Consider the following 288,358-nt stretch of genomic DNA (forward strand, 5'->3'; position numbering starts at 1 on the left):
CCCAAGAAAGGTGAATGTGTTCAGGTATGTGTTTGCAGCCTGTGATGTTGCAATGTGCCACCTGGCTCTCCTGAACGGCAGGACAACGTAAAGGGTTGTAGATCTGTTTGTGCCTTGCAGCCAGCAGTGCTGCTGTACCAGGTACCAGATGAAGTGAACCAGTAGTGTCCACTATATATCATTAGAGTGAAGAAGCAAATAAGTGAGAATATCTTAAGGAACTCTTTAGGAGAGTGCCTCACTGAAGAAATGACTGAGGACATTTGACCAATCAAAATGATTTGTAGAGTTTTATCCAAACATTTTAGATCTTCACGCTGGGGACAGTATGCTCACCTAAGGTGGGAGTAACTCAGCAGGAGTTATTTACAGACATTCTGTAAATAAACACAAAAAATTTCTTTAGATTTATATCTTTCTTTTCATTCTCCATAACTCTGTAGCAATCACATTAGGAGGAAACCCGACTGTCCAGGACACTTCTGCAGTGCCCTTAAACATCTTTGGGAATCCTGAAGCAGAGCTGGTAAACCACACAGAGCTGAATGGCAAAAATATTCTAGTTTTGCACATTTAATTAAGAAATTAGGAGAAGATGCTGTTGGCGGGTCCTTCAGGCCCTGCTGATGCCACTCCCTGCACAGGAGGGACACAGATATCCAGATGCTGCTGTTTTCACCAGTCAGTTGACCCAAGCAAGACAAATATGACCATTTTGGGGAGCAGCTTTCTGCAGGGACTTTTTTCCCAGTGGTTTTGCACAGTCACCAGAGTGCAGACATCTACAGTTCCCCTTTATTCTCCTGCATGCTCAACCTTGTGCAGACTGTAGGCTCACCAGGGCAGGTTGGTGGCTTGTCAGCTGTGTTATTCAAAACAAGAAGGTGAATCTTAAGGAGGCCAGCAATAACCCCTTCCCCATCATTTCTGACCATATCTGGTGAGCCTGTGGCATTGAATGAGATACCATTGATCCTTGTGAGGGAAGGAAAAACATTGTCCTCTCCAGCACAGTATTGTAGTGGCAATAGGGAGGCAGGACTAATCTGTGTAAATCAGTGTGGTTATTAAGTAGATCCCTCTCACTGTGTTAGTCTGTTAAATGTCCTTTAGGCAAGCACAGAAACAATAGTACTTGGTGTTAGAGAAGATGAGAAGGTACCAAAAGTAATAGGAAAGGGGTTTTTGTTTTCCAACATAAATTGTTTTCATTGCACAATTGGCGCTGAATATTCTGTACGTCTCAGAGACATTTCATTGACTCCTTTATCTGCAGAATTCCTTTAAAGTTTAAGAATGCAGAACTAATTTTGATGACTTAGTAGCACAAATATTGTTATTTTAAGTGCCGAAAAGGTATTTTCCCTGTGGATTTTCTAGCACCGAGGCAACATTCTGAACGTTTCGACTGCTACTTTGTCTGACAATGTAAACAGACAGGAATAATTTAATGATTAACTCGTTATCCTTGATGCATGCCTTGATGTCTCATCTTGTTATTAACAGTTTGTCCATGTTTTGAAATATATATAATATGAAGCAGAGCTAATTTTGCTCTGCAATGCTCTTTAGTGCCATTCCACAACTTTTTCCACCCACTGGCTGAGCTTGGTCAGCGAAGACACTCTCTATTAACATCCCAGCAACTTGCTCCAGCACTTTCAGCTGTATAAAATTAAACTCACTAATAAGAAACTGTTCATCAAAGAACTTGAATATGTGCATAAGTCTGTCCTTATTCAGCCTACTACTTAAGCATATGCTTAACTTTAGTATGCACTTGCAAATTTTGCTTAAAGCAGCCAGACTCTATTTTGCTGGTTCGGTCTTTGAAATACTTCCTGGCACCATATCCTGTTTCTGCCATCTTTAATAGTTACCTGTCTATCATTGCCACTTCCACGCACATTCCTCGTCGAAAAGCCTTTTGCAGAAGACTGTGGCCTGATATAAGATCTTGGAAAAATCCATTTGTCTTTGAGCACGAGTGCCTTCTTGTTTTCCGTACAAACTGGAATGTCAAAAAATAACAGAACACTTCTGCCATCAGGGAGAATTTTTACTGTAATTTCACCCAAACTTTCAGTGTGATAATAGTATTATGTGCTGTTATTTTTTTTCACGTCACATTTATGAGATGATGTGTGTGCTGGCTGTGAAGCACTGAGCCCATTTTAAATAATATTAATTCATCCCATTAGCATCCAAACAGCTAACTGGATAGGCAGCATTAACAGAGCCAACACTGTGAGTGACCCCAAAGAGCAGGAAAATCCTAAGAATCTCTTTTCCCAGTCCTTGGAAAAACATTTAAAAAATGCATCCTCTGCTAGTATTGTATGAATTGATGCACCTGAAAGCAATCAGTATGTGAAAAACGGAAACTCTGGCATTTAAACAAGCAGTAAAATAATCATAAAAGCCGTAATAGGCAAAGCCCTAACATACATATTCATTTCCAGCAGATGGTGGCGTCAGCAATATCTGCGTGCGCTGCATTATCCTCCAGCGCAGAATTGCCCTGGTCCTGACGTCAGCTCTCTCACTTTACGTGAATTCAAACTGGTGAAACAAATAGTAGTAGCATAGTTATTAGCACATTTCCTCCAGAAGCCACTAATAAAAAAATGCTTCCCCTGACATTTCCATTCTACACCAACCAACTTCACAACTTTTACAGTAAGTCAGGCAAGTAAAATGAAAAAGAAATGACCCAGCTTGATTTAATTCCTATCTGGCAACTGCCAGGCAATGGCCAAAAAAAAATGTAAAAGGTAGAAAGGTAAACATCACTGAATGGTTGAGAATGTGCAGCATCTTCTCTCCAAACACTTCGTGATATCGGTATCAGTTGTCAAAGCAGCACCTGCTCTTATTTTGTGATATTTCAGCTAAGTCCTTCTCTTATACTATTATGATTTCCCATTTACTTTGGATTCCTAATAACTCAGGCTGATAAAAATGTGTCTTTTGTGCTTCTGCTGAATACCTTAACAGAGAAGACTGAGGCACTGTAGTTCCTTCCCATGTGCACACAGTAGCACTGCACCTTGGGGGCAGGATGTGGGTCTGACAGAGGGAAACTAGTCTGCTTAGGGAGGATGCAGAATTCATTATTTTTATTTTCTTTTGTCTACATTATGGAAAACTCAAAGTAAAACAGAAAACTACGCAGGCAGTAAGCGCCAGTCCCTCTATCCACAGGTATCATTATCTGTAATTGAAACAAATGCATGGATATGAATATGCATATATTCATGTCTGTAAAGTTTGCCCAAACACCCTTGATTGGAAAGTAGGAGTCTCATATTCCAAAAGCACTTTTCTGCGGCAGATAGCAACATCTGCTGCAGAAACGTGGAATCACTAAAACTATCTTGATTTAAGATGAAACGTGAAGTCTCAGCTACATTTTGGCAAGAAACCATCAGAGACCTGGTATCTTTTAACGGACTTTAGAAGCACTTCAGCTTTGTGGGAACTGTAACAGAATGTAAACTGTGCAGGAACTGTGGAAAACCATGTTCGGTGCATCTTCTTCAGACAAGTGCTGTCTTCTCCAGCTTCAGGCTTGCGCCCATTGGTACACATAGTATCTCTGATGGCTTTCCTCATCCTTCTTGCCTGGCTCAGGATGTCCCCTGCTCTGCCTGGGAGAGGGAGCTGGGATGACAGCTGGGCTCAAAGCCCCTCTCTGGGCCCAAAGGGCTGGGCAGAGGAGCAGAGATGCTAAATGTGACCCGGTGCCTGATTAACTCTAACTGAACCGCTCCTCTCTCCGCAGGTGGGAAGATGGTCTGTCACAGACAAAGCCTGATGAAAATGCATCTGGGGTAGCTGAATGTTTGTACTGCATTAGCTTCTGGCACGGCCTCTACTGTATTTATTCTTCCGCCCACCTACCTTCCACAGAATAGGGATGTATGCAGTCACCGATCTTATCACCGCCCCACTTTGATCCAGCTGGGATGTTAGGGCCTTTGGGAATTCCCCATGTTTGATAATTCCTGATAGTTACTTTTAAGAAAATACCAGCTGAAGGATGGGGAGGGATTCTTCAAATTCCAGAAACTGAGTGAATGGTGGAATTTATCAGGAGTCAGAGCCAGATTTCCTTGGAAAGAACACATTTATTTTGAAATGTCACTTTTTCATTGTATTCAGCAAGCAATAACACTTAAGGCCAAAGAAACCCAGTCGATCAGGACATTACTAGCATTTTTAATAAGCACAGGAGCCAGCCCTGTTAAAAACATTATGAAACATATCTAAACTATGAATAGCTAAGGACCTGGTTTATCCCAAACGGTAATTCATTACCCCTTTATGTTTAGCTTTTGAAATACCACCTCAAGAGAAACTTGACCCCAAGGAAATCTATTTCAGGAATGTGTGTGGCCCCCATCCCAGCAGGCTGTGACTGTCTTACCACCTTTATTGTTTTTTTCTCACAACCCCCCTGCGAGGTAGGGCCTAGCCATTACCCCTACTTTATGAAGAGCAAATTGAAAAATACTCATGCATCTCGCTCCCATTAATATCTGAATTGTGGCAGTAAAGTGACTTTCCCAAGCTTGAGGAGGAAGTTTCTGGCAGAGCAGCTCATAAGACTGGGTACCCGGTGCGCTCAGCGCCTGCCCAAACCCAGGGGTAATTTTCTACTCACAGGGTGCAGCTTCCCACCCCCCAGTGGTAGCCAGGTTACGGGGCTGTCAGAAGGGGGGGTGTGTTTGTTTGTTTTTCCATGGGTAGCATCAGGAGAAAATATCCATCATCTCTCAAGACCAGAGGCATTCCTGAGTGAAAGTGTGGGCGGCTGCAATGTCATGCTGTGGCTCTAGGGAGGTGTTTGCTGTGGGTTGCGCAGAGGCTGTGTCCATCTGGGCCCACAGCAGGTTTGGGCTTGCAGATGTGGCGTACCTTGCTGTGGCTTTGTCTGGCTCTTTGGGGGGAAAAAAAAAAGGAAAAAAATCAGCTCTATGGCTACTTGTAGCTGGTGTGTTGATTTTGTTGGATAGACACTTAAGCCCCAGATGAACTAATTCAGAAGATTTAAGACCCGAGAGGATCATCAGGAAATCTGTTGTGACCTCCCAAGAAACTCAGGGCTCTCTGCCCTGTAATTCCCAGGTGAAGTCTCTGGTTGCAGGGGTAGCTTTGGGTTTGTGTCCCCCCGGCTGCTTTTGTGCTCCTGGCTGCTTTGTGGACTTTCCTGTATCCTCGAATGTGGGAACTAGGCATGAGGGTAGGAAAATTTGTTTTATTCTGATAAAGGCAATGTGCTATGGGGAAATAAGATAATTGGAAGAGTTGATTAAATACCACACACAAGAAAAAAAAAATAAGAAAAGAAAAAAAATACTGTGAATTTTAAAGGGCTCATTTTCATGTCTTTCTTACCTTTGTTACCATAGGGCAACATGTTCAGGAGCATTTATTGCTGGTCTAAAGGCTTCCCTGAGAGTCAGTGCTTTTTTTTTGGGACACAACTACATTCAAGCTATTAAAAATATTTATTCCTTCATACATGGCAAACAAAATGGGTTAGAGACCCACTAGAGGGAAAGAAGAGCAAGTGGTGGTAAAGTGGGATGGGAGGATAGGTTTGCACAAGTCATTTGGTGGTCACAGCCATACCAGACGGCAATAACTGGAATATTTGCCTTTGGTACATTGGTTATATTCACCATCAGCTCCTGCCTCACCTAGGAAATGTGTCTGAGAAACTCCTTCTTCCCACCAGGGAGCAAACACCCATAGTCCTGTTCATTAGTGAAAACAGAACCGTTTCACTTTGTGTACATATATTCCCACGCAATTTAAGTATTACCTGTTTATAATTGCTTGAGAAATGTTTTACAAGCATCTGCATCAGGTGAAACATCTTTATTGTGGGAGACTTTTGTGAGGAGACTTCATACGCTGTTGATCACAGGCCCTGCTTTAAAGCCCACTGGAGTCCATGGGAGGGATGCATCTTTCCCGTGACTCCAACAGCCTTTTGATCATGGCCACTATGTGAAAATGTTGTACGACACCCTGAAGTCTGCTCCTCCGAGGTGTGTTTTCTGTGTACACTGGGCCAGACACTCCCAGCCCCTTGTTGTGTGTGGTGAATGCTCCATGAGACACCCAAGAGCAGCCACATCCAGTGAACAATGTGTGAGGTGGGCACAAGAGGTTGAACCTACGTACTCTACAAATGCTGCAGTCATGGAGTAGCCCCTTCCAAACATGTGCAAGGCAGTTGAAAGTCCTGGAGCTCTTCGGATGGGCTGCAAGACATGGGGCATGTTGGATTTGCACCTCTGCCCTTCCGCGTAGGGCTGCGCTGGTGCTGTGGGTGGGTTGCCTCCTCTCCCTTTCTCCTCGGAGGCACTGCATCTGAGGCAGGGTGTAGCCCAGGAGCCCACAGGTCCATGCACATGTGAGCGAGTTGGCAGTACCAGCTGCCCTGCCAGGAGCTGGTGGCTCAGGTGCCCAGGTTTTCTGGGCTTCATGTCCTTGCTCAAGCCACTCCCCTCCTCTCAACCACCGACAGATACCAGATCAGCCTCTGGTATAGCAGGCGGGGGATTTTTTCGCTGGCATATTTCACTGTGGAGCCTTGGTCATGCTGCAGCTGGAATCAAGGGGGGATGGAGGAGTAGCTCGTCTCCAGGGTCATGGCCTGGGTCCAGGAGAGTGTGTGAGCCATTGCATGATTTTCCACCATCTTGGAGACAAGTGAAGCTTTGAGGATATTCCCTAAAACTCTAAGGCACTGTCCGAAGCTGGGTGTGCCACTTACCTGGTGTAAATCACCAAGGATTTGCTGGTAAGGCTAGCATCCGTATCAAACACACCAGCATTTTTTTTCAAATACCACAAAACTCCTTTCCCCAACTAGAATTACTCATGCTAAGAAAATGTGTGATGTCCCAAGGACTGACTAATTTGGCGTCCAGAGCTTCTAGCCCAGTATGTCTACTGCCAGGACTTTTATATTATCAGTTCCATTCATTCCTACCGAAGGCTGATGGGGTGCGATAAAGCAGATGGCCAAAGTCCCAGACAAAGGCCAGGCAGAACAATTAATGACAAGCCGACAGCCCCACAAAGGGCATGGGCCCGGGATAATGCTGGCTCTGGAGGGCTGCTGACAATAACATAAAGCTGCTCCCCTCACAATGGGGAGATAAGATACAGTACTGTAATAGGAAAGGAATCATCGCAAAATGCCATCAATTATATAAAAGCTGCAACAGCGGGGGACTGATTAAATATGGCTCTGTTGATGCCTCAACGTACCTTCGCTGTGCTTTTTGCGTGGCTTCTTATGACAAGTCTGGTTGGGCACTGGAGCAGCTGAGGCTCCCTTACCCCAGTTCTTTCATCGGTTTTTGGCTCGTGAAATTACACCAAATAATATGCTTATTCAGGTTTTTATATCTGTGCACCTATTTTATTACCTTTTATAATGCATACAGGATCGGATCAGCTTGCAGCAGAACAAAGCTAATTACACCTTTCATTACCTAAATATAGCATAATGACAGAGTGTCATTCAAGTGTGGCATTGAGCTGAGAAACCTCATGGCAGGCCAGGACAATGACAGAGGTTATTCAGCTCAACCTGAATTGCTGCTGGTGCAGCGAGAGTGGGGCAGGGTTAATAGACAGGTCACTACGTAAATTGCAGTATCAAATTGAAATGGTGAACTGCTAACATTGCTCTCATCAGCCACTGTATCTTCCAGAGTTAGTAACCTCCAGAGCTAGCATTAACCTCTTGCGTTCCTCTTGTTATATATATAGATATGTGTGTATATATGTGAAGTGTACGTCGATAATTGTAAGACCTGAGACGAAATTACCCATTTATGTGCTCTGTAAGAAGTGCAGTAATGCTACGTTGCACGCCAAACTGTTCATGTTCTGGATGGTGTAAACATCATGTCTTGTTGGTGAGGCAGGAAGGTTAGTAGCCTTTTCTAGTGTGATCGGTAGCCATTCCTAGCATCAGCTCCCAGTCCACTATGGCATTCTTGAAACTTAATTAAAGGCTCATACTCCTGGCGTTTACCATTGCAAGAAATTCTCAGTCATGAGTTGGTCAGTGGACAAAGGCTTGAGGGGCCAAGCACACAAGTGAAAGTGGTGGTGTGGTCCCTATCCCCAGCCAAGTTTCCTTGCCCCCAACAGCCAACTAGTAGCCACTGCTGGTTCATCAGTAAGACTCCAGATGAGCTGCTGCTGAAATCCTTGCTGCCGAAATCCCTGCTGTCAGCTGAATTTTGTCCCCGGTGACATGACAGTGTCTTCCTCTGACTTTGATTGGAAGCCACCTCCTTCACACCTCCACTATCCCTTAATGTCTCTTTCAAACAGAGAAGGTGATTTGCTTTTAGCTTCTTTCTTTACATGTCTTTTAATAAGAGGCTTCCCTAGTTTTAATAAAGTGATGGTGAGAGCAAAGGCTGGTAAAAACAGTGTTCATTAAAATTATTATCAGAAACTATTTTGTTTCTGCCAAAGCAAGCAAATCACAAAAAGTTTCTACTTTCCTCAGAGTGTTTCTGGTTTTCATCAAAACCAGAAAATGAGACATTTTAATTTGCAAATTTGTTCAGGAGTTGAACAACATTCATTCCAAATTTCTTAGGTTCTTGCTGAGTATTTGTGTTGCAGTTAATGGGGGGGGGGGGGCGTTCCTTATCTTTTTGGCTGAAGAAAAAATATTTCTATCACAAGTCATCCTTTCACTCCCTCATTTCTCCCTGAAAGGTGAAAGGCATTGCCAGGCTGTAATTCCACTGTAGCAGTACTGCCTACATGAAAAATTGTTAGGGCCACAAACCTACGACAGGAGACAAATGAGGTTGTCTTACACCTTGGATGAATTTCCAGCTACCATGAAGACAGACATGATCTCCAGTACTTCGAGAGCTCAGGCTGATACTGGTTTCATTTCTGAATGCAGTAAAAATGTAGTGTATTCTCTTTTGATGGCCTGATAGTTTTCTGAGATTCGTTAGTTTGTGGTTTTCTTTACACCGGTTGTAACATTAGTGTTGAAGTCATCACTTCCCTGTTCCTGTATTTCTAATGTACTAACACTTCACTTTACTAGGAGTTTTACAGTGAGGGGGGATACTTGAGTGAAAGGAGAGTTTGACGTGCTCCTCCCTTCGCAAAGATGCTGGTGAGGTGCTTGAAGAGCACCCAAATACAGATTGAACTCTTCTGAAATGTCATCATTTCTTTGGTGCCCGAGGGTCCAGAATTTCCTTCAAAAAGCTGGAAGATAAGGATTTCAATGGCCACAGGACTAAGCAATATGTGACAATTATTAATATTGATGTTATGCCCACCTGTAGCATCCATCAGAATAGTCCCATGACCACTGCTTACATTGAGATTTTGCTTCTCGTGCAAGCTACATCTTCTTAGTTCTCCTTAACAGTTGTTTGTTCTTCCTCCTGTCTGGATTCCTCCGTATTACTCAAATTGCCATTTTGCTTAGGGCTGGACACAAAGCAGCACTGAGGACAGTGCAAAGATCCATGACTCTCTGGTGGTAGCACCAGGGTCATAGCTGAAAGCAAATGAAATACATTGTGCAGAAAACTGAAACCCAAGGTTTGGAGGAGCTGAGTGCTTTGAACAAGGTGGCAGGGAAAGTGTCTGATGGGATAAAACTGAACTCAGTTTTCCAGAGGTGTGGATTAGCACCCGAACAGCTGCTCGCATCTACAGGAGATACCAGGGCCATATCTCTGACCTGATCCAGCTCGAAGTGTTGCACAAATCTGTCTGCTGCCATCAAAGTCCACATCTGGATACAGATCCTCCCTGTCCATAGCACTGCAGCCTCCACCCTCCCTGAGCTGTTTGTTAGGCCCTGGGGAGGATCCAGCTTTAGAAAAGTAGGGGTTTATCTCCTTTGTTGAACCCAGTGTTTCTCATTCATTCACCTCTGTGCTTCCTGAGTGCAGCAAAGAAAAGCCTTACACACATATTTACCTGTGAACTTTGAAATATCTTCAGAGACCTCTTTGAATTATTAATTATCAGGCTAGACTCTTGGGCATCTTTTTTCTGGTATAACAGACTAAGAGGGTCCTGCTCACCCCTGCTGCATGTCCATGAAGCTCAGCAGGGTCAAGCTCTGCGTCCCCATGAGAGGAGCAGGCACCCTCCAGCCAGGCTCCTGGGCTGGGGTGCTGCTCTGTTTGGCTCCCCTCCGGTGCCCAGTGAAGGCAGCACAGGGAGTCCCACCAGCTCTCGCCCTCTCATGGTCCAGGGGCCACTTATTCACCTGTCTCCATTTCAAACTGTGACCGACTTTGTAGTCGCTCTTGTGAAAGCCTGGCTGGATCAGGGGACACTGGTGGGTTTGGCAGGTTTTCACACTTGCCCTCTGAGTTTTAAATCAGCAAGGGAAATCCCAGCGGTTCTGAAAACACACATATGCGCTTTTTTTCCCTTACTTTCCTTTTTTTTTCCTTTCCTCAGTCTGCAAAATCCTCCCAGCCTCCTTTTTTCATTTCCCTTTCTGCTTTCGCCCTTATCTCTTCCCACTGTTGTAGTTACATCCTCTGATGATAGCAGGAATGACCCCATGGGGTGACCCTGGAAGATTATTACATTAGCTGTAAATTTTGAACCCGGGCCAGCCAATACAGTAGGGATTGCAACTCCCATCCTTTAAGTGCAGGAGGATTAACGCTCAGGAACATAAGTACTTTAAACCACTCCACAGACACCAGCAACCATTCCTTTCTCTGCATATCTTTGAATTTCTGCCTTTAAGACCAGTTGGGGAATAGAGCTTTGCTATTTATGTTGAGGTGGTGAAGGGGAAGAAAAAGACAGCATTCATGACAGTCGGGGCAGAACTGCATTAAATAAAGCCTCCATCTTTCATTCTTAAGCTCAGCTCCAGGTCCTTGATGAAGACAGATTTTTCAATTAGACAGGCAATGTTTGTTCTAATATTTTATATATGAACTGCTCAGCTGACATCTTACCCAGATTTATGAAGGAAATCGAATACAAATGGGAGTTTTAATATAAATTTATTATTCAAATTTATCACATATTTCCGCAAATAAAAATTATGGTTGCCTCAAAGAACACATTTAAAAAAAAAAAAAAGAAAGAAAGAAGTTGATAAAGTTTCTTTCTACCCGGTGAATAACAATATTGTAAGTTAAGAAAGATCTGTCATAATATAAATTATAACACACATGGAATACATTTCCCATTGAAGACAATATTTCTTTCTTATACAAATGTTGCACTCCTTCATTGAACTGAAAGGAAGTTCAGGAAGGTTGGCAAAACAAAGTAGCCCATTTTTAACACTATACAGAACAAAGTGTATTCTGCTGCCAATTACCCTTAACCGAAAATGACTGCAGCTTCTGGGAGACACAGCCAAGGGTCATGGGTGGTATAACCGCTCCCCAAAGAAAAAGAAATGTCAAGCGACATTCACACTTCAGCTATTTAAAGCAAAGGATAAAGAGAATTTAAGGGAAAAAAAGGCCCTGCAACACCCATTTTTTTGCCATGGGGAAATTACTGCAATTAACGTTAGGCCATTTATAGCACACGTTTCCATACCTTTGCAGATGGCATACCTAATCTAGGAAGAGATTAATACCACAGGAGTTTTCATCTCCAGTCAGACTGAGAAGGAAACACAGGAAAACTTTTTTTTTTTTTTTTTAAACAAAATGAAATGTTAAAATGAAAGATTTATGTATTTTGGTTTCTATAAACCAAAACTTTTTAGCTTCCTTATACAGCTGTGGCATTGCTGGGGTTTAGCTGCATTTCCACCTTCCTATATTTCATTTAAGATTTTCCTGTTTTCCAGCTTTTTTTGAATGGAAAACAGTATGACATGTGAAAGGTGATCAAAACACATCAAAATACTTCCAATGCCTCTGCATTTTCCAGTGGGGGAAAAAAACAAAAGAGGGAGAAGAGCATGAAAGGTCCTAGTAATAATGTCAAAACCATTTGTGTTCAGTGTTTCAAAAACTGAAAGAAAATGCAAAATCTCAAAGAATGTTTTTTGACAGTTGACATGTTTCATTGGATTTCTATTTTTCATTGAATTCTGTTCTAATACACACACACATATATATGTGTATTTACAAGTCGTTGCATCTGATGTACAGGTATTTCCATGAGAAATTTCAGGCAGCCTTACCCATACTGTGATGTTAGTTGGTGCCCCAATAAACCAAACACCAAGCAGACACATACAAAGACAAAAGGTCATATATTAATGGATGTTTACTTGTGTAAAAATCAATGGTAGAGACTGGTGGCATATCCAAAGCCCTGGGGTGGCTAATCCTGCTTGATTTCAATAGGATATGGCATCCCTGCAGGAGGGAGAGAATTTGTCTCACCTAAATTTGTCCACCTACAGAGGCTGATCCTCTGAGCCACATGGGAACGAGTCACCCTGGTGCTCCTAGTGCAGAGAAATGGTCACCAATTCAGCTCACCCTAAAATCAGTCAAATGAATCAGCCCCTAAAAAAGCCTTCTCTTCTTGGCCCTGAAGGCAGGTTGGAAGGTCAACCCAGGTGCAGAGGTCTGCATGGGGTGAGGTGGCTCCCATCTGATTTTCCTATCTATAATTAGCTGTATCAGCAGCTAAATGAATTAACAGACCTAAAGTTTCTGTCCCAAAGAGTGCAGATTTTAGGTCAAGGTGAGTGTTTTCTCTTTGCTCTTTTAGATGCATGCTGTTCTGTACCACTACAGGGCGAAAAACCCGTCCGAAGTTCCTGAGCCATATGTTTGGGTATTGCCCACACAGTGCTCCTAAGCCTGAAGGCCACCTTTCCTGGCTGTGCAGAGGGAGATTTTCAGAAGGCACCTAGGATCCTTCATGGGACTGAGTCTTTGAGCTTTTTATGCCAGTTCATTTCAGGATTTAAATCTCCTGATTCAGCTGGAGGAAACACTCAAAGCTCTGTGATGACTGGGGTACTAACTCCTACTGAGAGCAACTAAAGTGTTGTTTGAGAAGCTTTTGAAAATCATATTTACCTTCAATTAACAACTGTAGTTGGTCAAACATCTTTAAAAACACCACCTGAAAATCTCAGCAGCACAGCGCTGAGCTGCACTTAAATACCTGTAAACCCCAGAGCGTGTGCTTAACTTGGAAGCACAAGACTATTCCTGGTGGGCTTTAGTGGCTTTAAATTAATTTCTACTGACTGTGCTACTTTTTATCTTGTATTTTTTTGTACAGGAACCACTTCAAATTTCAGTTGCACCCGTAAATCAGAGGAGGCTATTGCTAAATCAATACACTGAGGTGTGACATGCAATGTATGGCTGCAAAGCCAGACCTTCAGCCCTGAGATAACAACATAGGAACAGCAGTGAGAGGATTAGAGATCTTCAAGCTGTTTGCTTTTACTCTGAGATGTGCTGTAAGGTAAAGTAGGGAACTAGAAAAAGAAAAAAAAAAAAAAAAAACAACAGAGAAGTTGACATATATATTGCAGAGTCTTTCAGATGAGTCTTTTAGATGTCCAGTTGTTTCTGCTTATGCTGTTGCATGGCCTTGAGGTTAAAGGCTTGGCTGAGAAAGTCGAGGACCTCTGTTTAGCTCAGATGGGGGGATTCAGAGAGCTCCCTTTGAACCGAGGAGGAGAATACCCTGGGAAGGAGGAGGGGAAGGGAAGGTGAGTGTTTCTTTCTCCTCTTGCACCCTCTACCCCCCTGATGGAGACAGAGCAGCAGTGTGGCACCAAGCACAGCTTTACAGTGCCAGGGGATGAAGGAAAAGGGTTTTGTAACGCAGCGCCCCCAGGCACCCAGCTGGCAGGTAGGATTCCTGGCTTCTCACCCCAACTCCCAAGATTATTTTGCTTGGGTTTGGTTTTGTCTTGTTTTGTTTTGTTTTGTTTTATCCCAAGATTGTTTATTGTAAAATACATAAACAGTCCTGGGAGAGCTCCCCACACACAGCTGAGAGCTCTGACCACGGGACGGTTGTGCAAAAGGCAGGGCATTCCCACCCGTGTCTGTCTGCACTTGGAAAAAAAACAAGCCATAAATACTGACCCTCCCAAGAGGGCTCTGGGTCTGAAGTGGATGGAGGCACCTCCCCACATGCTCTGACTCAGGTGCCTTTGGCACACCAGTGGGGTGGCAGTTCACACACATCTCTCTGCTCAGCACTTTCTGTTGACTGACGCCACAAACTTGCTGAGGCTGGAAGGACCTCTGGAGATCATCGTGTATACCCCCCTGCTCTGAGCAGGGACAGTTAGAGCCAGTTTCCCAGGGCCGTGTCCAGCCAGGGTTTGAATACCTGCATGGATGGAGACTGCACAACCTCTCTGGGCAACCTGCTCCAGTGTCCCATCACCCTCTGTATTCCTCCCAGCTCATCTGTCCCTACTTGCACCTCTCGTACGCTTTATGTCTCAGTTTTGTCACGAGTTCCGTGTTCATCCATGCAGGCTCCTGCTGCCTTTGCTTGCTTTTCTGATTGTTGGGATGGACCATTTTTGAGTTTGAGGAAGGCTGTCCCTGAAAAGCAACCAGCTTTCCTGGATCCCTTTTCTTTCCAGGGCCAGACCTGCTGTCCCGCTCCTCCAGCTTCCAACAGCAGCCACTTGTGTACCCTCCAGCAGCAGATCTTGCCTTCAAGGTTACGTTACCCTCAAGGGTTACCACAAAACCATCACTGCTGAGAGAACAAGGCAATTATCCTTTTGACTAACTTCAATCCCCCAAAATCAGGGTTGATGTAGTGTTTTTTAATCTCACAAAGGATCTAATTTACCCCTGAAATATGTGAAAATTAGGAACCCATCTCTCTTTGGGCCAAGCAGCCTTAAGCTTGCTTCACTGGGCTGGTGCCGTTGCACTTCAGTGGCACCTATTTGTCATCCACACAAACTTAATGTTTTCATGTCTTATATTTGCCAGGCAAGAGCGGTGGCTGAGGTCGGGCTGCAGGAGATTCCCTGCACCCACCTCACTGCAGGGCAGGAGTTGTTTACTGTGCTGTTTGACTGCCAGCAAAGCCCCAGCTCTCAGAGAGCTATATTTTACTAGTGCTGGATGAGTAGAAGCTGTGTGACATTATGTGTTTTGCCAGGCTGCTCATCTGCATGATTTCTTCAATGTCCATAAAATTCATTATCATTGTAGCTCTGGCTAATAAGCCCATAAATGTTCCAGCGTAGTCAATAAATTACCCTGGCCTTAAAGGGCTTACCTGATTGGTGTAATAAGTAGGTCTATGCACTTTTTTTCCCTATTACAATAGTCAGAGTATTATTTATATGACTGGGACTGAACTATGCCTGAACTGTGAAAGAAGCACTACACTATAAATAAAGAGTATTTTACTATCCAAAGACTTTAAACCTAGTTCAGAGCATGTTAGCATCTGCCTAAACCATCTAATTTTGCTTACTCTCTGCTCCATCCAAACAAGTAGAGGGTGGACAGGCAAAGTATATCCAGAAATACTAATATATAGTCATCTACTGTACAGGTAGACAGTGTTAGAGATTCTGAGGATATTTTATGTTTTGACAGGTCAGTCAGTGGACAATAGCCTTTTACAAGATTTCTGGAGCTAAGTAGGAGCTGCTGAATTTTATTGTGCAGCTAGACCGTATAAGTTTTAACATATGCATATGTCCTAGTTTCAGCTGGGAGAGTTAACTGTCTTCCTAGTAGCTGGTACGGTGCTATGTTTTGAGTTCAGTATGAGAAGAATGTTGATAACACTGATGTTTTCAGTTGTTGCTACGTAGTGTTTAGACTAATGTCAAGGGTTTTTCAGCTTCTCATGCCCAGCCAGCGAGAAAGCTGGAGGGGCACAAGAAGTTGGCACAGGACACAGCCAGGGCAGCTGACCCAAACTGGCCAACGGGGTATTCCACACCATGTGACGTCCCATCTAGTATAGGAACTGGGGAGTGGGGGCGGGGAATCGCCGCTCGGGGACTAGCTGGGTGCCGGTCAGCGGGTGGTGAGCAATTGCACTGCGCATCATTTGTACATTCCAATCCTTTCATTATTGCTGTTGTCATTTTATTAGTGTTATCATTATCATTATTAGTTTCTTCTTTTCTGTTCTATTGAACCGTTCTTATCTCAACCCACGGGTTTTGCTTCTTTTTCCCGATTTTCTCCCCCATCCCACTGCGGGGGGGGGGGGGCGGCGGGGAGTGAGTGAGCGGCTGTGTGGTGCTTAGTTGCTGGCTGGGGTTAAACCACGACAACATGTTTTGCCATGTCATCTCTAACTAATTTGGGAGGAAAAGGAGTTTTGTTTCTAAGAATATGAAGGAAAGAATCATCAATGTTTTTAAAGCAGATTGTTCTTAAGTTGCCACTTGTTAAGTGGTTAAAATATAAAGTCTGGTCAAATATGGAACACAATGGCATTTTTGTCTTTGAAAATAAGCCAATTCTGTTATTTTAATGTTTTAGTACTTTAATGGGAGGTCATTTTAAAAGGTTTTCTTTTTTTTATTTGTGTGAAAACAGCATTTCAAAGGGAGTTTCTCAGAGATATCCAAGGTACACTCCAAAGCCCAAATCCAGATGCATGCCTAGGAAAGCACACAGCGAGGGAGGCTGGTCTCCTGTGGTGCCCTGGCTCGTTTGCTGCTCTCATTAGAAACATCTGCACTCGCTATGCAAAGACCCACCCATGCACCCACCCACACACCACAGGTGCAGGGCACTCACCTCCACACTAAACAGTGCTTAAGTAAAAGCCATAGCAACCAGCTATATTGCTGTGCCTTTAGGACAAATGTCTGAGGTTTAACCCAGCAGAACAAATGCAGCTAACTAGGAGATTTGGTGTTTATTCAGCAGCTGATCTCAGAGTAGTTGAGAAATCACCAGCAAAGGCATGTGCATCGTTAACTTCTACAGGTGGCACAGTTTAAGGCAATTTATTAGCCCATGACCAGGGGGGAACCCTGGGAGTTTGTGCCACTGATAAGACCACCTGCAGCAGTAGCTAGTTCCTTTTTTTTGTTTCTGCAAGGGGACTGAAGACCTGTTCTGCCACCAGAACTAAAGCGTGGAGTAGACATTGATGCTCAAGGTATTGTGCTGCAGTGGGGATACCATGAGCTCTTGTGTGAGGTTCAATATTGATGCCCTGTCTAAGGTTCTATGGAAGATAAAGTGGGGGAGATGCAATGTCAGCATGTGCAATCCTGTAACATCTCTGTCTTGGAATAGGTGGTCCTTTGGTGACAAACTAACAGCGTGAAGGGATTTTTGTCTGACTGTGTTGATGTCTCCACCAAGAGCTTTAGCTCAGCAGCTGCAAGGAGCTCAGGGGAGGTCTGATGCATGTGCAGTCTGAATTGGAGCACGGCCCAAGGTGACTGGCTATAGGCTTTTAAGTAGCATTGTGTAGCTGAGAGGCTCATGTAGATAAATGAAGGATTCCTGATAGAGATCCTGGGATGTGACAGAATTGTACACTGCAGCTGTGCAATTAGAAGACTTACCCAGTTCTATGCCTTAAATATAAGAATATTGACCCACTTTGCCGGAGTAATACGCTCCACTGTGCATGCGCAAATAATGCAGAGAGATGGATTTTATGTGAACACAGCTCTGAGCTCCGAGTTGTTTCCCTGCCCAGCAAAAGCCTCTTTTCTGTGGTGAAGACAATGTAATGGGACTTGAGAGGGCTGGGGTTTGCTGTTATTTCCACCAGCAATTTCTTCTTTGACCTCAGACAAGTTGTTCTCTGCTCTGTGTTTTATTTCTCCATTGATAAGATGGCAACAGTGATGCTTCCTTCCTTGCTTGTCTGCTTTAGGTGGTAAGGTCTTAAGGTTACTGCTTACCTAGTGTTTGCTCTGCAGCTTTGTACTGAGCACTCACTCAGACGAGGCTGGGGGATTTAGGTGTCTTTGCACTAGACACAAATAACAGCAAGCCTATCCGCTACCTGCTGGGAATTACTGCTGTCCTTTTAACTTCAGTTTAAAAGGCTGAAAAAAATGTAATTTGTAGGAATATTCATGTGGGGTTTTGTTTTGCTCTTAAAAAAAAAAAACAAAACCCCAAACAAACAAACAAACCCCCCAAAACTCCAAACAGTCTTGAAAACAGCTCAACTGTGGCTTTCTCAAGCACTTCTTCACTCTCTCTCTCTTCCCTCGTCCCTCCTCCTGACAAATTCACCCCAGGCTAAAAGAGAGTGGAAAACATAAGACTGAAGAGGCATATATTTCACAGGAGAAAAGCAGCAGTATGGTGGAAAGGTTTTGGTTTGGGTTTTTTTTAACTGTACTGCAAAGCATGCAGTATATTTTGGTTTGTGTGCATTTGTTGTTTTATGGCTATGAGCACTATCTCTGCACCCAGGATGATTTGCAGTTGCACAAAGCTTGTGTCATGATACGCCTAGGCCAAAAGCTACAGGGGAAACTGTATCAGCTGGGTGCCTTTATCATTGCATTAGGACAGGATTGATGCATGTAGTTTGAGACTTGTGTTGGTTTTTTTGTGGGACTTCTATGTTGTTTTGATGAAAGAAGCTAAGGAAAAAGATTGACAAACACACACAAGCTCTACTAACACACAGCACTGAGAAGAATCCACCTCTGGCTTGCTCAGACTAGGGTGGAAGAAACTGTGATGTGCTTCTTGCCATCGCTTTTCCTGGGTCTAAAACTGCTAGACTGTTACCAGTACAATTCAACAACTTACCTTTTCTCAAATACTAACTAATTTTAGTTCTGAGGAGCACAAGATTGTTCCTGAAAAGTGAAATTATTTTAGCACACTGGAACGTGTTTTCTGGTCGTATATATTAGCATTCCAGCATCTCCTGCCTTGCAAGATAAACTCTGATTCTGCATGTTCTTGCCTGTGCATGTGTGTGTGGACTAAGGTGATTATATATTAAGCTGGTCTTAGGAGTTGTTGATTATAAACATGCAGGACTTTTTTTACTTCAGGCCTCAACACTACAAACGAAGTCAGGTTTGGAGAAAATAATTTGAGCAATGTAAATTCACCAAGGCAGATTTTACAGGTGGGGCTTTTAATTATTTGTAAACAAAAACAGGCAGTGTATCTCAGTTCAAGTATGCATCAAGTAGCAAAGATTCATCTGTGGCTGCACAGTTGGTGATATTTAAATAGCTATGATTTTTGATAACTAGAAAGAATTTATTTTCTTGAAGCAAACAAAGTCTATATTCTTCATTGAGAGACCAGGTCATGGCTCATTCAGGGATTGCTGTTGTCTTGTCTAAGGAGTTGGTAGGTGTTAATTTATTGTATTTGGGAACGAGGAAGGTGTACTGGGGATATGTTTAACATTCTCCATTCCTGTGATGTGAACAATGAGATTTGTGGTTTGCAATTTAGATGCTGGATTAAGTCTACTCTCTGGCAACACTATTCATGTTAGAGCTGCACTAAATGTTAACCTTTTCACTTCAAATAGTCAGACATGATCATAGTGACATAAGTATTTATTCTGTATATGACATGGTCAGCTTCTGAACTGACTTGGCTGGGAGAAAATTATTTTGCAGACCCTAGAGAAATTACATGCTAGGTTTACTTTTCTCCTGCATCTTGTGAACAAAACCAAACTGTGTGTATTTTCTATCTGCACTGCTCTCCAGTGGAGCTGTTAGCAACTTTTCCCAGAGAACTGTGACGTAAAACTGGTCCTGAGTGATGTTTCCCAACATGTTATCAGCAGTGAATATGGTTATGACTTATAAAATCTTACTTCATAGAAAGTATTTTAGTTTTAAATGAATGGCAAAACAATACATTAAAACTATATGCTCAGATTGCCGCACCAAAATAGCTCTCGTTTGCTTCGGCAGGAGATGGATAGAGCCTGTGTTTTTTGTCAGAGGATTATGAACTGACTTTAGCACTTTCCCGATTGATCTGTAACAGTGTGGATAGATTAATTGCCTTGGTTTCATTTCCTTTTGTTATTCCCTTCAATATCTCTTTGTTCGGAGAATCTCTTCTATCTATTCTTTTCAGATGCCATTGTGTTGTCAAAAGAGACTTTTTACAGGACAATGAGTCACAAGCCCTTGCAGTGATTAAGTGGTTTTGTTTTCAAAAGCTTTCAGAAGTGCCCCCACCAAGCAGAGTAATCCAGTCCCTAGTAAGACAGGACTTCCCCTAAATTATCAGATTTCTCTCGTTCTGCTCCATTTTGGGTGACATGTTTACGGAGAGTCCTCCAACCTGCTCACCTCCGCTGGGCTCACCAGTGTGTTGCAAGCCTACTGGGGAATGTATTGCTGCTCTGGGAGGGGTCACTGATCCCTGACAAGTGGCTCCAAACAGACCTGGGAGGCTGGAACAGGATCTTGTACTGGGTTGCTGCCCTGACATCCAAAAATGGAACGGGTGAAATCCCAGACTTGCCTGAAGTCAATGGGAATTTTGCCACCGACTTCAGCAGAGCCAGGATTTCACCCAATATATTTCCCAGCCTCCTGCCGCATGAGTGCGGAAGGTCAGACTCTCATCGCGGTCACACCGCACCACAGTCTGGAAGCCATTTACTGAGTCTAGTGGAATTGCTCCTTGTTCTCAGTAATGAAATTCAGTGCGAAACCTTGCCTGCGTTTTCATGGGTAGGAACCAGCTCTTGGCCGATCAGTGTGGCTCCCACTGCACGCATGGAGGGTGGATTTGGAGGCCATGGAGGTGTTTACTTCTTGCAGAACACTCACCCCAGTGGGGATTTTTTGGGGGTCTTATTTCGAACAACTTCTTTTGGAGCTTGCTACATGCAGCAAGTAAGAACTTGGCCTTTACAACAAACCTTAACTCTTGCAGGGTATATGCATATGTTACTGTCCTTTCTTTTTTTTTTTTTTCTATAGATAGGCTTGATCCAAAAAACTTATATTCTGGAATTTGGATGCAGCTGTAAGTGAAGGATCTGGCTTGGGAGGGGGTGTTGATCCTGCCTGCTACATGACCAGCTATTAGCTGACTTTTTCCTCACCTCTTGGAGACGTTCACGATGGCCCATTTGTAGGGTCATTGTCCAGGTCTCCCTGTTGATTTCTTTCATAATATTGAAAATTCAGTTTGAAAAATTGTTACTTTGACCAAGAAACTAGAATCAAACTAAACCAACAAAAACAGGAAAGTTCACTCTGAATTTCTGGGATGAGAGCCAGTTCTCAGCCACATGTTGTAACTGTATTATTTATGTCCTTATTTATTGACTACATTGGCACCTAGAGCTCCCCATCTCTGCCTGAGGCCCTGTTGCAGTACATGCGAGAAGCATAAGAGCAAGTCCCTTGCTGTGTAGACCATACAAGACACAACAAACACAAAAAAATCTTACCATAAATCCCATTTTACAGTGTGGGAACTGAGGCTAGCCTTTTGCAAGGTTGCACGCAGAGATGAGAGAGTGGAGGAAAGCCAGGGTGTCCTCCTGCATCCCAGGTAGGGGCTGTAGAGACAGTTACAGCTGCAGTAATACTCTCCCTCCTCTCTTTTCTTCTCATGAATAAATCTCTTTTCAGTTTTTCCCCTGTATCCTGCTCTCCATTGTCAGAAGCAGTGTCACCTCTGGCACTACGGCTGAAAGGATTAAGGGAAGGGCAATGTCCCATTCTATATTTCCCTTGCTTCAGCGGCTGAGGGAAAATGTTAGTATTATATAAAAATAGTTTCTGGAGTCGAAGGTAATTTATTTCAGTCAGACTTGAAATACTTTGAAGAAAAAAAGAAAAAAGATGGACACCAGCTATTGTGGACTGCAGTTTGGAATTGTATTTCCTGTCCCTCGGGTACCTGTCATTTCTTTCCCCCCCTGAAGCTTTCAATATCTTTCAGCTCAAACTAGTAAGGTACGAACTTGGGTTTCCCCTAATAGTGAAACACCATACTAAATCGGGAAGCTTCTTGAAAGGCTTGTAAGGGAAGTGCACAAACATCTGGTTGACATTTAATCTAGAAATGTCAGGCCTCAGCATTTCCAACCCAGGCTGACAGTTCCTTGGGTTGAACACCAAACATACTTATTGAGAAAATATAGGGAAGAGGTAGATCAGAGACCAAATATTAAATTGGAAAAAGGTTTTTTTAAAAAAAAAAAAAAAAAGAGTGAGCGTAAGCTCTATCTGTAGAAACCCTTGTGCCTTCTTGATTGTAATCAGCATACCACTAAAGGAAGGCAGTTTGCTGTGAAGAAAGCTGGGCTCATGCTTTTTGCTAAGGTAGGGATGACCTCCAGTAATCCTTTTATCATTTGAATAAGTCAACCTTACCGCAGCTGGCCAAACCAGACTCTAGGGCTGAGCAGATAGCAGAAGGTCCCCAAATCCTATCTGCTATACTCAGATGGTAGGCATTGTGTCATGCTCCTACCCCATGATGTACTGCATTTGTGCCCTGGAGTACACTTGAGTTTTCAGTTTAGCAAAGGATTTATTGAGAGATATGCAGAGCCTGTGTTCCACTGGCTCCTAGGATTGTCTAAACCCAGCCTGATGGTACTTTCCATCTCCCCAAGTCCCAGGGCCTGGTGCTTCCTATCAGCTGGCTGTGTGCTTCTTGAGACACAGGGGCAACACAGGATGCTTTGGTCAGCTTTTTTGGTGGGACTGAAGAAATTTAGTTGCCCAAGTTCTGGAAAACCCCATCTTAAATGTGTATTTAAATTCCAGTTAAACCGATGAAAATTAAATATATGCCTAGAAAATGCACTGCTCACTTGCTTTTGAGACCTGCCATGGATTGAGAATTTCAGGCTTTGGGTCTGATGGAAAAATTCAGCAAGAGTTTCTCAGTCTTAGAAAAAGACAGAAGTTTTCTGTTGTCAAAAAGTGAAATAAAAATAAGAAAACTCTTTCCTAGGAAAATACCAGTTTTAGCAGAGTTGAATTTTTTAAAAAAGGACAATTTTTTTTACATTATCTACTCTTTTCAGCACATTCTTCTAGTTTTCACTTTCTTTATACCCCTCAGTGTCTTTAATTCCTCCCAATCTACTTCATCTTAAGGAAAAAATGAGCAGATGTTCACATGTTATTCCAGATGAGGTTCCACCATCTGCCCGTGACATAACCAGATTTGTATTACTTTACTATCTGACCTCACATTCTCTTGGCTCTTTTTCCCCCTGCTGCCACAGAGCAGAGATGCTTCTTGTGCTGCAGGCAGGGATGCCTCACTCCATGTGCCAGTTTGATTTTGATTCTTCACTACATAAGTCAAGTCAGTTCCCCAATGTGCTGTATCTAGCAACAACCAGCAACAGATCTCTTCCACTGCCCGTTCAGCTTCCTTTAGAAAGTCTTTCTACTTAATGGTGTGTCCTGGTCCCGAGTGAACTAAATAATTGCATGTGTAGTTTTCTTCTGCCCACGTCAACGATGCATGTTTCAAACAACCTCCCAGGGGATAATGTTGTGTTACTTAAATCCAGCCATGGTAAAAACAGCAGACAGGTTGATTTTTGGAAGTAAAGATACAGGACCTGATCTGGTTTTTATTGGAATCGGTGATCAAGTTCCCACTTCAGCAAAACTCATGACTCGCACATGGCTTGCAGCATTTCATTTGCACCGGTGAATACACTGGTTAAAACAAAGGTCACTAGAAAATGTACCCAAGAGGCCAAGACCTGTTTAAATACACATTAAGGGATGTAATGTTTGACGGAAGCGTAGTTAAACAGAGCAAATCTGATAGGACACCATGGCACCATAGCTTTTAAAGGATGCTTGGGACTTTCTGAGCCTTTGTTTATTGTTGGCTGATCAATAAATGGGCTTGGTTTTGCTCTAGCAGAAATGGTGGCCACAGAGAGGCATGGAGGGGAATTGAAACAGTTTGTTTCAGGAAACAGTTTCATGTAAGCTCAGCTTGTAAGAATCACAAATTGAAAAGTTCACATGACTAGAAGGCAAAATCTTCTGGCTGCATGCCAACTAGGGAAATGAGAAGTGTTTGCTGGAGGAGCTTAACCCCATTTGGGGACAGGATTAGTGGCTGTTGGGGAGTTAAGCACGTACTCTCTGCACCCCTCTGAGTGCGTTTCTACCTTTCTGAACCCACGTTGCTGCCTCTCCTCCTCCTGAGGAGGATGGATCTGTTGTTGATGATCCCAAAGGGCACTGTTTTCACTGTTATTTGGGGCCATGTAGAGGTTCCTCGTAGAAACGGTTGCTTGAGCACAAGCCATCAACATCTTGTTTGGTTGCTTGAGCATGACCTTTTCCAGGTGGTACAGAAAACCATGGGCTATGCAGTCCTGGGAGCTGTGGGATGGGCCCTGCTCTCAGCTGGTGCCATTGTGGCCCCATAGTGCTCCTGCACACCTAAGCCAGGGCCAAGCAAGACATTTGGGTGATGTTTTGAGGTCTGCACAAAGATGGACCTATCCCCAATCATGATCATCCCCTGTTGCATGACGCATCCTGTTCCTGCTTCAGCGAGGAGAAGAAAAGGCTGAAAGGGATGGAGAGCACAGGGGCCATTCCTTCTCCTTGTCCCCTGGAGGGTGTATTATTTAATTAGGTACAAAGGCTGTTAAAATCAAAAGATTAAATTGGAAAGCTGCTTGATGTATAATGGCCTCCAGCAAAAGCGGGAAAAGAAATTCTGAAAAATGTTCAGTTTTGGTTCATATCTTTCAATCTTGGTTGGACAGGAAAGAAAAAAAAACCCTGGAACTGACTTTCCATGTAAAATTCAGTTTCTGTTTAAAATTTTTACTTTTGGGTTTTGTTTTCATTAAATTCCCAAACTATTTGTTTTAGTCAAACCTCCAAAACTAAAAGGAATTAGAAGCTGATTACAGAACATGGAAGAAAATGTTTTGTTGTTGGGGTTTTTTCTTTGTATTGTCACTAACTCATTAAAAAAGGATTCCCAAAAGAGATACTTTTTAAATTTATATAAATAAAAGGAGACAGATATCTCCTTTTAACTTCCACACAAAATACTTGTAACTTTCTAACCAGTGATATTCCAGCTTTTGGACTGGAAGCATTTTTTGCTTTTTTGCCCTGAATTTCATGTAGATGTTAATACAGGACTCAGTCTGACAAGTTCAACCTGTAAGAGTCATATAGCCCCAAGTTTAAGTTTGTTTTCAGAATTTGGATGTATTTTGATGGGGAACTGGGTTGAGCCCCAGCTCCAAGGAATATCTGCCATATGGAAGTATTTGCAGATGTGTGTTGGGGAATGTAGAACTGAACCGTGGCTCTAAATCGAGGAGTACTGCTGCCTGCTGAGCACGTTTGGAATCCGGGGTTTTACTCAAGTAAGGTATCTATTTTCTAGATCAAAAGGATGCATAGTTTGGCACCCAGCTCTGGTGGAAATTCATGGACAACTGGTTTTCCACCTGCCCTTTGTGACACTGAAAATATCTTCCTGAATGACTGAATTAAAGTTTAATGTTAGACGTGGAGTTTTTTTATGGTCTTGGCCCAGATCACTTGTATAATGAAATCAAAGGGTGGCTGTCCTGGGTCAGTGCCAAAAGGTAGAGCTAGACAAGAAGATGGCAAGATGTCACAAGAAGTTGGTGTGTCAGCACTTGGCATAGCCACAGCAGACAGAGCTTCTGGACATGTGCTTGTCCGATGCAAACCGTCTCCTCTCACCCTGTATGTCTCCATGAACTGTCACCACTGAATATGGGAAATGAAACTTCTCTAACACCAGGAAACCCTATCCTTGCACTCCCACGTATATCCAGCTTTGCCATATGCTAAGTGAAATACGTTGTCGGGTACTTTCTTTATCTTTTTCACAGTATATACTGGTGGTGTACAGGTACATCCAGAGAAAGTGCTTTTGGGGGGTTGGGAGGTGGTGGTAAGGGTTTTCCTGATTTATGAGTTGAGAATCGTGGGCTAGAGGTAGAGACCCTTTCAGAAATACCTCCTCCATATATTGCTGGACAGCCTAGATAGACTTGCTTTCTCAGTCCCTTTTATGGACTCTGTAGCTGAAGTTTGGGAATGTGTGCCTTGGCTGAAAAGCTGCTGCTGTAGAGCAATGATATGAGATGGTAACCTGTGGGGCATGAGGGACGTGTCCTTCAGGAGTCTGCTGCCTTGAGCATGCAGTGCTTCATAAATTTGTTTGCTTAAATGACTTCAGAGTTATGAAGTGAATATTGTTAATACTATGAATGTGCCCAAGCTTTTCTGATCCTGAAATCAGTGTGGAGCTGGAGAAGCACCAACGCTTGTCATGCTTGCTTGTGGCTTAAATAATCAGTTCTTTTGCAGCAGAGTTAGCAAAAAGGTAGAAGAATGAAGAATTAGACCTCTATGGCTAAGCTGTCTGAGCAAGGCTAGGACTAGATACAGCACTTTGGTCTGTTCTTTTAAATGCACAGATAGTGTTATTTTGTGGAAGAGCCCCCACATGTTTTCACACTTGCATGTAAAATTTCCACCCCTTTTGCAAGGATTAGGCTCATGCTGTTTGACAACACGCACACATGCAAAATCACCATGTACTGTGCAAAACCAATCGGGGAACACTGTCTGTGTCTGGTGGAACGTATTTAATCATTTTCCCAAAGATAGCCCCCTGATATGAATGGTAACAGGATGTTTATAACAGAGATAAGGCTGAGATGAAATTCTATCCCTCTCTGGGAGCTAATAAAAGCAAAGATTTGGAATTAAGTATCACTTTCTCTGAGCTGCACACCAATGAGGAAATGGGGTCAGAAGGGCAAGCTGCAACATTGTAGGCACTTTATCTAAAACATAAACATTACTAGAGTGCATTCTGACCAAATTAACTCTCTCAGATCTGCCATGTTAGCATTCCTGTAGTACTTAAGCCCGCCAGCTTTACTGCTCCTCTGACTGAGGGTTGAACTCCAAGTTGGGGTTGACATTTGCAAACAGGGCTCTGAGTGGGGAGGGTCTGTTGAACACTTCTGCAAGTAAATATCTTCCAAAGAAAAAAAAAGGGGGGGGGGGGGGGAGTCAGAAATATGATCCGCTCTGCTTGATGCACAAACCCCTGAAAAGCAGAGTTTTCTTTGCACAAGCAGTTAAAACAGGAGTATTTGCTTTGCTACTGTTCACTGCAAAGCACTTGGATCAGGGAGGCTGGGCTGGAAATCCCAGCCCTCCATGTCCAAAGTGAGCCTTTTCGTATCAGACTTGGTGGTTTAGCCCTGTGTGTTGTCAAAAGCTTCCTAAAATCAGGACACAACTTTGGGGTGGGAACACTCTGTCAAGGCTGTCGGGCAGCTCCACTAAGTCAAAATCATCTTAAGAGATGTCATGCAATTCCTGTAATAGCTACTTACAGATGCTCAAACCAAAAGCAAGATCCCAGTGTGCCAGGCAGCATCCTGATGTCTCATCACAAAACACAAAAAGGACAGGAAGCACATGCTATCTCTGTATGTGCCACAAGGGATCGGTGGAGCTCATGCTATCTCCACCGTGAAAATAGAGGAGCAAAGGCCTGGAAAGAGGGGGAATGTAATATTAAAATTAGCACCTCCCAAAGATCAGACAAGTGCTTGGGAGCTAAATTACTTCCTTGCTGTAGGGAGGGAGCACAGGAGAGCAGAAGGTGCTCTATACCTTTCTGTGGAGCAGATGGCTCCCTGCAATAATTGTGGACCTTGGCCAGGAGGGATGGGGAGAGGTCAGCTCCAGGGGTCCTTCCAGGCCTGGCTGTAGCTGCTTGGATTTGGAGTATCTGCTCCACTTGAAATGCTGCCCTGTTTTGGTGTGGTTGTTTTTAAGTTTTCATTCTGATTCAAGATAAAGGAGTATTTTTAAAATGTACTGGACAAGAACTTTTCTGCACCTTTTACAAAAATCAAGCCATGCCAACCCTTTGGAGAGAAGGGACTGCTTACATTCCTTTTTTGAAGGAACAAAGCTTCAAGCTGTCTGAAATACCTCTGTGGTAGTGACCACTTCGCTACCTTTAATTTTTCAAAGCACCGAGGTTGTCCCAAATCTCAGGTCTTCCTGGGGTCCCTGGCAGCATTACAGCAGGGAGGTCGATAGGGCTGGGAACCTCCAGGGCTGTATGTGTGTGGTGAGGATGCCCTGGAGGTGTGAGACTGAGGAAACCTGGTGTCCTCACAGTTCCCCTTGCAGGCACCCAAAAAGCATGGCAGTTTCCCTCAGTTCAGCAAGGTCATCTGCAGTGGATTTTCCCAGAACATGTCCTGGGTATCACGAGAAGGATATCAGTTTAAAATTCCTTCTGTAAAATGTCCTTGTTTTGATGGAATGAGATTTTGTAATCATAAAAGTATTTCTTTATATTACTATTCTTTAATTTCCAATCACCTCTGTTCTTGCAGAACTGAGAGGTGCAATGATCCAGAGTTAAGTGAGCTGCCCAGAGTCCCACAAGCAAGAGGCAGAGAAGAGAGGTCTCTCTGGAAGAGAGGCAACCCAGACTCAAAGTCCCAGTCCCTGCTTTTAAGATGCCCAAGCTACCTTTTTCCAGCTCCTTGCTGAGAAAGCTCTTGAGTTTGTAAACTGCCTTGGTTTTGGGGGTTTTTTTTGTTGTTTGTTTGGTTTGGTTTGTGTTTTTTTTTTTCTAACACAGTCACTTGAATTCTTATCATAATTCCATATCTATGGCAAAGAGCACTGTAAATACCTGGAGTAAAATCTCAGCTTTTCTGGGAGCAGTTAGTCCTTTTTAGTTGATGGTGGTTTATGTTGCAGATAGCATAGCTATCTGAGGAGGCTTTACACAGCAGTGGGGCAAAACAAGCCATTCCTTTGTCAACTGAGATCCATCAAAGTCCTCTGGAGGACTTTGCTGCTGGAGCATCCCCTGGTAGGGCACTGATGTGCCATTGCAAGGTGCATTGGCAGGAACTGGCACAGCAATTGCCTTGAAATCTGAACTCTGTAATGCTGTGAATTAGAGGGGAGTGTTGTCTCCAACATGAGCTGCCAAGGGATCATGCTGCCAGCTTACTCCTTTCCTCATTTTTGTTTCTGAGTGGACCAACTTCCAGCTGGATCCCAGCCCTTTGGAAAGAAGAGGAGACCAAAGGCTGTGACTTGCTAGAAATCATAAATATGGGGGGGAAATGGGAGTGGGGTAAAAAGAGCTGGAAGGAGTTCTCCAGGTAGTATAAAGGCACATTGCTGTCTGGAGATGGTGCTGAGCACCCTGCAGGGTAGGACCAATGTAAAACTATCCATTTCCTCATGGTGTTCCCTCTGGTCTAGCATCTGACACTCTGAAGCCAAGTCAGATAGGTCAGTTCACACTGGCCTTTTATTTTTTTTTCAAGAGTGCAAGGGGTTCCTAAGGTTTAAAATCATGCAGTGAAACTACAAAGCTTCTCGGGCTTGTCATGAGCCACGTAACAAAGCTGTTAGTATTCAGGAGGAATCGCAAACAGTGTGTTAATCCCCAGCACTTGCAGGGATCTCATTAGGTGAGATCTGCTCCCCTTCCAACACGTTCCTTTCAGTTTTCTTTTCAAACCACAATCAAAACTCTCCTGTATTTTGTTTGAGATTTAGAACAGCCAGTGGTTCATTGATTTCACATAAAGGGCTTCTGTGCAGGGGATTGTACATCCGTTAAACTACTTAGGGCTGGTCTCCCCTTCCTGAGCCAAAGCTCCCGGGAGGAGGCTATGGGGTTTCCACTCCAGCTGTCCTACAAGGTGAGCAAAGCGTTGCTGGTGCTCCTGACTGGGCCAGGGCTTTGGGGTCTCATTGGGGAACTGAGTGAGGCTGCTCAAATAGGGAGAGCCAGCTAGGCTGGTGCAAAAGTCTCTATCCCTTTAGCCCCGGGGCTGGGGCAGGAACCTGGACTCCCAGCCATGTGCCCCCAGAAGTGGCCACCTCCTGCCAGTGGTTCCTCAGGCCATGGCATGTCTGGCATGTTCTGGGCTGAATAGCTGGTGTTCAGGGTGAACCTGGGGAATGCAGTCTTGTGCTACATCAGTCATCTTCATTAAAGTATCTAATATTTTGCAACCCCTCTTGAAGGAGGGATTAAAACAAAGCCCAGTATAGTTTCCCAGCTTGCCTGGAAGCTGCATGCAGTGTGAAGTCCCCATGCCCTTGCCTCTCTGCTCCCTGTCTTCGCTCTCCCCTGGTCAGCTCACTTCCCAGTTTGGATCCATGTGGCTTTGAGGTAGCATGGCATAGTCATGTTGGGCTGGGGCCAGAAACACCATCCCCTGTCCACCACCACAGAGGAGCTGTCAAAGTTCTTTTGGAGCTTGACAGTGCTTTGGGTAGGAAGCCAAGCTCTGCATCTGAAATAATCAGTAAAGTAACCTGATAAATAGATCTGGCTGATGGTACTTCTATATTTGCATTTCTCTTCCTCATGGTTGCACAGAAAGGTTTGAAAACATGTACTGTAGAGACCAACAAAACATAAATCTATCCTATTTAAAAATTGCAACCGGTAAGCCAATCTCATCTTTCAATGGCTAAGCAAGGATTTTTGAATGCGTTGTTCTGGCAAAAATTAATACCTTATTATACCTTCAGTAGATAAGCTTACACCAGCTTACCCCAAGTGACTGAGTTACTACACAGGTCTGCAAAAACTACTTTGATTTAGAAAGTAATTAAATAATAATAAAAACCATTGTGCAAGCAACATAGTTTAACTGGGCTGCATTGCATGACAAGTTTTCCACCCCAACCACCTTTTTGCAATAACAGTGGGGTATTTCAGTTTGAGTATGACTTGCAGATACTTTTCTCTCTTCTTGAACTGCATTCATGAAAAAGTTAGTTTACGTGGGTGGAAATTGTGTGTGGAACCCTCTCATTCTAAACAGCATTGGAAATGACTACGTATTTATTAATCTAAAACTGTATAGGTACCATGGATTTCATGGAAATTGTCAAAACTCAGCCAGTTTTACAGTGTGAAATCAGGTGAGAGATCAGGCCCTGTGGTCACACTACCAAAAGAGTTAAAGACTCAGGCAGAAGAAGCATAAAGATAACCAGGGTTAGTGGCAACTGGGACCCACTTCGTTGTCCCTTCTACAAGAATTACCAAGTAACTTGTGCTGAGTGTAATTATACTTGGCCTAGAGTCTGTTTTATCTAAATTCCTTTGGGGCATTTTCTCTGCAATAATTAACTAAGTCCTCAATAGGCAAGAGAATCAGGTTTGGCTACGCACTAATTTCTGCACAGCAGTTGTTTAGTCAGACAACTCTCTCCTTGGAAATGGTGTGCACCCATAGTATCATACTGCTACTTGACAGCACTGGCTGGCAGTAGCAAGAGTGTCCACCCAGCAGTCAGATGACTTTCACCCATATTTATTTAGCTTCTGAATAGCCTGAGAGCACCTCAATGGTTGTGGCAAACCCTCAGGGTATTTTCCAGTTTGGTTATTTGGGCTGAAGGTGCACACCTGTCCCAGACTCTAATGGGACTGGATTGATGCAGCTCTAAGAAGAATTAGACCATATGCTCATTGGAGATCACGATACTATTTTTCATGACCATCCATGCACAGTATCATGTGCATCCTCCTCCTTTGGAGATGAGGTGGTTGATGTAGAGTGGTGAGGAGAAGGAGGTCTGAGCTCAATTCCCACTTCTGCCATGGGCTTCCTGTGCAACTTTTCTTCAATTGTCAGAGGTCATGTTCCCTAGAAGGGTGTAAGGACAGACATCCAAATGCTCGGCCCTCCACTGTTGGCCTCCCTGGCTTTTCGTTCTCCCGGTGCAAGAAGGGACCTCCCATTCATAGATGCCTTTTAGTTGTACGCACAGGAGAGTGTTTGAGATGAGGACTCTCTGGTTTTTTGTTTTCATACAGTGCCTAGCGCAGAAGAGATCTGACTGTAGCAGAGAAAACTGGGTCCTGCTATGAATGGCAGCAGTAATGATAACATGGGAATTGAGACCTGCCTTCTCAGTGACGGGTTACCACTCCCCTAGCTCTTTTGCTGAACTATTTCCAATTATTTTGACTAGGAAAAAGTCATTAATGTATATATATGCTGTACAGTTTTGGACCCATCGCTTTTCTTCTCTTTGCCTAAATGGATGTTTATTTAAAAGTTCAATGTGGGTATGTTGAGCCAAAACCCTGACGTGTACTCCTACTGAATGTGCTATAAACATTTCCCTAATACTCTCCAAGGTGCCCTTTCTATCTGGACTTCATAGCAGGTAAACTTCCCGGAAAATATTGTAGTCGATGAGGTTTTACATCACAGAGTCCCTCTCGCGCTCCTTTCCTGTGCTCTTTTTTTTTTTTCTTCCTTTTGAAGTGGAAACTCTTCATTTTCAAAGTAGATATGTGCAGTCGGCAATGATGAAAATGAAGGTAACTGTCAAAAATCCTGCCAGAAGGGATTTCTCCACTTTAATTTCTGCTTACATTATTAAGACAAGTAAATTATCTTTTCATGGAATGTTTCCTTTTTTTTCTGGAAATGCTACTGATAAATGATGTAATATTTGAGGCCCTTCTCCACAGCTGTTGGAAGCCCAAACTTTCTATTCCCTACACCACAAAAGATACAGATGCCAAGTAAAACTGTAACCTGACTTTCATGATTAAATGTGATGGTATCGCAGAGGGAAATAAGGAATCTACAAATATTATTCTGAAAGTAATGGACTGATTGAGCTTTTATATTTTTTCCCTGGGTATTTTTAGGAGCCTGCCTTTGTTGTTACAGGGATTAGGAAAAAGCCAAGCAGAGTTCTGAAATAGTAGCTGAGAGGGGCTTTCTGTAGCTGAGACCTGAAATACTATTTTAAAACCACCTTGACAGGAACAAGCTATAGCTGCTGTGTCAAAGCAGAAAGCTCCTCTTTTTATCACTGAAATTTTAACCTGTTCTCGGGAAGGGATTTCTTTCTATGCTGCTTTCAGATTGTCACATTTAAAACTTAGGGGATTTTGAGGGGGGTCTAATTCAGGAAGATGGAGTAGCCCAGGCAGAAAAATCTCATAGACTGATGGGATAGTATAGTGCTTTTTTGTGAGAAGGGATGCCTTTTCTTCTTCCCCCCCCCCCTCCCCTAAGCTTTCCACTGAAACTTGAATAGTAGAGGCCACTTTTGCTCTGTATCTTAAACAATTTAGGTCACTTGTTGACATTTAGCACAAGTAGCTTATCTTAGGGGTAAGAGCTGCTTAACCCATTGCAAGGGGGAATGAATACCTTTCCCCCCACCCCAACATAAACAGTCCCTGGACTTTCTAAACAGAGTTTGGGAAGTTCTCTTGACATCTGACACTGTGCAATTTACTACTTTTGTCAGGTGAGTAGGTTTGTCCCCGGTGACCACCACCGGTCCCTGTTGCACTGGTTGTGGTTGTCTTATTGCCTTGGAACAGCACCTACTCCTGCTGCTTTCCTCCCTCCGTGGACAGAAGCACTGATTGCCTGGGCTGTGGGGGAGTCAGCTCTGCCCTGCTCAAGGGCCTTGCCCTTCTGCTTCAAAGACCGGGAGAAAAATGATGCCATTTAATCATTGTAATTGGTTGGAGCCTCCTTGTTTGTCTCTCTTGTATCTAGATAAGCAGTCTTTAAGGGGAAAGCTGATTTGTAAACTTGTACCATTTTAAGCCTAGGAGGCTGTCATGGCCACAGAGCATTTAATAGGTGTGGGATCGCCTAATAATTCTCATGTTGACATGAGGAGAGAGCCAACCTGTCTCTGTTTGTTGTTTTTCACATTGAAAACATGCAGCTCTGCTGGCTTCAGCATCCCATCACTGGAGCTCTGCCTGCTAAATATTACCTATGTATTGTCAAAGGGGATCTGGCAGGGCAGGGAATTTTAGACCAGGTTTAAAGTGCATAAATAGTGTGAATTTTAGATAAGGACGCAAATGACCTGTACTTGGTTAATCTTTATTGTTGCTCTTGTTGGAATCCGTTCCTCTGAGCAATGCTGATTTTAAATGTGGACATTAAACTTGAGGGACTGAGAAGGGATATACAGCAGGAATCTCTGAATTTTAGGGGTTCAGAGCTAGATAAGCTTTCTCAGGTTAACTAACAAACTACCCCAACTAGGAAGAAAAATAAGTATTATTTTTCTGTTATCTACACAAAAGACCTTCAGGTTCCAATCCAAATACACTGGTAGGACATATGAGTGAGACGCTTTCACAACACAACAATACTTTTTTTGAACTTCTTACACTTTTGGCTAATATCCACAAACTTCACCCCACTTTTGGCCAGATGCATTTACTAAATTGCTCAATGCAACTGCAACAACATACCGCAAACAGCAAAGACCATCTTGAAGCCATTGCAAGTGGAAAAAGGAGAAGTCTGTGTTCAGACAATGATGCCATTTGGTGCAGGCAGAAGTAAGAGTGTTTGAAAATTGGGAAGCTTTGCAAGGGGTCTTCTCAGGCATGTGTCAGAGGTGGGCAGCTGCTCCATCCAATTTGTTTTTTAGTGTTGTTGATGAGAAGCCTCCAAGGAAAACCAGTTAACTAGTCTGTGTGCATGTATACTGTGCACAGAAAAGAGAAGCAAATATGGAGGTGACTGATTTCTACTAGGAGCTGCAGAAAACTTGCAGTAGGCAGAAGTACTTTGTTAAAACATTACAATGACATGGTACAATGCATGTGGGTTTCACTCTGCAGGTTAGTACAAATGGAAGAGGAACTGCTCAGTTATTCAGAACTTACCCAAGCATTTCCAAAGTACTTGTTCATCCAAGCACTAGTTTTCAATAAGAGAATACCATTCATGTGGGTACAAGGAGAAGGAGAAGACAGGTTATTGTGATCAGCCTCTATGAAAATATCCAAATCCCACTTGTAGCATTCAAGGTCCCACTCAAAAAAAATGCTGCATGAGTTCAAAAGCAAATACCTGTCTTCCCCAAGGTACTGGAGAACCAAATTCTGACCATTAACACCCTTCAGTTGCTGTGCCTTGGGAAGTAGTGGCCTCCAAAATATATGGTCCTGCATGAAATGTACTCAGGATGAATTAAATGTCAGCTTCTCCAAAGGCAAAACAAGAGAAGATAAACACACGTGTGATTCATTGCACTGAGGGAGCCTGACTTAAATTTGGGTTTGGACGTGGCCGGGGTAACTTCCTGGTGTGACAGTGCTCCCGAAGAAAACTTTATGCATTCTAGGTGGAGGTGCTGATTTCAGTGCATGAAGTCAAGTGATGTTTAGCAATGCGCTTTGGTGAGAGCAGGATCACTTCTGTTGGATCCTGAAGACATTGCCTAACCATCTGCTTTCTAAATTCCTGGGAACTGCCCAGCTAAGGACTAATGGAGCCAACCAGACACATGCACACACCAAAAATGAGTTTTGCTAAACACCTGGGGCCAACACCTCAGCTGATGTAAATGGGCAGCAATGACACTAAGCTAATTTATAGCAGCTGAAGATTTGGCTCAGGAATGCTATTATTTTTCTATTTAGAGAGGTGCTAGCAATTTGCAGGAGTTTGTTATTAGGAATGGGCCAAATATTTCAGAGGAAATTATGGAGTAATAACAACCACAGAACCTAAATTAGTTGTTTTTAAGTTATAAGAGCATAAAATAATAGCATCTGACACCACTAACCACTATTCTTTTTTGCACTCCTTAAACCTTCAGATGCACTTTGCCAAACCAATTGTTTCCAAATTCTGTCAAAAATATTGTCCTTGGGCAGAAAGCTTGGATGCTAAATTTCAACCCAGAATGATTTTTATGGCTGAGTGACAGAAACCTTGAGAAGGGGATTTATAATGAATACAACCTTAACTACTGTGGCATGAACAGTGCTGCAATTCTCATTAGCTGAGCTTTTTTTTCCCTTTTTTCTCAGAATTTCAGAGGGTGGGGCTGGTCATAGGAAGTAGTCAGCTTGTGTGTATGCTTCTGTCATGGCAGGAAAGGAACTCAGCAGCTTCATTCCCCCTTTCATCTCTGGACATCTGTCTGGGTTCAAAGATTGTTGTGGGTCTGAAGCAATAGGATTTCAGTACGGTTTTTCGTGGCATGGCCATGAGCGTGGGCAGGCGGGGTGACTGTGGCATATGAGCCGAGAGGTTTCGGCACCAGGAGTTGACTCCTGTTGTCCTCTTTAATGAGGTTTATTCACTGGGGGATGGTGGAAAGGCTTTGAACCTGAAAATGAGCCTTAGCAAATGAGGAGGCAGAAGGGCCAGCAAGCAGAGGACGTGCCAGGTTCATGTCTTGCTCAGCTTTACTGCTAAACTCCAGATTTCAGGTTGTGGGAAAAGGAAAGAGGCTCCCTTTGTGTATGTTAAACACCAGGTGTGCAGGGTTGGGAAGTGGGAGTGGAGAGCTGGCTGGAGGATTTTTTTCTGTGTATTTGGACTTTTGTTTCCCATGAGCAGTGAATGCAGTCATGAAGCTCTTGCAAGAGGTAGTGTGGGTGCATCCTCTATTCTAAAGGTATTTCCTCAGCATGGCATGACTTTCAAGGCAAAAAAAAAAAAAGCCTTTAAAACCAGTTTGTTATAGAAACAGAAAGTCTTTACAGCTGCACGTAGCCCTGAAGCAGGACTATGACCTTTCATTGAAGTTCCCAATGTAAATATCGCCTGAAGTATCCAACTTAAAAGCTCTCAGGTTGGGACCTCAGCTGAGGTGGTGGAAACCGCATGGAAACCAAAAGCCCTAAAATAAGAAATGAGTTGTATAGTCTACTGGGTCTCCCCAGCACAGTATCCTGGGGTTGGAAGATGGCACATGTGGTGAGTAATGTCATAATCATCCCAGAGCAGAAAACAAACCCAAGTAAAAGGTCTTAGAAGTCTTTCATCTCTACTTTCCCAAGCCACAAATGGTGAAATCTTCACATGGCTTGCTCAGATTGCTTTTGAAAGATGAGAACTTCCATCCTTGATGGGAGAGGCAGAATGGGACTGAAATTGCTCTGTTAATGAAGAAACTATTATTAATAACTGACTGCTAGAAGCTGTTCTCATGGTACCTTCTCTTGGTGCCTTTGGTAGGTAGGGAGAAGATTTTGATGAACCTACAAGATCTCTCCTGTCTGACTTTAAAACTGTTCAAATTCATTCAAGATGAGGAGAGAGGGTTCTCCCAAAATGAATACCCCAGTTCACAGCTTTGTTGTGCACGTACTTTGCAGCAGATGGTTTGAAATGTTTTATCTGGCTGCTGGCATGCTGCCTTTCAGGAACCATCTTTTTTTTTTCTGAATTGCTTTTTTTTTTTGTAAAAAGAAAATACCTTTCTGGTGATTAATTTAAAAAATAAAAAAATATCTGAGGGTATTAACTAGTTGTTACCTGGATGGGGAGGAGGTGGATTGTGTTCGAAGTGAAGACTGAGTTGAGTGCAGTGAGGTGTCATCCCCCAACCCTCAATATCTAAGCCCATTAGAAATATCCAAGTAACAGGAGACTCAGGCTGGGACGCATTTCAGCAGCCCGTTGTAGGTTGTGCATACTCTGCTGCCATCTGGCTAGCATCGAGCCCTTCCACCCTACCTTGGCAGTACAATGAGGAAGTTTTCCTTGCCTCTGTTTTGCGGGTGGCTGGGATATCGCTTCATGCAGTTATATGCAAATGCTTGCAAATACTACCTCTCTGCCACAGTGAAGCAACTCCCATAACCCAGTACAACACTGATGTATTCAGTTCAGGAGCTGTGATTTTTTTTTTTTTTTTTGTTTGGGGTTTTTGTGTTTTGTTTTGGTGGTTTGTTTTTTTTTTTTCCCCAGCTGGGAATAGCCATTTAACACATGGGTGCACCCCTTAGTTTTCAGCAACTTTCTGTCTTCAGGGCCTGACCTGCTGTTTGGGGGTTTATGCATGTGATCTCTGCTTGACTGTTAATAAGGGCAGCTTAAGAGAAAACACCTGCCAGCATAAAGGTGTCAAGTACATGTGCTTTGTCTGGCCTCTTCTTTTGGACCTCCTTTTCAATCCACCCTGTGTTTGTGTAATCCAAAGCAAAGGCTGCACCAAGCCAATGCAGGGCAAGGGGAAGAGAATAAACACAGTCATGTTTGTTTTCCATCCTCTTACTGTCAGATACAAAGAACAACTTCAAAGCAATACATAACTAAGTTAGGTGATACACCAACAATAATTAAAACGCCCCTGCAGGAAGTCATGTCACTGAAAAAACAACTGCTTCAGAAAGCAATAACATTTTTCTGCCAAAGGCATGTGAAACTACTGTATCTGGGCTGTGACTCAAAAAAAAAAAAAAAAAAAAAAAAAAAAAAAAAAGGCACTTGCTTTAATCCATCCCTCTTCAGGACAATTGAACTTAATTCTGAGACTGCGCTAGTTACAGTGGGGCAAAATTAAAGCACAGACTGGCTATGCCAGAGTGGCTTTGAGCCACCTCCGAGCAGAGGGGGCTTATGCAAGGGAGGACAAGAGGCTGTTGGAGGTGATCTCCATGGGAGACCTGTGCGTGGGCAGAGCACAGCCTTTGCAACTCCATTGTACTCTGTGGTTTTATCGAATCTTGTGTCACTCACCTCCTGCATCCGGGTTCTGCCCCGTATGAAGGAAATGCTGCACTGCTGAAATGCAGAAAAAACTTGGGGTCAGTGGAAGGGTGAGATGACCCCACCTGTGCTCTCTGAGCACGGAGAGGGTAACAGTGAGATGCCTTTATGGCACTGCTGGGTGTCTGCATCATAAATCAGTGACGTTCAGGTGGAAAAATGTAGATAGTTGCCCACCATGAAGCACCGTATGGGTGATGATTTGCACAGAGGCAAAGGCATCCCTGTCCATGCCAACAGTGGTCATTTCAGCATGATACCAACTTGCTTGTGTCTTTATTATGAGCAAGACCCAGAGACCACTAAAGCTAACAAAAAGACCCTGCTTCGCAGTGGATCACACTTTTGTGCATTTCTCATAGCTAGAAGAAATAGTCCTTTCATAACTGTTGTGGGGTTTGTTACTATTAAAAAACATCAGCACCGCCTGCTTTATGGCCTGCATAGCTGCCGTCCTCTGTAGATGCTGCAAATGTCAGTGCTCTCCTCAGTGCTTGCTTTTTGCTTTTTTTTTTTTTTTTTTTATAGTCAGGATTGGAAAGGATGAATTGCCAAATGATTATTAAGTTGACTTTGGAAGACTTTACTTTAAAGTCAAGTTACACTCCTTTATTTAGAGAGTAGCAATTCCGAAGTAGAAGCAAATTGTTGAAGAGATCTATCTGTAGGAAAAAGAAAAAGCAGTTGCTGCTGTCTTCTAATTTATAAAAGTAGATTAAAGCATCTATGCTTAAAAAAAAAAAACACCAAACAAACAAAAAAACCAAACCACACCACCAAAAACCTGAATGCAGGTCACTTTGAAGAAAGGAGTTATTCAGAGCTTGAGCAATAAGCCCCAACAATGAAGTTAAGTTACAGACAAAAACCATGTTTTATCAATCAACTGCTACTTTTAAGTTTGACAGCTTTTGTAAGCAGGAAAATGTCAATTAAGTAAGATATTTGAACCTGTGGAAATAGCCCATGGAAACACAAAATGTCTGTTCACACATCAAAATGATCCAGGCTTGAAGGAAGTTAAAAACCAGAATGCACTAAGGAATTATCTGATGGAAAAATGGAAACTTTGTTATGAATTTTCAAGAAATATTGGCTAATTAATTTCTTTGGTGAGTTTATAAGGTTATTTAGGATTGGAGAAAATGAGGTAACTTCCCTATTTTTCCTGATGTGTAACAGCTATGGAAACACTTTGAAATGAGTGTCCCATCATTATGAATTCATTTGGTTATCCTTTTAACAACAATGATTGTACTCAGGCATTTTATATGAATGTTACATCCCATCTCTTTCAGGTGCTGCTTGGTCACTTCACTGAGCACTTGTCAGCTGGGTCTTATTAAATTCCCATTAAGGAAGGAAGAGCGAAATACCTAGTAACAAAATTGAAAGGGGGGGGGGGGGGCAATCTAAAAAACACATAGGCTTGGACCTGGAAAACTAGTTCTTACAGAGTAGAAAATGTTCTATTTAAGTGAACCAAAGCACTGACATTTACTGTTGCTATCCATTGCTGTGTGCAAAAAACCCTGTCAGGAACCTGGTTTTACAAAGCGCAATCAAATTGATTGATTCAATGCTCATTTTCTGCAGCAAGACGTGGTCTTTGGTAATGTGTCTTCTTAGATGCAACTGATGTAGCTGGGAAAAGGAGACACAAACTTCCAGGCTTATGAGCTCTTCTTCAGGTCTGAAGAAGTGTGTGATTTAATATAATGAGTTTTGGAAAATGTGTTAAACCAAACTACCAGCATTTCCTTGGGCCAAGTAAGACTGTCCACATGGAGTTCTAATAACAAGTAGCAAGTTTGCTTTGAATTTGAATTCAAATGTCACTTCATATTGCCTTTGATTTATGAGTTAAACTGAACAAATTGGGATGATTTTATATCTGCATGAATGCCCATATAGAGTTTTGATGCTGTTTTACTGGTCTGATGAAACAAGCAATCTCCTGTTAAAACTCCAGGCATATGAATGCTAAATTAGTGCCCAAAATTATATAGTCAAATGAAGACATTTCCAGCAGTGAGCAATACAGCTTGTTGCTTATTGACATATCTGGGAAACATTTCTTTTTTCCATGGAAAATTTAACATTGTCATTAAAGACTAAACATTTTTAGTCTAACCTGGAATGTTTTCAGTGCGGGGCTGAAACAGGAAAGTTTTCAGCCAAAAACGTCTTTGTGTTGTAGAAATTTTTTTTTTTGCTTTTTTCTGTGAAAAGTTTCATTTAGCTAAACCAGACATTTTTCTGTTTAAAACCAGAAATATTCAATAGCCTACTTAAGATTATTTAATTTAGGAGGGTAATAAGCTAGATGAGATGAGGACCCTCATGTTGCACGTGGGCCAAGTGTCACTGTTCACCAGAAGCCAGCATTTCTGCCTTTTTTTGCCTCAAATTTCCCTCCTGCCAAGGGAACAGTATTATATAGCCAAAAATCTTTTGCAAACCCCCAGCAGCCCGATGCTGCATGAGTAACTGACCATAAAACAATTAAAATACCATGTTGTTAACACCAAATGGTGTCAAGTCAGTGAAATTAAGACATTCCTGGAGTAAAATCCTGACTGCCCAAAACATTATTTCTTTCTTGTTGAGCTGGTTGTTGCTTGGGACACTCACAGTGCCTCCTCCAGCAGCAGGAGCTCAGGCCCAGCATGGTTTTGCATAGGTGCTGTAAGTGGTGTAATGCAAAGAGCATCAGAGCCGTGCCCACCTATTTCTTGGGCTGTTGGAGAAGGTGAGGTCCCAAAGGACATGTAAGAGCAGCTCTGTATCTGATAAAACTGCAGCAGATGCTACCCAGAGAGGCTGTTGCAGCCCCCAGGGCTCAGGGGAGAGGAGCATCACCCCAGCCTTGCACTCTGCATTGGCCTGCCTGGGAGGGGTGCTCACAGGGCCACCTTCAGCCTCTGGCTTACTTGGGAAGTGACTCAGAAATTCTCCAGGGACCCTTGGGCTCGTTTATGCCAGTGAAGCACTGCTGTACTGGGAGCTCTTTCATTGTCTCTTAAAGTGAAATTACCACTTTGGCTCCTTACCCTCAGTGACTGGGATGAACAAGGCGTTGTGCCCATTGCTCTATTTAACTGGTGCAGCTCTGCTGAGCACAATCTCCCTTGGTGCAGCCCCATGTGTGCTTCGGTGGGGAGGGAAGCACCCAGGGCTCTCGGCTGCCTGAGCAAAGGGCCCTCCAATGGAGCAAACCCCAAGAGCTTAGCGGATGAGCTGCATTAATGGGGTTTGCAGAATTAACCCTGTCATATTATGAAATATCCTCGGTACTCACTCTTGTTCATGGCAGCATTAACTAGCCCTTGCTATCACTGACAAATGCGCTGTGAGGCTGTTGCTACCTAGGGGATAGCCTTTTTATGATCACAGAGCGCTGGCTTGGATAGTCATCTTAAAGCGAGTTCCCATTGAGCAGCCTGACATCATTGGGCATGATTACTGACACCTGTTTAGTAAATAATAAAATTACATCAGATCTTTTCAGCACCAGGTTGTTAAAAGAGAGCTCAAGTGCAGATGTAACCTCCAGTATGAATAGGAGAATTCATTAGGCATCAAGGTCTTTAAACTCATCAGGGCTAAACAGTAATTTACCTCACACCATAACTGTTAGCAAGTGATTTAGTGACAAGGGATTGACAAGGTACATTTCCCTGGAGGGCACAATAAATAATTTTTTTCATCCCAAAGTGTTTTTGCAGAAATGTTTATGTAGTTGAGTATTCAAAGTTAATTAATTTCCAGTAGTTTGACAGAGGGCTTTTTTTTTTTAATGACCGATAAAAATCTTGTGTGAGTTCATCTTTTTTTACAGTATTATTTGGTGAACTTTTCCTGCATGATCTAATCTCACAGTTGAAAACCAAATAAAAATTTATTGGTAAGCAGGAATGAGTTCACTAGCCTGCTCAGCTGGCATTATAGATGAAGACAATGCTTTGACGTTTTGGAAATGGTACTTTTCCTTGGTTTTGGAAGACATGATGGTCATATTGAGCAAATCACAAGCAGTGTTTCTCAAACTGTGCAATAGCTGTCCTTGGGTAGACCATCAGTATGATCTTAGCTGACTTTCAGACCTGCTGTTTCTATTGCAAATTAAAAAAAGAAGCCTTCAGCTATTCTGGTTGTCACGCATTAACCTTCCATTACTGTTTAAAGATTTTCTTTACAATCTCTTAGAGAGGGTTGGGGGTTTTTTTCTGCTTGTTTCAGCAGGGGCTTGCTCAGGTATGAGTGATAATGAGAGGCCATCATGAGGCAAGAGGCGTGTTCCTCCAGACATCTTCCAAATGGCCTGAGATAGGAGGATTTTGGTGCTGCCTCTTGGGTTGCCCAAGCAAAGAGCCTAGCTCACCAAAAAAAAGCCAAGGTTTTAGTGATCAAAACTTAGATTTACATCAGGCAATATGTCATCATAGATAAACTTAGCTGTGTGGGATTTTTCCATTAATATTGAAGAGATTCAAAATAAATAAAATATTTTGCCTTAAGGTGTTTTTCTGTGATTTTTAGAGTTAAAGTAGAAATTTTCACAGTGGAAATTTTTGAGCTTTCATCACTCCAAAATTTCTCACAGTGGAGCATTTCCAGCAAGCTTTAGCTATTAATATATGCTTTAACAGCAAATGGCAGATTAAAGGATATTTTAAATGCTCATGTTAAGTTTTCAGTGCTTAATTAACCAGCACTTTACTGTGTCCCCATTAAATTCAAATAATGCCACTCCAACCACTGATCTAAGGCTTTTAAATGACAAAGTGTTCAGCCTGCAGCTTGATTTGTGGTTATTAGCAACTTTACTTGCCACTTTCACTTTCAGAGCTGCTTTGGACTTCAGAATCCAAGCCCTTTGGGTTTGCCTTTTCAGTTCAATTTTTCTTCTTACCCATGTTCCAGACTAATATGCTAAGTCCTCTGCTGAAAAGGACATGAATTTCTCCCGCATTTCTGTTACTTTTGCTGTGATTGGGTTTATTATAATTTCTGCCAGGGTGTAAGCTATGTTGATCTTTGCTAGGATGTTGGCATGGCAGCTCTTCCCATTCACAGCAAAGGATTTCAGCAGTTAATTTCTCTGAATTATAATAGCAAGAAATTAGAAGATGGTAGGGGCTCAGAAATGGGTCTCTTGCACACAGCTGGAGTTTTAACTGTGGCAATGGCCTTTCTGAAAATAGTTGCCTTAAAACAATGTGTGGATTCCATGTTAGAGCAGCAGTCTCCCAGGGTAGGTCTAGTGCAGTACATCCCTGTTGAATGGCTTGAACAAAACACAAGAAAACTGTAATCTTATTTAACTAGTGTGGACTGAAGCCTCTTGTTCTCTCTGGGACTGTTTGCTGAATTGAATCAATAATTTTCCTGTATTATGTGAACATCCTATTTGTTTATATAGAGTTTTGTGTGCAAGCTCAGTCTTAGGGCTGATGACTTTTGTGGTTTCTTTATGGCCAAAGAACTTTGTGTGTTAGTTGTTTCATATACATGCAGTAAGTTACCTATGTCCTAAAGGTATAGATCTGTCCCATTAGTATGGGGATCTCCACATGCCCCACCTTAGCAGTTGTTATCAGACTTACGATATTGCTGTTTCAGCTCACTCTGGGTGGCCTGAGTGGAGGTGTGGGGGTTATGCTGGAGGAAATGTATTTTGCAGGATCTTGTGGTCTTCTGCAATAGCTGTTGTAGCAGGAATTTCCCTCTTTGAAATTCATAATCAACGACTCATTTCCATTGAAAGTTGCACTTTCAACGGTCAGCCCCTCAAATGTACTGAGATACCTAAATCACTTTGTGGTGACTAAGCCCCTTTGGAAGCAGAGTTTAGACTTTTTAAGCCGTGTAAGTGTTTCTGCAAATCACATGTTGGTTCATGAAGTAATGGGTGCTGATGCTTTCTTTGGCAGTCACGCTGATGGTCGTGTTCAGAAAGCTTCAGCCGGTTGTTTTCCAATCCTCGCTAATATTTCGGGTCAACAGTCATGTCTGTCAAGCCTATCCTATAGCACTTGCAAGCTTGAAATACTTTGTACAATGTTAATGAGGATGGGAGAGGACTTTTCCTGTCCTGGGAACAGACTTAGCATAATAGTTTTCTTGTGCTCATGTAAGATCTGTTCTGCCGACAGGGTGCAAAGAAAAAGGGTTCTGCAAAAGTAGTAGTTTGATTTTGTTGTTTTCTTTACACACATCCCAGTGGCAAATGACTTTTCTCCAAATGAAAGCTCACGGTAAAAGAAGAAAGCAAGAAAAGCACCAAGGTAATTTAGAGACCGCAAGGGAGGCATTCCTTCTTCCGTGAGGCCTGTCTAAATCCCTGCTGAAATATGGCGTATCATGTTTTAATCCCCAAAGGTTTCCTGCACTGTGTTATTTGTGTAGGCTGTTCTTTTCCCACCCACAAGAAGGAAGAAAGAAAACACAGGTTCCTGCTCTTACATGGTTTGACTTTTCCCAAAAGTTTGGAGACTTTGATGAGGACAAACTTCCCACTCAGTCGACACCCCTTATCTGAAGGCCAAGAGCTTGGATGGAGGGAGAGGAAGCTGGCATGTGAATGCAAAGCACAGTGCTGCCCAGAGTGGATGCACCTGTTCAGCTGCCTTCTGTGGATTATGTAATGGCTTGCTTCCCAAGTGGATTAAGCTGAATGTGATAAAGGTGCTATGAGTATCCACCCATGCAGATATTGATAAGTACCTGTCCCATGATAGCTGGCCTAATTTGTTTTCCAAGTTAGACAATCCCCAGAGTGAAGATTTTGAAAGCCTCCGAGAGGTTTAGCAACACGTAAGATGTTTGATTTTCAGCAGGATTCATGGTCCTCTAAAGAGCATCTCTAAAGATAGCCAAAGATGACAAAGTGAGTGTTTGCAAATATTCATTCCAGTTCTGGACAGCTGTTCCAGTCAAACACTTTGTGCCTTATTTCTTGCCCAAGATGATATTTCTGGTTTATGAATGTCTGTGGAATGCATACTAAAACCCATGCCTTCATGCCAGCACTCATGGTAGTGTGAGACTGTCTCCTAGTACTATGGTGGCCAGCCAAGAATCAGTAACTAATAATGAATAGCCAAAGTGAGCCGTTCATTAACATCACATTAGATAAAATATCTGACAAACCCTTACGAATAAAATGGGATTTGTTTTCTTACTTCTCTAAGGCTGATTAAAACATATTAGGAACTGAACCGAAATGCCCAAAATTCTTGTCGTTACCCTATTTGCATTTTTCTCAAATATTAGAACTGTATAGGTATATTTTAGCTGACATTTTGAAAATTAATTCTCTCTCCTAACTGAGATGGGGAAATTCACGCCTTTTTAAAGCAAATTGTTTCCTTTTCTTTAATTGCTTGTTCTTGAAAGTGCACTTACACAAATTTATATTTGGAGAAATAGTTGATGCAAAAGGGCAGAATTCACCTGTTTTTTTAAAAAAAGTAAAATTAACCAGCTCTGTCAAATATAGAAATCATACTATGTGTCTAGGAAATTGCATTTAAATTTATTTTCACTCTAAAGATATAAATCTTATTTCTTCTTACAGGTCCATTCATAATAATGTAGTTACAATATGTTTGCAGTTATGTAGAGTTGCAACCAGTCCATATAATTGGAAATTAAACCTCTATGACTGAATTACTTAATATTATATTTGCTCTTCATAGGCATAATTTTGGAAACCTAGGACATAACAACAATGCAACCAGCTGTCATTTCACTGTGCAGGAGTTAGCGGCCCTGACACAGGCCACATCCACAATTTTTCTATACATTGCCTGATGCAATATGGCTACTGCGTTCTGTGATTGCACCATGATGTGGTGCCTGTATGATCTTAACTGGGGTCATTGTCTTTACGGTATTTAATGGTAATTTTCACCTCGCATATAATTTTCAGCTCAGTTGCAGGTGGGTGTAACTAGCAGGACTGGACAAAGGCCAAATAGGATTGCAGGTCACGCATGCCAAAGGCAGCTGATTTTGAGATGTATGGCCATAAACAAGAAGGAAGAAAGAAAAAAGTCTGTAAAGGAACACTAAGCATAGATTGTTTGACATCTCTGGAGCACTATGGCAATGTAGCACAATAAATACATGGAGCTGGCTGTATTGATTGCATATGGCAAGCTTGGGCCCATGGAAAGAGAAAAAGAGCTATGTGTTTTATTCCCAGGGCTCTACATCTGCCGTGCTTTGTCTTCAGTGATCAGTCTATGACAAAACCTGGTTTAATATAGCAGGGCTTGATTGCACTTACTTTATGAAGCAAAAATTCTGTCATAAACAGGTTTTGATCATTGCTGGTTACAGCCACAGTTGAGCGTTTGCTCAGCAATTGGCTTTGCTGCCTCTCGGCTCTTTTTATATAGCACTGCTGAGGTTCGGTGCTTGCATGGGTTATACCAGGTCAGCTTTTAATTTCTTTCTTTTTCTTTCTTTCTCTCTCTCCCTCTCTCAATTTTTTTAATCAAAAAGATTTTATTGGTGCTCTGGAAAAACAAACACAACACACTGCTGTGAGCTTTGTAACTGAACCAATAAAAAATGAAATTCACTGATGGATTCTTTAATAGCAGTAAGTGAGCCCAGTTTCTAAATGGATTTTATATTGTGCCATTGTGTATAAACAACGTGCAATGCAATAGCCCTGTGCTGAGGGGGGCTGCGCCGAGGGGAGTGCGCTGAGGATGGGGAGCCCTTCCAGGCCTCTTGTTCCTTGTCCCAAGGGGTTCAGGTGTGCTTTTGGGTTAAATATACTGAGGAATGGAACTTGCTGAACCCAGGTGCCCTAAACCTGCTTCAAAGCTTAGCATACACAGTCTGTCCCATTCGGTGTTGCCTTTAGCGGTTGCTTGCCATGTGCCCCGCTTGTGTCTGCTCAAGGTATTGCTTTCAGAGCCTCAGCAATTTTTATAAAAGCAGTTTTGAACACTTCCATTTAACGAAACAGTCCCAGGGAAAACATTCAGAGCAAGGTTTTCAACACCATTCAGGAACCTCTAGGCAGGCGAAGGTGCCAGCTTGGACTCTTGAAAGCATTGTAGCATTTTATGCTCCCCATCATTTCTTTGAGGCCAGTCCCAGAGCCCAGTGAGGACAAGGGAAGGGCTCAGGCTGACTTCAGGGGGAAAACCTGTTGGGACCGATGCAGAGCGACACGATCATTTTGTACTGGGCCCTGTCCTTGGCCAGAAGGTGCCTGTGGGGAACTGGTGTGCCAGGGCCCTCCTGCTTTCCCTGTGGTGGGAAAGACAGTTCTGCCTCCTACCAGGCACCAGGACGTGGAACACGACAGTAAGTTCCTGGACATGTGTTGTCTGGCTCCAAAACAGAGAGATTTTTTTGTAGCCTTTAAAAACCAGTGTAAGATCTTGCTCCACAAAGTGCAGTGGAAGCTGCAGAAAGCACTGGCTGGCTGTTGGCAGGGCTGGTTTATAGGAAAATAACTGAGGACAAACACGACTGTAGGTCCATCTGTCATTTCTGCGGTCCGAGGCTTGGCAATGTCGCCTTGGAGAGCATGGCTTCGGGACTTATGTCCGTTCCCTCTTTTGGTTTTTCATCCCCTACATGTTTCATGCTGAAAGGTGCCAGCAGAGAGCCAGGGAAGGCCTGGAGCAGTGCTGTCTTTCCTCTTCAACACACCTGGGGCTCAGGTGTGAAGTGGAGAGTGATGGGCAAACAGCAGTGTGCTGAAGATGGTGTCTTGCCCCAGATGACCTGTGTCAGTTGGAGGAAAAAGGCCCTGAGGGGGGAAGAGATGCTCATCTGTCATGGAGCACACTGGCTGCCAGGAAGGGGAGATGTTGGGGCTATGCTGCTGACCTGATTATGCAGCGCTTATCTGCCCAAAGTTCGGGCTATTATCTGCACCGCATTTTGCTGAGGCTTGGTCCAAAAAAAACCATAGAACAGCTGTGGGGCTGTGAAAATTATTTTCATCTGTTTGGCTTTTAAAAATGAATTTACATCAATCTTTCCATGCTTCCCTCCCACTCACACCCTCCCCTCTCGTCTCAGCTATTCTTTCAGAGAGGCAAAGGAGGAGAGCTGGTTGGGGGCAACATCCCCATCCCGCTCTTTTTCTGTGTCCCATGTCACACCCAGAAAATGCTAAATGCTTTACCAAGGTTGCTGAGGTGGGAGCTGTGCACAGGCTCTAACAGAGTGCTAACTCTCCTCTCTGGCGGAATGTCATAGCTTTTTTTGGTCTCTTTTAGTTTCCGTTGTGTAGAGAGCAAAGCAGTGAATACGTTGAAGACCTCTTGCTGATGCTGCAGGCAGCAAGGGACCAGAGAAGGCAGTGCTGTGGCTTCCATTTCTGTCTCCCTCATCAGCAAGGGGTTCTAAAGCAGCGTGTGTAATGCTTCTGCAGAGGAGCTGCTGCAACCTCTCTAACTCCTTTGATCCGTTGTTTGTCAGGTCTGTTCCTCGGGGGAATTTTGGGGGTCTGTTCTTCCCTCATTGGGTAACATACAAGCTCTGTTGTGTATTACAGTCCTTTCTTTGAGTCACTGTGCAGCAGCCACTGCTCACCCTCAGGCTGCTGAGTATCTTTTTAAAAGAATAGTCCCTGTGGCTTTGGATTATTTCACAGCAATTATTTGTCCTTTTTTTTCTTTTAAACAGCATATTTTAATTTGTGCCCTTAAACCAGTGAGAGGAGAGCTCTTCTACCAGTCTCCTGTAAAAGATGGCTGTGTGTGCATGCGTGTTTACGTGTGTATTGCACATAAATAATCATAGCCTGGAGAAGTACTGCTGGCTTCAGGTGAAGCCACGTTTTTTGCTCATGGCATTATTGAAATTCATCTCCTGCAGACTGTAATTCCTAGAATCCTAGGGAGGGAAGAGAAAAATAGTATCAGGTGTTTTTTCTTTTTTCCTTGTTAGAAGACTATTTAATCTTTGTTGTAGGGTGAGAAGGTGAAGCACCAGACCTCAAAGTAGGCTGCAATAGGATCCTGGCAAAGTTCCCATGTTATAAACTCTGTCCATAGGCAACACTCATTTTGTGCCAAGTTTGCTTAGCTGAAAATGACTGGGCCCAAGTTTCAAAAGTGGATATTTGGCAACAACTAGCACTATATTATTTTTGTCTTAGCAAGGAAAAAAAAAAAAAATCACATTGTGAATGACGAGGAAAAAAATGTTGGGGTAGCTCCTTCTGGGTAAATCGATGCGACTTCATTTCTGTGATGCTAGCCTCCTTTGTAAAGTGGTTTTATATCCCAAGATGAAATGTGTAAGATAACAGCCTGTTATTGCTATCATGAGGCAGTAATAGTAGCATACTCTTATTCTTTATGCCGTGCTCATCGCCCCACTCTCTAGGATCAGTTGAAGTCCATGGAGTTGTGCCAATTTTCCTTGGCTTATCTGTCTTCCTATCTTGTTTCTCAATTAGAGGAAGTAAATGATCCTTTTGTTTTCATCTCCTCTTTCTTTGGGAAATGTTAAAGAAGGGTTCGGATTGCAGTGGAACTGCATCGCTGGGGAACCAGATGGCTGATGAGGGAGCTGGAGGTAATTCAGGGGCTCAGAGCCGACAGCTGGCTGGATGCACACCGGGGTTCCTGGGGGTTCATAAAATCTGGATTTCTTGCCTGCCCACTTCACTGCAGGGCTCCAGCTTTGCAAGCTTGCTGTAAGGCAGAGCACTGGAAGTGGAGGAATCAGGTTTGACTTCCTTGCTCTCCCCGCAATAACACCTGTCTATGATATTTGGCAAGCTCTGAGAATTGTGTTCTTATATTAATTATATGCTATCTCTAGTCTGCCTTCACAAGTATTTTCAATCATTTATTAAAATAATAAATAAGAGGAATAAATGAGCAGGTGCTGGCCCTTACCACACATCACCCTCAGGTTATGCCATCTTCTAAAGCATTCAGTGTAAGCCACTGTCGGAGAACCTTTCAGCAGGCTTCCTCGTAGTGATAGCTGAGTTATGTGAGGTAATTGAGAAGCAGAATAAATTAGCTCCAAGTTTCCAAGGCAAGATTGCTTCCAGTGCCACAACTAGGCTGTCTGAAAGGAACTGGTGTGCCCCATTGCTGTGTACACTCGCATTGCTGAACAAGGCGCTTGCAGTTGTGGTTTCTCCTTATTTCTAATAATGAATGACGATCCCAGTATGCCAATGTATTTTGGTGAATGCCAGGAGCTTTCCCACTGCCTTGAGTGGGAGTTTACTCTCGATGTACTGAAAAGGGTATGAAGGCCAAAACTTTCCATGGCTGGAGATGGGGGGTACTTTAATTTTAAGGCACCAAAAATCCAGATCTTTAAAGGAGGCACAACCTGGGGGAGGGAAGGCAGTGGTTCAAGTCTTGTTAAAACCTCATCCTGCTGTAGGGTCTCAAGTCTGGCATTCAAAATCATTAGCACTCTTTAAATTTGGCCTAAAAATCCCTATGAAAAGTTACAGCACGTGCTGAGTAACTACTTTTCACAATGTAATAACTTGGCTGTTTCAAAGAGTAGGTTTTAGAAGCACATATTACTGACTAAAGGTTTGCCAAATTTCTTTTTTCCTTTCCAAACTCCAAGTAATGATTCATGGAGACTCATCGATTTTGTTTCTAATAAGGTGCTGTTCTCCTGTTCATGAAACTAAGGGGAAACAGAGTGACACTTTGAAGAAATATGTTTTGTCTAGGAGTTGAGGCATCCAAAGCAATACAAGAAAAGCATTTTGAGATTAAAAAAAACCTACATGGTGTTATGTTAAAAATTGTATATTCATGTGATTTTAGCATTTGCAGAAGTTTCAGGTTGATTGCATTGCAGTCTAACATGCTTTGTCTGCAAGAAAGTAAATCAACTAGCTATTTGCTAACACACATGTACCTTGTGTGTGTATGCGCGTCTACACGTGCACACATCACACTCATCTGAACAACACTAATGGGGGGCTGGGCCCACTGATGCGAGTCAGTGAATTCTCGAGTGGTGAGTTCGTTCATGGTTTACTAATTAGTAAAGAGTTATTCATTAACAAAATCACTGCAGCTCCTGATAGACCAAGGACATACCTACCCTGAATGAAGATGGCAGCATTGGGCCCTTGGTGCCAATTCCTAGCAGCACCCACTTTACGGGATGCTTCTTGGAGCAATCAAGTGCTGGTATGTTACGTCTGTAGGGATCACATCTCTGTTCACCCAGACTGGGTTTTGTGCTCAAAAAAAGAGTCCGGAAACCTGAGGAGCACAAAACCCCAGGGAGGTTAAACATGAGGAAGGTTCAAAAATCTCTTTAGTTTCTCTTTGCGGCAGCCATGGCTGGTTCACATAGGGACTCTTTTCTCTTCCAGTGCCTTTTCTGATCGCTCTAAGAGCAATAACTTGAGACAAGAGTTCAGCTCATCATCTCCTCCTCATTCCTTTCAAGGCTCTGTTAAAACCTGACCCAGACCTGTGCAGCTTGCTCCTCTCTTCTCCAGAGTCTGAAAAAAGCCAAGTCTATATCGCTAGTGATCTTTTTTTCTAAGTCTGTGACCAGCCGGGCAATTTACTTCAGGGTATGATCAGATTCCAAGCCACAGTGTGAAAATGTCAAAGGTCCCTGGAAAATATGTAATTACATTTCAGATTTGGAGGAAACAATTAATGAAATGGAATTTCTTGGCCCTTCTCTCCATTGGATGATATGTAGTAGCTTGCCTGTGAGCCGAAGCCTGAGTACACTTATGGCACAGAGGAGTTTTTATCATTTTAAAACTTAATTATATAGGCTGTAATTAAGCTATATACAAAATGTCTGGTTCTTTGAAGTATATTAATTTTGGGGAAGTTCTCAAGCACCCAGTAGCTGCAGAACAATCATGAAAGAAGACAAGGCTTGAATAATGATGACAGTTGCAAGCCACAAATAATAGGAACAACCTTTCCAAAACAAAGGGTTTCACATTTTCCAAAAGTATGAGCATTATTATTTGTGTGTATTTGCAATTTGTACATGCCTTGGAGGGACTAACCTCAACTATAGTGCTTGAAATAATTGTGGGATGACATAAATGGGCACTTCTCTACTGAGGCAATCGCTTTTCTTGCAGCATGCCAGTTTTTGTTTACTATTCAGCAAACCAAAAAAAAAAAAATCTCTAAGTCTAAAATAACAACCAGGACAGGATATAGGGCATAAATTAATTTGTTTTCTGAAAAAAGGGGTGAGGGGGATGACACACACACACTTATGTGCATGTTTCATGCATGCATTTCTATGTTCCTTGCAATGATTGAGTGGTTCAGGAGGGGGTCTGCCTGTTGCTATTTTTCTGTACAGTACTTGGCAAGATCGATGTTCCTGCAAGTGACAAATGTATCTAGTGAATTTAGCATTGGAAACAAAAATACCTTCTCATTTGTTTCAGCCTTTACTATGTGGTCTTTATTTTAATAATAGGTTCCCCCGAAACACTTTCAGGCTTAGGTCTATATGTAGTTGGAGATGAAAGATTTTATTTCTTCATTTAAAGGGCTGCTGGGGGCTTTAAAATAAACACAATTGTCCCTGGGAATTTTAACTATTTCATGTTCTCTTGGCTTATTGCTGTGGTGCATCTGGCAAGCCACCATGTGTGGCCCAGAGTCAGGATTTTGGTATCTTCAATTTTCTCTATCGCCTGCTGCACTCGGGTGCCAGCACCCATCTGAGCGTGTCTTCTTTTTTCCAGGCTGGTTGACAACAGTGAAGTTTAAGCCCCTATCACTAAGTGGGGAGCAGAGAGGAAAGCCCTGCCTCTCTGAATGAGGGAGCCGTGCTGCAGGCAGATGTTCATTTTGCAAATAGCTGTGCTGTTTGGGACACAGCTTCCCACTCTAGCTGCTTTTATTCCCACTCACCACTGGAGGTTTGCAGTCCCACGAATCTGCTAGCAGAAGAAATGAGTTGTGCTTTCCCTATGCTGCTTCAGGCAAAATCCCTGCGCTTAACTTGTGTGGCAAACAAAGATGGTTTGTGGGCCCTTGAATGCCTCTCCCTGTGTGAAGAGGCTTCCCAAGCATGCCCAGGATCCTTCCAGGGATTCAGTTTCCCATCGCCAATACTCGTTGTGAAGCCTTCTCTTTACTTACCTCTCTCCAGAAAGGTTGACTCAAACTAACTTGTTTTCATTTGACTTCCTCAGAAACTACTGGGAAAGCTTTGTTAAGCTGTGGGCTTTATACATAGTTCCCACTGTAAAATCAAAAGCAAGGTTCTTAGTCAAATAGGAGTCTCCTTAAAACTGAACCCAGGTACAGAGTGAGGAATCTTTCCTCTTCCCTTCTGTCTGTGGGAACCATCATTTTTCTGCTTGCTCACAGCAACGGGGAAGTTAATGGACTATTCCTGGCTTTCTTAGCCACATTTCCTAAAGGCAAGTTATAGCCTGGGAAATTGGCTGTCAAGCCAATAAAATCATGTGGTTGCATTACGCCTTTTGCATTTACACAGGCTTAGAAACAGAGATAAGCCTGGTGAAGTGGAAAACTCTGTATTCTAGAAACAGCCATTTATGTTTCTTTATTTTTCTTTTTTCCTTTCCTTTCTAAGGGAATTCTGGGGCCTGCCTTGATGTAGAAAAGGCAAAATACTATCCAAAACTTTGACTTTAAACTAGAAGGGTGAGATCTTGGGGATGCTTCTGTGAACTCAGGTCATTGCCTTAATATGCACACCTTCAAAGAGGAAAAACGTTCTCAAAGCAGAAACTTAAAAAATCTCTTCATCCAAAAGTGCCCATTAGATATATTTCCACGGATTTCAAAGTCCTTGTATGTTAACTTTATTAAAACAAGCAAGTCTGCAGTACCACACTGGAGGTTTATTGTACATTAAGAGTCACATTGGGGTAGCTGTCTACATGCGATCCAAGTAGGAATGCACTTTATGTTTCCAATTACAGACAATGAGCAATTAATGCGCTGAAATGGAATGAAAGGGAGGGACTATTTACGAAACCCCTGCTTCTTTCTCTCCCTGCAACCCATAAATCACTTTAAAAAATTGAGGAACAATTCAAAAATTGCTCAGAAGCTGGAGGAAGTTAATAATAATGGGTCTGTGCGCGTTGCAACAAACCTCTTGTTTTCATGGCAGCAAGCAGGAATTCTCAGACCAGGGTACACGTCCACCAGCGGCGTCCCGTGATGTGTGTCTCTTGGGCTGTAGCAAATAATCCAGTCTTTTAGATGAGTGTATAAGAATCTAAACACTTTTAGCTCCCCTCCTAATTGGAATTATGTAATTTTACTTTCTGTGGAGAGAGGTTTTGAAAGGGACAAATAGAAGGCAAGCACCCTTTTTTTTTTTTTTAATTGCCTCCAATATGTTGTTACTTGCAGAGGTAAAAACCAAGCTTAAAGTCTTGCTGTGCCAGGAATGTCTAAATATCCAGTTAAAGCAGTGGTGCTGCGGTAGCCTGGACTGTCTATGGACATAAGGCAGACAAGGCTCGCAGGTACAGGTAATCTTGTTCGTTAGGTCAACTCCTACAGCTGGAACAGCTTTTGGGCACACAGACCCACATAGAAAAGTCTTGTGTGCCTGAAAATGTGATTATTTTTTCCAGTCGTTCTAACTCGTCTAATTAAGGTTTGTGGGGAGAGTTAGCTTCTTTCTCTGGCAAACAGAAAGTAGAAGTAAATAATACATTTGAAAATGTTAGGAAATATCTAGCTGGACAATCTGTATTTCTGACCTACAGAATTTCATTAAGCGTTGGAGCACAAGGCTTCTAACAGTGTGATTACGGTGCGCTGTCCAGAAAACATCTCCTTGGTCTTGCTTCAGGACATGTGAATTTACTAGCCTCTGACAGTGAATCCTGGGCCATTGGCTATTTGCTTTCATTGCTCAATACCCTTGTCTTCATCTGAATGGGTCTGGTCTCACCTCTGCCCACTGCCTCTCACTCATCCCATTGACAAGGATTACTATAATGACATATAACAACCCAGGAACTGAGCCTGTGAAAACTTATAGAATGTGTGTTGATTTTTCATGAAGGAAACAGATGATGGCTTTTAACCTGCTTTCTTAATTTCCCGTTGTGTTTCTCGTCATTTTTATTGAATGGTGTGAACTTATGTGACTTTGCAAATACCTGACCTGAACTTAGAGCTGATCTTCATCAAAAATTTTATCAGTGGTTAGGAAGAAGAAACTATTTCTAATGGCTTTACAGCAGATTAATTCAGGGATTTTTGTAAAGGCTCGAAGGACAGGGCTAGGTTGCTGACTCCACCAAGTAGAAGGTTTGGAAGTAGGTTTTCTGCGAGACGGCAGCTTGTGTGCAGGACAAAGGGATTCTTGGCATGCAGAAACCTAGTATTGGATCTATCCCTGGTGATCTCAGAGCTGGAAGGGAACAAGCAGAGAGCACAAGTTCATAGTGACTGTCCAAGTTGGTTGAGTTTTTTCAAAGTAAATGTGTTGTGGTTGGAAAATGCTGATGTGTCAAATCTGAAACATCTTACAAGAAAGGGTCGGTTTCAGTCAATTTTTCATCTGAAGAAAAAGCAAGGTAGCAAAGCTCAAAATTGTCAAACCAAGTATTTTTGGCATTTTTCAGATAAATATTATGGCTTTCCCATCTAAAACAATATGTTGTATAGAAATATATTCTCATTGTAGAAAAATATTGGAAAACGGTTATGTGTCCAAATCCTCATGAAACATTACAGAAATGAAATATTTCAGTTATTCTAAATTATTTTTTAAACTTTCACAGCACACGAAATTGTCAAGGTTTTCATCAGGACTCAAGATGGGAAATAATTTCAATGCGTTAAACATTATAAGTTCAGTCAAAATTGATTCTCAGCATGTTCAAAGTCATCTTGCAACACTACTTCTTTCAATCCAACAGTACAACGTTAGGTTGAGGTCAGCAACGTCAGAAGCTTCTGACTTCTGGATTTTCTGCTTTGAGCATGCTCTGGCAGTAGGGAAAAATCTTTGTCCCATCCTAGCGGGGTAGGTCTACTTTGTTTTGAGCCTGCTGTTCTTGCAGGCACAGCACTTCAAGGGCCTGTTTTGGATGCCCCATAAGAAGAGGTGTAGATCAGTTCTCTCAAGGCAAAGGAGCTGCTGTTTCAAGCAGAAGCCATCAGGGCCAGTCTGCTTTGCTCTTTTTTCCTTTCTTGCTCTGTAGACACTGAAGCTCTTGACTTGCAGCACATGGTTGTCATCCAAGCTGCCAGTGGACATCCTCGGTGTCCTAACCCAGAAGCAGATTTTTCTCCCCAGTGCCTAATGTCATTCACGCAAGGAAGAAACATTAGAGAAACACAGGCTTGAAGCAGTCCACTTGACTGACAGCAGAAAGCTGAAGTCAGCAAGAGGCAGGAAGAGGCACCAGATGGTCTCGGGGATTGCATCCTGCTGCAGCACGGAGCTGGGAGGAGAGGAGAACCACCCTGTCCAGTCATTGGGGTGGGGGGCGACCTGTCACTCATGACAGCAGTTTGCCCTCCAATAGATATTTTTAGCAACTGGGAGAGAGCTGCAAAGGCAGGTTCCTCTCTGTTGGACTTCTGTACTTGGCCAGGTGGGATAGGTGAGCCTTGTCCCCAGCTGGAACTGTCTGGGCTTGGCCTGCTAAGCCAAGCTTTGACCTTGGTAATGCACACAAAACTCCGCTTTGGGGTTCTTTGCAGTTTCTTTTATTCCAAGTCTAGGTCACCAGAAAAGGGGTGGGTTTGTTCCAGCGATAACCTGGTAAATCAACAGCTCTTCACTCTGAACTAAAAAAGTAAAGGTTAAGCAAAAGGGTTGGAGGGGGGGAATGTGTTTGGGTTCTGTTTGCTTGCTTTTATAATGCTAAATTTAGCTAGGACAGACACTTAGTGGTGGTCTTAAGGGAAAATGGTCTGTTAAAGTATCTCAGGAACATTGTTTCACTGTAATCAGTTACACAAGTTTAATAGCTAGAAATGGTTTCAATATTACATTTTTATTTAAATAATAAAACCATATGTTAGTGGGATAACATCATCAGGAGATAATTTGGTGCAGGGAACTGTTACTTTGTTTTGGAATTAGATTAAGTCATAAATAAATACTACTTTGTCTTTAAGGTAGAAAATTGTTCCCATCCAAACAGCCTCTTAAGACATTTTCCACCTGTTAAAGGACGTGTAGTATTGGGAGTCTTTCATAACAGTGGAAACTGGCTCAAACTTTCAACGGGTTTGTAAAAAATAAACCAGCGTTGATTTATGAGTTGAACTATGACAGGGAACATGTAAGCAAATAAAAACAATGAACTGAGAAAAAAGCAAATATACTGTTGATTTGGCACCACATGAATCATACAGGCAAATCTGAGAGGAATAGGAGGAACGAGCTTCAGAGTGATGGATTGGGAAAGGGGATCTGATCCCTGGGTAATGAAATGTGAGGGGGTCTTGCCTTATGCTATTGACCTAGAGGTAGCCTGGAGGAAAGTGATTCCTTCTGACTATACAGTGTTAGTTAAAACAATCCCCTGGGCTCAAATATCAGCTATTAAAATAAATTCAGGAGACAGAGGAAGCGATGTTTATAAGTTGGAAGTTTGAGCTGCTTTTTAAACAATTGTGGATCTACAGATTCTGAACTGGAAACATGATATGGCGGGAAGAGGGCAAGAGGAAATGACAAGAGGGTAAACTGGGGGTGAGGTGGTAAAGAGCATGGACTTGGGAGGAAAAGTGGTCTTTTTGGGGGTAGAGGAAAAAGGCATTCTTGCAGGGCGAAGCAGAGAACCTCCCTACGCATATTCTTACTTCACCTTCTCCATTCAAAGTGCCATGGCTGTATATGAGGATGCCACAAAAACTCAGACATCCCAAAGATAACAAGGGCTTACAGTACATCTGGGTGTGTTTGGATTTTCAACCATAATTATAAGAGTTGGTCACTATTTTCCAACAGAACATTTTTCCTCCAGAAATGATTTTCACTGAAACAGAGGTCTTCCATGGAAAAATGGATGCAGCCTAGTTTGGGGAGGGCGGGGGGGGGTGGAGGTGGGGGTTGAGCTATTTATTTAATCAGTAATAAAAACAAGGATGTTAACATCATAATAGTAACCATTCAATTTATTGCAGCAGCAGCAGCAACACCACCACCAAAAGAAATCCTTAACAACAAAAGAAATCTTTTAGTTGACCACCGACCAATTTTGGTTTTGGAACAAGAGCATTTTTTTATAATAGTGGCATTTCCCTTAAGTGATCACTTGAGTTTCTGCACTACTCCAAAGCATTTTTGGAAAACTGAAACTCTAATTTGGGTAGCAGCATGACCCAGGCATTATGGCAATGCACTTGAAATGGCTTCGCCTCTCCTCTCTGACATTACCCTGTGATGTGATATTCAAACAAGTTGCTTTTCCTGCTGTACCTATTTATTCCAGCCTCGAAGCTGATTAAAATGGAGGATCATTCACTCTTCTGCTGCGTGAATACTGTTATGCATACTGATCTTCTTTTGGTTTCTAACTGCTCTCTCTCTCTCTACATATATATGTATTTTATAAGTCTATATTTACATAAGCTATAAAAATGTAAGTAGGAAATGTTATTAGTGGGTTTGGTCTGCTTACAGTTATTGTCTTGCTTCTCTAGCAGGTGGATTTGATTGTTATTCAAAATAATACAGTGAGCCTCAGTGTGTCAGAGTTTTCTTTTTCTTCTCTTCTTGATGCTAGAGGTGTCCCGTGGCTTTTCCAAATGACCTTTCACCATTTAAGATCTTGCTCTTGCCTGATAATGACACACAAGCAAATCCCCATCTGTTCACATACACATCCCTATCGTACCTTTTCTTGTATTTAATATTTCCACATAGTTGCTCCAGTAGGAGAGTCTCATGCTGAGACTCACCTCATCTATTCCTCTGCAATTTATGAGCAGGATTGGTGCCTGGAATTTCCCAAATTGCCGGGTGAAAGACAGGCTCAGAGACCCTTGTATACAATTCTGAAAAAAAATGTGAAAGGCAATGAAATCTGAGCTCAGGCTTTCAGACACAACTTGACAAGTCAATTGCCCTGTTAGGAGTAGACAACAGTGACCCTGATAGTAGAAATGATCCGTTTCCTCTGGTTTAATTTATCACTGCAGGATTCTGAGTAGCTGCTCAGTAGCACAATCTTCAGATACTGATATAGCATCAATCCCAAATAGGACAGTTTGTGAAGGGAAAGTTTACAGTCCTCAAAAAAACTCCGCCCCCCCACACCCCCTCAAAAAGCCCCAGCAATGCACAACATGTTTATTGTTCAGACCTGAATCTGATATATGTAAAGCCTCACATTTTAAAATTCCCTACACAATATTGATGCTTGTCCATGTTGTTGCTCTCTTCTTAGGCAATTCAAACAATGTTCTCAAATAATTTCATTTTAGAAATGTAGAGAGCAACATTCCCAGTCATTCAGAATTAAAGAATTAAAGGCTGAACAAAAAAAATCCTTACAGAGTATGTCTGGGGAAGAATACTCAAATAAAAGAATTTGAATTTGCTTCAGTAGCATACAGACTACTTTTTCCATTTCAAAAACCACTGATAGGTCCTGGGGGCCTGTTCATGAAGCTTGGACATTTTATGACAGTATTTTCACAAATGTCACCAGAAGTACTTTTGCAGTCATGCTGCTTTCTCAAGATCCCAGGGAGAACCATCATGAGGGAGAAAAAAGCTGGGCGGGAAAGGCAAATGTACTTGAAATGTTTTCCTTTTATGATTTTTTTTGTTCTTTTTTTTTTTAATCAGAAAGTAGATAAATCACAGATATCAATGAAAAATTTTAAACTGGACATTTGGTCTTGTCTGGTGTGTCTCCTGCATCTCTCCTGAGCCAGGGGACTGCTGCTTAAGCTCAGTCTGGGTACCACTTTCTTCATGTCGCTAATCCAGAGCATATTTCACAGGTGAGAAGCTGACCCCCAAGGATGTCAGAAGGGCAGAGGTGATTTAGAAGTCTGCTTTATGCTCTCAAATTAGGAGCCTATGCTCCCTATATGGTCGGTAAGTGCACCACTCCTGGAAATGCTCTGAATCATTCCAGCCTAGCTCACTCCACTGGCTATAATGGAAGCCTGAGCTCTTAATATAGGCATTGAAATTAGATGTTTTGAGTTAGATGGGTGAATACCCCCCCAATGCAGTGCATTCAGATTTATACAGGAAGTCTGTGGCAGAGGCAAGAATTGAACCCAGCTTTCCTGTGACCATCTCTTTATTCCCAAGCTTCCAGTTAAACTGTAATCCATCTTGAACCACTTACTGGAAATAGTTCCCTAAAAATAAATTGAAAGTCTAAGTGATCAGGAAGTTTACCTAAACTTCAGAGGCAGGTTAATATGAGAGTGCTTTGTACTGACTCATTGGACTGGCTGCTCTTGCAGAGTGCAGAGCATTGCGGGTGCTCACTGCTCCTCCGCAGGATTACTTCATTAGTCTGCTCCTGGAGATCAGTCATTCCTGCAAGATATATCCTTCAACATCTCACCCATTTGGCCTCATGAAAAACAGACATCGGTGAGATTTGGGCAAATGATTAAAAAAGAGGAATAGAGGGTCTCAGATGAGAGAGGGCCACTTTGCATAAAGTACTGAAAAGTGTCTTATCTGAAACACATTGCAAACTTAGATTTAGTTCTTCAGCAGCTGGAGGAAGAGATGTTCACAGCTCATGCGTGGCAGCTGATCGGAGAAGTCTCCTTATAGCCAGCAGGAGGGTGATGTTTCTTGCCAAGCCCTTGTGACCAGGAAGGAGGTTTGTAGCCTGTCTTGGTGTTCCTCTGGCAGGGCTGAGTGGGGGGCCAGTTTTCAAGGTGGCTTTTTATGCCAGTGGTGTTACCAGTAAGTGGCTTTGGAGTGGGTCTGCTGGGAGAAATCAGCCTGTATCAAAGGTTTAACAAATTTGAGAGGTAATTTGGCCTCTTATACTTGAGCTGTTTTACTCCTGAGCACAATATGTGGGCTACTAACAGATGAGACTGTTAAATAAGGTGACGGGACAAAAGTTAGCTGACATAATTAAACTGCTATATAATTTTTACAGTTTGGTTTTGAGTTTGGTTTTTTGGTTGGTTGGTTGGTTTTATTAAACTCAGCTTGGCATAGACTCAGAGCAAATGCAGGGAGGTGTGCATTAACAGCAGAACAACCTGATCTGATGTGAAAGGTGTTGGGGTTGCAAATGTGCTGCCACTGGTCCCAAGCTCTGGTCAAGTGGTCTCAGGTCTCCCATGAAGCCATGGCACAAGCCTCCACTTGCCCCTGGGACTGGTGCTTGTGGTGGGGGTTTCAATTAAGAGTTTGGGTGCAAGGAGTCCCTGTGGTCCGTGAGAAACCCTGATGGCTGTCAGTGGTCTGTTGGTTGCAACGTAGTACGTGGAAATCACGGATCTGCACCGTGTCGTTTGCTGGGTGATGTCAGGATGTGACTCCTGCTGCGGCCACCGACAGGAGTGCGGAAAGCAAGAGCTGCAGAACCGGCTTCAGGCAAAGAGTGTTACAGGTCATCCGCTTTTGCAGAAAGGATCTGTGATTTTTGAGTTTTGCCCCTGTTTAGGTGACAATGTTATAACACATATTTTGTTTTGAAATTACATGTATATGTAGATATATGCTTGTGTGCACATGCATGGGTGCAACATATTAAGATTATTGAATGTAGAAATACATGAGAGTTTAAATTCTAGTGAGGACACTAATTTCATTGCATTTTGTGGTTTCTGTCTGGATGGGAATCGCAGATTTCGGCTATACAAGGGGGAAAATGGTCACTTGTGCTTCATCCAGAAGCAGAGCTGTCCTTTTTAAAGAGAAAATTCTTAAACCAACTCTATCCGGTCTGAGTATGTAAAGTCAGACATTGCCTAAAACTGGTTGGGAAACAACAAAAGGGTTTTTTTTTTTTCTCCCTAATGTACCTAAAATCTTCATGGGAACGTTTAGGTTAGACAAGTGCCTGCCAGCTTTACAAAGACAGTTAAATCCATCTTGGGGACCTTGTGTACCACTGAGCCTATAGACTGAGATAAGTTCTCATCCAAGTATGATGTGGAGCCTATTCCTTACATATAGGAAGCAACGTGGCCTTGTTTTCAAGGATGCTACGTATTGGTGTCCAAGGGAGATCTAGAAACTGGGGTGTGAAGGTGGCGTTTTCACGGTTTATTCAACACCACACAAAGAACCCCATCCTGCCAAAATACAAGCCCCCTGCTGACGGTAATGTGAAACCTACCTGAGCTGGAAACCTCTAAATCTGGATCAGAAAAATGCCATTCCCCAAGTTTCCTCCATGGAGAGATGTTGTAGATTTTTTGTTTGTTTGTTTCCTATTCTCCTCTAGGGAGCATGTGGAGAGCCATAGGTGAGCTCCCCAAGGGCAGCTGTAGCCGGCACCCTCCTTCCCACAGCCTGTGGGAATGAGACTTTCTGGTCAGCAGCATCTGGCCATATTTCCCTCTATAGCAAGTCTGTTCCTACCTGCTTCTAAAAAACAGAGAGATGTGTTAATATTGCCCGAAGTTTCCCTACCATTCTATTTTGGCCACACCTTCATGGCAGGATTGCAACATGTAGATGTCCAAAAGGCAATAAAAGGGCTTTGCCATCGCTGGGGCATATGTATGTAGGTATGTGTATAAAGGAGTAAGCAGCATTGTGCTGTGCTGCTTGCAGTGTGTCTGTGTTTCTAATCAAAGGCAGTGGTCCACTTGGAGAATGGCCCTTTTACCTGATGAGCAATGACACGGGTCAGGACTGCAGGAGAAGTCTGTGTGTGAGAAAGATGGACATGTGGGGGTCAGTGGAAGAACAAAACAGATAAAAAAGGAATGAGGGCAGTGATGTTTAATTTGGGCTATGGGAGTAACTCTCCAGAGACAACATCCTTTTTCTAATCTTAGACTTCCTTGGGAGACCTATACGTCTGTACGTATAGGTTTATGCATAAAAGCACACTCACACAAAAAAGAAAAAGCACCCACAGCACTTAGTAACCCCTCTGCTGAGGGCTGCACACAGCTCTCTTCTAAGCTTTAAACCTGCTCATGATAAATGTGCTGTTATTCTGGCTGCAGATTTTTATTTCTGGGGATATCAATTGAATTCTTATTATGAAAGCAGAAAATTGGAGTTACATCTGGTGACTGACGCATGTGACAGTATCACTGCGAGGAATTCCAGTTTCCTGAAGCTTTTCAATTAAACTTGGTGCACTTTTCCTCAGGTGCTACGCACTCAGTTTTTCAGCATGTGCCTGCTTCCAAGTTGTAAATCAACGAGTAGGTTATTGTACTTTCGTAGGAGCTCTTGTGCCAGTAAAATGAAACAGCAAATAATAAACCCCAAGGAGATTTATATAGCCTGAGTTGATGAAACGATTACTTTCTCATTCCTAGGCTAGCTCAGAAAGGCAGGTTAAAAATAACTGAAAATTTACAAGAGCCTAAAACTGAATCTGAAAAGTACAACCTCAGCAACTTATTGGCTTCGGCCTAGCGAGTGCCAGATTTACTGTTTGCAATTTCTTCAACTTGTTCGGTCATTTTTATTTTTTATTTTTTTTTTTTTTCAACTGCCCCCTCCCCAGGTTGATGACAAGCCTTGGCAAAAACATCTGTGCAAATAAAGCAGGGGAAAGAGTGAAGGAACCTGGCAAAGAGCCCCTTGTGTCTGCTATGGCAAAAATGTTTTGATAAAAGCATCCTTTCCCCCAATAGCCTGAAGTCTCCAGGGGTCACATCTCATGTGGCTGATGAAGAGCTTGCTTGGGTTATGGGTGCCAGGGGCCTCAGCCAGGCTCCCCAGTCTCCTCGCCACAGGTAGTTTCAGCAAGGGGCTGAGAAACCTCCCCTGTGCTTTCAGAGGTGAATGAGGAGCCCGAACCTAGGCAGGGTGGTAATGTCTCCCCCGGGGCTCCAGTCCCTGTGCCCCGTCCTGTTAATGGCTTGTGTGTGGTGACTTTTTTCATGCTAAATGCCTGTGCGGTAATGGGAGCAGAGGCTAGACCTGGTCTCTGCAGAGCTGTCACCATCTGAGCCTGACTAGGAGCAGCTGAGCCTGACCCATGGAGCACTACTGCAGACAATGACCTGGCACAAAGGGTACATGTACGGCTTTACGTAGCAGGGGCCTAATACTCTGACAACAGGAGCGTACAGCAGTGAGCCGAAAGGATGCCAGGGCATCAGCAAAATGCTTGCGATCAGCATGTCTTAGACCGGGGCAGGGCAGAGAGAGATGAGCAGTGATTTGGGAATGATGGGAGGACTAACCACATTGCTCCAAAGGACGTGTGTTGTTTTTATCCTGACCTGATACATCGGCTTGATAAATGCTCTGCTGACAGCATCAGGATTAAGCTGACAGCACTTTCCATTCAAGACATGTGGGGAGGTCCCACATTCAGCTGGAGCGCTTGAGGTCAGAAAGCAACAGGTCGGTGGCTGTATCCCTCTATCCCTGCTGATGATGGCACAGCCCTGAAATACTGCATTGCCCCTGCTTTTTGCTCTGCTGGTACTAGTGAATAAGCCCAGCAGCCTCTCCTCTTGCAAAACTGAGGTACCTTCATGTCCTGGTTGTCCTCTTCCTCTGTTTGAGCTTCCTGAGTGCCTGAGAACGAGTCTGTCCTCTTCATGAGTCGTTCCTGACTCACTGCTGTGCTGAGAGCATGCCAGCTCCCCACGCACCTGGGGACAAGCAAAGGCAGTTGCCTTTGTGTGACTCCCAGGCTTGACCACAGGGGTGCAGACTCCCTGGAAGCCACCTCATGCTCTGCTTCCTATTGAGACCTCCCAAGGAAATGGTGACGTGCTCCAAAGCTCCCCTTCAGGGAACAGCTCAGGGGTTTACAGCCTGTAAACAATGGGTTTTTTCCTCTTCTTCCTCTTCTCCTGGAACATGGGCAGGTGAATAACGTGTTCCAGATTGATGCAGCAAATCCTGCCCCTTTGGCTCTGCATCGCACCGTGTGCTATCTTGTACCTCTGATCCCAGCAGGACCATGATGGCCAGCCGGGGCACGGGCACCTCCCTGGCAAAGGCTGCTGGTGAAAAAAGCTTTAGTCTACATTTTCCTGTTCTACTTTTGTAGAGTTCATTCTAAAAGCAGGGGGGAAATGAAGAGATTTGTTTGTTTTGTAGCCACAGAGATATTTTCGTCATACATCAGGAATAACAAAAGAACATAAAAGTGGGCTGTGAGATGGGGGTAGGAGACTTTGGTCCTTCCAATGGAAAGTTCTTCCCCCTGTCTCCCAAAAAATCTCTACAAACATGTTTGGTTTTTTGAGAAGACTTTTTTTTTTTTTTTATTTAAACCGAGGACAATGTCAACATGTTGCTTTCAGCTGGTGCTGTGACTTCCCTGGTGCTGTGTTCCTCTCACCAAAGAGGTTTGGCCCTCCCCAACTGGAGGGTGTTCCCCAGCTATCGTCAGGCCCCATCTATCAGTGCCACAAATCTTCAAATTAAAAATAGTGGCTAAAATAAATAATGATATGCATTTTAATGGGCCAATTACCCTCTGAAGATTTGCATGTGATTCTTATTTTCTATGTTATATAAAAGCTAAGGGTGGGATTTTCAAAACCACTCAGTGCTGGCCTAATTCCGCTCCCATTGAAGTCAATGGGTCTTTCTTACCCTTGACTGTAATAGGAGCAGAGTTAAGCCAGCACTGAGTACTTATGAAAACCACATCCTAACTATGCTCCCAGACCTCGCCCATATTTCTGCTTTCATGGCATGAAATTTGTTTTCATCATATTACATGTGCTGGAATGCTGATGTCTAAGGGAAGCTACTAGGGATTGAGTTCAATATTAATTCTGACTGGGCTTGGCTTTGTGGGTTACAGCTAAAGCGTTCCTGTAAGTGCAGCATAGAGGCTCATCACACAAATAATGTCAGTGGTGTTAGGACAAGTCAGAGCCGGGCCAGGCCCTGACTTGTCCCAGGTGCTCAGGGTTTAGGGAAGGCACAGGAAGCACCTTGTTCTTCCAGCAGACACCTCCTGCTTGGACCAGACTCCTCCACTAGCCACCTCGGTACCTGTGTCCTAGCTCCTGGAGGAGGCAAGTCTGCTGGGAGTGTTTCTGGGAGGACTATGCCTTAAACATATATGTTGCTATTCTCATGGAAGTCAGTGTCCCAAATCTGCTTTCTTGAGAAAAGGTCCTCAGCTGTGGGTCCCTGGAGCTTTGTTGACTTGAGTCAGGACCGGTCTTCTGAGAACAATGCTGGGAAACAACTTGGGGGGGGGGGGGGGGGTGTTCAGATAATTGGTCTTTCCACACAATACCATTTGCATAGAAGGTATCTGTTTAACTCAGAAATGCCAATTCTTCATAGAGAAGTGCCAGATTGCTACTCTCTGTGAGCTTGGTAATTTTTTATTTCTTTTGGGTGTGTTTTGGTTGTTTTCCATTTTTCTCTTTTTTTTTTTTTTTTTTTTTTTTGCTTATTTGATGTGTGTGAGGAGAGGTCATTTGCAGTTGCTATAAAAGTTCTACTTTTTATCAAGAATCTGAGAATCAAAGTTGACATCTGTTCTATTTTTTTCTGGAAAAAAACCCAAAAACCAACAAAACAGTTCCCTAATCTTGCCCCTTAATGTCACTGTAGCACATTGCCCATCAGGCATGCTGACAAGATCCTGTATTTTTCTGCCTGAGTTAAATTGGAAGCGACTGCGGAGGGGGGAGGTGGCTGTACCAGGTGATTTGCTTGTGCTCAGCAGCAGATGGGATGGTGATGGATCCCATCCCAGTGACCTCCACCATCTCCGCATTTTGTCAGGAACCTGATGGAGTCTAAAATGACTCCACCAGTGAAAACAGCATAGAGAAGAGCTCCCACCCCAGTCTCCATATCCTGGAGATCAAACCAACTGGAAAGAGCTACACTGTCTTTCGCCGTGGCCAAGAAAGTCATTTTGTGTTCCCTGCACAAGCTGGACTGATCTTGGCCCACAGATGATTGTTGCTGTCGATCCAGATCTCCCAAAAGGCTGGTGTATTTTCTTGCTAATATATGTCCCACAAATGTTTTGAATTTCTGGACTCATTAGGGCTTAGGGAGGCTATTTGTCAGGACCAAAGACGTCTTCTACAATAAACCAGCAGCTGTCTGCAAAGGGTGAGGAGACATTTGTTGCTGTGAGCTGAGTCTGCTGTCAGCAGCCAGGCCCCTGACCAGCCCTAGTAAATGTTTTATTGATTTAATATTAAATTAACTGCCTGGGCATAAGGAGTGCATTATTTTTAATGGCATTCTGATATTAGGGACTGCAGTTTGCTAGAATGCACCTGTAAAATTAGTATCCCCTAGTATTCTGCAGGAACCATAAAATGTAATGCTCTTTGTGTGCAGCACTCTGAAGCTTGACATGGGTAAAGTTACATGGCGTTCGCTTGCTGCCTATCTGATGGCTGTACCAATTCCTGCTGTGAGAGGAGGAGTTAAGTCATCTTGGAAGGCTTACTCCAAGTTCATCTCTTCTTTGCTCTGAAAAGGGATAAATGGAGCCCGTGAAGCCTGTGTCCTAATCCCAGAGTATCCTGTCTGACCAAGCACAGTAACTCATGGAAGCTTGTACACAGGGCACTTGTAACAGCAGGGCACCTTCTGTAGGTGGTCAGTGCTGGAGCGAACAATTTTCCCAATATTTTTCAGTAAATGAAATAAAGGAAGGAAAATTACAATTAAAAAGTATTGTTTATTCAGCCCCAAATGTGCCACTCTGCAATTTGCCTTTTTTTAGTGAAAGAAAAGGCATTTGGAAACAAATGCAATTTGAAATTTAAACACTCACACACATTCCTTAGTGTAAGAATGAAAATATTTGCTAATTTTGGAATTCATGTCGCTTTTTTTTTTAATTGGACTATGAAATTAACAGAGGAAAAATTTCAGCCCCAATAAAAAAAATTGTTCAAATAACATCACCCATCTGTATGTAGTTCATATCATTCTTTACCTCCGGAGAATGGGCCACAAGAAAGCAAATGCATCACCAGGAGCACATGGCTTTCCTCCCTCTGGGTAGGGCACAGCAGCAGTCACCGCGTCCCTCCAGCAGTGATGCTCAAGGTAGCTGAGAAGGAGCCTTACAGCACTGTTTTTAGCTCAAGGAAACACACCAGGGATGTGTCCATGCATCAGCTTTACCAAAGACCATAGCAGTTTGCTTAAACTCAGTGGCATTCATGAGCGCTCAGATCATGGTCGATGGAGACACTTTTTACATAAGCTTTGCTATCTAGTGGAAAAGTTGCTTTTCGTTCCTGCCAAGTACTGCAGCCTGTTTCCATGTGATGATCTCTTGTTTTTATCAAGTTGTCCTATTCAAGTACAAAGAGAGAATTTTTCTTATGCCAATAGCATGCACCTTGCTGCTCTACAATTACCATTGATTTTGCTTAAAATTACAGTGATTGCTGTTTTGTTATAGCAACCTTTTTGTTAAAATGCGTACCTAGTAGATGTTGCATTTGATTTTATTAAGGTTGTAAAAATGCTATATTTGAGCTGTTTATATTTTTTAACTCCCTCAGAAATGGTTAATTACGAAGTCAAATCTTCTTAAATGGCATTCAGATGGGGATTCTCGGAAATCCCAAGATTTCTGAGAAGTTTGTTTCACATTGATTTCACAGCGAAGAATCACAATGCTGAAACAATAATGGATCCAAGACAGATGGACAAGCATAAAACCATGATCTTAGTACTTCTAAGTACTCGGTTATAAAAATAAAAACCTTAAATTAGAAGTTTAGAATGTTAGGGGATGAGGTAGGATGCCAAATTTTGCAAGTTTTGTCATTAAATTAAAGTCACTTTAAAAACTGAAGACCTAAGGGGCTCCACATATAATCGAGGGACCAAGTGAATTTCAAGCAGCAACTATGAGTATGACAGCAATCTGAGTGGGTGGATCACGATCGACAGGATCTGATAAAATGCGTTTTTCAACTGCTTCTTTAAATACTAGATCACTCTCTTTGTAAATCTTGTTTGTAAAGCCACTAATGAACTCTCTTTTCTGATAGCTTTCTTGGATATATCAGTGAGTGAAATCCATGTTTTATTACTCCTAAGGCAAACGTTGACAAGAAATGTTTATTTTTTGTTGTGATTTTCCAGAGGAAATGCAAGTTTCCTTCCAAAAACCTGGAAATTTCACTGAACTTACTTTTTCCTTAGAGTTTTTGGGGACCAAAAATCAAATGTATCTTCTCTAGGGAAAAAGATGGGAAGACAGGACAGAAAACTGAAACGTAATTTAAGAGATCAGTCATCGTCTGCAGATACTGTTGATTCAACAGACATAGTTTCTGTAGGAAGTTTCAAAAGAAAAAGGTTCGTGAGCTCTCCCTGTGAGAGACCTCTTTTGTTTTGATAGTTGTGACCAAGTCACAATGAATTTATCAGAAGACAAAGTCTACCCAGCACCTCTCCTGGCTCTGAACCATGTGGGTGCACCAAGGGCATAGAGAAATCCATGCAGAGTAGATCTGTGTAAAGGTTCCTGTTGACTTCAGTACAGACTAGATCAAGACAACCTCTAGTTTTTTGTATCACGATGTCGGTGTTATCCTTCCCCCTCTTCTGCCTGTTTTCCCTTGTGTTCTTTATGACACTCATTTGCCACCTTTCATGTAACACTCAGAGGTGAACAGTTTGTAAGAGGGCCCAAATTTTGCATGTTGGGCCATTTGCACAGGCTTTGCAAAGATGTGGCACCTTAGTGCTAGTTTTAGGAGCTCTTTAATGAGCGACCAGCCCGTTTTGTGCTGGCTCTTAGCTCAGCTTTGAGACTGAAGATTAGGAAATTATGCAAAAGGTGGGTGACTGTTGGATGATCACTTTTTAGTTAACAAATACAGATAATTCATTGCCCAGGCAACTTGAATTGACGGAGTCAAACCATACTTTTTTCAAAGGATGTAGTGGATTTACTTATTCCTGTTTCTGTGTTTGATTTACTACCACATGATTTCATTACATAAGAACTTAAAATGGGGATTTCTGCCAAGCAACTTTAGGCAAGGCCCATATTCCACAAATCCCTAAATTTGAGGATAGTGGGTGGGGGAATCATCATATTTTTCTAGCAGATGTCCGTTCTGCCTGTGGACTAGAATTTGGGGCGGTTTGTTATTAGCGTTGTTGCTTTAAAACCCTTGTAAAATGATGTTTATTTTCCTCTCATTAGATAATGAACTTGAATTTTTCCATTCAGTGAAGATGATGATAACTTTAATAACTACTAATTCTCTAATTAATAACAACATTGGAGGGAATAAAGGAGGAGCCTTCAAACAGGCACTGTTTCAGGTTTGAACTGGTTTCAAATTCAGACAATGTTACTTGGAGCTCTCTCTTGCCCTCATCCAACGTAAGGCCACACAGCTCATGTTTGTTGGTATTTTGAAGTAGATAAAAATGTGCAAGAAGGTTACTCCCTTTAACTACCGGATAGAAAATCCGTATCCTAATAGCTCAACTGTCCAGGTCATGTTAAATTTCTGTGGAAGAAAGTGAGTAAATGTGAAGAAGAAAATGCCAAAGAAAATGCAATGAGGGAAGAAAAAGTGATGTAAGTTGGCCAAGAAGTAAGTTGCACTTCTTGGCCCAGGCTCTGCGGTGGTATAAATCATTACCACACAGCTGCAGTGCAGCCATTCCACTTCACCGAAGTTTTCAATTTGACCTGTTGTCAACTTTAAGCAAAGGTGATAACAGTCAATTACACTAGCCCCAAAGCAATTTTGTCCACTTTTGTATTCTGATCTTCACTCTCAAATGCTATTTTTGTCCTAGTCCTCAGCATTAGGGTAAATATAATGCAAACTGAGGTCATAGGAGCAATGCTATCGCTAAAGGTCTGGCTTGGGAGAAAGGCACACCTGGGGGCAGATCTTGGTCTCCATTTGTGAGCTGGGTAACAACTCCTCTGCTCAAGAAGGATTTCTAGATGACATCTAGCCAAGGAGAGGTTTGAGGTGTTTTAGTGATCCTTGTCCACTGTAACTGTCCTCAGCAGACTCTTGTTGTTGCTTTGAAATGCTCCAGATGAGCCTTTGGGGATGGTTTGGGAGCTGCTCTTTGGATCCCATGCCAAGCACAGCTCACCTGAGCTCAGGAGTCTAGGCCAGCACATGCAGCTCCTGACCAGAGCGGGCTGGGAGGGCAGCCTGCTAACAGCTAGCCTCAATACTTCTTTTTTCTTCTTTATTCTGCTTTTCTTGCTTGGCCATTTCAGGTCTTGGCTTCAGATGACAAATGGCACCATCAACTGTCTACCATCCAGCACCTCATGCTGCCGCTCACCTTTGAAATATCTTAAGTGTTTTGGTCATTGCCCCAAGAAATCGTGTTTACATCATTTCTGAGAGACATTTAGTGTTAAGAGAAAAAATGGCCAAAACAGCTTAGTGCTTTTGGCTTATTGTTTGAATATTTAAAGATATTGCATCTGGAAAGTATTCCATTAATTTGTGGCTAGCACCCATATATCAAATCCATGAGCTTCCAAGTAAACAGCTGTCACTGGAGCTGCCACGGAGGGAAATTGGCACTGCTAGCTTGTGGTGAGCAGAGAGGGAACGCACTGGTACAGACTAATCCAAGGAGGAAACGTTAACCCAGATGTGTGGAGGACAATGAATGAATTGTTCCTTAGAGCTCCTCAACTTCTCAGCTGTATTAATGAGACATAATTAAGGCCTCAGACTATTATATTCACTCACACACATACATAGAAGCGTACATATCATTATAAGTCAGAAAGATGGGGTTGCATACTATAACTATATACCTTAAAGCAGCCTCTGAGTCATCCCTGCGCATGTCGGAAGGGGGACACGTGTTTGAAGGAGAAAGGAGACTGTCCGTATTGGTGGCAATGTGTCTTTAGGCTGGTTGGATCATGTAGCTCTCTTTTGATAGTCACACAGCTTGAAACAAACATTCATGGCTTCCTCAAGGAAGACACAGTAGAGCCAGGATCCATCCAGGCGTTGGTGTAGCAGGGTATGCGTGGGGTGTTTGCCATAAAACTTAAGATGAGTTGGGGCTGTTGGCAGTGCCAGGGGCCTCAGCTGGAGTTGTGATTTCATGTACAAGCAGCTCAGAGCGGTGCGAGAAGTTCTACCTGAAGCCAGGCGAAGTGCTGAGGCAAGGACTCGGCTTCAGTTTTCAAATGCTGCTGTTATTGGCAGAGCTGTTTGTTGTGCGGCCTAGGGCAGTGGGGTGGGGGCCTGTTATTTTCAATTACATGTTTGATCAGTCTGTTTTCCATGCAGTGCTCAAGTAAATGAACCAATTAATTAAGAGGAATTGTATACATGGAAGTGGGACAGAGATGATATCGCTAGTTATGTTTTCTTGGGAAAGGTGTTACAGAAGTGTTGAAAAACCTCATGGCAAGATCAGGGTCTCTGGTGGTAGGTGCTATGGGGCATCCGGGGAGGCTCCAGCTGAAATGGAGGAAGGAGAGCAAGAAGAAAGGTTTCCCATCCCCTTTCCAGAAGGGAGGATCTGAGGCCAAGAGAAATGAGGTGAGCCCCTGGAGGAGGTTGCTATGTCAATCCCAGGGGAAGCATGGATGACATGGGATGGATGGGAAAGCCTTCTCCTACTTCTGCCCAACAGCTGTTCTGGCATCTACTCTAGATACTCTGGCACTCCACTGGACTCAGGATTTACCTTCTGTTTACTAACCAACGCAAAGTGGGTTTGAACTGGTGACCTAAAGGTGAAAGGCTCTGCATCTTATTAGAATTACTGTGAGCTGCTGAATGAGTCCCCCATGGCAGTTAAGATTTGATTATGGTTCTAGAAAATGTTCAGCTTTTACAATTAGTGTCAAAGCAGTGGTAAGCCCCTCTTTGATTCCTGGGTGTAGGCTCGTGCTTTTCTTAACCTCACACATATGCTGGCATATTTACAGTAAGTGCTCAGGGGTTTGTTTTTTTTATATTTTTTTTTTTTTATTTTTGAATTAAAAATGAAAGTTCCCCAGGGAAATTATGCAATGGGAAATAGCCACTTCAATAAACTTGACTCACACATTTTATTGATTATGGTAAATTTAATTATTCCATTTAAACCTTGCTTACACACACAAAAAAACTTTATCCTTTTCTTCCTACATGTTTTTTCCTGTTTTAGTATTCCTCTCTACAGACCAAAAGTATACTATATGTTATTTTAAATTTTTCAGAGGAGAAATACTCAAGGCTAAGCTTCTTCTCCATAATTATAATTAAAAATTAGAAAACATACCATAAATCTTATTCAAAACATCTTCAAATAGAGCTACTAATTGTTAAACAGCAGTAATTATAGCTTTTAATATAGCTCTTTTGCCTCTGCCATATATTATGTGCACCATTTTTGCTAAGGGAGACAATTATTCAAGTGCAAAAGATGTTAAAACAAAACAAAACAAAAAAAAACCAAACCCAAAGCATGGAGCAAAATAGGTATTTCTCCTACTCAGTACTTCATTAGGCTACGCTGTTCATTCTTTCTGTACTCAGATAATACCCAGAGGTCTCAATCTTGCTTGGAGACCATTGCACGGAAGTCTTTAGAGGCTACAGTCCAAAAAGCAGTGAAAAAGCTGCTGCTCCCTGAGTCATCCCTGGGTCTTAACCTTATTTCTCTAGAAACCAGTGCTAGTGGGTGTGTTTTCTTTCTCCTTCAGTGAGCTGCTGCAGCTTCCTCTGACCTACCAAACTACATTCAATCCAGGTAATCACCTTTTTTTCTTAAACTTGTGAACAGTCTCTTCTTCTTGGGGAAATGCATTCATTCATTACCTTGTGGCTTTTCCCATGGATGGGGAATGTTCCCATGGATGGGGAATGTTCCCATGGATACAGGTCTGTGGAACTGAGGGTGAGGCAATTCACCATGGCTAGAAATTAGGATGTGGAAAGAGGAATTGTCACTAGAGATGAAGAATCAGAAGTAATTCACAAAGTCTGTACTCCCTCTTGTATGACAGGACTATTCATAGCCAGCCCATCCCAGCAGTGAGGCAAGTCATGGTTGGTCTTCCTCCTTGAAGCTGCAAAATTCAATCTGGACAGGGGCTGTTTGTGGTTCTGGAAGCTGAGGTTGGCCAGTTTTGAAAGCTGAGATAGGGTCCAGGGTTTGTTCAAGGCTTGTTGCTTCCAGATACATCTTGCATCCAAGTTCTTTCATGGGGCTGTCAGACCTGAGCTTGTCTGAATCCCATGGCCGAATCCTCACCTGGTATAATCTGAAAGGCTCCCGTTTATTGCAAGGGAGCTGCACCTCCTCAGTCAGTGGGGGTGAGCCTGGGAGAAACTGGTGAGAGCACAGGGATGCTGAAGGAGGAGCAACAGGGCTGGGTTGTGGGAGGTTCTGGAGGCTGCAGGTGAGCAATGTCTCCTTTGCTCTCCTCCAGTTTCTCTCCTGGTGGCACTTTTGACTGCCACCACTGTTAAGCACAGTGACCAGCCTAGCACCCTTCTGGATATCCCCTCTTGGCAAAAGATGGACTGGGGGACTCCATGAGACCGGATGTTGTTACTCCCATGGAGACCTGGATGTTGTTCCATGGCTTCAAAAAAAGGAAAGAAAAAAAAAAAAAAAATTCGATGCTCTGTATCCTGGTAGGTTTCAGATTTATTTGCTTTATTCAAAAAGTATGGCTGGAAATAAGTACTTACATATTTCTAAATGACCTACCCTTAAAAATACCCACAATCTGATGTAAACTGGCGAGGGTCCCTTGAATTAAATGGATTCATTTTAGCTTGCACCAGATGAGGATTAGGCCCCAAGGTTCATGCAAGCCCAGTTGTGATGACCTTGAAAAGAACTTAGATTAAAGATGAGTTTGGAAGCAATCAAACCAAATCATAAGCCTGGCTGATTTAATTCATTTTTCTGGCAAGTCCTAGTTTTCTGAGAATATGACCTTGTTGCAATATGTATTACACCAAATCCTTCACTTAACGAGCCCATTGCCACAGATGTCACTCTCCATGCCATAACTCCCCAAAACATTTCAATTTCTTTCCCCGTAACTGTCACCACGCTTGCTCTGGCTGCCGCGGGGAGGGAACTTAGCCATGTAGCAGATCCCAGACTCAGCTTTTGGCCTAGATGACACGCGGAAGAATTATTTTGCAGATGGGCCAACCTAGGACACGTGTTCCCGCTGGGATCGGCACTCTGCTCCCCCCTCGCTGCCTCCTTAATGAGAGCGCGAGAGCTCGAACCAACAGCCAAGTCGTCGAATGGCAACAACAAAAGACTCCTTGTCGTTACTCAGGCTGACTCAAACCAGAGTAGAAAAGGGGATTTTTTTGACAGAGCTGAGGATCATAGGCTGACTATAAAGAGCTCGTCATCTAGTGCTGTCAGTGATAGTCTCTGTTAAGTTATAAAAATCACCTACTTGCTCCTTGCCTCAGTTTCCACAACTGTGGGCCATGGGCTCTGTGAGTATTAGTACACTAGGAGATGTGATGTGTAGCTCCTGTGGTAATGGTGGTAATATAGAGACATATAAGCAATACTCGAAACGGAATGCCCTGACAAGACGGAATTTTGAAATTTGACTTAAGAGTTTAATAATCACCCCAAAAGTAAAATTTCTCCCAAAAAGTGAGCCCGAGTCTGTTGTCTCCATTCCTGCTTTTCACAGTCTTGCATAACAATCTATGTGAGAACTTGAAGGCGAAAAAGCCAAATGCTTTATGCTCTAAATTTTGAAATGGCACAATTGCAATGCTCTTGGCATTTTTGTTTTTCCTCTGGATGTTTTCCTTTCAAAGCAAAGTGCAGTCAAAAAGGGATCTGTTCTTGCTAAGTGATTCCCTTTTGGTAGAACAGCATGCTTCAAAGAAAGATATGTGTATTCCTTATATTTAGTCTGTATAACCACATACGTATATGGTTCTTCTGAAGTTTTACCAACCATTTCTATTTACTGCTGCTTCAGAGAAAGCAGAATCGAGTGCCCTGTGGAATCCTTGCTCTCCCAGCACACAGAGACCTCAAGGTTGCAGTGTTATTTCTTCCCCTGCCCTTTATTATTATTACTAGTGGCAATAGCAAGTACAGATCCAGCGAGGTGCTGCATACCTTCAGCTCCCATGGGAGTCCCTGACAAGAACAGGTATTTCCATAAAGGGTATTTGCCTGTGATGTACAGGCACTAGTCAATCCTAGCCACCTTCCAGCCCTTCTCCAAACACAGGAGGGAGAACAAGATTGCCACAGAGGGAGACCTGGGTGGGGGGGAAGTGCTCCTCATGGCCAGGGGATCCTGGGGTGCTTTGGGAACAGGTTTAAGTAGAATATTTTCTGCAATGCCTTAACCCTCGTTAGTGCTGTAGATGCACAGACACAGTGTGCTGACAACTTGCTTCACTTCACAGTGGCACCGTTGCATTTCTCTAAGAATATTTCCTCTGCCTCTCTTTACAAGAATCCCATGATTTCATGGGGTAAAAAAGTCCTGATTTTTCCACATCTTTTCCTCTGCCTTTAGCCTATTTGATTCACTGCTTCATTTTGTACACTGGAAGATGCTTTCAATTTTTAAGCTTTGTTTGTTTCCCTTTTTCTGTTTATTTTTTGTTGTTACTGGTTAGTTCCAGAAAGAGCAGTCTGAATGCCTTATCTGCCAGAATACACATGCGCATGGGTTTCTTACCTTGCCATCACTCCAAAAGATTTCATTACATTTGCCTAGAATTTAATCTGTAACACGCACTGCAGAGCTGGTCCCAAGGAAAAAAGGCAGTGGCTCATCACGTGACATCCTTTCTCTTAAGATCTTGTTTCCTTCTGCATAGGCCCCGCTTGCTGGGTTGGCAGGATGGGTTCCCCCACTGTGCTGTGCTAGTTTGACATAATCGCTGTAGTGCCACTGAGCAACATGTGGCAAACAGCTTTATCGTCAAGGACGGCCCAGCAAGCTGGGATGAGTGAACAGCAGCTTCCAGTAGGAATGCTCCTCCGTATTTTAAGCTAGTCTTTCTTGGAGAGTTGGAAAAGAGGAGATTGGGGTGGGTTTTTTCCCTCCTCCATGTGATTTCACTGATGTTTGTAGTTGCACAGAGGGACACCAGAAATCTGATTTAAAAAGTGGTCCTCCAGGAATAGCCTGTTGACTTCTTGAACATCAAAAAGGCCCAAGAAAGTTTCAGAGTCCAACATCACTCAGCAGCTGATCCGAAGCAAACCTGAAGAGGACAACCCCATTTCCTCAGAGCCCTCACTCAGCCCCCTTGCCCAATGAGACATCACAGCTGATTTTTCAGTTGGCCAGAAGCCCTGTCTGTGTCGCTACAGAGCTCAGGCATGCCTTGAGACAAGAGTAACTAGTCATGCCCCATCTATCTTACATGGGTTTTTTTTTTTTTTTGAGCACCTCCCAGACTTTACTATGTTTATCCTCTTAGCACCTCTGTAATTATCTCACTTGTAACAGATGAGAAACAGAAGAACATTGGAGGTTTTGCAATTTGAGCTGAGCCGTGCAGGAGCTCTTTGGCAGGAGAGGCAGCCTCCTGAGGGGTGAGTAATGTCCTTTTGACAATCCTATTAGACTTCTGTTTGTATCCTTACATACCTAGATACAAGCCCAAAATCAAGCCCAAAGCATCTTGCACAAAGCACAGTTACTCTTTGAACCTGACTTTTCTGGGACTGATGGCAGGCTTTCACCACCGTCCTTCCCAGTCCTCATACAATTCCCAGACACCAGATCTGCAAAGCAGTTCCACTCTGTTTCAGTTTGAAGGATCAAGTCTTATTTATGCAAGCAACATAAACATCATTTTAGCTTGACAAATACACAGAAAATTCAGAACGGCTGCAACTGTTGTGTGCAGTGTCCTGCAGAATAATTTTGTCCAAGCGCACGGAGTGCACTCACAACTGTATTTTAACCAGTGTGACTGGCAAAGCAAATCAGATGGCACTTGGCTTCAAATATATGCCTATTGTCAGCCCTCTTAACCAATTAAATCAATGAGAACTTTACCACGAAACCTGAATATAGCTTTAAACCCAGAATCAGCAGCAGTAGCTGAGCATAAGAATTGCTGAGTGAAGAGGCAAACTGACTGGGTAGTGTGCTTCAGGGGAGGCACACGCTTAGCTGAAAGGAGGGCTCTGTGCAAAACCAAGCGGAGCAATGGAAATCACATCAGCAAGATGAAGTCTGGCTGGTGAACATCCTTCCCTGCATGTGAGTCAGTGGCAGGTTAATTAGCATAGCTAGGCAGGGAACAGTGGTTATGACAGAAGAGGCTTTAATTGATAGCATCATTTTCAGCACGATAATATTAATTAGCAGTTGTGATAGGGAACATGAAGGCAGGTGAAGCGCTTTCTGTCAAGGTATTTTTATGAGGAATTAGCCTGTATAAACACCCATTGTAAATACATTGCCCTTGTCAGGTATAATAACTGCCTTGGCACATAGCATCTCTACTCACAATGGAAAGATAATTAAAGACACAATTGCACGCTACGGTGTTTCTCCCAGATGCTAATTGTGTCATTGGAGAGATCTAAACAATTATGTTAGGAAAACACTGGGTGACTGTTAATAGTCATTTCCAAAATGTAGACAATAAATAGATTGAGAAAACACTGTGAGTGTTGAGCCAGCCTTGGAAAAAGCTAGAGGAAAAATTGTATTTCTGAAGTGAACATGGAAATTTTAAATGGGAGTGAGGTGTCTAAACATCTTGGAGGAACTTAGACCCTGAGCTTACTGAAGCCAAATCCTACCTTAGCCTACAAATAATTTCATATTTCACAGTCTTCACATTTTCCTCATATGTATGTTGTTCTTAGAAGCTTATACAAGGAGGGCCGAATCCTGAAGACATTACTTAAAGGAAATTTCTATTCATGTTGCTGAAAATTCACTACTGATAATCCTAGTAATAATTCTTATGAAAACCTGTGTTATATTACATGTTGCATTTTATTATGTATAGCATATATAATATATTGTATAACTCTATATTACAGGTCTACAGTACATACCTGTAATATTATGTTCTGGTAATTAAACCAATTAAAGTGCAGTTATGAGCTCATTAAACCCAAGAAATATGAGATGTCAATCAATTCAGTTTTTATCTAGATAAAAATCTTATCAAAGCCAAGTGATTCAGTCCTTAAAACCAAGTGTTCTTTTGTCTGTGTATCTATTTATGACGTATAGATAAACACGATCCACAAAATGCCTGTATAGACATATGTGACCTGCATGCACAGTCCCTATTGCGGAGCGAACTGCTGCTGGATATTTTTACCTCTTTGGTTCCCATGATACATCTGAGTGGGATATTCTGTTACAATAGTAACATTGCAAATATTTAATAATATCACACAATTCTTCACAGATCTGACATAAGCAATACATAGCCCTCTGTCAGGTACGTAGGTTTTGCACATTGTCCCTCAGAGGATGCCAGAATGACTTAAACGCACCAAGTTATACTGCTGTGGTGAAATGCCTTTTTCCCAGGTGCTGCTGCACCTAAACTGGTCCCTGCAGAGTCGGCAGGTCTAGCTCTCCTGCTCGGCTTTTTACAGGCTGAGAGGTGATCTTGAATTAGCTCTTTTGAAGTCACCTGGGACTAGTGCATTCCTGCCTGGAGCAGAACATTATACTCTGGAATAAATATACTTGGGGCAGAAATCTTCATCCCACTCTTGTTCTCCCACGGCTCTTACGGTGGGGACAAGCTTTTGGGCAAAACCTCACTGCCATCCCAGTTGGTTGCTGGGAATGTGTTTCCTGGGGCTGAGTGACGGCAATTTTGGGCTTTGCGCCTCGCATGAAGAAGAGGCATTTGGTACAGCCATGTTGATGATCAGTAGAGGCTGCAGAAGGAAGAATTCAAATTATGCAGAGAAGCAGCAGAGGAATGGCAGTGACACAGGATTAATTGACCTGGGTTCTGGTTCTCACACTGACAAAGTGTCTCACCCAGTGTCCCGCACTTTGTTTCGTGTCTGGATTGGTCAGATATGTTTCAGGCTGTTGAGGGCAAGGACTGCCTTCATGCTATGTCTGTACAGTATCTGAACAGTCATCAAGCCTTGATCTTGGCTACTATCTCTAAGGGGGGCTCTAATAAAAGCAATAATAATAATAATACTGATGATGATGCTAATGAAAGGCTGATTATAGTTACCTTTTAATATGGTCCAGAAAAGCCCCAAGCTTCATGTTCAGCTCATCCAAAGCAGAGAAGCTGTTTGTATTTATATTGTTTTTCTGGTGGGAGGAGAGTTTTCATGCCCAGAGTTGGAGAGCATGGGGAGAAAAGAGAATTATGGAATTATTTTTCTATTGTGCCTAACAAGATTATGATCAGAAAAAGGAGGAGGGAGAGAGGAAAATGTGGATGATGTTGTTATTACTAAAATGAAAGAATTTGTATATAATCATAGTAGTTGGGGAAATGTGTTTTTAAAGACCTTGAGAGAGGTCATAATGAGAGTTTACTTTGTAGATCTAATCACAGTTTACAAGACCATATGCCAGTTCCCAGTGGTGTCCATAGTGAACAGCAGGACACCAGTAATTTTCCAGATGTGGCTTACCCCCTAGAAGGAGAAAACCAGTGAGAAGGACTAGAGTGACCCAGCACTGGGGGAGCCTCTGAACTCCTCTACATCTTTTGTCTGGGGTGCCCTCACGAATAGTTTGGTTGGTAACGTTGGCATAAATTCTTCTACAGTGCAACTGAGCCTGTAAGAGAGAAGGAGAAACTCAGAGAGGGATCACAGGATCCAATTTTATGGAAATGTATTCATAAAACAGCGCTGAAGCATATATACCATAACATCTATCCCAGATACCTGATGAGTATTTGGGGCCACATCAGTAGTGGGGGAGAGGGGAACAATGTTGGGTGCCAACAGGGCATTACTACCTTGTGAAACATGCTAGCGTGGAGGAGATCATGGTCTCAACTTCCGCCTAAGCTTCCTGTAACTTCTGCAAACACATGCATATTGGGTCCCCTTTGGTCAGATCATTCCATCAACCACCCTTGGGACTTGGTATTGCCCCAGTCGTGCTGCAGCGCAAGCACTTTCCAGGTCAGGGCACACCAGCAATGGGAGAGTTTGCAAGGGACTATGTGGAATCACTGGATCTTGTCCCATTTTTGTTTAGAGAGTCGTGGCTGTGGATGCTGTTCTTTTGGAGGAGTGGACTTAAGAGGAAAAGATATCCTGATGAAGGTGAAAAAATGAAGTTAAACAGGAAAGGAATCTGTGGAATCATTTGATCTCTTCTGAAGGTTGTTCTTGCAGCCTAACGCCCTTGCTCCAGGTTGCTCTTTGCCTCTGTTTTGTGTGCTTTGTCCCCTGCTTTGTGATTGACATTAGCCCAGGGAAAAGAATTGTCATGGTCTGTTGGCGACACAGTGGTTTCTGATGTCACCTGTAACTGATTCATAGCTTACTTTGGAAGATCAGGGAACAGACTGAGATCCACTAGAAGCAGCCAAATGCCTGCACAATAGCTTCAACTGGGTAGGCTCTAGCTGAGGTCTAGGCATTGCTTGCACCTTTGGTCACAGTGAACATATTGTCATTTCCACAAAAAAAAGCATGGATTGTGATAGCCAAATCTTAATGTGGGAGGAAGGAGCGGAGTTTCCTAGTGAGCTGGAGGTAGGAGGAAATTCTAGTCAGCAACACCGACTGTTCATCTCAGAGCAATGACGCATCAGAAGACACCGAGGCCTCACTTTGCTTAGCCAAATGTGCGCTGCCTGCCCTCGCTGCCGAGCATGACAGGAGCTGCTGAGTCAAACGAGAGCAGCTCCAGCCAGGGCTGTGCTGAGGAGGAGTGTGCTGCTGTACACATTACTAAGGATTGGTTGAGAGACTTGGAGAAGAAAAGTAAAAAGCCCTCATGGGAGATGGTCTATTTTTAATGAGCCCAAACCTCTTCCACAAATTAAGTGAAATATTTTAAAAGGAAACAATATTACTTTGGTTTTATTTGTTTCAGCTACTTAGTTACAGCTCCACGTGGACACAATTAATGGAGGAAATAGAGTATTTTATAAGCCCAGGACTCTGAGATAGATCTTTTGTGACCATGTGAAATTCTTTGCCCTAATCACCACACATTCCTTGGGAGAAGGTTGTATATTGCAGAAGATTATTAACCTCAGTTCCAAAAATGTTGTGTCTAGTCATTGAATGGCAAAGGTCAAAAATTGTCATGGTGTTACTCAGTGACGAATTTTGCCCTCCATTTTTCATTAAAGTCCCTGCTGTCCATCTCTGGCTCAGGTCTGTTCTAATTCTGTTCAAAGTATTCCCCTGCAAGAGAGAAAGAAATGACCTTTCCACTGGAGCTAGTTTTATTTCCCAGATCCCTTTCAGACTCCCCCTGTGACTTCATGTAAATCACTTAGACATTCAGTACCTCATTTCTCCATTTTTTTAATAGAAAGAATATGAATTCCCCTTTATTTGGCCATTTACACGATGAATTTTTCAGGACAATGGATCACCTTGTTTTGGTGGTATCTAACACCAACCCATCTAATCTTTGCTAGTCAAAGAAAAACAGATTGAGGTAAAACCTGGAGATGAACGTTTTTTAGATGAAGAGTTTAATTTGTGCCTTGCCCTGCTTTCCTGATGATAGGAAACAGCGAAGAAGTCACCTTTAGAAAAAAATAATGTTTTTTCATTCTTCCGGGACTGCCTCAAATATCAGAGACAGAATCCATAAAATACCAGGTCTGGGCTTTCTGGCAGGAGTGAGTGTGACAGCAGGGTGTGATTTCTGGATTTCTGAATGGACACAATTGATCGGTTCCTCAGATGATACAGGTCTATAATAGCTCATTATTCAGCCATCCACTTCTCACAGGTGGACCTAAATATTCTCCTTTTTAGCTCTCAGACCAGTGCTGCTGAGAAGACTTTATTGCAACAGGATATTACATGGAGGTAAACAACATCTCATTGATGCAGTAATCTGTGCAAATACCCTGATAGCTAAGCACAGCAGTGGAGTAAATAAACAACCCCAATGCCCCTTCTTCTCCACCATGCCAATAAATATAGTTTACTGTACACATCACTCTTCGGGGCTGTGCGGGGATGGTGTGAATCCATTAGTAGGGCAAGGGTGAGTGACTTCTGACTTCAGTGACCCTTAAAGTTAATCCAGCATTGTAGGGGCAGAATTAAATGTGATGAGCTCAGAAAGTGTGATAAAACCAGATTTAAGTGCACAGCTGGGCAGCAACCTATAAAGGCAGAATTTAAAACTGTAATAAAAACTTTGTAATCTAATTACGATGGTAAAGTTAAAGGTGAGGTATTTGCAGCATGATTCACATGCACCACAGCTAACCTCTGACATCTTGAATATATTATGTGGTTTCTTCACTACAGGAGTAATTTTTGAGTTGCTCTCTCACACTACATCGTTCCCTACATTTTATTCTCGTGCACTGACTTTGGAGGTTGCAGGACAGGACAAAACTGTGGATCAGCATTTTGTAAAGCATCTGCTTTCCTGTACTTCTTTCTCAAGGCCTCTCAGGACTGCTCCTCCCCATGCTCTGGGCACTCAGCACCCAGGCATGGAGGCAGGGGTTGCAGCAGGTGCACAACACCTCCAAAAAATCACAGCTCCTAAGAGAGTCTGAGGAGAAACCACAGCAAGAGCAGGCATGTCTCAAGCTGGTTTTAGCCTAGCTGGTCTTAATACCCTCGGGAGGGAGGATGCAAAGCAGGTTATAGCTTGGATGCAGGATATGATCCCAGGCAGCCAGCTCCTGTCAGAGCCCATGTCATCATGTCTTCATTGCAATTGGCACCTAATTAATGCCACCTCAGATATGCAGTCATCTCTGATTTCAGTGCTGGCTTGTCCAAAAACCAAAGTAATGGGAAAAACTAGCCCCATGAACCCTGCTTGGTTCTCCTTCACTACTGCCAGTGGACAGAGCTCATTTTGCACAGCTGGTGGGGTTCAAAGTGCTCTCACCAGCACTGTCAAGTATGACAACAACCTTAGATCCAAGTCTAACATCTTTCAGCAGAAAGACCACAGAGGGGTTAAACACTAAAATAGAGCTCTTTTTCCTGGGTTCCATTAAGTGTTGTCTAGCATTCCAAGACCACTGCATGTATGGAGGGGTGTAGTGGTGGGATTTAAACAAGTTTGCTCAAGCTGGTAACAGTTGGGCAGTTGCTCTAGGAAAGGCAGCTGAGGAGATCACTCTTTTTTCTGCTAGCCTATGTCAAGACAGAAATTTCAAATAATTTGGAAAGCTACCCCATGGGATAGTTCTGCCTTTTTTTTTTCTACACCCCAAACAGCAATAAAAAAATGGAGTAGAAATGTCAGAAGAAAATCTTTTTATATGAAGTCTGAAAGACTCTGTATTGTTATTTTTTTGAACTAAAAGAACATGGTGGTACTTCTGAAATCAAACTGCATCTCATTTCATTCTGTTTGAGTTTAGCCAAAAGGCCTCCTTTTAAAACTGATTGACACCAAGCTACGTTCCTAGGTCACAGAAGTTGTTCAGGACGGTGTTGTTTGTAGAATCAGCATCCCAAAATAAACTATGTTCTTCCCCAACAGAATGTAGAGCCAGCTGATCAACCGCCACAAATGTTATTCTTAAACTGATGAAATATTTACCATGTTTGTGAAATCAAACTGAAACACATCTGTTGCTTAGGTTTCCCTAATGGATAATCAAATACTATTTTTCCTGAAGGAAATTAATAATTTTTAAGATACTGTGTTTCAGAACCTGTCCCTCTTTTTCCCCTTTTATTGAGCTTGGAGGGGAACAGCAGAGCTATCAAGGGCACCCTGTGCAGGGTTCAGAGTGATGTTCTCCCTCTGGGAAGAGGAGGGTGTGAGAGCCATTGGCTAAAATAGATGATTGATATCACCAGTGGGTGGGAAAGAGGTGTGGGGTGCTCTTGGAAAGGGACTACTCAAAATTTCCAGGGGCAGCTTGTGTTTGTGATCGTGATCGCAGTCTATCTCAATATTGTTACATAGAGAGACAGAGAGCTGCTTTTTATTTTCGAGAGAAAGAGAAAAAGATGTTATGTGTATATATTGAGGTGCTATATATACTTCTGCTATTCCTGAGAAAACTTCATCCCAAACTATCCTTCTCTTCATGCAGCTGTGCAACAGCTACACCAGGATAGAGCCCTCCACAGGAGACAACAGCTTTTAAAATGCAATCAGGGACTACCAGAAAACACCACAACAAACGCCCCGAAACACAGGAAGGAGCCCGCCAGCTGCAGAAAGCCAGCGTGCGGATCAAAAGAGCAACATCTCAGGTACAAACAGGGTGAGATTCTATCGAGCCCAGGCCAGCAGCCACCCACTGCGTGCTCCAGTGGGTTTAGAAATCCCATCCTCTACAGCAGCTCCTACATGCTTGAGCTCACTGTACCGCTGAGAGAGTGAGGGAGCATTTAACACCCTTAGTCTGCAAGGCACAGACAGGAGGTGGTAAATACCTTGATAAGGAAACTGGAGTGAAAATACCAGCTTTAGGCAATCCAGATTTTATCAGGGAAGTATGCAGGGATGAGTAACTACCTGACATGCAGATGTGCCTATGCACAGTGCCAGCAGCCTGCCAGTCCACACATCTGGCCTCAGGCATCATGCTTGCATTTTCAAACCCATGTGATTTTGGGGTATGTCAAGGGGGTATTTTTGCATGGGATTCTCACACAATGGCAGTGCCCAAAATGAATCTGTAGTTCTATGCCTGGAATAACCTATAGCTTTAACACTGGAGACTTGTTTTTCTGCTGTAAGAAGCTGCTTGGCTTCTTATCGAAGTCTGTTGATCTGCTTAGCAATGACATGCATTTCACAGCGTGGGAATCCATGTGTGACAGGTGAAAAAAAGACACTGGAATCTAAGGGCTCAGCAAAGTCATAAAGAAATTAATATTGCTTATTGCTTAGTGAATAGGTGGTGTCTCATGGACCATTGCTATTGCTGTCACTGTGGGACCTAGAGAAGACCTGTGCCTAATCCCATCATAGTCTCTGCAACGTGAATCACAAATTTGGTGCGAGTGGTTGGAAACTGAAGTGCTATGAACTGGTACAACGCATATATTCGTACTTGAGGAGATATGGGGATGGCAGGGGAAGAACCCCAGAGAAGTGGTCACGGCACCAAGCCTGTCAGAGTTCAAGGAGTGTCTGGATAATGCTCTTAGTCATACAGTTTGGCTTTAGGTAGTCCCGTAAGGAGCAGGGAGTTGGACTTAATGATCCTTATGGGTCCCTTCCAACTTGAGATACTCTATGATCTTACATAGGCAGTTTGGAGAATTATTGCTAAGTCTCTTACTCTAGCTCTGGACCCCAATATAAGACTATGGAGCTGCCTGTTGGCTATTCTCCCTCGTACTCTGGATCGCTAGGGAAGTCATTGCCTGGGTTGTCATCAACGAAGGTGGGAAATGTCTGTTCAGAGAGCCTGTCCTTGCTCTGACAATGCTCTTCAGGTGTCTTGCAGGTTCTTGGACCTTTCTGTTTGGTTTTTGCATTGATTCTTGGCCAGGGTTACAATACAACAGAGGGCACAACCAGCCCTATCCTTGGTGGGAAGAAAAGAGTAGGAAGAGCTTGGCAGCTTGAAGGGATGGCCTGGAAACCTGAACAAGGAGAAAGGAGAGACTGTTAGCTTGCTGAAACGATAAGGGGTTGGGGCAGCACTCGTAGCTATGCCACGCCAGGGGATTGGCTGCCGAAGGGGTGGAGATGGTCGCTTTCTGGGGGTGGTGCTTAGTGTGGCTAATGACAACCATAAGTAGGAAAAATATGGATGCTATTGGAGAGAGAGGCCCAGGAATGGATAAAGAATAAATTGGCTGCGCTGTGTACAGAGAGGGCCAAACAGATGTTGGGCCTGATCCAGAGCCCATTGAGTTAATGGAAAGGCTCCCTTTGGTTTCATTGGACGCTGTCTCAGACCCATTACAGCTTCACAGGAAGCGCTGGAGACCAAGAGTAATAACTTGTGGTGGCTGGAGTGGTGTGTGTTGCATAGGTGTGGGCTGTAAGGTTTTCATGGTGAAAACAGATGGGTCTCACAGATCCGTCCATTTGGCCTGGGTAACCCTCCTGCCCCACTTCCCCCACCTGATGGTAAGCAGTCTCATGCAGTTTTGGTCCCCTAGCCAACATTTTGGCATGATTCTGCGCAGAAGTGCTCTTCTGCCTTCTGTATTCCCCCTCCTACTCAAAGAGGTCCGGGTGTGATCTCGTGGTGGCCCAGGATTCAGAAACCAGTGATTTGAGCCCTCCACAGAGAAGGAAGAAATGAGGCCTGCTGAGAACTGTTGACTAGGGAGGAATTTTGTTGTGGAACAGCAAGAAAAATAATGTAAAGCAGGTGTTTCTGCAATCGTGAGACATTTGTAAAACCAACATTGTCCAACAAGTCTCCCACTCACATTCTCATCCACATGATATGGCAAGGTCTAACAGAAGGACCGTAAATAGAAAACATCTCTCTGTACTAGTTGGCGTACGACCTGCACTAGGGCCTCCCTCCCCTTCTGCTGTCTGTGCTTTTCTGTTTATTTAGGTGTGCATCTTTGTTTCTGTTTTTACTTTTAGCACAAGTAGAAAGGAAATGGGATTTCATACAGCTTAGGAGACTGGGAGCTCACCATGCTTTAGAGCATGGGCCTTTGTTTGTCCTCACACCACAGGTGTAAGTGTTTGCAGGCCAGATCCTCCACTAGTATAAACTGCCCCAGCCTCCAAGAGGGCTTCCTCTTTTTAGCCAGCCTGTTTGAGGAGGTCTGTGATATCCAGAGATGCAGACACAGGCTATACTCCATCTAGGCTGGTCTCACATTTAGGAGTGAGAACTTGAAGCTGTGCAGCACCTATTTTCTCCTAGTGATGGTATCAGGAGGAATGGGTTGACCATTGCACATCAAAGATGCATCAACAAACAGCAGATGCTGTTTCATTCAGGGTTATGAATTTACTGGAAATGTAATTTGGGGAATAGTTTAATTTAGTCAAATTTAGGCCAACTTGGGGAGAGGCAAGGAAGTAAGTTATAAGGGTAATTTCAAGGCTTTTCCCAGGACCACCCCCACCCAAAGATGAATAGCTTTGTTTTCTCTGTTAATGAGAGAAATCCTTACAGTGGAGTGGGATTGACTCTAGTATTGCTGAAAGAAAAAACTTTGTCTTTCTCCTGCGAGAAACTCTGCTCTGAAAGGGGCTAATAGTTCACAGAGCTAGGGTGAACTAGCAGGTTTTGCTCACTACCAGGACCGTTATATTGATTTATTTCAGCTGAAGACCTACCCCAGTTTTCCTTGACATCACATCAAGCTCCCCACAATCCACCTCTGGATTTTCAATCATCTATTGGCAAAGGAGCCCCTCCCAAGTCTTTTGTAAAAAGCTATCAGTCTCATTCACCTCTTCTCCAGCTGTATTCATATCAACTTCCTTCCCCTCTGCAGGTATTCCCTTATCCACCCTGGCAGTAACATGTACACACTACAACAGTGCCAAACATGGCTCAGGCTGAGCTGGATTTTAGGTACTTAACAGGTTTAAGTCAGGACCCTACAACACCTAATCTCCAAAACATAATCTCTCACTTTTCCTGACAATAATGCACTTCTAGCCATGTTTAAAAAGAAGCTGATACTGAAAGAAGCCACTGAACTTTTTGTGTGAGGTAAGGGTCAGTTTACGGCTGGATAAATTGCCTGGCAGGAAGGTTGTGTGGCAACTTGGCAATGATATCGTAACACAGCTGAAGGAGGAGAACGCCTGAGCCCTGTCTTCTAGTCCTCTTTTTAACCATGCTGGCTTGTTTACGTTTGGGTGGTAGATGGGTGGAGCCGTTATTCCAATTTTTGGCTTATATCCGTCCACTTGGATGTCAACGTAAACTGCTGCAATTATATCATAATTGTGTCCCGCTATTGGAAATGATTAGTCTGTTCATTTTCCATAAATACTGGCTGGCTGGCCTCACCTGGCAGCGGCTGTGAATTGTCATGGCAGATACGAAAGCCTCGAGAATATGGGGATTCATAACTTCATGTGAGTTACGGTGTTTTCCAGGTGACGAAGTCTAACGACTATGCTATTGGATTTAGACATAAACAGGATGCCGGAGGAGAAATGTCAGCTTTTAGACTGGGATTCAGGTAGCAATAGAGAAAGCACAGGTATTTCAAAGCAAGGACAGTCTTACTGTGCGCTTTTAGTCAGAAAGTGAATTTATTAAAATAAGCCTCAAACTAATGGGGGAGCTTTTGAATTTCAGATGAAAGTTCAAAAATACCCAGGCTTTATAATTAAATAGCACTTCACATTCCTACCTCTCCACCATGGCTGCCTTTGGTCTTCCATACCAACCAGTTCCAGTGGGTGGAACTGAGTGTAAAAAGTAGCCATGTATTAACTTCAAGGCTATTTATTCTACAAGCGAGCTCTAATTCCAAATAACACTGATGCCAACCTTTTTTTTTTCCCCAGGACTCAGGCATACAACACACTTTCCTCTATTGGCGCTCATCATTCCATAACTCCAGAAATTGCAATATAAACCTTGGCTACTATGCACACTTCAACTTGAAAACACAGCAGTGATCTGGGATTTTAATTCAAGCAAATTTGAAAGTGGATTAGAAATAGGATCCAGCTGCATCTCTAATAGTCAAAAGAAAAATTAGCAGAATATTAGAGCTGAAATGAACTCTGTCTTTCTTTTAGCTTTGTTCCTCCCCTTTGCTTTAGAAGAGGAATTACATAGACCTAAAATACCATAATTAAATTGCCATTTGTTCCTTACCTTGGTAGAAGCTCTGCCCAGCTGAACACACCTCAGTTTCCATCCTAAGCATTTACCTACAGCATAAGGTTGGGGGGGGAGCGGTTTATTACTTGTTTTAAGAAATCAGAAATCAGAGTGCACACTCTGTCTGTTATAGTCTTCAGCGAGCATGTTGCCAGGCTCTACAGGTTATACATCATTAGCACACAGAGTGTCCAGGAGAGCCCAAAGCTTGTGCAGGTGTGTTGGCAAAGCTCACACCACTTCCCTCCCTCCTCCCTCTCCACTGCACTTCCAGCAAGCCGATACTTGAAATTCGATGTGGCAAAATCACAGAAAGCTCTTCTAAAGTTTGTTAGCTCAAAGCTCACCCAGCAGACGTGACTATGAGATGGCGCGTGGAACCTGGAAGGGACTTACTGGAAAAACAAAACCATTGAGTCAAAAGCTTAGTGTGTTTTTCCATGATTGTATGAAAAAAAGTGCATGTGTGGTTTTTTTTAAAAACTTTCAGATATTAGAAGTTTAGTGAACACAGAGACGGCTGCTTTTTTTTTTTTTTTTTTTTTTTTTTTTTTTTCTTTTCCCCTGCCCTTGAACTTTCAGAATGACTACAGGGAATATATTCCAGCCTGTTTTCAATGACCCATTCATATAGTGATTTTATTTCAGCTTTTCCCAAAAGGGAGCGAGCTTCATTCGATCTCTGCTCCTGGTGTTAGCTGCCATTATTTGTGCATCCTGCTCAGATAATCAATAAAGTGGGTGGCATCTGAAAACAATTATACACACAGCTCTTCCTTAGCTTCCAAGACGGAGACAGAAGCTGGGAAAGGAGCCTTTGCGTATTCAACACTTGTTAAAGGAATGAAATATAGTGCTGTGTGTTATTGTTGTATCCTGAAACCTGGGCATTCAGCAGCAGTTTCTTTTGACATTGCGTAGCACTCTGGCCGCACAGCGCCTGATCACAAAGCTAATCATCTTTCCTATCTTTCCTGGCTTTGCTAGAAAAGTTGTCCTGTCTGCTTGTAAGGTGCGCCAAAGGGCAAGAACTGCAAATATAACAGTGGCGTCTGCAGCCTCCTTTAGGGAGGAAGGGTGTAGTAGCTGGGTGTAGTATCCTCCTTTGTTTAGGGGACACCATCACAGTTGCATTTTTACAGCCAGATGTCCTGGCCCCAAGCTAGCATGTGGTGACGAGTGGGTGGCCTGTGCAGGGTGTGATGTCTTTCTGTAGCATGGGATGAGTTTTTCCAGCCAAAATTGTGTTCAAACCCCCAGCTAAAAGGGTGAGGCTCTGTCTTTAGACTGCTTATGGCAAAGCCACCTTTAGATTTCTGTAAGGCTGTCACTGCTGACTGAAGAACCTGATTCAGGTTCTCGATCACCTGATGGAGTCCTACCAGCCAGGAAAGTATGTGAGTCATCTCACGTTAGAAGGTATTTAATGACTATTTTAGGAGGTTTGCAGCTTCAGCCTCCCTCCTTGCAATGGCTAAGATGAACCATTGGCATGAAGCTGAGCATTTCCACTGCAGCCTACCTGAACAGCAGCTGCACCAGGTACCAACAACACAGGGCCTCTGAACTGAGCAGGTGGTAGAAAAAGAAGAGGCACAGTTTTTGCCAGAGCAAGTTGCAACTGCAGAGTAAGGCTTTGTCCTTTTACTCCTGCAGCTCTGGACAAGATTTGTGCAGCACTGTCACAGTGGGGACGAGATCCTGGCTATGGCCCTACACAGGTTTTAATGGTCTGCTCATGGCCTGCATTGAAGACAAGACGAGAGGTGAGGTGGAGCAGTGGTCTGACCCAGTGTGGCCATTCCCACGTACTTCATTTATACCTTTCTCTCTTGAACTGCAGAGCCAGGAGGGATGCCGTGGCTGTACAGCCGGGGAAAACCTATGATGTCTGCAAGAGCTAGCAGCTGGGGACATCCAGAGTTTGGCAGCTGCCTCCCCAGAAATAAGCTAAGGACATCAAGCAACTTGCTGCTCCCAGCTGTTGAGTGCTAGCAGAGCTATTTCACATATCCGGAGAGCAACAATTACAGGCGAGCAATTGTTTTTGGCCACTACTACAGGGTCTCTGCTATCTCCTAATCTAGGCAGCAAGCAGAACTGTTTGGTCATGGCCTGCTCCATTGTCTATCCCTAGCTTTTCTCTGTGGCGGTACGTTGTTTGCAATGCTGTTTAAATCCTCCTGCCAGCCCCAACAATGCCTCGTGCAACCCCAGCGTGTCGTGTCGGGAGCTTCCAGGCCGCAGAAAAAACGATCCTGCTCAGCCCAGCTCTGTTTGTTGCGAAGTGTTTGCTTAGTGATTAACTCATGCACGGACATACACAGCCACAAACCTCTATGTTGTCTCACAGCCTTTTCATTCAATTAAGTCTGTTGACTTAGTCTCATTTTGAGCAGTAACTGGATTTAGATAAGGCAGTGGAAACCAAAACATCAATTGTGTGATTTCTGGCCCAGCTGGTATGTGGATCTGAAGGGAATGTTTGTGCGGGCGATAACTGAGGTAGTGCAGTGATTAGGACAAAGTCATTTGGTGCAAAGACTTCTATAAAGTAAAAAAGCTCTGCATTAAGTACAAACACTGGCCAGAGGAAGCAAAGGGAGCTGCCTGCCTCTGCAAACTCCCTCTTTGCCTCACTTGATGTGCCGTGTTGCCAATGGCAGCCAGTGATGGATAGGTCATGGTCTGTCTGAAGGAGCAGTCGTGGTTGGGCTGGGGCTGTCTGTGAGCTCCCACCAGGTGAAGGGGCTGTGCTGGACCCCAGCTGATAGAACCATTAACTGCTTCTCTGAAGCCAGCAAAGCTCTACAGGGATGTAATCATTTGGGATTTAGGCAGTTACTTTTTGTCAGCAATAGACCAAAGTTATTCTGGGATAATTTCTCCCCACAAGCTGTAGGGCATGAATTTACACTCAGTTCCTTAGGGGCTTGATTTGCCCAGCATGAACCAGCCCTCATTGCACACATCCCTGGGAAGAGGAGGAGCAGGTGGCACACCCTCAGCATCTCTACTCCTTAGAATACAGGTGGCCCAGATGGAAAAATCCTCTATACTATAATAGCTGATGTCTCCCTGTATAAACAAGATAAAAGCAAGCTCTTTTACTTGCAAGCATACATTTTTGCGATGCACTCCTGAGTCTTCTACTGCTTACGCACTATAGTCAGAAAACATATTGGGAAACATGTATTGTTACACGTTTGTCAAAAGCACATTTCAATGCATGAATTTTTTGGTCACATTCTTTTCCAGATAACTGTTAAGCTAATGGGGAGCATAGGGCATTCCTGGCATCCTGCAAATGTTCAGCAAGGAGCATGGAAGAAGAGTGCAGAAAAAGACAGCGAGAAGGTATTACTTCCTATATGCATGAGATAAAGTACACCACTGGAAGACAGCAAATGTATTACTGACTTTCTTCTCTCTCATACTAGGGAGGGTTTCTTCCTCAAATTACCCTTTGTTTTCTTCTGACATAAATCTGTGATATAAGGAGATTATTCTAGCTTGTTGCACTTTGAGAACTGCTGATGGACATTGAAAGGGGACAAATACGTTGTAGGTGGTTTGCAAACAATGGGCTGCGTTCAGCCTCAGTGCATATATTCCTCTGAACAGCAGAGCTTCACCACTGGAGGAACAGGGGAGTGTGTTGCTTCAAAGGACTTTTCTTCCCAGTTTCTCCCACTCTGCTTGTTTCCCTTTTGGGCCATGCAGCACTTTTCATAGAGGTGACATTGGAAGTAATGTAAAACCAGCCTTTACTGAGAAAAGTGCTGTGCCCACATGCATCCCATGGGGTGGCGATGAGAGGAGGTGCTAAGCACCTCCAAACATTGAGCCAATACTTCACATCATCGCTCCTGGTTTGGAATGGGAATCACACCAACTAGCCTAAGCAGTAGTACACTATGTGCACTTATTTGACCTTCTTCCTATGTGGAGTGCACCAGTACATGGGAAGAGCATGTTTTAGTGCACTCAGACTCAGTATTTCCATCAGTGACTTGGATGGTGGAGTGCTTTCGGCTTTCTTGCATGAGGACATTGCAAGAGCAGTGGAAGTACACCATGCACTGTTCACTCGTCCCCTTACTCCCTATGCAGACATCCTCAGCCTGTGACTGTTTCTGTCACAGCCGCTGCCGTTGGAAGCAGGACAAGCATGTAAAAGTCTGCTTCCTTTGTGCTGAGAAGGTGGTAGCTACCGTGCTCCTGTCACCCAGCAGCACAGGGCCCCACAATGCAGCTGAGCACACAGCAGCAGAGCCATGCCCAGCACAGGGCTTTGCCCCGGCACGGCACGGCGGATTAGCGCAGCACAGTGAGCAGCTCCTGGGACTGGAGCAAGTGGCTGCGCGTGTGTGTACGCACACACAAACGCTTAATTGTTGGCAACTTAACATATATTAAACAACTTCTGGTAGTGATGAAAGATGGCATCCTCCCAGAGTTTTGCATACCTGTGAGCTAATCAGCCCTTTGTGTGAAAGCGTAGGTGGAGACTCTTCTAACAATACGAAGTTGATTAGCTCATCATCTTGGCTTTAGGGGCATACTGATGTGCCCATCCTGCTTTCAGAGCTATGAATAATCCGGCTTCGCTGCAGTCCTCTTATAAAAAAAAGGAGAGAGTGTAGTTTCAGGGCTTGGTACTCAAGCCTGTTTCTCGGTACAGGTGATGAGTAGGTATTTGCCTATTATTCACTGGTATCGCTCTTGGCTTCAGGTCTCCTTTGGACAGCTGTCAGTATCAGAAATGATACCTATCTGACAGAAATAATTGCTATTTTTCAACCACTGATTGGAATAACATCCTTGAAGATTAGGCATGTGTGATTCACTGTCAAAGTGAGAGGACCATCAACAGAAGTCTGTGCTGGTCATGGTTCATTTAAATCTCTACTAACAGTTTGGATGGTGGAGCAGACAGGGCTCTTACAGTAGGTTAAAACAACAAAAGAGGCTGGGAGACCCCAGCTTTGGGAGGGCAGGAGGATTGATTTTAAATGTTCTGAATAAACTTTAGAAATAGTTTTACATGAAAAAGAAAGTGCATAATTAAAATACATATAAGGAACCAGGTCATGGTACTGGTAATATGCTAGGGGAGCTGGTAGGGGACAAGCTCAAATCTAAGTCTACCATGAGATGCTGTGGCCAGAAAGATACTTGTTATTAGAAGAGGTATTAGGAACACCCTTTGTGTGGAGATCGTTCTGGTGCTGGAGAGGCCCAGACCACAGGTCTGCACTCCGTAATTCAAATAAAGATGTAAACACAGGAGGAAGTCTGGAGGAGAGCAACAGGACTGATAAGAGGTTTCAAAAAACATGACCTGTGAGGAATTTTTTTTTTAATTGGATTTATTTAGTCTAGAAAAGACTGAGGACAGCTATGAGAGACTTCACGTGTGAAGACAGTAGCTGAAAGGGGTATGGTAAAAGAGTCCAGTGATCACTGGATCTATTTGCATGGGAAGGAAAAGATATAGTTGGCTTTATTTGCAGCAAAACAGAGGAGGTGAGAGTTTAGGAAAGCTCTATCCATAAAGAGAGGGAGGTGGTGGAACCGCTGGCACAGGGAGGCTTTGGGATCTCCATCTCTGGGGGTTTCCAAGAGTTTAAAATAATGTACAACAGGAGTGGCGTAGGCCCGGCCACAGAAAGATGCAGGAGGGTCTCTCCATATCTACATGTGTTTACTTAAATGCATTCTTCAGGGGTTATTGCTTTGGTGGCAGTAGCAGAAGGCATGTTGGACTCAAGTTTGGTTGCTAAAATGGAAAACGTGCTGATAGGCGGGTATGTTTGCACAGAAAATGTTGATAAGACAGGAAAAATTACATTGTTGTCAGAAACGACAGCCAAAAATTTTAGATGTTCTGCTTCAAAAAAAGTATATTTAAGGAAAATGGGTCCTTTGGCAAAACAGTCTTTCATTAAACAGAAGATTTAGATGGAAAAATTTGCCATGAGCTCTGTAGATTAGCAGCCCAGCAAAATCCCAAGACCTCTGAAGTGTAATTACTGATCCTGGAAATGGTTGCTCTTTGCCATTCGGGATTCAGCAGAGATAACGCAACACCTCTGTATGTAATGGAAAGATGGGTAAAGAGATTGTCAGGGGAGCCTGAGAGTAGCTTCACCTGCAAAAAAAGGCTATACAAGAATAAGTATCCAGAAAGACTCTGTGCAACAACTTGCCAAATTAAGAGGGAAATGGTATCTCTCACAAAGTCAAGGAAGGACTGCGGTTAAGGGATGAGAGTCAGAAACCCAGCATTAAAAAACTGCTAGTTCTCACAAAGCCTGCACTTATATGTATTCAATCCAGGAAACTGGTTAGTGGGATGTGAAACTACCATATGTTTTTGCAGATGCTACAAGTATGTGTGCTTTCCTTATGTATATATGCTTTATACCCACTTTTGAATATGGGTCAAAGCCTGCTAGTGCTCCTGAAGGAAAACTCTTGAGAATTTACAGATCTGAGGTGCTGTGATTTATGTTTCTGGAGAGCAATTTCACTTTCCCCTATTGAGGCTTGGAAAAACAGAGGAGAGTGCAACAGGAGATCCACACCAAAGATCAAGGCAGACACATCTGCCTGGCTGTCAGATTTCACGCCAACAAATTGGAAGAAAATTAAAAAAACCCAGGCCAGATCTGGTCCTTGCTCTGGGAGTGCAAAGAGGTCTGAAAGGCTCCTACACAGATATTTATACTTGGCATAAAACCATCACGGAAACTCCTGTGTTTCTCTCTCTGTTTTTGCTGTCCCTTTAATAGAAATATGTCAAGTGAATATGAAGGAATGAGCTCTTCTTGTTAAAATAGTCTTGAGTTTGTGTCATTTCAGTTAAGAGGAGGTTGCAATGTCCACCTCTGCCCACCACAGCTCAATAGCTGCCCTTCCAAACACTTCAAGTTGCAGGCTTACATCTTAAATCAACAGTCCCACTAGTGTGGGAGATAGGGGACCATAAAAGCTCAAAAGTAGTTTTATTTCTCCAAAGCCCCAGGGAGATTTGCACCCTGAGACACCGTCCTTCTGTCAGATGCGGAGGATGAGCTACCTTCGTCATTGTGTTGCTCTTAACTTTAATTTCTAGCACGAATAGCCCCAAACCACTCTGGAGTGGGGGGAATAAGACCCTGCCAGATGATTACACATTGCCTCTTAATACAAAGCCAATTGTGTTTATACTCCATTACTCAGTTCCAAATTACAAGCCTTATCTCACAGGAAGCTTGGGATGGCTCTATAGTTTCAGAAACCTCATGGTAAAAGGGTCAGTTTTTAAATATAATGTTTTCCAGAAAGACTATCTTAAAAATATAGTGCTGTTCAAATCCTCTGCTTCCTTTAATGCTATTTTCAGGTTGGTTTTTTCAAATTAAACATTAGGCTTAGCAACATGCATGAGATGTTAGATTAAAGGGACAAGGCTTGGGTTTTCCATGTCTATCCAGAAATAGCTATTCTCTGGGTGGGCCAGGTGAAGTTGAGCAAGGTTATTGTCACACGACTCCCCCCAGTTTTCTGGGTGGAGGAGAGAGAGATGTGACTGGCTGCTTGCAGAAAAATCTGGCCAAAAGCATTGGGCCACATCCTTTGTGGAGGTAAATCAACATCGTCTGAGTGGCAGTTCTGGAACCATGACTATTTTCATCAGGATCAGGCCTTTTACATATGGTGAGGAAGTGGTAAAGATCACAAAGTGAGGGAAAGATATACATGCATGGCAATAATTGCAAAAAGCTATGGGGTTTTCCTATGTAGGTGGTGTCATTTTCTCTAAAGAATTAAAGCATGGCTTTCCCAGCACTCTTTCCCTTTAAGGAGACATGCTGAGCAGTGCATCCCGATAAGACAACAAGCCCAGATGCCCAGAGGAAGAACAGTGGTGTTGTGAAGACACAGGCCCAAAAGGCAAAATGTCTGGATTTTATTTGCAGCTCTGCCACAAACTTCCTGGATGATTGTAGCCAAGTTAACCAGGTCCGTTTTTTTCAAGCAGCATCTATGCCCTTTCTGCATATGCATGAAGCATACGTTCGCCTTTCAGGGCTTTGCGCAAAAGTCCAATAAATGCAAAGCTGCAAAGAAAGACTGCCGCCTACGCGCTGCCCTGTTTTCCCCAGGCAAAGGGTGATGATCTGGTGAAGCCGCTGGACCTCTGCCAGCAGGGATTGGGATCCAGAAACAGGCAAGAGCATCAGAGCAGCTCTGCTGCTCCGGCTCAAAGCCCACCTTGCCCGATGGCCCATTGCTGGCAGTAGACAGAAGTAGGTGCCTGGGGAGGAAAGCAAAATCAGGGTGAGCAGAGCTGGACACATCCACACTGTGCTTTCCCAGCCTCTAACCATTCAAGGCATGGGGACTTCCAGAGCTAGGAGTGGTTTGCATGAACTTAGCAACCCTCAAAGGATTTCTAAACCTGGGAGCATGAATAGTCCAGGACACGCTTTCAGGGCACCTTGGGATTTTTAGCTTCCTTGGAGCAGGACTCATTTCTTCAGCTCTACGTCAGACTTACTGGGTCACACGGGGCTTTTGTAGCTGCTACAAAGGACAGCCTTCCCATCGCTGTGTCAGCTCCCTGCCTCTCACGAGGAAGTGATGCCGCCTGCCAGGGAGTTGAGGCTAAATGCACTGATGTTTCCTCATGCCTTGGAAGGGAAGAGAAGTCTGGAGAGAATTATTGTTGTGATGCATAGGAGCTTTGCCAGTACAATGCCCTGTAATAACAGCTACTCTTCCTTCAGGTCATTAAGTTACCAATTTTTTAGTACTCTCGCTCATGACAAGTAGATCTTGAGTTTAAAGAGATGCCTTCCTTCTCTTTCCTTTTTCCTGACTTACTAACAATGTTTTGGAGATTTGCTTTCTTTATAGCAGTGTATCCAAATATCCCTGTTCAAATTGCCATTCTCCAGGTCTTTCCTCAAAGGAGCCATAAGGCTGTAACCAGATAACCAACATGTTTGTGCCCTGTCTCCATGGCTCAGTGTGAACTGAAGCATTAGGAAATACTCTGAGGGGCACTACAGATGATGAAACTGGATTTAGAATAAAGAAAGGTCCATCTGCTCCCAGAGACAGTCTCGCATCTGCTTTGTCGATGCCCTATGAGCAAGCTACACCTTTGCTGGAAGCCGAAGAGCTGAGTTAGAGTGACGGTGGGTTGAGCCTTCACCCCAACTTGTGGTGGGGTTCATACATTTGGGCTCAGGATGGTGTTAACGTGGCTACCCAGCTTCCGTCTGGAGATGGCTTTTATCCAGTCGGCTGAGAAGGGGGCTGGATTGACAGGCAGCTGTTTGCATCAGCTGGTGTAGACATGCCCAAATTCTCCTAATGTACTACTGGAGGGTACTCAGATATTACAGTGATGAGGGCAGTCTGAGAACCTGTTTAGACCAGAATATGGGTTTCAGTGGCAGTTTTCTGGCTGATTAATTGGGTGACTTTGTGCAAGTCTCAACTTGCCATTGCCCTATCCAATAAATAGGAATAGCAGCATTTGCCTCCCTTTGTAAAACACTGAGGTCTACGGATAATCCTCCTCCTTTTTCCCACCCATGATGATGGGACCAAGTGGAATCTTACGACACATTGAGTTTCTGTGGTCTAGTGTTTGCCAAGCATTTGAAAATGACTCTTTGGCTTGAGTTTACAATGTCTGTGATTGCCATGTGATTTTTCATGGAAGCTCCTAGTTGAAATCAGGTCACTATACAACTGAAAATGCATGGGATTAGGAAAGAAACTGAAGTAGTCATCAGGAGTATACAGACCCATGATGACGTAAGTGTCCTGCCTGGGGCATCCTGCAAGCAGTAACCACACACATCAATAATCTTGTCAATAACCTACAACATTTTGTGGTTCAAAGGTCTGCAAACATTTAAGAGTGGAAAACTCTAAACAAGAGAAGATTCCTCTTGACCACCACACTGCTCTCCATTACCCAATAAGCTGTGCATGCAGTAGACAGAGCTAGAGAAATACATCTCCATTGGGCATTCAGAGATATTCTCACAGCATAATTAATGTTCAACATTTTGAATTCAAGGACCTCGTGCTGCTGTGGATAACTGATATTTTAGGACACAGTTTCTTCTTTCCCTGGATTTTCCTTGGCCAGGGATGTTTTCTCCTATGCTGGATATAAGGCCATTCTTAGATCTCATCCCTAGCAGGTACCAAAGGGATGTGTTACTGAGGTTATGCTATTTTTTACAATGACCTGAAAGAAAACCTAAATCATTGCAAGTAAACCTTACAAGTGACTTAGGAACTGAAGAAGAGAGTAAATAGTTAAGAAAACAGGTCACTGATCTACAGAGATCTTTTTAAAGAACATTGCAAGGCTGTACCAGTCTTGAAGAGCCAGGAAACCAGCAGACATTTGTATCAGGCAGCGTGATCTAATGAGCTTACAGAAGAGAGGCTAAGGGATGACTTGATGACAATCTCTTAAGTACTCACAAGAGGAAGAGAAATGTGGAAATGAGGCAGATGTATACAGAAATCTTATGGCTGAAACTTAAAGCTGAACATTTTTTACTTTCTGTGGGGAGGGGAAACAGGAGCAGTAGCTAACTTCAGAATAATGCTCCAAGGCTTCTGTAATAGCTCCTGTAGTCTCTGAGTGGCTGGGGGCAGGTGTTTAAAAAAATAAGCTGTAGTTCTAAGGGGAATGAACTGGAGGCTGTCCGATGGCCTTTGCCGTGTGAGGTAGCAGATTATGTGGTCTTCCTGAGTCCTATAGTTTGTGAAGCAGTGGTTTGGATTTCTTCAGCCACAGTAACGTAAAAGGCAACCCCATCTTCACATCTTGCCAAGCACTGAGCAGAATTAGTGAGGGTAAAACCATCTGAGAGGGAATAGTGTTTTAAGACTCTCTCAACTCCAAATAGCATGAGCTGTTTGGGCCAGCTTGAGCTCCCTCTTTTCTTGTCCTTTGCCTGTACTGTATCATTACAGGACGACAACATCAGAATTACCTGCTAGCATTTATCCCTTTAAATCAGAAAAAAACCAAGTAACATAAAAAGAGCCCATCAGTGACCGCAAATAAAAGGCTGCTCTATATGCTGCTGCAATTTCCCGGAGCAGCACTCAGGGTCTGTTCCTTGGACCAGGGGTGTGAGGGACTCAGCACCTGGCTGGACTGGACCCAGTGGCTGTGTATTTCTTGAGTCCTATCAGATATGATCTGTCCATACACAAGCTATGTTCTACTTATAAAGTAAATTACATTACATGGGCTATAATGTACATTTTCAAAGGGGACCCACCTTAAAAACATTTTGTTTAATAGAATAACTTAATTAGAAGAGAGCTTCTGGGTGATGTGGTTGAGGCTGTGATAATTTTTCCTTCTCAAATCATTTTTTCTGTTTATTATACTTAATTATAGTGTAATTATGTATCCATCCTCTAGGCAAATTATGCAATCAGAAAATGTGAGTGGTTCATTTGCCACTGCTGTTGGGACCAGTGTTTACATCCCTAGTATAAAATATGAGCATCATTTCTATTATTTATGGTATATATGTATATACATATATATAAAAGATGTTTCACACAGAACGAAGAATCCGTGTAAATATTTTATTGGCAGTCATTTTTGTATCATCCACCTAATTAATTTGTGGCCTGTTAATAATGAAACCATCCAAAGCTCAGATAGGTAAAATCTTTACACCCTCCCATGAATTTTCTCAAACACAAAACATACATAGCTGAGAAATGTGGAATTTCCACAATTTAGCTTTAATTTTGGTGGGAGGTTTATTATTACTTTTAAGAGCTTTTTTTGCATTTCATTTTCTAATATTCTGGCCAGAATTTCTTAGCACAACAAGAGAGAAAGGAACCCCATGATATTTGGTTATGGGGTGTAGATTTGTGTTCAAGTCATGGGTTCAGACTGATCTTTTTCCTCCCATGTGCTTCACGAACTTTCTAGCCATGGCAGCACTGATTTTTAAAGGCTAGGCTATTCTCGCTCTTGTTTTTCTTGATGGCAGTTGACAGGTCGTGTTCGAACATAGTGAAAGATGAAGCCAAATGTCCAAATCTTGAAAACCCTTTTGAGATTGATGTTTTCTCCTTCTTTGGCCAGCTCTCAGCATGAATACAAACCGGATTCCCACTTGGCAATTTCAGCTTCTCTTCATGTGCTTATTTTGCAGAGATGAGGCCACTCACACCAAGGGAGCAGGCAGGGAAGAAAATGCATCTGTTGGCAAAGCTCAGCCCAGCTCTGTTGGCGCCAAGCGCCTGTGTTTATTACAGCTGGCAAAGAGGTGAGCCACCCGTGCAAAATGGCAAGCCTACCCAACTGCCACCTGGCCAGTCCCGCAGCTGATGGAAATCTGGGTAACTATTTGATCTACCCCATTTTCCCCCCACTGGGGGAGCTGGCCCTACCTTTCACAGTGTCGCTCATCTGCATAGTGCTCTCCACGAGTGTCTTGCAAACACGCCTTTGCAGGAAATAAAAGGCCTCATCGTGGTCTAGCTTCCACCTCGTTCCCTGCAGGCGGGCTGGTATTTTTATGAAGAGCCAACTTTTCTCAGCCACATAGGCAAAATTGAATTTTTCCACACTGCAGTTGAAGGGCCAGGACTTGCCTGGGGAGCGGTGGGGAGGTTGGGGAAGAGCTGGGGTGGCACAGCTGGGTGGGGAGAGTCAGGAATGTGGGACCTGGGGAAGGGGGGCAATGGAAGACCCAGGAGTGGTGGTTCCCCAGATGGAGTTAGCAACCCAGGTGTCGTGGTTTCAGCCCAGCCGGTAACAAAGGACCATGCAGCCGCTCACTCACTCCTCCCCGCCCCCCTCCAGTGGGATGGGGAGGAGAATCAGAAAGGAGAAAAGAAAAAAAAACCACAGAACCTCGAGGGTTGAGATAGGGACAATTTACTGGGACAACACAAAAAGAGTAGTTACAACAACAACAACGGTACTAATAAAAGAATATACAAAACAAGTGATGCACAGTGCAACTGCTCACCACCCGGAACGCGACGCTCCGCCACTTCCCCCACCAAAAGCTGAGTGAGAGAGGACCCCCCCAGCCTGCTCCCCATTTATATACTGAGCATGATGTCACATGGTACGGAATAGCTCCTTGGCTAGTTCAGGCCAGCTGTCCCAGCTGTGCCCCCTCCCAGGTTCCTGTGAAAATTAACTCTATCCCAGCTGAACCAAGGACACCAGGGAAGGAGAAATAAGATGGTTCCTGATCATTCTCACCAGCTCTGCAGCTCCCCCATGCAGACAGTGGCCTCAAACAGCCTTTCCCTCTCCCTACCCTCAAAATGCAACCACTGCCCCATTCTTCCCTATCCCTGAGAAGAGAGCTGTCAGTTGTGGTCTCTGAGGGAAAGGCACTAGAATCAAAGCCCAGATGCAGGCAGATACTTCGTGGTATCCTAAGATCCAATAAAAGTCCAGGGAGATTTTTCAAAGGAGCCACCAAGTACTCCCAAGTAGGTGCTATTGCTCCATCCTGACCTGCAGACCCACTGGGGAGGCTGCATGTTCGTTCACACACTCAAATAGGCCAAAACGGTGGAAACAGCCAAGCCGCTGGTTCGCAGTGTTGGCTGTAAAGTCCTTGTACACAGCAGATAGGACAAGACGTACCAACAGCCTCAAGTCTGCAAGCATGCAGTAGCTCCATGGAGTGCTGAAGGACCACAAGACCAGGCACTGACTCAGTCCACGGCAAGTAGGCATCTCCCCAGAGCGGGATGAGATGGGAGTAGTAGGTATGTAAGATGTTTTTGTTTTTTCCTGATGTTATCCCCATTTTCCCATGTCCCAGCTTCAGACAGCTGTCTGCCATCCGCTTTGGCCAGACACTGAGACGCTAGCAATTGGCTGGCATTGCTGTCATGAGCAAAGGTACAGTCCTATGAATTGTCTGAGCCTCGTCTGCCTTTTCCCGCAGTGATTTTGTGTGCTGTGAAATAGGTTGGGACTCAGCAAATGGTGCTCTGGCTGATCGGCCTGCTGCCAGAGGAGGATTTGTCCATTATAGTCTCACTTGCTTTATGGGTGTGGCCTGAAAGGGAGGGTTTGAGCCAATATTTGTTGGGGTTTTTCCACACTTTGTTATGAAACCATTGGTTTTCCCATGCCTTGAATTTTGGAGTATATGCCTTAAAAAGCAGTATTACAAGTGCCTAGCTCCAAGGTAACACTTGCTACCTGTTGGTTTGTAAATGCTATAGAATGAATGCTATATTTAACTGTATTTGAGCAATAAGGAAGCTGTGATGCAATTTACCTGAGGTCAGGCAGTAGTCTGAAGGAAGGGCTTGGAGCAGGAGTCAGACTGCTGAGTGCCCGAGCAGTGCGCCAGGTGCAAGCAGGGCTCCTCCAAACCTTCTGTCCTTTCCTGGTTTTGTTTCCCCTTGTGTTCCTAAGGAAAAATGAAAGAGGGGAAAATTATATGTGGATTATAAACTCCAGCATCTGTGCTAGGGGAATCTGCAGCCAAGTGAAAGGTGGCTGAATTTGGTCCAGTATTGGCGCTGATTCTTAAAGAACTTCTTATCACAGACTGAACTGCTTCAGAAATCGGCCCAAGAGCTGATATCCCAGAGCTTTGAGTGAGAACAAGGGCCACCGTTCCTAATCTGAGATTTAATCAGTTGAATTTCAGTTATCAAAAAGCCGTAAGGGAAGCCTGACATTTTTATATCCTGCACTACTCCAGTGAAAGCTGCATCTGAGAGAAGATAGAAAATATATGTGGGTATGAGATCTATGTGATACCCTTTTTAAAGCCTTTGGATGATCACATGATGCACAAACCAAAGCCATGAGTGTCTTGGTTATTTTATGTATGGATCGATGCCATTATCTGTGAAATTAAGTCTGTGTATCCTGCCTGTTGGTGGGTTTGCACAATGGCCATGAAGGGGGCCAATCTAGCAAGGCTTATAAGAGAAATTTTTGTTCCTGTACGTGCTCTCAATAGCTGTCAATGCAGTGCTGAGGAGCTCTGCTCATGTACTAGGACTGTTGTGCAAAATAACTGCGCAGTCATGAAGCAGAGAAAATATTCTCATCCCCGCCCTCAGGATGGGTATGTCTGTGCTGCAAACAAACAAACTCAAGATTGAGAGGGCTTCCAGCCAGCCAGCAGCAGAGGCCCCCCGGAAGCCTCAGCCCCAGAAATCTGGCCCAGTGCTGCTTCAGCACACGCTGAGCTTCGCACTCCCAGAGGAGCATTGCGTTGATATCTGAACTGTCCTAAGTTAAAGCCAGCAGAAGTAGCTTTCCATTCACACCTTCAGTTTTCATGTCGACATGCCATAACGACGTGAGGCAGCAGATGGAAGCAGACCAGGAAGAATATTTGGACATATTAGGCAATGGGGATCGGTCCTTTTAGGTCACACACCCCCACTGTTACTCCAGCTGAGAGATCAGGAGTCAGTGTGTGCAGCTACAAAGGACCAAACCGAAAGTTTCTCATAAGTGAGAAGCACAATGGGCTTTGCCCAGGCTTACTGAACATTTTATTTAAACCACCACCTCCTGTCCCAGGCTGCAAAACCTAAACCCTGCTATTATAAATTACAGCTCCAATTCTGGTGGGGTTCACAGTCTTTCTGCTCCCTTTCAGAGGCAGAGCTGACACCTTTCACCTCTGGGGAAGGGCTGAACAACAGGCATCCTGCTGAAATCCCATGTTACCAGCCAGAAGTAAAACATGCCTTTCAGTCAGCTATGGGATGTGTTTCCCAAATGCTCTGGTATCTCCAGTCCCCTCTACTTTGTCTGTAAAACTACTACTTTTCATAATAGAAGGGAGAGAGACTCCGACCATCTGGTAGGCAACGCCATGTATAATTTAGGTTGCTTCACTCGCTCTCCCATCAACAACAGGAACACAGCTTCCTTCTTGTTTCCCTTGATCTCTTAGCCCTTTGCTAGAAATGTAAGGTCAAAAGCAGCTGGCGGGGAGTAAACTGCATCCCGAACTGGGTTGCAGAGTTTTGAGGGATGCCTCTGCTTGTGGGTGAGACTCCTTCACAACCAGGTCATTTCCCGATTCTGCGTGAGCGAAGGGATAAAGAACTCACTAAATCCCAGTCAGGAGAGGACAGTTGGTATCATCACATATGCAAATGCCCCTTTCCCCTCCCAGGGGAACTTAGTTCCTCGCCAACAAAACCTGGGGACTGGGATCACATCATCTGGGCATCGTGCTCTGGGGAATCACCACCAAGGTCAATGTCACTGCAGTCAGCTAAGCAGCCCCCTGCATGCATCCAACAGGATGAGTGGATGAGTCCACTCATGTTCAGCATGGAGGGAGGTCCTGGGGCTGGCACAGGAGCTACACCTTCCCCAGGGGACCCCTCATGTCAGGGACCAAGCCACCTTTTCATCCCCATTGGTGGTTCTCTTAGAAACCTGCACCAGGGAAACTACCATCTGCTACTATTTCTCTATGTCAAGAGGAATATCGTGGCCCTATCCAGACCTACGGTCCTGTTTATCCACTCCTGGTAAGCATAGCCAGGTGGTTAAGGCCCTGATGCTGAAGTTTATGGCTTAAATCAATGGGATTATTCATGAGTTCAGAGATAACCATGTGCTTGTACACTTGGCTGGAATGGCGTCTAAAGCTGACAGCTGGGAGTCAAAAGCTCTGAGTCACCAGGTCCCACCTCGCCTTCCTGTGTGAGCAGTCTACCTGTGTCTGTTTCCTTGCCTGCCGCATAAGGAGGATGACAATTGCTTTTATCTGATGGCTACTTTCAAATGGCCCTAAAAGCCTCTTTTGGTCTGATGAAAATTCAGTAGAAGCTGGACTAGTGTGGAAAAGACAGGAGGACATTTAGTTAATGAAAGCACTGGAGCTCAGGAAGGCAATTACATCCTTTCTTCCTCCCCACATTCCCACATAGGTTACTTGGTGATCGCTGCAATATCTTCTATGGGCAGAGAGGAGTGGCAGACCATGACAAGGCTGAAACAAGGCCCTCTGAGCTGGTGGAAGGCTCATGTGGGGTGGTGGTTTGGGTGCCCAGCACAGCAGATAGTTATGCTAGCAGGTTCCCAGCAGTAGTTACACCTTAAAAGAGGCCCTGTTCAATTAAAAACCATGACCTTGATTCTGCAAACCTCTTCTTCACATATGAACTTTGTAAAACAAAAACATGTACAAAAACTAGAGAGAAAGAGACAAAACATGGGCCGGTCGTGTATATTTTATGCCCCAATATACAGTAAGTCCCTAGGGAAGTGACTGAGAGGGCTTTCCACATTTGGCATGGACACCTATGAATGAAAGATGATTTTAAATATAGACTCCAACTACTCTCCTACTGTTCCTTTCCAGTGTCAGTCAGTACTGCTCTGGGATTTCTCTCCCCATGGACCTGGGCAGAGCAGGCAGGGCAGCATTAGCTCGCAGCATGCAGTCAGTGCTGAGTGTTAGCAGAGACAACAGTGCAAGCTGCCCAGGACACAAAAGGCTGAATGGATCAATGGCTGATGACCGGTGCCTTTGCTTGGTCGAATTGTCCCTTTGGCACCGTTCCTGGGAGGAGAAATTGCTCTTGCAACCCTGCTTCAGTGCACCCACATATTGGGGGGGAAGCTGGCTTTGACATGCCTTTAAGATAGGCTAGTCTACACCTCCCTGTTGGTTAACAAGTCAAATAGGATCATCTGCTTGGATAGTGTGAGAAACCCTGTGCAGTGCAGTGTACAGCTGCTGTATCCATGTGAATATGCAGGCTGAAACCCTGCAGAGGAACTGTGGGTGTCCTCCCAGCTGTCCTGTGCTTTTGCAGGCATTTGTAAATACAATTGCTCTCACTTTCCATTGATAGAAATCAAAAAGCAATTAAGAATCAAGCTCTTCATATTGATAGGTATCCTGAATTTGAAACATTTTTCATTCTTTGGCTGGTATCACTGTCTAGATTAGATTATTTTTTTAAAGGGAAGGTTAAAATAAACAGTATTTATGGTTTAATTATTTGAATGACTAAGAAGCTCCAGCTTTATTTTAACTTCACAGAGGACTGGGAGATGTTTTTAATGATATGTTTTACTCACATAGCATCTTTCATCCAAGAATCTCAAACTGCTTTTCAAATAATTAATTAATCCTTGTACCTCTCCATGAGACAGTTATTATCTCTGATATTACTGATGGGTAAACAAAGGCACAAAGACGTCAAGGCACACACTGTTTTCCAAATATTAATTAACTAATTCTCGCACCACTCCGTGAGACTGTTACTATCTCTGCTATTACCAATGGGTAAACTAAGGCACAAATATGCAAGCAACTCACTCGAGGCCATGCAGGTGAGTCAGTAGCAGAGCTGAGAATAGCGTATGACCAGTCTAAGTCTTAGCTAATTGTTTCTAGCAAGTACTACACCATATTCCTGACAACAGGCAATGCAAGCCCCTGCGTGAAGCACAGCTGAAACCAGCTGGGTTTACGAAAATATTTCCTCCAGTCTATCTTCATCCATTGGACATCACATTTGCCCACATTAGTTTGCAGTTTCTTTTGAACTCGTCATGACTGGCAGAAGCCAATGTAACTACGATGAGAAATAGTTGGTTTAAAGTATCTGGGGAGTTTTGAGATACTCCAGTGAAGGTGGCTGTCCAGCAGCATGCAATTTTTCAAGAGTTTATCCCTGTACCCATCCTGTGTGGCATTCTCAGGCCAGGAGAGCCCCAGACTCAGCCAGGCGCAGGGTGCCACATGCAGCAAGTGATGCCATCGCTCCTCTCTCCTCCATCCAAGCCTGCAGCCCTGGAGCAAGCACGTGCCCCAGGGCAGCAGTGTGAGAGTGGGGCTGGCTCCAAGCATACTAACACAAGCTGCTATAAGTGTGTGTGTACTCCCCTCATTTATCCACCTTCCTCCTTTGGGGCATGACAGGGTGTTATTTTTAAGGGTCCGTGCAAGAGGTCTCTGGAGGAATGTGGAGGCCCTGCAGACCAGGGCCCCTCACCAGCCAAAACCACCTTGCCTCCTTGTACAGTCCATCAGCTCAGACTTGAGCGTGCATTTATCCTGTGGAGCAAGGGGGTTTTGTCCTCCCCATGAGGAAGAGAAAAAGCGAGGAAGCTGAGGGCACTCTCTGCCCTCAGGAACGGTCTCCCCTTTTCCGTCCAGCTGTAGCGATTCTTCATGCAGGCACCTGAGCCCTCACCATGCACACATCCCAGCTGAGCTATTTCAAACATGGGCTTGGCCTCATCAAATGCAGTCTCATTTCCACATGAAAGGGACGGAGGACTATGAAGCCAGCTCATCTGTATTGATAAGAATTTGGCATTACTTTCCCCCAGTTATCTAAGCTTTCTGTGTACATTAATCACAATGCAAAAAACGGGGGGGGGGGGGGGGGGGGGGATGCATCTTCTCAGCTGTCTTCCCTGAGCTCAGGCAATAATCTGGCCGTGGTTTTTTGTGGGTTGTTTTTTTTTAGTTGGTTGTTGGGGGTTTTTTTTTCTGAACTTCCTTTTTCCAGTTCCACTCTGCTGGAGTCTGATTGCTCCCTCTCCTCTGCAATTTGGATGCCTCACTCTTCTTGCTACAGCTCTGATGCAAGCGCTCTGCTGCCGTGTTTGCCAAACCTGGCATGAGTACCCACTGCTAGTCTAGACACCAGTCTAACTGTAGCGCTAATGCTAGGGTTTAACAGACTGATCTCGGCATTTGTCATAGCTCTGCCCACGGTCATTGCTTTGATCTTTATCCTTGAAAACCACAGTCATTGACAAAGGTAAAATGAATTTCTGTCTTTGAAAGACTTTGATGGCATTCCCTTGTTTTGTTTTGTGTTTCTTTTTTTTTCTCCTCTCCTTTGCTCTTCCAGCTGAACTTCATCATAAAGCTTCTGATTACAGCTACAGCTCCAGGACCAGATAAAGTTCATGCTTTCTTGCTTTCTGCCATACGTCCATTTAAAAATCTAGGGGGAAATCCTAGGACACTTCTTCTGAGACAAACTGCCAGTGAGTGTAATGTAAACTTTAATGGGAATTGGAGACAGAGGGCCCTCAGGATTTTGTCTTGTACCTTCTTAAAAAAACACAAAACAAAACAAAATCGTCTTGAATAGGGCTAAGTGCCAAAAGCAGGAGAGAATGAGAACTATTTGGTATTAGATTTCTAGTTTGAAATCTGCTCTCTGCCAAGTACTATTATTTGCCTTCATGTCGTACCTAGAGGTTGAGCTGAGACAAGAGCCTTCTATTAGATATTGTATAGACACGTTGTGAGAGATTGCCTCTGCCTGGAGGTGTTTATAATTTAAATAAACATGATGAGCAAATCAAGTGTTACTAGCTCCATCTTCTAGATGGGGAAGTGAAGGCAATGAGCGTACGCACCTTGTCCAAGGTCACACAGGGGACCTGAATTCATTGTAGGGCTCCAGGTTGCCTTCATGGTGGTGATAATATCACCTTTGCTGGTGAGCTCTTAGTTCCAAAAGTGATAGCTGGGCCATCAGCGCACAGCTAGATAGCGGTGCCTCTTGTTTGCAATGATTTATGACACTTTTCCCTACTTTGAGTTGCAGGGTTTGGCTCACTGAGGGGGAGTGCTACAGATCTCTTCGCAGCTCAGCCTCCACTAGAGAAAGTCAGCAGCTTTTGAGCCAGATGGTTTTTTTCATAAGGTTATAAAAGCCAATTGTGAGATGTTTTATCCCTTTGAATTTACTGTAGGAAGCAATCTACATGAGAGACTTTGACCAAGGTACTTCCACCAATCTTGAGGAATTTCAATGACAACAGAAGGTGGGGGTCCTTCCACTGGGCCCAGAATAAGAGCAGGAATTTAAAGAGCTTAAGTTTAATATTTCACACAGTGTAAAAGTAAATAAACTCAAGAGGGGAGACTTTGATTATGGGATATAGACAGTGTGTCATTTGCACATCTGTAAAAATCTTCCAAGGAGTGGGGGCGAAATCCAGGTTCATTGAAGTCAATGCAATTTTTGCCACGGATAGCCGCGGGACCAAGCTCTCTCCCTAAACACTTGCACGGGACTCAGCAGCTGCTGGAGTGGAGGGCAGTACACTAGTGAATTACACCAGCTCAGGGAGGAGAAGTCCAGAGGACCTATTGATGGTAGCAACTGTGAAAGTACCAACAGTGATGTCCTGTCCCACAGCCCATCCAGAACGGCTTTCAGGGTATCCAGCTCCTAGCTAGGAGAGACCATTTGTCAAAATGCAGTTTGTTAAACAAACAAACAAACAAATCTGCCTTCAAAGTGACTGGCTCAAAACTAGAGCTTGCTGAAAATTTTCCCGTTGTCATATATAAATACCACATAAACACATATACACACACACATAGATGGCAACTGGAAAACTTTGTATACAGGTAGTATGTACATTTTAGGTAGAAAGATGTATAAATTTGATTTGGATATACTCACATATGTATATATCCAACACCCATAAAATTGTATCTTCCTGGTTTTTCCAAACACTTCTCCAGTTGATTCACAGATGCCAAATGTTGACACAATATGTTAAATAGAAATGTTGACAGTTTCCCATGGCGCGTTTTCTGTAGTCTCAGAGAAGCTCTACTCAACATTTCTTTTGAGAGTTGAAGGAATTTGATTAACATTTTGCTGTTGCCCATTCCTGACTACTCTGAGTTGAGCCGGGACTGGAGGAGCACTTGATGAGTAAGGCTCTTTTGTTATTTACAGCCTCATCAAAACGATGAAGTAGCAGGAATCTCCTCAGAGAGCAATGTATCACAGCATTTGTCAAGATGATTTCCAAATCAAAGCTGACTTCCAAGGAGCAGCAAGGGTGTAATCTTGGAGCCAATCAAGCCAATGGCAAAAATCCCAATTTCTGCACAATATTCTTAATGGAGCCTCTGAAATTTTGGGGCTTCATAGATTATGGCTAAAAGGTCCTGTCCAAATTCAGCATCTGTGTGTCTTACAGAGGCATGACCCTAAAAAGAAGTGATGAAAAATATCTATTTTAAAAACAAATATCCCTGTTTATAATGAGGCCGAAGGGAAAATGAAGAATTCAGTACTTAATACTGACACCTGCCACTTGCAAAATCTCTCCACCATTAGAAAAAAGTATCTGTGAGAGTTTGGAAAATTTTGGTCACACATTTTTTCCTCCTTTGCTGCCATTTCACTCACTGGTACATCTGTCCAATAACAGCACTGACATTGCTAAATGTCATTAAGTGAAGTTGGTGAAGTTTCGTCATGTACTAGTTCCAGGTGAGATGGCAACAGGAACAGCTATAATTCTTACCAAAACAAAACAAGACAAAAGAAGTATTTGCCAATGTTTTTGGATATAGTTGTTAAGTCCCAAGCACAGAGATTAGTCAGAGTACCCATAAATATCACCGTCACTGAACTCTGATTTCCAAGTTCTTTGCTCCAAATGCCCACCAGCTGTGAAAACCCAGCTAACCTCTGGCCTCTGGGCTATAAACTCTTCTGGGCTTTGCTCAGTTCTTGGCGCAACAACCAGCGGTCCCCGCCAGTGCAATCGGGAGAGCATTTCAGGAGGGGAAGCAAGTGGCACATCCCATATAGTGGATGAGCCGGTAGAAAAATGCCCCCATTATTGTAAACCATACGGCGCAGGTGACCCCCTCGAGCTTCATTCCCGTTGTTACAGCCTCCAGTCACATCAATAGGAAGGGGTCAGTCCCCAGCATGACAGAGCAGATGTGCAGGCTGACAAACTACCCAGGGCAAGTATCATAAATGCTTGAGTTAGTTTTTACTCTTCTCTGCATGCCTGTGTTGGAAACCAAGCTAGACAGATTCTTGGTCCCAATAAATATGGCAGTTCTGACACATGTAAGAAAATCCAGTTTCCCAGAGAAAACCTCAGACAAAATAGCCAACCCAAGATATTTATCACTTTACAATATGTTAATGCAAGCAAAACCAATGCACACTACAATAAATCCATTACTGAGTCTTACTAGAACAAACTGATAGTCCCACATGACTAATTTCAAGCTGGAAGGGTTTGAGTTTGGATTTTTTCTATTAATGCTTTTTTGTGACGGAGAAGGCATTTTTCAATTGAATGAAAAAAAAAGCCGCCAAAAATGTCCAGTTTCATTGAAAGATTTAGAGGTTTCAATAAGAAAAAACTGAGACCAGCAATTCAATTATTGCCTGAGTGAGAGATCTCTTCCCCCTCTCCCCATCACCTCAAAAAAGTACAAAAGTAAAATATTAACTGAAAGAACAAAATCCATCCAAGTCATCAACAGTTTTCATGGGGGAGAGCAGTAGTCCCTGGCTACTGCCACCATTTATCATCTCCTTATGCTTAAATCTGGTTTTGATCCAGCTCTAACCACCATCAGTGGCTGCTCTGCCCAGGACAGCAGCACCCCAAAGCCAGGCAGAGCTGGGCTCTGACTTGAGCTCAGACTCCAAGCAGACCATTGTAGCTCAATGCCATGTATTAATAACAGTAATAGCAATCTGCTCAGAGCCTATTGGAACCTATTTAACCCCCAAATTAGCTTGGCTGAGCTGGAAATGCCAACAACGATTCTCCTAGAGATATATATGAATGCACAGAGTAGCACTCGGTGCAGTCAGATGCGGGCTGGGCCAACACGGGAGAAAGTCCGCTGGATTTGCAAAAGAGCACAGAGCTCAGCATACTGGGACAGAGCGAAAGCACAGCTGAATGGCACCATTTAAGCCTCAAAGGAGAGCCCAAGTGCCAGCCAGCACAAGGAGATAAGGAGCACCCCTGGAGAAGGGTACAAAGGTAGCACTGATGAGCAGCGCTTGGCTTTCTTCCCACAAAGGTCACAGCTGGGTCCTCTATTAACTTTTTCTCAACACAGCATTATTGAGAATTATACCAAGCTACTCGACGGTAATGCCTCCCTCCCACAGACCTTTCACAAGAAAATATAAGTATTTGACATCCCTGGCGTAAGCAAAGACGGTCAAAGGCTCTGTTATCTTCTTTTATAAGCTGGAGAATTTGGCTATGAGTAGACAAAGGTCCCCATCCAGCAAAGCATGTGGGTAGTATCACTCATGTGAGTAAACTGATGCATGACCCTGCAAGATTTGTCAAAGCAGATCTCTGAAGGTGCGTCCTGGGCTTAGCTACAATAGCCTCCATCTGGAAATACAAGTAATCAGTAAAAATGTGTCTACTCTGAATTTAAACAAAAACTACCTATATTACTACAGGAGGAAATTCTTCATCATTACTGTTTCATTAGCAGTATCCTTTTGGAGCTGAAGTTCCTGCGCACACGTGCAGCAGCCAGATTCAGCAGACAACCAAATCTTAACTGTGGTGAAGTTGTTCCCATTCATTTCTCTGTTTATTTTCCATTTCCCATCCTATCAGCTCGAATTAAGGTGGGAGGAGGTAAAGCAACTAGAATGGGCAGTTTTTAAGGCTACACTGAGTAGAAGGTAAGAAAATATCATAAATTTCATTTCATGCCTTCTTGCCAATTGTTAGAAATGTGCAGTCCATATGAATTCATATAACAAGGAGGGAATGTTGGGAAAACCAATAAAGATTTTGTGGTCTTAACTATAATGAATGTAGTTTGATATAGAGTCTGTTTTTCACTGCATGGCAAAATGAATCATAAAATACTGGACCTTGAAACTCCTGCATTTTTTAACAATAGCCTGGGGACAGTTTACAGTGTAATGAATTGTAATTAACCCACCTTCAAAATCTTTTATGAGTATTTTGCCAATTAGCTTCGCATGCTTGCTAATGACTCATGGCCAGCGCATGTCTTTACAGAGCAGGCTTTTACAGCACACACTAGCCTGTTAAGTCAGCAGAAGTATGCAGGACGGTGAGGTAGACACAGGTAAGACCCAGCCAGTACTAGCAACCTACATATTTCAACATTCAAAGAACCCTTGCTGTTCTCTCAGACCCAAAATAACTGTAATAATGTATAGCAATGTCAAAAGGCTTTGGTTTTCGAAAGATTGCAAGGAATGCAAAGGGCTCAAGTCCTGACATCTGTTGTTACTTAGTACTAACATATATAATGCTGCTAATTGCTGAGCCATCTTTGTTTTCCTTACTTAGCACTAGGGTTAGAATTATTTTATTTTTGTGGTTCATGGCTTCCTGCCACTTGCAACACAAAGTCCACTCTAAAGAAAATAAAACAACTACCAGGCTGCCTACTAACAGTGTGTGGAGGGCTGGGTTGTTTCTTCCCTGTCTTCTGGTTTTGGTTGTATTTTGGGTTTGGGGCGGGGGGGGGGGGGGGGGGGGGGGGGGGGGGGGGTGGGGAGGTTGTTGGTTTTTTTTTTTTTTTAGTTAAAGAGGATTAAGAAGAGACATGCCCCAAACAGATGCAGCAGAGCTGGGACCTGACCAGTGTCACACCAAAAGGCCACATGGGCCAGTATCCCATCTCCCAACATAGGCAGGAGGAGATTCAGGACAAGGAAATGCAAGGAAGAAGTTCAGCATGATCCCTCCCCTGCTGTACCCTCCTCGCTTCAGGCAATCTGTGGTTTATGGACTTCCCAAAGCAGAGGCTGCCTCCAGACCAGTGTGTTTTAACAGCCACCCATGGATCTATACTCCTCAAATGTTTTTGATCCCTTTCTCAAGCCATTTATAACTTTTGGCCTCAGCAACATCCTGTGGCAATGAGTTCCACAATTTAATTACGCTTTGTATGAAAAAGTACTTCCTTGCGTTGGTTTAAACCTTCTTGTGTGACAGAGTCATCGTGTCCCCTCTAATTCTTGCAAGAAGCAGTGAACGATCAGTTTCTATTTGCCGCCTTCTATGTCAATCATGATCTGACAGACCTTTACTGTACCTCCTGCTGCTGTCATCCCTTTCCACCCTGAAGACTCCTCATCTGCTTATTTTTCCATCTTTATGGAAACTGTTGCCCATCTCTCCTCATCCTGAATGCTTTCCTTTCTGTGCTTTTTAGTTCAGCTCAATCCTTCTGGAGTTAGATGGCCAGAAAACACACTGCCATGGAGATGTAGTTTCATCAAGGAGTGCTATAATGCTGTCTTCTGATTTGTTCCTGTCTCTTTGCCAATTCATTCTTACCATGATAGTTGCCTCTTCTGATGGACTTTAAGTGATATTTGCAGAGGCCTCCGAGCTCTCTTTGCTAAATGTTACATTTAGGGCTCACCTACATTGCAGTGTAGTTAGGGTGAGTTTTCTGCATGTGCTCTGCTTTTGTTGACACTGCACTACATCAGTCATTTTATTGCCCAGCCACTCAGGATCATGAACTCTTTCGGCAGCGCTTTGTGGCCAGATTTAGTTTTACAACGCTGAGTAATTTGAATCATCTGCAAAATTTCTCATCTCACTATTCATCCTTTTTACCGGACTATTTATGAATATGTCTGAACACTATCAAATTAGTATTTCAACGACCTCAGTTCTAAGTAATGCACAAAAACCCCTCTCTTGCACAAAGACATGTGGCAGACACCCTAGCCAAAGCCCTGATGGGATTCACCAGTAACCTCCCACAATAGTGAACAGAGCTTTATACCCATCTTCCAAAAAGGCAGCTTTTAACTTCTTATAGTTTCAGGAAAGAACTTTCTTTTCTCATCTCTTATCATGAAGCCTTGTTGCAGACAGTTTTTAGGCATTTGTGTTTATTGGCATGACTCTCCTAACTCCTCTGAGCATGTTATCAATATTGACTGAGTAAGCTGGAGAAATCAGTGATAAGAAGACCCATCTGGTGTGTCAAGTATTTCATTCCATGGCCAGGGATATGTAATTTGTCAGCCTATTATTTTTAATAACCATCAGATCATCTGTCCCTGATGATTATGGTTTCTTCATGAACCATGCAGACCATCAAACAGAGGGACCTCAAGTTGGTAAGACAACAATGCCTTTTTTTTGCCAAATAGAGAATCACTTATGTTTATAGGTGAGCTGCACACCTTTTGCACTGAATTCCTGTAGTTTACCAGCCAAAAAACCACAGAATCTGTCCTTAATGCCCTATTGCAAGAGACCACAGCACCCTGAATGGTGGGCTTGGTTTGCTGTGCTTGAACAATACCCATTGCTGCTCTTAGCTGTCCTCCTCTTGGGGAATTCTCAGCTACACCCAGAAGTAAGTTCATCTGAAATCACCCTGCTTGCACATGCCAGCTGAAGAGATTTTTCTCTTTACTGTACCCTGGTATAGATGCAGTTCTCCTGGAGGATTAACACTCACGGCAGTGTGAAACCCCACGGGGCAGTTAGCATTGGCGAGCCATTTCCTTGTTTCACAAAATATTGCCACTTCTCTGTTGTCCCGTATCGTTCCCACTCTCCTGTCAGTCAGCTGGCCGAGTGGTTTAGCAGGAAGGGCCAAACTTGTGATAAACTTAACCCGAGACTTAATTTGTGCCTCATCCTAGAAAGCTTGCATTTGTGAGGCATCCCTGAGGACTGTGACTCAGGTCTCCCTGGCTCTGTTGTGGTGCAGGACCTGCCACATGAAGTTATCATGAGTTTCTGAGCGTTACGCCTCTGGGCGTTATTCCGTGCACCACTTTGCACCTGGAAAACCTGTTTGCTGGACATACAGGTAATCCACTGCAGAAAATTGTATCACAAACATGAGAGCCTGGTGCTTACAGAGAGCATAACTGGAAGGGGAGCCAACCCTTACTGCATGAATTGTGAATCTTCAGAGTTGAGCAGCATGTTTGGACCACAACTTTTTCCAAAGAAAAACTGCAGCGTCTACATATTTCAGAACTGCACTGATCATGCTATACTGACCTTAATTGCAATTGCAAATTTTCAGTCTGTTTTTTTCTCTTCTTAATTCAGTGGGAGCTTTGCCTGTACTGTGCAGGACTGGACCATCTGTGTATGTCCAGGTTACGGAAAAATATTATTTCTGTACCGAATGAGCTCAATATGTCCCCAAGCTAGAGGGACTGTATTTACAGTTCTGGCTACTTCTACACATAGCGTGGACTTTTCTTCACTGGGGGCCTAATCCTGAATCAGTTTAGTCAGCGGGAATGGTGGCCTTAAATTCAATCAGAGCAGGATAAGACCATGTGTTATTTTAGCTAATCTAACATGCCACAAAAAATGTGTGGAATCATTTATTTTTTTTTAAAAAAGAGAAAAATAAAACATATGGTTAGATAATCAGTGGGAATCACTAGGCACCTACACTGGAGAGTTGCAAGCATGGAAATATTCATATACATATTTGAAGTTACACCACAGATTTCTTTTGGGTGGGTTTTTTTGCCCTGTTACGCTATGTCTGGGCAAATAATTTGGATGATCACTCAGGTAATGTAATCCAAAATCATGTCACCTGTGTTGCAAACAGAAGTGAAGGAGAGAACATTTCATTCCTAACATGAAGCAAAGTTCACAGCTGTGGCATTTCATTCCAAGCAACGCCATTGCCCGTAACACAGCAAAGCATGTGTGTTGGGGGGGGGGGGGGGGGGGTGCACTGAAATTATTGCTCTTCTGCCAAAGAGCTAAGGCAGGACTATTTTTTTTTTCCTTTTCATTGACTCTAAAGCATAAAAGCGAGCACTATTCCTATACTGCAATAGGAATTGCACAACCCATTCACTCTATGCAACACCAACATACTGCCATGCTTTGAGCCATTATTTTTGTGCATAGTTGCAAAGAAAGGGAGGTCTAAGTGCCAGCTGGATGGGAGGTGATGGAAGTGCAAAGGACTTTCAGATTGGCCAGCTAAATTTTCCCAGCAGATCCGTTCTGCTGCTATGTATGTCTTTCATCAGCTGCAGGACAGTGATCTGAGGACTGAAGCCAATCCAGGTGTACTGAAGATGGGCTAATGCTTACAACCTATCGAAACTCTCAGGACAGATGAAATCCCACTCACTGATTAACATCCCCTTTCTTTATCTTCCTTAGCACTTAGCCTCTAAAACTTGGTGGAAATTAGAAAGGCTAGAAGTGGCCACTGCATCCTTGAGTAAAATGCTCTCCATTTTACAGCGGGCCAATTCATGCATTTGTCTGTAAATTCCACAGTGGCTCTTTGTTTAAATGCTTGCTCCTTACTTAGGATTATTCACTAAAGTAAGTCTTTTATTCTTGACATCACCCACAGTTTAAAAAAAAAACCAACACTTTCTCCATGTTGACAAGCTGTATATGAAGCAGGTCCTCAACCAGGGGCAGCAGAGTGGCTCCCCTTGGGTCAGCAACACTCAAACAAGGACAGTTTTTTGGGGGCATTGTGCTGTCAGTTAGCTGCTGGTCGTCCTTGCATGATGCATCCATCTGCTCCTTGGTAAGAGAAAGCTGCGGGGTGGTTTTGAGGCTGAGCAGTTGCACGGGGACCTCCCTACACACAGGGGCACATTTCTACCCTTTTCCTCTCTCCTCAGTGCGACCTTCGGTTCCCACCCTCTCCCCACATCACACACGGGCAGGCTGAAATCAGGCCCAGCAGGAATGCATTTTGGGGAGTACACAGCTTGTGTTTACACACAAGGCAGAGCATTACAGCACCAGGCACTTTGATGTCATCCATGCCTTAGCCTCTCCAAAGAATAACCTTTCTGAGCAGCCCTCTGTGCTGACCTGGACATTTGAAGGGGATGTAGACAAATACACGTACCAATTTCTCTCCTCTGATTTCCCCAAAAGCATTTCACTTCTTTGTGGTTACCTGCATTATTTTGGTCTAAGCATTCATTTCTTAGGCTGCAACATAATTTTTATATAATCATTACTTTTTTTCCTGATAAACAGTTTTTCTGATGTCCTTTTCCAAACCAAGAGACATCTGCTAAGAGCCCACAGGCATGATTCCTGTTGGGCCTTGCAGCGTCAGCAAGAAACGATTCACAGCAGTGGAGTGTTTGTGCTTGCTACCACCAGCAGTTAGGAACCTTTCTCTAATTCCAGCCTAAGTCCATCCATGGCACTTTATATTACCATTCTTGTACCACTGCACCCCTCTGCCTAAAGAGTTTTTCTTCACCTTTCTTAATATTTAGCTATGACATATTTATAGGCAGAAATATCAGCCATTGCTTTTCTCAACTCTTCCCTCCCAGTCTCCTCTCCCAAGACAGGCCTTCCTCTCCTTGTCCATCTCATCAACATTTTGGATGGCTCTTGCTTCAGCTTATCTTTCCCGTTTCTTGGTGAGCAAAAAAGTGCACCGTGTTCAAGCCAAACTCTCACCTGTGCCTGCTGCGCTGTCACTGCCTCATCTCTCCCCTTAGACTGCATTTCCCTTTTCATGGCTACAACATAGCTGTGTCTCAAAGTCACTCTGTGATTGAAGTACACCAAGCTCTTCTTCCTCCCCGAGCAACTCTGAGTGCACGGCTTATTACAGAATGTTTTCTTAGTAACATTACCCAACTTCACAGTGATTTGCATTAGCTGCGGGTCTGGGCTCTCTTCTCAAGAAGAGCCAGGACTTTGCCAGTTGACACCAACTGAAGAACCAGCTCTCAGTATTCAATAGCGGGGGGGGGGAGAAAAAAGCAGCAAAATAAAGAGGGACTGAGCTACACCATAATCTGATAAGTTGTTACAGCACTACCAACCAATCCAGGGACTTCTCCTGCCAACTTGGAAACAAGATACGAACTGGAGTGTTTCTATTTTTGCATTAAAATGGAAACAGGTGGGAAGGACGCGTGGAATTTATCAAGCCAAAGAAATACTTTTTTCACGTTACAATTTGAATGGAATGGAAATTACAATCTTCCAGTGTTACTGTAGAGCTGCAGTATTGGGTTTCTCCTTACTCAGCCTTTAGCAGTAAGGAACCAGCTGCAGTGGAGCTGGAGTTTTGGAGTTTGCTTCCTAACCCAATCTAACTCTCTCCTAGGTCTGCCCTATTTTGAATTATTACACCACCTGGCACAGGGGATGTTATTGACTCTGGAAAGAAGAGTCGAGTTTTGCAATAATTTTTTTATAGATTGCTAACTGAAAAATAAGAACAAAAATGAACTGCTGGATAGCAGAAACCAGAGGTTTTCACTTTTCCTACCTTATTTATTGCAATGAACCTCCACTCCCACACTAAGATGCTTTGGCTCGCTCAGGTATTTACTGTGTGTCAGCACCAAGCCAGTGGGGTGGTGGAGAGACTGGAGCCGCACCAAAGCTTTGGATTTTGAACCAGATCGCTCCCACCCCCTTCCTTCCTCCATGTCAGAACAAGTGCAAGTAGAGCTGCCCAAAACCTGAGAGAAGTGACCCAACTGAGGTGCAGCATGTTCCTGAGATGACTTAGTAAAGGAAAACCGAAATCCAAAAACTTTTAAAAAATGATGACTTCATAGTATAAATGGGACAAACTTTACCACGAATGCTTGGTAATTCATTGCTCAGAGGGTAGGACAATCTGCATCACTGGTTGGGCAAATATGTAATAAAATGGATTGACACATAATGTAAGAAAGAGGATCTTGATTGCCTTCACTTACCCTTAATTATTCTTTAACTGTTTCCAGTAAATAGCCCTGACTCTGTAATTATTTTAGAGCAGGAAAATATTTATTGATCCAAGTACTGAACAGGTTGCCATCAACATTGCAATAGACTTTTTCATCCATGTGAAATCCCACTGAAATCAAATGCATTTGACTAACTCCAGTCATTCAGCTCAGCAAACAGCCTATAGCCATGACCAAGGGCTGTACTAGTAAAATGTCCTGCGGGGCCCATTCCACAGGGCTACATAACTTCTGCAGTGTTACATGCCACAGACATCAGGGCAGTGTGCTGCTGGCAGCAAACTCCTGGTCTAAATGAGCTTAAAAATTGATTCAAACATTTGTCCTTTTCTTAAACTGCTTATAAGCAGCTTCCTTGCATTTTTTATTTGAATGAAGAACACTTTTTTGTTATGTTAAGGTGGGTTTTTTTGGGGGGGGGGGGGGGGGGGTTCTACCATTTCATGCTTCCTTGTGCTTCTTGGGTTGAGACAGAATCGGAAATCCAAAGAGCAAGGTGTTTGCAAAAGCTCTATGGTTGAGAGGTCTTTGAACTCCTTAACACCAGTAGGAGATGAAAAGCTCACAAGACAAGTTGCTCTCTTGAGGGTCTCAGCCCAATTACCAGGAACTGAGGCAGGTTGAATGCATTCAGGGGATGGACTGAGGGAGGAAACATTCAGGTACCTTTCAAATATGCAACTAAACAATTTGAGGTTTGCCTGTCACTTGTCTAGACACATGTTTCAAAAGGGAATAACATAAAGAAAGAAAAATACCCTGTCTGGGAATTCTTACCCTGTGATTGTTGCACAGCAGAAAAGCTGGGTAATTCTCATCAACTGAATAAACACAGGAGGAAGTCTGAGAGCAATTTGGCTCCAGAGCAAATATTGTTACCAAATTCTTTGCACCTGCAACGGTCAGGAAAATGATAATACACCCTCTCCATGTCTTCCTATCCCACGCTTTGGAAAGCAGCCACATAGTATCTCACGTCTGCTATAGCGTAAACGTTTGCAAGGGCAGGGCTTCAGGCAAGACCCTGCTGGTACAGTTACAGTGCGCTCCACAGCCCCATCCCGCGAAACTCACTCTCGTCTCAACCTTGAGTAAATCTGACACCTCTTGATAGCAGCTCTGCTGCTGCCGGGGTCCCTGCAGCACTGCCAGCTGCTGGGGCAGATACTCAGCTGGTACTTCACTAGCTTTGCACAGCACAGCCCAGCATCCTGGCGCAACTTTGCTGAGTTTGTCACAGCATTTATTGATTAAGCAGGTTAAAAAAAAAAAAAAAAAGTTAATGGCTTTGGCTGCCATAGCTTCTGGTACCATTCTGCCAGCATAGGCACAGATATCCAGGAAAAAACACACTCTTCCTAGCATAATATGACTTGCCTTGGATGAGGTTTTATTACTGGTACAGCATCAGGACCAAGGAGGGTTTAATCCTCTAGTGAGGAAGCATCCCCATTCCAGCTGTGCCCTCAACTGGCACCTTCAGCAGCAGAGGCACGCTGGAGATGGGAGTGTGTGGCAGCTCTGGTCCCACTGAGACCATGGCAGTGGGACGAGCCAGGAAACAGGCAAAATGGCTCAATTTGGCCACCACACCCTTCAGCCGAACCAGCAAGCCAGGGGCACATCTGGGGACAGAAAAAGGTGAACTTATGCTCCTTGCACAACACAGGGAGACGGGTAGGCATTTGGATTGCTACAATGGGTGAAAGATTATTTTTCTTGACTGTTTCTTGGGAAACATTGGTCTGTGCCTAGAGGATCACAGTGCCTTGTCTATAAAATGGAGAGCATTCCTATCCCCCCCTCTTGTCACACTGGTGTGCAGCTTAGTACAGCCACCCACCAAGAAGCAGCTGAGCAATGGAGCCAGCAAAGCAAAGAAAGAACTGCACCACCATCATGGAGGGAGAAGGCCCCCATTTGTGTGATGAGCTTCACACAACTGCGCTGAAAGAGAAGTGGAAGGCTTGGTGTCAGACTCGCAGAAAGAAGCTACCTCCACTCCTGTCACTGATGGCCTCCTTGAACAGGGATTTGAGGACAAAGCAAATGGAAAGGATAAAGAAGAAATGAGATGTGGATAATGGTCTCTCCTGTTCCCACCTCAGACACACTAACACAGCGATGGCCGACACCCCAAGGTATCATCTCTGTGTGCCTGCATAAATTTGAGTCCACTGTGGCTGCTCAGCTAACAGAGCCTCAAGACAAATAACAAATAGGGGATAAATTGTAATATTTGTAATATTTTAAAATGTTTCTGCTGTAAAAGTATTTTTTCACTGGAAGAATCTTAGGCAGAAATGTAACTGCCTTGTAAAGAGTTCTTGCATCACACTTGGAGATTGAATTCAGTCCTGAGTCATAAGTTACTGGTTTTACGCTACTATTTGAAGATATTTGACTGTATTTCCCTTAATTTTTAGTAACTGCTGTGCTTCTTTCTTGTGTAGAGAACTTTTCAAGTTATTTGTATTTACCAAAAGCACAGAAAAAATGGGCAGGCTCTGTGTTCCAGTCGAATGGTTTGTGCTCAGTACATCAAACTGTTAGCGTCATAATTTGCCATCCTGCATCACACTAGCCATAGAATTCAGCCATTTAGTCCTGTACAAAGCCTAGTAATTTGCATTTAAAATAACTACCCCACACCTCTTGGCTGTTCCCCCCTATAAAGCCCTGCATCAAAAACAACTATCAGGAGGTCAATGAGCCCTGGGCAAGCACACATAGTTCAACAGGCTAGTATTGAGTTAGGCTCGCTCGCTCACAGCCCCCAAACTCCCACACAGTAAAAATGAGTGTTTCATCTCCATTGGAAGTTTTATAGTATGAGGAACTCACTGCATAACGCACTCACTGCATTAGAAGATTATTTTTAAAATATATTTTAAAAAAATAATTATACATATATACACATGCACAGGGAACCTGCAGTCCTGCCTGGCCCATATTTTTGATAAGCTATATCAATCATTCTCCTCCATCTCTGCATCAGCAGGCAGGTTTAAGAACAGGTGACAACAAAGCAGTTTGGGCTCTCACTGGGAAATAAATGCTAGGTAAAGAAGAGAAAGTTTCACTACAGTGTGAAGACAGCGATCAGATTATTAGGAAACAGAACAAAAAGAGGAGATGACACAGAGTTGCAGAGGCCAAATTCAAAGGAACTATGCCAATTTCTGTTAGGTAAGTAGCTGTAAAGGCTACCAAATATTTCCTTAGGATTACTAAGCATATTAACTGATAATTATTAATATCTGTCCCTGAAAATTAACCCCCTACAACAGCACAATTTAACCACTGCAAATTCAGATTGGCAGAAAATGCGTTCTGGTTTTTGTATCACTTGACTGAGCTTAGTAAAGGAAACCACAGGAGATTTGGTTGATCCTCCACAAAGCTTTTGGGACATGATGTGATCAGAAAGGAACAGGACAGTATTGTGATTAGGTTTCAATTGCAAAATAGTCGGGTGCACTAAACTGGACTTGTGAGCTGTGCTGCTACCAAGCCCAGTTGTGCCACGTCTTTGCCGTGGTGGGTAATGAAACCCCTTCACTCCGAGATAAGCGTAATCCGTCTTTGCCTGTTTTGTCCATTCGGACAAGGAGAGGGCCTGCCCTGGCAATGTGTGAATGCCATGCCTGCAGCAGCACACAAGTAATTCAGGAACGGACCTGAACAAAACCTGTCGTTTTTTGTTGAAATAAGGGTGCCAAGCCCCAGTGCATCAGAAAGTGTTTTGCTCCTCTTGCCACACTAACAGACCCAATCAGCCCCAGTAATCTTATCCACCCTGGTAAACCCAACCATTAATTTCTGCTGAAGACATATTCCCACAGAGGCACAGAGTAAATAGCTCAAGCGTCCCAAGCCAGCGTTGTACCATTGCCCTAAAAGAGCAGCCCCATTAGCAGAGCCTCTGTTATATTCAGCCCAGACTTCCTAACAGTATCACATCATAAAACCATCATGCATCTGGCCCAAATTTAAGGCACAGTTGGCAGTATTTGATACAAGAAAGAAACCAAGGACTGAATTAGTATCCCATGAGGTTGTTTTTTCTTCAAGTCGCAGATGAAGTGCAGAGCCATGTGGAGAAGTCCTCCATACACCTACTAACCCTTCTCAAACGAAAGAAGGGCTGTCTAGGTTTTATGTTCTTTGAAAATACCACTTCATTACCTCCCCTTTTTTTGTTGCCAGGAGAGGTTAACAAAATTACTGAGGGATGAAACATTCTTGAAACATTCTTTCTGGATCATCAAACCGGATTAGCCTGTGAATTGCACTGGGTGGTGCAGCACACCTAAAGGAGACAGGGCCGGTGGGACTGCACGCTCACCTTGTCCTTCGCTTACATTAACCAGGAGGAATCGCAGGACGTGGTGTGTGCGCATGTGCATGCACGCGCACATGGCTTGCTGGTCACTGACTTGAGTTTTTGGAAAGGAGGAAAAGGGAAAAAACAACCAAAAGAAAGGGCTTGCTGCTGAGGGCTGCCTGAATGGTGGTCTTGCACTTTGCTGCTCCTCAGCGCATACATTGAGTCTCGGTTTTGGCAGGTGCTTGGCCAGTGCCGCTCCAGCCATGCCATAAGCATGGCACTCGCAGCCAGAAATCCTCACCAACAGATGCCCAAAGAGACTTGCTTAGCTGCAGAAGGGCCAGGTAAGACAACAGGCCTCAGAGCTACTTGCTCTGGGAAAGCCCAACTCTCTCTGTGCCTTTACCTCCTTGCTGGGCAAGCCCATGCTCCTTTGCAGCATGCAGACATAACAACCAAGCAGTTATAACCTTCAGCAGGGAATAGCTTGGTCTGCCTTCCTCTGTGAAAAATGGTGTTTCCGGCTCCCCACCGGATAAGCACTCTTCCTACTGATTTTTTTTTTTAACCCATCAGTAAACTGCATGGGTTATCAAGAACCTCCACATTTTACTGCACACAGGATTCCATCAACCTTTGCTCTTCCAATGACCCAGGCTGGCAGGGCTGCCTCACTTACTGCTACCAGTGTTCTCAGGGTGACAGGTTTGTTCCTTCTTTTTGTCTTTACTTTTTGATCTGCTGCCACTAGTGGGTTACAAAAATAAAGCTCTGCACGTGTCTGTGCATAAGAGCAATAATCTTTCTTGTAAAATGCATTTTACAACAGCATCAGAAGCTGCTGCTACAGCACAAGATGGTAGGCTAAGTTTCTTCTTCTGGGTTAATCTTGCTGATAGGCCCATGAATTCCAAACCAGCACAAGCCAGAGCCTCCACTGCATTCAGTCAGCTCTGTTCCCTGCGTATTGAGTCATATTTGGGTTTGGTGGGGAGTTTGCAAATTCAACACAGAAGACAAAATTACCTTCATGAAGATGGCCTCCCCACAGCTTAACAACAGCTGGTTCCAACTTCACCAGCATCAGATCAACCATCAGTTTGAAATTTGAGGGCAAACATCACATCTCCCAAGAAGTACTGTGGGATGTATATGAGAAATGTCCCCCACCCTCAGCTTCTTTTTGCCTGAAAACATTAATCTGTGAACTGAGCAGGATTGTTCCAGATGCAGGGACCCTGGACAGCCTCTGTGCTTCATGCCAAATCTCCACGTCCTCCCACGAGTCTCCAACTATCAATCAGGATATGGGCAACTGAGCCATGCCAAATAGGAGGCAACAGTAAAACAAATGCAGCTAAAGATCACATTGCATTCTTTCAACTGATTTAACTAAATCAACTGATGATTTTAAAACTTTCAATTCTCATTCAGTCCAAGGTTCAGGCTCAATTGTTTGTCCTTGTGCAAACTGCAGGGTTTGGTTCTCCCTATCTTTGTATTTATAGCAACATACCTACTCCACAGCCCAAGTGGCTGAGCAGTGAACAACAGGAAAGCAGGGATCATCAGGCATAGGATAGCTAAAAGAGATCAATAAGAAGGAGGCCAGAGTCACAAGTGATGTCAACCAGAGTCTTCCTATTGCCTCCAGTCACCAGCCGGAAAACAGGGACCATAAACCCCATCATCCCCCCTATCTTCTGTCCACTTTGTGTATTTTTCCACTATAACCACTTCAGGATAGGGATTATCTTTTATATACATGTGCACATCACCCAGCACAAAAGATCCCAAACCACGCTCAAGGCTTGAGGCTGTACTGCAATAGTAATTACTTGATTTCAGGGGTTTAATTCAGGTGCACCAGCTCTCCAGTGCTGCCAGAGAAGGTATTGCGAACTGCTGCTGCCCACTGTGAGAAGACAAGCGCTGACTAATCTACAGCATTTTTCACTGTTTTGTTATTTTTTAATATCTCACTTCTCTTTAGTAAATGGTCTAGCAAGTTCCCTTGCTGATTACAATTATTTAGATTGCCCTAGCAGCCCAAAGCATTTATGGTCATTGCAATTTAAATCTCTTTGTTATAGTCTTCAGAATCTCCTAAAAATAGAAAGTAAAACTAATGGGAAACACAAATGTTTTATAGATTATATGCATGTGTTTAAGAAGTAGTAGCCAGCTAAGCAGAAGGTAAGGGAAAAAAGCAAAGATCAAAATCTAGGTCAGAACAAATGCTGGACAAGAGCCCATGCTGTCAAGTCCCAGGCCTCCCACAAGAGAAAGAATGAAGAAAAAAAAAAAAAAAAGGAAAAAAATTTTCTTTTTTTTAAAGGAGGAATAATGGCCTTTTCAAACATCCCCTGTTATGGAAAAAAGACATTTTGGAAATACTATTCCTCCATTCTGTCTGTTTCTAGGACAACCATTATTAGCCACTAATTTTACAGATCCTTCATTACTTGTGTCACCGGCTTGCACTTGCCTTGCCATGCCTCTCCTTCAGTCCCAGCCTCACCTCTGGCTTGCTGCTCCCCAGTGCACGGCTCACCTGCTCCAAATGCAGGAGAGAGACACAGAAGACCAAGCCCTATGGTCTGCTCGTTCCCCACAAAAACAAAACAAGAAAGCCTTCCCTTTCCTCCAGAGCGGCCAGACTATCATGTTCCCATCCACAGGTGGTCACCAGCAGCAGGACCTGTTCGCACTCCGTATGCTCTTCTCTCTCTCATTTTTTAATAAGCTATAAGCACAATAGCTCTTTTGTCAGATCCCAAATATTTGGGCACTGCAGATTTTATACCAGTTAACCACATTGAAAAGGGAAAGTGAGTTTTATGGCTACAGCACAGGATGGCCCACAGGAAGGCTGTCGGGACCCTGGCAATCGCTATGGGACAGGGTGCAAGTTATCAGTGTAAGTAAAGGCAAAGCCCAGACACCAGCCCGCACCTCTGCCATGCCTGCTGCTGCCTATGGTTGAAAGCATCATTAAATGTGAGCGCTGGCCTTTCAGGTGAGAAGACAACAGTCACAGCCATTTAAGGCTAATGCTTCACTGAAGTCATGTCCTTAGGCTACATTTTTTTCAAAAGCGGCAGCATTATTTTAAAAGCTTCACTTTCAGAAGTCACTTAAGCACTTAAATGGTAAGTCTTATTGGCTTACAGTGAGGTTTACACCCTTAACTGCCTTAAGTTACCCTTGAAATAGGCTCTAGGCTCCAGCCATTTCGCTGCTTGTCTGATTGACCTACCAGATCTTCAGGACAGGGACTGTCCCATGAAGCTGGGTTTTTACAGCCATGCCTAAATCACTGGCATCTTTGGGTGCCAACACATTCGAAGTAATAGCTGGTCTTTTTATTGTGGGGCTGACAATGCATTCCTCATGGAGTTAAAGCTTCCTTTACTTTTGAAAGATGCAAGGAAAAGCAGTCCACCATCTTGTTGCCAAACCATTCTCCATGGGAGATTTGATTTGAAACTCACAAAATACCAGTATTTATGAGAGGAACTGGCCACAACATGATCATAAGAACATACCAACGTTGTAGTTCCCCACCCTTTGATCTTGGCACTTTAATGATTAATCAGTGCTAAAGTACTGGAAAAATACCTCACTTGAGGCAGTTTAAAGCTTCTCTTTGTATAGATAAAAACTATGACTCACATAAAAGGATAACCCGGAAATGCAAGACCGAGAGGGTGAGATTAAAGCAGAAGCCCCTGTTCACACACAGATGTTTGCCCAACAGGACAAACTGGAGAAGCTGTTCGTCTTTAGGGACTGTTTCCATTAAACTGCCTAGATTTTCAGTCCACGACTTGGACTGCAAGAAAGGCTAACTGTCAAGAAAGGCTAACAGTCAATGTGGAGGGAAATTCGTCCCTTAGAAAGATACGCATGTGTTTAAGGAGGCGTGAGCTTTAGAGAAATATCACTTCCTATGGCAATTTGCAGAAAAGTAATCCTTGCCTCGAGCGCTTGAAGAGAAGTCATTTCCCCCTTCTGCTGTCACAGCTGCATGTTTAAATGCTTCCAAATATGCTTTGGGATGCAAGTCCCACTACCACCAGTGCTCAGGACAAAGCATAACATGGGAGGGAAAGCTTTTCCTTACTTAATCCTGCAGAGTTTACACGTACCGCACCAAAAATCTGGTGCTGACCTTATCAAAGGCAACGCACCCTTCTTGTTTGGCCAACTGTCTATCTCTGTGCATGCAAACATTCAGGGATGCAGAAGAGGACAAGAACACTCAAGCTAATCAGAAATGGTTTATGTGCCTCCTCAGCCAAAAACGACTGCAATGTGGAGAGTCCAGAACCAAAGCTGACTATAACCTGTCTTCTTTTAATGACCTATGGGCCAAATCCCACCAGCACAGGACTTGGGACAGGGCAGTGCCTCCAGGCTGGAATTCCACCACTGCCTGCTAGTGTGAGCAGTCACAGCTTCCCAGAGGGGGACCTGTGTGCAGCAGCTGTATGTGGCCTAATAAACAGTGACACTCTTCTGAAATAAAGTGAGTAATACACAGCTCTTTCCTTAACCTCATTCCAGCCGAGTATTGCAAACACTTGATTTATGTCAGATTTGTAACAGTACACATGGAGACTGCTGCTTGCAATGTGCAAGCGGAGTTGACTTTTTTCAGGGACAAATTTCAGGGAAGGTTTGTTTGGGGTGTCTTTTCTATATGGGAAATTCAAAAATAAGTATTTGACTTTGACTTACTATAGCACTAAAAAGTATTTACCAAAAATGCCATAACACCAATAATAGTTTGGATACTTTGCACCTCCATCATCCCTGACTGCAGCCAGGCTATCGGACCTCAGAAGCAGGCACCATCCATTATGGCACAGCCTGCAGTCCAGCAGTGCACACAGCACCCAGCACCAGAGGTGTAATGTCATTTGGCCTGATTTTGAATCTAACTGATACACAGCTAAACGCTGTGACATTTTCTGGGAATATTTTTTTCTTTTATATATTGTATTCCATAAACACATCCACAATAGCAAAATTTTGGTCTTCTGCATGGGGAAGAAAACAAACATTGATACAGCCGACTTTCTCACAGGGACAGAAAGGGACAGAAATTCCAGTTTTCACATCTAGTTTGCCAGTGATTTTAGGATTCCTTTCTCCATACATTCAATGTTTCCATCCATAGCATGGGTGTGGGACAGCCCTTAATTGATTTGCTTTGAGATCATCACACCAAAGGTGCCCTTGAAGTACAAATCATTAGTGTTGTATTGGCAATAAGTAGATTTTAATGTTAACTAGCAGAGCTACTGGAAGTGCTCTTGGTGGAACCTGAAAGGCAGAAGCATTGGCTGGACTTTACAAAAATTGAAACTGAGCACAGGTCCAGTAAAAGGGCAGCTAAACCTCTGAGGTGAATCACAGCCCATGGTTAGGTAACCTAGGGGCAAGGCCAAATATATTATTATACACCCGCGTCACATGAAACAGGAAAATTGTTTTATGGTTTTGACATCCAAAACCACTTGGCTTTAGATGAATTCCACACAACCCCCAAATTGAATCAAAATCTGAGGTAGGAATACAGAATTCATAGCCTGTGTAATGACAGATCTCTGCTCCCAGAGCTTTGATCCTATCCCGGTTAAAGCTGAAGGGAAAGGTTGATATAAATAGCATTAGCTAGAAAATAAGAACTCCAGCTAGGAGGATTTCTGAGCATGCAACATTACTTGTGCTGCGAATTTTGGAGAGAGCAAGGATCCCCTCTTCCCTCAAAACAGGGCATTTGCCTGGGAGAGGTGGAAAGCCAGGGCCAAGTCACTGATCTCAGTCAAGCGAGATCATTGCTTGGACCCTGAATTCCCACATAAACAGGCACGTCGGGCACTAGGCTGGTACCGACTCATATACAGAAATATGGGGATAAGAAAGGGTACGTCCATCTGCTTGTGTCTGTCTGCCTGTCTCTATCCTTCTTTTCCTCTCCTCCCTCAATCGCATCTTGGACTAAAGATGTTATCCCTCCAAATAACCTGTCAGAAACCAAACTACTTCTAGGTAAAATTTCAGCTTGAATGATGAAAATTTCAGCATTTTCTAAAGACAAGAGAAAGAAAGATGCTTAAAAAGTCTAGGAATAAATACTTGAAGATCCTTATTATTATGTACACAACAGCAGCTGCTAGAACTCCCAAACTTGGATGAAAATTGCAAGATGGAAAACACAATGCACAGATTAATAAGAAGCAGTTGTCCTGCACTGCAAACTAAACAAAGCAAACAAGCCAAGGGAGGGAGTATAGGGAGACATGAGGTTATGCACAACATTAGCCAGTAGCTTTGGTATCTCCCTCATCACAGACAAGGAGCTCTGTCACCCACCAAAGAAACTACAGAAGAAACAGTCACCTCCAAGCCTGACGAACACCTTACAAAAGCAGATGCCTTTACAGAGCTGATGCAGCTTTTAACATTGGAGGAGGAGAGCAATGATGAGGGACACCCGCAAAGGTGAATGGCACCACAGGGACTGTGCAGGGTGTGCTCACCTTGCCCTGGCAGGTTGTGGCCGCTTGCAGTTGTCAGGAGAGGCCACCAGCTTGATCCACTTTCAGCTCTTCTGGCTACAAGGAGCTGGTGGGGCGATGCCTCCTGGCCAAGAGTTGGCCTTTGGAGTAGGGCTGTGCATGGAGCCCAGCATCAGCCCCATTGCTTGTCACACGCGCTTCCAAGCCATCCATTCCCATCTCCCCTTGGTAGCTCCTTCCTTGAGTGTGATCTGAGCTTTGGGTCTGGAGTTAAACCTGAAGTCTTGGCAAATTCCTCATTCTTCTGGATTTCAAAGAGGACACCTCTGCAGGTCTGGGAGTCAATACTGAAAACTGGCTACTGCTAATAAAACACAAGTGCTTTGCCCTAAAAATAGACAGCGGCGCATACAGAACTAGAGTAAACAGAGACAACACTTCTTAATTCAGCTCTGAGCACTGTTTACCCCTTAGGATATCCAGTAATGTTTCCTTCCAGGGGTAACTACTAGGAGATATCCACACATCTGCCTGGTTTGCAAGGATGTCAGGAGAAAAGCTCTCAACAAAGAGCTGTATCTTACATCACACCCTAAATGCAGGAAGCCTCGGGGCTTTGGCATACCTTTGTGAGGAGCAAATTCCTAAATTGAGGGCGCTCTCTGCGCAGGAACACCCTATCCTCCAGCACTGACACACTTAATCCACAGCCCCATCAGCCAGAACTTCCCACCACCCACAATTCCTGGGTGATGGAGTGAATTCTGTTTACACCACTGGCAACCAACTAATTACTTCAGCGTAGCCCAGCAGCAAAAGCAATGGAGTGAGAGTCAAAGAGCCATTTGGGGCTGTGTCACACTGGCACATTTTTCAGTGCTGTAGTTCCCCGTCTCTCTCTCTCTCCCAATAGAAAAAAAAAAGTGATTGCATGCTTAGCACATTTGTGAAGTGCTCTGAGTCTTATAACTGAAAGCTTGGATCCACTTAATATTTTTCTTTTCAGAACTTATTAAACTGGGATCTGCTGATATTTCCAGACACAACACTGAGTCTTTAGCTCAGTTTTGCAGTTCTGGTGTTTCATATTCTAGGTGTTCTTGCACATTTCCTTGTTACAATTTCAATTGAATAGTCCCCTTTTTTGTCCTGGTTATCTTCAAGAGATTTATCAGAACAATCCAGACTGGTTTTGTAAATTTAAGTGCATGTTGATGATGCAAGACAGCTTTTCAGCTAGAAACAATTTTTAGAAGGGGGGGATTCCATTTCTTTTTTTTTTTTTTTTAGGCTCGTTCCAAAAAGAAAGCCACCCCTGCCCTATTTTGGACAGGTGGAAGAGAAAAGTAGATATTTCTCTAAACGGACATGTACCAAAACATGAGCTGCAGAACCTGGCTCATTTTTTCTGGCAGGAGGCTCTGGAGTGTCTGAAAAAAACAGAAGGAAAGACCCCCAAACCCACCAAGAACAAAACCAGGAAAACCATGGCTGTTCAGCTCCTGGGTTGACTCATGCTGGGAAGACACTGCAGGTGTTTCCTCACCAGTTCCACCCCTGTGTTACCAGAGGTCTCCACAGCCACCTGCCAGAAGGTACCCAGTCTGAAAGGCAAGAGGGGAATTTGAAACATTCCTGCCCTGTCACACCAGCAAGAGCCCGCTCGCTGTTTTGAACACCCCGTGTGCAGATGTCGGTGAGAAGAGTGTTCCCTTTGGGCTGCAGCAGGCAGACTGGTTTGGTGACTGTTTCATTTGCTTTTCCCTGGCCTCCACATGCCAGGTGCTGCCCCTCATAATCCTAATCTGTCCCCGCAGTGCAGTGCCCTGTCCTGGCTTCCTGCACAACAGCTTCTGCGTTTTCATTATTATCGAGGGAAGAAAGATGATCTTATGGCCGCAGGTAAGGTTTAGAGGTTGGTAACTGTGTCCTATTTCGGGCTATGCTGTTGGGCAAATTCTTTAAGCTTTCCATATTTCCTTGTAAAGAAACTTTACATTTGGAGATGAGGAAATTATCATACTTCCTTCCCTCTTTGAATTAAATACCTGTCAATTCTTTGCAAGATGCAAAGGGAACAAAATGCCACACAAACATGCCTGCAGATGCTTTTCACTGGATTCTATACCTAGAGGGTCTCATTGAAATGCAAACATCAGGCCCTTCCCAATTAAACAAGGTACTTGTTCCTAATACCTCAGATGATAACCTAAACTAAAGGAAGTGGAATAGTCTCTATGGAAATAACCATCCTATTCAAAACTCTATTAAAACTAATACCTTTCATTGCACCTGGAAAGGGATTGTCGATTGCAAAGCACCTGTGTAACATGAAGCCAGAGGAAAGTGCCTCTCAAAGAGTGTGGTTCTGTGCTGTCTCAAGATCTCATGAGTGCTTGAGAGGGACCAGCACGGCCATAACCTGCCCTGAGCTGGCAGAGGAGATGGAGGACCCCAAGCACCACAGGTGAAGGGAGCAGTCACAGCTATCATAGTTCTCTCAATGGTAAAACCTAATCCTGTTAAAACCGCTTCATCCCTCCATGAAGGCTGGTGGTGTGGCTGGATGCAGCAGAGGCACAGGCTGGAGCCTGCCTGCAGAAACCCCGAGATAGGAAGCTCTCAGAAGGAAAAAAACTGCTTTCTGTCTCCTGTCATCGAAGCTGTCTCAGAAAGCTGGATCTGTGTGTGTGTTTATCTAAAACACAAAGCCAGTACATGGATGCGGCCCTGCTGATCCCATTTTAGCCCATTTAAGGGTTCAGCCAACAAAATCACTTTTCGTTCAACTTATTCCTGGAAGGGTGTGTAGGGCACTGACCACACTATCTCAAAGGTAAGTGAGTCACCAGAGTTTTGCAAAATCTGGGCTCATTTTTTCCAACTGGTGTCCCATTTCAGCTATAGAAAATTGCTGTCTAAAGGTGCAAATACCAGTTTTTTTGTCAATGTAACAACAAACAATGCACAGTTGTAGCTCTTTTAATTAAGGGGGCTAATTTCCCTCAACTGTCTGTTAAGGCATCACACAGGTGTTCCATTTCAGAGAGTATTAGTACATGGTGCTCTAAGCCTAAAAGCTAATTTTTAACTTAACCTAATAATGTCAGTAATAATGACCTGTGATTACTGCCTTGTGAATCAGAACCTATGATACTTAAAATAATTAGCATCAAAGCTTAACTAGTAGCTTGCTAAATTCATTATCAGCCATAAACCATCAGCACTGAATTGAACTTTAAATTGAATGTTGGCATGGACTCCCCCCACCTGTGGGAGGCAGCATTTTAACAAAATTAATTTGGAAATGTACTTAAAGTTTTGGTCACCAATCTTTTCTTGAAGGAAGAAACTGTGGTATTAGCACAGAATACAATTTGATTAAAAACCACAAGCTATTTTATGTGGTCCCTGTTGTGTTTGGAGCACACGTTCCCCCAGACTGGGGAATTGCTACAGGAATTACTACACCAACCCAAATCCATGGGCAATGAAGCTCATTAACCTCTTAGCGGTCATCTCTGGGGGCTTCAGAGGGTGACAGCAAACAAGCCGGCTGAAGCAAAGCAAGCTTGGGTAAGCCTTGACACAGAAGACTCCTCAATGCCTCTTCACCCCAAGAGGTTATCCCCATACTTTTTACACACCTTCTTGACAGTCAGCCTTCCAACCAAGGTCAGATGGAGACTCAACTGTCCTCTGTCTCTGGAAAGGAGATGCCCATTTCTTACGAGGTCAGCTGGCAAATGAAGGAGTAAGAATAGAGGCTCGGAGCCCTGCTTTCACCAGGGACTAGCTCAGATCACTAGCTCCCCTCTAATAGCTAAAGGAGAAACATAAACCTTTCTCAAAACACAGTCAATAGCAACGAAGGAGAAAGAAGGTCTTTGAAGTGTAACTCTTCCTCTTGGGTGAGGTGGGATCACAGCAAGTGCCTATGAGCAGCCAGTAATTATGGACATGAGAGTGGGATGACTTGGAGCCCTTGGCTCCCTCACCAGCGTATGGTTCATAGACTTTTCCCCAGGGACCCTCCAGCTTGCCCATAACTATCTCATTTTGTGGCTAACATGTCTGCTGCTAATAGCTGCAAGTCTCATTTGATACTCAACATCTACCACCACAATGGACGGGTTTGGAGGCCACACTCCACCCCTGACAAAGAGATGCATGCACACGATCAAGGCGGGTGGCTGCAGTATCCATGCCGGCAACCTCAGCTGGGAACCAGAGAACAAACCATAGGTGAAGGCTGCCCTAAACTGACAGGAATCACTTGTCCTGTATATGTGCCACGGAGCAGAACAACCAGAACACCAGTCCCTGAGTGACAAACAATATTTCATTGTTTGTAGGATATCAAGTAGGATAGCTGCGCTGATGAAAGCTTTGTAGTTATTAATATCTGTTGAGTCCAAGCTGAGACCTGAAGCTCAGTCTGCACTTGAACCTTCTCCGGGAGCTCAGATTTCCTGATGTAGATCTGCCTGACAAAAAACAACAACAACAACAACAAAGGCCTGAAAACATGCTGTTGATTTGGAGAAGAATTTCCTTCTCGCATCCAGGAAAGTTCAGAGAAGAAAATCGCTTGACTGGGATGTATAGCTGTTAATACCTTCTCACAAGCTTTCCACCCACAGAACGAATAGCAAAAACCAGTTGGCTTTGGGGTATAAACCAAATTAGAAACAGGGAAGGGAAACCTACCAAGTACCCACAAGGAGTTTGGCTAAAGAACTGTGATGCTTCTGCATATTTGACTTGATATTCTCCCACAGAAAATCAGAGGGAGGCCAAAGCCTAAACATTCAATTGCTTTTAAAAATGCTACTTCAGGCCTTCAAGCCAATTCAGGAGATTTTGAAAATTTTGTCCCGAGGCAATAAAAAAAAAATAATTCCCAGTCCCAATCAGGTCAGAAGTCAGATGTTCTAAATGTCCTCTTTCTCCTATTTATCCCAGCTGCCACATTACCACAGCCCGACCTGAGTGAGTCTCTCTAAGACCAGTCGTGGTCAGTAGCTGGGAGGATGATCCTTAAAGAAAAAATAATCTCCTGGACTGAAAAAGTTAGAAAATATTTTTTGTAACTTAATAAAGATCCTGTAGATCATTCCCGGTATTGTTAGGGCATAGCATTGCTACAGGAGGCTCTGGCTGTGCTGTAAAAGGCTCTCTGAGCTCACTTATGCTCATGAAAGATCCCAGAGGAGGTTTTATATGATTATGGCCATCTTAGCCAATATTCACTCTGGACTATTAGAATTTTATTTTGTTTCTATTATTAATTACATTTTTGACTATCCTTTAACTGTACCATGAGAAGTTTTTTGCAATCTTATAAAAAAAAACCCAGTAAAAATAAAGTCCTTTGCTGTTATTCAAACAAGAGTAAAGTGATGCTGGTAAGTTTTCATCTCTTTCCTCTTCTCTCATGGTTTTGGGCTTTTTTCAACACTTTGTACTCTTTTGCCAGCAAGAAGAAAAAGCAGAAGTGGGGGGCAGAGTGGGGCGAGGAGAAGAAAATTATAGTCACTTTTTAACTTTTTTTTTAATAGAATATGAAAACATTTTTGTGGAGATGGGTCATCAGTACCTCAGAAAACTGTCCAGCTAGTTTTGTTATTTTCCTATACCTTCACACTTAGCAAAAGAGGTCCTTTAGTAAACTCTGCAGCTTGTCTCCTAAGGCTGAGAAGTAACACAGACACCATGCAGGCTGACAGGGCCAGCATAACTCACTGATATCCTGGTATCGCTAAAAAGCTGCAGTGCTGCTTTACAGGCAGCAGCTGCTAGTCAGGCATTTCTCCTCTGGCCCAATTTTTCCTCGGTGTTACAGGACTGATTGTGGAAGCTGGAAACTGTGCCTGTGTCCAGGTTTTGTCCTGGGCTGACGTGAGATGAAGGCTTCTGCTAAGGTTATCACCATGATGAACATGAAAACGAGACAAAGGCTGGTGACAACCTTTGTATGGTCCTGTCCTTTTTTTTTTTTTTTAATACTGTAGCCATTTGGTCTGATTTGTTGGAGTACCAAAGCACCTATAACTTTAAATAAGTGGGCAAAGACACTGGCAGTGTCCAGGGCTTTCAGATCCTCCTGCACAGCCCCAACTGCTCCAAAGTTTCCTTCCCTCCAGACCTATCTCCTGCAAAGCCTCTCGGCCAAGCAGGTCCTCCACCTTCCTCGCTACTACGTGGAGTTTAGAGCACTTCACCTGCCCTTACAAGTCAGTGAGCAATAAGTCTGCAGCTCCCTGCAGGGCTCCAAAACCTCCTGTGGGGGTGGAGCAGGAAGAGACTCTTGCAGTTCTCCTGCCAGCTATCAGGAGAGATGTGCAGCACAGCGAATGACAGTCGGGCAGCCATGCACGGGGAGGGAGAATGGATGCTCAGAGGAAGACAGGTGAAAGGAAAGGGAGAGGAGGGAAAGCAAAGGAAGGAATAGAAAGAGACAGAGAGAAAGAGAAAAACTGGGGGAAAAAAATCAGGTATTATCTAACTACTGGAACATGCTTCTGCAGGGTTTTGTAGGAATGGTCCATGCAGAACAGGGGTAAGTACGCTACGAAAACAGCATGAGAGCTACACTACGAAGGAAAATGAAGACCAGGTCTCCAGTTCACCTGGAAGGATGAAGGTGCATAGCCACTTAGGTAGCCTATGTGAAAGAAAAAAATCTGGCTCTGAAGCATTTGGCATCAAATCCTCCGTATCTCCACAAGTGGATTTCCAGTCTTCCTGTAGAAATTTTGCATCCTCCACATACAAAGCCACACCGTGAGTTACATGCAGGACTCCTTGACAGTCACACAGTTTACAACCCCATTCCTTTTCCTCCCAACAAAGTGACCTAACCAAAATGTTACTCATTGCAACTTTGTAGGATTTTACTCAGCATGAAATGAAAAATCATTCAGCAAAAATGTTACCATTTCCATCACTAAGAGAACTGCCCATGGAGACCACTTTGCTCAGGGTTTTGCTTTCTGGGCACCAGGGCTGTGGTCCGGGCAGAAGAAATCACTCTCCATGAGAGTTAGTGTCGTGTTGCTAATCTTCATCTTCAAACTCATCTTTGGATAGCAGTCTGTGGGAGAAACTGAAACATGGGGCAAAGCCTCATGTCTAAGTAAATAACATCAACAACTGAGGCTTTTACACGATGTCTGGTATCGGCCAGCAATGAAGGATTTAACTGCAGCCACAAACCTGTTGTTCCAGCTCCCTCCATACACACACGTATGCACAAATACGCACACAGAGTTCAATGGCTAATTTCTACAGGTCAGCCATGCTTTCCCCTGTCACCCGTGTCCTGCACATCGCTGTCCGCCTTTTGAGTCTGCACCTGACCCCAGCGCGTGGTGGCTCTCAGCTGCTGTTTCAAGGAGGAAGAGGACCAGGCTGCAGCTCTCTGAGCTATGCCTCCCTCCTAAGACTGCCTTGAAGCGCTTAGGCACCCCTCTTCATTTAACCTGCCAGCACTAGATTGACCTTCGCAACGCCCAGGGCCCAGATCCTCAGGAAGCGTGAGCTGTTGCCACCTTGCTGAAGAGCTATTTTGATGGCTCCGTGCCACAGGGCTGGTGCAAGTGATTCTTCAAGAATCTTTTCAGGTGCATTATTAATTCACAAGGAAACCTGTTGATAGATTTTCATTGCATAATACAGCCAACCTTAGGACCAAAAATGAACGGAGTTGTTTAATCAGAGCAGTCCCCTCCAGTTCCCATGTCAAGGAGCTGAGCCAGATCTACATCTGAACTCTGTGGCTTGGGCCAGCTCTTAGCTCTGATGCTCAGCAGGCTGAAGGGACTTGGAAGTTTCTCCATATTGCTTATAAGCATCCAACAAAACAACTGTAAATGAGTTATGTTTCAAGTATGCAAGAACTTGCTTCTCCATGCCAAAAAACGATTAGTGTTCTCAGGCTTCCAGCAATGCAAAGCAGAGTCTGAAATGTCCTGATGAGAGATATATGCATTTCCTCTTAGACAATTAATATTAGGGGTGGGTTTTATTGCTATTCTTTTTTATGTTGTTAACATCCTGCCCTCTTTCCTGGTTCCTCCCAAAGAGCTACAATGCAATTTGCAAAACTCCCCTTTGTAAGATGTAAACATTTACTAAACATTGTCTTTCCACTTTGTATTATGACAAAAGAATAGAAGTCAAGATGTTAAATATATTTCTGTATTTGCATCTGAAAGCCCCAGGCCTTCCTGAACATACTTGTAGATAACTTCTATTGTTTGGAGCATGTTACCTTTTCTGTAGATCATCATCTCCACGAAAATCCAAAGGCAAGGTCTTTGCTGAAACACTGTGTAGGACCCACTTATTACCCAGTGCCTTACAAATGTATTAATGCCATATGATGAGTGTCCATGTTATTCCACCTCATTATTTAATATTGAGACATACACAGCCTGGCTCACAAACTCACTCATTTGAAAATGAGTGGCTTATTCTCTAATGCAATTACAGTCAAACCAGAGGTTGAAACTATGTCTGCAGAGGTCATTCCTAGAGCTGTCATATGCTTTGGCAGCAAAGCCTTGGGTGGTTTTTGTCTGTGTCTCCAAAAGTCTCCTCCACTGTCTTTGTGGGCTGGCCAGGCTGTATCAGCTCTTGCGGGGCTTGTGTGTGCTGCAGAACAAACTCACCTGCTGCCCAAGCAGCCTGGGAGGGCAGCAAGTGCTGGCGAACCCCGAGTCTAGCATACAAACCACCAGCAAGCCGAAAACTCTCCTGAGTTTTCTCTGAAGCCAGGAACACCTGGAAACACTTCAATCACCTCCCTCACGTCTCCACTAGATAGAAAAAATCCAGTGGCTTCATCAACTCTGCCTTTGCCAAAAGCCTTCATAATGAAAACAGGACCTTAAACCTAGTTTTGATGAAGCGTAGAGTACCTAGTCTCCTTTTCCAGCCTTCTTGTCAAATACCCATCTGTGGCCCCAAGCAGACCTTGGCCACCTCAGCACACAGCAGCAGACCCACACTGATCTTGTTTTCTCTCCTTTTGTGTTTGCTTTTCTCTCTGCTTGCTCTAAACATGGTCCTATATTTCACAGGTGGTAAGAGATGGCATTACATTCATTGACGTTGTAACGTTCTCCAAGGGCTTAAAATAAAACTAGTTTTCAGAACTGCATTTCATATCCATAAGCAAATGCATTTCCTTTCCCTTTCCTCCCCATTATTTTGTGCATGTGTGTGCACATGCATTTTTTCCTGAGTAGAGCATAGTTTACCCCATTACACACACATACGCGCACGCGCACATGTTCTTTAAGCGTAATTATTTGGAAAAGTTCCAGTTAGAAGTCCTACTAAATAAGTAAACATCATTTAAAGAACTGCTTAGTGTGCCTTGGTATTTTTCTTCAAATAATATGAAAATCCAAGACACGAGGGTGTAAGAAGAGATGCCCAGACTGACTCGCTAATACAGATGTGACTTTGGGATATGAATTTGCAGAACTGATTGAGACAATGGAGCAAAGACAAATTTTTTCTAGAGTTACAGGAATGGTTTCAGAGCAAACCTGCTTAAATCTTTTTTAAATCACACCACAACCACAGGGGCCATCTTAGTGAAATTTTTGGAGGAAGGTGGGGCTGTTTGTTTGTTTTAAATAGCCTGTTAACCTCATCTTCTGCTGCAGACAAAGCCTTCAGGCCAATCCTGCAAACACCTCTGGTATTGTTCAGAGCAGTTGCTTTTGCACCTGCCAGGAAATTTGTAAGATCAGAGACGCAGATCCACCTCCTGCAACCTCTTTGCCTTCCTGGAAACTCCCCCAAAATAGCTGACTGGGTAGGATTAGGCTTTTGCTTTGGAAGTTGATTATGTGATCTCTGTTTCTTTCAGTCTTGCCAGCCAGGGCTTACCTCCAGATGAGTATTTCAGCACGTGCTTAACCTTAAGCAATGAGATACTCATGCTTATAGTTAAGTATAGGCTTAAAAATTTTGTTGGAAGCAAATCACAAGCACATTCTTACATACTTCTCTGGGCTGGGCCTAACCATAGTTCTCCTGTTAAAACAGTCTTTTTTTTTTCTCCCAACACTTATCCCATCACTGTAATTTCCCTCTTCAACTACCCTCTCCAACTGCTTCATTCCAATGAAACCAAGGGGAAATGACATTTTCTTCTATGGCAAGTAAATCATAATTGACAACGAACTGTTAGATAATACACAACTTTGCAGGAAGAGGGAATATCTTTTATTTATATCAACTAACCCAGGCTAACTATACAGATGGGTCTGTCCAAGGTCTGGCTCTCCCTAAAACATTGCTTCTTGTATATCTTGTATTCTCATAGCACTGCATTACTCCACTCCACACACTTGTGTTTACTGAGGTTTTATGGGGTTGGGGGAAGCTACTTACTCTGTTAAGCATCTAGGAAAACAGAAGGAATGTGGTGTATTGCTCCTGTTGTGTACGGCTGCCTACCAGAGAGTTAATATCATTGCACATGAGCCATTTCACCTACAGCAAGAAGTGAAAGCATGCGACTACACCCAACAAGTGATCACAGAGCACCCTGCAGGGAATTTGCTTCCATTTCAAAGGGAGAGATCAAAACCCACAAGGGGGGGGGGGGGGGGGGGGGGAAGAAAGAAAGATGCTCCCAGCCTGTGCATGAGATCAATGTTGGGCCCAACCTCAGAAGTTTTCTGAGAGGAAGGGAGAGATATGGACAGAAGAATCAGAAAGCACCTTCAGTGCCTGATTATTTATGTGCCTAGGGTTTGATCCTACACACCAAAATAAATGGGAGGTTTGCCACCAACTTCAATGGAAGCAGAAACAAGTCCTATCACCTTGAGGTTTATTGGCTGTCTGCAGAAAGTCTTAAAATTTATATAGAAATTAAACAGAGGCTAATTTGACAGTTTAATGGTGACGTCGTGGTTTTTACATTAAAAGAGACACAAATTTATCCTTTGGGTTTTATGATTATTTTTTTCCTGCCTGTTGCTTTTTTAAAGAAAAAGTCTAATGTTTCAAGGGAAGACTGATAAAAATGGAATATTCCTGTGCATAAGAAAAAAAGAAGTTAAAGCTCAGTCCAGTCCTACATCCCTCTACTCAAGGCTCAGAAGTTTAAAGCAGTTGGCATTAGCAGTAGCAGCAAATTAGCCATCCTGTAAGAGCTCCATTTCTGTGCCAAAACCAAAAAAGGCCGTCCTAATTTGAACTATGCCAAATAGGGCATTTGACCATGAAAAATGACTTTAAAGAGCAGAAAAAAAAAAAAAGAAAGAAAAATTTGCTGTAATCAAATCCTGTGTTCGGCACCCATCAACTGGTCCAAAAATGTGAGGAATCTGCCCTGTGTAGCAGAACCAGGCTCAGGACTCCCTGCAGCTCCAGCTCCTCGGGAAGTCCAGACCCAAACTCATGGAAATGCCTGAGTAAATGACTTCCCAACCTCTTGGTCACTTAATCATTAATTATTAAATTAATCCACTCACTGAAGCCAGCTAATGCCAGTGCAATGAGCTGGTCCACTCTGAGTTTAGGCTCAGAAGCCTGGTGGCGAATATTTAAAGTTAGGACAATGATCACGTTTCCATCAGTATGAAGCTTAATAAAATTACCTATCTTCAGCTGGTTTGGTTCATTTCTTTGGAAATCCAAAGTACTACGAGTGGCAGCTCCTTATCTCCAAGCAGATCGGGATAGGACCCAGCCTCTGCTCAGGATCTGACAGTCCAGCAGCTGCAATGCATGGGGAGGGCAGATGGCAGATGACAGAGCTGGTGAGCAACAGGAGAAACGCAAGACCACAGTGGCCACCCAACACCACCAGCCACTTTAAGGTGGCCTTTTCTAGCCATCCTTGAGGATCCTTTGTTAAATGAGTCATTCACTGCTCTCTGAGCCAGTACTTGCAGGAAGGTGGCTGTGCCCGCAGCTCGCCTCCCCCGCATCCCACAGGGACATCTCCCTGCTTCTGCCTTCACACGCGGGACAGCTCAGTCCTGGAGACAACGCCAGTCACCCATTAGCTTCTGAAGTGTGGGTGCAGCCCCTGGAGGAAAGGCAGATAGGAGGGAGGACGCAAGAGGGACGGGAGGAAACGCTTGAGGTTCACACAGGAATGAAAAATCTCTGGTTCTTCCTTCTCCCACAAGAAGCTTCCACCACCTGGGACTGTATTATTTCTTAGGAAAATACAGGAGAATCCTTGGTCTGGGCAACAACAACAAAAATCTTTAAAATTAACTGTGAAAAATACAGCTTGACCAAAACTATTTGAATGTGTGCCATGTTCTGCGATGAGGTTTTTTTTTGATTGCTGGTTCGGGGGAGGAGGGAGGAGGAAGAACAGCAAAAACATTTCAAATCAACCTGAAAGGATTTTTATTTTTTTTTCCCCTCCTGAGATTTTTCCACTTCGGTCAGCGCACCGGAGAAATCGCTCACTCCCACAGCCCTGCCACATCCAGCCCCTGGCAGCACCAAGGTTTTTCTAACACCGAATGGCTGGAGCAGATACCAGCCCCGGTACAGCGGGGCCAGAGCTGCCCTCCATGGGCCACCCGGACGCTACGTTCGGCCCCCAAATTTCCCTGCCAGAGACCCAGGCTGCTTGGGCAGCAAGCTATGGCCGGTGGCTGCTCCAGCGAGGAGACAAGCCTCTGCTGCTAGATGCATAATCTCCAATTTATACAAAGCTTTGAAAGGCATCCAACAGTCTAATTGGGAGGCCCTTAAATTAAAGTGGGGATGGGATTTGGAATCCACTTTAGAGCCTGCGGTTTGGAGGGAAGCATGGGGATCCATTTCATCTGTGTTGATATCAAGGGAGCCCAATATAAATGTTTTCTGGTGCTTTTATTCCTCCAGCCTTGGGGTTTACATGAGGGTTGGCTTTTTGTTCAGTTTTTTTTCTTTCCCTGTTGTTGTTTTTTTGCACTCTGAAGCCTTTTCCAAGTGTAATTTTAGAAGAGGTGTGTTATCGCAGTGTCTGGGGCACCACTGTTTTGCTCTTGGGTCTGGCCGCTGGACCATGGTGCTGCCCCACACCTGTCACCTCACTGGTGACAGTTGCCCTGCCTGAACTCAGAGGCTGAGGTGGGACATTGGCAGTACGTATAGGAAGCAAAGTTGTGTTTCTGGCCAGAGCCTGGCCACCGGCTCTGTGTTGCCAAACGGATGCCATCTGGGGAAGGGGATGTGCTGCCAGGGGGTGGAGAGAGAGGGGAGATGCGCCCATCGCAGCAGCCTTGGGGCTGCTCTCAGTTACGGCTTTCATTCCTAAAGCCTCAACAGTGCATTTTCACAGCTCTGGTGTTAAAAGCATGCTATGCCCTCTGGCCTCAAGCTTGGGAGACATAGCTCTGGGACGGCTTTATTGGCCTGCCCTCAGCAGGAAAGCTCTGCTGCCCTTAAGCAACAGCTTCACAGCTAAGGCAGCTGCTGGGGGCAGGAGTGAGGGGGTGGGCGGGGGAGTGGTGATTCTCCTGTGCACATCTGCTTTTAATTGGACTCTGCTGGAGTATTGCAGCCATTTTGCATCACTCCTAATTTGGCCCACTGACAAGGACCCCATGACTGATTGCACCTGAATGCTGGTTGCAGACCTTGTGTCCCACCACCCTTCCCTCCTAGCGCAAACCAGGATTTTTTTATTTTATAGCCAAAGAAATATATATATTTCTATTTCACGGGAACCAGAAGCCAAAGAGGACACATATTTTCAACTTGCCCTACTATCATGAGTGGCATACACCTAAAGATGAGAGACCACGAGGAAAAAACTCACCATTCCAATATGCTTTTTGCTTGTAGATCCAATAGATAACCTACAATATACTAGGAGATGAGGGCTCCACATGGTCTTCTCCACAAGCCCCCTCCTCAGCTGCCATAGCATAGCCAGGCTGCAGTGAAGTCAGGTTGATTTACAGCACTTAAGAGCTGACCTTTACATATTGAGAGTGCTGAAACGTGTCAGCAGCTGCTAAATGCAGCCACTTCTCCTTCTAATCTTTTAATAAAATATTCAGCAAGCAACCAGAAGTAAAATGATTTGAGAAAGTGGGAGTTTTCCTAACTTTGTATTTTTACTGCCAGAATAGAGTATTATTTCTCCTTGCCACTTGAAGTGGTTTATGTTCACAAAAGCCCTGCAACAACAATACCATGCGTGCACAGGAAATTCCCTTCACATCATAGTGACATAAGGAGGAGGAACGGGGAGCGTACAATGCATGTAAAAATATAAACATGAGAAATGACCTCATTTGTGCCAACGTTCAGACTGATTATATAGGTTCATGGCCAGAATTTCTCCCGTGGCCTTATTTTTGCTCCCCTCTCCAGTCTGCCGTATGCTCTGATCAAAAACAGGATAGCGTCATTAAATAAGACTTGGCCTCATGTCATGTGCTTTCCCTCCGACTCCTAAACCTCCTCCCTGGCCAAGCACCACAGTCACTCCCATTCTCCCGGAGCTGTGAGGGCAGGTTAGCTTTGGCCCTGTCCCCATGGGGAGCAAATGTACAGGTTGAATGCTCTGGTAGAAATTTCCTGGTGGGAAACATACAGGTATGAAAATAAGGGATAGGCTTGAGGCTAAAGTCCTGGCAGCAGATGCAGAAAAACTTGCCCTCACCTCCCAGCTCTCCCTTGGTGACATCTGGCTAATCCTGGGAGCACACAGATTACCTTCGTCCCCCAGCAGTGGCAGACCAAAATGTCCCTGCTGTTTCTCACCCCTCCAGAAAAGCAGACTGGGACTTTCCATCCCCCTTTCCCGTGAGTGACCCCAGAGCTGTGCACCATTTGGGATGACCCACTGGTGAACACACCTTAGCCCTAGACCAGCTCTTTCTAGCCAGCAAAAGTCACAAATCCATCAACATCCTAACCAGAGCGGAGGTGGTTGAACTGCCACACTTCTATTTTGCAAGAAGCTGTGACATTTTGTGAGTGTGTGTGTGTGAGTGTGGGATCAGCTTCAGAAAGAGAAAACTTCCCACGGAAAGGAAATCAGGATTTTTTGTTTCATTTTAAGGGGAAAAAATGTGAAACCTTTCCACAGGATTCCTTTCCTTGTGAAATAAATGAATAGCTGGCTCTTTTGACACTTGAGTACCTGCTACTTCACCCTGCCCTGGGGTCACAATAAGCATCGGAGACCTTGATAGCAGACTCAGGAAGTCCCAGGACTTCAGGCCCTGGAGCAGGGCACAGAGCAGGAGCATGGGGCCCCCCACTCACATGGGCTTTCAGGTTCCTGCCCAGGGGCAGCTGTAAGATCCCCAACTCCCAAAGCTGTACAGATGAACTGCATTGAAGCTACATATCCCAGCAATCTCTGTGTCTCAGTACCTGAAAAAAAATGCCCAGAAGGTTACCCTGAAGCCATAGCCGTGAGGGGACCTCGTCCTTCAGCTGAGACACTTGGGTCTGGAGAGCCTCAATTCAACCACTGCATGTCAGCCAACAAACTCCACAGCCCCACAGCTCCTCAGCCCAGGACCGTCCCTGCCTGCTGTGAAGTGCACAGTGCCCACCCTCTGCCACCACACAGCAAAGCAGGGCAGCTATGCTGCCCTGTCCTCCCAGGAAAAGGTGTCTGTCATTTGGTTAGTTGCCTCCTGCTCCTCTGCCAGTCCCCTCCTTCATTAAATTAACACCTCGTTATAAAATGCAAGCTGCTTTGTTCTTACAAATGGTGCTGGAGGGTGTTTACTTTTCTAATGAATATCCTGTGTAGAATGGAAATCTGTCCCTGGCAGTCCTTAACAAGTGCTTCATTAAGCTGTTTGAAAAATGTTCCTTTCTGTTCTCCTTTGAACAGGTTATGCTTTGCTCTTTTAAGCTAGTTTTTGGCTGCCTCCCCATACCTGAGAGGATGGGTGGAGAGGTGGCCATCTGCTCCCAGAGCAAGAAGCTTTTTTAATCCTCAGAAACAGGAAACATGCTGATAGACAGTGCAGTCTCTCTACCAGGTAAAACAGCATCCCTCTGCTGACAGGAATGGTCTGGCATGGCAGTGCCTGGTACAGCACAATGGAGAGAGCAGGATTCATCTGTAAGTGGAGCTATGAGGTTCACGCTCTTACGGTAGTATTATGAAACTGAGGAGTTCAATAGCAAACTAGAAATGTGAAAAGAGGGGTGTGGTGGATGTAGGGGCCAGATGATCGAAGTGATGTAAATTCCACTTGGAATTAGGCATCGACTTCAAAAAAGTCTGGCTGTGCCAGCAGGGTAAAACTCTTTAACAGCATACTCTTGGGTTTAAATGTGATTGTGTCTGTCTTAGCAACGACAACTAAAACTGCTTATAATTCTGTTGAATAGAGCTCAGTTTGAAAACTGTTTATTAAAAGCTTTGGGATAAAGAGTGTTTGGTGAAGGTCCTTCCCCAATCAGTAAATGGAAGTAGGTACCACACGTGTTGCCTTTCACCCAAAACCTAAGGAAAGCTCACAGAAAGACAAAAACCACGAGGAGCATCCTTACAAGGCAGAAGACTCATTGCTGTGCCAATGAAACAGGATTCTGTAGTCTCCCTGCAGATAATGGCATGTTCGGAGCTGGTATATTGCTGCTTTCTGTCTCCAGTCAGTCCCACATACAAAACAGGAGCCTTTAAAATCCCCCCAGCCTCAAAGGGCATTTCCATGGGGTCCTCCCTCAGCAGGCAGGCTGAGTATCAGCTATCACGGCTGTTTAGGTGAACTACCAAAACGCTGGGTTTGGGATTTCCTTCTGCACTTTTGCTAGTATTAAAACCTTCTGCTAGGTTCAAAAGAGATGAACTATATCACTTTGAGGGTGAGAAAACTGCACTAGTTCAAAGCTAACACAACCTCCTTTGCCCTAGAGCTACTTCAGGAGTCTAATTCATCTGGATAAACAGGTAACATGCTAGGAAAGTTTATGCAGCCATGAAGAAGAGAGCTCATTCACCAGCAAACCTCCAACCCAAGGAGTTCTCACTCTGCCCCACTAAACTAACATGATTCCCCTTAGGCAAGAGAGTTTGGGGAGGGCAACAAGTGTTGGAAAAATCATCTAATTTCCCTCAGAGTAAATGCAGGTCCCTCTTTTAAGAGACCTAATCATCTTTCAGTACAAAGTGATGCCAACACAATGCAGGTATGACAAAAGCACAGGAAAAACATGTTTCAGAAAAAGTGTGTGTTGTTACAGTCACTGGTGGTTTGGCCATTGGTATCTTCATCATTGGCACTAGCTGCACAGCCTTGACCTTGGATGACAGGGCCTGAACTCTCTGCCCTTCAGATGTTTGCTTTTCCCAGCACGCAGCTTGCAAACTTGAAAGGAAATGTTTGCTCTATATTGGACCCTCCAACGGCACATAAAGCCAATGTTTCAATAGAATAAGGAAGGTTTTGTGTGGTTTGGGGGTGTTTTGGTGAGTTGTTGTGTTTTTTCCTTTCTTTTCTTTCTTTTTTTCTTTTTCTTTTACTATTGCATGGTGAAAGACTGCCAGCCAGGTCATCAGGCAATACCTATAAGCACATGAGAACTGCCATGAAGTCGGTGTGGATGTACATTAAGCTCAAAATCTGAACTGAAACATGCAGTCATCAACATAAAACCAGTAATAGCATTTGCAGAACAAGGAAACAAGCTAACTTCCCAGCCACTCATCCCATTATGACAAGTTCCCTTGTTAAAACTACATTGATAAAGGAGTTGATAATTAACCAACCAATGTCTGTACTGTACTAGCACATTGTCCAGTGTTATCTGACAGCGGTTTCAGAGATAACACTGGACAATGGCCTGTTTGGAAAGGTGAGTAAAGTGGAAAGAAGTACTGGTATGTTTGCGTGAAAAAAATAATGCTGCCATTCAGATGCTAAGCTACTCAATTCAGCCACTCCACATAAATACTCATTTGATTTGGATAGCTTTCCTAACAGATGATACGTAACTTTGAGAGAAAGACTAGTCCAGCAGTGGCTTCACTTTCCCTTTGCTCCGTCTATTAGTTACTTCAAAAGAGAGAAAAAGGAATTCATCTGCCGCTGGCCACTGAAAGGAAGAGGCATTTAGAAACCACAATGTTGAAAGCAGAGGAAAAATAGCTGAAATACCCCAAAAGACCAGGGACAGAGCAAGACAGATCATGTCAGGCATTTCTCTTAGCAAACCCTGAATCCAAATTCTGGCCACTAATCTGGGCGAGGAATTGCTCCAAACTGAGCAAAAGAGAGTTCTCACATAACCTAGAGAAAATAATTCCTAGAATAAACATGGGAGTCCAGTCTAACAGTCTGCAGGCCTGTCCTAAAACTGAGAATCTCTGCTTTTCCTGTGGCCAAATGATTCCAGCTGGCACATCCATAGGTCACCTCAAGCATTCAGACCAAATTAGCATTGCCATCATCTATTAATACATATGAACCAGGATTAAATACTTATAAAACAGGATGGGCTTCATTCTGCCCTAAGTGACCCGTATCCATTAGGAAGAGCTTTCCCAAAACCACTGGAGTCACATCTCTTGTAACTGAGATTAGAATCCAACTTGATACCTCTGAAGATTTTTTTGGTCGCTCTCCACTCTATACGGGCTAATGAGCAGCTCTGCCTCTATCATAAACTCTGACATATGTGTAACCTAAGGAATTATGTTTGCATTTCTACCTATTCTACATCTATTGGGTCAAAAATGGTGAGTTTGACTTAACATCTATACAAAGTTCAGTTTCCTAAAAGAGAGTGGAAGAATTACACTGAGACTTGCTTAAAAATGCTGTTTCTAGGATTTTTTCCTCTGAATTGCAGTGGCTGTTTATCATACATGCTGTGCGAACAATGGTAAAAAAAATGCCATCTGAATTCAAAAAGTTGTATTTTACACACACTTTGGTCTTACTCTGTAGTGTAAGGTTACGCAGGGAGGAGGACAGGACAGAGGCGGGCCTGTCTTCCCTACCACTAGTCCTGCAAACCCATCCACATCAGAATATGTGGCTGAGCACTATTTAATATACATTAAAAAACTAGCTTCAAAGGCAGGCAGGAAACAGAAGTTACCAACCCTGTTCCTGAAGAGAAAGGGACGGCATTACATTGTAAAGAACCTCTCACTCCCTATTCCTGCAGGCCTTTCAAAACAAGATCTTGAATAGGTTTTATTGGACCTCTGAACATCTCTTCAAGGCTGGGCTAATGAATCATAGCTAATGCCGGAGGCATTGGCAGAAAACTTGTCAACCTGCTTCACATTTTGTTCTCTTGCCATAAATTTGGAAAAAAAAAAAAAATGGAACAGTGCATGCAAAGGTCTCTCCAAGGTTTTGGAAATTCAGTACACTCCTCACCCAGCCATGTCCGCAGGAGCCTCACTATAATTACATTAAATAAATCCCCAGTGACCCCATCAGCAGCAAAGTTTGCTTAGTCAAGCTCACCCCTGGGACTGTAATTGAGAGCTGCCCTGCCGTCACCAAGAGTGCACAGAGACCTCCAAGGCCAATGGGATCAGCACTGCCATGGCCAATGCTGCTCCTCTGGGCAGTGGCAAGGGCCATGATCTCTAGGAAGTAGGGGTCTGACATCTTCCTATTTACTCCAGCTGGGCAAATCAAATCGCACAAAGAAATTGGAAGAAAGGATGAAGTAGGTCAGGAGAAACATCTTCCAGCCTAGGACCAAGGGCTAGAGCTAAGCAAAGCCCCACCTCCCCTCTTACCTCAGTTCTCATGACTGCTTTTTGTCCCCCGACATCTCCCTGGTTTGCCATCCACGTGCTTTCCACTGCGGGTGCTCCCACTGATCCAGAGCTCTCCATAGCTCAGCTCAGCTCAGCCACCCTCCTCACCCAAAGGTGGCATTTGCTTGAACTATGTTTCTCCCTGATTGGAATAAAGTGATTAAGTCTGGGGATACCACCTGAATGGAGCTCCTTGGCACGTCTGGGCATGGCTCGCCATTCACTTGCAGCTTTTGTAGCCAAATGTGCCAGTGAAAATATCCAGTACAAAAATCCAGTCAGAACAGTAGTGGTTTACCTCAAGCTTGCACTGTCAATGACAAGCTGCCGTGCAGGAGCAGCAAAAGCTAAGTTGCCCAAATTTAAGAATTCAGCAGAGAATGAGGTTTAAACACTATGCATTTCAAGGGCACTCACAAGCCAATGCTGCAGCAGAAATGCCCTTGTGTTCACTTCATTACTTACAGCCCTGTCCTGACCCACCAAATGCTATACATTGGCACAGGCAAGCTGGGCAGGAAGAATGCAGGTGTATTTGGCCCCAGGAGCCAAGTTGTGCCTGATGGTCTCAAAGTAAACCAGGAAGTGCCCTCTACTTCCAGAAAAATAGCCACCTCTTGTAAATATAATCCCCTTCCTCTCCACAGCAAGCTAATCAGAGAACAGCTAATTAAGATCACAGAGTTCGCATCTGGAGCCAAACTACAGTTAAAAAACATGCAGAGCCTGATCTATGCAGCTGGGAAAAAAAATGTAAAAAAAACCCCCAAACCAAACCAAAAAAACCCACCAACCCAGCCACCTCAAGATCTGCAACTGCTTCAAGAGCATTTCAAAAGCCCACCAAGTTACAGAGGATATGAAAATCTGAGGTCAAGACAGCAGAAACCAGAACTGGCTGCCTTTGCATTGTCTTTAGGCCTTCCCTCTATATGGTGGCACTGTTGCACACTAATGGTGCATTAGGGCCATAAAAAATGCTGCAGCAACAATAAAATCTGTTCCTATAAGCTTCGGTTTCATCACACCAATATGGCAGATCATGGGTGTGGTTTGAAATAAGCCCACGTTCACCAGGCTATCGATAGGGTCAATGACTGTGTTGAGCTTTGTAGCTATATCATATTTGGAAACACTTGGCTGCAGCTCATGGAGAGAGAGAGGGAAGAGGAATTTGTTCTTAAGGTGAGTGAAAAAACAGTATGAGAAGGGAAAGAAATCAAGCAGGCAGGCAAACAATAAGCTCATCGATAAACAGAATTGATAAAAGAAACCCACCAAAGACTGACCCTGAGTTGTCCTTACTGACAGCAGAGGAATCCAAACATCATCTCAGCATGTTTACATTAGCAGAGAAAAAGAACACAGTAATGGCACTTTGAGCCACCTTTCTTAAACTGAATTCCTACTGGCTTCCTGCACCTGTGTGGAAAAGGCACACTGAAAAGCACTTTTTCACATAAGGGAAGACCCCAGCATGTCCTACAAAGAATGACAGCAACTTGAGATGCCCAGGAAATTGGAAAAGCAGGATACTGTATGGTAAGGGAGACAAAGTGTAAGCTTAGAGATATGTTATAGCTCTCTTTGTCCCTTCCTACACTGTATCTGGCCCCGTCCCCATTCCCCCAACACACCGTCATCTCATTGTCCCTCTTTCAGCTTCTCAAAAACATTGTTCAGAAATTCCACCTGTTTTAGTCTTCTACATAATTTTGTAGAAAAGACAGAAGAACAACCTCCTACGCCACTGCGGGACAGCCTCACTATTGCAAGTCAGCTTTCAAAAGGCTCATAGCATGGGATGAACTTGCACCTTCACTCATGCTACTTCTGCATCTCCATGGGCTGAGCCTCATGCCTTGCGCACAGCCCCTGCACAGATCCCCACGCCATGACCACTGCACCTCCTCGAGGCCATAGCAGCTTCCACCTTTGCCACTCCTCAGCTAAACTTCAGGTCTCACCCCGTATCCTCCCCAGCTGGGACACTGCTACCAGCTTTGATGGCTGGCCTTCAGGGCCTCCCTGAGGGCCCTGGGTTTTACCTGGGGACAGGAACAGCCTGGGGACAGGCTGTGGAGCAGCATGTTGCCACCCCCACCCCCTAAGGGACACCTGCCCTGGGGGGACTGTTCTCAATCAAAACTGCAGCGATGCCAGAAAGTTCCAAGCCTTTCTTTCAGCTTTTTTTTTTTTTTCCTCCCTTCCCCTCACTGTGGTTCTTTTTTTCGTCAAACTATTCCAGGGAACTCTTATTTTTGTAAGAACTCTGATATCATTCTTATTAGATGATAAACATTTATAAGCCAAAGCATAATTCCAAATACTTAGCCCTTAGGTAAACACTAGAAAGTAAAGGTCAAACTGTAAACAAAAGTATTTTTCTAAAGATTGTGCGCATTCATGTTTTGAATTCTTGTTTTCCTTAAGTAAACCCCAGGCAAGAGATAACAGATGCTTAATTTCAAAGATCCTGAAACTTATAATTTGGCACACAATGGCATGCGTTGTAATGAAGTTTACAGAAGCACTCTCTGAAGCGTTCACACATGAAAAATTAAAGTGGAGATAGTTGTTTTATTTAAATCAAACCTATTTTCAGAAACCTTTTATCCAGCCATAAACTGCTGTGCAGTAGAAGATCAACATTTGTGCCTCCAAGTTTTCTTCCTAATAACAAGCCACTAACACAGCGCATTCTGCCTTAAAGGACCATTAGGAAAGCATTTCTTTGCTGGGGGCTGTATAGGGATGTTTGTTACTCACAAAACAGATAAAGAAGACTTAATGTTCTTGCAAAGCCAAGCACTCAAAATTGAGGAAAAAGCCAGAATTACGGTAAATGGAGCAATTTTACCTCCCCTCATGCATGTGCGTGATGACACAGCCTATAGCGATATGACCACACTATTTTCACGGCAGGGTGCCTGCCCCCGCCTTAGCCAGGGTGAGGAAGGGGCTGGTCTGACCCTGGAAAGCAATTCAATAATTGATGTGAGCCTCAGCGCGCACTGCGTGCTCCCAGGCCCGCTTTGCTGCACATGACTCAAACCCAGCTGCAGCAGCAGAATTAGCAATGTCCTCATCTGTTTTGCTATGGCACTCTTGATGTTATTACTTAGGCACGTCACAAACTTGAATTTATCTTCACTGTTCCCCAACAAAGTGAAGGGATGACCTTTCCCCCATTTTGCAGGCTGGGAAGCAAGGAAGGAAAAGGGGAGCTGAAGGATCCACAGCTATGGGGACAGTGCAACTGAGCATGCCAAAGTTCATTTTCATTTTCCACAGCGCTACGATGATATTTGCTATACTGCAGGTCTCCTGAGCATTTATTGCAACTGTGACTGCCCAGGATTTCAGGTCAGACCCCTGGGTCTCAAGTCAGACACCCAGAATATGAGGAACACTGAATTAGTGACCACCCATGAAGAGTTTGGTTTAAGTCAATTGCTTGGAATCACTCTGGCAGAAGCACTGAAAGCACTAATTCTCTAGCGTACATCTGAACAGCCTTTAGTATTTTTTCCTCCTTCCACAAACCCCTGCCTCATTCACTGTTCATCTTTCCACTCCTGCCAGAAAAGGGGTAGAGATCCTCGGACAATGGTGTCTTTTACCACACAACCCTGATTCATTCCCCAAGCAGGTCTGTAATTGTAGTGGTCTAATTAAAGACTGTATCATAACACAGCAGATGGGAGCAGGGCTGGGAAAAGAATTAAAGTTGCAAGATAATTTTGGTATATCCTAAGTGTTTTTAAATACAGTGTGCACACACACACGTGTGATGTCTTTGACTTCAAAAAAATCAAAATGAAGCTACAAAAATCCACTGCATAGCTGGAAGCAAATTCCAGCAGGCCTGGGACCCTTGGAGTTACTGAAGAGACCCCAAGTAGTTAAAGCTAACGAAGTACCTACATGAAAGAGAGCACGTTGCCTTCTGCTGTGCAAACAAAAGGGAGCTGAGCACAGGCTTTGTCTGGGGACTTTGTAGACACTTGCTGAGAAGGGGAAAATGCAGGAATTGCCAGCTCCATTTCAAGTTTCTGGAAGGAAGCATGCTGAACAAACTTTTCTACCACCTCCCCAAAATATAGAAGTCTCTCACTCTCTTTTCTACTCTATTCCACATGTATCTATGCATCAAGGGGACAGAAGAGTTCTTTGCAAACACCTATCCCCCTCCCATGAGTAGAGAGGGAGATACTCAACCAGACATGCAGGCTTTCCTGAGATTACTCCCATCCTGAAAATACAGCTGCAGTCACAGAGCAATTCCTCTCTTGCCTGTGCCCGCCTTCATCTCCCTGAGGGACAGACCCATCATGGGTGGGGGCTGCGGGAGAGCAGCCCCCACCAGCAGGTTGAAGCCTGAGCCGGCTTTGCAAGGATGAGATTTTTCCCTCAAACATTAGCCGAGCACGTGCAAGCTGAGAGGTTTGAAATGTTTGTTAAGTGGCCGAGTTTGGCAGGAAAACGAAGTGAAAGTCACTCTCCTGCCAAATCTCAACAGCACGGTGGTGCTAGAGCTGCTCAAATTGGCGGATATCTTACTGTTTCAAGGCAAGCAAAACTTTTTTTCCTTTTCCCAAAAAACTGGTGGTGCCAGTCCCACATCAATCACATGCCATACACACATACGTGCATAAACACACACGCACACACACACACACAGAGCAGCACTTCCACAATTTCTACATTGTTAGGTGAAGAGATGGGTTTGTCCTGATTTACAGCAAATGTCAGGGAAGTTTTGTATTTCAGATCCACCCATCATAATAACAGAAAACCCCATGACGGCTGAAATTCCTTCCTGTAATATTTTAAAAAGTATTTCCACTATATTTGCCCACGTGCCACCAATAAAGACGACTTTTGTACCAGTCTAGCCATGGGTGTGTGTTTGTTTGGGGTTTTTTAATATTATTACTTTTGATCAGCTGTCAGGAAAGAGGTTTTTTTCCTTACTTTTCCCTCATTTGGCTATGGTTGAACAGCTATCACCTGTCTACCTCAAGCTGAAAACTTTCATTTTAGACTCACAAAGTTGCATACGTTTTCTTTGCAGACCTCCTATATGTAATAGGCAAATAACAAATGTGCTACAATAAACTGCAAGTGGATTAACTGGGAATAGACACAGTAGACAAGAGTACACACCTTTGCGTTTAAGCTGTTAGGAACAAATATCCATCTTATTAAATACGATATACATCCAAAAGCAAATTAACTGCCCATATTTGGTTCTACAAAAGGAAGCCATCTTGGAGACTGGGCCTACCAGCAAAATCTGGTTTTACTGGTCTCATGTTGGACAGTAAAGTTGGCAGCAGCTGCCAAAGCTGGGACTTCAAAGAACTTCAATCTTGGAAAAGATTCAACCAAGTCCATTTCACAAGCTCTTCCCTGACCCTATGCAGCATCAGTTACATGAGAAGGGAGGAGAAAAAATATTAATATTCCTGTCTATTATATACACTTTTGGGGCTCAAGAGTCCAATTGCTTGAGAGTGCAATAATTTTCCTGAATAATTATAAAATTCATGACTAATATACAGACTTTTGTTAATTCAGACTAATTGCTTTTCATAGTTATGTTTAAGCACTGAGAGAACACTGTCCAGAGATGTCTATTTCCTCTTTGGGATACAACTAAAGAACAAAGAAATTGAACCAGATATAATTAAACAATGGCTAAGGAGTATATAGTTGCACCAGATATAAATATTAATAAATAATGGTATTTCTCTTTTCTATCAAACGAATTTTTTAGGACTAGACAGAAATCAGCTATTTTTCTGAAAGCTTTAAAAAAAACTTAGTTCATTTGCACCTCAATTGCCATTCAGGTATTACAGATATATTCCAAAAGTTGTGAAACTTTTAACTTTGGTGACTGGTTAAACAATTCACTAGCACAGCATAAAATGGAAATGCTTTCAGGAAATGGACAAGAAACCAACAAACAGAAAAGAAAACTTAGGGGCTTCTTCATAAAATACAGTATCAGTTGAAAAAATTTCAGGGGAAAATTTTCGTTCAGTTCTGCATTCCATTCTCCTAGCACCTTCTTCCTTTCTCAAAACAAGTATTTTCACTTCAAGCAAAGGTAAAATGGAAAACAAGAGGCAACATAAAGGAGCCTGATTTTCCAGAAGATCCAAATCATGGCCATCCAAAGAAACTCATCTTTGAGCTGTGTCCATTTAGACACCCAAACATTGAGACACTCAGTATTGCTATTCAGATCTGAAGTGTTGGCCAAGGTTTTCATTTCACTCGATTATTATTCTGAGGCAGCAAAATATGCTTGTAAAACCATCTGGAAACCCATGGATCCCTGCTGGCTTGAAAGTCCAGTAGGGAGATGGAAGCAACCAAGCTTTGTGATAACACATTTTCAAGTTTACAAACCTTCCATCAAAACTCTGAGGGGAAATGTTTGGCTGTTTGCTCAAGCATACACTACTTCAAGATGGTTTTGTAATAAAAGTCATTAACATCGCACATCCGAGAGGTCTTGCAGGCTGTAGTGAAACCTTCCAAAGCTCTGCTCAGTTACATGTTAACTACATGAACAATGCTGAGCTGGTTCAGATTTCACCATATTCAGACTGAATGAACCAAAACCAATACAAAAACTGCCTGGTGTGAGCCAGTACCAGCCAGATTCTCAGCACTTCAGCAACTAACATTTCCCTTCAGTGTCACTGAAGTTTGGGAGGTTTGCTTTGGTGACCTGTGGCCTTTCTTTCTTCCCACCCGCCTCATTCTTTCTTTCTTTGCTATGTATGTTAATTTGGGGAAAATCATAGCCTAGGGCAACACACCTGACTGCTTCCCACCCCAAAATCATTTACCATTTAATGCACGGTTACATTCATTCTTCTGTCTTTATAGTTCCCTAATGAGCTTGAACTGCAATTAACAAAATGATTGTGTTCACTTTAGTACAATGCACCTGCAAATACCAGGATGGGAAGTCATATTTAAAACAAAAATACACTCAGTACACATTTCGGAAGAAGCTTGATACTCTAGCATGGGCTTGAATTTTAACAGGTGTCAGTGTCTGCCAACAATTTGCTGTCTTTTTTTAATTTTTATTCTAATTGGTCAAAGATGTCCTTATATCATTTTCTCATCCAGGCTGCAATGATTTTTTGAGCAAAAATACAAACTACTTTAATGATTGCAGTAGAAAAATAAAGTAATTATCCTGTACTGAATAATTTTTGTTGTAAAAGTTCAGACCCAACTGCTAGACCGAGACTAGCATTATAGTCTCTCTTGTCTGCATGAAGATCTTTTTAAACTCATTGTTAGGATTCATTCAAAACTGATTTTTATGAGAAAAATGCCTGCCAGAAATAAATGATCAGCTGTTTCTTATCTTATTTCATTGATATTGGACACTGTTTCAACAAATGTGACATCCTAATCTGCATACTACAGTTCTCCTGCCTACAAATTTTTGATGATTTGGGGGATTAAAAAAAAAAACCAAACACAAAGCAGCAGGTTTTCTCTTTTTCTCTGCTTATTAAACGGAGCACAAAAGCACAAATGAGAAATAATATGGTATACACAGAAACTAGAACTTGCCACATTCATATTGCTCCATCTATTGCTCTTGCTCAATGGTTTTTCTCTATGTCACAAAATCAGAAACACTGAGGTTGGAGAGGACCTCTGGAGGTCATCTTGTCCAACCTCCTGCTCATACAGAGCAGGTCCAGCTTCAGGTTAGATCAGGTTGCTCAGGGCCTTGACTAGTCAAGTTCAGGAAATCTCCAAAAGTGAAAGTTTTACAACTTCTCAGGGCTCAAGTCCTAAACCACTGTTGCTGTGAAGATGTTTTTCCTTATTCAGTCACATTTCCCCTTGCTATAATCTGTGGCAGCTGCCTCCTGTCCTTGCTGTGCACCTCCGAGAAGAGTCTGGCTTCATCCTTTCTATAACCTCCTTTTGGGTCATGGAAGAGTGCAATTATATTCCCCCTAGCTAAATAAATTAAGGTTCCCCCACTTCTCCTCATGTGTCACACAGTCTAGCCACCTAACGACCACAGCTGCTCTCAGGTCTCTCCAGTTTGCCAGTTTCTACCAGAGTCCCAAATCGGACACAGTACTCCAGTGGCATCCTAACAAGCACAAGCAGAGGGGAATAATCAGTCCTCTCCAGGCAACCCAGCAGTCAGTTGGCTTTCATTTCTGCAGGAGCCACGTTGCTGACAAATGTTGGGTGTGGTGTCTGTCAGGACTCCCAGCTCCCCGGGTGCCGAGATGGTACCCCCGTACCTGGGCATGGGGCATTTCTGTCCCAGGCGCAAGACCTTGCATCCATCTCTGTTGAACTTCAGGAGATTCCTGTTGGCCCACTCTTCCAGCTCACCTCTCAGATGGTTCCTCTGCCCAGCAGACTTGCTCTCCAGCGTATCAACCACTTCTCCTGGGTTGCTGTCACCTGCAAACTCGCTAAGGATGCACTCTGTCTCTTTGATCAGGCTGTTGATGAAGATGTTAAATAGTATCAGCCTTTCAGCACCCTCTGATGCATCCTGTCAAGCCCCATGGGCTTGTATGTGCCACATTTACCTGTGTGATCTTTAATTCTTTAATGCAGGTACCACCTCTTTCTTCAAACTCTGCCACTATACATAGAGGCCTGAAAGCAGATCTTGCCAATAATGACAAAGACAAGACACTGAATACTTCAGCCTTTTCCCATGCCTTCACGTCACCTGCCACATTCAGCAAAAGGCCCACACCTTCCTTGGTCTCCCCTGTGTTGCTGAAGTACACGTAGAAATGATCTGCTCTGAGCCTCATCAGTTCCAACTGCAGCTGAGCTTTGACTTTCCTAACTCTGTTCCTACATGCCCAGGCAACATTTCTGTATTCCTCTTTGGTCGCTTGTCCCTGCTTCCACCTCCATATTCTTCCTTTTTGCATTTGAAATCAGTCAGGAGTTCCTCGTTCAGCCAAGCTGGCCTCCTGCTATACCTGCTCAGCACCCTGAACATCAGGATGGACTGTTCTTGTGCTTTGAGGAGGCTGTCATTGAAGATCAAGCAACTTTCATGGGTCTCTGCCCTCCAGGGCAGACTCCCAGGAGATTCTGCCCACCAGTTCCTTGAACAGGCCAAAGTCCACAGGCTTGAAATTTTCAGTGGTTATTAAATTACTTGCCTTTCCCACTTCCCTCAGGTTCTTAAACAACCATCTCATGATACTGCAGCCAAGTCACCCCAAAACAGTTCTTCCTTATCTGTGAGCAGCAGGTCTAGCACAGCACTTCAACCAGTCAGCTCATCCAGCACCAGCATCAAAAAGTTGTCCCTCATGTACTCTGTAAGTCTCCTGAATTGCTTACGCCCCATCACACTGCCCTTCCAGCAGATATCGGGAGGGTTACAGTTCTCCTGACAGGGTTCAGCCTAGTGTCAGAAAAATGAACCCACTTCTTGATAACCAGACTTTTGCATGTGTTAACAGCAGAATATTCCTATTGTAACTTTGTAAGCTGAGGCACTATCATCCTAAGTACACCGTAAGATCACAGCTGGAATCCATACCCTATAAATGCAACAATTACAAGCAATTTTGAAAGAGGTCCACCCAGACAAATCCACCCATGGCCTCACTTGAGGAGGATCCCTGGAGTTCTTTATACAGTGTAGAAGTAGAGGCAACACAACACAGAATTAATGCCCAAAGTGTTCACTTATAGCCAGTTTGGGCCTGGAGGTGAGCAACACTGGCTCATTTCAGGACCCGGTAAAAAGAGGCATAACATGACCTACCTGAATGATGAAAGCTCCAATGCCAGACAGCCTACCCCCTGTCCAGAGGGCAAGGCCAGGAAATGAGCAAAGGAAGAAATATTTCTGTACCTTGTGGGCTCAATCCCCAGCATCAGTCAATTCCAATGACTGCCAGAGACTTCCATTCTTACGAAAAGGACAAGATCTGCAGAACTGCAACTGAATAACGTTAGGAAACTGACACTCTCTTTCTAATGGACTTGGATACTGGCTGCAGGTAGCACCTTTGCTGGTTTATAAACCAGGAGGCAGGTAGATTTTTAGACCTTCGGCCAAATTCCCACTCATAAGCTTTCAACCCCACTGAAAGCCCAGTAAGCAAAAGGCAAACCTGGCCTTCAGTATGAACCGGAGCTTGCAGTTTGCACGGGCTCTGGAGAAGCCTCGTGATGTAAATGAGTGCCTGATTTGATTGTGACTCATTTACCCTGACAGACAGCCCTAATGACTGGCTTGCCTTGGCTCTTCAGCAAGTAGGAGCTTGGAGGAACTTCTCCTATTCATACACTGACTATTAAGACATTTTTATCTGCCAGTCATCAACCTCCTTCCAAAATATCAGAAGTCCTTAACTCCCTCCCCAACACCACCATTGCCACCATCCTTATTTGAATGCCATAAATGTTACTGAATTTATCTTCATAACAGCCATGTGGGATGGATTTCTCCCATGTTAATGATAAGGCAATGATGGGACAGTAAGGGACAGATTTTTTAAAATGGAATTTAGTTCAAGTTCATACGAGTTTCAATAAACCTTTACTTTGCCTCTGAGCTGGTTGAGCTCATAGGCTCTGATTTTGCTTAGTGCTCCTGGAGTTGTCAGGGTTAAGGCCATGTGAAAGTGCCAAGTTTCACACTGTTTTGCACATGAAGCCATAAATCCCTCTCCAGAACCCCAGGGGCATGAGGGGGGCCGCTGTTCAAAAGGTTCATGAACTTGGATAAAGTTGGGCAGATATCAGGGTTTGTAACAATATACCAAATTAAGTTCTGTCCAAAAGTTTTTGACGGGCCTAGAATAAAAAATAGCTAATAAGACCATTAAGTTTTTGCAGAATTGTGCCATTGGTAAAAAAGCCCCAAACATTACCAGATTTTGTTCTTAGCTTTATCTTTGTCAATTAATTCAATGTATTAATTTCTCCTGGAAAATCCAGAGGCAGTTTTCTCTATCTAAGGTCATTTTAACTTTGAGTAGTTATCTAGACATGATTCTTTCCTGGTTTGTTTGCTTTTATTTTTAAACTATGCACCTACCAGAGACAAATGACCACATTCTACAAGGTGAGACTATCTGAAAATGTTTACTTAGACTCATCATAAAATAGCTATTCTTCTGTAAAATCTACAGAGATGACATTTGCTTGTACAGAACATGAAGTGATAATTTGTCAGTATTTCTTACCTGCTCACTTCAGTAAAAAGCTAAATCAAAGTAATAGGAAAATCTTGGGTAATAACAGCTACCACCCCAAATCCTTTATAACTCTGATTGTCGGTTTTCAGTGAAAACTACAACCAGAGTTTTCACTATCTTATTCCACTGAAGTTTTAGAGGAAAAATTGCCATTCAATATTCAGGATGCTCGTAACACAGACTTTAGAAGAAAACTGAGAAATATTTGGTCACCTATCCTGCAAGCATACATGTCAGCACATTAAAGAAGCACTTGGTTCATGGTTGCTTTGAAAATCTATGATAAATAACAAGTTACTCCATTGCCATCCTAGCATAATGCTAACAAGAAGTGAGAGAGTCAGATTTTCTTGTCTACAGAGCAGTCATTATAAGAAACAAATGGACAGAGCAATGAAAAGGACTCTGATTTGATTCACACTGAAGTCACACATGCAACTGATTCAGTGGAGGCTGTTTAGAGTAGCAGCCGGCTCTTTCCTTCACATTTATATAGTGAAACCTCATTTCAATATATATTTACCACTGACATATCAATAACTTTTGTAACAAGCCGGATCAGATGTTCTGACAGTGTGTAACACTGTACAGTGTTTTGCATGCAGTTTGCAAAGCACTTTACTCAAAGACGCTGGGTGATGGTCAACTCAAAGGCCAGTGACGAACCCAAGTCCTAGGGCCTTTGAAACATTTCTCTACCCTGATAGAGGTTCTTTTTGGGAAAAGCAGCCCCCTACGGACAGGCATCTCCTAGACATCCATCACTCGGCTCTGGGAGTAGCATCAATGGTTACTGAGGACAGCTTTTCATTTCCCGCCTGCCTAGCACACAAAACTGATGTGACTAAAGAGAGTAGTGAAAAAATGTAAAATCTGAAGGAACCTTTAATCTCTTAAGTTAAAAAGAAAAAAATGCAACCACTTACTAATGGAATGTTAAGATTGTGTATTAAACCCACAAAAGTCAGAAAACGAAGGAATTAAAGACTCCCTTGGCTCTTTTAACCCTTCCCTCTGCCTGTGTGCATTACAGGCTTTTCATTACACAGTCACGTAACACCAGGCAAAGGGACATAACCATAGGTAATGTTAAAGGGGGAGTATGGCTTGTTATGAAGTAAAGCTACAGAAATGGAAATGTTAATAACTAGTCATTTTATCTTGTAAAAGTTTAATATTCACTATTAAAGAATGGCAAGACACAAAAGAAACGGCAAGATGTTGCTATGGAGCTAAATGAAATATTGAATAAATGAGTTGTTCCTCTCAGTAAATATTTTGGTTGCAGTTTACTTGCAGTGGTATTTATCTCCCAAGAACCAATATGACGGTAATATATCATGGTAAGTAACTATCCCCTAGTTTATGCCCACACGTAAACAAATCTCACTGAAATAGGCTAAGTTTGTCCTGTGCGCAGCACCCATATATGTCTATGAGCCCCACGCCTGCAAAACTCAACATGCTCCCCCCTCGCTAAACTTGCAAACTCTGTATCTGCTGCATTTTAAGTAGCTGCACACTTCCCAATCATTAACGTACACATCCTCTTCATGCGCAAGGAAATATTATTATCCTGGTTTTACAAATGAGAATCCTAGGCACAGAGAGATTAAAGCTGAGCATTTCAAAGCACCCCAGTTAATTAAAATGACTGGAAAATGGGTGTCCAAATTGTTTAGATACCTTTGAAGTCTCAGAATAATTATATTGCTCAAGGTCACACAGGAGTTTATGGCTGACCCACAACTTGAACCCAGATTTCTAGCGTCCCACTCCAGCACCTTAATCACAAAGCCATCTTTGCTTTCCAATTTAATACTGGCCAGACCTGGTCCGCATGCAAACTGGTTACCAACGGATGAAACCTGTTATTATGCCATATAATGTAGCTATCTATCTCTACCCTACAGGATAAACAGCAGTGCATTTGGGCATCTCCAAATTCTTTAAGGTACATATCATTACAAAACACTTACGAGGCAGGGAAGAGCTATTTGAGAATTAGCACATAAGGACAGTGAGGGACATTTCCAATGGCGCACTCCAGCTTCGCAGCAGAGTAAAGTTTGCTGTCTCTCCTGTCCTTACTCTGGTGGCCCTACTGCTACACTGCCTCTTTTTTCTGATGCAGTATTTGACTAGCAGCATTTCCTTTTAACAGGTTTAGCCACCAAAGCCTGTCTTGTTGGTCTCAGCCTAGCGGTGAATCCCACCACCTTTCGTGACTAGGCCCACTTGACACTCCAGCCACCAGTGATGCTACGTTTCTTGCCATCAGGCTTCCTAGACCACAGTACAAAATAAACCCTCAAAGTTATTCAGAGTAGCACCAAGACTTCAGCAATAAAGCATATGGTGGAAGAGTCCTCTCCCAAATTAAAAACTCAGAAAGGACCTGTTCGGGAGGCCTCCACACCACAGAGACAGAAGAGCTTCTGCACATAAACACTGCCAGACACTGGCACTGTATGACACTCATTGGCCTTTCTCATCCCTCTGGGGTCTTTGCATAGAAGAGGGCTGCACTTAAGCCAGTTTTGATATCCATTAATAAACTTGACCTCAGCTTAATTTCTCTTGAGCATATGCTCCAATTACATGCTCCTCTCATTTACAGCTGCAAGTCAGAAAGCTACGTTTTCCAAATGCTGATACCTATCATTGGCACAAAGTCTTCAGGCCTTGGTATGAACTGATGCAGTTACATAAAGTAAAACTTCCCAGATAGGATTCAATCTCAAGTTCTCCCTAGACACACCAACACCCTCCAGGATGTGGAACGCAATGGAAGACAGAGATCAACATAAAACACGCACACACATACTTAACATGCTGACTTTTTATCACGGAGGTTGCTAATTTCCCATGCTAAGAACAACGTTTGGAACTAAAATGAATTATGTGTCTCATTCTGAGTGCATCAAAGAGTAGACAGCCTTTTTAAAGGAGTCAAGATCACCTCAGCTGTGCTTTTGTTATCTAGCCCAAGGTTAAGGATTTGGCCTTGGGCTAACAATTGGCTTAGAAAACCAGGATCATGTAATGAGAGTTCCAGGAAGAGAAAAAAACCAAAGCTTGGTAAAGGCACACTCTTCAAAGTGTCCCAGTATTTGACCTTCCCCACCCCCCCCCCCCAGATGAATAAGGTAAAGAAGAGAGGAATGGAGCCTGAAACCCTGAAGGAAGTACTCGCGTACAAGAGGAGATGGAAGGACCTTCCCAGACACTCAGGCTCACAAAGGCCTGACAACAAATTTTCCTCACCAGTTAAATAGAAAAGTTGGCAGTAACCCACTGCGTGGCTCAGGTCTCAAGAGGAGAAGGCTCTTGAAAAGGGCAGCACCTGGTTTATTTTCTTTGATATAAAGCACAAGTTAAGTTGCTTCTATTTGACAATTAAATCTAACCCTCAAAAAAAGGCTAAGACCCTCCAGCAGGTGAGAGCTGCAATAGCTACGTGCCAGCAAAATGGCCTGCTGGCTTATACAGACTTGTTCGCAAACTACTGATTTTTTTTTTTAAATGGTTTTTAGTTTTGTTTTTGGTTTTTTTTGTCAGAACCTGCACACAGGAGAGTCACAGACCACTTTCTCAACTTTTGCTGCTGACAAAAACCAGAAGGCTCCACCCATGCTCCCAACACCATTTTCCCAGGGCTTGGTCCTTCTCACTGAGGAACTCTGCAGTGGGCATGAATCAGTAACTCAGCAGGTGTGCAGAATCTCTCTCTAAATGACTCTGCCCTCTAGGGTACATTTGGGTTATATTTTCAAAGATGAAAATCTTTTCATCTGCAACCTGGGAGACTTCTTTGCCCAACATGTCAAGGAGTAGTTAACAATTAACTATTTCTAAAAAAAACCCAAACCAACCAACCAAACAAAAAAAAACTTAAAAAAAAATAATTACCAGACCAGGAAATATTAATCAATTAGTTTTGATCCTCCCCTCTGTAAACACATCATCTAGAACATGGGTTACTGCTAATCCTAAGTAACCAAAAATGTTGCTGGACTTTAAAAATACCAGTGGTTAAGAAAAGGAGAACTTCAATTCCATTTCTTTCTGATCTTTGAGTCTCAAGGTGGCATTCTGAGGCTTCTCCCCAGAGAGTGTGAGGAAATTTTCTTTTTAAGAATCTCAGGCTCCATGGTGTCCTCACAAGATTCCAGCAGGGGAAGCTCTAAAGTAATCCTGCACGATGCCAGTAGCCTGTACACTGAAAGCAGTAAAATGACAACATACCTGTCATTCCACTAATCTAGGTCTTGAACAACAGGAATAAAAGAGTATCAATAATGCCAGTATTTTGCAGAACAAAACCGCTCATTTTTCACTTAATGTTATTGGGCCCACCTTTTATTTACAGTGCCAAGGCTGGGAAAATGGCTTGGTCCAATAGCAACAGTTTGTGACATCAAAACTGCCTTCATGTTAACATTATGATGTCAACTAGAAGATCAGGATTCTTCATAAAAATGGACATAAAAGCTGGCCTCTTAAAGTGAGAGACTGCTTTTAAGTAGAAGATTTTTTTCATTCAAAGGAAGAGAGAAAATGCAAGCAGAAGAAATTGCATTAGAACTGTCCTTAAAATAGAATAATTTAAAACAACAGGCAGAGTGATGTTTATAAGAAATAACACATACCCTGTCTCTCTTCCTAATTCCTAAGGAGTCAATAACTCCTTTGGTCTATGAAGTCCCATACAAAGTTATCAATAAGTCATGAGAAAAATGCAAAAGTCAAGATTATAATGAAATGAATCATTGTTTCTGGCTGTAAAACAGAGGCATTCTGCTCAGCCCGCGTGTTTGGTGCAGCCGTAGTCAGATATCCCTTCTCCCTTCCCCCTCCCATCACTATTGGCCTTGCAATTAAGCTTCAATACGCCTGTGTGTATATTACTGATGTGGAAACAGCTATTTTCATCATGCCGCAGATATTCTATACTTTTGAAGTCTGCGGTTACAGGGTCATTATTCCATACAACACTTTCCCATCACCAGGGTGTGCAGGATGCCATAAAAAATGGTTTTGTGCAAGTTCCAAGCTACTGGAGTTATGTCAATAGTTACCTTAAATACATTATTTTTTATACGTAGTCACCCTGCCTTCTGAGGATTTGCTTTAATAAAAAGGAGCAGACCATCTGAGAACGAAGTCAGTAGAGCTGTGCTGATTTGCAGATCTGGTTGATATTTCCATCTTTTAATCTGCATGTTGTGTCCAGGATGATGATGATAATGACAGTAATAATAGTAGTAGTAATAATAAAAATAATAATACATTTGCTCCTGTTTGTAGTGAAACACTGCTGGAGTTGAATGCTCTGTTTTAATGAGACACACTGAATGAAACAGTATCCTGCAGTGCAAGAAGTACATGTCAGCTCTCCACTGCCTTGGCATTATGACCCAAGCTACAGTACAATATTCATAATTTTCTTGGTGATCTCCCAGAAAAACGTTCTTAATTTAATCTCTAATTGGATTATCAGCCTCATTAAATTGTAAATCTGCCACAGTCCAGCTGTTGTGGGAACCTGAACTCTCAGAGTGTTATCAGTTTGCTGCTCTGATCTCTTTACCTGAAGTCCCTCTAGAAATTTTTAACACTTTGAGCTTCAAAAGCCTGCAGGGTCCTTCCCCACTTCCCTCTCCTACAGCTTCTTCCCACAAAAATCCCTGCCTTTTTTCAGACTAAAAAGGCACAGATCTGCTTCTTTCCTGGACTTAAGCCAATATACCCAACTGCAGACCTAACCCAGTGGCTCCGATCTAATTCCTGTATGGGTAGCCAAGCACACTTTGCAGAAGCCCCTGCAAGAATGAACTATGAAGAGCAAAAACACATCTCATCGCTACCCTGCCTTATGAGCTGAGAACCAAGTCGACCCACTGCAAGTTTCCTACCTCTGGAGAAGTCCAACTCTCAGCCTCTGTTCATCTATCGAGGGCAATACAAGCCCAGGCAGGTATTACAGCTGAGTGCCTTCACAGCACTATGTAAATACAGATGCAAATGAGTTTTGGCCCTCAGACTTCTGGCAAGTTACGAACACAGTCCCTGGTGTTACGAGGTGTCTCCTGCTGCACACAATGGGGGCAAGCCTTCAGACCCTGCCCAAACCAAGATTCTTGCTGAAGGCAGGGACAAACTTGCCTCTGTAAAAGACACAGAACCAGGACAAAACCAGTGTACCTGCTTTTCTAAGTGACCATTGCATGAGGCTTGCAGACGGAAGGTTGCTAAATCCCAGAGGGCACTGACAGGTGACTAGATTCCAAAAAGAGAGGAAACTCCACCTTAGGAAATCATTACTGCCTGTTGCAGACAAGGCTGTCAGGAATACAGGTAATGAAGGATTAGTACTGGAGAGACAGGAAAGAGGTAATCTTAAAATAAATCTTTAATTCTTTTTGTGCCCAAGCAAGGCAAATGTAGTGGACACACACAAATGGTTACTTTCTCACACACCTGCAAAATCTCTTAGGAGAAATAAACAAAAAATTTGGAGTACAGCAAAGTAAGGTTATATACTGAAGGAGTTGGGATTTTTTCCTTGTACATAGTAGTCTAACAAAATAGACGACTACAGCTTTTATCCAACACCCTCCTTACAGCAATAATATGTAAAATCCAAGTGTCCTTCTGAACCTAGCTTCTTTCTTCTTTCCTATGTAACTAAAAAACAAAGTGGTTTGTGCCTATAACAACCATTTATAACATCTTTAAAAATACATTTTAATGCCTTTGGCTTTTCATCATTATTTTGAGCAGCTTAAGTCAACTGGGAACAAGATTCGTGGTTCTCATGTTCTCATGTTGTAAGAACACAACAGATCAAGTTCTCATAGCAGCAGTCTGCCCTACCAAAAGGGGTAACCTTAATATAAAGGAGAAGAGAAACATTCCATATCCATCATTAGATAAATAATACTTCAGGCAAGATATGGCACCTTTAAAAGTGCCTTTTCAGTCTTGGATTTTTCTCTGCTTGTTACTACAGAAACCATCTAGCAAACAGAATCTAAGACAGACTCCACCCAAAACAGAGAAAAACAATATAGACAGAGTAGGCTTTTCCTCCCTTTTCTTTTTTTTTTTTATTTTCCCCCCCCCCCCCCCCTTTTTTTTTTTGAAAGGGTGGATGAGTGCTAAGGAAAAGTATCTTACTGTGCACAGGATAGGAGCATTTTGCATGCAGTTGAAACAGTAAAGCTCTGATTACAGATGGCAGAAATGAAAGCAGGGAATGAGTAATGAGCAATGAGAAATGCGTAATGCGGGATGAGGATATAATTTCCACACATCGGCTAAAGAAAGGTTTACACTCTTAAGCAATAAAAACAAACCATTAAGCCAGACCTGCACTGTCAGGAAGTATAAAACAGTTCTTGAAACTCTGCAGTTACTATACAAAAGCTTTTCATAAACTTTTGTTTCCTGATCTTCATAAAACATTAACATCAAGCTGCCATATGGCAATTAGCTGCCTCCTGAAATCAATAAAAAAAACCCAAAAATCAACAATTTAGGAATAGCTGTACAATAAATAGCTCAATAATTATCCTCTTCTAATAGTGTAGCAAAGTGGGTCTAATATAAATGCAGTCCAGATGAGCTCCTTCTTCAAAGCTGAGAGTACAATAAATAATGTTTCTCTCCAAGCCTCATCAGTACTGATTGCACAAGTGAGACCTCTAACTGCCTAGCAGGGAGAGAAGCAGGTGATAGTCTGTGGACACCCAAACCCAATTATCATATGAGCAGGAAAGGTCTCAATGCCTGATTATGATGAGCCCAGGCTAGCGCAGCAGAGCAGATCCTGCTCAGTGAAAATGGCCAATGCTCTCGGGAGAGCTTACCTCAACTGAAGATCTTCCCACGTCATTTTTACATGTTGCTGACCACAGAAGTCCAACTGAATTTTGCGCAAAAATTATCAAGCCACTCGACAAAGCTGTTACTGAGTCTCAAAAGGACAAGGAGAGATGCTGATCACATTTGTGTTTAGAGAGATGCTTATCTGAAATGCACAAAGGGTGACATTATCTATCACAATCTCTGCCTATATAGATTATATAAGTGCCTAGAAGCAATATGTTTAGGGGAAACAGGCTATAGGGTAACAAAGGCAGTTCTGCCTTCCAGATCTGCTTTTTCTCCACTTAAGAGGAAAAAAAAAAAAAAAGCTTATTTCTTCTTGTAGAGTACTATAATACTAGTAAGTACTAAAGAACTAAAATAAGTACTGGAGTACTGTGGTAACAGCATACCTTTAGTATTTAGGATTATTTAGCAGTCACTACCAGACTTAGAAGATGTCTTAGAAGTATCGGAAAGCCCAAACCTTTCAGGAGGACTGTTTGATCATCAACCCTATTCAGCAGAGTTCAGGAACCCAACTGATCTCTAAGAGAATTTTCTACTACTCATGTATGAAAGTTTGGTTTCTTTCTTTTATTTTAAATCCTAAACAAACTCTTCAGTGTAGCACTCTCACATCTCCAATCTAGAGAGAGGTTAAGGATTTAAAGATATGTTACAAAACCAATTCTGCAGAAATTTATTGACATGCTGAGCTTGACACATGCATATTTCCTCCTCAAATTCAGTATGGTACTCATGATTCTGTGACTAACACTAAGCAAGTATAGAAATGCTTACAAGAGTGGGTCTTAATAGGTTTACAATTATACCTTGGCCTCAGAGTGTATTTTACTAAGGATGCAACTCTTTGTCAAGCAACAGGAGGTTTGCCTTTACCAGGAATGCAGCACCACGCCATGAGCCAGCTACTGCTCATGCATAGACAAGCGCCGTAGCCAATTTTTTTGAAACAAGATTAGCATCAATGTGTTCTCATGCCTTAGAGGAGAAGTAAAGCAGTCACCACTCTGTAAAAAGCCTCCCTCAATCTAGTTACACATGAAGGGCTAGGAGCTGTGAAACTTAAGCCTTGCAACACTGGAGTTTAGGATCTGGTTAGAAGTGCCATGGGGTCTTTACTGATTTCAGCAGGTTTGAGATCATACCTTTCCTGCTCATAGAAATGGTACAATCTTCAATTTTTCAGCACTTTCTGTCCAGCTTTTGCAAGCTCAGGTTATAGAGTACGCTAACACTGCTGTGACCTGACTAGCACAACTGTGCATCGCAAACAATCAATGAATTTTTGAAGAACCTTCACTGTGGCATATCCTGTGACTGACAACCTTCCCAAAGCAACAGCCAGAAACTCACGCATCATCAGTAAAGCTCGCAACAAGCAAAAGGCAAACTACACTTCTGCGCATATGATGCTCCCCCCTAAAAACAGTAGCCAACAAAACGGCACTGGTCTTTTGAGAAAGGAAATAGAGGTTGTCCAACCCAGCGAACTTGTAGGCTGCTATGTAGTTATCAGCATGACCAATAACATAAGCTACCTCTCAAAAATAAGCAGAGCCAAACTGCAGAGTGGTGGATTGTTCTCTACTAGCTATTCAAAAATACTGCTGGTACAAAGAAATACATAAGTTTGTATCTCACCACAGAAACTTACAGCTAGCCTAAGATATTTTTAAGCTCATGAGAAAAATGGAAGCAGCCAACAGGAAATTAGTTTTTCCTCTCCTATCCTCTGTACCCATTGCTTTTTGTGATGATTAGCAATAGAGAACTGTTCTAGAAGACGACCTAAGACATCATCAAGTTAGCCTTTCTGATCAACGAACCTATTTAGTACCTCCGCTGTAACACAGATGATTCTGGTAAAAAAGGAGTTTGGGGAGGGCCATGAGAAAGAGGAGGTTTCTGTTAATAAAAAGTTAGGCTAGTAGGAGGCCCAAATCAGAGATCCCCAGAGTTGACTCAGAGAGGTCTCTAATGGGCCAACTGTACACATGGCTTTAGGAAGCACTGCCTCAGTTCACCAAATCCAGAAACGGATCCACAACAGAGAACGAGGGGGTTCTGACATCTCTGGAGGTATCAGCACAGTCATTATATATCCACTAAATACAGCAGAGAGCTCCTGAAATAGGCAGGAACTTACCACTAGCAGCCTAACACAATTTCATTCTGTTCCCAGCTTCAGTGTGCTTTGCAGCTGATCACCGAGAAGCCAATTTAAGCTACTTTCCTGCTCTATTGTTTCAGCACAACTTTCACACAACAAGCAACCCAGCCTCTGCATGCTCATCCCAGGTTCTACAGCTAGTAACCTGACTGCCATTCCAGTCTTTTAACACACAACAGGCACAATAAGTATTAGCTTTAATACTGCATTTGCCAACTGCAAATCATGCTTTTGCCCCTTACATGAAGGATTTAAAAAGTAAGAAGATGTAAGCACAAGTTACCCTTGTGATGACTGCACAAATGAACCATTTTTTTCTTACAGACTGGACTTTTCAGAAATAAATACCAGAATTCTATGATTTATTATCTGAAATAGATTTAAACATTTGGGAAGAAAAAAATAAAAAGCTTTCAAACACAAAACCCTGGAAAGGAAGACAAGCTAATCTGCAAAACAGCAAAACCATCAGCTGAGGTTAGATAAGAGGCTGCATATGACAACAGCTTGCTGCATGTAGGGCAAAAATTGAAGATTAATTTCACTATAACACTCCACAGAAGTGAGCTCACATCTGAGGTGAGGAAGTATGCAATGCTTTTCCAACTGTTAAAGACAAGGGCCAGTACAAATAAGGTAAGTATTCCTCTTTAGCATACATAATCACAAAAAAAAAAAAAAAAGGATGACATTTTAGTTTTTATTATTTTATATTTGGCCAGGACTTTTAAAAGAAGGACTTTTAAAGGAAACATCAAACATTCACTTTTCTGTAGGTCTAGAAAGGATTCAGTCTTCCCCCACCCCCACCTCCCAGAGGATTTCTATTGGCCCTTCTAATATTCACGCTGCAAATTAGTTGGGAATAGCAGTATTTATACTAGATCAGCAACGTCTGGTTCTTATCCAAATGTTTCACCTAAAGAGGATGCCAGTTCTCATGGACTGGACAGCCCACCCTGCAGCATTCCTGAGAATTGTACAATATAATAATCTTGAAAGTCAGCAGAGTGGATTATCCACTTTTTTCTGGACTTGAACTTGTGACCTTAACAGTAGCACAGGAGAAAGCAAATGTGCTATGCACTTTGCCATAGTAACCTTCCATGTATTCTTTTCAACTTAAATACACACAATTGAAACAGCTACAATTTTGGAAAATTATGTACAAACCCTATATTTTTTTTCTTTTTGATTACATATAAATACAAATTAGCTATTCTTCTAAAAAGTGGTTATAATAGTAAATAAATACAAAATAAGAATCTGACCATTATACTTCATGTGCTGGGGTTAAACCCATATAAAATGTACAACTAAAATACATTTAAAATCTTTAAAGGAATAATTCTCTGATTAAAATATTTGTTTTCCCAACTTTTTTTCGTAGACATAAATATATTTTCAAAATAGTTGTGTTTTTTTTTCTTTCCATTTCATTACATAAATAAAGTCTTCATTGGGAAATATTAAAGTGTCAGCTTTTTTTTTTTTTTTTTTTTTGTCTAATATATTTGCTGTGTTAGCGGCACCCACAACCCTCCACAACCATATCTTGATAGTTCTTTAATACAACTTTTTCATTTTCATCAAGGTAGAGCATGGAAATAGCACTCAGTTCTGTCGGCACACAGCAAGCCTTGGGGATTTTGGAATTCACTGAATTGACCAAAGTCTGAACAATGGCATGGTTTGTTGAGTTTAGATGATCTGCCAGTGGAAAAGGACATTCCCCATGGCAGTAAAAGGCACTATACCCCGGTGGGGCAACAATCCAGTCATTCCACCCCACATCATTGAAGTCCACATATAACGGATGCCTTTTGCAACTGTATTTGTGGCGTTTACGCTGTTTGTGTTTTGCTTGACGCTTTTCTCTTTTATGAAGCGGGTGTCCCTTGCCATCATGCCCAAACGTTACTAATAATGGCCTGAGCTGAGACCAGCTATCTTCATCCTGATGTAAAGACCTGCTAATCCTAACGTGCCTCTTGGAGGCACTGTTCTCTTTGTCCAAGTGAACCACCTCTACCACAAACCCATGATTAGGTTGTCCATGTGCAATCCACCTCAAAACAGCTGGTGTTACATCAAAACTTTCCCATTTACTTGCATTATGATGCACCAACCTGGTGTCCAAAAGTCTTGTGACAGGGTCCTTAGAGGTGGCTGTGGCTGGCTTTATAATTTCATAAATATTAATACGGTGATGGTAGCTGCTGTTGTTCTCAAAGGCTCCGTGCACCTGTTTCCGAAAAATCTGGAGTTCAGCTGAGGTGATAGACTCCTCATTAGGGATGGAAGTTAAATTAAAGAAGAAACGCCGTGCTGTTTTCCCACTTGTTTCTGGCAGTTCTTCCAAAACTTCTAATTTGATTAAACAGGGAAAAAAAAAAAAAAAAAAAAAAAAAGAAAGGAAAAAAAATCAGGAACTGAGACAAGCAACCAAACCCCTCATAGTCTGCTGTTGGCAACTTTCAAGTGACAACTAACACATGTGACATACAAGGTCTGAAAGACTTTCAGGCAGAAAATACCATCTCCCATGTCTTTCTGTTCATTTATGCAAGCATGTATAGCATGAAGTTAAGAATGCTTCATTCATTGTTATGCATTTTGATTGAATACTGGTGCCCTTTGCATACCAGGTGGTTATAAGTGGCAAGAAACACACAGCATTACTTTGGAATTCAAGGACATTAGTGAGAAAACTCAAGCACTATAGTTCGTAGGTGTCTGATGAGAATCATTGAAACTGGTTGAGGACTTAGGGTAACTATTGCATTTCTGCTTTTTTCAAGGATATGGCTCTAACGTCAATCCCTTAAACTCCATTCTGAAAAATATTACTCCGCAATTTAGGTGACTTACAAATCTTAACATATGGTTTCTTGCATCTTAATTAGAGACGGTGAACTCAACATCTGTAACGGCACTTTACAAAGCACGCCCTAGCATTTACCCAAAAGGGCGACAAAGAACAGCAGGAAGGTTCAACTGCTAAAAAGAGGTGGATGGTAAAGGGATAATGAAACAAAGTCACTTCTGAACAACAGGTTTTCAAAACCACAAAAAAAAAAAAGATTAAATTAAAAAATTAAAAAGTCACTAAACCCCAGGCCATTCTCACCTTTGAGTCAACAAATAGCTGAATAGAGCTTCAGAGGGAGTAAAAATATATCTAGGGTTGCTGAGAAGTACGTTGTTGCTACAGACATTGAAGAAATTAAAAATCTTTGCCAAAACAAATCTCCCTCAAATCATGGTTTTTAATTTTGATGCTAAGCATCCTGGAGAAACATTCACTTTCTAAAGGGAAGCCATAACAGCTGTTAGCAGTTCTTAGTCATGTAACCATCCCCCTGTTGAATCCAGTATGACTTTTTGTGTAAGGTAAGGCTCAGCTTTACGGTATTTCAGGACCAGCCCAATATTTGTAAATATGCAGATGTTTTGTTTGAGTGGCCACAAGACAAACTTCTGCTTTCAAGAAGCCACTAATACAGAATGAGAGCTCAGTGAAAAAGTGGAGACGGATTCATTTTCTTCTCAATTTTGTGAAAATTGTAGAATAGCTTTTATGTCAAAAAGTCTTTACTGTAACAGTACGACTACTTCAAACTGCAGATTTTTACATTTGCCTAAAAATTATAAACTTGGCCCTTTCAGCTCCTCTCTTGCTCAGCCCCTTGCCTACCTATACTCAGGTTTAACGTGAATGACCTGTGCTCTGGCTTTTCCCCCTTCACTGCTAAGCGTTTACTTTCCACGTAGGGAAACGCAGATGATGAGAGGTTACATTTCATCATTCATCTCCTTTCTCACGATAAGGCTTTCCACTTAACAGCACATCCAATTCTCCGAGGCCACCTCCTTTATCCGTCAGAAGCATTTAATAGTAATGAATTTCTTTTCTCAACACAGTTTCACCTTAAAAGCATGGGGAAAACTGCGTTTTCATTACTTTTACAGCGGGGCCACTGCACGCCAGCACCGGAGACTAGCAGCCAGGAACAATTACAACCTGGGGAAACGTTTCCCAAAGAGCACGCGAGCGACACGCGCACCACCGGCTGCACGGGCCTACCCGTGCCGTGGCTAACGCCGCAGTGACTATTTTGGCTACGTCAGCCGGGAAACGCACCCAGTTGCTCAGCGAGAACCCGTCCCAGAGGGCCCGCCGCCTGGGTGGGCTGCAGGTGAGGAGGGGTGGAGGTGCTGCCGGACGCCCCGCTCCGCATTTGGCCAGGTTACCTGCGGGTGAGAGCCGAAACCTGGCCACAGGGCTTTTACCAGCCCGGGTGCTGGCAGCGGGGGAGGCATAGCGTGGGCCCGGAGTAAGCCGCTCCTAGACGGCGGGGCGAGGGAGCGCTTGAGGAGGCCGCGATCGATTGTTTCATTGATCTCTCACGGGGATTAGATAAGGATTAGAAACCTCCGCAGCGGGCCCCGGCTCAGCCGCGCGTTAGGGAGACTTTCCTGCTCGTTAGCCTCGCAACAGAAAAGCTATCTGTGGGAACGCTTCACGCGGAGCCGCTCTGTTTCAGTGGAAGAAGTCAGTAAAGCCGGAGCCTCTCGTCGGACGGAGGGGGGGAGGAGGAGGAGGGAGGTTCGCAGAGCAAGCGCGCCACAGCAGCAGCCCCGGAGCCTGCAGCCGCGGCTCTGGAAGCACACCGCCGCCCCGGTGAATTCAACAAACCCCGCGTTACCGGCGGCCGAGCGTACGCGCGCCCGGGGAGGAATCCGCCCCGACGCTCCTCCTCCGGCCCTCCCCTTTCCCCTCCGCTCCCTCCGCCCGGCCCGCGGCCGCCCCACGCGCGGAGCCCGCGCCCGTTAACGGCCCCCCACCCCCCGCCCGCCCCCCCCCCCGCCCGCGGCCCCGCGCGCGCCCGGCCCCCGCCCCGCCGCCCCTACCTTCGTGGTGGAAGCTGCGGACGGTGTTGGCGCGGCTGGCGGCCCTCTCCAGCGGGTAGCCGAGGGCGGGCGGCTGCCCCAGCTGCTGGCCCGCGTGCAGGCGGTAGAGGTCCAGCATGTAGGGAGGGATGACGACGTCCTTGCCGGGGCTGGGCCGCCGCTTCAGCCCGAACATGTGGAGCAGGCGCAGCTCGAACTCGCTGAGGAGGTCCTCGGGGCGCTGCGCGGCCGAGGCGGCGCGGCCCGGCTCGCTGAAGCGCCGCCGGCCCACCTCCGGCATGAGGCCGGCCGCGCCGCCCAGCAGCACCTGGCAGAGCAGCAGCGCCAGGAGGGAGCGGGTCGCGGCAACCATGATCAACCTGCGCGGAGGAGGAGGAGGAGGCGATGGGAACCAGTCAGCGCGGACACCGCGCCGGGGGAGCGCGCCGCGGGGGGGGGGGGGGGGGGGGGGCGGCGGCGGACTGGGACGGTCCGCAGGTGGGTCCCACCCCGGCGCCCGGCCTGGCCCCCGCGGTGGGGCGAGGCGAGGCGCGGGCCATGGCGAGCGACCCCCGCCGCGGCCCGGCCGGGCGGGCGCGGAGGAGCCCCGTCGGGCCGCTTCAGGTGCTGGGCGGCGGAGCGAGGCACGAAAATCCCCGTGGCAGGAGATCAAAGGGGACGGGACGGGACGGGGGAGCGGAGCGGGGCGATCCGCAACAAAGGAGCGCGGAGGTGAAGGGGAGGAGGGGGCGGCCGCTGTCAGCGCGGCAGGGGCACCGCCGGGGCCGGGCCGCTGCCCTCGGCGGGGCGCAGGTGTGCGCCGGGCCGGGCCGGGCCGGGCCTGGCCTGGCCTCCCGCCGCCGGGACCGCTCCGCGGGGAAAGCGCCCGGCGCCGGGGTAGGGAAGGGGCGGCTGCCCAGCCGACGCGCAAAGCGACCTCCCCGCTGCGCTCCCGTCCCGACCCCCGCGCTTCCCCCCCACCCTCGGCCGAGCCGCGCCGAGCCGCGGGGGCTCGGGGCCGGCTCCGCTTCCCCCGCGCCGGGGCTGCGCGGCGGGGCAGAACGGAGAGAAAGGGAGAGCTATTTTCCCTCGGCAGAGTGGAAGAAGGGGTAGGAGGAAAATACAAATCCTGCTAGGTCCTTAGCCAAACCCACGGGATGATATTCTGCCCCGTGAAACTCTGCGCTGGATTATTATTATTATTATTATTGTTATTATTATTATTGTTATGATTAGTGTCCCGTCCCCCCTCTCTCTTCCAGAGCACTAGCACCTCCGCCGTGGCCCACGGAGTCATCCTGCGGAGAAGGCTTTCAGCGGATCTGTGACCGCCGGAGTTATACCTGTGTGCAGCAGCAGGGGTTGTGTCTGCAGGAGGGTTTTCTGCTCTCGGGGTGTTTTTCCCGCATCACTTGGTGTTACTCCAAACTTCGCTGCTGCTCCTCTACAGCTGCCGAGCAGAAAATAGAAGTTCCCTGAAGTACAGTCCGCCTCAGAAACATACTTTTAGCAGCTGGTTGAGGAGGCAGAAGGCAAGTCCCGGCCAGGGAAGGGCTTCTCCCTTTTAAAAGCAGCGATCGAAAAGTTGTTGCTTCTTCTTCTTCTTCTTCTTCCTCCTCCTCCTCCGCCTCCTCCTCCTCACGCGTGTGTGCCTGTGCCTGCCCCTGCCCGTGAAGGGGTCCCTATGTGTCTATGGAGTTAAAAGGCTCCTTTTAAAAAATGTCCTTTGCATCACCCGCATCAGACAGATGGACATTTACTGAGACTCCCGCAGCAACATTAAGATGAAGCTTGACTTTTCTCCGCTCCCTTAAAAAGAAAGAAGAAAGGAGGGAGGAGAGAGGGGAAAAAAAAAAAAAAGGGTGGGGAGTAGCCTGCTGCCGGCCCGCGTGGAGCGGCCGCGCTAGGGGACAGCGCCGGCTGCCCCGCCGGCCCGCCCGCCTCCCGCCCCGCACCGCACCATTGCCGGGGGTGGCCGGCCGCCGCCGGGGCTTTTTGTTGCGCGGCGATGTCACGACCCCGGAGGCTCGCGGGCCCGCGCCAATCACAGCCGCCCTGTGGGAGCGGGCTGCGGCCCCGCACGGCTTTTAAAGGAGACGCCGCCTCCCTCCCTCGTTCCTTCCCTCCCTCCCTCCTCCCTCGCCCGCTCCCTCCCTCGCCCGCCCGGCCGCGCCGCGGCTGCCCGACCGCCCGCCCGCGCCCGGGTCGCGGTGCCGCCGGCCTCCGCGCCGGGACGAGGGATGGGGCGGGCGTCCCCGTCCCGTTAAGCAGTGGCACCGGCCCCCGATCCGGTGTGGGAAGCGCCGCCGGCGCGGTCCCGCGTTCTGCCCCGGGCGGCCGCGCTCAGCCGCCGGTCCGGCACGGCACGGCGCGGCCGCCCGGATCGGGACGCCGGACCCGGGACCGGGCCGGGCCAAACAATGACCCATTGTGCGGCCCCGAGCGCTCCCGGGCCCCGCCGCCGCAAATCGGATTAGCGCCGTGCCCCGGACGGCCGGGGCTGCCGGGGTGGTAAGGTGTGAAGGTCACGTAAGGTATCGGGAGAATCACGGTGCTTCAAAAGCAGTTTAAATATATATGTGTGTATGTATGTATATAGATATACTTATTTATTTTCCTGCCCCGGCCAGCAGCAGAGCGCGGGAGCCTGCAGCCCGAGCCCGGCCTCGCCGGGGGCGCGCCCCGCAGCCCAGCCGCGGGGCGAGGGCTGGCAGCCCGGGGGTTTCCTCGCTCTCCTCCCCGAAAGACAAGCGTCCGGGCTCGGGAGGAGGCTCCTCCCGGAGGGCGGCTGCTGTGCATCCGACTGCGGGCTCAGCCCCGGCCGGCCCTGCGGACGGCAGAGGGTTTGGTGTTTTGGGGTGGTTGTTTTTTTTTTAAGATGTGGCTGCCCTCCAGTGGTGGAAATGCGGTGGATCTCCGGCCCCGAACCGGCAACCCCATCACAAACCACCCGCCGCCTGCCCGCGGCCCCTCGCCTCCGCCCGGCACCTGCCCCGGGGCCGGGTCGCGCTCGGGCCGGGGCCGGTGGCGGCGGGGCGGGCGCCCAGCCGTGCCCACGCCGGTGCTCCCCTGGTTTGCAGCCGCGGGAGCCCGTCGCGGGCCCGGCATCGCGTACAGCTGCGTACAGGCACAGGGGAGGACAGAAGTGGCAGGGATGAAGAAGGCAGGCCCGTGCTCAGTGGGATCGGGCTCCCAATCCCGGCTACGTCCCTCACACCCTTTGCCGATATTGGCAAATCTAATCCCGACACGGTTTAGTAATTTGGGGGTAGGGACGCATCCTTTGCCCCATCTCTGGTTTGTCTGCTTGGGCTCTGCGGTAGGGCCTGGCCTTTCTTGCACAGGTATGCGATACCGAGCAGTTTAGGGTCCCCATCAAAGCCGAAGCCATCGCACGCCATCATTAGCCGGGGTCCCAGTGGTAGCCCAGGCTCCTTCTCGGCAAGGTGAGCGCCCTGTGCTGCACCTCCTCTTCCAAATACCTCTCAGGGGCTTCATTTGCAAAAGACACAGACAGCCTTTGACACCTTGAATTACTGCGGAGGAGGATTTAAAGCAATAACAACTGAGACAGCTCCATTACCAGCTCCTCCTTTGGGAGCGGCCTTTTCCCTCCATCTTACGACTTCCCAACATAGGAAAACCGCCGATTTGAGGCAGGAATTCAGCACATTTGGACTGGAATAGTTCCTCCTGTGGACCCTCTCCTTTTGGCCTTCCTATCATGTTAGAGTGACTTCAGCCATACTGGCAAAATGTTGCTGGAGGACGAGGTGAACACATGGGGAGTTACATACCAGTGCAACAAACCACCTTAGAACTACACTAATGTAATTAAAGAGCTGGTAAAGCTCCTTCATACCAACAGCTCCAAACACTTGTTAACCTGATTTTTGCTCGCCGCCACACATAGAGTGGGAGAGGTGACACAGAACGAGGTGAAATCCTTCAAAAGTTTAGTTACTTCTCCGTTGCATTCCAGCGCAGATAATGTTTAATTTTATGACTTCCTGCAAGTCTTTAGCATGAACTGAAAGTGCGTGCAATGTGACTTCAGGGTATGCCAATTATGTAAATCAGCACTAAAATAACAATGGCAACGTAGTTTACACATCACTGACATTAAATGAGCACTTCAACTTCTAATTGCCATTCCAGTTCAATCTGTAGTGGGTCATGCCAGGAAAAAGTCATTTCTTGCCTCAACACTTACTCCCTGTGCCTGGAGCATAGGCTGTACTGTATGCCCAGCTTCACCTTATCTCCAGGAGGTTTCTATATTAGGATGATGAGCCTTATAAGGGAGAAATGTGTTTGTGGTTGTTCTGAAGGCCGGCATATACTCTGGTCTGATATTAAGAGGGTCTTGTAGGTTTGCCCCTCTCTGATTTTAAACAGAAATAGGCTCTCACAGTCTTCTGTTCTCTTGACCATAAACCACATTTCCCCTTCTAGTTTGTCATCTCTCAGTCTATTTAGATCAGGAGCTGCTGGGGCAGTGACTCTGCCTTCCCATCTGTTTCCATGAGGTCCCAACAAGACACCACCAAAGCACTTATAATACGTTCCCTGAGTGCACTGGCACTCACACCAGAACCTCAGCTGTGCCCCAGCACCTTCCCCACGCTGCCAGCCCCACATAAAATTTTCTCACTGAGGCAGATCTGTCTCCCTTTCAGCCAGTGCCCTGGTGCATATGGGGAACAAGGCCCTCAAACTGTCATCCATGAAGGTCTGGTTACAGTTCGTGCCTCATCAGCACACCCACTGACTAAATACCTCTCTGCAGAGCCCACTGCCTTTGAATACTGCATTCAGGCCTGCTCCCACTGCATCCCTAGCATCAGCGCACCTGAGGTCACACGCTGAGAAGCATCTTTATCATGATAGAGACCATTAGAGACAGGTGTATTTAGGTATAACAAATGCAGCACCTGGTCTGTGGAGCGCAAACACGCCAGGACCTGCCCACCCAGACTTCCAGCTCCCCAAATGAGCCTTTGCAGCAGGCATAACACCCTTGTCTCCTTCCCACCCCTACAGCTGTGCAGCAGTGCACCTGAGATAAAGAAACCGAAGCTCAGCTGGCCGTGTTTCCTGGTGCTGCAATTCCTTACAACCTCTGTGAAACTGGGGACTCAAGTGGTACATTGGCTAAAGATCCAGCCCCATTGTGCTGGGTTCCCACAATGTCATTTCATTTTACAGAGTTACTTTCCAGATCAAGCCTGCTCTTCAGCTAAGCTCCCGCCAGAGAGAGAAACCACCATTTACACTGAAAAGATCTGGTGCAGATGTGGGGTTTTAGGAAACCTGACTGTGAATATCTGTTAATCTCCTTTGTGAAACTTCATTTCCCTGCTCCTGAACTTTGTATAGTTGACTGGACTGATTAATTTCTTTCTTCTTTCCCATGTGCACTCTTTTTTTTTTCTTGGGTTTTTTTTGTTTTAGTGGGTTTTTTTGAGAGGTGTTGAGCCAGTAAATACTCAGCTAGTGGCACCTGCTGCTAAGGTTTCAGATCCAGGTGTTCCTTTCCAGGACCCAAACACAGCTGACAGATCTCAACTTCAGGTATTGTTGGGTTTTCTTAGTAAAATGATAGAAAAGTGTCCAAAAGGATAGGTTTTACAACACAGTGAGAGTCCTTTTTCAACACTAGAGGAGGGAAGAAGAAAATCTCCACCCCCCCCCCCCCCCCCCCCAGCATTTTCTTCTTACAAATACTATACCAAATCACATTTATATACGTAGGGTCTTTTTTTCCAACCTGGTTAAATTGCAACCATCATTGTCGATGGCTACAGGCAGAAGACTTCAGCTGGAAGACCTAGATGAGAAATGCTCACTAGGGTCTCTGACCTGAACTTGTAATCCTTAAAAAAAGACCTAATTTCTGTCTAGTTAGAAACACAGGTCTCCAGAAATACTCCCATCGCTCTATGCACATTGATAGTCAACAGTTTTACTGCTCATTTCAGCAGACCAGTTAGGCCAATGCTGAGCAATGTTGAAAATGCCCACTTTAGACCACTGCCCCCTAGATATGGTAAGTATGTGAGACATGAAATATTAATAGTAGTGACCTTTTTTATAGATTTTGCACATTTTAGTGAATAAAACTCTTGATAAAAATCTGTGCTGAAGTATGAAACATACACATGGTATGGCATCAAATGCTAGAGGGGCGACTTCTGAAAATGAGTTAAGATGTGTTAGTGATGTTGAGGTTTTGGCTTCATAATGGGTGGAGATTATCTGAAAGCTTTTCTGTTCCTGAACTGTGCTTCCTGTTGGCATCTGTGTGAATATGATGTGTGGCCGTTCTTTAAAATATTACTTAATACTGTTTTCTGAAGACATATTTGTCTTTTGGTGGTTTGTCTTTTAACATCTATCAATTGTCTCTGCTGCACAGCCTGTCTTCTGTTCCATGAAGAATGGATTCTCACCCGAGAAGATAATTTACAAGATGGTGATTTGTTTTTGAAGAGGGGAAAGGCAGTTTATTCAGAAATGTCCATTTCTTTCTTATTCACCTTTGCTGAAATCTGGCAGCTCCTCAAAGCTGTTGCTCTGTTTCACAGTGAGTCTCAATTTCATTCATCAAATCTCCACTTTCCCTCCATCATAGTGGCAGGGAAGTTGGAATTTATCAGGAAATACAATGGAGACCCAGTATTTTCTACATTTCCAGTAAGTCTCCATTGCTCGTGAATGATAACAGTTCCTCCTAATAGTGTTATGTCTGCAAATACAGGCTGCAGTAATCAGTTCACGTGGCTGTGCAACTTTTAAATTGTAAGACAAATTCCTACAGTTTGTAATACAATTGCTCGGGAAAGAGGAAAAAGGGAGGCTAACATGATAACCTTTTTTTTTACTGTTTTCACCTTGATGCTACAAAGTTCCAAATTTCAAAATCCAGTATTTGACCTATGGCTTTTATCATTAAGAGGTGAAAAAAATGCCATAACACCTCTGTACAGCCTGAAGAACAACCAAGTTATCACCAGACAGGTTCCTAGGCACCACCACCATTTATGTACATTTAATTACATGCAGTATGAATAGTCACAGACTGTCAGGCTAGGGAGATTCAGTAGGCAGTGAACTGACTAAGATTCGGGAGACCTCCTTTTTCTGTCCTTCCCTTTGTGCCCCTGTTTTCCCACCTTCAAAATGGGGATGATCATGCTGACCCCCACTTGTAAGTCCCTGCAAGACCTTCAAGTAAAAGCACTAAGAGTTAGGCCCTGCTATTGTTTGGGGATAAATACTAGGTTAATGCCAATAGTAATCTCAAATATCTGGAATCCCAGGGCTCAATCTTGCCTTAAAGACAGTGGCAAAATTCCTGCTGGTTTTGGTGGTATAGGCTCACATGTTTAAGTGATGAAGAGACAGGGATGCTGACTATTCCAGTCAGAAGATTTGGAGCAAAGAGGGATTTTTTAAAATTATATAAGTCTTGTTAGGAAGACAATGAGGTGAGGGTGGTCCTCCACATAAAACAAAAAAATGGCTGCGTCATAGATGGTCCACTTCAGGAGCTTATAATTTCATCACTGCAGAGATACTGACGTCAAGTAAAATGGAGGATAATATAAAGTTACGCATATTGCCTTAAGAAGTGCATATTTTAGCAGTGAAACTGGATAATGTTTTGCAACTAAAATAAAATAAAGGCAAGTGTGACGTTCTGTTTAAGCAGATTGTGTGTATGAAGGCTTTATTGTAGCTGCAGATTTAGGGCATATGAAAAGGTTTTCTGTGCTCAGTTGCAGGATGAAAAACATTGCATCATCAGGCATTCTTGTACTCTAACACTTCTTTGCCAGTATGCCTTTGATAATGAACGCTTGCAATTTTATTTTCTGGTGTAAAGTCATGTTTTCTCAGGTCATTATCATTCCAATTTTTAAATATCCTCTTAAAACTAGACAGAACTACAGAAAGTAATAGTAAAGCTTTGTGCCTGCTCTGTGGCATGTGCTCGGCACAAGCGATCAGCTGCTGCACCTGCTTCACGCTGGGAGTAAAGCTATTTGCAAGTTGCTTTCAATTACATCCCTTGTTCCCAGCTCTGCCCGGTTTCAAGAGAAGCTCTGATGGGCACAGGTCTCAGTTCAATCACTGCCCTGTAACTTTTATTTGGTAGCTTGTTTGCTTGTGTGCTACAAAATTTCCTGACTGGGAGGGGTCTTAGGAGAACAACGTCCTTTGACCATTCCCAGGCTGTTGTCTGCTCCAGCGCTGCAGCGGCCTTCCAGAAACCATGCTCTAAACTGCAGAAACGAATTATTAGCAGCACACATTGAACTGCTTCAAGGTATCGTTTATAGCTGGAACATCTGTAGCCCCAAAGTCATCGTACTCTTCCTGTATTTGGCTTCCCCATTCCTCTCCAAGAGGAGGAAGAACTGCTACCTCCATTTTACAGAAGGGGAAAAGGGGCAGAAAGCGGTGAAAGGCTGTTTTTCTAAGAGGTGTACAGGGGCCCAAAGATCTATATAGGTCACACTGAGATTTTCGGTGATGCATAATCAGGTTAGACACAGTTTTGGGGTTAAACTCCCAAAACTTCAGTGAGATGTTAAGCACTCAGCTCATGTAGACATTTTTGAAAAGCCCAATACCAAATCTATTAACCAATAGTTTCCTGACAAATTCCTGCAGTGCCTTGTCCACGGTTCTTACTGCAACCCATAAATCCTAGCAGGAATATAATAATCTCATTCAACTATGCAGAAAAGCTCTGATCTTGTAAGTCTATCTGCACTGAAAAGAGAGGGATTTTTACAACCCTGGTCAGGACGATAAAGATACTGGTCAGGGTATCAACAAACAGATTTGTTCCCAAACTGGATCAGTCACCATAGCAGAGGTGTGCAGCGAATTCCCTCACTTGCTGTGCCATTACCTCCTCCCTCTTGCTTTTCTTCAGGGCCCACTGCAGGATGGGTGTTGTACAGCCAACCTGCTTAGCACTTTGGGAAAGCCTGGGCCAATCTTTATATTCCTTAATACCTTTAACTACCTTCCCTCGCCACGCCTCAGCTTCCTGCTTTTTTCTGAAATTTGCGATGACCTATCTACCCTTAGTTTACGTGCTTGTAAAACTAAGCACATCCTTCAGCCTGTTCAGGATTAGGTTGAAAAAGCAGTACCATAAAACATTCATGATCTGCAGCATTATCCAATTACTAATTCCATTATTCCCATCAATTCTGCCTTCTCTAACTGGACTTATGCAGCCTTGTATTACTGTAGGAGATTTGCCCTTTCTTACATTTTCTGTTTTCTATACAGTATTGATGTGTATAGACTCAGTAAACATTCATATCCACTTCATGTGGGTGTACTAAATATTGAATACACTCCTTTCATCAGCCATGGAATAAACTCCTTTCAAATAAATCAAAATACTAAACAAACAAACAAGCTGGGGAACCATGGAATAAATGCCATTTATTTTGCACCTTTGACCCTCTCACTTGCTCTCTGCTCCCCTGTGTACATCCCAAGCCTCTGCATACAGCCCTAACAGCCACTGGGTTTTGAAAAAGAAAAAGGAACTACCCCAGAATTTCTCCTGCCCCTCTTTGTTTGCCAGAAAAGGCAGCCAGCACATGAATCAGGAAAGAAGCAAGACTACCGCAAGACCAAAATTGCTACCTCAAATAATTTTAAACAGACTGAATGGATTCTGTAAGTGCTGGTTCAGATGCTCACACAGCCTAGGAAGAACCCTGAGGACCTAAAAATTAAGTTTGTGAATAAATCCTTGAAAAATCAGGGCCACTCTCTCCATACCAGTGGAAAACTGAAATTCCAAGTTGTGCAATTGAATGTGACGTTCATTTCTGCAGCTGGTGGGAAAATAGTTTCCTTACAAAATAAATTTAATAAAAAGTAGACTGTTTTGTATCTGTTTTTTCCCTAAGCAACTTCTAAAATGTCAGACATTAATATTAAGGAACTTTGATAAATTAAAAAAATACACCACTGTAATAATATGTAAATATTATTTTTTCCTTCCTTCCTTCCTTCCTTCCATTCATTTACAATATTGGACATGGTCTGATATAACAAGCTGAATTTACCAAGGCCAAAACTGAAAAAGCATTTCCACAAACTCTCCAAATTAATATATACATATACGATAAAATAAAGGTTTATTTCCCTTAAGCCAAAGTGGTTTCACAGCTAGCCTGACTGAAAGCCATTTGCACCACATGGCAGCTGTACACATATTTTACATGTTTGCTTTCATTAGAAATAATGAATTCTAATTTCATTAGAAATACAAAATTCCTCTACACTGGATCATGATCATAGCTTCTATTTGAAATATTTCTCCTGTATTTAAAAAGCCTTTTAGGTTCTCGGATTGAAAATCCCCACTATACAGAAGAGCTAGGGTAGCTCCTATGCATCATGTAAGTTAGGCCATAAAATCTGGGCAAAGTAGCATACAGGCCCTGTGCTGGTCTGCTGTGTACATATGAATTTTAATGACCGCACATCTCAGCCGTATTGCTGCAACGAGCTGTATGTGTGGCTATGTAGACTTGCTACAAGAATTGATTGCTTTTGCTACTAACTCCAAAGCAATAACAAAAGGCAGGAATTGAAGACTTCATCGATGTGTTTGATCTTAGGGCTCATGGGAAGTTGTGCGTTAAGTTGTCTGATTTATCCAGTCTGCAGGCAAATGATGTGTACAAGCTACCTAGGTAACTCAAACAGATGCTGCTAATATTACAGTGCATTGTCAGTCCCAACACACTGGGTATCAGCTATTGCAGCAGTTAGCTTTAGGGTCTAAGGTCCATCTCTTTGGCTTTTGATCTGCTCTGTGGCTTTCCTAAAACCCCATGTGGAAAGGAGGCTCCTGAGCTACCACATGGTGATCATTTAAATTAAACACTTCTAAGCAGACCAGCAGATTAGCAGAAAGAATATCCCCACTGTGTTCAGGGAAATAGTATTTTTCAATGTCCCTCAGGAGGGGTATAACTGCTCCTGGCAATCCCTTCATTAACCATGCTACTGACAAAGGGGTTTGTAATACCACTACTTAGACATAAACAATGTAATCAACCCAAGAAAGCCTAAATAACCCACCCGAATGAGGAAGCTTTAGAGCTTTTTTCTTATTGTGATATTTCACATTCTAAAAGCAGAAAAAACCTCAGCATCGGATCCCATCTTAAGGGGGAAAATGAAGCCCCAAGTTAAGTGTGGGGAAGTGAATCTCCACCTCACTCTTACTAGGCCAGTGGTGTGTAGCATGGGCATTTGGCACTGCAGCTTAGGAGGCTTCAGTCACCATGCTCGGCTCGCAAAGCCAACACAAGGCAAGGCTTTCAGGCCAGAAACTGGGGTTCAGGGGGCAGAGTGTCTCCAGTTTCTCCCCAGTTTATCAAAACTGCAACTCTTCCTTCACTTGTGTTGAAGGTACAATTTACACCCACCTTAGGGCATTAACTAGAAATCCAGGTCCAGCAATACCAAAGCAACCTGTCATATCACTGCCCAAGCTCAAAGACATGACGGAAAATGTACTGTATTCTCCACTTCCTTCCCTTCCCTTCCAACAGCACATCGCTCTGTGTTCCTCCTGGGCCCACTGCATTTCCAGAGAAGCAAAATCCTCTTCTTCCAAAGCCCAGGGCAAAATTCCATGGGAGCAAGCTAGACCCACAGCCCTGTTTGTATCTCTTCCTCTAAGGCTACATCTCTACTAGTAAATTAAGTGTGCCTGGGAACATTCCTGGGCACGGAGGCCAGCTGGCATGGAAAAGCCTGCTTCACGGCTAGCTTCCGCACCGGGGTGGCTGCATGCAAACTGCTGCTTGGGGATGGTCCCAGGAATGTTAGAACAAACCATGGCTAGAAACCATTTGGGAGAGAGCTTCTTGGCATGGCCCAAAAGCATACCAGAGGTGTCCTGACAGTACAACCAGTCACTGGCTTTTGGCTGGGCCCAAAATTGTTCCCAGGCACTGCTTTATTTACCAGCATGGGTGTAGCCCAAGGCCATGCTTACCTCTGCCTGCCCAGGTACCATGAGGAGGATGCAGGACTAGATTAACAGTGTCATCACTTCAGTCAGCTGATCGTGATTTCATACACTTGTTGAACGCACCTTTTATCTATACAGAAGTTGTTGATAAGAGAGAGTTTAGAGCAGCCTAGAGGGGAAACCACTTGAAAGCGGAGTTGCATTGATCCAGAGAGCAGCTCTGGGGCAGGCCTGGACCGAAATGGGGTGGGATCCCAAGATGCTGCTGAGCTGTGGTGAGGCAAGAGGACTCCCAAGGACTCCTGCAGGGCCATGGCCTGTGCTCAGCCATTCCCACAGAGGGGCTGAAGGAGATTTGCTGCAAATTGTGCACAGGCTTGCCAGGATCTATGGAGCTCTACATTGGCACACTAACGGCATGTACCACAACATAGTTTTGCATTGCGTTTGGTCCACAAGCTGGTCCAATGGCATGTACCACAATGGAGTTTTGCATTGTGTTTGGTCCACAAGCCGGTCCAAACTGGCACCCAACTTGTGACTGGCACCCTATTTATCAGGGTGTCACGCTATGGTCATAAACCCTGTTCTGGTTGCAGGGAGCAGTGAAAGGGATCGCCTTTTCCTCCCACATCCTCACTGAGGGGTAGTGCCTCCTCCGCTTCACATGCACAACTGCTGCCTAACTCAGGTCTTCCCATATGCTCCAAGTTAGGATAAAACTTCTCCATGCATTTAAGCTAACCAACTATTTTCTCCGGACCACGTTAGGGAGCAATTGTATGTGCTGTTTTGCTGGCAGGTGAAAGGGGAGTGGCAGCTCCAGGGAGGGGGAAAGGAGCAGGGATGAGCAGCTGGCTTGGTAGAAAGCACTGATGCCAGGTGAGGATGTGTGACCACCACCAGTTTGGGCAGGTTTTTATCTCAGTCTTTTTTTAAAAACAGCTCAGTGGTGGGAGTGAATATGTTTTTATCCAGTTCACCAGACAAACACATGGTCCCAAATCCCTCCCCCAATAGCAACCTGTCCACTAGAGACAATTTCTCAGTCACACCTCATTCAAGTTTTACTCCTTCACTATCAAGCCATAAGCTGGGCAGAAGATATCAGTGATCTCCACCTGTGCCTGGGGCTTCTGCACAGCCAAGGTGAAACCACTTCTCCCATATATGCTGCAGCTCGATAACACCTTGTTTGGGTTCAGGCTTTGCATTTCGAGTGGCCAATCTACCCCAGAGATGAAGGGCCCTTCCCTCCTCTCTCCACCTGCCCTTTATTCAGCACAGAAACATTCTCAAGCAAGCCCAGCTGCCAAGAACACAGTCCCAAGCAACTCAGCTGATCAAAGCACAGGCTGCCACCGTCCCTCCCTTCGGATACCTCCTTCCCAGCCCCAGCCGCCCAGCCCCGCTTCATCTCTTCTGCTAAAACTACCGCTCCTGCACTACACAGGTTCAAAGAGCTGGTTTGTCTGAAAAGTAATCCCTTCTTTGAGCATGTACACAGCACTTCACTTAGTGGGGTCCTGATCTCAGAGCTTCTACATTACGAATACATTCTTTCCCTTTATATTTAAATGAAATGTAAATTCATTTAATAATTAAATCTCAGCTAAAATCTTTAACTTGTAAACCATGATTTAAAAATCTGTAGGAGCCACATTCCCTTCCCTGCTATAGCTGAAGGTACAGTAGCTAACTTTTCAGCTAACATTGTTTTGTTCAAAATCAAATGAGGTTCATATTAAGCCTCCAAAAGGAAATCATGATTGATGATCTGGCCTGCCCAACTACAATTCCTTTAGTAACAAAAATATTTCGTAAGTTCATTTATTATTGAGATCAAGCAATGAGTCTGGAGCTACATAAAATGGTTCCAATTAGATTCAAGTAATTGCCATTTTGAGTGAACATAAGCTTTTCTGGATAAAAAAAAAAGGGCAATAAAAGCTCAAGTAAGCTCACATCTGAGATTTAAGCCTTCAAAGCTTTTTCTGCCTCTTTTTTCCCCCCTCTTTTTTTATTTTTTTTTTTTTTAGCATGAGAGAGACACATACACACAGGAGGACAGGGGGAGGAGAAACAAGGATGTATGAAAAAAGAGGAGTGATTTTCCCAAGCTGATTTCTCTTCCTAGGTGACCCAGTCTCCCTGGGAATGCTGCCCATGTGATCTGCACAAACTGGATCAGCAACAGCAGGAGAATGAAGAGCTTCTGCAGCATCATTAAAATAAGTGGCAAAGAGGGGAAAAGCCAGCAAAGCACAAGTTTAATAATCTCACTGAAATCCTCCTGCAGACAAGGGATAAGTGTCTTCTGCAGGAGCAGCTTTCAGAACAAATGTTGGAGCACGTAGTAAATGAAAACAATTTCAGCACAGCGGCAGCTGCATCCCTAAAGCAGCTGAATTAGTCAACTAGACAGAAAAATGTTTCATGTGCTCATGAAGGCACTTCCTCAGAGCCACTGAGACCGACTCCAGAGCAGAAAGCACTCAGGTGCCCCTTAATACTGAGAATTAGGTTCCCAGCTCAGAGTTAAATACCAGGCCTACTCACGCTTTTCATGCCGTGCTGTGTGTTGAAGCATAGCTTGAAACAATTTTCTGACCAGCGATGGATGCAGCGGCTGAAGCCACTGCCCACCTTCCACGCTGTGAAGAACGTCTTCTGTTCGTGGATGTATGGATGCAAGAAAGAAAAGGATGGGATAAGATAAGATTTCCACACTCCATGAGCATCAGCCACACACACATACCTCATACAGGCATTTCATAGAGCACAGTGTCATCATCCACTGTATTAACTGTCTCTCACTACAAATGTTTACCTTCAGCAAGGTATTTCTCAGGAAGACCATGAGTGATCAAGGGGTTATTAGTGAGGGAAAGAAGATGGATTGTTTCTGATTTTAATAAATTTGTTTTTTCTTTTTATTGCCTAGATGTCATCATTAGATACATATCATTAGATATGTTCCCTGTACCTATCCGAAGGTCTACAAAAGTTCTCTACTGTCTCTATGATTGGTTTAATCTTCAGAGTGCAATTTGCTAGTAATTACAATCAGATCATAAATACAGATTCACATTTTTATAAAGCTTTGTATAGCTTCTTTAAGGTCTGAATATGTATCAATATAACACTTTTTGCTTTAGCTCAACTTTGGTTTGCAACTTTTTAGCGTTCCTATTTTAAGTCTTGGAGAGGAATATGAAGTCTAAATCTAGTGAACTTGTATACATCAGCTGAAACTGTGTGTACTCAGAGCACCTGAAGACTTAGCCTATCTTAAAAACGGTTGTTACAATATCTTGGCATTTCTGGGACTAGTCCCTGATTAAACATGACAAAAAAACAGTATCGTTAAGGAAAAGACAGTCTCCCATGATTCCCACAGGCGCTCTAGCTTCAGATTTTGTTCTAAGCTTGTAAATATTTTTCCTTAACAATGGTTCAAGAACAAAAGTTTTGACAGGCAGGAAATGTCAATATTTGGTTTTGATGAGAAACAACCACCTCTTTTCTCTTGCTTTTAAAAGATTGTCTTTCCCCCCAAAGCAGTTCTCCCGAGAAAGTAGAGCAGCACCTGAGTGCCAAGGCAGGTAAGCGCAGCTATCCAAAGTACTGCTCTGGACACTTCCAACCACAGCTCTGTCTTCCTCAGACAGTTGCTTCCCGAGGCTGTGGGAATGAACTTGGGTGCGGCGTCACGCACGTTTCTATCCTCTGCCAGAAACACGGTGCTACACGTCAATCTAGTCTGGGTCGTGGCTTGTTCTATAGAGCCTTCTGGTGAACATGCACAGAAGTAGCTGCAAGGCTTAGGCCCCGATCAGATTAACTCCTGATCTGGCACTGGAAACCAAAAACAAGTTCACAGCTCCTGTTGTTTGACTTCCCTCTGCTGTGGAAGATTGAGGTTCCATTTCCTTGCTGTTCTGCTACTTGCAAACAGGAGCTGCAGCTCCACAAGACCAGAGCTGCTAAACTCCCTCCAAATTAAAAATAATTGACTTCTTCCCACCTCCTAACGACTGAGCTAATGCCCTCCAGGCATTCGTAAACCCTATAATTCTAAGCCTACAGGCAGCACCAAGGGGTGTGGTATACTGGACCACTCTCTAAATAGCATCTTTCGCTACAGAAACTCATAACCTCATTCAGTGTATCTTTCCCAAAACTTGGGAGTGCCAAATTCACACCGTCCTGCAGTAAACTCTGGATTACCTACAATAACATACAGACCTCCTCTGAGACAGGCTGAACAGGACCGATCCACAAATTTCAAACAGGTCTGATGACCCCCCTTCTTTATTTTGGAGATTTAAAAAAAAAAAAAAAAAAGACAAAGAAAACCACATGTTTTCTGCTCAGGATAAGTCAGTACCCTAAATAGAGAGTGTGTGGAGATTGGAAAGCTCATTACCCCTGGGTAGTGGGAACTGAGGCATAGGGAGGTTTAAGTCATGCTCTCCCACCATGGTCGAGGAAGGCTGTTTTCTGCTTGTGGGTTAATATCCTTTTGTTCTCCCTATTATCCAGGTAAAAAGGAAGCTCTAAATGCAGTTGGCTGTCTGCTTCACCAAAGTTAAAGTCAATTGACTGTGCTGGGGAGTCTCAAATGTTTTCTTTCCTCATAAATTATCTTCGTTAGCTATGTAAATAGAACCCTAATGAGATACTAATTGGTTGTTAAGATTTCAATCTCAAATAACAAAAACAGTTTTGCAGTAATGCATGGATTTGTTTTTGCCAATGTGAAAGCACGAGCCATCAATCTGCAAATAACACACCACTCCTGCACTGGCTTCTGTTGCTGCTGTGTACTGTACACACTCTTCTCGGGCATCTTAGATATGTAATGGAGATGATCAGGTTTTGATCAATACCTACAGCCTTATCCTCAAGGTAGTGTGGCTGCTCCTAAAGTATATTTGAGGCTGCACCCTTAGATGAGATCATCTGCCCTTGCTTCTCAGGCTTCAGGAGGCCTTCCTTACAGGCATTTTATCATTAGAAGAACTGAATGAATACTAAGCACAAGGAGTTTGTGGACTACCTAAAGGAGGATTTCATAGAATAGTTTGGGTTGGAAGGGACCTTTAAAGGTCATCTAGTCCAATTCCTCTGCAATAAGCAGGGACATCTTCAACTAGACCAGGTTGCTCAGAGCCCCGTCCAACCTGACCTTAAATGTTTCCAGGGACAGGGCATGTACCACCTCTCTGGGCAACCTGTTCCAGTGTTTCACCACCCTCAAAGTAAAAAATTTCTTCCCTGTATCTAGTCTAAATCTACCTTCTTTTAGTTTAAAACCATTACCCCTTGTCCTATCACAACAGGCCCTACTAAAAAGTCTGTCCCCACCTTTCTTAAAAGCCCCCTTTAAGTACTGAAAAGCTGCAATACGGTCTCCCTGGAGCCAGGTTGAACGACCCCAACTCTCTCAGCCTTTCTTCATAGGAGAGGTGTTCCAGCCCTCTGATCATTTTTGTGGCCCTAAATTTTTCACTGGTACCAATGCAAGCAAAATCAGTCAACTGAGAGATGCCCAGCAGGAGATGACATTAATGTCTATCTAACCAAAATGAAGTATCAATAACCTAGCTCACACTTGATGAAAGAGCCATTCTGAATTATTTACTGTATGTCATACTTCAGGTTTTAATTTCAATATATTGTGAGATGTATAATAAATTATTTAGGAGCATGACAAATTAAAATGCAGTTTAAAATCCCCTTGCATTTTCTACTCTTAGGTTAACAGTCCAGTTTGCAACAACGATTTGCTAATCTATTTTTGCAAATGGTTTTTTAGAGAGGCATAGATGCATACAAGTTTTCCATTGCAGCAAATCTTATCCATCTTGAATCATTTAACAGCCCATACTCCTTGAGATATACTACTGAAATACAGCTTGGGCAATAGGGTCAAATGTAGCTGCAGCAGGTTAGCCCAGGAGCCTGTGGTTTGTTTTTTCCAGCTTTACCCAGGTGCATGCAATGGTGTGAGGGCTCTTTTCCTCTCACTTAAATTATTTCTTTGTGTGTCAAATAGCCTCTTAGGAAGAGATATTTTATTTTACTTTCTAACTTTTTCTCTTCCCTTTTTCATGATCAGTTTTGTAGGAGGATCTGGGGAATATAAGTGGCGTCTTAACACATCCAGGCGCAGGTTTCTTTGTATTGGGATGGCAGGGAAGAATGTTGTCATCTTCTACTCTGAGCAGTCATGGGTTCGGTAAAGAAGTTGTTTTGTCTTGCAACTCATTTTTAGACCAGTCTTACAAAGTTCTTCATGTCCACTTGTCAAGATATTTTTCATCCTCTTTTTGGCAAACAGAGTAAGGAAACAGATGTCAATATTCCTCCTTGGGACCTCCTTGGAGACATATCTTTAGACATAAGCACAGATGACAGTGATTCAAGCTTTGTTCCTCAATGGGTAACACTTCTGCAAAATTACAATCTTCTGAGCAACAAAATACGCAATATTCAGTCTTGCAAGAGTGATAAGTTTAAGATCCAATATTTCCTGACTCATCAGAGCTCACAATGGAAAGCTTTGTACTGGCTGAGGGGAGAAATTCCAAGTTTCTGTCCATGAAAGAGCCTAAGTTCTTTAAAAATCATGACATGTTTATGTAGAGTAAAACAATTTTAGGTCAATTTAGGACATTCCGTCCCTCTAAAATCTGTACTGCTGAATTTGTGTCTAGATGATAGGAAATCTTTATGTTGTAACAAGAACGTTTTACAATACCCAACTATATTTAAAGCAAAATCTTCAAAGCCTTTGACACATACCCAATGCTTTATACAATGATCTGCAAACAAAACCTTGTTCGCGGTTTTGTTTATAACTGACTCATGGCTTGTCTATTCCGAAATCATGGGACTACCCCAGAGGTATGATGATGAAAACTGCTCCCAGTTGAAAGGCTCTCTACGGAAACAAAGTTCCATCAGACACAATGGTTCAAGGAGCCTCAAAAAGTTTCATTTGGAATATCCTCCATTTGATTCACTTTTGCCCTATCAAAGGCAAAGCAAGAATTTAGAAAGAGCCCTGTCTGTATTGCTGGTATACCTGGAAGCAGCAGACAATGTGACCCTGAAGTGGGCATCCTCTGCCTTGTGCCCCAGCAGGGAAATAGTGGAAGTTCCCTGCAGCTCCACGGTGCGCTGGGATCAGCAGCGAGTTCCCATCACCCAGCCCCATAGCACAGCTACTCAAATACCAGCAGCAACATGGGTGAAAGGCCGTCAAGTTGCTATGCAGGGATGGAGCAAGGAGCCAAAGGGCAGTTGGGGGACCAGGAGTACATTAACTTTTCTCTCAGAGGCAGAAAGGCATCAAAGTACAGCCTTAGCAGAATTGCTACAGAAGGGAAACTGAGCAGCTGCCAGACCCAAGTGCTGCTGCTTTACCTGAAGTTAAAAAAAGGAAAGAAAATGTAGTTTCTTTTGGTTTCTTGAGAATCAGAAATGCTGAATTTCTGCCAGCCTGAAGAGAACCCTCTACATACACCCTTATGTATAGATAATGTATCTCTATGGATACCTTATCTCTGAGAACTCTCCAGCTGAAAAAGCTTGGCTGAAAGGTGCCGTATCCATTTTAATATTGGTCCCCAAGGTGAGAGAGAGAGATCAGTTTGCTTCTTCCTTAGCAAAAGTAAGGCTGCAGCAAAGGAGAGTATGAGATGACTGGACTTTTTCTAGTTCAGGGAAACATCCCATAAGACTGGGATCCAGTTACGTACTGAGTCTACAACAGGTTGCATTAAGGACCATGAGCAAATCATTCCTTGCAATGTGCCTCAGTTTCTACACCTGAAATACTAAGTTAAATAGCTACCAGGCATTGCATAACCCAATGTATATATTTTAGGATGTGCTGACATGCCATATTGCCTGAGCACTTGGTCAGAAAAAATAACAAACACTATTGATATTACAATAATGCTAGCAAATTATAGAGTCTGCAATTACTTTAAATTAAAACCTGGTACAGTTCACAATAGTCAGATGCGGTAGCATGAAACAGGAACCATATTACAATCAAACTGTTTCAGCTTAAATATTTGAGGTTTGGGGCAATTAGATTTACAAATAAAAAACTCAAATTTATATAGAGACCTCAGGTAGTTCAGTTGAAACAAACCTTACTTTTCACAAGAAAATTGTTTTGATAACAGATTTTCCCGGTCAACCGTGTGCTGCTGCAACACAGTTTGTCAGACTTATCTCCCTGCTACTTCTGGTGTTACTTTTGAGCACAGTTCAGATTTTGAATCCGATTCCTTCCTGTCCAGCAATCACTCACTAGAGTACATACTTTTTTTTTTTAATCAAAGCTAGGATTGCATCATGAACCAATTGTGTTGGCTGTAGCACTTTACATGCAAGAAATAAAGACAGCAGCATATGCCTGAAGTTAATGCTCAGAGCTTAATTAACACCAGGGTTTTTCACCCTGGTATTAATACTTTCCTCTTGAATTGAATGGGACTTGACCTTGTCATAACAAGATCAGGGCAAGTCTGTGAAAACAATGTTATGACATCAAAGCCATAGCTAAGGAATGTCATCACATGTGTTGGAGGAGGATATGATGGGGTCCTCTTACAGTAGCAAAATAATGTCAGTGTGAGTCCTGAGAAACCTTCTCAAGTACCAAGTCTCTCTATGGAAAGGGAATGCAATGGGAGAACCTGGCAGATGGCAATTTCTTTAAATACCAGAAGACGTGGATGCGGTCCCTAGCTAGAACAAAGAGGCTCTACTGACTTTAATGGAGCTGGACAGATTCACATCTGCTGGAGATCTGGTCCACTGCAACCAAACTGAGGAAAGGATGTATAAATTAAAATACCACCTCACTGAAGGGCATATAAATTCATCATCAGCATGCTCGGGCATTGCTCCCCATCCCTCATCGTGTAAATAAGGCCACATCATTTTCATTTGTGGGTAAGAGCTCTCAGTTCCTCGTGCCCCTCTCCAGAACGAAAACCCCCACTTACGGCTGGTTACTTTTCCACCCAACGCTTAGCTGGAAGAGCCGCACTGTGAAATCCCTGTTCCCGGCAGCTACTGCCTCATATGGGGGAAGTTCCCCTGTGCCCCCTCCCTTCCAAGGCTTAACAGTACAGCCTTAGAAAGGGGATTTTCCAGTATAAACAGAGCTAAGCCAAACTCTTCTCCTGGCCTCTCCATGCCCCAGCCCATATTTGCCCCACATATAATTACCTGCGGATTTCACCTAGAAGACAGAGGATTTCACTTATAACCCCAAATAGGCAGGCTCTGACGTAATGGCAGTTTGAGGAATATAGGTCAGGGAGGTGGCCTGGCCACTGGAAATGAATTTCTGAAGCAGAATGAGCAACCTTGTTAGAGGGGAAGATAGTAATCAGCAGTGGTCCTTGGATCTAAACATTTCACCTCCAGCACTCTTGCAGCTACAGCCTTCATCTGTTTCACTTTCCTATTTTAAGTTCCTGACTCACATCCTAAATATTGACTTCTGTTTTTCTATTAGCACTGGATTTTCAGCCTCCATATTGACTTTGACTGTACCTATGGTTGATACTAAGCCTCTCAGGTCAACAAACTTTTATAGCTGTTAGCTGCTTAAACCACATTGGGCAGGAACTGGCACTATAGAGCAGTAGCTAGAAGCAATATTATTGGGAATTATAAATTATTCCTCTGCCTGAACTTTTCCTCTTATTCACATAGCTACATTCATTTTTAAACATGTGGCAAATGAATCGCACAGGGAGGACAATTGGGACTCTGTGATTTTGGGAGCACCCGCCACCACTAGCAGGGATGGTGTCTCCTCTGGGAACAGTGGAGTAACGCAGAAGAAGTTATAGAAGGGGTACAACAGCGTAATCTGGGCTGTTAATACCTGTGAGGACAGAAAAGACCCAGCCAGAGGATCAGAAGCCCCAAATCCATCTTAGTTGTACACACAGACTCTTAATCGTCTCCTTTGGCTAACATTTTAGCAGTACACGTAACTGAGCTGTTGCAACCAAACATCAGAGAGACCTGGCCGTCCATCATTTGTAAAACACTTAATGTATATAAGAAACAATAACAACACTAAAAGAACATTACAGCAGTGACAAAGCCAAGCCAAAAAAGTGAGGAAACACAGCAATTAAGATTAACTTATGCCTCACGGTATAATATTTTTTCTGCAGACCACATACTATTTTTTGGAATGGGACCCATGCTCGGGAGCAGGGACGTGGAAGGTCCAGCTAGCCACAAGCTATGTCAAGTATTTTACTGACATAGGACACCTGTGGCATTTAGATGTGAGAGGAATTGTATATAACTGCATCTCTTATAAGATGGCTCTTTGGGCGCTGCTGACCCGGGGGACTTGCCCAGCACAGATGCCTTCACAAAGAGCTCATAGAAATGGCTCGTTTCCCGCCATCCCCCCTCTGCCACTCAACCTCACGGACAGCCAAAATGTGACCCGAATTTATCTTAAATTTTAAGTCCATGCCATGTTCAGTTTAATGCTTTCTAAAAAGTGGTTATCACTGAGGAAATGATTACTGGGATGATAAGCTATGAATGACTTATTCATGCAGTATTTTCAGTCCTTCATCAGTCTACTAGATCTTGTGCTAATGTTCCAGTCCTTCACATACTGATTAATTTTTCATGTGCTACCAGGCCTTTTTCGAGCAAAGACTGCCAAACTAATGCAATCTGGCCATTTAATAAGCTGTTTCTTTCCTTTTTTATTTTTCTTACCCCATACCTTGAGTACAAGCCTGTGGAAGGAAGGAAGGGTCTGTCAGAGAACTTGTATGATATTTGTGATTTATTATTAATTGCTGGCACAGAAGTCCCTGCAGGTCACAGGACCCTGCCTGTGCTAGGCAACGTATTGATGCTGTGCTAGGCAATGTATTGACTAAGAAGAGGGTGTCCTTTCCCCAGACCTTTTAACTAGGTAGAGGTAGTTTCCCCCCTCCTATGTAATGGGAAGGTCAATAAAGGCACTGGCTGATCAAGTGCATAGGCGGGGCCATACTGCAACAGAAACCCTCCAAGTGTCTGGAGCTGAACCCAGATCTACACAGCACCACAATGCCTCTCTTCCCCGCCAACAACGTGTTCCCATTCCTCCCAGCTCTCAGTGCAAACCTGAGAAACATGCTTTTCCTGTGCCTAAAGTCTGCAGAATTATAGTTTTCAAGGATTTACCACTTAATGGCAAAATTCTGGCCCACAATTACACTGTGTTCTCTCTGCCAAAGCACATACATGAGTTGTAATCAGAGAGCATTTTTTTTCCATCCTCCCTCCAACTTTGCCATGAGATGGAAGAAACTGTGATGGGTTGCACTCACTTTCCCCTGCTGTGCCAGGAATGACACGTGCCTCGTCCCAGAAAGCTGTAGCTCAAATCCTGTCACACAGAAAGCACCAGGCTTGCAGCATGCAGCCCATGGCCCCACCAAAACCAATAGGCATTCTTCTACCCACACCCTGTGGCAGGATCAGGGCCATGAAGTACAGGCCATGCAAAGCGAGCAACACATTAAATAACTTTGTGTTTTTCAGATAAAGGCTATTCTTCACCATCTCCTTGATACAGAGGTGGTTTGGCCTTCTTAGACTGATGACAACTAGATGTAACATGAAAGTAACATTTGTTCTACTCTTAACAGTTCAATTTCATTTGTAACCCAAAAAATGGTGTCTTGAATATGATCATCACACATTTTGTCTATTGTAGTAGGAATGAACTCTTCTCCCAACATTTTTGTGAGAATATGCCCGTGTCAGTGGTGACACAGACCATGTGAGCGTAAATGCCCTATGGGAACTGGTCAGCACCGGTGCTTACAGTAAAAACCTAACTCTCTTTTGACAGAGATTCCCTGTACAACTTTAGCCAAGTCTCTCGGGTATTTGGTAGTTTGATTTCTCACCTGTACAACAAGGAAAAGGTAATCCTGCCTTCAGCAGACTGCTCTGAGGATGACTGCACTGGGATTGGGAGGCACTCTGATGTACAGCATGCGTAATGACCCTCAGATACCTAAAACCAATCCTTCTGATGGAAACATTCATAGCCCTTTAGTTCCTAATTCCAGCTATACATTACCACATCAGCAAGATGGAGCAAGATAAGCCTGTTGTCTTAAGCAGATCTCTACTAGTTGATCAGTTAGCATTTTGATTGTGCTAAGCCAGCACACTTGCTTCTGTGCTGCCCCCCTATTCTACAAGTGATGTAATTATCAGGCATTTTAAAAGAAAAGACACACACACACACACACACACACACACAAAAAGCAGTGCTTTGTGAACTACTTGCTGCCATCATGGTCCCAAGCGACCCAGCCCAGCTCTGCTGTGCGCCTGCTATCAGCATCACTTGTGTACTCTGAACAGCTTGTCTTTACCCCATCACTCCACACATGGGAGACTATCCCCTTATTACCCTCACCCAGGGCCCTGACCTCAATTATTAACTGTGTTTAGCAAGGACATTATTAAACCTGACTCTCTGCTCCCAGATGAGCTATCATGTGTCTGTCTTTAACCCAGCAGGAACCTTTTTCTCACCCCATGCCCTTTTATTACCCTTTAATGTGCCCTGAAGCCTCTGGAGCAACCCCAGCCATCCCAGATAATATAATTTCTAGAAGGAGAGTAAAAAAACCCCAGAAGAGTCCACTCCGGAAGATTTTTTCCTAACTGACTCCAAAACGTCTTTCCATTTCCTTTCTATTTTAATCATCCATCTCTAATAACAAATTCTAAAAACGAACAGGTCTCTCCAGTCACAGAAAACTGCTCAGCTGCGGATTAAAGCACGTTACAGTTTTTAGCTGGACACTAGTTCTTTATACCTGTGAAAACTGATCACAACTGTCTATTAAGATTAAAAAGCAAGTAGATATTAATAACTAACTACTAATTAGCTTACATTTTAATCACAGCTTTTATGCCAAACAAAACCAGGAGTGCCACTGAAACATAATACAAAATGTCAGCAAATGTCTCCACTTCTGTGCTTGGCAAATGCAGCTTGCAATGTGCTGATGACATCAGGGCACTGAAGGGCATTGGGCAATGCTCCGGGCTCCTCTTGGGTTTTGGCACAGGAACAGCTCTGTACCCGGCTGTGGTTGGGGCATAACCCTGGGTGTAAGTTAGAGCAGTCTTAAGACAGCTTTACTTCATAAGCAGCAGCAAAAGCCCAGTGGAGGCTGTTCCAGCGGCTGAACCGAGGAGACCTCAGCAGCCTCTAATCCTGTTTTCTCCTTCCTCACTCCTCTTCTGGAGGCTTTTATACAGTGGGATCTGTCAGAGCTCATCTCATGTTGGCAAGGGAATGCCTCTGTGTCACCCTCAAAACCCACAATTGTGTGGGAGACCCTGGGATAATTGGTAACCTCAGCTGGTTAGAGATATCTGCTGTATATCTGCATCTCATAGCAAGGCTGTAGCCTTTGCATAACCTATTCAGCAGCTATGGTGGCTGCCCAGCCAGCAACGCATCTCTCCCATCTCCTTTATTTCCAGTACCAGACACTATACCAGTAGTCCTCATTGCAATGTCCCATGGCTTCACCAGACCATACCGCATGCCAGCACCATCTACCTTGCTCCATCCACCCAGCCGGGCAATCTCACATCCGTCCCAACACCGCCTTGTGCAGGAAAAACTACTCTGGGGCTGCACTTCTGAAGATAACCACCATATTTTTCAATTTCCACTAGTGTCCTCTACTACATGTTTGTACAGTGCCCAGCATCCCAAGGCCTTCATCTCCTTCAGAGCCCCTAGGGGCTGCTATATTGCAAAAAATACATACCAATGAACAGTTAGAGAGCACACAAACATTCACCAAACCTATCCTTTGACTTATGGTAAGCAGCTGAAAAACGCAACCGCCTTCAAATAGAACACTATGGCTGAATATTGCAACCATGATGAACGTTTTGTGGATGAGAATGCTCCCTCCCCTCAAAATATTTGTTTTCAATACCCACAAAGTAGTATAATGTCATTTAGCGAGGAAAATTCTGGCAGTCGATGCACAATCTGGCAAAGCTACAAGTACTGTAGGTGTTATGATACACACACAACATGTTTTACAAATAGAAAGTGGTTTCCAGAGTTCTTTAATATATTCTAATTTCCCCCACATCTGCCCAAAAAAGCTGCAGTTATGAAAATACTGTTGCATACTGAAATATTAAACTAGAAATCTGAAGAGAGTTGTTTTTTTAAAAAGCTCTCTTTTCAGCTATGCTTTCTGCTCTTTTTTCTAAGTCAGGTATGTTTTTAGCAACTTAAACAGGTTGGGTTACCCACAAGAAGTAGTAATTTTTCCACCTAGCAGATTGAGGTATTCATACCTTCTTTAAACATTTCTAAATTTATTCTCCAGTATTATTCAAATAGAAATATTTGCATGTACACCCTGAATCGGATAAAACCCTTTCAGTACTAACCCATGGGTAGAAACCACACAAATTAAGAAGATTAATAAAATGCACCTTCTTTGAATCCAAAGAGCCTTTGGAAGCAGTCCTTCCAAAAATCCATCCTGTCTCAATTGGTTATTAATATTATTTCTTCATTTTACAGGAGAATCCTGCTCAAGAGCAAACCTAGTACCTATACAACACACAATGAGATATACCCCTTACCTGAAGAACTTGCTGGCTAATAGCCAGATGGGTAAGGAATTATTAGCCTAATTTACAGGTGGGAGACCAAAGAAAAAAGAGACCAAATGAACTGCTCAAGGCCACCCGAGACACCTGTGTCAGCACCAAGAACTGAACACTTTTCTTGCACACTAGTCCCATGCCTCAGTCACAACACAAGGCTTCCTTCCCAAGAAATTGCATCAGCTGATTCTTGTGAATTTTCAAGGTGCAGAAAAGCTGAGTTTGATCTTTTTCAAGTCTCTGAGGTCACCAGCTTCACTCTCAGGTGAAGTGACCACACTTACTTTCAGGAACAAAAACCCCTTGCAGAGCATTCAGGTGTGAGCAATGAGTCACGCTGCTGTTTGTCAGTGACTGCCCCATCCAACCTATCCATCCAAAGAAAAGCATGTCTACTCTTTGTGTGCAGGTACTTCCAAAACAGACCTTCACACAAAATCACAGAGCGGCGACACCAACCTGAGCCGACGAGAAGTATGCCAAGGACATATCATGCAGCGCTAACAGTAACATTAGCACTGTCCTAGCATCCTACACCCGAACCAAGAAGTGGAGGTGTGGGGGCTTTACTTTCCCTGGGCAGCACCACAGGACTGCAGGCACGTCAGGTCAGCAGGTCAGCACAGAATTAAGTTTTGCTTCTTTGGTCAGCACTAACTACGCAGTGCTCATCCGCACAGTGAAGATATGTCAGAATTTTCTTCTGGGAACCTGAATGGCGGGGCAGATGTCTGCTGGTGACATCCAAAACCAGTGTCCTAACAGTTTCATAGGTGTTTTCATAATCCAAATGAAGATGCTTCCAGTTTGTCTCAGATGACAATATCCATACACTGTTCTCAGTTCACTTTCTTGGGATGGGGGATTAGCAACTAGGCAATGCGTTCCCCTATAGGGAGAACAGCACGGTGGAGGAAAACTGCAGTCTACTATTGGGTTTGGCAGGCTGTGCTAGCCCAAGTACAGGAGGACTTCAGGGAGCAGGACCTGGAAACTACCGGGGTTTCTCTGTCTTCGTGACCTGTTTATTCCCACAGCCTACAAAAGTACCATGTTCAATCCAATACATCTGTTTCACAAAGAAGAGCAGCCTTTCCAATTGCAAACACCCATGCTGCCCGCATGGAACATCTCCCAGACATCTTGTAATTGCTACACGTGAGGCAACCATGGGGCTTCATGTAGGTTGTGATGAGGGAGAAGCTCTCATGCTGCACTGCTACAGAAGAGGGAATAACATGATGCTGAGAACAGGGCTAGCAGTGTGTGGTACCTGTGCACAACTGCAGATCACGACCACAAGGTCTGTCTGTAGCCTGAGGACAAAAACTGAGAGAGTAAGTTGGTGCCAATTACATGAATTACCTAAGTAATGTTTGCTAGAAAATTACATCCCAATTTTGCCATCCGTTAGTCTGCAAGTAGCTCCACAGACAGCAGAGGAACCAACACTAAAATAAAAAATTACTCAGCAAAAGGTGGGGCTGAGTGATTGTGCCTTTAGCATTTCTTACCTGTTTGCAAATAGAGTCCCATCTTTACAACTCTATTTATTGGGCCAGATCCTCACCTGGCCAGCTCCTCTGAGGTGAACTCAACAATGCTGATTTAGGCTAGCTCCGAATTCATGATTTACAAGCATTTACTGATAGTTACTGCAACCTGTTGTCTGTCTCCAGGTTCTTTGCTAAATTCAGTAGTATTGCTTGTGGTATTTCCACCTCCTGCTGCTGCACAGGTGCCCCAAGCCATTGGGTTATGAATGATGAGCCCAGCTTTGCAGCACCCATCAAGCCATTTGTGAAAGGCTTTTTAACCTGGGTCTTCCCCTTGAAAATTTGACCTGGGAGACGTAACCCTGACCATCAGTCCAGTCTCCAGACAAGCTGAGTCCCAACCCAGCAGACCATGTGGTTAAGTCCTGAGGGACTTAAGCATGTGCTTAAGTTCTCTGCTGGATCAGTGCCTTTACAACCAGTCTGACTGCTTTGCTAGCAGTGCTGAGCACCAGGGCTGAGCTCCAACAGGAAATAGCAGCTTCCCTTTGAAGTCCTGCCACTGATGTTCACGTAGGTGGGACTTCAAAGAAGAGCTACCGCTTCCCCTCCCAGTATCGGAGGCCCCAGTGTTGGAGAAGCAGTACTGCTGGTTTTAATTGCATTAAGGGATGCTTTAGGGCGGACGATTCAGCCCTTCTCAGAAAAAGGACAACTTAAAAAGGTTCCCACCTGCTGGCAAGAGACCCAAGGAAAGGTTAACTCGCACCCCAAAATACCCTTTAAAACAAAGGTCTGTGGAAAGAAATCTCTTCCCCTTCTGGTAACTGTTTTCCCTAGTGCCACTGAAAACTGCCTTGTGTACCTTGTGAGCATCTAGTTTACTCTGGAGCTGTACTTCTGGCCATCGTAAGGGCCCCTTGCCAACTGGGATGTGGATGAGGAATGGCCAACCTCAGCTCCCATAATAGAGATCACCGGAAAAACTGACCTCAACAACAGCTCAACTGAGCCAACATGAAGAAATACCCTCACAGGCAACCTACATGGCTGATTCTGCTGCTGACTCTGCAATCATACACAGGAGCTCCTTTAAATTCTCTGTATCTCTTTTCCTCGAGGGAAAACAAAGCAGAGAAGTCCACATCCTAAATGGTGTAAATAAACTCAACTAATATCAAAACATGGCTCCACCTTTTCTCTTCCCAGTCTTGCAGATTGCCAATATCCAGCTCTTCTCTAAATCTTCAACCAGAAGCAAGACCCAGTCAGATGGGAGAGGGATCAGACCCCTAACACAGAAAACCTGGAGAACCACTGAGTACTGAATGCACTAGAGAAGCAGCCAACGTGCCCAGGGAATAAGAGAAACAGTGCAGGGTTTACATGGATTTGCAAAGCTCTTCCATGTTCATATTGCTTGTTTTTCTCTTCCTGGAATTCACTTCTTATATCCAGATTCCATATATTTCTACATTCAAAAGCTAGCTACATAAGTAGGCATGGATTTTGAAGGAAGATGAGTAATTCTGTATTATCTGAGGACTGAGTACTTTGTGACCTCACTACACGGAGTTCAGTTGAGCTTTGCTGTTCGGGTCACTGACTTGCCATAACCTGGTCATCTCACCTGGTCATTTCATATTTTGTACCTCCACACACCACACTTACACGTTGTTTGTAGAACAAATCCGAGTCAGCAGTAAAACAGTGTATGCCAGTGGGGAGTAATAAGAGGAGGAATTTTACCCCAGTAAAACCAGCTAAGCAAAGATGTGCCCCAAAAGTGCAGAGAGAGCTTGTTGCCAGACCCTGAGGGGCTGACAGCAGCAGCATCAGTATGGTGTGACAAGACTGGACTTGACCACTCAGATGATCCCAGCCCAAACCCTGATGTCTGTCCTGGTGTGAAGAATGACCAAAAAGCTGAACTGAAACAATTTCTGGCTCAGGCAGAAAAAATTAGTGTGGAAAGTCACTCATGTGCCTTTCAGCGGCACAGCCATGTGACTATGGCTTTGCTCAACCAACTCAACTGCAGAACAGCTTGCATAGAAATGCTTGAAAAAATATCTCTTTTTATCAACAGAAAAGTGATTGTTTCACAACATTTCTCTTAAAGTTTTGAGCTTCTACCAAAAAATGCCAATGTGCATTTTCAGCCAAAATGATGCAACTATTCCGTATTCAGCAGTTTCCCATTAAAGATTCTTGGGATTTAGGAGTATGGGGGGTTTAATTGCTATTTTTTCTGAATATTTAATCAACATTTTCCACTGAGGGAGAAAAAATATTCTGGCCAAGTGTAGGTTTCCTTGCAAGGTTGAGAAGGGCAAGGGAGAGGAGGGGTCGCTGTATTTTTCCTTAAAGACACAAACATTCTCTTATAGCTTAAGTCACCGCTACACTTGTGAGCCTGACAAATTTAGAGGACTCAAAATCAATCAATAAAAAAAGAGCCTGACCACAAAGGAAGTTCTGGTCAACCCTTCAGCTTTACATCATAGACAACATTTATTTTATCACAGCCTTAAAAAAATTAAAATAGAAAAATGCATCTTCTTGGAAAACAGCAGTTATTTTCTTCCACTGCCCAGATATTTTTATAAGGCCAGCCTCACTCATGTTGAGAATTACCTTACCCTGCAGGGCAGACCATTTATTTAGAGGCAAGATATTATGTCCCAAGCAGGACACTAAGATGCCTCCACGCAACAAAAACTCTACTGTGCAGCTGAGCTGGACCAGCCTACATCCCAGATCCAAGTCTGGTTTGAAGCACTACCCATACTGTCTGGATACTGGCCTCTACAAATAAACAGGCAAGAAGGTTTGGAGAAGAGGTGAAGCCTTTCTCATTAGTTGTGAGCAAGGAAGGAAGTTGTACCTTACCAAAGACTGCAGGAATTCACAACTCCCTCCTTCCCTTAATAGCACTGCTGGAGGCAGAGGAGCAGGGCAGAGCAGCCTTACAGGGATTGTCCAACAAAATAGCCAAGACAACCTGTGAAATGAAATACTGCACATGAGTAAGGGTGGCAGAACTTGCCTGACAGATACCTTTCTTGCTGGCTAATCATAACCACAATTTATAGCTCTTTCCATTAAATCTTAGCAAAAGGACACAATTGCACAGAAACCGATTTGAATCGCTGGCAAACATATGTCTTAAGCCATATTTGTTCAGAGAATTGGTTCTGATAGTTTGTTGTCCCCCCCAACATGCTTTTTTGGTTGTTTATACATATCGGCTTCAGTGAAACTTCCATTGGGAAAAGGTTTCTCTGGTCCAGGAGGAAAATTCTGGTCAAAACACACATAAACAAACCTGCCCAGAGCAGCCAACAGTTCCAGCATTTAGCTGGAGTGCAAAAGACGTACATTTGAAGGCCTGATACAGATCAGGGAGTTGAACTTGGATCTCCTAAATCCAAGAGGGATATCTTAACACCCCAGCAAGAGACCATTCTTGGATGTTGCTTTTCTGTAGGAGTCATTTCATATCGGATGTAAGTCACAAAATATTTGCTGGTAACAGCAAGACCAATTCTGCAGCCCAGAGACCAGAACACTGAACCAGAAAGAGCAGGAACATGATGCTGGGTCTCCCATACGCCAAGCGAGTGACTTGGCTATCTACTGGTTTATTGCAGTAATAAGAAAAAAACAAACCCTTTATGGATCCTATGTCTTTCAAGCCGAATGGAAAAAACTTGAAATCTCACAACATCTTGTGCAACAGGAGAACCATTTCCTACCCGCTGTTACAGGGGGGTAGATCTGCAGCGTTTATCACCTCTTGTCGCCAAAGTCAGAATCTGGCCTGCTGCCTTCCTCCCTAATTCAGAATGCACTTTCATCTCTAGTATAAACACCAAGAAATATCAAAAGCCCTGTTGACAGTACTGCTCTCATTTTCTGCTTTAAGAAGTTGCCAAAATGTACAAAATTAAACTCTCCAAGTCACAGTAGGCTGTTTTGTCAGTTTATCCAATTAGTAACGTAATACTATCGTAACCTCTATCATTCCTGCTCTTTTCTTTTTTTCTTCCCCCACCCCCTTCCTTTCTTTCTTTCTTTCTTAAACAAGAATTTCCCCTGGAAGGGAACACAGTTCCTCCAAAAATTAAATCACAGCATCAAATTTCAAATCTGCAGATATAAATCAAGTATCGTTCTGTTGACACAGAGGAATATTACTTTGCGTAAAGCATGCTGCTGAAGCGTTGTCCAGGCCACAGTAGGTAGACTATGGATATTACCGTGCTAAAGGTGCTTCTCTGGGAATTTTCTCTGAAATCACAGGAGTCAGAAAGAGGCATGTTTCACTGTCTCTTTTCTGCTACCTCAAAGAGCACATTTGAGGACTGGCCCTGTATTTTTCTTCTTTTCTTTCGTGTTCCTTTCAAAACTAATGGGAAATTCTGGGCCTCAAAAAATATAGAATTAGGTCCTTTCTTATTTCATTAATGAAAACAAGAGCAAAATAAGTAGCACCATTTAATAAACAGCAGTTCTGTGGAAAACTTCTAGGAGCAATGCCAAAAGTTTCTCTAGCACCAGAGCTCCTAAGCAGGGAAATACATCCTCACAGTAAGGCACGCATGACATTTGCAAACGGCCTTCACTTGAAATCAAAGTGTAACATACATTACCTCAGTACATAATTCATTCCTAATCTATTAATGATATGACTCATTAACATATTAGTAGCAGTAGTGGTGTCAATAGGAGTAATACTACTAATAGTGTCATTGTAGTGCTAACAGGTTTCAAAATGCTAGTTCTTCTACATGCATATAGCAAAAGGATTTGTGACCCAGCATCACAGAGGTGGTGAGAGGAGAAGTTTGATAGCCCTACCAGTTGCTTCATGGGATGTGTGCCATTATCTCTTGTTATCTCCCTGAGGAATCACAAAAGATCTAAACGTGCAATCTTAAGGATTGTTCAGGTGTAAGATCCCTGATGGTATCTTTGCTGGACATGGGATGAAATCCTAAAGAATGGGGTTTTTTTCATATTCCTTAAATGTTTCTGTTAGTATTCAATGAGGCGTGAAATGCCTTGTAGGACCTACTGAGCCCTTGTACTGATTTCTGCTTCTCCAGATTGCAAGAATACTCTCACCTCAGGGAAAGGTTTTATGAAGTCATTTTGCAGAACTTGTCAAGAACTACTGCGGAGGAATAACACACAGCCTAAGAAAGCTGTTGTATGTCTCGTTTTCTACTCTCGATTTGCCTGCCTGGAAATCTTAACTGAAAGGACTTGAGGAATCAATCTGTTAGTTTGGGTTTTCCAGAAGCACAATTCCCCTGATGTTGAGGGAAGGTGCCCACGCGGCTGAGCCCACCTGCAAGGCTCAGCCAGCACTGCCACACAGCCAGCACACCCACACAAAGCCCAACAAAAGCACACCGACCTACAGCCTGGCTCTTCCACAGAAGTGTCAGACTCATGGTGGCTGTATTCTGCAAAGGGAAGGTGCTTGCACATGACAGTTGAAAGTTATTGCGTGATTTCTGATCGTACAGTTCAGATCTGATTTATCATAAGTGCAAACACTGCTCACAAGATTTGGGGTTAAAGCCAGGTTCAAGTTTCAAGTATCCTTAAAAATCTGCTGCTTTAAGAATCCAGCTTTGGGGTCGGGCCCTTGGTTGGTTCTAGAAAACTGACTGTGAAAAGAAAACTGGAGAGTATCCCTGGCTTCATGCACAGACAATATCCGCAAGCACAGGTCTGCCTCTGCACCTCCATGGTCATGGCGCAGGGGAAAATGAGCCATTCTGTGACATCTTGCCATGTATCCCTGAATCTGCGGGATCCAAAATCCACACCGCAATGGAAAGTAAGACTGGGCAGGCTGGGAGCCACAGCTGGGGTGGAAAATATCCACAGTAGCGTTATATAAGAACAATAAAAAGCAAGACTATAATTACCTTCCTGCTCACCCTCACCGTGCTGCAATGAAGTCTCTGCCATTAAACATCTCATCTACATATAAAGGTAGTGCATCTTTGAGTATATTAGAATAGTGAAAGCACTACAGCTCTTGTTGGAAAGAAAAGTTGTATGGTATAAGTCACTTCAACACCAAAATAACTGCATTCACATGAGGTCTTGTCCCATTATAACCGGTGGTAAAAAAATTAATATGGAATTATTTCCTAACAAAAAAATTGTATCAAGGCAATTTTTCATGTAAGCGAGGCCTAAAAATGGTTCTTAGAGTAGCTGCTAGGAAAGCTGCCTAATATTCCAACTCTTTCCCAAGTCTCACAGTACCCAGTACCGCTTTTAAAACCCCTGTCCTTGCAACAGCACAAGTTTGCCTCGGGGTCTGCCCAGAGATGCTTGAAAACAGCAATGCGAAAGGTGCAAAACCAGAGGACTGATGTGGGCTCCAAATCCAGAATTTCAAAAGAAGGAAAACACATAGCATATTCACCACTCAGGTGGGCGACTAAAGGACGTCTGTTGAGGCTGACGATGACGATGTTGCTCTGGTGCTGCCTCAAGGGAGCTCTCTGGACCTGAGAGGAGCTGGAGACGGGTCTCCAGCCCCTCAATCGAGACTGTCACAGCCTTGCTGGAGATGGCTGGGGCCATTCAAGGAGTTGCCAATGCTTACCTTCACAACTGGTTTATCTGGCTACCACCTGCTGGCTTTTCAGAGCCCCCAAACTATTATTATCAATAAAATTGTATTAACTACTACATGCCCAAGTGAGTAAGTAGACAGGCTCACCCACTGGGAATGGGAAAACAAATTCTCAAAGGCAGATCTCTCCTCCTCCCTTTCCTCAGGCTTACCTTCATTTTTAAAGACAGAATCAAAACCAGCCCATATCACCCCATGCCAGGCGGGAGTGACAAGGCCCCAGGATCCTCCTTGCCTGTTTTTAGCCTCTTTCATAACTTCATCCAGATCACCCAGAAACTGCTAACTGTGCGCTTGCTGGAGTAACCTTGCAACCTTGCCATAGCTGTCTGCCTTCCTCCTCCAAGTTAAACAACCCCCTGCAATCTCCACTGCGGTGAAAGATAGCAAGTGGGTTCCCCCTTCCTCACCATCCTAAAAGGAGGAAAAGCTCCCTGATGCCTCTCTCCCACTGTACTACTGACTCTTGATAACCTGTCCTGTGCAAATATAGGAAAGGCCCATATCTCAGCAGGGGAAATACACTGCTTGGATCACACAGTGACTCCAACAACTTTTTTGTGAGATCTACAGAGGTGCGAACCTTACCTTTGCAGCGCTTTTGTGAAGCCTCTGCTGCTGAATCTTATTCCTCTCTAGAGGTGGGGACAGTCTTCCCAACACCTCTGCGCTGTAAGAACATGGGCTTTTATATTCAGGCTGCTTTTATGGAGGCTTTTGAGAGGAGAGCTCCTAAATAGAAACCACATTGCCCAGCCTGAGCCAGAGCCTGCTGCATGAGCCCTGCCTACTTCCCGAGTCTTTCCATGCTGATCATTTCCCAGCAAGAGCACAAAACAGTGGGGCTTACACCTCCCGGGAATCTGCCAGCATGGAAACAGTACTTGACTAACAGCTTACAAACCTCCACCAGAGCTCTGGGACACTCTTTCATCTTTCCAGGGTCTTGGTGGGTGCAAAGTGGTCTGAACAGCTCTTTGTGTCTGTAGCTGCTACAAGAGAAACACCTTTCCTCTTTTTTTCAAAAGAGAAGCTGTTGGGACGTGCTTACCATCTTGCTCTCTTCTGATAACCCTTTCGGCATCCTTCCGTTTTCTGGTTATTCAGTTGTTACCCCTGAAATCTGATTCCTCATCTCAGCCCTCTCTTATCAGCCCCTTTCACTGAGGAGTTCCAAAGCAACGGGTTAGTTTTAATCTTTGCGCTCTTTCTCTGTCCCTGAGGCCTCGTTTTTGCTGGGGGAGGAGTTGAGTGATAGGACTGACGTTTGTGGGGGGGAAGGGGCTGCCATCCATTAACTCACTGTTATCTATCTATTCATCTGCCTGGCAAAACAAAGGTATGATTGTTGATCCAGCTTACAGACCTGAGCTGGCAGACCTGACTCCAGCTACCGTGGGTCATAGGAGCAGAGGAGATACGGAGGCATGGCCCAAGCAGAGCCCAGCAACCAGAATGTAAGGCCTCATATATGGGCTGTATGCTGAGGTCTATATAACCATATCCTTCCTGACAGCTGGTACCCAAGCTGCGCTGCTGAAGCAAGCAGGAGGTGAGCCCATCCTGGCCATAGGTTTTCTCCATTTGGGTGTATAAACCTGCCTGCAAAACATGGGATTGATTCTGCACCACCCCAGCATCTGGCAAACTTGTTTTGGGCTGTGCTCTTATTTAAGCAATTATATAGGATATAGGGTGCTAGAACATGAGTTCCCTTATCTCTGTTTCCCACATTACACCCTTTCCTAAGGCAAATTGATGCAGCCCCATTGAAGCTGAGGCACTGATTGACACTAACTGAAGATCTGGCCCCGATTCTGCCATGCTTTGCCTCTGGGTAGTCATTTACACCTGTTCAGAGTGCAAAAGGCAACCAGCAGCAACCGCTGGAGCTGCAAAGCAGTGAAGTCCCATCCCATCACCTTTGCAGCCCGACATGCCATGCCCTGATCAGTGGCACAGGGCCCAGTTCCCCTTGCATCTAAGTTGGTTTTGACGTTGCACATAGGCATCCTCTCTTCAGCTTCCAGTAAACCTTGAGATCACTGCCAAGTCTCATGAAAGAAAAAGTTGTGACCCAGTTCCTGCAGGGTGACTTAGTGTAAATTAGTGCCAACTTTCAGTGGCAAGATGACACCTTCATGAAGTCTAGCAGTACACTTGTCAGTCCACAAAATATGAAGCCAAGAACCAGTCCTGATCCAACGTTACATGGTGAATATCTTTTCCTTTCCTTGCAGATGCAAAATCCCTGGCAATTTCCAGAAGAACTGCGGTTGTGCAAGCCAAACAGGGCTTGGCTTATTTTCTGAATCATCAAACCAGTGACAGTTTGCATGGACAACATCAGCTTTTGAGCAAAGCTTGCCAATTCAGAAAAAAACTTTATGCCTGAATTAGACCCCAGTTCACTGCAGCTAGCTGGCTTTCCTGGGTTGTTTCTTCAGCCAGCTTTCACCTTGTGGCCGAAGAGTCTTCCAGGGACTAGGCAGGCCGGTCTCCATTCACTGCTTGCAATGCACCTGCAGGAATTGAGGCTGAACTTTTCTTTGTCATTTTACTGATCTCAGTGACACCCTGTCTAGCTTGGCAGTATTTGGTGGCCTCAGAACAGCCTGTGCAAACAATGGTAAAGATGGACAGCCACCAACACACATCTTCATGACCTCCATTTTTCTTGGAGACTTCCAGGCATGGCAGTCACTCTGGTTTTTTCCATTGCCATCCAAAATCCAGTGAAATTACTGGAAGGCCTCCAGAACTGATTTCAAACAAAATGGATCCAGCATTTAGATCTAAGTCACCATGTTTAGATCTGTGGGTTGCTTTGGGCTTCTAATTTCCATGGGGATTTGCATAATAAAATACAGTAATAGGCTGAGCAAGTACATTGAGCAGTGGCTGTGAGCCAGGAACTAATGAGTTCCATTGCAGACTGTTTGGCTCTGGACAAGTCACTTGACCTTCCAAAGTCACATCATCCCCACCTGTGAAATGGGGATAGTAATACTTGCCTCACAGGGGTGTTGTGAGGATAATTAGTTGCTGCTTGTACATGGCTTTGATGATGTTAAGAACTACATGCCTGCTAAGTATTGTTATTGTATCACGGCTGGGAAGATATTGCAGCTAGGGCTAAATCCTGCCCTTGGAAAAAGATGCGTCCTTCCCCACGTCTTGTAAAATCAGCTGCTAGGCTTGCGCAAGTAGCGTTTATATAACGCTGGTACCAAACATCAATATGCACCTTGTACCTTTGACGTTGCCAAATCCCCAGAACAACAGCCTGCTGGGAGTCATGTGATGCACCACCCCGGTGCAAACAGCTTTGGGCAGGAGCCCAACTGCAAACTCTTTCTCTCTCTTCCCCCACGAATTGAAATTAGTAAATGTTTCCATCAGGCATTTCAGCGGTGACCTCAGGTCTAGAGCTCGGTGTGCCATACAAAGCCCACGGGCACACCAGCCCGGGTAACACATGCTACACGCTGCCGAGAGGACAGCCCGCGTGGGACGGGGCACCTGGGACAGCCGACCATGCTCCTGCACACGGCAAAGCCACAAGGGCTGCAGTGAGACGGGATGGCTGCAGGAAGGCATGGATACATGCACGAGCACAGATGGAAAAGGTAAGCTCCCCTTGCCTAAACTCTAACCATTAGATGGGCGCTTCCTCCCCATATGCTCCCCTGGGAGCAAAGCCCTTTCGCCTCCTCAGCATTTGGGCCTAGATAATACAAAATAGCGTACAGAGAAAAGAATTCCACCGACTGCAACGGGCTATGGTTCAGGATCATTAATAGGCTCAAACCACAGTATCCAGCCTACTCAAGGAACACATAGGAGTTATGCATCCAAATTTCAGTGACATTTAGTGGAAGTCAGCCAAATGGCTCCCTTTGATTCCTTTGAAATTTGAGCCATAACTGTCATTCTATCTTAGACGTGTGAACTGCTCTGAGAAGTCTCCCATATAGATTAGACTGCGATCAAAGAATTCCACTAAACTGAATTTTATGAAGATAGAGGGTTGAGGTGAGGCTGATCAGCAGCAATATTATTTGAAAAAAACCCCAAACCTAGCAAGTTTGAAAGGGTTAAAGAAGAAAGTTGTTTGGGTAGATGGTGTACATTAACTATCATTTTCAGTCAGCATGCAATGACTAGTTAGCGGGGCTTATCATCCCCAGCTATGTGAGGAATTACAATAAATGCCTGAAATGCAAGCAGGTTTCCGGCTTAGGTAGGTAAATAATGGAAGTCACTATTTTTGCCTGAGTTGCAAGAATTCCCCATGCACACAGGCTCCCCACCCCCCCCCCCCCCCCCCCCCCCCCACACTGTAACACAGCTAACTCTGTTCCCTGCTGTTTGGCAAAATGAAGTCCTTTCATGCATCCTCGGGACTTTTGCTTTGTCTGCAGAAGTAGCCAACTCATTATTTCCTTTTTGGTGGAAAGCGAGAGGTTACATTTTCAGCATTCATTTGTTTTAAATACTTCCAGAATGTAATGACCTAAGGATGAGTGGAAGGAGACAGGAGCTGCCCTGAGACAGGGACTGCATGATTTGTAGGGAAAAAGTAACAAAACAAGCAACCAGAGCGTAACTCTGGTCAAAGCCTGGTAGTAATCCTCCCGTTGCATTCAGTGACATGAGGCTTCCCCTCTGCAGCATCATCCGGTGCAGAAAATACTCTCAAACTATTCAGTGATGCAGCTGCTATTCGAACAGCCACTGGAGAAAAACTCTGGCTGCCTCTGCAGGATAAAAACAGGATAGACTTTGGATAGGACTTAGTAGTAAATAGGGAATAAAGTCATTACAGTCGGGGAGTTTATTCTCATTTAGCCCAAGGCCCTGTTCCCTGCCCTGGCATCCCCAGGCACGTGCCTGACCTGGCCTTTCTCGGAGGCCCCTTTGAGGTTTGCGCGATGCAGCCTTCACATGCCAGCTGAAGAAAACACCGGGCTCCTGCCATAGGAGAGGAATCGGGGTGGGATGCTGAGCCTTGTGAAGTTCCATGTTGATTTGGCCAGGCTCCAGGTAAGCCCATGAGAGCCTCAGCCCCTTCTGCCGGTGAACGCACAATTTGTTTGTGAACCACTGCTGGGGGAAGCCCGGCAGAGGCATGGAGACAATGGTGCCAGGGAAGGGTTAACCAGCGCCACGGCTGGAAGAGTGTCCTCCCTCACTGCTTCACACATGCTGTATTTCTTAGCAAAGTGAACATATTAACACTGGCATGCTCCCACACACCACCTTGGCTCTCTTCCAGGAAATCATAACCCAGCTATTTGGCACACAAGGCCGCAATTTTATTTACACAATCAACTTCTTGATAAACATAAAACTTACAAAATATACCACACCCTTAAAATAAAAAAGGAAAAGGGGGGGGGGGGGGGAAGAACTGCAGTAACCTGACCTTCTCAGCCAGAAGGGCCAACCTGCTTTGATTTGATACCCCAACCCCCAAAGAAATCACCTGTGGGATACATGAGGGTTTGCCCTGGCTTTAAGGCAGGGTCCCGCTCGGGGGAGACATGGGGGTACTCTACGGGGCTGGAAGCTGCCAGAGGGATTTGGGCTGATACAGGCAGGTTTCCTCCTAGGCACCAGGGAGTGCAGGCAGGGCTGCCAGCACCCACTGCACCTATGGCCCTCGGGCCCCCCATCCTCACCTCCTTGCCTGGTGCCACCACTCCTCCTGGCTAGTGTAGCTGGCCCCTCTGGAGGGGAAGAAGGCCCTGCTCTGCAAGTAACCCTGAAACAGCGGGAGCCGGTCTCCTTTACTGCTCTTACCCTCTTCTTGACATGAATCTTGGCAGAGGAGTCTCTGTGTCTCTATGAACGTTATAATTTTCCACTCTGTGTCCCTTAGTCAATCTAACCAACTGCAAGTGGAAGTTGTAGGTTTTATTTTGGGTGGAAAACATTGCCAATTTCATGTGGCAACCAGATTTGCTGGAGACATACCCCACTTCACCAGAGCACCAGTCAATTCAACTGGGAAGCAGGGAAGCTGGGAAGCCTAAACCTTCAGCAGCTCCCCAGGGCACCCACTGCCTTGGGTGAAGTTCTACCTAAACATCAGATAAATCTGCATCAGCCTTGCAATGAACTGAGAGGCACATATATGTATGCTGCTTACATCTGGGGTCACCTGAACTCAGCTCCACCACCTTCTCCTTCACCTTTTGAGCTCACATTTCTCCACTGACCCTTCAAAACAATTGTCTTGCTTGGCTACTTGACTAAAGGCTCACAACCTTACTCCACCAACTCTGTAGGCACTGCACACCAGGGTGGCATCTGGTGCAAACTCTCCAAGAGCCTGGGCTAATGGTTGTTCTGCTAACCTTCAAACTGGACACATGAAGACAAGGAGATGCTTAAACATAGCCTAGATCCCACTAGAAAGAAACTGCATGAGAAAAAATAATGGGCCAAGGGCATTAAACTGATTTATACTGGCTGAGGATCTGGACATATCTGCTTTACTCCTTGCAGATAAAAAGATCTGCCTGAGGCTAATAAGCTTTTGAGAGTTTGGGAAACAAAGATTGATTCTTTTATTTTATTTTTTCTTTTTCCCACAAATAGGAAGAACCACCTTCAAATACCTGAGACACACTGCAATCATTTAGACAGATAAACATCTTGATTCCTAGAGATAACAGGACCTGAATGGTTGGCCTCAAAACCAAGCATTCATGACAATTCTTGAAACAAGAACTTTATTACTCTCCATTTCCACAACAATTTACATACAACTGCAATGAAAACCCTCCTCCCTTTGCAGCTGGAAAATGTACTGTAAACACACTACCCAAAGCCTTGTCATAGTTCCTGAACACCAGGAGGTGGATGGGTGCATGGGTCCCCTGGGCACAGCTCAGGGTCTGTGTCGGGGCCTGAGACACTGGTTCCTTTGGATGAATACCTGGCTGACCTTGGTATAAATATCTGAGATGTGAAAGAAGCCCCCCTCACAGGAAAGGACGGGAACACTGGAGATTAGAGCCAAGGCCAAGGGAAGAAAGTCTGCAGAACTGGGTAGTCTGGTATCATGGCAAAAAGCTCTTCTTTGAAAGAAGAGCAGGGACTTTCTGAAAAAAATCTAGTTCTTGCCTGCCAGACATTTTGTTTCTCTTCACAGGCTGGGAAAGGAGTACATGCATCCACCTAAGCAGATTGCAACTGTGATGGAAATTTCCTAGGCTCTCCATTACAAAACAACTACCATGCATTCACTCCTCTCTCTTCCTCTCCAAAAGGTAGCAGCTGAAATGAGAGCCACCAAGATCTGTCAAGAGGAGATCTTTCCCTTCAGGGACTGCACCTTGGCTTATGTGGTCAAGTCACAGGGGGATTCTGGGGATGCTGCAGGAGGCTACTACAGCCAAAGAGCTTCTGGGTGCCCTCTTATTTTTGCGGCATCCATCCTGTAAGGGTCTTGCACTCACCACTGTAACAAAACATTTGCAAAGAGTAATTTAGATCTGTCTGCTACATATTCAGCTGCACATGAACAAAAGGCTCTCCTTGTATTGTGAATAATTTCTTCAAATACTAGGTGTTGCCCAATTTCTCCAGAACAGCCAACTCCTACAAGTTTGTAGTGAGTAGTCCTACATACAATGACTTTCCTCTAAAATAATTTTTGTACCTAAGAACCTCATCTCTGATTTAAAGTCAGTTTTCATCCTCTGTGAATGCAAGGACCTGAGTGCCTCTGATGCAAAAACCAGAAGGCAACTTTTGCCCAGCTCTACATACTAAAATCTCAGGATTTCTAAAGCCAATCTCAAGATTACACTTTTTTGGATGCTAACATGACTATTGTCAAATAAAAAAGAAACAGCTGTCAGTATGCAGGTGGTTCATGTAAGTGCTATAAACCGACAAACCAACTGAACTGGTTTGCTGAAAGTATGTTCTACAAAGAACTTCCTTAGTCTGTCTGTTAACCTTACATAGTATACGTTTCCTCCAAAAACTAAATGTCTTGTCAGGAATGACCCTTAGCTACCAAGTATTTCCAGTTGCATGTAACCACTTAGCACATTGCTGTCACTGCCCTTTCAGCCCAGGCATGTAGAAGTGTGCTCCATCCGTAGAGACAACAGCTCACGGTCTATGCAGTTGGCTGTGTGCAGACTCCTGTGTAACTGCAGCAGCATCAGCAGCTTTTCTACAGGGCAAAGGTGGGCTGAGGAGAGCCTACAGCTATCAGTCAAATCACTTCCACTAATGCAACCCATCCCAGCAGGATTATACCACCAGCCAACAGCCTAGAGCGGCTCCTGCACCACAGCTCTTTCTGTTGCTAAACATAGGGAGACAACACTGGCAGGATCAAAAGCAGCAAGTACTCAGAGCTCCCTTGAGACTCCCATGTCCTTGCCACCATCTGCAAAGTTAATGGGCTTTGCAAAACTGAGCAGCCATCGGGAGAACGTAACTTGGACCGGTGACCACTGCCCCTGCAGAGTAATGCTGGGATAAGGATAAAATACAAATGATCTTCTTGCCACTTGACCTTCACACCTCACAAATCATGTTGTGTTTGCCCCCTCTCCTCCTGCACTTCTGCCCTCTAAGACTGAGAAACAAAGACCAGGGAGAGTCAGGGCCCAAACTAGAAGTATCACAGTTCTGCAAGAAGGGACAGGGGCCTTCAAGTTGAGGGACATTTCCAACAGAAGCACTGATGATTTCTCAGAAACGGGCTCCAATTAGCCTCGTCAAGCCTATTTCAGAGCCACAGGAAGGCAAGATGTGGAGGAGGACTTCAAGGGTGCTTTCAAACGAACTGAATCAGAGGTTTACCCAACCCCGCTCTTTCAGAAGTTTCTGAATAACGCACCAGCTTGAACCACTGGAAAGAAACAAATAAATGAGCTGGCAACTTTCACAGGGAGGAGCCTTGAAGCCCAGTTCCCAAGACCACGCCAACCAGCTCCGTGTGACAGCATACAGGAATGAAAATAGGTAGGTAACATTAACAGAAATACACTGAAACTTAATAACAGCAGCTTGTCAGGACATGCACCAAAGAGAAATGGCTCATAACAGCTACAGCTTGTATTATGAATGTTTCATAGCCATCTGGCTAACAGAGCTGCCTAAACTCAACTGATGTTTTGTGTGTGCTGTGGTAACCCACGGTGCATGCTCTGGAAGGAGACTGTCAAGCTAAGTCCTAACATCCGTATTAAAGAGAGACACCGTTTCTCGTCAGATGAAAATGGCTTCAAATAACAACACAGCAATGAACAGAGCCCCTAATGAGCTAAGGCTGTGTCCTCCTTTGGTGTAAATCTGCAAGGTTCACCCAGGACAAACGGAGTTATCCCAATTTACACCAACCCTAAGATGCAGCCCCACTGTATTAACCTCTTCTTGGTTCAGTCATAACTTTCATGTGTCTATCAGTAGTTTAAAGCAAAGGCACAAAAGTAATCCCCCTGCCTTTTCCCTCCTGATCTGATTCACATACAAAATGGGCTTATGAACTCAAAAATTATGGGAGGGTTTCAGGGAGGAGGAAAGGGAGACACAAGAGCCCTTTTATTTTGCGTCTTATTCACAATGAAAATTGGCACAGAAGCCAACCACATACATTAACATAGTTTGGGCAAGTTTAACTCTCATGAATACATTTCTGTGGAAAAACTATGTGACTATGGAAAAATCCCCTCTTTTTTGCCATTTGAAAAGATAACAGGCTTCTATGTGGAACATACCCAGAACCTGCCTGATTCTGAGACATGGAAATACAAAGATGAATAAGGCTGAGTTTCCCATGCTAGGGGCCCATGGAAACTGAGAGGGGAGGAAGAAGTAAGGAGGCCTATTGACTCAGGAGAAGGACTTTCATCCTACAGGTGAAGGAAGTATTTGAAGGCACTAGTAACATTGCAGGCCTGTTCCAGAGCCCATTTAAGTCACTGGCAAACATCTCATTGACTTCAATGGGACGTGGGTCAGGGCTAAACAGTCTTAAAATATAATCCAAGGCTATTTCTACATCATTGTGTAATGAGTGGGATTCAAAACAGTTCAAGTGTGCCCAGCCCTGTGACTTACCTGCTTTCTGTCCACATTTCTGGCTGCTAGCCTGGCTGCTGCTTGCGCTCAAAGTCTCAGTATTGTACTGAGGAAGAGCTGAGCTCAGGACCTTTTTGGAGGACTGTCTCAGACTGAAGTGCACACTAGACTGCACCCATGTCTAAGTCAGGCAACCTGGAGGAAGGAAAGCTTCGGCCAAATGTATTGGGGCATCAAATACACTCTCTCCTCTCCTCCCCTCCCGTATCTCCATTGCCTCTCTCCAAACTTAGGCTGAGGAGGGCTCTCAGTGTGAGCTGCAGGGTTTGCAAAAAGCAGTGGGCATATCTGCTGGACAGCATGGGCATTCCTTTGTCTGATGATATAAGTGCACCTGGCAAACAAAATCTGGAATTTAAAGCTTAGCCCAGCCACAGCAACTTGTACTGGGATCCTCTGACCCAACTGCAGTCCAGGTGCAGCCTTAAGAGTTCTGCAGAATTTCACAGTTACACAAAAATAGTGACCCTGCCTCATACATCCCTAATTGCAACCTAAAAACTATTGCCATTCCCATAAAAAAACCCTTCGCCTTTGCTCACTGACATTGTACAGTGCTAGCCCTGCTACAGTGCTGTATTTATGGCAGAGGATGGTAACCTCACAATGACTATTTTCTTTTGAATGAACCAGTTTGCTTTATTATTATTATTATTATTATTATTATTAGCCTATCTGATACAATAGTTTGCATTACAAGTCCTTCATCAGATCACTTCAGAAGCACGCCATTGCAGTAGGCCTTTAATATCTTGCTAATTTGTTTCATAAATTACTAATTGAACTCTTTAAATTACTCATTTCAGTATGGCAAGTCTCACCCTACAGAAAACTCAGTGATCTCAGAAGAGGGTACATTACAGAATCATCCTCTCCTGCTAGGTAACACAAAAACAGCGAGGTAGGAGCAGGATGGGGAATTTTCCTCCACGATTAGTAGTTCAGAGCCCTTATCGCTGCAATGCATCTAAGTGCTGCATATTTTGCACCTGTCTAAACGTGGAGTTTCCACTGATGTCAGTGTGTGGAAGAAGCGAGGTGTACAGATCCACACATCGAGGGCAAAGGATCTGCAGAGCAGATCAAAAGGGAACGTTCTCCCTCTGGGGCAAGTCCATCCACAGTGCTAGCGCTGTTGCTTTAATGACACTTAATGCACATTGCCACTGATGTCATTGCTAAATTTGGCTCCACTGGAGAGATGGGGTTTGGCAGGGATCAGCGAACAGGATTTTTCACAAATTGTCCAACGCTGACCACTTCCAGCCATACCAAGAGGCTGTCTTTGCCTTTTCCAACACAATTGTCTCCAAACACAACCTAGGAACAATGTCACACCTGGCACTAGCTTGGCAGCTGGCAAAAGGTAACTGAGTATTTCAGGAGCAGTTCTCCAAATGCACAATTCTGTTACTTACTGGGCTAGGCTGGAGAGAGGTCAGCAGGGCTTCAGGCAGATTTGTCTGACTGACCCTTCACTCATTGACCTACTGTTTTTCCCTAGGAGCCAGCCTGATCACCACTTGCCTTGCAGCAAAGGATGGGCTTTCTCTCACCTACCTCCCAACAATGTTGGTATCCACATCTGCTCAGCCACATTCACCTCCCACCAGAGTTAAAGGAGTGAGTAGGCACTTCTGGGGAGTAAATCACCTGGCCTACAGCAGATGCCTCCCTTAGGATGAGATCAGTATCGCTCCCTGACAGCTGCAAAGACCATTTAGCTCTAGATCAGCTGTACATGTCCACATACAGCCAGAGGAATCCCATCCCAAGTGAGTGGTCAGATGCTGAGCTGCTGCAACAAATTAAAAGCACAGCTGTTTTACACACACAATTGGCTTTGTGTGCATCCTTTACTCCTTGTCCACCTATTTTGCCTTGTTCTAAGCTGCCTTTTATGACTGACCCTAGGACAGGGAACCTGCTGCTGTTCCTACACCTCCAATAAGACCCAAGAACATGAAGACCACCACGTGTGCACAGGTGGTGCTGCTCTAGCACAAAGGCTTGAAGCAGAACTGGTTAGCCAAGTTCTTATATGTAGACATAAAGCCTGAACAGGGACCTTTGCAAACATCTCGGCTGGTCTCCTGCATTACTGATCAGTGTTTCACCCAGCAGATTTCTGAACTTAGAAAGCTACATGGTTCCCTGGTATAACTACAGGTATAATCCCATTGGATTTGGTAGCACTGGTTAACCAAACATCATGCATTAGCTCCTAAGAGAAAGACCTTATTTATTTTACCCACACAAGGTTTATCTTGTAGTAGCCATCATCTTTCCATGGAAAGATCACGGTCTACTACTATACATCAGTCATTAGAGGCAGCTTCTAAACTTTAATATCTCCAAAGGAACAATAATTGCGACCCTTTCAATATTTTATATTTGCAGACAAGCGGAATGAACTCACTGGAATCAGCAGGTGGTGTATGTTCAGCTGCTCAGAGCAATATTCAGCTTGCCTATTCCCAGTGAGGGCAGCTGACATCAGAGAAGCAATGCCCTGTGAATGTACCATTCAGTGGATAGGAGAGCCCAGAGTTTATATGGTAGACATCAAAGTGTTTTGTAACATGCAGATGTTTTCCATGCAGAGGCTGAGAAAAGTGATGGACAAGATTTTGTAAATCCTGTGCTGTGCTGTGTTTTTTTCTTCATTTTCTCCCTCACATAACCCCATTTCCTTGCCTTTTTTTATATGGAAGAATGATACCATTAAAAATGATGGGTTATATCCTTAGCTGATATAATTTGGTGTGACTCTACTGACTTCACAGAGCTATGCCTGTTTACACAAGTTGCAAATTTCTCCCATCAATTTAAATCTATACAGATTTACATCATGGGGAATAGTACTACATTTTTTTCCATAGCTAATAGGCTTCTCAAAAAAAAAAAAAAAAAAAGACCCTTGACATCTATTAAACTTGTATTTCGAGATAAAGATTTCAGAGGATACCTTCTCCCACCCTATCTCATGTCCTTTATCCTGCTTCTTTGTGTATTAGAGGGTCCTCCCAGTGCCAGGTGAGGCAGAGCTGAGCTGAGTTGCTGAGGATAGTGCCCATGGATGAACCCATGGCTGGATCTGCTTGCTGACACGTAGCTCTGTTCCCTTTCCACCTCCCCAAGTAATGCTGTGAATACAACCCATCCAAAAGGTCCCTGAGTCCTGCTGAGGACAGAGCCCTCTTCACTACCACCCCAGCTCACACACGGGATGTAGGTAAAAATTCATGCTTTGTTTCATAGAGGGCAGCAAGTTCAATGCACAGCTCCCTCTGCCCAGGTGAATTCCTTAACCAGCAAGCTAATAGGTATTTTTAAAAAGTTCTGCTTCCCTTTCATTTTCATTTCATGAAACATTTCAGGAGGCCTTGCTTTCATCTTCCTATGGAATAAAAACACATTTCGAAACCTCACCATTTTCTATTAAATTAAATTCTTGTGTTCCCACTTGCCCTAACCAGAAGCACTGTACCACCACATCTGCAAAACTTATTGTATTGTGCTATGATCTTGTGCTGTTCTGCAGAGAAACACAATGAGGTTTCACATGACATTACCAACTGACCTCACGCAAAACTTCCCTCCTGTAAATAAGTGCCAATCTATACATATAGCACACATGAAGACAGACACTTCCCATTAGGAAGCAGTTTGCTGAGCAGGCTGGAGAGCTTAAACGCTTCTGAAAACTCAACAGCAACAACTCTTCTGCTGGACAATATGCTGACTGAGCCTGATTTTGGGATACACTCAATTATCCTGAAGAGCCAGGTGACTTAAGTGCCAAATTCCTTACCACATTTACAGATTTAATTTGACCACTGAAGTTCTCCAGGCTTTTTTGGAAGCCCCAGTTGCGATTTCAGGAACCAGTATGTCCAAGACAATCCCACAGGTTGAACACTGTCATTAAAAGCATGACCTGTTCCTGCTTGAGGCAAATGATGGAGTCCCTGCAGGAGTGGTAGTGAATTAAGTGGCTGTATCATCCATCTCAGCAGTGGCTCTGTACTATGAAGCAAGACCCAAGACCACTGGAGATCTCTGACGCCATGGCAAAAGTCTTACATTTCTTCCAATAAAAGCTGAACTTGGTATTGCCTAGTGACCCCCTAGATGTTGGGGATACATTTTCTGGATTAATCGAGCAGAGAACAATCAAGATGATCAGGCGCTGGAGCTCATGATGACCACAGAGAGGCTGAGAGAGTTAGACTCGTTCAGTGTCTAGAAGAGAAGATGAAGGGGAGACATTATTCCTGCCTGAGCTACCTCAGAGACAGTTCCAAGAAGACAGAGCCAGGCTCTTCTTGAAGGTACACAGCTCTGCTGGTCATTGCACTGACAACTCGCATCTCCTAGAAAGCACCCCAGTAAGGCTCTCCTGTAACCCACCTTCTCCAGCGTTATGTGTACGTGCCACCCTGTATGCTGCTTTCCATATGATCTCCTGTTCTGAATCAACATTTCCATCCTGTTCCTCTTTCCCAAGACTGCTAACTTGCTAGAAGTTAAGTTGCCTCTCAAACAGCCTCCATCCCACTTAGCCTGTATCCCAGGATTTTCTTTCATGAAAAAGGCACTGTAAAGGCTCTGGACCCTGTGCTATGATTTACACTTTTTCATCTCCTGTAGAAAGCCTGCCGTGTATGTGATGATACCATTCAGCTCCGTTTACCTGAGAACTTAAAAAAATACCATCAGAGGTTGTTTTTTCCATATGGGTAAATAGTAGGGGTGGGAGTATTCCTTATGGGAAACCTGGAACAGTCGCACTCTGTTGGCCTGACATTTCCTGCTGTAATTGAAACTTTTGATGTTAAAAATTCCATTTACACAGTGTCTCTCTAAGCCAGGCAGGGAGAAGGGCAGAGGTGGGCACAGCATTAGCACACAGTTTCCCCAACTCCCCCACTGCAGCCAGTTAAACTATAGCAGGTGAGATGCGTAGATGTAAGGGAAGGAATATGAGGAAGGAAATACCAGCTGAGTTAGGTAATTTGGGTCAGAGTAAGCCAGGCGTAGTTACAGAGGCAGGTACAGATTAAATCAGCTTGAGGCTTTAGGTCTCTGCATCTGACCATACCCCTGCCCAGGAAGACAGGGAGAGGTGCACCCATGTGGTCCTGTGCTCACAGGGGATGTCTGTCTTGGACATCTGGGCTCTGCCTTGAGAGGACAGAAAAATAGCTCCCTCAGAAGGTATGCGGACCAATGGGGAGAAATAACTTTGCCCTCTTACAAGTTAAAGGATGTGTAGCTGACTGTCTTTAAAAATCCCACCCAGTGCTATACAACATAACCCTCAATGAAATCAGCCAAACAGCCAAATTCTAACCCAAATCCCAGCTGGCCTCGGGCAGAAATCCAGGCAGAGGAGCCCACTGCTGCCAGACGTAAGCTTATCCCAGCACCAGTTCCAGACCCCAGCATAACCTTACGCCTGAGGACCAGCACAAACCTGCTCCCCGCTCAAGCCAGCCCAGCAGCCCCAGCCAGTGTCGATTCAGTTTATCCACAGGGCTCCTTCCAGCTGGGGACACAGCTCATGGGTCCATAGGCGTTTCACCCAGCACGACACGCCCAGCCTCTGCCTCAGCTCTGCAGCAGCCGCCAGCTCAAATCCTACCTCTACCTCCAGCTCTACCCCACCCTGGGAGCTCCTGTCATTCCCAGCCCTCAAGCGAGCCAGATGCCTATCCTCCTCCTCCTCCACGAAACCTCCAGCAGACTCTTCAGGGGTGAACAGCAGCAGCAAGAAACATCTGAGTGCTGGTATCAACACTGGCCCCCGCTCCCGCTAGCAGTAAATACATTAATAAGACAAAGTACAGGACAAAGTGGAATCCCTGTGAGTAATGGACATAATTACATTAGCTAGTCAAAGTAACTTTATGTTAAGAAATTTTTTTGGCATGCCATGAAAAGTTTAAATCCTGTCACACCCCAACAGTTACAAAAGTCAAAGGCAACATAACATGAGCTTTATTTTAACTGTTACATGCATTTGCATAAAAATGCTTCTTCAGAATGATAATGCAACCATGCTTCCCTGTTTCGTTTTTTGCTGTTTTGCCTTTTGATGCAACTTTCTTGCACCCTCAAAGGCACAAAGTAGAACAGGAAACAGTTCTGCCTGCAATTCTTTTCTCAGGTACCTTAAAAAATTAAGGCTCAATGCTTTGAGCTTCTTTCACATATCCAAAGACAAGACAGTGAAAAAAAGAAGTACCTAGACTCACCAATCATTTCTGAAAATCTGGATTTTCATTGTCAAATATGCATCTGACCCTCCAGCCATGACAGTGACAGCCACAATAACAAGCAAATTACATTAATCATTATTCTTCCTAGCAATCCTTACAAGCAATGGCCAGCATGGGGTGAGAAAACCAAAGCTGGATCTACAGCAACAGACGTTTCAGAAGGAAACAAATGAGTTATGTGAACAGCCGTTCAGATTAATTCTCATTGCTAACCCTGCAACTTAAATGACAACTGACTATAAACTCAATCTACTCCTTGGAGTTCCACAAAAAGTTCATTCAGGAACAGAAGTGGGGAAAACTTTCAGGTCTCAAAAATACTAAAACGCATTTTATGCTGCTGACTTTCTCAAACTCTGTCACCAAAGTAGGCAAAACTCAAACCTAAAGTTAAGAGCTGTTACATTTTGATGCTAAATCTAATAATATACAGATGCTTATTTTTATTTAAATATTTAATTTAGAAATTTCTGGAGAAAAGTCTGAATTTCTCCATTCCAAAAGCTGCTTTACTTTTAAATTCACTTTATTTTTTTGAAATAAATAAATTAAAAGTTTCAAAAACTAGTAAATGAAATATTTGGTTTGGGATTGCACAATACATTTTATTTGAGACAAAATTCTTTTTTTTTTTTTTTTTTTTTTAGTTTTTGAGAGAATGAATATCTTGGGGAAAAATTCATTTAGGAAGACCTAAAAACCCAGAATTGCCAGTGATCCCAGTGCCTACCAGTTGTTCTTATATCTCCCACCAAGGAATCTTTCATAAGAAAACTCATAATAGGCGTTCCAGTTTTCCCAGGCAAAGTTGGAATGATGAACTGCACAGAGGTAACTTTTTCTACTACAGTGGCATCAAGAAGCCTCCTAAGACTGTGGCTTGTGGGTGCCCCATGATGCAAAAGACTGCCCCTTACTTGAGCGTCTCACAATTAAAAGAGAAACAAAGATGGGAAACCAAAAATAACGTGACCTGTCCAGTGCCATATTGCAGACTGATGGCAGTGGTGCAAAAAGAGTCTGGTTCACCTCGACTCCTCCTTCAGTGACCTATCTGATAGGAGTGTAGGGTCAGACTTGCTGGATAAAGCCTTTACTTTGATTTCTCCTGCCTTATTTCTACTTCACGGGCTCGCAGAGGGTTGCAGAACTTCAGCAAGTACAAATGCAATGGTCTTCAGCAGATACCTAGGGGGAAGCAAGGAAGATCTTTAGCTTGATCTTATATTGATCTTGATTTTTGTCCACCTGGAAGAAAGGGGAACTCCCAGTGTGCCACTAGCAGAAGCCACATGCCTCAAATTATCAACTGAGATAAAGAAAAAAACTGAGGAGGAAAAAGAGATACCAGGTAAATAGAAAAAGAGAAGTGCTGTCAGCAACTGATGGCAATACTTAGCCTAAGAGTTGTGGGAGTCTGTGGTCTACTGCTATGGGTAAACATTTGTCTGAATGACAGCACATGGTGGAAAATTATGTGAGATGGGCCAGAACTAAGTCATGATTGATGAGCCTTGGAAGAGCAGGACCTGGCTCTCCAATGTTGGTTTTGCAACCTTTGATCTTTATAGCCACGCATTATAAAGCGGTTTCAACTTGTAACTAAATTCCTAACATACTCAGCTGTAAAATCCAGACATATCCTGAGTAATAAAACAAATACATAAACTGGAACTTAGGTGAGAGTCATCTTTTACTGTCACTTAATGCTGGGAACACCTAGAGCTTGTTATACTAGATTCAATAGGAAAATGTAATTTTAAGAGCAGCATGAAGGGATTTTGGCTGGAAACAAATTAATTGGGCTGTACAGCCTACATCATTAGTCCTATCTGGATCACCAATTTACAGTGCCTCTAAAGAGCATCACAGAACAGGCACCTTTCAAACTGTTACACATACTGTAGCTATACCACATGATGGTTCATGAAATACGACTTCTATCGCTCCATGTATCAGAGCCACAGGCCTTCTGCAAAAACGTCATTCTGTGAACTGTGGATATAACCAATAAATCAAGGCAGTTGCACAAGCCACAACTTAGGTGGCATTAATTAGATCAGTGGAAGTTATGATCCAACATAATTATCATTGCTACCCCACCTACATTTAATTTCAGTGTTTCTTCCTATCTTTCCCCCAGAGGGTCAATAGGATAGTTAAACTACATGCTTCAACAGTGTCAGCCTCCAGAGGCAGCACGAAAGAGCAATGTTTGGTAATTATATGAGTGCAAGTAAGGGGAAGGGGACTATCATGAGATGTGATCAGATACCGTACAACAAGGGGAGAAAGAAAGAAATTCACCCTTTGCCCCTCACACACCTCATAGCTTTGCAACTGTACAAGAGCTCTAGGTTTTGTGCTGCCTGATCTGACCCACCAGTCCCTATTCAGCAAGGTATTTACATACATAAATCACTGTAAGCATATGGAGAGTCTTATCAAAGTAAACCTGATTTCCCAAAGTCTTACATACATATTGAAAACGGCCTGACTGGCATGGCCCAGGGGAGGGAAGAAGAGTCAAGGTACTGAGATGGGACTTGCAGCATCTCTGACCATATCTATAATAGCAAGTATGTGCAGAACAAGAGGAATGGAGAGAGAGAGAGAAACAATTGGTGCCGAGGACCTGACATCCACACCATGCCATTTCCATTCTGTATGTGCTTTACTTCAGACTAGCTGCAGTCTAGTGGCAGTAGCCACCAGCACGAGCAGTCCCGTGCCAGTTGCAGTCCTGAAGCATGTCCACCAGCTTAGTGCCATCCCAGAAGAATCCAGTTAATGTCCTCCATGACTGCTCTGCGACGTAAATGTGCAGTTAAGTGGGGATCACTGGGAGACTCATTTCAGAAGCACACTGTTGATCTCAAATAAAATGCTAATGCCACTCCCTGCTTCAGAGGCATCTCCCTGCTGGGAATGAACAAGTATCTGGGGATACACATGCACTGCTGATGACCCAATGCTTCTGAGATCTCTCAGCAAACATCTCCTGAGATAGCTACAGAGCAAGAGCCGCAGCAGTATAACCAAGTCAGCGTGACACTATGCCCAGGCTATTTGGTCCTGCTGAAACAGCTCAGCATAACAGGACCCTGATGTAGGTCAGCACTGGATGACACAAGTGTCCCCAGACAGCACTGCACTCTGTGGCTGTACCAACACACGGGCAGCCAGCTCCCCTGTGCGGTGTGTGTGTGCTCTTCGTCTCCGTCACTCCCTCTGTGAATAGGGACAATTTTACAAGCCTGCGTCTCTGAGGACTGTGCTGCAGGAAGTGAGAGTCACACAAAAACAAATACAAATGGGAAACCAAGTGTTTGCAGAACTGAGCCCTGAATCACAGTCCAGGAAAGATCTGTAATGACAGCACATGGCTGAAGAACTACTCCCTTTGAACTGACTGGAAGGACCTTATACAAAAAGGTATCGTATCTTTCAGGTCACAGCAGTTCTTTCTGATTGAAGGTTGTACCATCACAGTGGTTGGAAGACAAAGAGGTTTTCTGCTAAAAATCCCCAAAGATGCTCTGTTTTAGCAGGTCAATTGGTTCTCTTCTTCTTTGACCTTTCTTCTATGCATCTGCTCTTCCGTACGCTTACAATAAAACATTTTCCTTTGACACTGTGCAGAGCTCTGCTTAAAAAGAGCTTGGTGTAATCAGGTGTGTTCCTAGTGAACTGCAGCCTGCAGTACAAAGACACCACTGTTTTTCAGAAGGCCGTTCAGTAATGTTCACTCAACAGAAGAGACCAACAGTATGGCAATATCCATCAACCCCCTGCATTTGCTTGTAATTAAAGAAAGGTCAGTAGCTGTGCCTTTCTGAGAATCACGCTTACTTTTGCACAGTCAAAACCCAAACATATACAAATTTCACAAGGGAAACTTATGTTGACATCCAGAAACGTGAAACCTGAGACATGAAAAATATTAAATAGCTAACTGTGCTAATCTAATAAGGTTTGTGAAACCGATTTGCCCCCATGGTTGGTTACCGAACTGTTGAGATAATATTTGGTACCTAACAGCAAAAGCTGTTGTGTTCCAGCTTTTTTCATGTCTCACTGCTACAGAAAGGCCCTGATTCACACCACTTCATTATCTTTCCTCATTTTTATAGGCAGCCAGAGGGCATGCTGGATCCTCAGTTTGTTTGTCTGGATCCACTCATTAGTAAATTATGTGTAGTGAGCAATGACATGCACCTGGACATTTAGTCTGAGTAGATTCTTTAACATTCAAATTGGTTGTGCTACTTCAGCAAAAAAAGCAACAGATCTTTCTGAAATGTGATTTTTTTCTTTATGTTTTTGTATTTCTAGGAGCCATATCATCAGTGGAGCAGAAGAACCAAAAAGCAAGAATGAAAGAGAAGACAGAAAAGCACAGGACTTCTCCCTATGAAGCGCTGTTAACAATCAGTTTGCTATGAACACAAGGATCCTGCGGCCAAGACCACAGCCACATTATGGTGGCAATCTGAGTGGCAGCATTTAAATTTTTGCTGTATAGCTAGACAAGAAATACTAAAGAGGAACACAGATATGTAGAGATTCAGCTGAGAAATTTGCAGCAATGTTGAGTGCAAGCCTGACACGTTGCTCTGAAAATCTGGAAACGGAAACCACCTAGAAATCTACTTTTAGGGACCAAGCCTTTAACCCCTCCCTGGTTCTCTGGGTGGTATCACTACATATAATTTGCTATTGTAACGAAGGGAACTGGGACAGCGGGGGACAGATACAGGATACAGACAAGGCATGAGGTATTCCAGCAAAATCCTTTTGACATACAACCCTTGGAGATCACGGATAACTGGTGCGAGAATCAGAGAGACGCAATCCAACACAATCTCCTGCTCTAATTTTCTCATCATTAGCTGGGTACCGCAGAGAATGTAGTTAAAAAAGTCTTCTAAAATAGCTTTAAGGATTGGAAATCTGATAAGGCAAATACAAGTGGCAAAGCTCCACTGACGTCAGTGGGACTTATATAAGGGAAGATTTTGTAATGGTAAAAGTAATACTGGAAGTGAAAAGTCCTGCACACTGAACAAGGAAGTTTTTCAGGTTAACCTCAATACAAGCCACAGATTTGTCCTCAAAACAATTTCCCCCCGTGCCCTGCAAATAAAAACTGAACTCGGACTATTTCTGCAGAAATTGTCACTTTGCGCATACAATCACACAAGCCTAATTTACTGCAAAGCTACTCATTAATAAGCAACTAAGATATTAATATTGAATGATATTTTTAAAGGTAAATTTTGAATTTATACATATAAGAATTTTAATGAAAAGATATGACTGCAAAATGCAGTACATTTAGCCAGTCCTGGGACAATATGGTGTGGGAGTCTTTCTTCCTTCGTACAATTCTTCTTTTCAGGACCATCTAGTAAGTTGGTGTGAATTAACACTGGTCATTTGAAATCAATTGAAAAAAAATGGAGCTATGCCAAATTACATCAGTGAAGGCTCCAGCCTTTTGACTTTAAGTTATCCTCAGTTAACACTGGTGTAATCAGAAAAAGGCGACATTTACTTCTCTGCCCAATGAAAATAGCCTGGGCATTGGCTACTTTCAGAAAACTGCCTGAAAACATTCCACAAACCATGAATTATTCACAGTATTAAACAAATAATTGTGACTAGTAAATAAATATTTGAAAGTAATGGCTGGTTCATACACCATTCAAACATAGCGTAAGGGGGAGATATTCATCATATGAATTACCCATTAAGAATTATTGGCTCAGCTCTAGTTATAACTGATAAACAGTCATGTGGATAACAAGGCAAGTGTTTGGCAAGTCTCCTGCTTTCATTCTCAGCAATATGGCTTCCTTTTCAACAGACACATAAGCTCAACTATTATCCGCCTTCTACCAGAGAAACTAACTGCCTTCAGTGCACCTGAAAGGCAAGAGCTGGCGCACAGTTTCCCCAAGCCCTACTTGTCTGGTTAAATTCCAGGTCAGGCAACAGCCCTCTGACAGAACCACATTCCTGCTGTAGTTTCAATTACCTAAATTATTCTTCACCTCCTGTCCTAAGCATGGGCATATTTTTGATGGCCCAAGCTGGGAAATGTGAATGCAAACTGCTACCAGATGTAGAGAGGAAGAATGATTTCATATCGGAGGCACCAGCCTCCGAGTCAAAATATCTGAGTCTCTGCTGTGCCACAGGCTTTCTGTAAGCCACTTAGGCCCAAATCCCCAAAGGTATTTAGGCTTTTAACTCCTGTTCATTTCAGTGAGAGTTAAAAGCCTAAATACCTCAATAGATCTGGGTTTTAGCCTCTGTGGTTAAGTCTACACAGCACAAGGGTAGCTATAGTACCGAGTGGGCACATCAGAGCTAACTCCTAACAACCTGGCTCCAGTAGAAGAGCAATATCCTGGTGTTGGTCTACTATTTAGCCAAGAGTGGAATATAATCTGATTGTGGATAGCTCTCACCACAGCATTCCCAGCTACAGCACACTCAGAGCTAGCCTGGGTATCTCCACACAGCACTGTGTTCTGCTGGGTGGGTACAACCCACATGCCTCAAAATTACACTTCAATTTGCATAACAGCCTGCCTTGTTGGGATAAGGGGAGAATGAGTGCATCCCATAAGATTCGCATGGTGCCCGGGCATTCTGCTGCTGGGCAGCACGTAGAGCACAGGGAGACGGCAGGCTTGGTTCAGCTGAACAATCCTGCAAATTCCATTTTAATTCAGCTTTTCAGAAAGCAGCTTCCACTGGCCACAGAAATGCAGCAGGGGGCTGTGCAACATGCTCCTGTTTAAATATCTGGCATCTTTCACTTATAGCACCAGTACAACATCAGATTGTGTCTCCAAAAAGAATCAGAGCAAATGGTTAATGTGCAGTTATAGTAGTTAAAAAAAGAAATGCTTTGCTGCTATTCTATTGTCAGTTTTGGCGAGCAGCACTGGGGAAGCGAAACACTGATAACATTGCTTTATTGTTCATGTAGGTCCCAACCTTAACATGCTACATCTGTATCTTCTGTCTCAAGAAGTTGCTTTCTTTTCATCAAACACATTCCAGAAGTCAACAGTAAAAGCACTGACAAGAGACAGCAGATTGATCCATTAACTCTCACTCACTGCTAACAGTTCCTTGGCTGAAACCGGACCCTGCATTCCACTTGGGAAGATTTGGGAAGTTCAAAATGTAAACATGCTTGCAGGATTTGGTTACTGCTTTCATACACTGCAGCTTCTGCTTTAGCTGAACAGGAGGTGCTGGGAATCTCTACAGGTGCTGTGCCTCTTACTTTATACATGCGTAATTAAGTAACAAACAGGACAGGCCAAACAAGTCCTGTGTGCCTCGTGTTAATATTATACTACATTCTCAGTTAGTGCTAATCAATGTGGTTGCAATGAAGGATATTACAGCATATAGCTCTTTCTAATATGTCTAACAATAATAATAATAATGATAAATAATAATAATAATGCACTCTCCCTTTGCCAGAAAAGATGCAATTAAATGAGCATGTATTTACCCTTTGGAGACAGGCCCTTAAGCATCTTGCTTTTAGCAGCAGATAAAATGAAAAGTCTTGCCTGTCGTGGCTTTGAATTTGCGTTGCAAAACCAGCCTTTATTTTAAGTTGGATTTATCTAACAATGCTCCTTTGTTGAACTATTATTCTCCATCTGTATTACCAAAGCATACAGGGTCTCAGCTCACAGACCAACACTCCAGTGCATCAGTCACTGTAAAAACACAGAACAAAATGCCATGTCTTACACATCTGCTGAGAAAGCTGTAAAGCGCAGTACGGGCTTGTCTCCTGGTGTAGCTCTCTGTCCCCCTCTACTGACTAAAACAGTCGGTCCCGGGTTCAATTCCTGCATCCAGGGACTCGGCCTGGGGTGCTGTTACCCTTGGAAAGGTGACAATACACCTTCTGAGAGGCACCAAGATGCTGGCTTATCCTGGGAAGAAGCTGATTTTTCCTGTGCAGCAGCTGGACAAACAGGGTTTTGTCCAAGCAGGCCTCCGAGTTCGGCTTCCGCATTGCTCACAAAACAGAACGGGTTTTTGTGCTGAAAAATTCGACGTGGAGGTAAAACATCACTGCAGTATTCTAGCCGATCCCTTAATATTGTGATTCAAGATGGTGTCTTTGGTGTTCCATCAGAAATGAAACTGTGCTTTCCTTTTGACTCTACAGGTCAGGTTCTTGAGAGGAATGACATTTTCCAGGATGGTCATCTACTTCAGCTGAAAACTTACTGCTTTTCATGAGTTTCATTTTTTGATGTGACAGTGGCACTTCCCAAAGAAAGCGAGCACTCTTCAAAAGAAACACACCTAATCAAAAAGCCGTGTTTCCAAAAAAACATGCTCTTGGTGCACACGTGAATCTACCTATTACTAGCCTTTGCTTTTCATGCAGACTACAGTACCACGTACAGTCCCACAGCTCATGAGCAGAACCAGTAGACATTACTATGGGTAAATGCCAGGAGCTGCTCCACTGACAACACTGGGATTTTTGCCACTGATTTCAGTAGAGGCATGATTTCATGCAGGACTCTGCTGCCATTGGACCCAAGGTTTAATTACACAACTCCTTACTAACTGGCTCTCTATGTTTCTTCAATGCTGATTTCCCTCCAATCTCACCCCAAGGGTTAGTTCTGACTTGTTACAGAGGCCTGTTTGAAAGCTTCATGTTCCTTATGCTTCTTTTCTTCCTTTGGTACTGTACAATCACAGACGCAGTTCCCTATTCCAGGTGTATCTGTGTACATATCATCCATATTTACATCTCAACACTTCGGTTTTCTCTCCTTTGTTGTCTCAAGTTTCAAATGTTTTTTGCCCTTCCCCTGCTTTTCTCTTCTCCATGGTCAGGTCTTCTGTATTTAATACACTTTTGTAACATAGGTCTACAAACAGACCCTAGCTATTAGTGAATGATCGAGGGAAAATGATTTGTTGATATTATTATGGGTCTGGATTGGCAATTTGGTCTAAGTTTCCAGATCATTTTGGCCTTCTGGCGTGACCATTAAGAAGTCATTCCACTGTCAGACCCATCTCTGCCTGTACAGAGAGACGTCCTGCACATTCAGACTGCAAGTCCTTCAGTAACTAGTGCTGGTTTTGCTGCCTCTCTGCACAGCAATGAGAGCAATGGGACCCGAGGCTTGTACAGAACTGGGAGCATCTCTGTAGTAATTCTGGATGGAGAATACCTATTGCTCATGTTGACTTACAACACCTTAATTTGCAGCTGTGAATTTGTCTGCTTTGCACTCAAAGGCACAACAGCAACGCATTGACCAGCTTCAATCTGGCTACTTTGGATACCTTAAGCAGTGGAGACACAGTGTTCAGGCACCAGCTCTTGAATATGCATGCCGCATCCCGGGCGGGCTTGTCCAGCCTGCCCTAAACGCTGTGAAGATTAAAGCTAGTTGTTATTTGATTATCTGCACTGCAACCATACCTCCCAGTTGCAATGTAGGTGCACAGCCGGTGACCAGGGGACCGTTCCTCTCTCTATGCTGTATTGTCAGAAGTATGCACCTAGCTGTGCCAGGAGCAAGCGGGCTGGAAGGCTGTACTGAGGTGGTCCTCCCTGCCTGCAGCCTGCTTGTTTTGTTCCAGAGCTGCCATAGTTTTGTTAGCAGCTCACAAACACTGTGATATTTCAGTCTCCCCCTTTCCTCCCCATGCTCTGGAAGAGAAGATAGACTTAGGACTGGGATAGCTTGAATTTATTTTATCTGCTTTCTCAACAAGTGATCTGTTAAAGGGAGAGAAACACACTTTCATATGAAGTTGCTATTTGCATTATGTATTTTAAATTCTGGAATGAGCATGAGATGAGCTATCATGGAGATATACAGAAGTTGAATTACCACTTTTCTTATAGCAGTTCAGAGTTCACAACTTGTTTCCACTTACAGAAGAGATGCAAACATCTTTAGAGTGACTTCATGTCTTCTGACAGGTTTGCTTTACTGAGTGTTTTACTTGTCTCAGATCCTGCAGAGGATGCTTGGGGTCCTGGAACCAGAAGCTGAAAATCACTGCACTGCACTGCTATCTGATGTGAAGAAAAATGTCACCAGCTTCAGCTGATTTATGTGTGAGCATAACTAATGTGAAATAAGAATAAAGAATAAGAATATTAAATATAAGAATAAAGCCTTTAAGTTCTTAAGTCTGCAACTATGCTCTAGCACAGCAAATTCAGATCCACAGATATGGTTATGTACCTTATCTGTAAGCAGAAGTGCAATAATAAGTAAGAGGAACATAGGAGCAATTTGGACTGTTCAGTTTTTAGGGGCTACACTGAAAGGCCCTCTGAAAGCTAGACCCTTTGAGGAAGTCTCAAGTCTCAGACAGAGAACTTCAAATTGCAAACCGCTTCTCATAATCTTTGCCTAAATTTGCAGAAGTTGAGACAGTGCTATAGCTGACAGAAAACCAGCTTCCCTAACGTCTGACCTGATTATTCAGACACATTTTCAAAATGAGAACTACGAAAAAATTAAGTCCAAGCACTTGTGAATTCCTGCTGACCTGCTACATAACTGCTTAGTGTTATACATTCAAAATGCTCCAACAATGTACGCGTTAGCAGGGCTGCATCAAAAGCTTCAGTGTCTGAGTTTGGCTAAGCAAGCCCTAAGTTTGGATACTTATTTAAAACTTGTTTGTATGCCTTAGTCCATGAAGCCAGGGTGAAAATTTTGTTGGAATAATCCTTCTCATGAGGTCTCCAATAACACCTGCATCCAGCTGGGCTAGAAAAACACTCGGAGCAACCTTTCGGAGACTTTCCTCATTTTGCCTTCCAGTTCCAGCTGAGACCCGGAAGAGCAAAGTTTTGTAAGCAGGACCAGCAGTGGGGGAAAGAAAAGTTTGCAAAGTCTTCATAAACATATCCGTATGAGCCAGTGTCGAGTGCCTGCATCTGCGCCTACCCACAGTCCAGCATCTGGGAGAACCACAAACAAGTGTAACTGGCTATACGAATCATATATTCTCTTGATAGAAAAATAGAACTGCGTATATGCTAGAGCCTCTGCACTTAAGTAATTGAGGAAAATAAGTCACTTTTAATTTTAAAAAGCTCTCAGCTGTGTCCTTAGTAATTAAGATAGCATGGATGCAATAAATCAGTCCATGTGCCAACCCACAGAGGTCAAATATAACCAGGCAGCAAATTATAGTAAACATTTATGAATCCCTTGTATACGGCACATGACCCCACCCACTCTTTTTGGCACAGAACTTTGCTGTTGATTGCACTGGTCCTTCTGGCATTTCATGTCCTCATGCAAGTCATACCAAGTAGCCTCCCTGAAATATTGTACTTGAACATGATCAGACTCATTTTAATCATTGTATGTATTTTAAATGATGACTAACACTCTGAGAGTATGAGAGAAACCAAAATGGTCAGGGAGCTTTTTTTAAGAGAGAAACAAGGAAAATGTAAATTGAGGTTTCTATTTAAGCAACAAGAAACTCAATGCATCCTTCTGCAAAGGAAGGATGGTCTTGTGGCTGAAGCACAGGGCTAGGGTGTAAGACCCTACTAATCCACAGCATGTCTCCAGGATAGCACAGAAAACCCACAGCAGAGTCCCTGTGTGACCAGAGTTTCTCAGCTCCCCATCTGTGAAATGGAGATAATTATGCTTTCTTACTCCCATCCTTTATCTGTCTTGCCCATCTATACCAAAAAAACACTTCACTGAAAGGGACTGTCTTTAATTAGGTGTCTGTGTGTGCTTAGCACAATAAGGTGCCAATTTTAGCTGAGGTCCCTGAGTGCTCCTACCTGGCAAATGAAACAGGCGTTTACTGCAGGGTTAATGACCAACTGAGATTACTTGGTATTATTATTTCATTTGTACAACTGTCACACCTAAGAGCACCAGCCACAGACCTGAACCTGTTCTGTGTTTGCATTTAATGCATACAGAACATAATGACAGTGCCTCTCCCAAACAGCTTAAAATTAAGTTTTGCTCTCCCTTCCCCCACCGCCAACTTGCACTGAGTTCGTTCCAGGGAATGCTTTTCAAATACATCTGCCAACGTGACAGCTTCAAGCATCTCCTTCTGCCTGTTCAGATTAGATATAGATAACACCTGAGAAGTGCAGATGAGATTCTGATCACAACTAGAAGGAAAGTGGGAAATATTTTCTACCAAAAGTTTTAAAGAAACAAAAACATTTCCTGTGTTTTTAAATGCAGTAATGTCCTGCTGACAATTTTTTGACAAAAGGAAAAAGAAACCCAAATAAGAAAGACCTAGGAAACGATCTGATGTTTTGTCTTCAGAAAAGCAATGTATTTTGATGGAATTTCAGAGTTTTCACAGAGGGTCGTCTTGAGAAAAAGCATTCCTACTTTATTTCCCTGTAGAAAGCTTTGACCCCCAAATGTCCATCTGCTGCTGTTCTCAGTTCTGCTAGCAAAACAGAGACTTCTACACACAAGTGCAGTGGGTTTGGGGTATGAAGTCCACCACCCAACAACTAGCTTGACTTCAGCCCAAAGCCCTTGAAGCTCCTCTTGCATATTACAGTATCTAGGGAAGCCTAATACAAGGTAGTACATGCTGCATTGGAGGATACTTCAGGTGCTGAAGTACAGTAGAGCTTCTTCTAGTAGAGGATGAAAGAGATGGAGATGTGACATCTCTGCTGTTATGAGCCATTTCCTTTCCCTGTGGTGGCACTGATCCTTTCTTTCTTCTAGTAAAAAAAATTTTCAAAGGAGGTTCCTTACCAACTTCAGATGAAAGGACAGGAGCTGGCGTGAATATCTCTTCAGCATCAGTGCCTGTATTATACTTTGCACACACCTGGAGAGTCCTGGAATAAATGAGAACCCACCTGTACATCTTTGATTACCAGAGAAGTTCCCAGAGCAAGTCTGGGACTCTTCAAAACCTGGCATTTTACCAATAAGTCACAGGCAGCAGGAATTAAGTACTTTCTCCCTTGCCTTCTTCAAACTGGAAAGAGAGCTTGCAGCTTCATTTGGTTTATGTAGGCTCCTCATCTTGTGCAGAGGTGCACAATGGGGAAAGCAGGGACTGAAGAGGAGCCTCATCCTGACACTATTCAGTTTTTTGTAACTATCAAATAATGATACTTTCTGAAAAGGAAATCCTTTTCATTTAAACAGCAACAAAAAGAGAAAATAATCGTGTGGCCTTCCATTCTGCCATGTAGTAGTACCTCTCTACTATAAAAACTGCCTTTCAGGCAGAACACCTTCCTGAATATCAAAGTGGATAAAAGCTGGGAAAAAGGAAGACCTGTGAGGAAAGCAAAGACTCCCTTTTAGGAGGGACATGGTAGTGCCTGTTATATCACAGGATGTTCTCCTACAGGTGTCACCACTTGCTATTCCTCACCCAATGCTCACCAAAACCCAAATTTGATGAGCTTGGAATATTACACAAGAGCAGGCCTACTCAAGCATCCTTTTGGAAATGGTCAGACCCTTGAACTGAAAGATGTGTGTGATTCATAAAGTCTTCACTGGAGGATGCACTTACACACAGATGTGCTCACGCACAGGAAAACCTCCAAGCCCCTCAAGAGATCCCTTCCACACTCCTTACTCATGCAAAACTTCTGTTGAATTTGGTCTGACTAAGAAATGATTTAAAAGTTTTACAGAAATAGGCTCTGAGAGAGAATATTGTAAAACATCCAATATCTTCTTAACATGGATTGCTCAAAGTTGCTCATCTAAAATATATATTTGTAGATATGCAGCAAATTATCTAACAAAGGTGCTGGATGTGCCCCATGAGGATTCATAATCTCCTCATTGCCTTCACTGGGAGCATGATGTGCCAGTATCTGACACACATTTTAAGAAAGCATGGCAGGCTTTATTGGCACATTTAACATGGATGATACACTGGACCATATAATCTTCACAAGATCATATAATTTCCTAGATTGTAATCTCTATCTCTTGCCATGCGAACCAAGTTAGAATGATAAGGAATTGCCAGCCACATAACCTGGAAATGTCTAAATGAAGTATCTTCGAAATTACCCCCAATGGTTGTCTTTAAAGTTTTGAGGGTAAGTAATGCTGAAGTTTGGGAGTAAAATTTGAGAGGCCAGAAGGCAGAAGCCTCTTTGTTGATTTTATTTTTAAGACCTTTATGAAGACCCTATGAATGCAGACATGGGTGTGACAATCTAGGGGGTGATGATCAGTGCTGCTATTAGAAAAAACAAAATAGTAAAACTCTAATTCCCACAGCTGCAGAAAATGAAATACAGAAACATGAACCTGAATAATCACCAGTCAAATAAAAACCCAGAAGGCATTATTTACAAAATCTCATAATTTTTAACCAGTGATATGACTTGAGAGGCTTGACTCATGACTTCTTAATGCTTTGGGTTAGCAATGCTAGTTAACAGCGCTAGTGGCTGAAGTGAGCTCTATTTACTATAAAGTCAGTCATGTGTCTACCTGGCAATTAGCCAGGAATCCTAAAATTAACAGCTCATTAGAAACCTGTCTGTGACATATTATTCACATGGACAGGCCCTTGCTCAGGAGCAATGCCTCTGAATCCAGTGCAGGGAACAAGGGAGAGGACCAGTATCCAGCACATGTGCTTCCACAGTGGGGTGAAGAGCAGCATTTCAGTGGGCAAATAGGTTAGAAATGGATCCTACTCATGCTACAGCTCTCTCCTCCAACAGAGAACTAGATTCAGGATTTGTGAAATGTTTCTCAGTTGTCCTGAGATGTTTTTCTGGAAATCAACCTCATGCCTGCAGACTTTACTGTTACAAACGCTGGCTCTGCTCCATCAATGCTATAATGCACCACTGGCAATTTCGACCCCACGTTGAGGAAGGTTTGTTCTCAGCAGGATCATTTGATAGAGCAGGAGCAATGTTGGCCACAGTTACATAAACAGAAGCAAGTCCAGAGCTGATTATGTCTTTTCATTGATTGAAGGGGACTTCTGCAGGATCCAATAGTTTTTCCAGCATTGCTGATTAAGACTGGCCAAGATTTTTCTGTTGAAGGATGATGGCTTCTTCAACTAACACAATTGAACTGTTGACAAAATTTTGGATTTTTCACTGACAATTCAGTTTCAATGAAAATCCCAAACGAAATACTTTGATTGTGGATCAGAAAGTATCTTTGATTAAAAAACAAAACATTATTTCAGATGTTGAAATTCCCCTTTATATTAGTTCTTGCTTTTGTTTCTTGTTGCAACCCTCTCACAAAAAAAATTTGAATAAAACATACATCAAAAATAGCAGAGGCAGGGATTTTTTAATTGTATTTTTCAACATGGAAAAGACATTTCTAAAGCAGTCCTATGGCTGATACATGTGGAGACAAAGCAGCATTAGTAACATTGCTAACATTTAGGAGACATGGGTATCGTTCATCCTGGGATCTTGGAGAACATGCTTTTTACAGATATTCAAAGAACTTCAGATGTGGGACAGCAATCTTTGGAATGTACCCATGAAAACTAGATGAAAATTAGAGAAGGGAAGTACTGAAAAAGTAATACTGAATTAAAATCCATTGGACTCGACTCTGGGGCTCAGTTCGAATATTCTTACCTGCACGGAATGGCATCTTGATTTCAAGCCACTCCACTAGTGAACTGTGGGTGCTATTTAGGAAGAGAAAAGGCATTACAGCCTGGCCCACTGTTATTTAGAAATAGAATTGTAATTGTGTATTGAGTTCTTATCTGAGGATGAGGTAATCTACAGTATGCTGATGAACGTTTATCAACTAGGCTGGTAAAGCCCCAGGGAATGACAAAGGGGAGAAAGAATGGGAAGGAGACGCATTGGCTATGAAACACTCCTTGCTAGAACAAGAAACAATAGTGTGCCGCAACTGAAAAAGAAAGAGAGACACTTCCTGGGACAAGATACGTTGCTGAGGTACATTACTAAAAAGAGATAAGCATATTTTCAATGACAGGTTGGGGCATCAAAAACACAGCAATTCTTGCAGCAAGACACAAAGTCTTTCTAAGGTTTATGTTTAAGGTTTCTAAGGTCAAGTGACTCTTGCTTCAGATTAGCAAAGTATTTGTTTCTCAGGTTAAAATGTTTAAAACAAGTTGTTATAGAAAGTAAGTACTAAGCAACTCTTGAATACCAGAGACCTTCAAAATCTCTTAAAACAGACACCCAAAATAGCACGCCACTTCAGATTTCTCCACATTTTTTCCGTACAGTTGAATCAGTAATTTTCCAGCCAGAAGCTTATCAAAGCACCACACCTCAACATTTTAGTTCTTATTTTCTGGCTACTTTTAACTGACTAATAACTAATCTCAATATTAAACAGCAAATTTATTTCAGGTCTTATGCTGCAGTTGAGGTCTCCATAGGAAAGAAGCCCAAATTCCAAATTCGGAGAAGGAATAAAAGCTATTCCCATTCAAGCATGCCCAAAAGGGGCTTGGGATGGAAAGAGCTTCAAAGCCACAGGCAGAACACGTGAGAACTACAAGGAGATGTTAAAAGCAAGGCAAGAAATGTTTCACACTCAAAGCATTTCTTTTTTAAAAAAACTTTGGCCACTGCTGGTTAGATATTTCAGGAAGCATCACAGAACAGAACAGCAACTGACAGCACCTAGAAAGTACATGTGCTGCTCATACTGCTGCCCATCCTCTTTCAGAAGGAATTTTGCACACTATTCCCACCACCAAATTTGAAAATCTTTACTTTAATCCTTAACATAATTTCTGTCCAGTTTCTATAACTTCCATACAGCCTTCCCATTGATTCATGTAAGCACCAGGGTCGTGGTATAAAAACCACTTCCAAAGAGGAATACAGACATTACATGAACTAATAAAGCACATGAAATAAAGATGTGGAAGAGAATGTTTTCCGCACCTTTACCTACAGAGCAGTGTGCTGTCGTATTGGATTAAGGTTCTTCATTGGTTGCATAACATATGGTGCAAAGCATGCTTAGTCCCGTTATGCTATCCATGATAAGAAGAAAACCTCAGCCAACCTCTTGCTGCAAATCCTGCCCTTAAGCAGGGGTGAGGCTTCCTGAGAACTCGCTTGCTGAAGTACCATGAATTTCAATTCTTTGGTGCCCGACACAACATAGTTTAAAGGGATCTGAGTTTTTATAATTCAGTTGTCCTGCATTGGGCATCCAGATCCAAGACCTACTATTTCACCAGTGATTATCTTGTTCAGAATTACGTTCCCACATTTCCAGCCCTAACTTTTTGTCAGACAGCAGGCTACAAAACCAGCATCAGCCTCTGCCAGCTGGTTGAGTAACCCCACAGAAATGCGTACACGAAGTTCTCCCAAATCCCATACATGACAACAAATAATTGATTCCCCTGGTGATGTTTAGGACTCTTTGTCAATCTGACAGCTCCTTCAGAGACCTAACAAGAAAGAAAATAAAGAGTAACTTAGCAGAACTTGTTCTTGCAGGTCACCGCTATGACAGTCGCCCAACCACAGACAAACTCCTGCACACATTAACAGCTCTTCCTACTGCTGAGCTGGACTGCCAGCTAGTGACAAAGGAAGAGACATTGGCACTCAAAGAACTTGCTGAATACCACCATCTACTGGCATAAAATGTGGAGGAAGGGAGGGAAAGAGGGGACGGCAGGGAAGCAAGGAGGGGAAAGTGAACGTGGCTGAAGAAAAATGAGTAGCACGAGGAAGATAAAACCAAAGCCACCTATCATAAAATAAAAGGCCGTTTATACGAGTATCAAAGGAGCCAAAGGTAAGGGGTGAGGGGCGGAAAGATGGTAGGAGCTGTTTTCCTGACAAATTGCCAGATGCACCACGCAGCTGGCTATGAGTGCTGGCTGGGCAGGAGTCTACAGGCACAGCACCAGAGCCCGGCTACTGCGAACTAACACAGCTCCACTGCTACAGGTGCAGGCAGGCCAGCCTGTACCAGGCAGGCTTCTCCACAGCCTACAGACCCTTAGATCATGCAGGCTGATGTCCTGTGTATCATAGCCTATTACACCTCAAAATCCTTCTTTATTTTAGCCCAAAATCTTTTGTTTGCTCCAGGTACCTAAAAGGGTGTCTGGCCTTAAATGAAAGCCACCAAGAGAAGTCTGGAGTTTGTTTGAATGGGTGGTCACCTCCTTCTCATCACAGTTCCCATCCATGCCAGTATCTCAACAGGAGGCTATTGCCCACGGAGTCAAATTGCTCAGGCCTGGCTTCCTGCCCTGGGCTGCTCCTGGACCTGGCAGGGCTGTGGCCAGCATCTCCCGACATGTCACAGCCTCTGGATGTCTCTGTGTTACAGAGCTTCTCCACAAGCGATAACGCTCACCCCACTATTGATCTGAGCTAGATAGGAATTCGTCTCCAAGATAGGGAAGGCTCCATATGTCATTACCATACTGCTCAAGTCATCCACCCACTTCGATCTGCAAGGCTGTTATCACACTGATTGCTGTATGTACACCTTCCAGGAGTGACTTTACAGACTCATTTACTCACCCAGAGTCATAATTAGAGGCAGGAATGTACTATTGCAAAAGAGATTTAATTTTCATTTGAATCCTTAACATTAATTTGCTTCAGCTGTGTGCCAGCCTCCTTTCCATATTTGCTTTCAACGAATATTTTAACAAATTAATTTTCTGGCAGAAATATTTGTGGAAATGGTACGTTTTAAATCAGTACTGGGGAATGCTCCTGGGAAAGAAATTTAGTGCTCATAATTGTGTGTATTCTCAACAGAAACCCCATATTAAGTGTTCTGCTTATCCAATCCCACGCGCTGGGCTGCAGTTCAAGAGGTCTCCACTCAGTCCCTGTCTCTGCCAGACTCCCTGTCTGATCCTGGACAACTCGAGCAATCTCTCCAGTTCACTCTGCTCCTGGGCCAGCACAGCTATGCACAAGAACTGAGGGCTTGCAGCACAGCCAAAGCCTAACCCTCTGATGGCGACTGTACAGAGATGCTGCCTGGAGCCAATAAGAACATGGGCATGGCTGCCTAGCACAGGGCAAGTCTACAAATATGTGCTTTTAATTGGGGCTGGCCAATTCAGGTTAAAATAACAGTGAGGGCTCTCAAATTGCTTTGGTTTATCTGATTTAATCTGAATTATCTAGCTCAGGTTAGCAAATCCAAATTAAGAACACACCTGCATTTTTTGCTATGGAAATATCCATCAACCCTAATCTTTCCCACCACATTCAGGTCATAGAGGGTATAGGAAAGCCTTTACCTTTTCTTCTCATCCCTAATTACACCACAGTCTGTTCCCTTTCTAGACCATAATCAGCCCTGAAAGTCTACCCCTTCCCCTACAAAAGACCATAAAATATAAATGCTAAATTTTAAAAATAGATATCTCAAGTCCCAATCTTACAGCTCCCTTTGCAAGGAAAGGGCTCAGCCACACCAATCGGTGATTTCAGCAGTTCTCTCTGCAAATGCTGGTTTTCTTCCCGTATATGAGAAAGGTTGGAGAATTAAGGAAATCGTATTCCACTTGAACTTTCTGCTGCTGTGACTCTTCCCTCTCTCTCTCTCTCTGTTATTTTACCTCTTTCCTTGTTCAGCCTAGCAGCATATCCTTTCCTTTTTTTCTACATTGGACTACTCCTTTTTTTTCCTGTGTTTCCCTCACTGATTTCTACCTCCTTTTTCAGTCTGCCCTGTGTCATCCTCATAGCTATGCAAGAAGAGATGGTAGCACATCATCCAATTATTTCTTCACAGTGATATGTCAGGCCTCACCAGAACCTGTGGCTGGCTGCACTCTGGCTTTCCCTTCTCCTCCACCAAGTCCCAGGATGGAATACAGCCTTCAGTCTGTGCCATCACACCCTCTGTCTGTATGTTGCCACTACTCCTCCACCTCCACAGCAGCCAACTTTCTGTCCTTTGCCTCTCTGTGTTCATTACTTTCTCTGGTTTTCCAACCTCAGTCAGACTCTTCCTCTCCCCTCCTTATTTCTTTTTCTTCACCCTGGGCTGTAAGCCAAATGCCTCAGGTCTGATAGTAAAAAAAAAAAAAAAGAGAGAGAGAAAAGAAAAAAAGGAAAAGATCCAACTCCAAAGGTCTGCATAGGATTAAACCCCATTTGCCCCAGATGGTTTGGAGACAAGAAAAAAAGAATTCAGACACAGCATGGACTAGATAGTTAGACTTTCCAAGTAAGCAAGCAATGCCAGAAAACATACTGGGCTAATTTCATTCACATGATACCAATGCAAATTACTGGTGGTAGGGATCAAGGCTGGGATTTTCAAAGGGCTAAAGCTCATGTTTTTAAAAGCTCTTTACTGACTTAGGAGTCAAAGTCCCATTTTCAAGAGGAAGTTAAGAGCAAAAACCGCCTTCTGAAGCCAGTCCTAATTCTACCAGTCAGACTGGCATTCCCAGATCCTGACTTTGCCACCACCTCTTTCTTTGGGAAAGTCCCCAAGATCTCTCTCAGTGGGTAGGCACAGGCTGTGTCTTGGCAGCAGCGAGCAGCTCAGTGCCCACCTCCTGCTTAAATCCCAGGCTGAATCAGAAATTGGGTGATCACCCACTGGGCCTTGTTGGTACACAATGAATACACGTAAGCCTCATCACAACCTGTGCTTAGTGTTGCTCCCCATGACGGGGCTTAGTGGTGCCGTTTATCTGTCCCTTGAACACCTCATTCAAACTCCATCATTAGCCAAACTTGGAGCAAGATTTAAATGTGGACTCTCCCAATTTTAGGACAGAGTGCTGTTGCTGGCTGCAAGGCTTACTGAAGGGTCTTGCCATGCTCTTCCTGCTGAAGTTCCTTTGCTTTGTGTAAAATACTGAAAGATTCACTGGGGCCGAGAGAAACCCAGAATGACTCCACAGCCTGGAGATCAATCTTTCCCCAGAGGCGGGAAGCTGGTTTTCAAAGCCCAGCCTTGAGACTTGAAGAATATTTAGGGAGCGGAAAATGTATCAGATCTCTTCTGGTTTTCTTATGGTTTGTCTGTTGGTTTTTTATATGAGATAGGACTTAAGCCTTAATTCTAAGCAAGGATTAATGGCAAGGTGAGGAAAGAGTCATATCCAGAGGTAGACACCTACCTCGTTTTGGCAATGCAAGGCAGGATAGGAAAGTCCTGTGCTTCCCTCTCACCATGTATGCGTTGGTCTGGGCATGCCTGAGACAACTCAAGAACTCTGGCAGCTGTATATACTGTTCTGTAAGTGCCTACATCTCCCTCACCAAAAGTCAGTGGCACTTGCTACCTCCCAAGTCATTTAGGGTACAGATTTTAGGGCCATATGTTTACAGATATTTACTCCAAACTGCACTTACATAAAACAGTCCTCAGTGAATTAGGAACACAGTCAATCAATTTTCAATCGAATTTGTGCCTCTGAGTTCTAGAGATGCTTTTTGAAGATCCTAGTCTTGCAAATACAGTTACCAATAAGCACCAAAAGACTAATTTTGAAACAGTTCACCATCCACACTTGAGGACACATTCTCACATGCACCCAGTTTCCAGGCTGATACATCAATGAAATGCCCAGATTTTCAAATATTCCAAGCATACCCAACCATTCTTCACACCCTGTATTCTCTTTGGGAAGAGCAGAATTTATCACTGCTTTTCTGAAGTGCTCTTGGTGTTGAGTTCTTTTGAAAACCAGGCCCTACTATTTACTACTTCTCTGAACAGCTCCAATCTTTTAATATTTGCTGGCAGAAACTGTACCTGTGCCTCCAAGGTAGCCTCATCTTCCTTCCCAGATACCGTTTCTGACTTCAGTAGAAGTAAAGGTAGATCAACCAATTATTCTGAAAATCCCACCCTCTATACTATGTCACAGCAACCCAACACCAATTAAATTTCAGATCTTGAATCTTTTCAACAAACTGGCAGTTAATGATCTATAGGCAAAGACTGTTAAGCATGGCTGAAATGCAAAGCCATATGTGAAAATCACCATCTTTTCACATACAACTTGTGAAGAGAAAGAGGAAAATATGAATAAAATTAGCTATCATTACAAATAGTGGTCTGGAAATGAATCACAGATGTTTTGATGGAGAATGGGTTTTTTCGTAACACAATTCTTCTGAAAAGTGCCCATTCTGCATGAAAAGGATCCTTTTTTCCCCTGAAGAAACTGATTGTTCAAAATATTAAAGTATTCCAACCATGCACAAAGACATTTCTGCATGCCTTTGCAATGTTCCATGGGAGCTGGATTCTGTTCTTTGGTGTTCATCTAAGCCAAACTCCTTAAACGAATTACATTTCAAATGTCATATATCTATCATCTTTAAGGGAGGAGACCACAGAGGATCAGTCCAAATAGAAGCCAGATTTAAAGAAGCTTAAAGAAAGAAGTTTAAAGCCAGGTACTACAGCAGCCTTTCCAAACAGAAATATTCTGGTCTTTCACCTTACATTTTCTTGTTACTAATTTTTTTTTTCTTCACTGTAGTTACAATTCTTTTCCTTACTCAGTGTTTATACTATACACAAGTCAGTAACAGTCATGTGATAAGCAGAAAAGTAATTTGATAAAGGTCCACTATAATATGTACATTTGCCCAGCAGCACCTGGACCCATGTCCATCTCTGTGGCATAATCCTTTTACCCCTGCACAATTCAAATAAGAGCTAAGAGTAGGTGAAATTTCCAGCACATATCCATATGCCCACAAATACAAATCTCCAGCCAGAGAAGTGCTTTCTTCCTTCTCCTAAGAAGTAGAGAGTTTTCATTTTTGTGCCCCATTCCTCCCACACCCCCCTCCTTCACAAAGCCACACCTACTATCCGAGAAGAATCACACTAAACTGAATTTCAGGACCACTATGGTCTGCACCTACAACCACTAAAAAGTCTACTAGCTTGTCTCTCATCTAAGCTGGCAAGGTGTGGTTTGCAGGTGGAAGGAATTTCCCTTATTAGACCAACTAGCATAGTTTGAAAAAGCGGCTTTCAGGACAGCTCACAGGCCTGTCTTCCAGATCTAAAGCATAAGCAGCAGAATTCAAAAGTAAATGCAAATTGAAAAAAAAAAAATTGCCTGGAGTTTAATTTAACATGTACCAGTGAGGCCATCTATTTAAGAAACAGTAACTGGTATATGTGGGGGATGTTAGCAGCATAAAACTAAGAGTGGCAAGGTGATAAATTTTGCAGGATTGGGGAAAAGAAATAATTTATAGCCAGTGGAATATGAAGGTGCTGTAGGTGGTGTAGGAAATTCAAGGAGATTGATGTTGAACACTTACAGATTTTAGTTCCCAGGCATGACAACGGAAAGTGTGGTTTTTTCAATACAAAAACACTTTGATGACTGAGCTGGGTAAGTTCCGCAAGATAAATTATCAGATTGGGCCAGTAAATTTGCATGTCTCATTTTTGGGGGACACACAGAGGGACTCTGAACTCCAGGCGCCAGCAAAGATGATAGCAAAGTGCAGGCTTGTCCAGATTCCCTTGCTGACCTGTGGAAGAAGATGCCTGCTCTCCTCTGACACACCATGTGGCTATAGCATGAAAAATCCTTGCGGTTCCTGATCCCTCCAAATGAGGAACACTATCTGTACAGCCACTCCAAACAGAGAACGAGAACAGTGCATAATGTGGCAGGATTCCTTCCGAAGATTTTCTAAATCAAGTAAAACAGAAAAGCGGTGAAGTCCAGAATAGAGCTAGGCTTAATATGTTTTAATAAGAAACAAAGAAAGCACTGTTTTGCACTGTATTGTTCGGGCTTGCCTTTAGGCACATGTGGAAAAAATGTTTACTAAATAACTCAAATACTTAGCAGTGAGGTGCATTTTATTTCAAACTGAATTTTCTGCAGGCATACACATGCCAAAAGGGAAGCAAAAGGTCATCAAATTATTCCAGGTACCAAGTTGTCAGTGCTGTTCTGCAGACACAAACCCCTTCATTTCACCAAGAATGAGCCACGTAAAAACCCAAACCAAAGAGATTCCTCTCCCCAAAACAAAAACAGAAACAAAAAAAGTGTGCCATCCCGCATTATGAGCAGGAATGGCATGGAGGGGACTCATGACTTCAATCGTGTGTGTTGTAACCATGTGTAAGGGGATTGCCTCTTTAATACGCTACTAGGGCCCATGATCCGAGTTCAATCTTTACTCTGCCAGGTGAGTAAAGACATTTGAAAAGTGCCTGACCAGAAGAACTAGATGAAGAATACCTCCCTCTGGCCTAAATTAATTTTCTTGATGTATTTTAAGCAACATGCTTCAGCACACTCAATCCTTAAGCCAGTCCCAAAAATAAGACACAAATGCCCTCCCATCTCCTCTCCAGTCCTTGCCAAATCAATTGTAGTGTTTATAGCTGACTTAACTGAGTTTTCTTTAAAAAAAAAAAAAAAGATTACATAAAACAATACATGAAAACTGACTGATTACTGCAAAAGATTTTCACTTCAAGTAAATGTCTCATTCTTTTGGAAAAACACCTCTCAAAAAAATGTCTGATCTACTTTGCATAGGACTCTACATCTTGCCAATCAGACTGAAATACCTGCATCTCTAAGTCACTTCAGAAAATAGAAGTAAGGTGCTTTTTTTAAACGTTGTTCTTGCATATCAGATCCCCCACCACAATGACATGGTTGGAGTTTGAAACTAATGCCAGCCAAACCTCAGGCAGGTCTGAAAGCATCAATAAGGTACAACATGTGCCTGCCAACTGCACTATTTCCAACTAAAGTCTACAGCCATTTTAAGTTATTCACTGCCTTAGTCATCTACCCGTACTCCCCATTTTTCTACCAGCCACAGCTAAATCTCCAAGACTTTATTAAAAAAAGGTAGTATTTACAGCACACTCAACCTTTAAACCATACGTTGCTGAACAACTTGCTACCGTTTTAAGTAGAATGATCAAACGTACTAATTCCTAAGATAAACACAAACATGCTGAAGTGACATATTTCAAAATCTTCTGTTGTTTGGAATAATCACCTTCTGAGAAGAAAGCAGTGATCCAAATCCCTGCTAGTAATAAGCAGGAATGCTGCCTGAGTATTATCAGTGATCCTGCATTTACCATCCTAAGATGTCTGTAATAAACTACTGCCAAAAACAACACCACTTACCCATTCATAGATTATTCCCAACAACTGCAAGTTTGTTCCTGACTTCAATATCCCTTTTAGTCTGAAAAGAAATTACCACACTGATTTATTCAAAAGATGTGCTTCCTGTGGGTAATCAAAGTCTTTATAAGCATCTGCAGTTTCAATTGCTTAATTTCTACGGCTGTTAGCACTGCAGAATACACATGTATATAAAGGAGCCAGCTGGATTCTTCTGGTTGGTTGTGCATCCTCATCAAGAATCATTCCCATCAGTTACAGCTAAATTGATCTATACTGTGGTAGGCCCTAGGGGTACCAGGCAAGACCAGAGCACTGTACAAGCATGCAGCAAAAGACAGTCCCTGCCCTGAAGAGCTTACAGTCTACATGCACAAGGAATGGCAGATGCAGCAAGACACAGTGACTCATGAAACATCTGGCAGTAGCAAGCCGAGAAGGATTTTCTCTCAAGGGAGCTTTGTAAGCTTTGTCAGCTTCAAATAGCCTCTTCCCCAGGTTATGTGGGTGGCAGGTTGAATGACACTGTTCTAGATCCTAGGATTTCTCCTTTTGTGGAAACCATTGCAAACCACGATGACACTTGGGGAATATTGCAGAAGAAAACCCAAAGTAAGATTAGTTGCTACTGGCAGAGCAAGGACAACCAGCCGACGAGCAGCTCCTGTGGGACTCCCCTTTCTAGTTGGGACTGGACAACCTCATGTTTCAGCCCTTTAGAAGATGCAAAGCGGAAGGACTGCTTTTGCATATGTGATTTGTAAAGCCAGGACACTCTTGCACAATAAAGCTGCCCTCATTCATGTGGACTAGATTCAAAGAAAAATGTCAGTGAGAGCTGCTCCATTTCTTCAGTGGATTTGAATTAGAAGAACAATTTAGAAAGATCATTTGTTTTTCTCCAGTCACAAGACTACATAATGTCTTTTGATGCCACTTCCCGTAACTCTTCTTTAAAGGCTGCTACCTTTTCTGAGTTAACAGGAGCTGTGCACTCAGCTGTTTTTCTGTACACGAAACTCACTCTAAATCAAATGGGAAGACATTTGCATGTGAGCTCCTGGGAGGCAGTATTTGCTATTCTCATCTTCTGTCTCTTGACATGAAGAACATTTGATTTATCTGCAAACTAGAGAAAACAGCATTTTGCATATATTTTTACAGAACAATTCAAGTACTAAGGAAAAGGGAGATGGTTTTTCACAGTCCAGAGGCAGAGCTAATGTCCTTTGGATACAATGGCATCTGAGGGACACTGTCAGCTGCTCAGTGTTTAAGATGGGACTCTGTCTCGTAGCTGTTTATGGTTTTTATTGCTCAGGCTTGCAGTCAAAGACATCACCTATGTGCCAGTCTTGAACAGTAAAAACTCCTCTATTTTTCATTTAAGTATCTATGGAAGGTTTTTCCCACCTATTGACGTGCTGAAATGAGATGGATTTATTTCTCAAACATGAGATAGCTTTGTATTTCCAGGAGCACATACTCAAGCTTCTGGTGAGGATGAGAGCTTAGGACATATCACCACTATCTCTGGTGAGCGGGACCTGAGTTAGTTAAGCATAGGTGTGAGCAGCCGCACTACAAAGCGAGCATATCCTAATGATCGTACATACCGCAACAGTTGCTGAGCCTTCAGGGAGCACATCCCGTGGCTCTCTACAGCACACACAGCTCTCACCCAGGGGATCACAGGGGAATTGGTCTCCCCTTTTGGATGCAGGTTTGGAGCTGTAAAAAGGCACTGAAGGACAAACCGGGCTGGAATGACTTAGCTTCCACCCTAATTATGACTACTCCAAATAAAATCAAAGCCCATTGTCTAACTCTCGCTCTCAGTAAGGCCTGTCCCTGTTGATAGAAGTGCTAAGCTCACTGCAGGGTTTTGCATGGGACAGAGAGAAGATAGAGTACAACAAACTATGAAAAGCCCAACCTGACTGTGCAGTGAAGGCACAAGCTGTAGATCAAAGGTGCCATGATAAAAGAGAGTTTGAACATTTCAGAGCTTGCAAAGTGACACTTGATTTTTGTATAAAGTTAAATCTGACAAAAGCATATCAGCTTTCCAACAGCAACATTACTGAGAACACAGCTGCAAATGGATGTCCTACAAGCAAACAATCAACTCTGGATCTCCACAAAAAGGAAGCTCCAACGAGCTTCTCAGATCTCTCTTCAGCTTCTAATCAACTATAAAGAACAACAAAATTACAGAAGCAGGAAACCATGCTTCCTACTCTTTCATGAAAATCGTTTGAAACTCCTCCACTAAAGCAAAGATTTAAATAGTTTCCTAGTTATAATCTCCGCTCATTTTCATCAGCATGCCAGTTTCAGCCTCTTGGAAAACTCTTCTCTCACCTCAAGCAGATACATACCCACATACAGTTACTGAGATTCATTAGCTAGTTACCGAGATTCATTAGCTTTTGTTTGCTACAGGAAGCCCTTCTAGTGCTGCCCAGATGGGTAGAAAAGGAAGGGCACCTCAGGAGATCTGAGTCAATGAGTGAAACAGGACTCAGGACATGCAAATGTGGGGTTTGATTTTGTCTCAGGGTACCTGTGTAATTCTGAACGGGTCATGGAGAACCTTGCTTTGCCTTAGTTCTCCAGCTACAAAATGGAATGGTAATTCTCTGCCTCAGAGGAATCCTATGGTGCTGGAATCATGAAACTTCAGCCATTGTGGGGCTGCAGCTCTCATAAATATTTAAAGAGAATGAAATCAGGAGGAAGGAAAAGACAGGGGGGTTTAATCCACTTCAAATTCATTTTTTTCACTATGAGTACAAGTATGGAATTGGTAAAACCAAGTAATCTGATCTTACTGCAATGATGCCACAACAGGCAATGCTAATCATAACATAAAGGCAGCTGAGTGTAGAAATGTGTTTCTTTTTGGCACTGTCTGTTCTGTTGGTTGTCACACACCCCCAGGAGTTGAATGAGTCAAGACATGGCAAAAAAATCCCATCAACATGACAACACTCAGTTTGCCTGCTACTTTCATGAACTCTTCAGCTAAGCCCCAGGTTTCCTAACTCTTCAAGGTGTGGACATAACATGTTTGCAGATTCTTCCTCTTTGCTCACACTAGAGATGGAACTTGACACCTGGTGGCATAAGTAATAGGAGGCCAGAAATATCTGAAATGAAGCTTAATACTCAGATGTATCAGTACTGACTACACGACACACCCCATCCTGTAATAGACCCTGAAAAGGGTCACACCTTCCATTTCTAGCATCAAAATTAGCAGCAAAGCCTGCCTCTAACACGATCCAGATGTTTTGGGAAGCCAACTGCAGGTGTGGACAGTTACGCACCTTATGTCACATCCTCAAATGATGTGAACTAGTGCTGAACTTCCAGGCAGTTGCAGCCCTTAGCTATGGAGTGCCCAGGAGCTAACCATGCAGGAAGGGGTGGGAGTGGGGGGCACTAATTGTCACAGGCAGTTCAAGCCAAGGCTAGTATTGATCTTACTGACCAGGCATTATTCCCAGCTGCCTTGTGGCAGCAGATTTGTCTTTGGTGATGGCAACCAGTTGAAGTATAATAAATCTGCAACTACCTTTCACTGAAGAGCGACCTGGAAGGACACTGGCACTCACAGACATGTATCCAAGAGGTGTAAGACCGTCTTTTTTCCACTGACTTCCTGGGAGATTACACAGTCAAAGAGCAAGACTAATATTTTCTCTTGCAAAGAATGCATATAAGCACACACAGGGTAACAGTGAAGACTAGCATGCAATTTGGCCCCAAAATCAAGTGACCAGTCATAAGGACAAGAGGAGAAAAGACTTTTACTTACTTACTGGGACTGTGACTCTTAGTGCCTTGGAAGATGTCAGCGTTCAATAATTTGATATACAAGACTTCCAATGGTTAAATTGAGATCTAGTAGCAACACTGCACATGTGTTTTTAAGGACACTAAAACATTCCACAACTTAAGGAGTCATCTTCTGATGACTCCAGCTTCTGCATTTCCCTAGACTGACTGGCTCTTCCAAATTTCCTAAAATCTCTTTAGGAGAGCTCAGACAACTCTAGCAAGAGCAAATTCATTAACCTGATGCACAGTCATATAAAGTGCCTGGCTGCACACAACAAATGCCGCCTTTGTGGCAGTTCAATACGGCAAGATCAATGCCACTTCAGTGGCAGGCGGTCGATACCGAATACTCACATAGGTCTGCTTAGTAGTTATTAAGTACATGTTGTTTTGCAGAAAGCATAAAACTAACAAACATAATGGATATTTTCTGGGAGAGACATGCCATGACTGCTTTTTCACCCAATGCCATATGTGCAGAGCTTTTCTTTTTGGCAGTACAGTACCCAGCATTTCAAGCCCATAAAGTCACAATGTTTATTGTCTGCCAGATGGACTGTGAAATGTGTACTGTTCATAATGGGAATACGGAAGTTGTCTATTATTCAAAAAATAATCTGAGCATTATCCTCTGTACCCTTTTAATGGGCTTCCCTTTTATACAAATTAGGAAGTACAATTTTTCTTTTTAAATACCTGTTGTAGATATCTGCTTTCAGCTTTAGAAATGACATTGTATTTAGGCATATACTTCAATAGTATTAAGGGAAAACAAGATTTTTTTGCATGAATGGAAGCACAAAGAATGTATTATTGTATGGAACTACACATATTAATTCTGATCACATACCTGTATTTCTCAGTGTCCCAGAAATAATGAACAATATATGATGATGAAACTGCTATGAGTTACAGCGGTTAGCCCCAGTGCAAGAGACACTACCTTTCTGGAAAACACCTAACTTTGGGTATATGCTTGCAGTTCCTGAAGCCAATAAAATTGTGCTTAAATGATTATCTTAACTGCAAATTGTGCAGCTCAGTTAATCTTCACATTGTGATTTTTTTTTTTTTTTTGTAGTTATTGACACTTACAAGGATTTGATGGGTTTTAAATACAGACAGCCTTCCAAATTAGGCGATTCCTCATTGCTTGATGGGCAATGCTGTATCAGGTTTTCCTGTTCTTCCAGTCAACCATTCTGCCAGTCACCAAGAAACTGTGACTCCATAAATTAAACTACACACTTTAAAAAGCAAGACTCAGCATGACTACTGCTGATCCTTGAGTTATATCCACCGATGTCACCTATCTTTCAAAGGTCTGCCCATTTCACACTCATCCCTCGCTCATCCTCCTCACTGAATCCTGACAGGAAGAGCTTTTGAAATCCACTCATACTTCGTTCAGCAGTGAACACGGACCATGCACTGGGATACGTGTTCAGTGCCATGAGTGACAAGCAGGGTAGATCTATGTCTTACACTGCACTCCCAGATTTCTTGTGGGATCAAATGGTCTATGTGATTAAGCTCTGGGGCTGGTTTTAACTTAGAAAATGTAGTGTTGTTTGGGAATCAGTGCTTTGGAGGACTTCCAAAGCTCACCAAAGAAAAGATTGAAAGTCATGTTGATTGCCATTTGGTTTGGATCAAGTCTTCAGGAACCATTTATCTTCTTACACTGCCACCATTGCAGAAATTAGCTAGTGCTCTTGCTACAAGTTCCCAGATTCAAGCTCCATCCTCTGCAAGACACTACTGGGAACACCTGTAACATACCCTTTCAATACGAAAAGGCCCTCAAACTTTGACCTTCAAGGCATGCCAGAAGTCAGGGATACTGGTTGCAACTTTCACCTGTAGAGTCTGCTATATTACCTTTTTATTATCTATAGCTTGAACTAAGCTCATTACCACTAATGCAGCATCAACCTGAAGGTCAAAGGGTTGGAATGTCACTGTCACACATATAACTAATGTGACACTCCTAAATAAGCATGAATGAGCTTTGAAATGATACAAAACAGACATTTTTATCACTAACTCTCAATCAAACAATTAATACAAACTCTTCTCTTTCCCCTTACCCTGCCATGAAGAATCACAACTCGGATTCACCCACAGGTGGCAGTACTTCAGTGGCAAAAACAATCACTCAATAACCACGCTGGCATCCTGCAGAGCCAAATGAGTTGCAAAAGAACATATGTACTTATATTGGTGTTAGTATGGTTCCTTAGTCAAAGCAGCTGTAAAATGAGTGAAAAAAAGAGTGAGTTTCTCTGGGCTGAAGATATTACAAGGGAGAACAAGAATGAATGGTGGCCTGTAGCCACTTTTAGTGAGGTAAAATGTGGAATATTACCTGATTTAAAATCATGAAATTGAAGAAAATTAACTGATAGACATTTTTCAGTTCCTCTCCAACTAAAAGGAACGAAAGGATTTGATAAGCTATGGAAACTCACTTACAAAAACCACAGCATTAATTCTTGTGATAAGCAAGCAGTTCTTTTTCTTGAAAGAGTTCATTGTTCATAAGTAATTTAAGGACAAATTCCAATTTAGGAAAATACATTTCATATCAAAATTTAATACAACATTCAAGAGTGACAGGAAATTCAGGGCAGCAGGATTATTTTTTTTTAAGGTCCAATTCTTGAGGTCTATTTTTAATGTTGATTCATAAAAATGTTGTTTTAGTCAAACATTTTTGAAACTGTGATTTGCTAGTGGTTTGGCTCTTTTAGGGAGGGGGACAATGAAAACATTCTTGGCTTGGACAGAGGTATGAACTTGTTCTTGCATTTGATCTCCTCTGTATAGCACAGACTCAAATAGTGGTATGGCAGAAATTCCCTGAAAAGCCATTTGAGCAAGGCTCTGCTGTGTTAGATGTTGCGTAACGGTGTCAAGTACTTTGTGTTGGCAATAATCTGAACATCTCCATCTTTTTTCCTCTCCCACATTCCCCAAATAGTGCTCAGGACTTTTTAAGACATTGACTTTGTGTCTTTTTATTTCATTCTGAGTGCGCTTTAAAAAGCCTTGTGTTTTCCAGGATTCCTCTACAACCATTTAAAATTGGAAAGTTAAGTTCTCCTGTAACTCCTGGAGCTGGTGTTAAGAAAGACCATGACAACTGGTAAAACGTGAAATAAGAAACGTACGGCAGATGCATCCTTCTTTCATTCTAGTATAATCTGCACACTAAGGAATTGCTTGGGTCCCAGTCAGTTGGAGGCAGCCAACTGAGGGAACCTGCAACATAGCAGAATCACAGTCCTGAGTTGCAGAGCAGGACTGGCACTGCCAGGAGAAGAAAACTCACCGTGCTCAGCCCAGTGCAGAAAGCAACTCCCTTACACAGGATGTCAACACCCTCAGAAATGACTGCCACCAGCTCAGGTTCTTCCCATTGCACTGCAGTTTGGCAGGGCCCTCTTGGAGCTACATAATCAAGCCCTTATTTTCCTGCTAGCTTCTTGATGACTATGTTTCTCCCAGAGCACTCCTTCACTTTCTCATTTTGCCTCTCCGTTTTCTACCATTACTTTAGTAAAGGTTAAGCCAATTTTGAGGTTTCAATAGGCAGCATTCAGTCATCCAGGAGCCTGATCGTGTCTGCTCGTCCTCAGAATGGGCACAGAAAAGGCAACAGTAATGGAAGCTTTTCCATGCACTGTCCCACTCAGGATGCCGAGTACCTTGACCTGCAGGTCTTCTCCCATAAGAACATGAGGATACTTCATTATCTGGTAGCATCATTAGGTTGCTCAGTGAGAGCTACAGTGTCAAACAAGGGTGGGTCTGTCAAATGCTGCCAGTCGGGATGAGATCATCTGGCCAATGAGACAGCCCAGAGACCATTTGCTTTTACCTAGACTTCAAAGGCCACATCACTTCCAGCCAATAACCAAAGTCTACTTGATTCACGCAAATGACCTACAGATGAGGTACTTCACGACTCGTTATTGAACCTCTGACCCACCCATTGTCCAGTCCCTATTTTTCCCCTCAACTGTCCAACTGGATACCCCAACTAAGTTAAAGCACAGTGCCTGAGAGTCATACAGTGCTGACTTTCCACTGGTCTAAAAGGCAAATCCTGCAGTCATATAAATATTCCTAAGCTCCAACTCAATAAACAGGCCCTTCATGAGAGTGTAAAAATAACTGAGCCATGCTCCAAGACCTTTCATGTTGCTGGAGAGGTGCAAAGGTGGGCAGTGTAAATAAGAATCAGGTTCACAATTTCAATGCACGATCTTGTTTTCAATTATACTTAGATTTGTTTCAGCTTTAAAATGAAGCTTGAACTAATGCCAGATTTTTTTTTTCTTAAATCCCAACACATTCCAGATTAGCTGTGAACAACAGTTACCTTTTTCCATTCTCAGTCTACCACTTTTAAAAGGACACAGAAGAGGAGCTCAGATTTAGGATCTGGTCTAGTGGAGAGGACCTGATCTCTTGCAATGAGCACAGGTGCTTCTGTATTGAAGTATTAATCAACCAAAGTCCCATATGACCATTTTATTATGTCGGTATGGCAAGCAGTCAGCTGTGGGGTTTTTTCAGAAGCTCATGAGGTCACTCCATCTCTTTAAAGCAAAAATAATGACTCTCCAGCAAATAGTAAGAGTTGGCAGCTGCGATGTTGAGATGATGTAATTGTACACAGTGGTGATGTGAGATTTTTCTTGGTTCCTAGAAGCCAATACTGCAGAGGTAATCATAATAACAACCGTATTTGCTTAAAAATTTTGGACAAGAAAGGAGACCAAGTTGCTTGCAAAAACGAACAGTGATCATAGAGAGTGAAAGGTCAGAAATTGGCTGTCAGAATTGGAAGCAGTTAGGGCCAGGCTCTGGCGCTGAAAATGCAAGGTAGCAAGCAGTGCAAAAAGCTATTTCCCCTGCACTAACACACATAGCTTTATATTCTGAGCACCCTGGGCTACTTCCCTCTCCACAGCTCCTCTGTTAACAGCTGGTTATCTTCTTAGTTTTGCCATGGGAAAAATGATGGTATGGAATTGTTTACTATTAGTAGGCTCCCCTAGAGTAAATATATGGCACTGTATACCTTGGCAAAATGGGATGAACACTTAACACTGAATCAGTGACTCAAAGAACCAACTTTCTTGGTTTTATTGGTGTTGGTGAATTTACTGAAAAATAACTACTAAAAAAGAGCCATGTTTCTTTTTTCTACAGCTACAGGGAACGGACTGGACAGATTAGGCAGGTTGAACAACTGGATAATGAAAATATCTGGTCACCTTAGCTCTGGGAAGCTTCAGGAGTTTTGCATCTTCTAGTACCCCCATCCTTCTTTTCTTCTTAGGTTTGAAACATAAGAAGAATGCCATTTAACTGAAACAGGTAATGCCTGTAAGAAAACACTGGGCCACACTAGTCTGGCCAAACTACTTTTGCAACATGGCCCATTCAATTACAGCTCCTAATTACTGCTGCACAGATGCTGCTATTTATAAGCAGGAGTAGCAGGCACTCTGCAGCTCTGCTGTAAGTTTCCTAGTCTGCTCTGCTGGTAGAGTTTGATTTTGGGATAGTTAGAGATGGACTCAGCAACGTGGCAAACTGAAAAAAAAAAAGTAAACAGGGTTTACTAACCCTTAATAAAGTAACCAGGAAATTAGTGTATTTTCTGCAATGATAGCCATTCTGAGTGGCAAATAAAACTTTTTGCACTGTGTCACTGTCTCTCACTGGCTTTTGTGCTTTAACGGTTTGTGAGGGCAAAACATTATGTAGGTATATATAATTTCTGTCACTCTAAACTCCCCCTAGATTCACAGGGACTGAAAGTTGTGCCTTATGTCATCCAAGAAGTAAAAACCCTCAATTTGAAACAAGGCTGGGGTGTGACCTACCAGTAAGGTTTAACATCACAGGGAACAAATAAAAGCTGTAGAGCAGGGGGGGAAAGTTGGCGAGCTTTTTTTGCTTCCGATTAGGAAGAACTGGATTCATTAGGAAGTTTTTATTTCTTTAAAATCTGAGATATTATCTGCAAATGATAGTAAGAATGCTCTTAATTGTTTCAAATTTGCTTTGAGTTGTTTGTAGATTTTGTGTGATTTTTTGCCCCAGCATTAAAGTTAGCTTAATGAGTGCTAAAGTTATCTCTAATTACTGTAGAAGTATTGAAACGCAGATAACGTAACTATCAAGAGGAAAAGGAAACTTAAAAACTTTTAGGTTTGCTTTACTTTTATTGACATGGATGGTTAGCATTTCTGATAAAGGATGTCTGTTAAAGATTTGGGTTTTTTCCTTGCAGTTACCTTATCAAGAGCTCTTGACATAAATGTGTAAACATATATAAATATATAAATAGTATATCCCCTGCCTGTGTTTCAAAGCTGGAGGATAGAAGGATTAAATATTTGTAATGTAACAAAAAAAAAAAAATCACACTTGAAAGTAATCTTTCCATCTATCTCTAAAAATCACTCAAAGATGATATGACTCATTTTTTGCAGGAGGAGCTTTTAAAAAAACAGTTGGCTGTTGAACTGGATTTCAGTTTTGATGAGACTATTCTGGCCAAAATTTCATCTCTTTCTGTTTCAAAACATTGACTGAAGAGAAGTTCTGCTTTAGTTGCCTAGTGTCGCTGTTCTCCCCTCTGGGCCAGGCTCTGCTGTGTTTCCCAGGATGGAGCAGGACCCTGGTGCCCATAGCTGTCCCCACCTTCTCTCCAAGGGCGTAACACAGCAGGAGATTCTGGTTCAGATAGGAAAAGACATCCAAACTATTCAGAGGGCAAAGCAGTATCTTTGCATAATCCTAATTATTTTGGTCTAATTATTCTAACCAATTTTACCATTGACACAGGTACTGATCCCAAAAATTAAGCAAAGCCAATAGATGTGAAAAGTGAATCAGCTACTAAAATACAATAAAATTTAAGAGCGAAAGATCAACTTTTCTGGGTTGAGAACCTCCACTTGACTCTAGCAATTGTCATTCCCACTCCAGTCTGTTACGTAGATGGGGCATGGCAGCATGTCTCCCTTCAGACAGGGAAAATCCGAAGTTCACATTAGCTGTGCTCTTAAGATTACTAAACAAAGAGTGCTGGGAAAACCTAATATATGTAGATATTTCATATTAGAGCTCAGGACACTGACACTACATTTCTGCACCACATAAATAGAAGTAAGAGTTATGTGGGTTATTGACCACTGTATATTTTCCCACTGAATCATAATTATAGATTCTCTTTTACTGTCGCTGCAAAGTAATTCTGTGATTAATCTGGTTCACTGTGCAAACACAGCATTCACCAGACCTCAAAGTGTCTTGTGTCTTAATAGTGCCAGCCTGGGGCATGTGCTAGCTCGTAGTATATCCAGGGGCATGGGTCTGAGACAAATATCCCTGCAAGGTCCACCTCTGGGGAGAAGGCTGTGCCTTTGCATCACAGACACCTACAGACATCTCAGAAATCTCTCATATACTGGTTCCCCCATATATTGCGTGAATGAGAAGATACTGCCCTGATACCACAGGACTATCAAAATAGTGAGTACCAGCCACTAAAGCACCATCTAAAAGGAAGCACCATTTCACTTATATTTCTTTCATCCAAAGGCCACTAAAACATCTATTTCCAGAAGGCTCCCGTCTCTGAATGCCCATGGAGGGAGGCATTTTGCAGAGGGCCAGGCTTCTGCACTTCCTACTGCCCAGCTCAAAGGGCACAGAATGCTGGCATGTGCCTCTCCTGGGACATGCGCAGGGAGCCCATGCTCCTACCCTGAGGCTGCTGATGCTCAAGTCTTTTTCTGGACTCAAGTTGTTCAAGAAAATTTTCCCATTACTTCACAAGCTAAATCAAGTGAATGAATATGCCTCACAGTTGCTTTTCTCCAGTTTCCCTCCCTACCACAGAGACTCCTGAGCTGGCACAGGCCAGTGTCATTCCACTGAGGTCAATGGAACGATGCCCATTTATATCAGCTGATGATTTAAACCTCTAGACTTTCTCTCTGGCACACATTTCTTTTCCACCAAGCCTGGATATAAAGCAGAGTCTAGAACATATGGAGGAGAAAACACCCACAGCTGGTTTAAACTCACACTGCCACCCTCGCAGCTGCATCACAACAGTAGGAGTTTTGCAGAAACTACTTCAGTGTAGACATCTCTCCAAAGGAAAGGAGAAAAACCCAGCACGTACATCAATGGTAAGTAGATATCAGCAAGCAGCAACAGCACAACTGGCATCAAGGTGAGGTTCTGCCTACCGCCCCAACTTTTCCAACTTTACTTTTTTGCACAAGTAAGCACTAGAACAGCTACAAGGAAGATTCAGCATGCAGATGTGGGTAAAAGACTTTCTGAGGGGACCTTCCTTGTAAAGAGAAGATACACTATGGAAAACTCATGAGAGCTGTTGGCTGAGGTAACTGTGTAATGCTGCAGCATGTTTGGGGAGGAATTTCAGCTTGACTTCTGCAATGATTGTCTTATGCCCTCAAGCATGAGATTTTATTACCCCTGTCTTGGCAAGCATGACATTTACTTATTGGCCACAGCCTTACTGCAGAGAGGGAGGACTTGCTTGCTACCATTCCCGACTGGGTGGCTGCTAAGCCAGCTGCCCCAAAAGTTGGAGGGAAAAGAGAGAATGTCAATGAGATCACACCTCAGCCCATCTAATTCCAGCAGAAGTCACAAAGGAGCACAGTCTAAAAGGAAATAATTACCCAGGGAACCCAAGCGACCAGGTATCTCCTGCGTTTAGAAACCAGTCACCTAGCTGGTACACAACTGAGAGGGATGTTCCCACCAAAAGGAGACGTCCAGGGCCAATTCTGAGATCCTATTTCTGGAAGATTGAACTTCTGAAGTCTATAACAAACTGGAAAGTGCATCCTGGCCTGCTGCTCAATAAATGCTGCTTCAATGACATTTGAATGTGGAGCAATAGTGACATAAAGTGGCCTGGTGGGTTAATCACAGGTAGAAGGTGAAAGCGTTTCCCAGGAGACCTGGCAGTACCTTATAATGTTATGCTAGCATTGCATGCTGTAAGAAAAAGAAGCCCCAAGTACTACCTTATTCTTTACAGAAGGGACACCAAAGCCCTCCACATCTGCTAATGGTAAATAGCACAGGATCGCTCGGAGGAGTTATCTGAAACACTGCCTGCTCCTTTCCAAAGGCGAGGCTCGCAAAACGAGACAGGCAAGTAGAAAAGCACAGGGATAAATACATGTGAAAACATGAAAGGCTGTGACAATATTATATTCCACCCCAATATGAACAATAATAACAAATGCCCACAACCTGATAGCTAACTGCCACCTCACAGATCAGCACATGGAAAGTATATCTTCAGACCAATGTGAACAAAAGGAAGGAAAACATAAAAAAACATTCAACTGTCTGACCTTTCTGTCAGGACCATCTGATCAGTTTAAATTGTCTCCAAATATCGATCAGTATCTCAATATTAGATGACATTATTAAATGTCAGCAGAGACATGCCAATTTTTCACCAGAGTCCTTTGCTGACTATTGTATCTCCATATGCTTATTATTTGTGTGTTTTTTATTCTAATTCTTACAGGAATAGATTTGTCCCCAGGCACCATACTGTGCACAAGATAGAATGATCCCCATGTCAATTACTGTTTCCTCAAGATAATTTGACACACATTTTCTTAGTTAACATCATAAGTATTAGATCTAATTACAGGGAAAGCCATGTACATTATAAAATATAAATTAAGGTTTGTTTTATAGATTAAAAACAAATCAATATTTAGCAATAACATTCTCAAAAATGTTTTCTGTAATTACAGTATGACACTGATTAGTAATTCAGGCTGGAATTATGGGTCTTGGATTTATTATCCAGTAAACTGATAGGGAAACGCCTACCCTATTAAACCACAGTTCTCTAGGTGTTTCCTCTCCAGCCATAAAAGATGACAGCTGGGCCCTCAATGGCTTCAGGACAGTTCGATGCAAGTAGTATCACTTGTGTGTTAACAGCATCATGAGAGTTCACTGGTGGTGCTGTCACGGTCAGAACTATATAATAGCCAGCAATTTCAAAGATTTGGAGAAGATGATTTTAATAAAAATAAAATATGTTAATATGTTTTGCTTGTCAAAGCTAAACTTGGTTTACTTCTTTACAAATTTGTACTGTATTATATATTGTTTACGTAGCACACAGTTCAATTGTAAGCATACATACAAGGAAGCAAATCTTACTGATATCAAGTAATTACTAAAATTACTTTTAGCTAATCACAAGTACACATGCTGTCAGAGACGCACATTAAACTGTTGTTTGCCTCTGGATATCTCTAAATTTAGAAAACAAACAAAAATGTCAGAAATAGAAATCAACAATTCATATTGCTGACTTGTAGCTAAAAAGCAAGATTATAACTACAACAATCAGAAATGGAACGTAAAGAGATAACCACTGAAAGAAGCTGTTTCACAAAAAGTTTTGTTTGTTTTTTTTTTCTCCTGAATTTTCCAAATTGGTAGGGGTTAAAACAGAACACATAAAAATAAAACCAATTTTTTAGAAGTTTCTTTTTCTTTTCTTTTTTTTTTTTTTTCTGGAGAAGAAAGACTCTGTTTCCTTGCTACACAAAGACTCTTTCATTGCTTGGATCCTGAAGTGTTAAGCTAGTTACTCTGCTGTGCTATCTATTCAGACTTCAAGAATTCCCTAAAATAAATCCAGTGTAAACAGGGTCCATAGGTCCTGATGGTTGGAAATGGTGTGTGTGTAGGAGAGTGACATGAGCAAGTCAGAGCTTTGAGGTGGGTCTGCCTCAACTTTCTGTTCTAAGAAGCTCCCAGGTAAGACTCAAAAAGTCAAGTTTGACTTCAGCAGTAACAGGTTTTTTTCATAGTGAAAACTCAAGGCAAGTAGAAAATGACAGGAAAGGACGTATAATCTCTGATACAAGAGTTATAACTGTAACTCCCTCTCTTCTTCGTTGGCTTCAACAGCCTTCTGAGCTACAGCAAATTGTACCCTGCTGACTCTAGGGACTCTCCTCAGCCCCCTCTGTTCCCTCGGGGCCTGACTGATAGCTCCCAGCTCCCCAGAGTATCCTCTCCTTCTCCCACCTACTCCGCTATTGACATTTCTCTCTCTGAGCATGCATCTGAGGACACCATGGGCAAATGTAGCACATACTGTATGTCACAACACGCAAACAACTCGGGGCATATTAGTGCCCCCATGGGACTTGCTGGAGCTGTTCCAAAAAAACCCCACAAGAAGCAGCAGGGCGTAGGATCCTTTCAGTGTAAAAGCACCAAGACGAAGGCCATGAAAAGTCATCTACTTTTTTCTACTACATCAACTACAGAGCATGGACATAAAGATCTAAGTGTGGAAAGATGTCTCACACCTTTGGTCAAGGGCAGATATCCAACAGAAAAGGACTTAATTTCATCCACTGAGGTTATGAAAGCAAGCTGATCCCTCAAATACACAAATCTGCAGAGAAGCTACTAAACAAGATTGGATAACAATATAGATCACCATTATGATCCATAGCTTTAAAGGCACAAACTGGTTGCGATTAGAGGCTTGACGCAGTTTTGACCGGAGAAATTATTACGTCACAGCAAAGGAGGGAAAATCCACAAGGCACAACATCTCACTAACCAAAACCCCATTCATTTTTTCCTGTTTCCTCAGCAGAACATCCAAAATACCTTGTTCTACATTGCAACAAGCCTAACTCCAAAGAGTTTGGATGGCAGAAATAATGACACAGGTTTAAGAAGGTAAAAAATCCTTCCTGCTCTTTGATTAACTGGGCTTCTTGATGGAGTTAAGTGCAAACAGCTGCCTGGACTTCAACCGAAAAGCCTAAATCTAAACACTCAGTGTTTACATAACCCAAACTTCTAATCAGGCAGCTGGATAATCCACCCATTTAAAGTATCCCTAAGAGTTTCAGGGAAATGTGATTTTCTTACAGCTAAGCCAATCAACAACCACTTTAAAAAACTCCAGCTACCAAGTTACTACTTTGGAACAGCAGTCTCAGCAGGATGGGGTCATGACCCCACAGAGAATCACAAAGCAATTTTGGTGGGATCCTTCCCCCTTTCTTTTTCTTTTTTCTTTCTCTTTTTTTTTTTCTTTGAGAAGTACAAATCTGAATCTCTAATTTCCTCTGTATTCAGATGCTGCAAGGTAATAAATTAAAGAAGGAGAAAAGCATAGAGCAGTGCTTACATGCATGCTGGCATTTGCTCACAGGACCTTAATCTAAAATCTCGTGAAATCCTGACCACATCCATCTGGAACCAAGGAACTTGGAAAAGGCAAAGTACAATCACCACCACCAGAGTCCGTAATTTCTTAGGGGAAAAAAGGAAAGAGAAGCAGGACCTAGAAATACGAAGATTTCGTGGAAGAAGACTGTATAGATGTTTACAGGACCACTTATAGGATTCAATGTTCCTTAAATTGACAGACACATTCGTAGTGACTTTAACTGGCCATAACACTCCATGCTTAGGGCTCTATTCTCTTCTCATGATATTGTTTTACAACCATAACTCATTGTAAGGTCAGGCTCTCGGTTTTGGTTTTATGTTTTGCTGAAATATTTTCACCTTATTGTAGTTTATCATTACTTACCAGATATCCCAATGTTTGTCTTTTTCTAACTTAGTAAAGTCCCTGTGATAAATCACATCCAGTCACACCTGTTAATATAATGAGTGTCTGAACACAAATATTTTCCCTGGCCAATACCACAGTTAATAATCTGCTCATCCACACAATGACTAACAATATATCTTATAATTCAACTGAATTTTACGTGTCCTCCCAAAAAAGTGATTCTTCTTGGACTAAGCAGAGAAACATGGGCTTTACTTCTGAGTCTGCTGCTGAGCTACAGGGTGATCCTGGACAACTTGATACTTCTGCGCCTCCATATCCCTACTTGTAAAAGGTGGCTGGTGATGTTTAGCTTTCTATTTGAGACATGGTAAAGCAAATTAGTTTTAGTAATGAACCATAATGCTCAAGACTGTAAATAAAGTTGTATTTTAAAACTAGTGAAATAAATTGAAAACAAGAAAAAGATTTATCTTTTTCAAAGCAGGAAGTGATGCTTTTAGAATACATGGTAATAAAATAAAAATGAAAGGATATGCTTTTAGACAGAACTGATACAATCTGGCCATAGAGGAAATAAACTTCATTCAGTGTTTCTTCATTTTGCAAGAACCCAGCAGAGCAGCAGAGATACAGCACTGAAGATCCAACACTGGAGAAACAGCACTACATAAGCCCTTTCAGATTATATGCCAAGTATTTTATTTCCTAGCCATAGAGGTTGAAAGGTTTGGGGCCAAAGCTGAGAAAGAGCTTTTTTGTTTTTAAGAATTGTTTATAAATACTGCAATGTTGGAAGGAATGTGCCAAATTTTAATCCAGATCCGAATACACAGATGAAAATTTCTTGTGCTTTTCAGTGATAGTAGAGGTCCCTTTCAAATAACTTGAATATACTGGTAACAAAATGAAAAGCAGTAAAAGTTTGGCTTAACTTTTTATTACTCAAGGTTTCCAAGAATTTCTCCTGCTTATGGGTAGGTGTCCTTTCCACAAAGAAGCCCAGAAGAGAGCTCTTGCATTAATGTGCACTAACTCCTGCTGTACTAGACAATCACTGTATAACAGACACGCACTGTTCATGAATTCCTCAGCCAGCCTCTCTTGTCTTTACCGAATGATCTATTAACTGTCAGTGGGCAGCAGTGAGAACAAGAATATTTGATTTGATAGAAAAATTTCACATCCTTCACCCTCGTACTAAGAAGCCAGCTGTCATATCTGCTCTATTCTTAGCTCTGCCTGGTTCCTATTGGGACTACATGGCAATGTAGCTGCCCCCAGCTGAATTGCACAGTCCACTCCTACCTGCATCCCTAGCAAATTCCTATGGCTTTTTTAGGATTCTATAGCTCCTCTCATCTTTCCAGCTTCTTTTCCATTCCTGCGGCTGATCAGCACAGAAAGCAGAAAGTCTGGCAAAAAGAGTAGCAGAGTCCAGCACTAACCCCATGAAAGCTGAAGTGGCAAGTGATAGGAAATTGGAAGATTATTTATAAAACACCAAAATAACTTCAGTTCCCTCCAGTTCTAACCCTCTTTTTCATCTGTAGGATGAGACCACCTCTATTTGGTTTTTTGGAGATGTGTTTGAGTTTAAGGTTCCCATTTAATTATTTTTAAAAGGCTGAGGGGAAGGTTGGAGAGCTCTGAGCTGCAGAAGCAAAAGCAGTCTATATTCTCCTCTCTATGTGAGGCTTCAACTCTACGCACACCACAAGGTGAGCAAAAGGCATGCAACTAAGTCTGGCTGTTGTGTTGAGAAGGCATGGCAGAAGGTGACATCTAGCTCACAGGCTAGTCAGTAAAACACAGCATCAGACACCACTTGCAGTCTTTGCTGGGAACACATCATGCACTGAAAGCGCACGATGCAAGGCAAGTGCATACAGCACAACACAAGAGAGGATGCCTCGAAGTGAGTCCCAATACAGTTCCTCAGCCTCTAGTCCATCACCACTGTGTGCCAGCCTTCAGCCACAGGCCTTCTGGCAATGCCATTAGGGACCCTGTATTCATTACCATCACAGACTGCAGCGCTTTCTTCCTTTGCTGAACAGCACAAAATATTTTTCTGAAGAACACCTACAGCATTTGTGTCCAGTTTCCCTCTTGAATATCTTTTTAATTATGTGGCTTTTAAGATAAAATGTCTCAATTAGGCAACTATTTATTTTCATTAAGAGTTCAGTTTGCTTTGCTTCCCAGCAACTTTCTGGACAGTCAGAATAATAGCAGTAGTGTAATTCAAATAACTGTCCTAAAAAATAGATACATCTGCAGTATTTGCTGTTGAACAAGCAGCCAAGCCCAAATATTATCTTGTAACTTTGAGAAATAAAATATAACAAGTATCAAGTGAAATATCCCTTCTACACTGACATCTTTCCACAGTCTCCATTTTCTGTATCTTGAAAATGCAAATAAAGTCTTATCACAAGATGCAAATATAACTTTTTCAGCACCAAATATATCACATCAGACTCATGTAGCCATATACTTAGATTGCAATACACTCTCTGAAGAAAGAGTCATTTTTCAATGTCTTAGCATGGTGGGACTCGTCCACAACCTGAACTTACCACTCGGTAAGAACTTGTATGTGAGAATCTAAGTAATAAAGCCCATTCAAAACAAGCCCACTTAAATATTTTCTAAACCTTATTTAAACCTCTAAAAGACAATGTAGAAGAGTAATGTTAGTCTACTTGAGAACACCAGCCCCAATACTATTACAACTGCGTATATGTATTCACCAATATCCATTGAATGGTGTCATAGCAGGCAATGTAGTTTGGGTTTTTCTCCTTGTCCTGCACTTTCTTAGCTGTGTTAACCTTAGACAACACATTTCACTTTTCCCTTGTCTGGTGAGCAATAACTTGTTACAAAAAAAAGGCTATCTTGCTTATGCTTCTGAACAATATCTAACCTGCAAACAGCTCTAGTTAAGACTGCAAATTTAGATGCCAAGGTGAGAAGTAATAGCAGTAGCTCTGTCTGCAGAAAATGAGGTGCAGAATATCTGGGTGTTTTAAGACAGAAGCTTTCCAGCTTTCAAACTGGCAGGCTCAGCTCTGCAAGCTAACATACAGCCCTGCTGTGTGCTTACAGCTGCTTCAGGCCCAGTTAAATCAAGTTGTTCATACACAGTTCCAAACCCTATTTAACTTCACTGTATATCTCTGTATTCACACCAGCACATAAAGAGCCCCCAGCCAGGGGTATGGTGCAGAACCAGATCCTATCTGCTCACTGACTCTATGTGGCACCATCCACAGCTGCAATGCAAATACTGCTTTCATTCTGTAGGGATTCCTAAGAAAATTTATTTGAAGTCTGAAAGTGATAAAGGGTAGTTATTCTGTGTAGTAAACAATTTTCTATAGTAAACAATTACATATTCAGCATCTGCTTATCTTGTTCAAAAAAGAGGTTTTTTTTTAAATAAAACCAGTAAGAACCATATTTAAAGATTTGAAACTCAGAGGTTTTTTTAACAAGGTCTGCTTATAGAAATTGGAAGGCCATTTTTTTCTAAAAGGATAATACAATTTTATAGAATTGCAAGCATCTCTACTAAATGTTTGCCTGTGTTTCTGCACAACTGAATAGAAAATGGTTACAAAAGAACAACCTCACAAATGCAGAATCATGCTGCCAAGATTAGGTACAGCTTGCTCATAGTTTCAGTGGGTGCCCCATAGTACTTCTGGGGGCTACAAAACATACTGTGACCAAGGCACTCTAAAAACAAGCGTGTCAAGCCACAGCCACTGAAAAAAAAAACCAACAACCTAAGGCAGAATTTTTAGAACAATCAAAAATACCATCAAACTACTTCACATGCGCAACATGTCCATGATGGAGTAACAAGTGAAAAGCAACTAGCAAAAATAGGAAAATGAAAAGAAAAACAAACTATTTGATGTGCATAAAATGGGTTTTCACAGAATAGGAAAAACCAGGTTTCTCACAGGTATTCAAAGTTAAGCTACCTACTATCTGAAAGAAGAACCAGCTACTGTCTGTCAGCGGTGCGCTACTAACAGTTTATTAGTCTGCTGACATCTCCATCTAGAAAAAACTGGAAATTGTCTCAGGATGAGAGGCAACAGTGAGTGAAAAGGACTTGCTGTGATGTGGTGGTGGCAAGCAGGATTTTTTAGACATCTACACTTACTTTGTGATAAAATGCTTCTAAGATGGTGTCACTTCCCTCCCAGACAGCTCAGCTTTTCTTAGCGCCTGATACTGAATCAGTGACCTTCTGTGAATCGGAGCTAATCTCAGGATATGTCACATCTGTAGCAGGAGGAACAGCTGAGCAACACTTGTCCAGGCATAATTGAGCCTCAAGATTGCAGAGCAGTGCGTGATTAATTGGCTGAAGGATTCCTGATAAAGAGGAAGAGGATAATGACCTGCCTGGGTCAATGGGTGGTGCTCTGCTTATCTGGAAGCATAACAGGCATTAAAAGAAATGCTCCTGATCAAGGTCACAGGGAACGGTGACAGATTCTGTGTGAGTGTGAATTTGAGGCATTTCAAAATCACATTCCACAGATGTGCATAGGGGTAAGCGTACTTAGGAATAGTATTTTAATGCCTTTTATGGTTCTGGTTCCACCACCATTATTCACAAAAGTACTGCCAGGAGGCTAATCTTAAGGAGACCCACCGATCAGCTTTGCAAGTACTTCCACATAGACTTGGAAAAGGTAAGCCTAAACCAAAGCAATTCTCACTTGATTTTCACGTGGATATAATAGCTTGTTCCACGGTCCTCTTAGAAGCAAACAGGCAGTGCTTCCACATTGGAAAAGGGGAAAGAGCCACCTGGAACAACTTCTGTGGGCAACAGCTGTGGTGACACATACATGTGACTCTTGGCTTAGGAACAACTTTGGCTCTCTAGGACTGCTCAGCTAAGGTGAAAAGAGCAGGTATCATTTCTACTCCACACATCTGGCTTCTCAGCAACCACGACAACCTCCTTGGTGCACCCTCAGGAAAGGGAAGCCTTGAACATTTCTAAGAATGGACTTTAGAGCAAGTGCTGATTGTAGGTCCATCGCAGTCTTGTGCTTCAGTCCACCAGGATGCCTTATGCAGATCAACTACATCTTGCACAATAAGTTTGCAGCAGCAAAGCTGCTGTAAATATCTGCTGGGTAAGTTCAGGTAAATTTAACAAAAAGATGCTAAACATTCATTTAAAATAATAAAGACAGCAACAAACAAAGATACCTTTTTATAACATAGCAGCAGTCTGTTCTGCCATCCAGAGGACTCCCTGTGTCTTATGGACAGTGCATCTTCTGGTACCTCTCCCTCAACAGCCTAAACAAATTTGACTGTCCAGATGGAAATACCCCAGGGGGTTCACAGTTGGCTGATCTAGCCAGGCCTCTTCACAGGGAAGGGTAACTCTTCCCTCCTTACTCTTTGGATGAACAACAATTGGATGAACTCAAACAGCTCTCCCTCTTTTCTGGGTTGATAAGAATTTCACCTCCATCAAACAGCTGAACAGTTTTTTCTCTTAAACTCTAAATACTCATGAAACAGACTCTATGGGAGCTGAGCTCTTTATGCTTCATGAGTGCACTCCAGCTGCCTCTAGTCTAATGATGTTTTTTTCATCTGCCACACAGATTTTCATACACTGAGGTTACTGCTCAATTATACTGTTGCTTGTGGAAAATTGAGAGGATGGCAGTTTATTGGAAATAAGTGTGAGGTAGAGTCCTACAGGGAGGAAAGTCACTCTTTGAAGCTTCAGTTGGCATCAGTTTATATAGGCCACACAAGAAAAGGTGTGGTGGGTCACCAGCTGACATATGCTCAGAAGAAATCAAAAGTCATACTGGTTTTGGCACAAACACAAATGGGCAAAACATCAACTAGAACAGGATTTTTAGTCCTTAATGGAAAGTTTTCCACTTCAAACAACCACAACAAGTAGGAAAAATGAGCTTAGAAGTTGTTCAGGACTGAAATAGAGTATGAAAAGTAACAACGAAGAGTTTGCAACCTACAGTATTTTCACACTTTTTCTATTCCCTCTCCGGGCAAATGTGCCCATTCCAAAAAGTCAACTGTATGCTGCTAATTGTATAAGCCAGGCAGATGGGAGTTCATAGTTTCACACAGTTGTTCCATCCCTTGACAGGCCCATCTGGCAGCACGTATCTTCTAAGCAAACTGGAAATGGCCAAGTTGCCATGAGCGATCCATAGCCTTACCCTGAGAAAAAAAACAGTATTCAAACTGGGCTGCCCTTGAACAATGGCATGAGTATTGCCCATCTCCAGAGAGAAAAGACTTGGCTACTTCCTGTTTCACTCAAAGAAGATTTATAGCTGATCATCATACAATAACTGCTGGTTAAGGGTTATTAATCCTTCCAGACCCACTTCACATTAGTGACTAATCCAAACTTATTTGGTGCATAAATCACTGGGCACTAAAGCATTATGTGTTCCCTCCTCTTTGGCTGTAATTCTGAATCCTTGAGGGTGTTCTTTTACAAACCCCTAATCTATTTTGGTGGCTCCAAACGTGCTGAGCTGAATTCTAATTTATAATCTCACTTCTTGCTCATGCAGCCCTTTCCCTCTCCCCAGCACCTAGCTTTCAAGTGTCCCACTTTGTAGTGCACTGCCCTCTGATGAGTTCTCAATAATAAAGCTCAAATCCAGCTCTAAAAGCAGCTCCCCTGCCAAAGCTCACTTGGTGCTACAGAGTGCTACAGAGCCCTTGTATACTACTGAAGCACAGAGGTGAGAAGATTAACTAAGGGAATTTGCAAGGTGGGACACATACAGAAAAGCTCGGCAATATTTCTGTCTGAGCTTCGTTCTTGTACAAATAGTTCAGAAGTATTAAACATACAAAACAGGATATAGAGGGCATTTTTCTTTGTGCTCTGAGGACTACAGTGTTCTCTAAAATAGAAAGTGATAAAATGCACTGAAGTGGTCTTCTCCTCCTCCCTTAGACATGGCTGTTCCCTTTCACTCTGAAACAACTCACAAGGCCAGAGCCTTTCACAAGAGAACACTGCTCCCTCCGTGTGTTTTAAATGTTCACACAGCAGGGGATGTCTGTTACTACTCATTTGTACAGCAGTATGCAGTGGTTCCTGATTTTGTTTGGTGAATCTAGATGCTGCTTTAATGTAGTTTTTTTAAAACCTTAGTAAGTTTTTATGTATTTTCTTACATTTTCTGTATTTCTGTTGAGAAATCTAGTCTGGGCAAAACAGCCTGTGTAGAACATAGGAGTTTCATGTTCTCAGAGTTAATCAAGCTTTTACATGAAGACATGCAGATGGCTAATATTCTGATGCTGCTATTTTAATTCATGTCAACCTATGCATAAACTGTACTGCCGTACGTGAGGTCGTTCTTCCGCAACAACTAGCTGCCACTCTTACAAACTCATAAAAACGCACATAATTTGGCTCCCTGTTAGGAGGTTGGCATTTATCATAAATATATTTTGTCATAAGAACAAGCAGCTCTGTTTTCCTCTAGAGCAGTGCTTGGGGGTTTCACTTCTGAGAGTACTGTTACAATTCACCAACCTGATCTATAGATAGAATAGAGTCATCAATTAATCCAGCCTACTACTGATTCAAAGATTTTATATCACAGAAAATTATTCCATAGATTCTCTCTACTGTTAAAAAATTGCTACTTTTAAATAAAAATTTAAAAAAAAATTTAAAAAAATTATTTTCTTTTATGGTCTGTATTTGTCGTGCCTTTGCTTCTATCTGAGCTTTGCTATTAGACCAAGAAGGGCACTAATATAAAAAATTTTCTCCACACCTTACTATTTTTCCATTTTCTCTTAGCCAAATCAAAGTGAGTTGAAATATATCTGCAAAAGCAACTCCCAGTTTTTCACCCCATCTAACCAGTAGAAAGCCAACTGCTGATGCGCACTGCCAGCTAGCCAGGGCACCTATTTTCTGACACAGCAGTGTGAAACACACACTAGGAGCTTTTGTTAAGACTCCATCGCAGGATCCAGGTAGTCATAGTAAACTCCCTTTGTGAGCACAGGAGGGAACAGGTACTTGAAGACAAAAGTAATCTCATCCTAAAGCAGACATCTGCAATAGGTGACTTCAATCATCTAAAATCCTCTTTGCTCATTATAACAGGAGACCAGGATAAGTAACAGGGATGGAGATACCAGAATTGTAGCTATTTCCAGCAGTTTCCACCCAGGCACTGTAGGTATATACCATCTACAGTCCTCATTTGTCTATTACAATGAGACAAAGCCACAGCCTACACAGCATTTGAGAACTGGGAAGCCATTTGCGCTGGGAGAAGGGACATGTTGGTCTTCCAAACACTTAGAATGAGAAGCATCCAGGAAAAGTCTGGCTTTAGATTAACACCTCACTCTTCTCCGCTGTTTTTCATTTGTGGATCTCAAAGTATCTCACAAAGCAAATCAATGTTATTATTCCTGCTTTACTTGTCCAAGGTCATCTAGCATAGACACAAGCTGAACTCTAGTGCTCTGAAACACTGCTCAGTACCACACAAGCCACACACAAACAAAGCCCTAAACAAGCATTAGAGTAATGTTATCTCCAGAAATACAGAAATCTGGGATTCACAGTATGAATCTAAAACTAAGTTTCTAAAATAAATGAAAATAAAATAAGTGCAATTATAAATGTAAATTAAATAAGAAGCAACTTATCTGGACTGATTTTTTAGGCATCTGTCTTGAAATTTACAGTGCAGAAATAATATCGCTCTGACATCACAAGTATGTACTTCTGTGCATTGAGAAAATCCTGCTGTTTATTTGAATCTTTTGAAGTCTAGTATCAATATAGCTTCTTAGTCCCCAGAGTGTCCTCAAGGTTTGAGATGTGTATTTTTAACTTCTATACTTACTGACATTCCATTCACGCTATTTGGCTGTTCTCCCCACCAGGGCTTCATCAGCTATCGCTCTGATTTTGGCACCACCGGGCTTATTTGCCTTACCATTTCCTAAATGCCTGTGTGAAGAGGTGTGGCGTGCTATGCCAACTAGTTCACCCACACAAAAACTGTGTCAGCTTAAGAGCTAAAGCTCTTTGAGGGCATTTTCCTATCAATGGAATCACCATAAAACAAGGAAATCATCAGTTAGGGCAGCACTGATGCTCAGGCCAGTTGTACACACCATGTTTTACATGCCTTGCTGCCCACACACCGTAGTACATACAGGCTCTCACTGACCCCCACTTCCACACAACAAGCTCACCCACACCTCCAGGATTCAGCCACCCAGAGTGCATCTACTCAGTCCCTGAAGCACACCCACCCACCACGGTAGGAAGTAGAAGTGGCAGGAGGGACAAAGCCCGTGGGGACAGCATGAAGCGGTAGCTTAGTGTCAGCAGGCATGGGGAGGAGCAGCACTCTGCCGTTCACTTGCAGCATATTGCATCCCCCTCAGAGACATACTCCCGCAGAGCTCAGAGTACACGAAGACTACTGTTTGATTCCACTTTAAACAATTTTAGCTGTACTCAAACAACAGACTCCCTTAAAGCTTCAAGAATCCCTTAAAAAAATCCTTTGCATCTGTCAAAATTTTTTGCTGAATTTTTCAGATCGTGATGCCAAAAAAGGAAAAAAACATCGAATCAAGGAATTTGATGGTTGGAAAAGCCAACATTATTCAGTCTGAATCCAGAATATTTTAGAAAGCTTGTTATAAAACAGGGTGATGCAGGAAGAGGATATAAAGCGCTTCATTCATGATTTATTCTGATGTTGGATTTCAAGGGTGCCATTAGGGAAGTACAGGTAGAGCCTGTCAAGTAAAATGTCACCACTTGGTTTTAATAAGGCAGAGAAGATACAGGGGTTTCAGGGCCTGGTATTTTATGCTACCATCAGAAAGCAAATGCAGCCAGGAGACAGCAGTCCTCAGGATAGCACTGCTCGAGTCCTCTGTGTTTCAGACCTTGACGGTGCATTGGACAGGAAGATTATGACCACGTGAAATTTGAATTCAGTCTCATTGGTAAGAATCTTGATGACAAATAACTATTTTCCTAGCAAAACCCTTTCCTCTGTATGACATCACTTGCAATATACCCATCCTGGCACTGTATGGTAAAGTACCAGACACAAGTAGGGCCTGGTCTTGGTGGGGGGTAGCTGACTAAGAATAAACACAGTGTGGAAGTCAGCACTGTCTGAGTCATTGCACGTTGTCCTCACAGAGCAAAATGCAAAGAAGAAAAGCAAGCTGGACACACCAACCAAGTTGGCAGGAGCACAGGAATTTTTTTTTTAGCTGCCATAAAGACCTACTGAAACAAGAGCTTCCCAAATCTCTGCAGGTATGTCTGTGACTTTTCCATCATCAGTAGCCTGCTGCTTAGGGAAGCAGAGCATTAGGCTTTCTTTAAAGGGTTTTAAAAGCCCCTCTGTTCACTTTCAACTATTCATCACAGTCATTTGAAGCTGTCTTTTGCACTCCTCCTTCTTCTTACTCACATCTGGTGCTGCATGTTACTATGCTGCAACCATAAATTATGAAGGAATGATATGGAGATACTGGATGCTCTGTTCCAGTGTCCTCACAGCCAACCATTCAATAAAGTTCTTATGTTTCCACTACAATAAATATATAGGAGAAGGGGGTGGAGGTACAAAGTTCCCCATTCTAGAATATAGCTGTTAAATAGCACTTTATTAGCAGGGTCAGCAAGCATATATGCTGAAAAATAAATAGCATATTTTAAAAAGAGGATTTTCTCCCTCAGTGAGTACATTCACATTGAAAACTTCAGAAAAGACAAGTTTTAGCAAAAGCATTTCAGAAAGGGATGATCTCTGTCAGTAGTTGGTCTCCTGGCAAAATCTGGCATTTGCATCTCCTACATACAAGAGGCTGAAGTAGGAGAAGGCTGTTTTAAATAGTCTTTGCTCCAGACATATGATACGACAGTATGTTGTCCCAACACATGAATGTGTTACGCAGTTACACAGATCATATCAGATAGTGCTCTGCACTTGGTGAGCATTTCTGAAGCCATGTGATATTCCACTGTTCTCGATCTCTGCTGTGCAAGTATATCCTATTCCATGACTGATTTGGCTGATTATGGAAATGGAGAGGAAACTGCAATCAGTTTTGCATTTTTTTCCAAATGACAATTGAAATTACATTGACAGCATTAGGCTTGTTAGCTTCCATTTCCATCTTCATCAGAAGCTCTCTACCGCTGGTGTACAAGTTTCTCTGGAAGAGAAGCCTCTTTAAGTGGAGACTTGAAGAAATGGGGTTTGGCTAGTGGTCATTAAATGGTTCTTTAAATGCACGATTATGGAAGATGGCATTTCCAGTGGTGTAAGTAAACTGTGCAAGCACAAGCACTTCAAAGTCTAGAATGGAGCTGTGAAAACTATGTTAATCTCCTTTCAAAACTCTCCTTCCCATACACTTATGGTGAAAAAATTCCTTGAGAATTAATACATTAGGGCCTGTCTTCTCTGTAAAAGCTATTTGTGGTTTATCATTAAGGGTAAATATATTCATTCTGGGTATTTTCTGAAGACGTTCTTGAGTTCCAGTGTCTTAAGGACAAGTACCACTGTAGTATTTATGTGAGAGCTGACCACAGAAAAAATGTTCCGGTTCTATGATTCACAACCCCACATAAACCAGGTCTCGCACACAGCTTAAAAGAAATGAATCTCAAGAGCTTGTCATCACCTCTACAGTTCCCAGGGAAATAATGAGAAATCTTTTAAACTGTCTCAGTGGACATTAGGCCCTTACCTTTCTTGACTGCCCACCTTAATTTCTCAACCTTGTTTTACTGAACACCAATTTTAAAAAATTACTTGCATCGCCATATAGAAAGTTGCCTGTGCACTTGGACAGCAAATGGAATACATGAAACTCAAGAAAAAGGCAAAAGACATAGTAATGTAAGGCAGTAAAGCATTTGGAGCGCCTCCTAACAGGAAGGCACTCAGGGGTTAAACTGGACTACATTGAAAGAAATCACTGGTGAAGGGTTCATTTATTTACATTCCCATTAGAGGAGTCTACAAAGACATACATCAACAGAAACAAACCATTTTAGTGCATTCATTGACTGAACATCCATCAGTGAACATGATCTATGCCAGCATGTCTTAGGAGTAACAAGATATTATTACTGTAGTGCCAAAGGAGGAGCGGGGCAGGGGAATGAACAAAAGGGAGTGCTGATCCTTGTCCTAACAATGAGCCCTATTCTCTTTCACTGCACCTGAGCTCCAAGGCTTCAAAACCAATGAACTTTTTTCATTGGCCACTAACAGATATACTGTGGTTTGCTTCACGGCCGGTAGCATACGAGTCCTCGGCGGTGTACCGTGTTTCCTTAAAAGGAGCCCTTCCTCTCATAGCATCTCTTGACTACTGTATCACCTCTGCTAAATAAATGACATCATCTCGCCCATCAACCACATGCAGCTTTACTCCTTCCCCCTTCCTTCCCACTGTTTGCACTCACTGTTTATTTTTTTAAGCACCTAACCCCCTATTAATCCACCAGACAGTACAAAAGATCCATTTGTGAGAAACAGCGATTAGAGCTGTAAGCACTCAGTCTTTCTGTGAAACACCTGTTTCATTCAAATAACCAGAGGAAAAAAAGCAGAAAGCAAGACAAAGTGCTAGTGGAAATGGAGAGAAATGGGAGAAAAATCCTAGTGTGATGAGAGCTACCAAACTTTGGATGGCAGTTGTCTTGCCTTCTTCAGCAGTGCAGAAAACACACACCAGCATCTACAATACCAAGCTCAGGTTCCTGTGACACTGGTAGACTCCTTATCAACCATGTCCCTGCTCTTAACTCTTAACAGAGTGGAGAAATGTGCAAACTACTTAACTGAAATATTTTTTGCAGTTTTCTGTATTATCTTTTTCCTTTGCCTAAAATTTAAATTAAAAAGGCTGACACCATCCTAAAATTTGAACTATTTCAACCATTTCTGAAACATCCTCAGCACCAAAAGTGGTCCTTTCCATTGTCCCAGGTTTTATGTTTTTTTCTTCCAACAGCACCAAACATCTGTCCCCATTTTGAAAAATTAGTATTTTAAGAGAGAATGAACATGGCTTTGTACTTTCATAATCGTTTTAGTCAGTCATATAAATGTAAGGGCAGCCTTCATATACATAAACACATATAGAAAGGGTCAGTAACTAGATTGCTGTTGGATTTGTCTTCTTTGAATACAAGGTAAGTGACAATATACAAACAAAACCACCAAGTGGCATAGCATGGCTCTGAGTCATTCTCTCTCTTTTATGAAATGAGACAAAATTATATACCAGATTGTATAAGCACCACAGGCAATAACTAAAGCTGGAAGAAGGCCAAGCTGCATTAATAGCTTCTATTTGATCTAGTTCAAGATCCCTAAACACCCAATGCCTGATGAAGTCAGTGGAAAGGCTCCTATCAATTTCAAAAGGTGCTGTATTGAACCCAACACAGTTGGTAAACAATAGTGCATGGAACAAGGAACAGAGCTGACGCTATAGCAATTAAGTTCATCACCACACTGGAAAGCAGGCTGTGGTAATACACCCAGTAACCATATTTCAAGACTGATCAGCTTTTCCTCTTTCCAGGGGAATCTGTCCTCTTGAGTAGTTTTAAGCCTCTGAAATTAATGGGATTACTCAAGGAATAATGCACCACAGAACCTGAATATTTATGGTAAATCTACCACAGCAATTTCTAATGTACTGTGATCCAAGAATTCTGAATAAAACATCAACAATGCAAAGACAGATCTCCAACTGATATAAATCAGCTGTTTCCCTTTCAAAGCAATGGAGCTGCAACAATTTGCAACTAACAAAACCACATCTTAGCATTTTCAAAATTAAAATAATTTGTGCAGTATTTACAGCTAAGAGCAGACCCTTGCTTTTATTTTCTTACGGTATAATAATAGCTCATTTCTTGTAAAATAATAGATCATTTCTGTTGCCTCAAAGTGCAATTTTTTTTTTTGCTTATCGCAAAACTGTAGTCATTGTGAGAAACTATTTAGATTCCAGTTGGTTTCTTTTAAGTTGCACTGCTTATACATTAGTAACTTCCTTAAGAAGTCCCCAGAGGAAATGAAGCATGTATTACATAAGCAAGTGTATACACAGGAATAATACAAAACATACCTTTTCTTCTCTTTTCTAAACTCTTTAACAACACATAGAAACAAATACATATATGTGTGTGCGTATAATGAGTATATGTGTACGTAGATACATAGCTATATCTAGCTACATACATTGTTATAGTAACAGTCATCCTTTCATACTGCTTATCAATAGCAGGTTTTACTCACCTGATGGGCAATTTGCCATCAGGGCCATCCTGTCTGTCAGCATGCCTTATCTGCTATCATGCCTTTCTTCAGATCCGTAGTTACAAGTAAGAAAAGGTTGGATATCTGTCTCCTCCTAAACACAATAAAATTAAAGCTGTAATTAGCAGCCTGCCCTGGACAACCAGGTTACATTCCACTCCACATGTAGAGCCTGTGCAGAAGTGACAGGCCCCTGAGGACAATATGCGAGCCAAAAGGAGAAAGTTAGCCCTGAGGTGTTCAAACTCAGAACCAGGCTAAAAATAAATGAGAGTTAAGCTCGTTCTTTCTTTAGGAGGCTGAATTATAGAAAGGACTTTGTGCTTGGATGGCACCAGGATACCCACAAGGTAGTCCGGGCTGAAGAAATTGGGCTTCAGAAAAATGAACTCACATGAAGTATTTTCCTATTGATACTGACTAGTTATGTTAAGGTAAAAATGACCCCAGAAAAATAAAACAAACAAAATATTATTACCTTTCTGAAATAGGAGATATCAATAATTTCCAAAAAAATGAAGGAATTCATTAAAAGTACTTCAAATGTTATTGATTCTGTTAACTCTGTGTATACACTGTATACTGCTGTGCCCTGTGGTGGGGCTGCTGGAACCGGCCAGAACCGGCTGGAACCGGCCGTGCCCGCCGGGGGGCAGCCCCCGCCTCTCCTCACAGCGCGGCCGACGCCCGGGCACCCACAGCCAGACAGGGAGCAGCAGCGCTGCTGTTCAGAAATAGTGAGAAATTAGCCACAAATGGGTCCTGAAGATTTCCACAGAAGCCGGGCTGTCAGCGGTGACTGAAAACTGCCCCGTTCTGTATTGGCAGTGATAATCAGCCGCACGTCACTCACCCCTTCTTTACAGACCCCAGTCCGAAGTGACTCCTGACACCTAGCAGCCCGGGAAACACTGCAATTTTAAACTTCTAGCAGAAATTTGGGTTCAATGATGCCACTTCTCAGCCAACAGAGATCATTCCATCTTAATTAACCAAACTCAAGTAAGCAGCTATGTCAAATGAATTAGCAACACTCACATAATCCCATCACATGTATTCTCGTTAGAGTATCTGTGCTTCAGCTGACGGATCTGTCATTAACAGAAACATACTTTAGCTCTGCTTATAATCGAAACCTTACTTCTGGCCAGCCATTTGGCTGGGAGAGCCAGGAGAACTACTTTTTCCATGTTCACAAACATCTCCACTAGTCCTTGGTGTCACCACCTGATTAGATCTCTGGCACCGCTGGCTCCTCTTTGGCAACAAGGGGAGCATCGTCTCACCAAGCCTGCGAGCCTGTGTTAAAACTTGGGCTTGAGGTTGAAGGCAGAGCAGAAAGAATGGCCAATGTCCCACGTAACAAACTTGCTTTTCTGCAGATCAGCTGGTTTTTCCTTAGTAAAAAGGAATAATTAACTAATGAGATCAATCAAGAACACAGGGTACCTGAAGCTACTGTTCCTTCCAAACCTTGCCTACATATTTGGACAGTAGAAGTGATATAAAAAACCAGATACGAGTCCCTGGTTCCACCAAACCCTCCTTGAGCCAACAGAGTTTAGCTGCTAAGCTCTAACACAGGGAACGTGTGAACACTACACAAGTTCGCACCTTGGCCAAACCAGGGCAGACACACCGAAGGCAAAAAGTCCATCCCGCTGTCCTGATTTCCAGTCATTTTTAAGGGTCTTCTCTGAAACAGCTGTAACATATTTTAAAGTAAGCAAAATAATGTATTCTTCCCTGTGTTCAGTCTCAGAAACTGCTGAAGCATTTCTGCCGATCATTTCCAAAGAAATTCAGCCTGAAGCAGACCTCAGCATGTACGATTTCAGCACTCATGGTAAAAGCTTAACAACATTAGAGGCTGCCACAATGGAAATTGTTGGGCATCACTGGTTTCACTTATAATAATGAAACTCAGTTGAAAGCTAGGAGCAGTTTGATGTAGTAGTTTTACATAATAAATACCATTTTTTGAAACCAAATTGTTTTACAGACACTGACTTCAGCTAAATGTTTTAACTTTCTGAGTTAATCTTGACTCATACATTTTATTCTC

General features: G+C 43.4%; 1 protein-coding gene and 1 long non-coding RNA gene across 6 annotated transcripts; one reads left to right on the forward strand and one right to left on the reverse strand.

Annotated features, from left to right (window-relative positions):
- Nucleotides 1-73,831: 73,831 nt before the first annotated feature.
- BMP2 (bone morphogenetic protein 2) lies at nt 73,832-210,123 on the reverse strand. Of its 5 annotated transcripts, XR_003924582.2 has the most exons (6): nt 180,207-180,846; nt 178,885-179,243; nt 176,100-176,337; nt 104,801-104,935; nt 90,477-90,532; nt 73,832-74,494 (listed from the first exon to the last, which is right to left on the reverse strand). XR_003924582.2 is itself a non-coding variant. In XM_030022309.2 (5 exons), the coding sequence occupies exons 2-5, from the start codon at nt 179,234-179,236 to the stop codon at nt 74,623-74,625; spliced, it is 750 nt and encodes a 249-aa protein (XP_029878169.1). In that variant the 5' UTR covers nt 179,237-179,243; nt 180,207-180,846; the 3' UTR covers nt 73,832-74,622. The 5 variants fall into 5 exon arrangements, 4 of the variants coding, with proteins under 4 accessions (XP_029878169.1, XP_029878168.1, XP_029878167.1 ...); XM_030022309.2 differs by lacking the exon at nt 90,477-90,532 and having other exon boundaries at nt 73,832-74,647; XM_030022308.1 differs by lacking the exons at nt 73,832-74,494; nt 90,477-90,532 and adding an exon at nt 103,553-104,251.
- Nucleotides 179,125-180,348, forward strand: LOC115344650. Its single transcript, XR_003924583.2, has 2 exons — nt 179,125-179,278; nt 180,126-180,348. It is a non-coding gene; the product is annotated as an uncharacterized LOC115344650 (long non-coding RNA).
- Nucleotides 210,124-288,358: the final 78,235 nt, after the last annotated feature.

This window comes from Aquila chrysaetos, chromosome 8, assembly GCF_900496995.4.
Source record: "Aquila chrysaetos chrysaetos chromosome 8, bAquChr1.4, whole genome shotgun sequence".
NCBI lineage: Eukaryota > Metazoa > Chordata > Aves > Accipitriformes > Accipitridae > Aquila > Aquila chrysaetos.

Excerpts from the sequence above, each read along its gene's own strand:
- BMP2 (XM_030022307.2), bottom strand. The coding sequence starts at position 179,236 with ATGGTTGCCGCGACCCGCTCCCTCCTGGCGCTGCTGCTCTGCCAGGTG. Across the intron at positions 176,338-178,884 it reads CCGCAGCTTCCACCACGAAG|AAGTTTTGGAAGAACTGCCA; the intron begins GTAGGGGCGGCG and ends TAATCAAATTAG.